This window comes from Leptopilina boulardi, unplaced genomic scaffold (genome assembly GCF_019393585.1).
Source record: "Leptopilina boulardi isolate dan_hultmark-lab unplaced genomic scaffold, ZJU_Lbou_2.1 LbouV2_371, whole genome shotgun sequence".
Lineage (NCBI taxonomy): Eukaryota > Metazoa > Arthropoda > Insecta > Hymenoptera > Figitidae > Leptopilina > Leptopilina boulardi.
In genome coordinates this window covers 3,951,388-4,230,174 of record NW_026137942.1, presented here as the reverse complement: position 1 = coordinate 4,230,174, position 278,787 = coordinate 3,951,388, and the positions used below count along the sequence as shown (strand labels likewise).

At 27.4% G+C, this 278,787-nt stretch overlaps 15 protein-coding genes across 16 annotated transcripts; 6 read left to right on the top strand and 9 right to left on the bottom strand.

Moving 5' to 3' along the window:
- Positions 1-1,202: 1,202 nt before the first annotated feature.
- Positions 1,203-19,417, bottom strand: LOC127287600 (protein Pixie). Its single transcript, XM_051314608.1, has 9 exons — positions 19,214-19,417; positions 11,537-11,784; positions 9,006-9,221; positions 8,490-8,697; positions 7,201-7,387; positions 2,571-2,977; positions 2,133-2,445; positions 1,718-1,952; positions 1,203-1,411 (listed from the first exon to the last, which is right to left on the bottom strand). The coding sequence occupies exons 2-9, from the start codon at positions 11,747-11,749 to the stop codon at positions 1,364-1,366; spliced, it is 1,827 nt and encodes a 608-aa protein (XP_051170565.1). The 5' UTR covers positions 11,750-11,784; positions 19,214-19,417; the 3' UTR covers positions 1,203-1,363.
- Positions 19,418-22,067: 2,650 nt separating this feature from the next.
- LOC127287598 (sterol regulatory element-binding protein 1) lies at positions 22,068-39,823 on the top strand. Its single transcript, XM_051314606.1, has 8 exons — positions 22,068-22,443; positions 22,700-23,194; positions 28,539-28,770; positions 30,264-30,649; positions 30,802-31,737; positions 38,062-38,369; positions 38,784-38,936; positions 39,029-39,823. Exons 1-8 carry the CDS (start codon positions 22,344-22,346, stop codon positions 39,380-39,382), a joined length of 2,964 nt encoding a protein of 987 aa, XP_051170563.1. The 5' UTR covers positions 22,068-22,343; the 3' UTR covers positions 39,383-39,823.
- A 1,268-nt stretch (positions 39,824-41,091) lies between these two features.
- On the bottom strand, positions 41,092-46,056 carry LOC127287599 (uncharacterized). The gene is made up of 4 exons (XM_051314607.1): positions 45,265-46,056; positions 42,209-42,328; positions 41,991-42,134; positions 41,092-41,673 (listed from the first exon to the last, which is right to left on the bottom strand). Exons 1-4 carry the CDS (start codon positions 45,511-45,513, stop codon positions 41,449-41,451), a joined length of 738 nt encoding a protein of 245 aa, XP_051170564.1. The 5' UTR covers positions 45,514-46,056; the 3' UTR covers positions 41,092-41,448.
- A 2,909-nt stretch (positions 46,057-48,965) lies between these two features.
- LOC127287596 (putative ankyrin repeat protein RF_0381) lies at positions 48,966-51,134 on the top strand. The gene is made up of 2 exons (XM_051314604.1): positions 48,966-50,868; positions 50,951-51,134. The coding sequence occupies exons 1-2, from the start codon at positions 49,101-49,103 to the stop codon at positions 50,983-50,985; spliced, it is 1,803 nt and encodes a 600-aa protein (XP_051170561.1). The 5' UTR covers positions 48,966-49,100; the 3' UTR covers positions 50,986-51,134.
- A 3,901-nt stretch (positions 51,135-55,035) lies between these two features.
- On the top strand, positions 55,036-56,805 carry LOC127287597 (uncharacterized). The gene is made up of 3 exons (XM_051314605.1): positions 55,036-55,328; positions 55,463-55,825; positions 56,648-56,805. The coding sequence occupies exons 1-3, from the start codon at positions 55,152-55,154 to the stop codon at positions 56,711-56,713; spliced, it is 606 nt and encodes a 201-aa protein (XP_051170562.1). The 5' UTR covers positions 55,036-55,151; the 3' UTR covers positions 56,714-56,805.
- A 4,281-nt stretch (positions 56,806-61,086) lies between these two features.
- On the bottom strand, positions 61,087-67,035 carry LOC127287595 (basic phospholipase A2 PA-5-like). Its single transcript, XM_051314602.1, has 4 exons — positions 66,997-67,035; positions 62,815-62,955; positions 62,398-62,504; positions 61,087-62,118 (listed from the first exon to the last, which is right to left on the bottom strand). The coding sequence occupies exons 2-4, from the start codon at positions 62,913-62,915 to the stop codon at positions 61,859-61,861; spliced, it is 468 nt and encodes a 155-aa protein (XP_051170559.1). The 5' UTR covers positions 62,916-62,955; positions 66,997-67,035; the 3' UTR covers positions 61,087-61,858.
- A 13,483-nt stretch (positions 67,036-80,518) lies between these two features.
- Positions 80,519-120,469, bottom strand: LOC127287594 (zinc finger protein ztf-16). The gene is made up of 6 exons (XM_051314601.1): positions 120,136-120,469; positions 114,438-114,662; positions 114,130-114,358; positions 113,779-114,047; positions 112,070-112,399; positions 80,519-82,478 (listed from the first exon to the last, which is right to left on the bottom strand). Exons 2-6 carry the CDS (start codon positions 114,614-114,616, stop codon positions 82,004-82,006), a joined length of 1,482 nt encoding a protein of 493 aa, XP_051170558.1. The 5' UTR covers positions 114,617-114,662; positions 120,136-120,469; the 3' UTR covers positions 80,519-82,003.
- A 2,486-nt stretch (positions 120,470-122,955) lies between these two features.
- LOC127287593 (NADH dehydrogenase [ubiquinone] 1 alpha subcomplex subunit 9, mitochondrial) lies at positions 122,956-129,574 on the top strand. The gene is made up of 7 exons (XM_051314600.1): positions 122,956-123,123; positions 123,296-123,504; positions 127,230-127,523; positions 127,818-127,984; positions 128,210-128,341; positions 128,755-128,944; positions 129,141-129,574. Exons 1-7 carry the CDS (start codon positions 123,108-123,110, stop codon positions 129,324-129,326), a joined length of 1,194 nt encoding a protein of 397 aa, XP_051170557.1. The 5' UTR covers positions 122,956-123,107; the 3' UTR covers positions 129,327-129,574.
- A 758-nt stretch (positions 129,575-130,332) lies between these two features.
- On the bottom strand, positions 130,333-147,883 carry LOC127287592 (liprin-beta-1). Its single transcript, XM_051314599.1, has 10 exons — positions 147,736-147,883; positions 138,626-138,758; positions 136,415-136,569; positions 136,135-136,296; positions 135,486-135,617; positions 133,918-133,996; positions 133,344-133,636; positions 131,228-131,404; positions 130,779-131,150; positions 130,333-130,665 (listed from the first exon to the last, which is right to left on the bottom strand). The coding sequence occupies exons 2-10, from the start codon at positions 138,747-138,749 to the stop codon at positions 130,519-130,521; spliced, it is 1,641 nt and encodes a 546-aa protein (XP_051170556.1). The 5' UTR covers positions 138,750-138,758; positions 147,736-147,883; the 3' UTR covers positions 130,333-130,518.
- A 2,001-nt stretch (positions 147,884-149,884) lies between these two features.
- LOC127287590 (uncharacterized) lies at positions 149,885-152,720 on the top strand. Its single transcript, XM_051314597.1, has 3 exons — positions 149,885-150,218; positions 150,331-150,475; positions 151,006-152,720. The coding sequence occupies exons 1-3, from the start codon at positions 150,008-150,010 to the stop codon at positions 152,153-152,155; spliced, it is 1,506 nt and encodes a 501-aa protein (XP_051170554.1). The 5' UTR covers positions 149,885-150,007; the 3' UTR covers positions 152,156-152,720.
- LOC127287591 (uncharacterized) lies at positions 152,244-154,249 on the bottom strand. The gene is made up of 3 exons (XM_051314598.1): positions 153,844-154,249; positions 153,402-153,589; positions 152,244-152,376 (listed from the first exon to the last, which is right to left on the bottom strand). Exons 1-3 carry the CDS (start codon positions 154,176-154,178, stop codon positions 152,297-152,299), a joined length of 603 nt encoding a protein of 200 aa, XP_051170555.1. The 5' UTR covers positions 154,179-154,249; the 3' UTR covers positions 152,244-152,296.
- A 1,004-nt stretch (positions 154,250-155,253) lies between these two features.
- On the top strand, positions 155,254-220,222 carry LOC127287588 (GPI ethanolamine phosphate transferase 1). Of its 2 annotated transcripts, XM_051314594.1 has the most exons (9): positions 155,487-155,631; positions 196,376-196,601; positions 211,399-211,619; positions 212,887-213,103; positions 213,688-213,973; positions 214,125-214,572; positions 214,777-215,113; positions 216,262-216,646; positions 218,465-220,222. In XM_051314594.1, the coding sequence occupies exons 3-9, from the start codon at positions 211,445-211,447 to the stop codon at positions 218,882-218,884; spliced, it is 2,268 nt and encodes a 755-aa protein (XP_051170551.1). In that variant the 5' UTR covers positions 155,487-155,631; positions 196,376-196,601; positions 211,399-211,444; the 3' UTR covers positions 218,885-220,222. The 2 variants fall into 2 exon arrangements, with proteins under 2 accessions (XP_051170550.1, XP_051170551.1); XM_051314593.1 differs by lacking the exon at positions 196,376-196,601 and having other exon boundaries at positions 155,254-155,631.
- On the bottom strand, positions 166,579-168,282 carry LOC127287589 (uncharacterized). Its single transcript, XM_051314595.1, has 4 exons — positions 167,719-168,282; positions 167,432-167,642; positions 166,737-167,112; positions 166,579-166,652 (listed from the first exon to the last, which is right to left on the bottom strand). Exons 1-3 carry the CDS (start codon positions 167,760-167,762, stop codon positions 166,879-166,881), a joined length of 489 nt encoding a protein of 162 aa, XP_051170552.1. The 5' UTR covers positions 167,763-168,282; the 3' UTR covers positions 166,579-166,652; positions 166,737-166,878.
- Positions 220,223-233,677: 13,455 nt separating the features above from the next.
- On the bottom strand, positions 233,678-266,341 carry LOC127287576 (protein SPT2 homolog). The gene is made up of 7 exons (XM_051314583.1): positions 266,065-266,341; positions 262,187-262,333; positions 261,591-261,720; positions 242,822-242,979; positions 239,306-240,191; positions 238,957-239,187; positions 233,678-233,916 (listed from the first exon to the last, which is right to left on the bottom strand). Exons 1-7 carry the CDS (start codon positions 266,116-266,118, stop codon positions 233,831-233,833), a joined length of 1,692 nt encoding a protein of 563 aa, XP_051170540.1. The 5' UTR covers positions 266,119-266,341; the 3' UTR covers positions 233,678-233,830.
- A 2,908-nt stretch (positions 266,342-269,249) lies between these two features.
- Positions 269,250-275,877, bottom strand: LOC127287582 (sorting nexin-12). The gene is made up of 4 exons (XM_051314588.1): positions 275,408-275,877; positions 271,655-271,750; positions 270,170-270,294; positions 269,250-269,900 (listed from the first exon to the last, which is right to left on the bottom strand). The coding sequence occupies exons 1-4, from the start codon at positions 275,570-275,572 to the stop codon at positions 269,795-269,797; spliced, it is 492 nt and encodes a 163-aa protein (XP_051170545.1). The 5' UTR covers positions 275,573-275,877; the 3' UTR covers positions 269,250-269,794.
- Between the last annotated feature and the right edge of the window lie 2,910 nt (positions 275,878-278,787).

Sequence of the window (278,787 nt, the reverse complement as noted above, 5' to 3'; positions counted from 1 at the left end):
AAAACAAATAGATTTTTCATTCTTATCTCTGAGAGAAAAAAATTTTTTTTCTTCTGAATGTACATTTCGATGAATGTAGATTGATTTAAATATTTATTTTATTTATAAAAATAAATAGCCTCAAGTACTTTAAATATACCAAATTTAAATTAAATTAAATAATTTACTTAATTTAAAAAAAAAAAATTTTATTTGCAAATAGTACTGCGCAAAATATAAATCACGTTTTTTAGTTGTAATAAATAATGCATTAAAGATTTTAAAAAATAAAGATTATAATTTTTTTTATTTCAAATGGCAGATATTGAGTTGCGTTTATATTATTTTGTTTATTGGTGAATCATGTAAAAACCTTTATTCTAAAGTTGGTAAAATTTTTAAACTATAAAATATCTGCATTTTTATATTTGTTACACGTTTAACGTGCGTGCGTTAGATACATAAAATATGTTCTTGAAATTATGAACGTACGAATTCATTTTTAATGTTTTCAAAAATTCAGAAAATATTATTTCTTTTAAGACTTTTTTAAAAAAATTTTACAACATTTTTAAACAAAATGTTTTTTTTTAGTATATTCAACGCAGATCTCTTTTAGATGTTTAATTTAATTATTTAACAAAATTTTCAACTAAATTCTTCCCTAATTATTTTCAATAATTTTAATGAAATTCTTCACAAATCTGTAATTTAATTACAATAAATTCTTCATTCACGGAAATCACAAAAAATTTAAATTAAAAATCATTTGAAGTTCATTTATTTACATAAATCTATATTGTAAATCTTTGAAAATTCAATTACCTTTTAAAAAATATTATCTAAAATTATTTAATAAATTATTTTCAATTCTACAAAATTAATTTATTGTCTCAAAATTTAATTTTATTTGTTATTGAAAACGATAAGACAATAATAATAATAATAATAATAATAATAACAATAATAATACACTTTTCAGTGTTTGTAAAATTAAACTTTAGAGATTAGTGTTGCAAAAAAAATTTAATCATCAACTACAATCGTGACCGCGATATTTTCTCTGTAATTTTTATGCAAAAATACATTTTTATAACAAATATGAACTGTCTAGATTGAATATTGTATACGGAACACTAAAAAATAAAAATTTACGTCAATCCGCTCGTAACAATTATAAATTTTATTGTAAAATTATATCTAGACCGTAATTAAATAGAACATTTTTATAAAGTGGTAAAGATTTATTAAATTCATGCGTACAGTATGATTATTTAATTTTTTCTTTTTGATGTTTAAATTTTATAATTAAAATCCGTCATTAAACTGAAAGATTACAAATTCATAGAACAGATCTTCCACTTTTCAAATTACTATTCCAGAATCATTCTTCCAGGAAGAAGTATTGTCCGGCTCTCTTTTGTTCCAGGTCCTATTAAAAGCATAATAGTATTAATTTAAAAAAAAAAAGGAACGAAAAAAATTCTAAAACAATGGAGAATCATGTTTAAAATTATTTTTATGATGTAGAGAAGTCTAATGTGACACACTCGACTCATTTTTTATCAAAATTTTGAGTTTAAATAACAAAGTAAGAATAAGGTGATTTCATATTAAAGCCAAAATTGTAAAAATAGCATAAAGTCATTTACTTTTACAGAATTATGAATTTGAATTAAAAAAAAAATCTTACGCTACATCATTAATCATATTAAAGTAGATGAAAAAATAAAAATACCTTAACCGATTGATTTTTATTGATTCGTGGTCTGAAATTATTAGGATCTCTTCTAAAAGTAATTCCTAAAAGTTCCAAAAATCTGTTCATTCCATTTAATAAAGATTGTGGACTGTGTGCAACTGTGCATAAAGATGGAGTTCCAGAAAAAACAATCACCCTATCAGCAAGATAAGTCGCCATAATAAAGTCATGTTCCACAACAAATCCAGTTTTCTTTGAATGAAGAACAAATCTAAAGATAACAGAAATTAAGAACATGTACTTTTTTAAAATCAATCATTGTCTTTAGTTAAAAATCATTGATAATAATTAAAAAAAAAATTATTTCAAACTTTTAGCACAAAAATTAATTAACACAGTAATTCTTTTAACAGAATTATCACATTAATTTAAAATCAAATAATTTACATACCGTTTAATTACTTTTGCTGCAACTAAACGTTGTTCTGAATCTAAATAAGCTGATGGTTCATCAATTAAATAAACATCAGCAGGTTTACCCAAACAAAGTGCCATAGCAACACGTTGTAATTCCCCTCCCGACAAATTTTGAACTTCCTGATCCATAATATCGTCAATTCTTAACGGTTTCATCACATCCGTTATAAATTGAGGATGCAAGTATGCATCCCTTATTTTTTCATGTAATAGTTGTCTAACAATACCCTGTGATTTGGGACTGATTTTTTGCGGTTTATAACTTATATGAAGTTGAGGAATACTATCTGTAAATTAATTAAATATAAATTTATAAATTATAATATTTTATTGTTTAGAAAATTGCTCTCATCTCCGTAAAAGAATGTATTTAGTTTTAAAATAAACGAATAGAAAACAAAAAAAAACCCACCATTTCCCTCATCTGGAGATAAATTGCCAGCAAGCATTCTTATAAATGTAGTTTTTCCAGTTCCATTTTCGCCTAATAAAACAATTATTTCAGAATCAGTAAATTGTCCTCTTTCAACAACAAGAGAAAAAGATTCCATTGTTTTTTTCATAGCTGGATATTCATAATGATTCATGCGTTTCACTTCTTCTTCAGTGGCACTTTCAGCCACTTTAAATACAAGTGATTCTTCTCTAAAACGCAAATTTTCAGTTGGAACGAATCCATCGAGGAAAATATTAATACCTTCTCGAACGGAGAAAGGCATTGTTACAACGCCATAGGCGCCAGGAACGCCATACAAACAACATATAAAATCCGACAAGTAATCCAACACTGACAAATCATGTTCCACAACAATGATGAATCTAATAATTAACAATAATAAAATATTAAAGGCCAGTTTCATCAAACTTAAGGCGTATGAATTTTCTCTACAATTCGTTAGTAAAAATTTACAAAATATCGAAATAACGTCGAATTTTATATCAAATTTTTAACAAACCAAATCCCGACTAAATTTTCTTTTTAAAAATTCATTTTAATTAAAACTATTTGTGTCATTTTAGGTAAATTTAAACAAATGTTTGCGCTTAATTTATATTTAGTAAGTATTTTAGTATTTTTCTTTAAACAGGGTGGCCTCGAAAAATCTCATATTCAAAATTTCTCGATTTTTCCCTAACTAATTTTTCTTTTTCCATGATTAACAATTTTTTGAGCAATTTAAAACTTTAAATTGTTTAAATTTTTATATTGTTTTTTAAGTAACAATTTTCCTATTATAAAAAAATCATACCAAAGCGTAACGCTTTTTAGTAAAACTAATAAAATCAATTATTCGAATATAATATCAACATAAATATAACATAAAAACATCATTAGACTACTGTTTTATTAATACAAAATAATTTAATGATTAAAAAACAATTATCAGCGAGCTAAAGCGCGCGAATGTCTCGTATTAATAAAAGGAGAACAGATAAAATGATTAAAACAGGGTGCGCAGTGGAGCAGAAGCTTAAAAACGTGCCTAAAACCGCAAAACATTCTTCGATTTATACAAAACTTGGTAACTATACGTTTTTGGGGGCGCTGATTATGAATTTGAAGTCAGTTTTTAAAAATTCAAAATGGCGCATCTAAATGGCGGATTAATTTTTAAAAAATTAATGAATTTTTATAAAAATTTCAGGCTTTGCACTCATTAGTCAGTAAAAAAATAGTAGCAAAAAGTAGCCTGAAAAGTAAAAAAAGTAGCCTACGGAAAAAATTAAAAATATGTGTAGTTTATATATTAAATTGTATTTAATTTTAAAAAATTAAATTTCAACACTTAATACTTAGTTTTTAGGGTATAAAAAATTAAAATTATACCATAAAAGTAAAGATTTTTCGAACATTTAAATGGCAATAGAGGTAATTACAAATTTTTGGCTCAATCCATTATATTTTATATCAAAAGTCGTTAAGGCCTAATTTTTTAAAAAATAGATACTTTCCGAAATGATTCTGGATGATATTTAGAGAACGAAATAAAAACAATTAAGTCAAAATTTTTATTATTTATCTTGAAATATGAGTTTAAAATGGAGAAGATATGGAAAACTCACTTTTTCAGCAATTAGAAAGATTATTAAAAATATAGACAACTCTTTTAAAATGTACAATGTATTACTGGCTCTTGTTCAGAATTAAGGGGGTGTCCTGAATTAGAAAGCATAAAAAGCTGTTTTTTGATAATTTTTTTTTAAAGGGAAAAGAAAATCTCAACCTAGTTAAACCTAAGGTACATTTTTATGGATGTTTGAAGAGTGTTAAAAAAATTTTAACCACATGATTCGATGAAATGTTAAGGAGTTATCAGCCTATTCCGAGAGCGCCTTGAAAATTCAGTATCCAATTGGCGGGAAAGATACAGATCGCAATTCTTGACCAAAAAAAAGCAAAAAATTTATTTCCAATTTTTACATATGTAGTTTCTAGTTGAACCTATAAAAACACGTAAAAGTCGTGAAATAATAATTTTTATTGAAGTTTATTGAAGAAAAAAATGTATTTTTTAGACAAAAAAAATCACTTTAAAGTGTTATAAAATCTTCTGAAAAAGGATTTTGAACCATGTTTAAGGTTCAACTAGAAGAGAATATTATACTGAAGAGAATAAGCCTTGAACCGATCCAATCTGTCGATAAATTTTTTTGCTATCTTTCCCGCCAATTAGATACTGCATTTTAAAGGCGCTCTCGGATAACTCTTTAACAGTTCAGTTCAGTTCCCTTAATTAATTTATTATCTTTTATTGATTACACAGCCTTAGAAAAAAAATTAATTTTGTCCGTCGAAATAGACTAGTCATTCTTACATCTTAGTTCTTAGAGATAATCGCAAAAATCTGATAAAAATCCTGAATTAGGGACAAAGATAATTTTTTGCCGAAACACTACGATATTGTATTTCCATGTACATTGTACTTTTTTCCACTGAATTCGAATTCGAAGTCAGAATTGAGAGATTAGCTTAAATTTTGGAGATAATGCCAAAAAACTGATTTTCAGTTTTCTTGAATGTTTTGTTTATTGAGTTTTTTGCAATTATCTCAAAACATTTCAGCAAATCTAACAATTCTAACTTTGGATTCGGAATCAGTGACTAAAAATACATGGAATTACACTATCGCAGTGTCATACAAAATTTTTTTCACTTTTTGATTTTTTTTTTCTTTTTTAAGCAGTTTTTTGAGTTTATCTCAAAAATAAGAGCCAACTTTTAAATTCTGACCCCGGATTCGGATTCAGCGACCCAAAATACGTAAGAATGACTAGTCTATTTTGCCGGACAAAATTTTTTTTGTAGGGGTTTGTTAATTAAGTAAAAAAATGAAAATAATAGATAAAATATGTTTTCAAAGTTGGTCTGTGAAAGTAAGTAAGTTTAAACAGCACACAAAAATTACACAAAAATTGGATCTATAAGGTGCTAAATATCTTGCGGTTACTTTAACCTAGCGCATTAACATTTATGTAAAACTGTGAAAAATAGCCGGTTATCTATGTATATTTCGGTGGTGGGGATAAATCACTCTATTTTCTTAATTTCTAGTTTTTTATTTATCTAGTTTATTTTTATTTTTATTTAGATATTTATTTTTATCTAGTTTTTTTATTTTCTTCTAATTTCTAGAAAATCTTAAAATCTTTAAATTTTTAATTAATATTTATTTAGGCATATTTGAAATTTAAAGAACTGATTTAATACCAATTTTTCACAGTTTTTCATAAATTTAAATGGGTTAAAGTAACCGCAAGATATTCAGAACTTTATAGATCCAATTTTTGTGTGCTATTTTAAATTACTTAAAACCATATACAGGTTTTGAACTTATTAGTCGGCAAAAAAGTAACAAAAAGTTGTCTAAATAGTGAAAAAGTAGCTTTTAGTAGCCTAAGGTTGAAAAAAGTAGCCAAAAAATAGCCAACCATCAAAAAAGTAGCAAATAGTAGCTTTTAGTCGAAGAGTGCGAAGCCTGTAAAAATGAGTTTTAGGGGTTTTTTAGGTAGCTGATTACGAATTTGAATGTCACTTCAGGTGACACCATAACCAAAAAATTTTTTATTATTTTACAAAGACGCCTGATTGATCAAAACCGTGAAAGACATTTTCGAATATTTTACTTAAAAAAGTAACCAATTTCGTGAAATAATAATTATTAATGTAATAATAAATAAAATAAATAATTTTATTTCTACTAGTTAGTTTTTCAATTTTTTAATTAAACTCACTGGAAGAAGGAAGAGTAATTATGATTTTTAAATAAATATTTAATAAATACGATTTTTTTTTTCAAAATACATTGAGCGTTATATCCGAAGAATATAAACTTATTGCTCAGGCGTAAATGTTTTAGAATGTAATTGAGCATCTTGCAAATTTTTGCAAACTTGCATTGCATGCTTCCATCGGTTATACTGTAGAATGATAATTAGTGACGCAAAAAACCGCCTTACTTCAAGATTTGTTAAAAATAATTGAATTTTTACAATTTTTGGCCGCCATATTAGATCCGCCATTTTGAATTTTCATAAATCTGACTTCAAATTTATAATCAACGACCAAAAAACTTTTTTGGTATTAATAACTGTAATATTAGTTGAATAGAATAGAAAATCCAATAGAGGGTTGTGTAATTTAATTGGAGTAATTGAATAAAAATACATCTAAATCAAAAAAGGGACAAATTCGGGCAAGTTTTGTTTGTGGGATTAGTTTCAGGGATGTTTAATAATTAATTTTTAAAACAATTAAGCCGGATTTATAACTTTTTAAATTATTTTTTAAAAAGTTTATACTTGATTTTTTAAACATTTTCATGTATTTCTTAGTTAAATAGTTTTTTTTTAATTATTGATATTATTAATTATAAATTATGCAAATGTATTCCATTACTTTCCATAAGACGACTCCAATTTAGAAAATTAAAAAATAATAAAATTTGAGTTTTATATAGTATTTTTACGAGCGCGATACTGTAGAAGGATAAGATTTTCTTGCAGATCTCTATAAAATGTGTTTTTTTAACTTAAAAACTTACTTGTCTGGATGTATAAGGGATCTGATAGTCACAGCAGCATTTAGTCGCTGTTTAACATCCAAATATGACGATGGTTCGTCAAACATGAATATATCTCCATCTTGAATGCACACCATAGCGCAAGCAAATCTTTGCAATTCACCTCCAGAGAGTGCATCAATTGCTCTGTCTCTTATGTGCAATAAATCTGTCAATATTAAATACACATCATAAATTCATTAAAACGATGCAATAAAAAAAGACACACATGAACAATGTCTAAAACTATTTTGGTAAAATTTTATTACTTACTTTTAGTCCAATTTTTATTTTTTAAAATTATTATTTAACAGAAATACCATTTAATTTTATTTTTATATTACAGAATTATTAAACGAATTATTATTTTACACAATTTTTTTCATCGAATTAGAATTTTACAGAATTATTATTTGCTCGAATTTTCATTAGATAGAATAGTGATTTAAAAGAATTTTTATTTTACAGAATGAATATTAAAATTCATATTTCAAAATTCAGTCAAATTTTTATTTGTTTGAATTTAGTTTTGACAGAATACTTAAAACGATCAATTTTTATTTTACAGAACTTTCATTTCTCCGAATCAATATCAGGTAGAAAAATTTGGGCGCCAATTTTAAAATTGACCAATTTTATTTAATATTCATCAATTCGACAAAATTATGATTGGTTAATTTTTAATTTTGTGCTCAAATTTTTCTGCCTGATATTTATTCGGAGAAATGAAAGTTCTGTAAGATAAAAAATTAGTCTTTTTAAAAATTCCATCAAATGTAAATTCGAACAAATGAAAATTCGACTAGAAATTAATTATTTCCAATATTGATTCTGTAAAATAATTCTTTTAAATGACAATTCTGTTTAATAAAAATTCGAGCAAATAATAATTCTGTCAAATTCAAATTCGATGTAATAAAAATTCTATAAAACTAAAATTCATTTAAGTAGAAATACTTTTAAATTGGAATACGGTTAAATAAAATTTCTGTTAAATAATAATTTGAAAAAAGAAAAATTTGAATAAAAGAACATTCCAATTGTGAGTAATGAAATTCAGTCAAATTAAAATTCTTACAAATTTATTTTAAACCTTATTCATGTGTCTCATAACAAATAAAAAATATCAATATTATTTAAATTTTTGTCACTAGACTTCTTTAGAATTATTTAAGAAATCTAGTGACAAAATGTTGAGGCAAATATGACGCCAACTGTGTAAAAAATTTTCTCACTTCTTCTTTTTCATAAAAAAAAATTATATTTCTCACCAAGCATTTTGCAAATTTCAATTTGACTATTTGTTTCATCTTTCTTGTCTAACAATTGTTGAACAGTTCCTCGAACAGCTTTTGGAATCTGATCAACGTATTGTGGTTTAATAAGAGCCTTCAAATCATCTTCGAGAATTTTTGTGAAATAATTTTGCAATTCACTGCCCCTGAAATGACTCAGAATTTCTGTCCAATCAGGAGGATTCTGTTAATATAGAATTTTTATTAATAAATAAATTATAGAACGAGGCAAAATTAGCAGTTCACTAATAGAATCATATTAAAAACATGTCTCAATTTTTCAATAGATATTTCAACAAATAATAAAACCTAAACAAAATACTAAGAATTTAATAAAAAATAGTTTTTATTCTTTTCATATTTTTTTGTTGAAATACTTTTGTAAAAAAAAGAAAGGAATATTATTTGTTTTTTTATGATTTTTTTTAAGATAACTTAAAAATTCTTATTAATATTGTATAAATTTTAGAGAAAAATTAAAATTAAACTTACAGTAAATTGACCTAAATTAGGTTTCTGCTTTCCGGCCAATATTTTAAGAGCAGTAGATTTACCAATTCCATTAGTACCAACTAAACCAAGAACTTCACCAGGTCGAGGTATTGGCAATCTGTGTAATTTGAAGGAATTTTTGGAATACCGATGGGTAGTTTCCTTTTCTAAATTACTTGGTAGATTTATAATTGATATAGCTTCAAATGGACATTTCTTTAAACAAAAATAATCAATATAAAAATTTAATTTAATTAGATTGTGCATAGAATAAATGAGAGGTTAAATATTATTTTTCTTAACTTATATATTATACAAATATTGAAACTCAAAAATAAAGTGATATAAATTACGGGACGCACGAATATTCCCCACATTAGACATGTCGGAATTTTTGTCATTTCTAAATAAAAATTATTGAATTCTTATTTAATATAATTTTATAAAGTCGTTTTTATAATGAGCCACATTTTCATAAGGAACAACTTTTTGTTAATTAAATTCTGATTTAATAGAATTTTTATTTAAATTAACTTGAAGTATATGAATTATCTAGAATTACTTTAAATTATCTCGAATAATTATGAATTATCTTGAATTAACTTAAAGTATATGAATTATCCTGAATTATCTCGAATTACTCTGAATTATCTCGAATTACTATGAATTATTTTGAATTATCTCGAATTACTATGAATTAACTTGAAGTATATGAATTATCCTGAATTACTATGAATTATTTTGAATTATTTTGAACTAATTTGAATGATCTTAAATTACTATGAATTATCTCGAATTACAATGAATTATCTCGAATTACTATGAATAATTTTGAATTACAATGAATTATCTCGAATTACTCTGAATTATCTCGAATTACTATGAATTATTTTGAATTACTTTGAATTATCTCGAATTACTATGAATTAACTTGAAGTATATGAATTATCCTGAATTACTATGAATTATTTTGAATTATCTTGAACTAATTTGAATTATCTTTAATTACTTTGAATTATCTCGAATAATTATGAATTATCTTGAATTAACTTGAAGTATATGAATTATGTCAAATTACAATGAATTATCCTGAATTATCTTGAATTATCTGAAGTATCATGAATTATTTTGAAGTATGAAGTAGGTGTTCACCAAATTGTTATTTAATAGAAATTTTATTTAGCTAAATTTTTAAGTGAGATTATTTCTATTTCACCGAGATTCTTTTTGACAAAACTTTCACTTGTCCGAATTGTCATTTGATAAAACTGTTATGGAGGATAAAGGCACTAACATAACCTCAAAACTGAAAAATTGTTTTTAGCGCAATCAAAAATTTAATAAACATTAATGTCAAGCAATTTTAAAAGATTTAATAATAGATTTTTTGAAAAAAAATTTTATGTTCAATTGAAACGTTTTGTTCGCGTTAAAAATCATTTTTCAGTTTTAAGGCCATGTAATAGCCTTCCTATCCTCCTTAAATTGTCGTATTTACCCTTAATAAAATTTTTGCATATCCGATTATTCACACGGCAGTAACATTTCAGCGGGAGTTTTAAAATTCACCAATAAAAAAACTATCAAAAAAATTGTGATTGGTCGGTTTTAAATCTACCGCTAAAATATTTCAGTCAGATGTATGATCGGATATATAAAGGCCTTAGCAGAATAGAAACGTAACCGGAATTGTAACCGCAAACGCAACCGGAATAATGAGTTGGAGAAGGACAAACAATATGTCTATCCTTCTCTATCTCATTCTTCTGGTTGCGTTTGCGATTACGTTTCTATTCTACTCAGGCCTTAAAAGTTTTATTAAATGACAATTCGAACAAGTGAAAATTCGGTCAAATAAAGTTTCGATGAAATAGAAATTTTCTCACTTAAAAATTCAGTTAAATAGAATTTCTGTTAAATTGTACATTCAGTTAATGAAAATATTATCAAGTGAATATTCGGATAAATAGAAATTTTATAAAAGAACAATTTGAATAAATAAACATTCTTTTTATGAAAGTTTAGCTAGACACTAATTCTGTTAAATGGAAATTGGATTATTTGAAAATCCAATGTATTAGAAAATCTGTTTTACAAAATTTCAGTTAAATATAAATTTTATTAAATCAAAATTTAGTTAAATATAAATTCTTCAATAGGAAAATTAATCTCATTATAAAATTCACTTTATAAAATTCTGTTAAATAAAAATTTAATAATTTTTAATTCAATATCGCAAAAATTTTGACACGCCTAATTTAATGTGAAAATGATCAGTTCTGAATTAACATTTTTTTATTCTTGTTTATTTATTTTGTCACTTTCCTCAATCCATAAGTTCCTAAATTTTATTATTATTATTTATTATTTAATTATTATTATTATTATAAAAATACTAAAAACCATTTAAATATAATGAAGGAGGGAAATGTGACAGAATCAAATTTTTTCATTTTTATAACTGGTTTTCATTTTACTTATTGTGTAAGAAAAACATTCTTATTAAAAAATATAAGAATAAAGAAACTTACTTTCACACAAATACCACATCCAATGCAAAGCTCTTCAGAAATCGAAGCTATTTTACTGTTCGGTGTTACTTCAATACAAAGCTTTCCCATTCTTACCACAGGGCAAGAACGTTTACATTCTTGTCTACAACGCTTAGGTTTGCATTTATCAGAATTGACTATCGCAATTCTAGTTAACCGATCGGTTTCTTCCATTGCCCTTTTTGGTGGCATGGTTGTTGATTGTTATTTTTATCCTTCAGCAATAACTAAAATAAATAGCGTCATTAAATTTAAAACAATTGAAAATAATTTTTATAATTATTTTCAACTTTTTATATATAGATCAAATTCATTTCAAATCAGACAGGCTAAACATCGTCGGAGCTGAAAATTAATTTTTTCTCCGAAATTTTTTTTAAAACTTTTTAGACGACACGTAGTTTTTTTTTGGCTGAAAAATTATTATTTTTTTTAAATTTAATTAACTTAAATACTATTGATTCGCATATAAAATTGAAAATTAATTTTTTGTCACGTTAGGTCTCTTTTCTCGTGGAACGTCACATTTATATCCGTCATGTTGGATCCGGCATTTTTTAAGTTTTAAAATAAATTTTAGACACGTAATTTGCAATACCGGAAACCCCAGAAAAACAAGCCGCAAAATAATTAATTCAATTTTGAAAATTTTTGACGACATTTTGAATTTTTGAAATTCAACTTTCGATTCGTCAATAGAAACGTTAAAAATTTCAAAGTGACAAGTTTCAAATAAATTCGGTTATGGAAATCGATTTCAACAAAGGGCTCTCTATCCCAGCTATTTTTAATGTTTGAGATAGCGATTATATTCTAAATAAGTTTCAGCGCAATTGTAATTAACTTTTCAGTTTTGGGGCTTAATGTTGAAGGTTTAAGCTTTCATTTAAGCCCTTGTAGAGATTTTTATCACGTTCCGTTTTCATTTTACAGTGCTTCAAAAAGTGCTAAAAAAAAGCGATTTTTGGACACTTTAATCTCGTTTTTTATGGAACTGACCGAATGAAAATTTTTTTTTGTATATTCTTATTCAGTGAGATCTAAATTTTCAATAAACACAAAAAATTATATAATAATAATATAAAGTTGTATATTGATTCAAAAATTGTATACAAATACAAAAAATTTATGATGAGAAAAAAGATGCGCCAGAAAATTTCGTACAAGATAGTAATTTGAAAAAAATTTATTTTAAAAAATTTATTTTTAAGGTACCAGGGGCCAACGAATACCTATTAAATATTAATTATAAAAACACAGGCCTCGAATCAACTTAAAGACACAAAAAAGTCGTTTAGTCGATTTATATTCCAAAAAAAAGTGGATTTGTTTTTTATTTTAACAAAAATAGTTTACTGATTTTTAAATAAAAATTTTTTATTTAATAATAATCCTTTTCGAAGGGTTAAAGTTGAAATCTTTAGAAATAATTAAATTTCAACAGATATATTGTTAATTTTCAAACAATTATTAAATTTAACAGAACTAAAAATAATTTATCAAACAATTTTTGGAAAACATTTTTTAAATTTAATTGAATTTTCAAAGATTTAAAATTGAGATTTTTGAAATTAATTGAAACTTTAAGTGTTTTGTAATTAAAATTTTAGATGATTTCACTAAAAATTTATTAGAAAATGCGGACAAAATACAATAATTTGAAAATCATTTTTAATTGAAAAATGGTTTCAGATACTTGAAATTTCAAAGAATATTATTAAAATAGTTAAAAATAATTGAATTTCCTTAGAGTTATAATTGAAATTATTAAATTTAAAAAAAAAAATTTTCGATGGAAAATTTTAGAAATAATTAAATTTTAGATGCTTTTAAATTCAAATTATTGAAAATTCAATTAATTTTGAATTCAAATTTTTGAGAATAATGAAATTTTATTTGATTTTAAATTTGGAAAATAATTGAATTTTAGTTCATTTTGAATTGCAAATTTTGGGAAATAATTGAATTTTAATTGAAATTTTGGATAATTAATTTTGAATAGAAATTTTAGAAAATAATTGAATTTTATTTCATTTTAAATTGAAAACTTGGCAAATAATTAAATTTTAAATTGAAAATTTTTGATAATTATTGGATTTTTAATTGATTTTGAATTAAAATTTCTTGTAATAATTGAATTTTAGTTTATTTTGAATTGAAATTTTTAAAAAATAATGCAATTTTATTGTGATATTTTTTTTTTAAATTATAAACAATTGTTAAATTTCATAAAAATTTTAATTGAAAAATAATTTTGATATAATTGAATTTGTGATGTATTTCATTAAAATAATTAAAAATAATGAATTTAGTGAAGAATCATTTTAGTTCAAAATTTGTTAAATAATTGAATTGAAGAAGATCTGAAGAAGATCTACATTTTATACTTAAAAAATGTATTTTATTTACATTTTTTTTTTCAAATGTATAAAAAAAATGTCGCATTTCATTAAAATAAATCGATAAAAGTCGTATTTTAAAAAAAAAAGTCGGAAAAAGTCGTATAATCCGAGGCTTGTAAACATATAATTTTCATTATTATCATTTAATATGTAATAATATTCTAATAAATTAAATTATTATTCATAATATTAATCTTTAATTTCTTTATAACAAACAATTAAATACTCAATTTGGCGCGCTTGCGCGCGTTTAATTTTGCTTGTTTTAAATAAACACGACATTATCATTTTTCTATAACCCACTCGAATGAAACCCCAATAAACCTCCAATAAACCCTTGAGTTTTAAAAAAACTCAATTGATTTTTAAAAGTCGATTGGGTTTTTTTTTAAATTGTAAAACAGACAAAAATTATTTTTTTAAGGGGAGGCAACACCTTTATTTAGTCATTTTAAAATTTTAATGATCGCCCGATGTTATATAAATATTTTTTTTATTGCATAATTTGGGTCCTAAAAATATAACAGGTGGTCAAAAAAAGAAAATCTTAATTTTTGTTCATTTTAGAATTTGTATTATTTTGAAAAAATAAATTTTTTTTAAAATCCATACGATAGATTCTAAAGAATTATTAAAAGAGTGTTAAAAAAATTGGCGATGAAAAATAATCAAAATTGTGAAAGCAGTGCAGTTTTGAAAAATCTTAATTTTTTCAAAACTGTATACTCTAAAACGGTCAAAAATTAAGATTTTATTTTTTTGACAACTTTGTATAAACGTTCTGCTTGGCCTTAATTTTTCATAATGAAATATGATTCTAAGTTTATAAAAAGGTTGAAAAAACATTGACAACTCCACAATAATTTAAATTTTGATTAATTGAAATTTCACTAGTAATTCTTTTAAAATTCGACATCTTCCACAATTTTTTCATAACGTAAAACATTTTTAGATTCAAAATAATGTCAAAAAAAATTCTTGCCTAATATTGCCTAATCTTCGCTCTATTCGTTAACTTCTTGTTACACTATTTTTTTTAATAAAAAATGCATTTTTTGCAAATTTTGTTTTTTGTTTTTTCAACATTCTGACCACATTTTTGATTCGATCTAAAAACCAAATACGCTAAATTTTTCTTTATTAAAAAACAAAGAAAATGCAGTATAATAAAGATATTTTGCACTGAATACAAACATTTCAATAATGAAATAAGTTTGGGGTAGTTTTCTACCCCACTTAAAGCTTTACGTATGAGCTAGCCATGTTAAGCTTTCTAAAGTAAAGTAAACAAACATTAATTATTATTTAAAGACTGCTTTAAAATTTATTATTAAAAAATTAATGCTAACCTTAAATTTTCTTTTTCTACAAACTTTTTTATTGAAACGTTTTAAATTAAAGTTCTTAATTTAATGCCTAAAATAATAAAATTATTAAATAAAATAACTTGATATAATTACAAGTTTAAATACTACTTTTAAATAAAGTAAAATGTAAAAAAAGAAGAAAAAAAAACTTATATTGTTTGTCTCACAAGACATAAACAGCCATATTTGAAAGCAAAATACCTAATTCATTCCAAAGCCTCATTATTTCTGTTATAATTATATATTTTTAAATATTCACGTCACAATACGTAATCTGCTGTCAAATAATTAGTCATTTCATTGAAAAAATATTATAGAGGTGCATTTGAATTGTAATAAAAATTCGTAAATTAAATTTTCTTTTTATTTCCAAAACCTTTCATTCCCAAACCTTTTTTATTTAATACATAATATTTATTTATTTTTCTACAACTATTATTTTAATAATTTTAACTTTAATTTTTGTTTACATTTTTTTTAAAGATTCATGTTTTCAACTAATAATAAATATCATTGATTCCTTATGGAAGAAAAGTTGTATAACTAAAATTTTTCAAATTCGATTTTTTTAAATAAATTTTTATGTTTTTCGACCTCAGAAATACAAAAATCACATTTTTTAAAAGTGTCGTATATATACGTTTGATTTTTATAAATATTTTAATTATAATTTATTTATTCCATAAAAGCTATAAGGATGAATTTTTTTTTAAATTCTAATACCGAAAAAAAGTTATTTGATTCAAATAATCGATTACTTGATATTATTATCAAATAAATATTTATTTGTACTAAATAATTATTATTTGAGTAAATTAAATGGTATTTATATTAAATTTTAAATCTTGAACTTTCTAAAGATTGCTTTCTCTTTTTCCTTGTTCATTAACTTCTGTTATAATCTGTTACGAACAAGGTTTTATATTCACGCGCAAATTTAAATAACTGCAATGAAAAGTTACAGATCAAATATGTTTTTAAAAAGAAAAAAAAGTAGACATTTTTAAAAAAAATTCCCTACCTTGATTTTCGTATTCTATATTTGTATCAAATACAAAAATTATTGTTTCAAATACAGATTAATTCAAATAAAAATTATTTGGTTGAAGTAAATATTTATTTTTGATAGAGACCGAATTTATTTCAAATCAGGAAGGTTGAATTTTTTCGATGCTCAAAATTTATTTCATGTCCAAAATTTATTTGACTAGAAAAATTTTTTTTTTGTAAAATAATAAAGGTTTTAATTTTTTAAGTCTGAAAAGTCATTTATTTTAAAATTAAGAAAAAAAAACTTTCAAGTCTCATATTTTTTTAGACTAATTGGAATATTTAATTTTTTCTTTTTGGATCTACTCTTCTTCAAAAATCCGATAAGAAAATTAAAAAATATTGATAAATAACAAAATGGCGGCCATTTTAATAAAAACAAAACTTTAAATTGAAATTACTCAAAAACCCCACCATTTTTTTAGCTCAAATTTTTAATGGTAAAATTTCTTCATATTAAAGAATATTTTCGATAAGAATATAACTTGTACCCGATGGAAGTTAAAGAGAAAAAAATATTTTTTTTTTAAACAACACTTTTTCCAAACAATATACTAGGGTAAGTGCATCAATTACGGCGCGTTCATAAAAAATAACTATTATTACTATCATATTTAATTTAACTATTTTAATCTTTTTTTTTGATAGAATTACTAAAAAAGATGCACTTTTAAACAATTATTAATTTAATTATTTGAGATCAAATTTTTTCCCTTGCTGTAATTGAAACATTTTTAAGATTTCCATTGGCTCCAATTATGGTAGGCAAAGTATCTATAAATAATCGATTTTTATAAAGTTAAAATTATTTTTAAATATCTAAATAATATAAGCTTTTAGTTTAATAAGTCTTAAATTGACTTTATACAATAGAAATATTGAATTTTCTATTTCAAAGGTATTTTGACTTGAACCGCGCCGTAATTATAGTGCATTTACCCTAGCTGAAAAAAATCTCAAAAATAAATGTTTTTCCTCTTTAAAAATTCTAAAAAAAATTTCTTGATATTTTTCTTTATCTTGTGTAGTTTTCAATAAATTTCATATTTTTTAAAAAAAAAAGCTTATATGTACATGGAATATCTATTTATATATTTAATTTTTCATATTTTACCCAAAAAAAACGAAAAGAACCATAAATTTTTAAACTTTTTTATGGTTTTTATCATAAAAATCAAATTTTCGGGTAAATTATGAAAAATCAAAGTATGAGACATAAAAAAATGTATTTTGATGCGCTGATTACGAAAATCATAGTGACAATACCCGAAAATTTAATTTCTATGGTAAAAACCATAAAAAAAACTTAAATTTAAGGACTTTTTTTTATGGTTTTCACCATAAAAATCAAATTTTTGGGTATTGTCACTATGATTTTTAAAAAATTTAAAATTTTTTCAAAATATTGAAAAAATTGTTTTCCCATGATCGGACTAAGCTTAAATAAAAACTCGAAAGATACAAAAAATTAAAAAAAAGATATTAACCTTTAAATTAAAAATAATATAGTAAAATTTAATTTTATAATTTTTTGCATGAAATTTTTGAAAATTTGAGTTAAAAACACACATTTTTTTTTTAAATTTTAAATTAATGCATTTTTAAGGAAGTTATGTGCATTCAAAAATAATAAGTGATTAAAATTTTCCAATTTTGAAAAATTCATATCTCGTAAGCGGCTTGATAAAAAAATTTGAAAAAAATCATGAAGCTCTTTTTGGAAGGGTAGTAAAATGGTGAAAAAAAATTTGAGACAAATTGAAGAGGTCAAAAGTCGACGATATATTGGTTTGGCATGGACCGTCCCATATATATTTTTTAAGTTCAGTAATAGTATTTTAGGCAATAAATAAAATAAATTAAAATGAAATTTTTTTTCAAAAAATATTTATAAATTTTTAATGTAAATGACTCTGATTTTAATCATAATTTAAATGTAAATAACCCTTATGATTTAAATTTTAATTTAAAATTCTATTCAATCTCTGCAAACACACAACTTAATACATTTTTTAAAAAAATTATTGTAATGCTAATTAAGTAATCATAAATTGTTCACAAAAAATCTCCATGAGAAAGCAAAGTGTTAATTAAATAAACACAAAAAATTCATACTTTATCTTGGCTGCAGTTTTTAATAAATATTTTTGAAAATAAATTTAAAAACTTTCAATAATTAGTTTTAATATGTATCATATGTACACAAAAATGTATGATATAAGTAATTAAAACAATGATTTCTCTAGAAAGAATAAAATTTTTTAAAAAAATCCATATTTTCTAAAAATAACTATACGCCCTTGTTTGTTTTACTTTTTTAAAATCATATAAAAATGATTTTGAAACGAATCATTTCTTAAATAAACAATTTTCTTTAAACACCAGTTAAAAAATTACAATTTCCGTCTATGATCAACACATTCTATATAGAATTTCTACAAAAAATTTCTAACCTCAAAAATTCGTATTGTAATTTATATTAAAATAATTTAATATAACATTTCAATACACCACAATAATAAAAATAAATTTTTAAGACAATGTAGAATACTTTCTGTGGAATATAACAAAAATGTATGAATACTTTTTAAAAAAAAAATAGTACATATATGTATACATTCACCATCTGTAACCACCCATAGCATCTAAATATACTGAATTTAAAATAAAGTTAAAATATTTATAAATGAATTACAAAATAAGGCTTAATAAGTTTAATATAACTATAGATATTTCCAGTTAAAAATATTGTAGAAAAAAACTTTTTTTTTTCGATTTAAATTAATTTTATGTACATTTATCTTTATGGAGTAAACATATGTTTTCAACATACTTACAAATTAAATTTGCCCACTAGAAGAGGTTTTCAATTAATAACAAATTCAAAATAAACACTATGTTTATGCACTTTTAGTGCACGAACTGTAAAAAATATGACACTTCAATTAAACACGTGCAACATTCTTTGAAAGGATAATAAAATCACCAAAAATCACATTGCATGCTTTGATCTTTGAACATAAAGTGTGTGGACCACCAGGGCGGCATAACATATTTTTAAAGTTTCTGACGTAATATACGTAAAATATGTTGTATATACATACGTATGTAAAGAGGAAGTTCCGAAATGTGACACGATGATGTCGATTACACACTTATCGATTCGCTCCGCTTTTCCGTAAGACAAACAAAGACAAAGATAGTATCTGTCTTTGTCTATCTCTCGCAAAGCGTTCCGGCAATTCACAGCAACTTGGGGTTGGTTTCCATTGTTCCCAGTCCCCACTGGCCAAAATCCCCATTCGCTATTTGTTATAAATCTCTTCAACTACCGCACCCTGCTCTAGTGAAAATTATGTAACTTTATAGTAACTTTTAATTTTAACAATAAAGTCATTAAATTTTTACTAGAGGTGCGGTAGTTGACGAGAATTATGACAAATGGCGAGTGGGGACAATGGAAACCAACCCAAAGTTCCATGCGCTCACAACCCATCTCTGGTTCCCCCTCGCCATTTGTCATAATTCTTGTCAACAACAGCACCCTGCTCTTTCTAGTGAAACGTTAGTAATTTTATTGTTGAAATTAAAAGTTAGGCTGCAGTCCCATGGCAGCGTTTTGCGTTGCGTTTTGTCACTAGACCCTGAGTGTAAACATAGCAAACATATATCTGCATCTCTTTTACACTCATGGTCTAGTGACAAAACGCAACGCAAAACGCTGCCATGGGACTGCAGCCTTAAGGTACGGTCACACGACTTTTGGAAAAACCATTCTTGTCTTTCTCTCTCCTATTACAGACGCATAAGTTTGTCTCACTCTGCATTTTCCGTCTTTGGGAAATGTAAGAAAATGCAGAGTGAGACAATCTTATGCCTCTGTCTTAGGAGAGAGAAAGACAAGAATGGTTTTTCCAAAAGTCATATGACCGTACCTTTACACGGAAAAACAAGGACACTTCATACTTCCCAATTATACATGTTATCAAAAGTGCGACAAAAATCCCAATTAGGAAACGATCTAGATCTGCATTAGGGTACGGTTACACTATCTCATGCTGCTATTTCAAATGGGTGACATCACACGTTAACGTCATAACGTAACGTTTACGTGCTGATTCTGGACTCAGCTTTAGCATTGCAATGCGAATATTGTGACGTCATTGTAAACTCAGCATAAATGTCGGTTCTACAATGGGCACGTTTGTACGTGAACGTATGACACGTTTCCATAAAGTTGGTTCTACAATAAGCGCGTAGGACGTTGACGTGTACCTACACTGTAAAAAGTATTAAAGGAATTTTCCCTGTTTGAAAGAGGAAACGATTTTTTCCCACTTTTAATGTGTCACTTTTACATAAACAAGTGATTGTACCATATTAAAAATGTCAATATTCCTTGGTTTCGTAAAAGAAAAATTCCCATCTTCTGGATACTTGACATTTTCAACATGGTAAGGTTACGTTTCGGTAATGGAATTTTTCCATCTGCTGTAATTTCGCCATCATTAATCATTTTACCTCATTGAATGTGGGAACGATTATTACCCTCTTTGAAAAAAACAAAATTACCATCAAAGAAAGGAAATTTACCGCGGATTTGAAAATCCCAATATTCAATATATCAAAATTACAATATTTAGTATTCTTCCATTTTTGCATATGTATTTTCCCCACATTTAAAGTAATATTATTACTAGAGATTTTAAAAGAAAAATTGCCGTCGCTGGAAAAATTTTTTTGGATTTTTTACAGTGTAATGAAAGAAAGGGGTATAGATGTATATCTCCGTACCCCTCTCTCTCTCATTAGGTAGACGTTCACGTCAATGTCCGACGCGCTTATTGTAGAACCAACTTAAAGTCAGGTCTACAATTGGTACGTCACGACACGTTTGGTTGGTTATAATAATCTCCACTTGTCATTTATCATAATTCTCGCCAACTACCGCACCCTGCTCTAGTAAAAATTTAGTAACTTTATTGTTAAAATTAAAAGTTACTATAAAGATACTAAATTTTTACTAGAGCAGGATGCGGTAGTTGACGAGAATTATGACAAATGGCGAGTGGGGACAATGGAAACCAACCACTTATACACTCGTGGACAGATAATCCTACACATTTTTATTTTTTTCTAATGCACGTGTTGCCATTGACAACAGGTGAGTTAGAAGAGGACAAAAAAAGTGTTGGCATATACACTCGTGGCCAGATATGCCTACATATTTTTGTCCTCTTCTAACGCACGTGTTGCCATGACAACATGTGTGTTAGAAAAGGATAAAAAAGGGTAAGCAATATACGGTCAAAAGTGTACGTACGTTACCATGATGGAGCTTCTACAATAAGTCCGAAAGTAAAGTCCAAGTCCGAGTGGCTCGAACTTTGTTACGCGCGCATCGTGTAATTTTTATTTTTTTAAGATAATTGATAGTAATTACTCATTATTAATTAATTAATTGTTAAATTATTAATTAATTACTCATAATTTAATAATTAATTACTATTTATTATCAAATATCTTACAAAAATAAAAGTCAACACGATGCGCGCGCAACAAAGTCCGAGCCACTCGGACTTGTACTTGCACTTGCCTCTCGGACCTATTGTAGAAGCTCCATGACAACCTACAGACGGGTAGTCTGCAGAGCTGTGACCACTCTTTTAAATTATTTTTTTCATTGTAGAAAAGCCAATGATGAGCAATAGTGGTGACGTATAGTGGCGTGATTTTCATATAAATTTTTCATTGGATGTTGTGGTGTTTTGAACTGTCAATTAGTTAAACAAAAAGGTCATGTATCCAAAGAGGAAATTACCCTCTTAAATTTTGCGTATTTAGTAAATATTGCAAAAACTTGCATTTTCTTTCATAAGAATATAAGCAGACACTAATTTTAACATTTTCTCCAAATGACATAAATGTTTAATTAGAATTTTATTCGCATAAAAAAAAACACTCAAAATGACTGAGTCAGATAGTTTTACATCAAGATCGGAAAATGATTTTTCTAATCTATCCAATAATGACAGTCTTGATTTTAATGAATTAAATGGATTTTACGGTATGTTTTACATTATATATGTATTTATTATAAAAATTATTTAGATTAATTTTATGCATGCTTGTGTACATTAAAAACAAACACAAATACTTGGCAGTTTATTAATTGTCAATTTCAAATTTTTAATTATGTAACTTTATAATTTTTATCATATAATATTTGTGAAAATATTAATTTTTTTAATTTTTCGCTAACGCAGTGTCAACAATGAATGACGCAATTTGATTGATAATTTTCTGTATGTTTATATTTACAGATCTCTTTACAAATTGTGAAAATGAATTATTGAAAAATGAAAATCTCTTCAGTGATGAAGTTTTACTCACTGAAATGGATAAACCGGAACCAATGATTAGTGATGATTTGAATTTTTTAAATATTGAAAACTCAACTATTTTCAATGACAAAAAGGAAATTAAGTCATCGAATTCATCAAATTTGATGGCTGATAATAAAAAATTACAATTTGCAGAGACTATTCCATTACAGATAAAACAGCAAAATGTGCACGCAGCACAAACTTTATATAGTCCTCATTATACTGTTCCTCACAGTATTAATTTAAATGTTTCAACTCCTGTGGTTACTCTCACATCAGTTCCAACACAGCACAGTCATTTAATTTTACCTTCTAATTTAATTAAATCAGAATCTGTTATTTATTCCGGTGGAACTCAAACTGTTGCATCTGCTTCAATGCCGCAATTGCATACACTTGTGAATACTTCAAATGGAACTGTACTTACAACAGGTAAATAAACTATTTATCATTTGGTAAATAGTCGTCATTTTTTGGTTGTTCACAGATTACAGTTTTTTTAATTGCCTGCCGTCAGGAAAATGCTTATTCAATTGTCAATTCAATATAAATCTATCTCAAAAATAAAAGCAAGATGAAATTAACACAGAAATTTATGCAAGACAATTCTTAATAACACAGGCACACAAAAAAAAAAGTTGTCTGTTTCTTGAACTAGACATATATTTCCTATAGTATTTTGACCCGCTGAAACCGAATCTGAGGTCAGAATTGCTCCATCACCCTCAGTTTTTTTTTAAATCGACCAAAACCACCCTTAAATGGACAAATTCACACTTCGGAGATAAAAAATAAATCAACTTATTTTTTTAAAAAATCGAATTTTACATATACGAAACTTTGCTCCACTAACTCTAAAACAAAGCCAGCATTGATCCAGCACCCCCTGAATTTTTTTAATTGATAAAACTACCCCTAATCTGCAGAATCAAATTCAGAAGATAAAACAATAAAATAACAGATTGACAAATTTTATAACCAGATATTTTTACTCCAGCAATGCAGAAACAAGCCAGAAATGCTCCCTTACCCACTAAATTTTTTTTTTTAATCGAAAAACCACCCTTAAATAGAAAAATTCAAATTTAGGAAGTAAAAAAATATTAAATTAACGGCTTTTTTTCAAAACAGAACCTTACATGTATGTAGTTTTGCTCTACTAACTTAAAAAAATAAAGCCAGCATTGATCCACCACCCTCTGAATTTTTTTAAATCGAAAAAACTACCCCTCATCTGCAAAATCAAATTCAGGATGTAAAACAATAAAATAACTGATTGACAAATTTTATAACCAGGTATTTTTACTCCAGAAGGCAGAAACAAAGCCAGAAATGCTCCCTCCCCTCTAAATTTTTTTTAAATCGAAATAACCACCCTTAAATAGAAAAATTCAAGTTTAATAAGTTAAAAATATTAAATTACCGTTTTTTTTGGAAAACAGAATCTTACATGTATGTAGTTTTGCTCTTCTAACTCAAAAAAATAAAGCCAGCATTGATCCATCACCCTGTGATTTTTTTTAATCAAAAAAACTACCCTTAACCTGAAGAATCAAACTTAGGAGATAACACAATATAATTATATTAAATTACCTTCTAAGTTTGATTCTTTGGTGGTTTTTTCGATTTAAAAAAATTTTAGAGGGTGCGGGAGCATTTCTGGCTTTGTTTCCGCATTGCTAGAGTAAAATTACCTGGTTATAAACTTTTTTAATCAGTTATTTTATTGTTTTACCTCCTAAATTTGATTCTTCAGATTAAGGGTAGTTTTTTTGATTAAAAAAATTCAGGGGGTGCTGGATCAATGCTGGCTTTGTTTTTGAGTTAGTAGAGCAAAACTCCATACATGTAAGGTTCTGTTTTAAAAAAAAGCCGGTAATTTAATATTTTTTTACTTCCTAAATTTGAATTTTTCTATTTGAGGGTGGTTTTTCGATTTAAAAAAATTTAGAGGGTGAGGGAGCATTTCTGGCTTTGTTTTTGCATTGCTGGAGTAAAAATATTTGGTTATAAAATTTGTCAATCAGTTATTTTATTGTTTTACATCCTGAATTTGATTCTTCAGATTAGGGGTAGTTTTTTCGATTTAAAAAAATTTAGAGGGTGGTGGATCAATGCTGGCTTTATTTTTTTTAGTTAGTAGAGCAAAACTACAAACATGTAAGGTTCTGTTTTGAAAAAAAGCCTGTAATTTAATATTTTTTTACTTCCTAAATTTGAATTTTTCTATTTAAGGGTGGTTTTTCGATTAAAAAAAAAATTTAGTGGGTAAGGGAGCATTTCTGGCTTTGTTTCTGCATTGCTGGAGTAAAAATATCTGGTTATAAAATTTGTCAATCAGTTATTTTATTGTTTTATCTTCTGAATTTGATTCTGCAGATTAGGGGTAGTTTTTTCAATTAAAAAAATTCAGGGGGTGCTGGATCAATGCTGGCTTTGTTTTTGAGTTAGTGGAGCAAATTTTCGTATATGTAAAATTCGATTTTTTAAAAAAATAAGTTGATTTATTTTTTATCTCCGAAGTATGAATTTGTCCATTTAAGGGTGGTTTTGGTCGATTTAAAAAAAAACTGAGGGTGATGGAGCAATTCTGACCTCAGATTTGGTTTCAGCGGGCCAAAATACTATAGGAAATATATGTCTAGTTCAAGAAACAGACAACTTTTTTTTTGTGTGCCTGTGTAATCACTACTTTTTTTTTGACATTAGAGACATTTCATATGACAATACGGGGTCATGTCTCGGATTTTTCTGAAAATTCCGTAAATTGTAAGGATAGTGGTGCTAAATAAGTGTACAAACTTTGAATTTGAAATTTTTAATAATTTTCGAGATATTTACAATAACAAATTAGAGTAATATTTTTTTGCTTTACTTTTCCTTACTAAAAATAGAGAAAAATGTTGAGAATGTTTTTTACGCAAAAGACCTTAAACTTTTAGAAAAAAATTATTTTTTTAAAAAAAATATTAATTTTTAAACAATTTGTTTATAACTTTTAAACATGTTCTCCCTCATTCAGAAGAGTGAAAAAAATCATAAATATTGTTTAAGTCATAATAAATCGATGGTTAAATTTTTGAGATAAGAAATTAAATATTTTACGAATATTTTGATATAACTTTGAAAATAAAACAAATGAAAGGATAATTCATTTTTCACGATTAACTAGTTAAATTTCGATAAATTTTTTTTTATTTTTAATTTTTAGACGTTATAAATTGAAAATATAATTTGGCGTTTGCATACAAGAATTATAATAATGTCTTTATATAATCACACATGTTTTCAACTCATCATATTTTATCCTGTAGTTGTGCTACTGAAAAAAGGCTATGTTGAAAATGGTTCACATATTTTTTATTACTTTCAAAACATTCTTCAATAAGTAAACTATAATTCACCACAGTTTGGAAATGTTCGGATCTATGCCGAACAAGTTATACCTATAAGAATTAAAATTTATACCTGGAGTAACACCGTAAATTTCATTTTTTAAGTTACTTAATTCGATTTTATTTTTTATAAAAGACTAGAAGGTTCACATTTATTCAATTTTCTTATTTCAATAGGTTCTCAGAGATATTACAAAATGGTTGAAGTATGAAAATAATTAATATAATACTTCTAAAATAGAAAAATATGTGAGTAACATAAAATCGGCCGGTTCTGTGGATTTGCCCATATTTTAAAAATAATTATTTATTTTCTTATTACAATATAATATAATAACTTTTCAAAGCTTGATTTATTTTGCTTGAAAATGTTTACTAAACAGTTTTTCGAGTCGCTGATTAAAAAATTGAAGGTATATCTTGAAATTTTAAAACCCCACTTTTTTATGCTCAACATTTTTTTGTGGATTGTCTTCACCTTGAATAATATTTTCTATAAAAATTTAACTTGTGCCCGATTCTGGTAGAAGAGAAAAATTTTTTTACACTAGTTATAAAAAAAATTTCCTTAAGGGGACTCTTTCTGATTTAGAATTGACAGAAAAGACATGTTTTAAAACTTCTATTGCAAGAAAAGTATTAAATAAATTGTAAAAATAATTTGTAGAGATTGTTGCACATCATTACGTAGAGAAAATTAAAAAAAAATGTTTGAGTGTATTTATCTTTTTTTGGTGCACTTGATTTCGGACTAAATTTTTAACGGGAATCTTCATAATAGGGTTTATTCTAGACATTAAACCTAAAAAAAGGATTTTTTTTATTTTTTATGTACATTTTTCTCAAAAACTCGAAAAAACGCCGTATTTTTGGAGCAATTTACCCCCGTATAAAAAAACAGGGGTAAAAAATATAAAATTTTAAAGGTTTATTCTCTAGTTTTTTAAATAAGGGATCGAATAATCTTTGGTTATTTAAAATCAATTCGGTAGATTTCGAGTAAAGCCGTGCACCAGTTTGAAAAATGTGTTTTCGAGAAAAACGCGTTTAAAGTTTTGATAACATAATAATTTTGTTTTTTTACATATTTTTTAAAATACGTTTTGAGACAGTAATTCTATGATACTAAGGAACATTTTTAAGCAAAAAAAAAATAAATTTTTTTTAATTCTATACCAGAAAGTTTCCTGAATAAAAGTTGTTCCGCTTTAAAAAATGTGAAAAAATATCTGTTGGCATTTTGCGTTTTTATAGTTTTTTAAGCGAAACAACTTTTATTCAGGAAATTTTTTTATAACTAGTGTAATTTTTGAGAAAAATTGAATTTTTCTAGGAAAATAACAGAAAAAAAATTTTTTATCTTCTACCATAATCGGGCACAAGTTTAATTCTTATAAAAAATATTATTCACGGTAAAGACAATCCACAAAAAAATTTTGAGCATAAAAAAGTGGGTTTTTTAAGTAATTTAAATTTAAAGTGTTTTTTTAATAAAAAGTAGCCGCCATTTTGTTATTTTTAAACATTTTTTTAATTTTTTCAACGGATTTTGAAAAAAAAATGAAAGCTCTTTCAAATGCAAATAGAAAAAATGAGATAACTAAATTACTTTAAAAGTTATAACACTTTAAAGTTTTTTCCCTAAATTTTAGATAAACGACATTTTAGACTTAAAAAATGAAAATTCTTCTATCTTTTTATAAAAAAAATTTTCGGCTAAACAAAAAAATACCGGTTGTCTAAAATTCTCCGAAAAACAAAATATTTTGAGGTCGAAATTGAATTTTATTCTTGACCGAGTCAAATCTGCCTGATTTGAAATTGAACTTTAGCTTCAGTTGTCATTTTCTTGCAATGGATTTTGAGATAGATTTATATTTTTATATTTTGTTAATAATAATTAAAATATCGAATGCTATTAATTAAAAATTATAATAATTACTTCGGCAAAGATCATTTTACTGATTGTATTGATGACATTCAAATAGTTATTTCGAAAATGATCGAAATTGACACAGAAACGAGAAATTATCGGATTGAATGTAGTACTAATCCTAGAAAGGAGTATATGAATTTTCTCACCCTCTAAAGGGTAACTGGTCTAGAAACCTCAACTTGAAACTTGTGTATAAAGGTTTCTATTTGACATTAAACTAATTATATATAGTGATTTTTTGGTTTTTTAGTAAGGAAAACAATAGTTTTATTGATTTTTTGATCAAATAAAAATAAGTTGTAAAAAAATTTTTTTTTCTGTGCTTCATAAAAATCGTATGGCATCGATTCCATATTAAGGTTAAAGAAGAGAAAACAACATTTTACCAAAATAAAAAGTATTATTTTTTTTTTTATCAAAAAAGAATATTTAATATTTTTTACAGGAATTCCTGTCATGTTAGATACAGATAAAGTTCAAATAAATCGTCTTAATACAACGTCAACCACTGGAATGCCTCGTGTTAAAGAAGTAAAACGCAGTGCACACAATGCTATTGAGCGAAGGTACAGAACTTCAATTAATGACAAAATAGTCGAATTGAAAAATATTGTTGTAGGAGTCGATGCAAAACTTAACAAGTCTGCAATTTTGAGAAAGACCGTTGACTATATCAGGTAAAATTTGTTATTATAATTTAATGTGTACACAATTATTTTATTAAATTTAATCTTATAGTTACATTTGGTATTAATTTTTTTTTTTATGAACTCTACAAAGAGACATTTGTGAATTTTTATTACTTTTATGTATTATTAATTGGAGAAAAATTACGTAGGCTTACAAAATTTTGTCAGACCCAGAAACTGGAATAGTCAATTTCCTATTTAATTTGTCACTCTGAATCCAAAAATGACAGCAAAATTGTTCTATCATGTCAGAATTTTTTTTTAAATTCGCTGATTACGAATACGATGTAAAATTTTCAAAATTCAAAATGGCGAATAAATTTTGTAAAATTCGGTCCAATTTGCTTGAAATTCGTTTTACTTGGGGGTTTCCGAGGCGCTGATTACAAATCCAAGGTCAGATTTTCAAAATTCAAAATAACAAATCTTATATAAAAGTTTTTCAAAATTCAAAAAGGCGCACTGTTATTTTATTTTAACTGACTTTAGATTTGCAATGGATGACTTAGAAACGTCCAACTAAAATAGAGCAAATTTCAAGGGAAATTTAATTGATTTTCAAAATTGAAATTGGATCTTTTTTTTTAAATCAGCAATCCCAAAAACCCACGAGTAACGATTTTCAATCGAATCCAATGAAATCTAAAAGTTTTGTCCGCCATATTGGATTCGACATTTTGAAATTTAAAAAACTGACATCGGATTTGTAATCATCGATCGCAAAAACCACCGAGTAAAGATTTTCAGGCGAATCTGGTGAATATTCTAAAAGAGTCCGACATATTGGATCTGAAATTTTGAAATTCAAAAATATGACATCAAATTCATAATCAGCGACACTAAAAACCCCCGAGTAATGAATGTCAAGCAAATCCGGTAAATTTTTTTAAAAACTGTCCGACATATTAGATCCGCCATTTTGGATTTCAGAAATCTGACATCAGTTTTGTAATTAAAGAACTCAAAAACCACCGTAAAAAAGCTTTAAAGTAATTTGCAATTTCATTTTTCTTTTTTTTTTAGTTTTTAAGTCGTGAAACGTAAAATTTAAATGGCTGTATCTTAGAGAAAAAAAACGGATCGGATCGAGCCAATAAAATTTTGTAAGGGGAAATATAGTTCTTTCTTTGAAAATTTGGAACAATAATTAAAAAAAATTTTTGTAGATTTTTATTTTTTTTTTTTTTACAATTTCGTTGTCATTTTTGAATTTAGCGTGACAAATTACATTCGGAAATTACTATTTCGGTTTCTGGGTCTGAAATTTGTAGTCCTGTGTTATTAATTGAAAAAAGATTATTGTGATGACACATTCTATATAATTTTTTTTTTTTTTTTTTTTTTTTCTGTAAAAGAAGGGTTCTAGTGGAATAAAACTTCTGCATTGGTTTTCGTGAATTTTTGTCATTTAAACGGTCTGACTAAGATATTTGATGAGCGCAACTCAAAAAAAAATTAAACTATTTAATTGTTGTCTACAGGTTTCTACAGAATTCGAACATAAAATTAAAAAATGAAAATTTGGCTTTAAGAATGTCAGTTCAACGACAAAATGTAAGTGATATAATTTCATGTGGAGAATTAACACCTCCACGTTCTGAAACAAGTGAACCACCATTGTCACCAACTTCTGGACCACCATCACCTATTTCAACTAAAGATGAAATAAGTTCATCACGTAGCTCCAATATTCCAACAGTTTCTACAAGTCAAGGAATTCCAGATCACACACGCGTTACTCTTTGTGTTATTTTATTTGTTTTTCTAATATTCAATCCTTTTGGAATCATCGTAAACAAAATGGCAAAAATGGATTACAATTATTACAGTTCAAGGTTGGACGGTCGGACAATACTCAACTATGAAGGTTAGTGTGTTCATTTGAAATATATATTTATTTTTAAACATTTTGGTAAATATTAGATACTTCATTTTTCAATAAGAAAGATAAAAAAAAATTTTTAATCTTTTTCTAAGTTATAATTTTCCTTTAAACATGTTTAAAAATTTTAATTACAGAAAATTCGAATACTGAAAATAAAATGTGGATGCACATATTACTTTGGTTTGTCAATATTGCATTCTTCGTTGGAGCATTAATTCGACTGTTATTGTTTGGTGATCCAATAATACCTGCTGATAATAAAATAATATTTGAATTGCGAAGATGGAGAAGACAAGCTGAATTTAATATTTCAAATCTTGACTATGAGCATGCTCATCGTGATTTATACAGATGTTTACAATATTTTGGACGTTCATTACCATCGACACGTATAGAAATTTTTCTTGCAACCTTGTGGCAATGTATTAGACAAATTTTGAATAAATTTTGGCCCTGCAAATGGATATTATTGGCTGGTAAATGGTTATCTGAAAAATCAGAACGCAAATCAATTGAAACATCTGCAATGGAATTAGCTGCTGTTTATCAACATATACTTCGTTTATCATTTTCTGAAGGATTAACTAAAAATTCATTGTTTCTTGCACTTTCAATGATTAATTATGCTGAGAATGCTGGTAATATTATTTCAAAAACAATGTTAGCCGAAATTTATATTGATGCTGCTTTATGTTTTAAGCAATCTATTTTTCCGCTTGTTCATAAATATTATTTGGGAAAAGCTCGAAGTTTATTATTGTCTTATCCGGCGCATTCAAAGATGAAATGGATTACAACTGAAGATGGTTTTAGATTTTTAGTAACTCACAATTGGAAATATGGTCAACTAATGGAAAGTGAATTTACCTCACAAAGTAATGCTTTTGAACCATTGTCATATGCTGCTCGTGCCTATAGAGAATATCTTATTGAACAAGGATTGAGACTTCTAACTGGAACAGCCTACAGTAATTCACATGCTTCGACTGCTGTGGAAATAGGAAAGCGCATCATTGATACTGTGAGCATTGATACGAGTTTTGTACACGCCACAGAAGTTAAATCTACAGGTAAGTTTTGTTACTATGAATCTTTGCTAATAATAATTTGATTTAGCAAAAAAAAAAAAATATATATTTATTTCCATCTTTATTTTAACCCATTAAGGGGTAACATCATTAAAAATAATTTTTTTTAAATGGCGCCTTTTCATCACTTCAACCAAAACTGCGTTTTTTAAAAACAGCCTCAACCGGCGGAGGGTTTTCTACCTTCCATGAGTACCTAGACAAAAAATTTAAACGAATTATGAAAGAAGATGTTATTTACTAGAAAAGTACGTAGGGTATTTCAAAATTATTGATTTTTGTCAAAATTGCATGTTATTTATGACAAAAATTTCATTTTTTTTTTAAATCCTACTTTCTAGTTTTGAGAAAAACGAGTTTAAAGTTTGCAGTCATAAAAACATAACTTAATACTTTAAAATGTTGAGCTATGCTAACAAAAATTAGTACTCGGAGGTTTTCTAATAATCTAAACATTTGAGTACCTATACATTTGAGTTAAAAGACCCCGCACCAAGTACATGGGAAAAATACTCTCGGTTAAATTTCTTATAACTTTGCAATTTTGTAGCTTTTGACCTCCTGAACAAAAAACGTTAATGACAAAATCCAAAAAATGGACAGATTTTTTGTAAAATGAGGTTAAAGTGGAAAATTCGAAGTGAGCCAGATGTAAACACTTAAAAATGAGTTGAACCCAAATAATTGAATTAACTAGTTTGAAACTTATTACACAGGGGTTTTTGGGGTCACTGATTGCGAATCCAGTGTTAGTTTTTAAAAATTCAAAATGGCGGATCCAATGTGGCAGACGATTTTTTAAAATTTACATCCAATTCACTTGAAACATGTAACTTGGAGGTTTTTTGGGTCGATGAAGGCGATTCCAGAATTGGTGCAAAAGAAAAGTGCAAATCCAAGTCCAACTGCATATTCCATGAGAGCAAAAGAGACAAAGAGACTATCTATCTCTTGTACTCATGTGATTTGTACTTGAACTTCTTTTTTGCACCCATTATGAAATCGCCTTGACTAAGAATTCGATGTCAAATCTTCATTTTCTCATAGCTGGGTTAAAACAAACTATTACTTTTTGATTAAATATATTCTTTCAATTCTACGAAAAGAGAAATTGATTTTTTGTGAGTAGGAAGAGTTTTTTAAAAAGTCGTCCGCCATATTAGAGCCGCCATTTGGAATTTTTAAAAACTAACACTGGATTCGCAATCAGTGACCCCAAAAACCCCTGTGTAATAAGTTGCAAACTAGTTAATTCAATTATTTGGGTTCAACTCATTTTTAAGTGTGTAAACACATCTGGCTCACTTCGAATTTTACACTTTCACCTCATTTTCCAAAAAATCTGTTCATTTTTTTGGATTTTGTCATTAACATTTTTTGGAAAGTTACAAGAAATTTAACCGAGAGTATTTTTCCCATGTATTTGGTGCGGGGTCCTTTAAAGAATTAATGAAAGTTAAAAAATCAAAAATTCACATTTTAGCTGAAATTTCTAAATATTAATGAAAAATAATATATAATTTGTAATTATTTACAATTATATCGATTCGTTTTAATGCAAGGAACACAATTATTTTATATTTAAAGTTGAATTTAAATAAATACAAAAATTTTCATCTAAAATGTGAATTTTCTATTTTTTAACTTTCATTAATTTATTAAATTTACTTCAAATGTATACTTTATATATACCAATCGATTCGTTTTCATGCAAGGAATACAATTATTTCATCTATAAACTTAAATTTAAATAATCACAAAATTTTATAGCCAAAATGTGAATTTTTTGATTTTTTAACTTTCATTAATTCTTTAAATCTTCTATTATATTAAGTTAACAAATTTCGAAAAACGACACCGACCCCGTGACCTCGACACCGTCCTTGAAAAATCTATTTTCAATTATTTTCAAATAAATCAAAATACTTTGCATATATGCTTTTAGAAAATCTTACAAACTATTTTTATGTAACATCTTTTTTCAATTTTAACCCGAAAAAGGGTTATTTTTCAATTTTAACCCGAAAAAGGATTATTTTGCAATTTTATCCCGAAAAGGGTTATTTTGCAATTTTTTAAGAATTTTTTGATTTTTTCAATTTTTTATTATTATTTTTTATTATTTATTGTTGTTTCTTCAATTTTTAGTTAGTAACCTATAATATTGTGTCTAATTTTAAGTGTCATTAAAATCAAATGTTTTTAACTTAATAATTTTAACATTTCTTAATTTAAAACGAAACATCTTCTATTATATTAAGTTAACAAATTTCGAAAAACGACACCGACCCCGTGACCTCGACACCGTCCTTGAAAAATCTATTTTCAATTATTTTCAAATAAATCAAAATACTTTGCATATATGCTTTTAGAAAATCTTACAAACTATTTTTATGTAACATCTTTTTTCAATTTTAACCCGAAAAAGGGATATTTTTCAATTTTAATCCGAAAAAGGATTATTTTGCAATTTTATCCCGAAAAAGGGTTATTTTGCAATTTTTTAAGAATTTTTTGATTTTTTCAATTTTTTATTATTATTTTTTATTATTTATTGTTGTTTTTCCAATTTTCAGTTAGTAACCTATAATATTGTGTCTAATTTGAAGTGTCATTAAAATCAAATGTTTTTAACTTAATAATTTTAACATTTCTTAATTTAAAATGAAACATCTTCTATTATATTAAGTTAACAAATTTCGAAAAACGACACCGACCACGTGACCCCGACACCGTCCTTGAAAAATCTATTTTCAATTATTTTCAAATAAATCAAAATACTTTGCATATATGCTTTTAGAAAATCTTACAAACTATTTTTATGTAACATCTTTTTTCAATTTTAACCCGAAAAAGGGTTATTTTGCAATTTTATCCCGAAAAAGGGTTATTTTGCAATTTTTTAAGAATTTTTTGATTTTTTCAATTTTTTATTACTATTTTTTATTATTTATTGTTGTTTTTTCAATTTTTAGTTAGTAACCTATAATATTGTGTCTAATTTTAAGTGTCATTAAAATCAAATGTTTTTAACTTAATAATTTTAACATTTCTTAATTTAAAACGAAACTCTTCTATTATATTAAGTTAACAAATTTCGAAAAACGACACCGACCCCGTGACCCCGACACCGTCCTTGAAAAATCTATTTTCAATTATTTTCAAATAAATCAAAATACTTTGCATATATGCTTTTAGAAAATCTTACAAACTATTTTTATGTTACATCTTTTTTCAATTTTATGATAAATTTTATACAATATTAATAAGATATTAATTTAAAACATAAATTCTAAATATAATATACATAAACTACAATAAGTAAACAACAATAAGTACAATTTTAACCGAGCGAGCGTTAGCGAGCGAGGAATACATCGCTAGTTTAAATTAAAACTATATACTTTATATATGTTACCGGCAAAACCCGAAATTGAGACCGAAATGCCTATACTTTTCAGGAATTATCCGAACTTCCTAGCGATTCATAGGCATTTCCCGAACTGCCTAGGCATTTCGTGAAGTGTCCAAGTCGATTTAGGCAAATTGAAATGTTAAAGATAGATTGACCAGAATATATCGTTAGTCTGTTTAATATTTGAAAAGAAGATAAAATTTGTAATCTTTCATGTCAGTTATTTTTTACTACGCATGGTGTTACTATAATCAAAATATATTGAAAGTATTAATATAACAAACATTTAATGTTTTTCTATGCCATTAAATTTTTTAATCTTTAAGTAACAATAACGTTTTCTTACCTCTTCTGCACGTTTCGATTTTAAGGGACGAAGAAGAACAAATTTCGTCAAATGGTCTTGATATACCATTATGAATTTAAATTCTTTATCTGCCTGGGATTGCAAATCAATTAAATCAACTTGACACCGACTATTCATTTCGTTGTGGAGAATTGGTTTGGAAACTAAACCTCGCTTTCTTTTAATTTTTTTTTGATGACAAACTTCACACATTGAAAGAAATTTCGAAATTATATCACGCGTTATGTTTGCATATTTTTTATTAATTTCATTAAGCATACGGTCACGTCCTCCGTGACCTAAAGCATAATGTGTTTCTTTCAAAATATCAAAAATATTTTCCAGAGAAATAAAATATTTTACATCGCTATCGTCGTTGCACTTCGCGATCAATTTTGAAATGCCTGAGACTTCTAAGACATCGTACCTTTTCAGCCTCCTATATTGGCGACTAGTTTTTGGACCATTTAACTTTATTTCCATCATATCCTTTAAGATTTCGTCATATTCTTCTTGTATAATTATTTTGTACTTAGTCGAATTATTACTAACGGCACAATAGAATTCTTCTTTCCACTTATTCAAATTTTCGTCAGTCATCTTTATCACGACAAGTCAAAAGAGACACTGAACCACAGTCAACAATAACTGCGAACTGCTAAATATATTTCTATTACTATTTATTAATTCCATAATTGATATAAAATTTTGTAAACAGTGTGTTTACATCCATTCATGGCCTTCTATCTTTAACTGTTCAATTTGCCTAAATCGACTTGGGCATTTCGCGAAATGCCTATGAATCGCTAGGAAGTTCGGATAATTCCTGAAAAGTATAGGCATTTCGCGAATTGCCTCAACTTCGGGTTTTGCCGGTAACATATATACCGACCGATCTGTCTTGACGTAAGGAATGCGATTTTATTATATATAACCTTAAATTTTTCTATTTAAAAAATTTTTTCGATTAAAAGAAAAATTTTTGGAAAAAAGACGATAAAATTTTTTTTTTGGGTATTTTTTAAAATCCTTTGGTCAGTTTTGAGATATTAATATGATAAATAAGCCTACCAATATTTATCCAAATCTATTAAAACCTGTTAAAGTTACCTTCTAAACAAATAAAGGATCCACACACACATTCATACATCCGGACAATTGATCAGGATCTCATATAACATGTTTCTATATAGAGAAAAATTTGTTTCCGCCACTTTGAAAATTTTTATAAAGGAAAGGACTAAAAATTTGACGGATTTACATAAAACATGTTGCTAGGAGGTTTTTGGAGTCGCTGATTACGAATATGATGTTAAATTTTTCATTTTTTTTTTGAAATTCAAAATGGCGGATCCAATATAGCGTAAATTTTTTTAAAAATGGTCAGTTTTACTTGAAACTTGTTACTCGGAGTTCGTAATGAGCGACCCGGAAAACCCCGAACTACAAGTTTCATGTAAAACCAAATGATTTTTAATATTTTTGTCCGCCATAATGAATCCGCCATTTTGAAATTTTAAAAGCTGATTTCGAATTCGTAATTTGCGTTCCATGTTTTTTTTTTTTTTTTGACTTAAAACTAATGGGATATTATTTCTAACACCCTAAGGTACCATTTAAGCAAAAATAAAAAAAAATCGATTTTTTGAAAGTGATTGAGTGATGTTATATCCCAAACATTTTTGACGCGATATTTATAACATTTATAGGTATTCTGAAGCGTTAAGCTATAAAAAATTTAAAAAAACTAAAAAAAATCGTGTTTTTTGAAAAAAAAACGTTAAATAATTTGTTTATTTATAAATTTTTAGTTTTTTAGAGCATGCCATTGGATAGAGCTATTTTTTTGCTGTAAGAAATGTGTATTGACAAATTTTTCTCATAACGTTTAAATGTTGAAAAATGTAAAAATTTTGTACTTATCGTCCTTAATGGGTTAAATCAGGCAAGCTGGAAATATTTTGTTTTTCAAAGATTTTTAGACGACACGTATTTTTTTATTAGTTGGTTGAAATAAATTTTTTATAAAGTTCTAACTAAGATTTTCTAAGTTAAAATTATTATTTTGCATCACTGTACATGGGTGCCAGTTTCAGTTTCATGTGATTCTCTGGGTAAAGGTAAATTTCTTATCAATTCTTTGATATTTACTAGTTGAAAATTTTTATTTTTGAAAAAGAAAATAGAATTAATACGAAAAGAAATAAAGACGAAATTATATCAATTTATAATTTAATCTGTTTCCTTTACCAAAAATAGAATTTTTTAATTTGTACGTAAATATCAAGAGATGGTAAAGAAGTTTACTTTTACCAACAGAATCACATGTACAGTGTTGCACTGAAAGTACAAAATTAAAATTACATTACATAATGACAAAACTTGTTATTCTGACAATTACAGGTAATTTTACTCATTATGTAAGAATATTTATCTATAATTATCCGTTTTTTTTTAAATTTTCCGTAAGGTTATGTCGTCTTTTCCTTTTTTTTTTAGCAAAAATATATAAAAAAGAAATGACTTTTGTTATTGATTCTTGTAGATTATGAAGATGAAATTGGACTTTGGTGGGGTGCAATTATTTGTTCTGCTGCTAATTGGAGATTAGGAGAAAATAGTTTGGTATCTCAGTGTATTGTTGAGGAAAAATTTCCTTTTGGAAAGCATTCTCAATTAAGTATTCACAATACTAATAGTAAACCTTTGCATCATGCTGCACTCTGTATAATTCGAGCAATGAAAGCTACTTCAAATGAAACTTTAACTAATCTCGTTGATCAAGCCGGATTATTGATGGAACAATCAATGGTTTATTATGACTGTAAACAAAAGTCATCTCAGAATTTTTTGGTATGAATCACAAATTTTTTATTTAAATTTTGAATTATATTTTTATAATACCTACATACGTACAAATAAAATTAGTCTATTTTTTTTGCTTTTGTTTCTTCTTACTTTTTCAAATTTTAAAGCTATTTGGAAATTTTATTTTTAATTGAAAGTTTAATTAAAATTTTTAGACGCATTCTTAAATAATTGAAACCAAATTATAAATTTTTGCTTTTAAATTAACGATAAGAAGAAATACTTTAATAAAATCTGAAAAATTTAGGTATTTTTGTATTAGAAATAATAAAAAATTGCAAATACTTGAAAGTAAAATGATTATTTAAATTTTATTTTTTTGATTAAAAAATCCGTTGCCCCAAATTTAAAAAAGGAGAGTATATATCGTACTTGTTGATAACTTAAATTTTATTGCAGTTGACACAGCTATGGATTTGTGATTGGCTACTTGAAAAAAGAACGACTATGTGGCAAGAAAATACTGTTAATCGAAATTTGCCATTAAGTCCAATGCTTTCTGCATTTCAGAGAGATTTATTGTGTCTTAAACATCTTTACCAACGTATTCCGGTAAGAGTATAGCAAGTTTTTTTATTTAATTATTTATTTTTTGAACTCCATTTGAGATTATAAAATTTTACTTATTTGAATAATTTTTTCAGGCATTATTTTCCAAAGTCGTTGTATATGAAGCCACAGCTCGTCTTATGGCTGGTGCTGCTCCAGTTAAAACACAAATTTTATTAGATCGCAGTGTACGTCAACGTAATTTACGTTCAACAATAATTTGTGGCAAAGATCGATCACCGGAACAAACTAGAGGAGAACGTGAACATGCAACAGCTTTATGTTTAGCATGTCGACATTTACCACCGTTATTGCTTGCTTCGCCAGGTGAACGTGCAGGAATGTTGGTAGAAGCAGCTAAAACTTTTGAAAGAATTGGTGATCGTATAAAACTTGAAAATTGTTATAAATTGATTCAACAGTTGCGTCCAGTCATTTCAGTTAATTAAAGATCTATTATATAATTTACATAATTGCACACAAAATGCATAAAATTGTAAACCTCAAAAAAAAAAAAAAAAAACTTTTTTTTATAAATCTATAAATAGATATATTTTTATCTTAAAATTAGATTAAGATAAATATTACAGTTAGTTTCAATGAATCAAATTCAATTTTTTTTTTATGTAATTAAATGTTTTTAGAGCCGCGTTAACTTAAAACAATACTTGAAAATTATCTAATTAACAGTGTTGTTTTTTTAAATTAGTTTTTAAAATAATGATTTTTCTTTAAATGAACGTATTTTAAAAGTTTTAATGTTAATAAAATGACGTTTATTAATATTAATTAAAACTTTTTGTTGCGAAATTGCGATAAAAAATTTGTAGAAACCACATGAATGAAGTTGCTTTATAATGTAAATAAAGTAAAAAACTGTACTTTTTTAATTCGTCTTGACTTATTTACTATATGGTGACTTGGAAGTACTTTAAATGCAGACACAAGAAGAAATAATTAGGAGTCGTATCTATTAGGAATCTATTTGCTTTGAGTTGGTTATTGTCAGGTGAGTTCCAATCTCAAATCAATACATTACTTTACTTGCTGTACTGGATAAAACGGTTTATTTTCAGAAGAACCACAGTTGAAAATTCTACTAAACTTTTTCAAAATCACATCTTTTTATAAAATTTGATTTAAATAAATTAAAAATTTCAATTAATAAAAGGAAACGCATGAATATGTTCATTAAATCATTAGTTAGAATTTTCATTTTATGGAATTTCATTTGTCATATTTTTGAGCCGAATTTTTATTTGTTCGAATTAGTATTTTACAGAATTTTCATCAAACCGATTTTCTATATTACACAATTTTTTTTATGTATAACTGAAAATTCACTTTACAGAATTTTTATTTGTTCGAATTTTTGTTAGAATTTTTATTGGGTAGAATTTCATTGCTTAGAATTTTTATTTTATTATTCCAGTTGAATTTTTATTTGTTCGAATTATTATTTAATATAATTTTCATATAAACGATTTTTCATTCTACAAAATATTTACTCAATCGAAAAATTGTTTAACAGAATTTCTAATTAATAGAATTTTCATTTGTTCGAAATTGCAAATGGACGAACAAAAAATCGACAGAAAGATTGCGACGCGATTTTTAAAATTAACCAATCACAATTTTATGGATAATTTTTGATTGGTTGATTTTAAAAATCGCTGCGCCAAAATCTTTCTGTCGATTGTTTGTTCGGCCATTTGCAATTTCGGACAAATGAAAATTCTATCAACTAGAAATTCTGTTAAATGATTTTACGGTGAAATAGTATGAAAAATCGATTATATGGAAATTATATCAAATAATAATTCGAGCAAATGAAAATTTACCTGAAAGAAAATTATATGTAATGAAATTCTGACGAATAAAAATTCTTAAAAATATCTATTGTGTTAAATGAAAATTCGAGCAAATAAAAATTCTATTAAGTAAATTTATTTCGGTTATATAAAAATTCTGTAATATAAAAAATCGGTTTGATGGAAATTCTGCAAATTACTAATTTGAACAAATAAAAATTCGGCTCAAAAATAATTATGACAAATGAAATTATATAAAATGAAAATTCTAATGAATAATTTTTAAAACATATTCATGCGTCCCAGTAATAGATAATAGTAATTGAATTTAAAAAATATGGACTAAATTGTTAATATAAATACATAACATTTTATTTATTTGCAAATACATGTGAAAAAAGTTACGTAATTTTTATATATATAATTAAAAAATTTTTTTTAATAAAATACTTCTATTTCTTTACTTTCTTCGGTCAACGCTGAATTTTTTTTCTTTCATGACGAGACAAAAGTCCTTTTTGCATTTGTACTCCATTCCATTTAGCTTCTTGGACTAAATATTTTCTGCACTCAATTTCGTATGAAATTTTGTCGACTGTCCAAGTATGTGGATGAATTATTAGAATCTGAATTTTATCAGCATTCTTTTTCAATATTTTACTATTTTCTCGTAATAAATTTATTAGTTGTGTAAAATCATTTTTTTATTTATCCGAAATAAAATTATTAATAAAAAGAAATTTCAATTTATTTGCTAAAATATCCACTTTTCGTTCAATACCTCCTACAATCGAATAATCTGAGGAATCAATTGGAATCTCATCAAATTCTATTAACATTGAGTTAACAATAGACATAAAATGATCTTTTTTTTTATTTAAATCTTCTTTACTAATTAGTTGAGACGAGCTTGTGTCTTCATTTGTTATCTAAAAGTTAAAATAAATCATATTAAATTGTAATTCTCTAAAGAGCAAAATACTGGACACAAATATTCACTACACTTTATTTTTACTTTCAATAAATTTTCAAAATTTTGTTACGTGCATTTTTTTGTCTCTCATTTTTTATAATATTTATGAACATTATTATTATTATTATTATTATTATTATTATTATTATTAAAAACTGCTGAAAATAATTATATTTTAATTTCTTATTCTTTTTATCATTTCATAATATTTAAACAACAAAAATGTAGCAATTTTTGTCACGTTATAATTTACAAAAAAAAAATAATAACTACCTCTAATGTAAAATCGCATTCTTCTATTTTGACACTTTCTTCCAAGGGATTGTTCAAATTTTCTTCTACCTGTTCGTTATCAACACTTTGATTTATATCAAGAATTGAATGTAATTCATCCTTAAACCAAACTTCATTCTTAAACTAAAAATAATAAATATAAAATAACATGTATTTTCTTTTACAAACAGTTGATGCTAGTTAAAAAAAATAAATACCTCTGATGTAAGATCGGTTTCTTCTAATTTATTATTACATTCAGAGGTACTGAACAAATTTTCTTCTACCTGTTCTTTAACAACATTTTGATTTAAATTGCGCCCTAGGAGAGAATCATCCTAAAACAAAAAATTTATTCTTGAAAAAAATATTTATTTCTATCAATATTTCAAATTAAAAAAAAAAAACTATAAGTATTTTTTTTAAATGCAAAATCTTTTATTTCAATATAAAACTAGTTTAATATTCATGAAAATTAATAATGAAGAAAAGTTAATTTCTTTTTTAAATTTCAGGCTTTACAGTGTTTCCCCTATTTTTTCTCTATTTTAAAAAATTTCCTTTTTGCCCTATTGTATGAATATCCCCCCCCCCATTTTTTTACTCATTTCCCCTTTTTTTAAGTTAAAATACAAATAATGGGATATTTCATAAAAATCCTTTGAACCTTTGAATTGATTGTTAATGAATAATCTTTTCAAAATATTTCACTTAAAAATTTGTAACATATTTCATTTTTTTATTTTGCAAATATTAAAAAATAATATGTCAGTAATTTTTCATTCTCACATTTCCTCAACATTTCGCTGAAATTTTTCGTACAATGGGAACTGCAATATTTCTTATAGGCGGACATTTCATTGCTTGCATCAAAATTTCATGGACCTTTCATTGAAATATTTCGAATCTTTCAATGAAATATTCAGGACAAATTCAGGAAATTTTATGTGCTGTGTGGGTTATCATGAATTACTTTGTATTACTTTGAATTATCTCGAATTACAATGAATTATCTTAAAGTATATGAATTATCCTTCATCTGAAGTATCGGCAATTATAATGAATTGAATATTTTGAATTATCTCGAATTACTATTAATTATCTTGAAGTATATGAGTTATCCTTTATCAGAACTATTGTAAATTATCATGAATTATCTTGAATTACTTTGAATTATCTCGAATTACTATGAATTATCTTGAATTAACTTGAAGTATATGAATTATCCTGAATTATCTGAAGTATCGTGAATAATCATGAATTATTTTGAAGTATGAAGTAGGTGAACACCAAATTTTTTAGTTGTTTCACCCTCGTAATTACGTAAAAATTCTCTAAAATTTAATTATTGTCTCAAGTTAGTAAAAAAATTTTAGCATTTGAATTTGAATCATAATTTATAAAAATTTCAATTTAAAATCTCCTGAAAATCAATTATTTTTAAAAATTTTAACTGCAACTCTTCTAAAATTAAATTGTTTTCTAAAATTTTCTTCGATAAATTTATTATTTTTAATATCTTATATCAAAATTTTATGAAAATTTTATTATTTAAAACACTTTCTCAATATATAATTTTATCTTAAAATTCAGTTATTTTCTGAATTTTATAAACAAATATTTCGCAATTTGAATTTACGAAAATTTTCATTAAAAATATCCTGAAATTTAATTTTTTTCAACAATTCTAACTGAAACTATTTTAAAATTTATTAATTTTTTATTAACTTAAATTTTTTGTTGAATTAATTATTTCTGATAATTTTAATCAAAGTCTTAAAAAATTCAAATTAACACATTTCTCAATTAAAATTTTTTTTTTAAATTCAATTATCTTCTGAACTTAGTTAAAATTCTTTCTCAATTCAAATTTACCAAAATTCTTTTTGTATATTTCCTGAAATTTTAATTATTTCTGAAAAACTTAAATATATCTCTTCCAAAATTTGTATATAAAAAATTCTTCGTTAAATTAATTATTTCAATCATTTTAATTCATTTTTTCAAAAATTCAAATTTTGTTATTAAAAATTCTTTAAAATTCAATTACTGTTTAAAATTTTGTTAATAATATTCAGCAATTCAAATTTACAACAATTTTAATTAATAAATTAATTTTTTTCAATAATATTTTAATTAAGTTCTTTAAAAATTTAATTATTTAAAACATTTGCTAAAATTTTGAATATGAATAATTTGGACAATGACTTGGATTTTTTTCTTTTTTAAAAGTAACTTTAAATTATTATTTTTCAAAATTTGTCATACTGAATTGAAATCTTGAAAATTTGTTATAGTTTAGTTCTGAAGTTTAAAAAAGAAAGTTAATGGAAATGTTCCTGTGAAACATTCTTATTATAGAATTAGAAAAAATTTATTTCATTTCTAATAATTAATGTTAATAATAATAAAATATTTTTTAACTAATAAAATTTATTAAAAATAAAAAATATCGACTTTTTCGATTTTTGTTGTAATAAAAATCGACTAAAACGTCTCTCTTTGTCTTTCTAAAGTCAATTAGAAAAATTGGATATATTATTTTTTAAGAAAATTAATTGAAAATTTTTTTTTTTTAATTTAATTTGAATAAATTTAAAGTTTCTTTGAAAAATATGAATAAAATCAAGTATTGTATATTTTACAAGACGGTTTTCGGTTTGATAAAATAAAAAAACTACTTGCATTTTTCAAGAAATAAAATAGTTTAGAAATAATTTTCATTTTGTGAAAAAATTTATTTTAAAATAAGTTTAAAAAATAAAAATCGTTTATTTATTAGATGTTTGCAATTCATATTTTTATAAAACATTAAAAATGAAATTTAAAAAAAAAATCAATTACTACACTGGGCAAATCTCTCCATTAAATCGCACATTTCTCTATAAATTTATCATCTGTTAAAAAATTTGGAAACAAAATTTTGGTTTCTGTACTTTTTATGTTTTAAGATGTTTATTATTCATCAAAAATATGAGTGGTCTCAAAATTTTCACCGGTAGTGTAATTTAAAACAACAACTTTAAAGCATTTTGGATAAGGAAAATATACATTTAGACTATACCCTATTTTCCCCCCTTTTTCAAACAAAATTGCCTCTATTCCCCCTTTTTCTTAGCAAATTTTATGCTGTGAAGCTTGAATTTATTAAACTAAGTAAAATATTAAATTATTATTATTTTTTAATTTTTTAAGATAGTACATATTTTAGAAAATAACATTATAACCTTTTGACAAATAATTTCAATTATAATAAAATAAAATATTGAAATACCTGTTCTTTGTAATCACGTTTTCGATTAGTCTTTTTGACATTTTGTACTGATTTTCCTGTACCTCTTTCACGATAACAACGTACTCTACAGCTCTTACAAACCTGATCTCCATCCTTTATTGAAGGATATAACGTTCGCAAAAATTCACTCACAGGTTCTAAATTTTGTTGTTTCTTCCAATTTGCATGAGCCGAAAATGGATTACAACAGTAGTATAATTGTTTATTATATTTTTTCATCGTGTACATAACCTTACTTTTTAACACAACATTCCAATATTATATGCTTCCTACTGCGTGTATATAAGGTTCTGCTCAGTTCTGCTCAATAACGAGAGTGACGTACTTCCAATAACGTCGCGCACAGCAATAATAGCAGATGTGACGTCTGGCTAGCAGGGTTGGTTACGTAAACTACCTAAGGTAATCTACGTAGTTTTTTACACGTAGATTATTTACATCTACAGTTTTCTACGTAATTTACATCTTGTAAATCGTCACGTGGTATTTGTCGACAGTGCAACATAACCTCAAAAGCAAACCAAGATACACTGTAAAAAAAATTTTGTGTCGATTTACACGCCGAATGTAAAATAACTTATTCAACAATGTTAATTTATTATGCTTTGTAAATTTATAACGTTAAACATTTTAATTTTACATTGCTGAACGTTGTTAATTCACACGGTTGTATAATTTTACAATGTTGGACATTGGAAAGTATGGCCATACATACTATTTTAACAAAAAAATAAACAAACAACAAAATAAACACAGAGCAGGACTACACAAGGCACACAATACAATCAAGAACACTACACAGATAGGGTTTACACAGTAAGCATGTGTTAGTATGCGCAAAAGACTAGTGCGCCTCGGGGTAGCCCGCCTAACCGTAGTGGGGTCGTCCATAAATTACGTAAGACTTTCTTCTGGTCATTTGAACCTCCCCACCCCCTATGTAAGACTTAGGGGTTTTTGGGGTCGCTGATAACGAATATGATGTCAGAATTGAAAATTCAAAATGGCGGATCCAATATGGCGGTCGAAATTTATAAATATTAATTATTTTTTGTAAAACTTGGTATCTAGGGGTTTTTGGGGTCGCTGAGTACGAATCTGAAGTCAGCTTTTTAAAATTCAAAATGGCAGATTCAATATGGTGGTCGAATCTTTAAATCGTAAAAATAAGCGTCTAAAATTTACACAAACGTAATACAAGAGTTGTTATGAAATGTTTCTATTAATTTTATTTTATTGCATTATATTTGTTTAATAAATTTTGATTATTGGGAACGGTGGTCTAGTAACAATCTAGTAACTTTGACCCATTCTCTCCCTCCATTTTGTTTTTTCTACTCTTTCTAACCTATTAGTTGAAGAGAGACAAAGAAAGAAAATGGAGGGAGAGAATGGGTCCCCACCAGATGGCGTATTGCAGTTTAGCCGATCCCAATAACCTTTTGAATTTATTAATTCTAATAGAAACTTAGTTAATAAATATACAAATTTTCAGATTAAAAATCACTTAAAATAAAAATTTTAAAATGTTGGCTTGCATATTTTAACAAAAAATTGATCGAACATTTAAATTTTCCAAATTATTTTTCAGATTTGTGATCTTCACCATTATTAGATTTGGCGTTTTTATTATTCTTATCTGACATCACTTTCGTACTTATTGTTAGAGACGCCGAAAGCCCTTAGATACCAAGTTTTATAAAAAATTAACAATTTTTATAAATTTCAACCGTCATATTGAGTCTGCCATATTGAATTTTAAAAATCTACAATCAGATTCGTACTCTGCGACCCCAAAAACCCAGAGATACGAAGTTTTATAAAAAACTAATAACATTTATAAATTTCGACCACCATATTCGATCCGCCATTTTGAATTTTGAAAACCCGACATCGAATTCGTTATCAGCGACCCCAAAAACCTTCAAGTAACAAGTTTCAAGTGAATTCGATGAACTTTTATAAATTTCGACCGCCTTATTGTATCTGCCATTTTGAATTTTAAAAATCTGACTTCATATTCGTACTCAGCGACCCTAAAAATCCCTAGATATTATCCCTAGATTACAAAAAATAATTAATATTTATAAATTTCGACCGCCATATTGGATCCGCCATTTTGAATTTTCAAAATCTGACATCATATTCGTTATCAGCGACCCCAAAAACCCCTAAGGCTGCAGTCCCATGGCAGCGTTTTGCGTTGCGTTTTGTCACTAGACCCTGAGTGTAAACATAGCAAACATATATCTGCATCTCTTTTACACTCATGGTCTAGTGACAAAACGCAACGCAAAACGCTGCCATGGGACTGCAGCCTAACCCTGGCGGATTTGATTTACCTAAATTCGACCCAGCTGGGGCGATTCTCAGTCGAATTTAGGTAATTATTAAAAAAAGCTTTAAATTGATGAAAATTTATAAAAATTAGTATTGTGAAGTTAAATGAACATTTATAGAGTTAATTTTTGTAAGAATTTTAATTATTAACGTGATAAATAATCACTTGATATGTGCAAGTGGTAACTGCCCTGGCGGATTCGATTTGCGTAATGTCTACTTAACTAAGCGGACTTTAGGTAGACATTAGGTAGACATGTAAAAAAACGTATAATAAAGCTATTAATCGACTTATTATGATAAAAAAAAGTTGATAAAAGGGTAAATGAATGTTTATAGAGTAAATTCGTACAAAATTTGTAATTAATAAAGCAATAAATAATTAATAATGAATGGAAATGTGCGCGAGGTACCTGATCAGTTCAGCTGTACAATTATTTTCGTGCTATTTTCATGAAAAGAATATAAATTAACTGCAAAAACAATTGATATTTATAAAAAAGTGTAAAATTGATTTAATTTTATTGTTTGCAATACGAATTATTAAATAATAATTAAGTTTTTATCAAATGTGAATAGTGTTGTGAAAACCTGTGAAAACTAATGAGTTACTACATTACCGATCGCATATGAGAGATGGCGCCACCAGTTTTTACAATACAGTGCGAGCTTGTTTTCTTCCAAGCTTTTGCTTTGAAAGAAAATAAAAAGTGAATTTTAAAATGCAGAATAAAGTTATACAAATAATTATTGATTTCATAATTGTTTCTCGTCCAAAATTACGGACATGATTGCAGCTTTTTTGTTACACTCATCGAGAACTTTTTATTATCATATGCGATCGGTAATGTAGTAACTCATTAGTTTTCACAGGTTTTCACAACACTATTCACATTTTATAAAAACTTAATTATTATTTAATAATTCGTATTGCAAACAATAAAATTAAATCAATTTTACACTTTTTTATAAATATCAATTGTTTTTGCAGTTAATTTATATTCTTTTCATGAAAATAGCACGAAAATAATTGTACAGCTGAACTGATCAGGTACCTCGCGCACATTTCCATTCATTATTAATTATTTATTGCTTTATTAATTACAAATTTTGTACGAATTTACTCTATAAACATTCATTTACCCTTTTATCAACTTTTTTTTATCATAATAAGTCGATTAATAGCTTTTTTATACGTTTTTTTACATGTCTACCTAATGTCTACCTAAAGTCCGCTTAGTTAAGTAGACATTACGCAAATCGAATCCGCCAGGGATATGCTTTTAAAAAATGGTGCAGATGTAAATATTGTAAATAAATATGGAGAAACACTACTTAATTTCGCCACTAGATTAAATAACATTCAGCTTGTTGATATTCTTTTAAAAAATGGTGCAGATGTAAATATTAGAAATAGAAATGAAGAAAAACCACTTTATATCGCCACTAAGAGAGAAAACATTCAACTTGTTGATATGCTTTTAAAAAATGGTGCATATGTAAATATTGCAAATAAATATGGAGAAACACTACTTAATTTAGCCACTAAATTAAATAACATTCAGCTTATTGATATTCTTTTAAAAAATGGTGCTGATGTAAATATTGTAAATAAATATAGAGAAACGCCAATTCATTTCGCCACTAAATTAAATAACATTCAGCTTGTTGATATTCTTTTAAAATATGGTGCAGATGTAAATATTGTAAATGTATATGGAGAAACACCACTTCTCATCGCCACTAAATTAAATAACATTCAGCTTATTGATATTCTTTTAAAAAATGGTGCAGATGTAAATATTGTAAATATATATGGACAAACACCACTTCTCATCGCCACTGACAGTGCAAACATTCAACTTGTTGATATTCTTTTAAAAAATGGTGCAGATGTAAATATTGTAAATAAATATGGAGCTACACCTCTTCATTTTGCTACTAAAAAACGGAACATTGAAATAGTTGAAAATTTTTTAAAAAATGATGCCGATGTAAATACTGTAAATGATTATGGAGAAACACCACTTTACATCGCTTTTACAGAGGGGAACCTTCACCTAATTAATATTCTTTTACAAAATAGTGCTAAGCTAAATGGACAAGATAAATTTAGAAAAATAATTCTACTAGCTGCTGAGAAAAATGATATTGAACTTCTAGAAATTCTTTTCAAACATGCTGCCAAAATTTATCAACCTGAAAAAACTTATGAAGAACGAACAAATAAAGAACATTTAATGACAGCTCTTCATTTTGCCGCTAGAAATGGAAATTTGAAAATAGTTAAATTATTAATGACGAATGGATTTGACAGAATTGACGCTATAAACGAAATGGGTGAAACTCCCTTGGATTTGTCAATACAATCTAATTGTTTAAATGTTGTAAAACACTTGATAGAAAACGGCGCAAAAATAAGAAGTAAACCTGTCCTTGAAGAAGCACTTCACTTTGGCAATTTAGAAGTTTGGAAATATTTATTAATATGCAATTCAACAATAATTGCAAAAACATGTCCATGTGATTCTGAACTTCATTTAGCTGTGCGTGCCGGTCAAGTCGAAATTGTTGAAGAAATCATAGAAAAAGAAGCGAGTAAAGTAAAATCTTACGGATCGGCAGTTTATATTGCTGTTGAAAATGGAAAGGAAGAAATTCTGAAAATTCTACTAACAGCGGGTTTTTCAATTGAAAATTTTCTTGGAATAAATCCTCTTCATGTGGCAGCAACATTCGAGCATACACGATTAGTAGAATTGCTCTTGAAATTTGGTGCCAAGATTAATTTACAAACAGATGAACATAAAATCACCCCATTGGATTTTGCAGCAGCTGCAGGTCATGCAAATATGGTAAAATTTCTTTTAGATGTCGGTGCTAATCCAATGGTAAACAGGATTTCGGATTTGACTTCACTTCATTATGCACTACACAGATTACCAGACAATGCTAATGAAACGTGTGTTACTGCTTTAATGTTTCAAAATTTGTTAAAAATTACAGAAATTTTATTAATCGCCGGAGTTAATAAAATCGACAAAGATAATTATAAAAAATTAATAATAAATGCCATTAAATTAACAGTTTCTAGCGATGATGAACAGAATTTATCTTGTTTTAACTCAAAAGAAATATCAAAGGAAGGGAATATAAATGACGAGAAAAATAATGAAAAAGGAGAATTTCGTCCCGAAATTATTAGATGCCTGCTGAATTATTTAAAAGAAAATAAAGTCAATCGTGTGTTAGATAATTTGTCATATTGCAACCCAGAAATTAGTTCAAAAATTGCAAATGTTATTATGGAATACTATGATTACAGAAATATATCTCTTTCGAGCACAAATTATTGGATAACTGTACACGTGATCGATCAAATTGAGGATATCCATTATCTTTTGAACTTAAGACGCTCTGCTGAAATCAATATTTTAAAGATGTATGTTGCGCGACTAGAGCTACTTCCTTGCGATCAACAAGCGGAGAAAAAGAAAGTCAATTTTTATAATAACTTCTCCGTATTCCTCGATTGGCGAAATGAATGTCAAAAACAGTTAATAAATATGCAAAAAACAAAAATTATCGACGAATCAAATGTGACTTTTTACGATATTTTAATAAAATCTATTAAGAAAGTTTCAATTAAAATAAGAAACGAGAGATTATTAAATAGCTTAGAATTATCGATCGAGAAATTTCCAATTTATGCTGACTTTTTTAAGATACGTGTTAGTAAAGGTAAACAAAGAAATGAATTAATTGATATGTGCGTAAATGGTATGTTTCGTCTTATTGAAAAGAATTATAAAATTACATTTTCTTCTGAAGGAATCGAAGAAATTTTACAATATCTTTCAGTAATTGAACTTCGAAAATTATCAATGGCGTGTTCTTCATTATTTTCGTGAGAAAAAAAGTGGAAATTTTAATTCTTTTTTTTTTTTTAATTTGTCGTATTTACTACTTATATTTATGTACTCGAAATTATATTTAAGAAATTAAAAATAACGCTTTAATTTACCCACCTTCGAAAAAGGTGACAAAAATTTAAAAAAAAATGGAAAATATTTCGTTGAAAATGACTAAATAATCTTTTATAATTTAAATAATGTTACAATAAAATTGAATTTAAGAATTTTCTGTATTATTAGAATAATAAAATTATCATAACATATTTATTTTTTTTCATCTTACCTTAAAAAATTTAAGTCATAAACCTTTTAGCCTCATAAAAAAAAATTAATTAATTATATAATAATAATAAAATGCTTGGTCTGTCCTTCTCTCCTAACTTGAAGTTGGCCTTTTCTGATTTCACGTGTTTTTTTGAATAGTAATCTTATGACGTGTCGAATTTTGACAATTCTTTTTCTCATTTTGCTTCCTCGTGGAGGAAGCTATGTAGTCCTTTCGTTTATAAAATTTTTAAAAATGGTGAAAACAAATTTTCCTCTATATAGAAACATGTTATATGAGATCCTGATCAATTGTCCGGATGTATGTATGTGTGTGTGTATGTATGTGTGTGTGTGTGTGTGTGTGTGTGTGTGTGTGTGTGTGTGTGTGTGTGTGTGTGTGGATAGTTTTTGTGAACACGATATCTTTAACAGGTTTTAATGGATTTGGGTAAAATTTGGTAGGCTTATTTAACACATTAATCTCTCAAAAATGACGAGAGGATTTTTAAAAATACCCAAAAAAAAAAATTTTATCGTCTTTTTTCCAAAATTTTTTTTTTAATTGAAAAAATGTTTAAATAGAAAAATTTAAGGTAATATATAATATAATCGTCTTCTTTATGTCAAGATGAATCGATTGATATATATAAAGTATAGATTTGATTGAAATTTAAAGAATTAATGAATAAGTTAAAAAATCAAAAATTCTCATTTTAGCTAAAAAATGATGTGTTTGATTAAATTTGAAACAAATCAATTAGTATATAGAAAGTATACATTTGAATAAAATTAAAAAAATTAATGAAATTTAAGAAATAAAAAATTTACGTTTTAGCTAAAAAATTGTGTTTTTATTTAAATTCAAGTTTAAACATAAAATAATTGTATTCCTTGCATTGAAACGAATCGACTGGTATGTATAAAGTATACATTTGCGTTAAATTAAAACAATTAATGAAAGTTAAAAAATAAAAAATTTACATTTTAACAAAGAAATTTTGTGTTTATTTAAATTCATGTTCAAAAATAAAATAATTGTATTCCTTTTTTTAAACTTTCATTAACTCTTTCAATTTAAATAATAATAATAATAATTTAAATATATATCATACATACCAATCGATTTATTATAATGCAAGGAATGCAATAATTTTATGTTTAAACTTGAATTTAAACAAACACAATTTTTTTATGTATATTAATTTCAGTGTTACTGCTTCCTCCATGAGGAAGCAAATTTTTTGCATCATATAATGAGGAAGCAAAATGTTCATGAAATGAACATAAAGGACACCCTACTTGTTTTCCAAAGTTGTATAATTGTGTTTCCAAATTTCGGAATAAGTTTCTTTAAAATTCCAAATTCCAAAATTCAATTCACGAAGCTGAAGTACACAACGTTTACCAACGAAATTTTTTTTAAAGTTGTATATTGATTCAAAAATAGTATACAAATACAAAAAATTTATGATGAGAAAAAAGATGCGCCAGGAAATTTCGTACAAGATAGTAATTTGAAAAAAATTAATTTTTAAGGTACCAGGGGCCAACGAATACCTATTAAATATTAATTATAAAAACACAGGCCTCGAATCAACTTAAAGACACAAAAAAAGTCGTTTTAGTCGATTTATATTCCAAAAAAAAGTGGATTTGTTTTTTATTTTAACAAAAATATTTTACAGATTTTTAAATAAAAATTGTTTTTTTTTTAATAATAATCCTTTTCGAAGGGTTAAAGTTGAAATTTTTAGAAATAATTAAATTTCAAAAGATATTGTTAATTTTCAAACAATTATTAAATTTTACAGAACTAAAAATAATTTATCAAACAATTTTTGGAAAATATACTTTTTAAATTTAATTGAATTTTCAAAGATTTAAAATTGAGATTTTTAAAATTAATTGAAACTTTAAGTGTTTTGTAATTAAAATTTTAGATGATTTCACTAAAAATTTATTAGAAAACGCGCACAAAATACAATAATTTGAAAATCATTTTTAATTGAAAAATGGTTTCAGATACTTGAAATTTCAAAGAATATTATTAAAATAGTTAAAAATAATTGAATTTCCTTAGAGTTATAATTGAAATTATTAAATTTAAAAAAAAAAAATTTTCGATGGAAAATTTTAGAAATAATTAAATTTTAGATGCTTTTAAATTCAAATTATTGAAAATTCAATTAATTTTGAATTCAAATTTTTGAGAATAATGAAATTTTATTTGATTTTAAATTTGGAAAATAATTGAATTTCAATTCATTTTGAATTGAAAATTTTGGGAAATAATTGAATTTTATTTCATTTTAAATTGAAAACTTGGTAAATAATTAAATTTTAAATTGAAAATTTTGGATAATTATTGAATTTTAATTGATTTTAAATTAAAATTTCTTGTAATAATAATTGAATTTTAGTTTATTTTGAATTGAAATTTTTAAAAAATAATTCAATTTTATTGTGATATTTTTTTTTAAATTATAAACAATTGTTAAATTTCATAAAAATTTTAATTGAAAAAATAATTTTGATATAATTGAATTTGTGATGTATTTAATTAAAATTATTAAAAATAATTAATTTAGTGAAGAATCATTTTAGTTCAAAATTTGTTAAAAAATTGAATTGAAGAAGATCTGAAGAAGATCTACATTTTATACTAAAAAAATGTATTTTATTTACATTTTTTTTCAAATGTAAAAAAAATGTCGCATTTTATTAAAATAAGTCGATAAAAGTCGTATTTTTGAAAAAAGTCGGAAAAAGTCGTATAATCCGAGGCCTGTAAACATATAATTTTCATTATTATCATTTAATATGTAATAATATTCTAATAAATTAAATTATTATTGATAATATTAATCTTTAATTTCTTTATAACAAACAATCAAATACTCAATTTGGCGCGCTTGCGCGCGTTTAATATTTTGCCAGTTATAATCTAAAGTAATACTCGCACTTACCCTATTAATTTTTTATTAATATTTAAATATTAATAACAATAACTATTATAGTTTATTAAGTAGTTTATTTTTGTTTCCATATAGTTAGGTATAAAGGGTATAAAGGAATTTCTACAATAGATGCAAAAGCCAAATCCAATTTCCATTCATCAATGTATAGAAAAAAAAATTGGACTTGCACTTAGCTTTTGCACTTATTCTGGAACCACCTTAACTGCGACGTTACTGTATTTATCGGAGTTGTCGTTCAGTATCCATGGATACTGAACATATGACTTTCTGTACAGAGAAATCATTTAATAAAAATAATATATTTAGTTGCATGCTAAACATTTTAAAGATTTTAAAGAAACATTTATTAAAAGGCGATTGAATACTTATGTTTAAAAATTATAATGAAACTAATATGGAGAGTAAAATTATAAGTAATAACTGTAAAGAAAATACTAAGCATCGTACTATTTATCAGGAGGATAATAAAGAAAAAGAACTTTGGGACAACGAAATCTCCAACGAAGAAGAATCCTTATGTTCTAATACAATTTCGCCACTTGAGGTGTGATTTTATTTAATAATTTATTTGACAAAAGAATAATCATAATCTTTTCATATTTTTGATTGAGTATCCTGTGTTTATCATAATTAAATTATAATCAATAACTTTCAATTGATTAATTAATTTTTTTTTAGTCAAAAATGACAAACGAAATAACTAGATCTTTGTCTATGGAATTTTCTTCTTTTTCTCTATATGAAAACAACATGTTAAATACAAGAATAATACCACAAAGAAATATCATGAAACTGTACTATAAGAATGAAATGGAACTAGTTTCTATAAGAAAGAAACAATGCGAATTCAAGAGAGCTAATAAGACATTTACAATTGAAGAACTTATGAAAATAGATCGTGAGAATCGAATTTTAATGCAAAAGATATTAAACATCAAAACACCACAAAGCAAAATAAAACCACATTACCTTCAAAAGACGTATAGTTGTTCTGCTATTAATAGAAAAAAGATTCAAAGAAAAATTGAGGAAGACAACATGGTAAATATTATATTTTATTCCGTGGGGATTCTTTCCCTCACAGCACCTGAAACTTTTCTAAAGATTTCTTCAAAGATTTATTTGAAATGTTCGAAATATTTAATTGCAATGTTTAGTGAAAATTGGGTAAAGATTTAAATGTCCCGATTAAATAAATGTTCAGGAAAGTTTCGCTCTAAACATTTATTCAATCTTTACACAGTTTTCACTAAACATTGCAATTAAATATTCCAAACATTTCAAATAAATCTTTAGGAAATTTTTAGGAAAGTTTCGATGCTGTTGGGATAGTCTGAAATTATACATGCGATTCCGGAATCCTAAATAAGAAACCCCTCGTTCCATCCTAACAAATTAAAATTTTTGTTTATTTTATATAATGTGTTATAGCCAACTTCTCTTTTTTGGTAAATTTTTAATTTTAATAAATTTGTAGTTTGTGAGCAGCTGTACTGTTGAAAGGTTATAAAAATAATATTGTGTTTTTTTCTTTTTCTTTTCTTAATTCAGAATAATCGTTATATATTAAAATTTTATTATTTTTAAATTATCATGCATAGTTATAACATCAATTTATTTTAAATATCTCTATGTTTATTTATCAGACTTGCGAAATCTGATTTTTAATTCTAGTCATAATAGCACATATATAACTAATTTTTAACTAATTTTAATTTATTCTGACGCCATTTTTCTTCATATTATATTCTTCTTTGTACGTTATGCTTACGATTGAGTCTTGCCCGTATTATTTTATAAATAAATAAATAAACATTTTAGTTATTCCATTTCTCTCAATTTATACAGTATTTTATATTTCAGATATTATTAAAAAAAATACAACAAGCAAGACCACACGTGATACAATATTCAAACTTGAAAAATTAAAGATTACAATGAACCTCAACTTTAAGAGATAATATTTAATATTTACAGTGTAAAACATTTGAGTTAAATATAATAAATAAAAAGAAAAAAGATTTTTTGCTGCATTGTCAGTAAAATAAAAACAATTTATACGCCCTAATAACACAAGATATATTGGGATATATTGATAATATCCCGCAGATATCCTAGGGATGTCCTATGGATATCAAAAGGATCTCTTAAGGATATCCAAAAAATCGGCGGTTTGGATATCCTTTGGATATCCACAGGATATCTTCTGGATATCTCTATAGACTTTCATAAATGTCCTCCAGATATCCCATAGATATCGTCAGGATATCCCACAGATATTTTCAGGATATTCTCAGTATATCTTCTGGATGTTAAGAAGATATTCTCAGGATACTGTTTTTAAAGTCATTATGAGACTACGAGTGAGAATATTCTGTGAATTAAATTTTATATAAATAAAATAAAATGCAACTTGTTTTTCGAGAAAAAGTTGTTTAATTTGAAAAATTATTAACTAATTTTTTTCTCATTCGTGATTCATTCCTTTATTCATATGCTTAATATTGTCAGAAAATAAATTGGCTTTAGACAATATAAATTCTTCCCCGCAAATAACGAATAACTATTAATATTAATTATACATTAAGTGCATGAGTTTATTTAAAAACTTTGAAAAATGCGTTTCAAATCTTCATTTAAAATAAATTAGAAGCTCAGAAGATTTTTGTTTTTATTATATTATTATTCATTATATTAGCTTAACAATTTTAACCTTTAAAAATATATGTTGAGATATTAAATATCCCGTGAATATCCTAAGAATATCCCACGGACATCCTGAGGATATCCTGCGATATAATATCCAATAGATACTTTGTGGATATCCATAGGATATCCTAGGGATATCCTATGAATATCCCAAGATATCCTGAGGGATATTCTAGAATATCGACCATTGATATGGATATCCTAGGGATATCCTTTTGTTATGAGGGCGAACATTGAATAATTAATAATAATAATAATAATAAATAATAAATAATAATAATTAATTATTAATAATTAATTATAATTATAATCAAATATTATTAAGTGGTTTTTGAAATTTTTTGTAATATTACTGTAATATTACCATGAAGGGGACATTTTAATATTACAGTAATATTACGTGCTACTGTGGAATGAGTACTCCAAATTCTTGATTATTCAAGAAGTTAGTTTCTCATCACTAGGAATTTGATATTATTAAAGTTCGACAAAGTAGAAATTCTGTTAAAAAATAATGCTATGAAATAAAAATTTTTAGATATGAATTTTTGGTTTAATATAAAGTCTACTTTATAAAATTTTTCCAAATAAAAATTCTTTTATTTATAATTCGACGTCACAAAAATTGTTATAAGTTTTCTATTGGTAGAATAATAATCACGCTTATCTTTTCTTATCTATTCTGTATTTACATTTAATATTTACAATTAATATTTACATATTTTTTTTTTAAATATTTGCATATATATATATATATATATATATATATTTATTTTCCTAATTAATATTTAATTCAACTATTTTTTTATGGACGCATGAATAAGTTTTAAAAATCAATTGTTAGAATTTTCAATTATTTCATAAAATTGAATTTCCATTGAGCCGAATTTTTATTTGTTCAAATTATTATTATTTTGTAGAATTTTCATTGAAACGATTTTCTATATTACAGAATTTTTAAATAACCGAAACTTAATTTCAAAAAAAATTGTATTACTACAGAGATTTTACTTAACCGAAAAATCATTTAACAGAAATCCTAATTGATAGAATTTTCATTTGTCCAAAGTTCCAAATGACCGAACAAACTCTATCGACAGAAATATTGAAATACTGTTAAATAATAATTCGAATGAATAAAAATTCATATCAAAGAAAATTCTATGCATTATAAAATTATACCTAATAAAAATTCATATTTTTTATGAAAAATTAAAAATTTTAAATTCAATTCTATTACATTAAATGAAAGTTTGAGTGAATTTTCGGTTATATAAAAATTTTTTAATGCAAAAAATTGGTTTAATGAAAATTTTGCAAAATAATAATATGAATAAATAAAAATTCTGTTTTTTGGAAATTTTATAAATGCGTCCCGTTTTTAACCAAAGTAGCACGTAATATTACTGTAACATTAGACGCTTATTCGAAATATACATAAAAATTTCAAAGTTTTTTATGATAAAGCAGAAAAAAAGTAATAATTAATCAGTCAATTATTTTTATGTGGTTTTTGAAATTTTTTTTAATATTACTGTAATGTTGACATGAGGCCGACATTTTAATATTACGTGCTTCATGGAAATATGCAATTAACAAGAAAACATAATTTCAATTCTAACGAATTGATTCAACATTTTCTTATATTTACTTTATGATATATGGAATACTTTTTGTTGGCTGAAAATTAGTTTTTATTGTTAATACAGGGTGTCTAACGGTCAGGGAAAGTCAGGGAAAAGACAGGGAATTTTGTTGGTCAGGATAATGTCAGGCAATTTCAGAAAATTTCATTCAAAATAAGGGAAATTTCTGTAAATTTCTAATAAAAATAAAAAATTTTTGTGAATTTAAAAATTTTTTAATCTAAAAAAACTTGAATGGTTTTTATTACCATTTGTTACTACCATTAGAAATTAATTTATTGTTAAATATGTCAGTAACCATATTTTTGTCCAAAGAAAGCAGAAATAAAAAAAAAAGTTAAAAACAGGGTTGCCAGTGTTTCAACGCGCCGAACCGCGGATAGACCCCCACTAATTGTTAACTTCAAGGCTATGGTATATTGTTTAAATAATTTTTAAAACTTATTTTCAAAGTATTAATGTTTAGTACATTTATTAAGCTTTCAAAAAATATAAACATTTTTTATAAATAATAATTTGTTTTTACAAAATCTTTAAATAAATAAAACTTTGTCAAATTTCAGCCCACAAAAGTATTCGTACGCTTAAAATCTTTTAATAAAAAACGAATCTTTAAATAATAACAAACATAAACAATTTGTTAATTAATATTTTGTAGGACCTCCCTTAGCTTTAATAACACTTTGCAAGCGTTTAGGCATACTTTGTACTAACTTTAACACAGATTGTTTGTCAATATTGTTCCAAACTTGTAAAAGTTTTTCTTTCAATACTGTTTTGCTTGTTATGTCATTTTTCCTTAAGTTTCTTTCAATATCAGCCCATAAATGTTCAATGGGATTGATATCCGGACTTTGTGGAGGAGTTGACAACAAATGGGGTGTTCGATAAATCAAAAATTGTTTAACGATATTCGCCGTATGTTTCGGGTCATTGTCTTGTTGAAAGTAATAATTGTCACTCACTTTTAATTTTTCAGCACTTGAAGGCAAATGTTGCTTCAAAATGTTTAAATAAACATTTTTGTCCATAATACCATCGATGAAAACTAGATCACCGACACCTTCAGCACCCATCACCATTACAGAACCACCTCCGTGTTTCACAGTCGCTTCGAGATTTTTTAACTCCAGTTCAGTATTTGGTTTCCGCCATACATATCGACATCCATCTGAACCAAACAAGTTAAATTTACTCTCATCTGAAAAAATCACACTGTTCCAGAAGTGTAAATTTAACTTGTTTGGTTCAGATGGATGTCGATATGTATGGCGGAAACCAAATACTGAACTGGAGTTAAAAAATCTCGAAGCGACTGTGAAACACGGAGGTGGTTCTGTAATGGTGATGGGTGCTGAAGGTGTCGGTGATCTAGTTTTCATCGATGGTATTATGGACAAAAATGTTTATTTAAACATTTTGAAGCAACATTTGCCTTCAAGTGCTGAAAAATTAAAAGTGAGTGACAATTATTACTTTCAACAAGACAATGACCCGAAACATACGGCGAATATCGTTAAACAATTTTTGATTTATCGAACACCCCATTTGTTGTCAACTCCTCCACAAAGTCCGGATATCAATCCCATTGAACATTTATGGGCTGATATTGAAAGAAACTTAAGGAAAAATGACATAACAAGCAAAACAGTATTGAAAGAAAAACTTTTACAAGTTTGGAACAATATTGACAAACAATCTGTGTTAAAGTTAGTACAAAGTATGCCTAAACGCTTGCAAAGTGTTATTAAAGCTAAGGGAGGTCCTACAAAATATTAATTAACAAATTGTTTATGTTTGTTATTATTTAAAGATTCGTTTTTTATTAAAAGATTTTAAGCGTACGAATACTTTTGTGGGCTGAAATTTGACAAAGTTTTATTTATTTAAAGATTTTGTAAAAACAAATTATTATTTATAAAAAATGTTTATATTTTTTGAAAGCTTAATAAATGTACTAAACATTAATACTTTGAAAATAAGTTTTAAAAATTATTTAAACAATATACCATAGCCTTGAAGTTAACAATTAGTGGGGTACGAATACTTATGGGAGCCACTGTAGCCCAAAAACCGCAGGAAGCTTCAAATATTTACAAATTTATAAAAAATTTGTAAATAATTTTTTTTTAATAACAATTTTATATATATATATGAAAAAATAGATGTAAGACTAATTTAAAAGTTACTTTTTTTATTTCTTTTTATTATTATGCTAATAAAATTTTTATTTTTATATATTAAATAACTTTAATATAATATATATTAAATAACTTTAATATACAGGTATCGCAGGTATTAAAATTTTTCAATAAAAACTGAAACAACATTTTAACATGAACAGGAACGTAAATTTAGAAAAACGTAGCACTGGGAACCGATGAACACTTTTCGAAGTGATTTTCAAACAAATCCACTACAAGGCGCCAATTGACAGTTTTCATACTTTTAATGATTTACTATTCGATTTTCTAGTATTGTTAAAAAAAATGTCCTAGTAGCCCAAAAAAGCAATTTTATAAGAAAAAATAGCCCAAATTGCTACTTGTAGCGAAACTGAAATTTAAGCCGCGAAACATTCCCAAAAAATAGCCCAAATCGCGCTTTGTAGCCCAATCTGGCAACACTGGTTAAAAAGTTAAAATTAAAAAGTCAGAGAAAAATCAAAAAATGTCGTGGAGGAGTCAGGAAAAAGTCAAGGAATTTTTTTCGACACCCTCTAATAAGGAGGAAGAAAAACTACTTGTTGTTGATTTGGACTTTTGGCCTGCTGATAATGATAATCTTGTTGTTGATTTTGATATGTTTCATTCTGTTCACATTTAATGTTCTTTTCGTCGATTTTCGGAAGAGATGTCAATCTGTCATAACCGGATTTGCATGTGGCTCTTGTCTTTGGACATTTATGTTTTGATATACATAAAGCAAACTCTAGATCACATTCGCATAATTGTTGCTTATATGGATCGTTCTTAAAGTCTGAAAAATATAATTTTCCATATTATCAAAATTAAAAACAGAAGAAAATGAAAGAAAATTTTCTTTTTTAGATTTAAAAAAATTTATTAAAGAAAAAAAATTTGATTAAAAATTTATTTTTCTGATTAAAAATTTTAATTAGAAAATGTAGGTGGTAGTAATATATTTTTTTAATTTTCCAAGTATCAATGCCATTATTGTTTGTTTTTTTTTAAATTTTAATGTCATTGTAATTATAAACTTTTGTAATTAAATATAATGAAACTTTTCCTAACTCACCACAAACTGGTAAACGATTTTTAGAACACGTCCATTCGTAATGCTTGCAGTAAATAAACCACGGATTCATTTGTCTTTCATAACAATCATCGTGTTCCTTACAGCATCTGTAAATTTATCAATAAAATGTTATATTTATTTTTTTACATATTTACTTTCAAAAGAAATCCAAAATTTATAAATCTTTTTTTAATAATAAAAAAAAATTTATTTTTACTAATTAAGCATAATTAATTATTCATAAAATTGTTAATATCAATTATTGTAATTTTATGCTCCTAAAACTGACTGGATGCAAAAGAAATTGGTAAATAAAAAAAAAATTATTATTTGGTTTCATTTTTTGTTAATTCTCAAATTTTGAAATGAAGTTATTTTATTTTTTTGTTATAAATGAAAAAATTTTCTTTTTCATACGTATCAATTTTATCCACAGGTACTCCAGAACCACCAAATCCACAAAAACAACCATAACCATAGTACGACATAGCACCACAGTCATTGGCACAGTTCATCATATTCCGTAAATTCCAGAATGCCCTTTTGGATCGGCTATGCCTAAATGTTGAAAATAATTTTTTATTCAAATTTTATACTTTTTAATTCTTGAAAAACGAGAAATATTTTTCGAGCTTGTTAAATATTCAAAAGACTTTGTTCCTTTGGTTTAAGGCCAGGTCCAAGTGAGGCAGCGCCATCTACATTGAAACTAAAATTTTGGAAAATTTTCAACAGCCTTTTCTTGAAAACAAGATGGTAAAATACTTTTTCCTTTATGGATAATTGATTACACAGACCTACAAATTTTAGACCCAGAAATCGGAATAGTCATTTCCCATGTAATTTTTCACGCTGAATCCAAAAATGACAGCGAAACTGCTCTATCACGTCCGAATTTCGAGATATTCTAACCTAAAAGCGTGAAAAAGGCCGGTTTTGGCAACATTCAATCATCTATAAAATCTCCAAAAAAATTTTTTAAGCGTTGGTTCAAATTTCTAAAGAAAGTACTACTATTTGCCTTTTAAAATTTTCTTGGCCCGTTCAAATCCGATTTTTTTTCACTCAGATACAACCATTTAAATTTTGCGTTACACGACCTGAAAACCCTAAAAAAAGGAAAACTAAGTACTTAAATTGAAACTTTTTACTCGGGGGATTTCGAGGTAGCTGATTACGATAACGATGCCAGATTTTCGAAAAAATGGCGGATCCAATACGGCTGCTATCAGAATCGTCATCAAAGATCTAAAATACTCCCAAGTTACGCGATTTTCAAGCGAATCAGTTGAATTTAAAAAAATATCCGCCATATTGAATCCGAAATTTTTAATTTCGAAAATCTGACATTAAAATTGCAATCAGCGACCCCAAAAACCCCCCTAGTAATGAGTTTTAGTTGAACCCTGGCGGATTCGATTTGCGTAATGTCTACTTAACTAAGTGGACTTTAGGTAGACATTAGGTAAACATGTAAAAAAACGTATAAAAAAGCTATTAATCGACTTATTATGATAAAAAAAAGTTGATAAAAGGGTAAATGAATGTTTATAGAGTAAATTCGTACAAAATTTGTAATTAATAAAGCATTAAATAATTAATAATGAATGGAAATGTGCGCGCCCTACCGAAAGAGTGGTACTGGATTGGTACTGGGAAATTGGAACTGAGGGCTCAGTACCAACTCAGTACTAATTTGGTGCATTTTGGTACTGAAATGGAACTGGGAAATTTACCTGCGAAAAGGGTCGAGTTACCGTTAATACCCTCATAAAAGTGAAAAGCGACTAGCTTTTTCAATATGTTTAAACTAAAACTTTATATTTATTTCAATATTATATTTGTTTTTCATGGATTTATATTATTTTCATACATTATTATGCATATGATATTTCCTTTGTCAGCTAAATTCAAAAATGATGTCCATTTTTTTATCAAACTTAAGGTATACGAGATAAATTATAACTTTTTTAAATGTAATTATTTTATGATAAATTTTAGATATTCATAATCTGGAAATATTAACGAATCTGAATATATATTTTTTAAAGTTGAGTTATTAAAATTACAAATTTTTTAAGCAATAAAACTCGGGTTAAAATTTTAATCCTTCAACAAAGGACCTAGGGGTCTATTGTTCAAGGAGGGATTGCAATATAATTTCCAAACTTAACAGAAATTTTCTACAAACTATTATGTTTTTTTTTTGCTGTTTTACACGTATATCGTGAGAGACGGTTTGTTGATCTTATATACCTTTAAAACTATTGTTAAAGTACTTTAAAAATGTCTTCTTATGGGTTATCAGGTAGTGGTACTGAAGTGGAACTCAAGCCAAGTCCAATTCAGTACCATTCCAGTACCACTCTTTCGGTAGGGCGAGGTACCTGATCAGTTCAGCTGTACAATTATTTTCGTGCTATTTTCATGAAATAATATAAATTAACGGCAAAAACAATTGATATTTATAAAAAAGTGTAAAATTAATTTAATTTGAGTGTTTGCAATACGAATTATTAAATAATAATTAAGTTTTTATCAAATGTGAATAGTGTTGTGAAAACCTGTGAAAACTAATGAGTTACTACATTACCGATCGCATATGATAATAAAAAGTTCTCGATGAGTGTAACAAAAAAGCTGCAATTTAACCAAGTACATAATTTCCGAGATTGCCAGAGATGGCGCCACCAGTTTTTACAATACAGTGCGAGCATGTTTTCTTCCAAGCTTTTGCTTTGAAAGAAAATAAAAAGTGAATTTTAAAATTCAGAATAAAGTTATACAAATAATTATTGATTTCATAATTGTTTCTCGTCCAAAATTACGGACATGATTGCAGCTTTTTTGTTACACTCATCGAGAACTTTTTATTATCATATGCGATCGGTAATGTAGTAACTCATTAGTTTTCACAGGTTTTCACAACACTATTCACATTTGATAAAAACTTAATTATTATTTAATAATTCGTATTGCAAACACTCAAATTAAATTAATTTTACACTCTTTTATAAATATCAATTGTTTTTGCCGTTAATTTATATTATTTCATGAAAATAGCACGAAAATAATTGTACAGCTGAACTGATCAGGTACCTCGCGCACATTTCCATTCATTATTAATTATTTAATGCTTTATTAATTACAAATTTTGTACGAATTTACTCTATAAACATTCATTTACCCTTTTATCAACTTTTTTTTATCATAATAAGTCGATTAATAGCTTTTTTATACGTTTTTTTACATGTTTACCTAATGTCTACCTAAAGTCCACTTAGTTAAGTAGACATTACGCAAATCGAATCCACCAGGGAAGATCTTTGCAATTTTATTTTTCCTTTTTTAAAAAGTTTTTAGGTCGTGTTGTAACGTAAAACTCAAATGGCTGTATCTCAGTGAAAAGAAATCGGATCGGAACGGGCCAAGAAAATTTTGAAAGGTGAATAGTAGTACTTTCTTTAAAAATTTTGACCAATGTTTAAAAAATTTTTTTGAAGATTTTATAGATGGTTGAATGTTGCCAAAAACGGTCTTTTTCACGCTTTCAGGTTAGAATATCTCAAAATCCTGACGTGATAGACCAATTTCGCTGTCATTTTTGGATTCAGCGTGAAAAATTACATGAAAAATGACTAGTCCGGATTCTGGGTCTGACAAAATCGAAAATTTTGTAGGCCTGTGTTATTGGCAAGATATACACCAGCTAAAAATTTTTTTGAGTTAAAATAATAAAAAAAATTTCATGTCAATAAATTAAATATGAGCACTTTTTTCACAAAAACTGTAACAGTACTTTCTCAGAAATTACAATCAAAAATGCAATTTCCATTTGGAAAATTAATAAACGCTAAAAAATACACGACCTAAGATTTTCCAATCACGAAAATAACAAAAAAAAAGTATTTTAACATAACATATTTTACTCATTATGACAGCCGTTTGGCAGGTTATATATGTCACCAGACGTTTCGCAGTTTTGCCAAAAGGAGGAGATTGGCGCTGTTGCTAACCACCTGAAATACATAATCTACCAAAGGGCTGTCACAATCAGTAAAGCAGTATCAATATGTTAAATATTTAATAAAATTTTTTTTTGTTATTTTCGTGATTGGAAAATCTTAGGTCGTGTATTTTTTAGCGTTTATTAATTTTCCAAATGGAAATTGCATTTTTGATTGTAATTTCTGAGAAAGTACTGTTACAGTTTTTGTGAAAAAAGTGCTCATATTTAATTTATTGACATGAAATTTTTTTTATTATTTTAACTCAAAAAAAGTTTTAGCTGGTGTATATCTTGCCAATAATTAATTATCCATAAAGGAAAAAGTATTTTACCATCTTGTTTTTAAGAAAAGGCTGTTGAAAATTTTCCAAAATTTTAGTATCAATGTAGATGGCGCTGCCTCACTTGGACCTGGCCTTAATTAATAAAAATTTCTTTTGTTACAAAAAAAAAATTGGTTGAAACTTCGGTTGCACTATCTTATATTTATTTAATTAAATAATAAATTAATTTTTTTGCTTTCTCATAGAATAAAATATATTGTGTTGGTGAAAAAGATTCCAGTAGTCTAAAAAAAAATCTGAACTTACACTATGGTTCCATTTTGATTTATTCTCTGTTCATAATCACCATCTGTAATTGTTGACAAGATTATTATTAGTAAAAATTTTAAAATCTTGTTTTATTTATTTATTTGGGACGCAAAATATTCTCCACATTAAAGTTGTCAATTCTTTTTGTTGTGTTGAATTAAAAATTATTAAATTTTTATTTAGTAGAATTTTATAAAGTAGATTTTATAATGAAACGAATTTTCATATCGAAGAATTTCTAATTAACTAAATTCTGATTTAATAGAATTTCCATTTTTTGACATAATTGTATGTATGAAAAAATTTTCAACTCTAATATTTTCGTTGTTGATAAATTATTTTTTTCTCTCATTTTTTAGGACCTCTTCTAAATTATTGAAATTTACAAAAAAAAAATAATGTTTGAAAATCTTAGAATTTTTATATTTTAAAAATTAAAAAATTTTAAAACCCTTAACTGTAAAAAAGTAGATAAAAAATTGTTTATAAAAAATATTAAAAATTGTGGATGAAGTTGAGTTTTAAAGAAATCAGTAGTAAAATTTAAAATTATTAAAATTTAATTTGTTGAAGGATGTTAATTTCTTTTGACATTTTTTTGGAATTCTAAACCATATTTCATTATAAAAAATTGAAAGAAGTATTTTTTGGCCATTTTATATGAAAAAAAGTTGAAAAAAATTATCAACTAAACAATAGTTTTTTCATTTTTTCAAAATATATTATAATATTTAAATACTCAATATTATCGGAAAATATTTTTCATAAAATAAAAAGTCGATAATATTTCATTTGACAATACAAAAATTTCGAAAGGTCTAATTTGGGAAATACTTATTAAAATAAATTATGTAAATGTAAAACTACAAGTTTAAGTACTTCATTATTAATAAAAATTAATTGAAAATTATTGAAAAATTATTATTAAAAAAATTTCCCTCATTTCATTTATAAGGTATAAAATTTTTTCAAAAATGAAATGTAAATTCTTATTGAACTAATTTAGTTTATTTTAAGCTAAAAATATCGAGTCTCGTTGGAAGTGTTTACATTCGTTTAAAGCAGGTTACATTTGAATGTATTATTTCTCAATAAATTTATATTGTCTGATGTAATGTAGACATACATTGAACTTGAAATATAATCAAATTAAATTACTACACCTGTTCTCAAAAGATAAAAAATACTTGAATTTTTTGTATAATTCAGAATGAATAATATAAATAATTATAATTATTAATAATAATTAATTATAGTACTTTTTTTGAATTATAATAATTATAATACAAATATAAATTTTAAACAAATTTTTCAATCAAAATGTTTAATTGTTAGTGAAAATATTTCTTTGTTGAATAATTTAACAATTTGGTCAGAGCTTTCAATTTTTTTTTTTTTTGAATAAATAAATGTAATGAAAAATTTAAATTCATTCATAATACTTATACAAAGGAATAAATTTATTATAAATTAATTATATATTTTCAAACAATTTAAAAAAATTGTCCTTACCATTTTCTAGTATCCGTCCTTTGACCTCATTAAAATTTGTAAATGTTGCAAAAATTACAAGAAACAGAACAATCCTTAAGTTCAACATTTTTTTATCTATTATAAAAAATTTAGAATTTAATTTTTACACACAAAGAATTTAAAAATTTTTACTTTTGAATTTGTTAATTTGTAAATTTCAAAATTGAGTTTGATATATTGCTAATGTGGAACACCACTATATATATATATGATCTATTGGTAAAAAAATTAACGAAAAATCATCTTTACGAAATTTGTTTAAGCTGTCAAATTATTTGCTTTTGACTAGTTGACGTTATACTTTTTTCCTGGTTCATGCATTAATTTCCTGACTTTTCTTATATCTGTGTAAATAAATTTCTCGAGTAATTTATTCATATATATATATATATTTAAAACATCAGGAAATTGGTTTAATTAAATTCAATTGATCAATAGAAAATTTAACATATAACTATACTTGATTATTTATATGCAATCTTCTTCCGCATTTATATTAAATTAAATAATTTTGCGTTCAGTGAACCGTTTAACATTTTTCTTCTCTATTTTAAAAATGAAAAAAAAATTTCAAGTTTTTAAATTTGCACCTTTAAAATTAGCCTTCTTTTGAAATATTAATAAAAGAATTTTTTTTTTTGAATCAATTTTAATTTTGCAATTTTTAGTAAAAAAAACATATTTTTTGTAAACAATTTTTTAGTTAATTTTTTGCAATTTATTGTTTTTTTGCAAAATTTTGATTAGAAACCTATAATATTGTACCTAATTTTAAATATCACTCAAATCAATTGTTATTTACTGAAGGATCTCCTATTATATTAGGTAAGTTAACAAATTTTCAATATCCTTTCTGAAAATCTTATTTATTATTACCTACTGTTTTTTTTCTTTTTTTATAAGTTCAAAAATTTTTGGGACTTATGCAGAAAATGTTAAATTTTTATATATATTTATTTTAATTTTTTTTTTTTTATTAATCTAAGAACAGTAAAACAGAAGTTTATACCTATGTGATATTAAAATACAAAAAAAATACTTTTTTGAATGTATTTTTGCCAAGAGAAAAAAAAGTTCCAGTTTTTCATTGACTTTTGAAATGTAAACGAAAAAAAATTTTGACTTTTTATTATTTTATATATAAAATATAACCATTTAAAGTATAATTTTTTAAAATTTAACATTATAAGAACTATTTTTATAAACTCATAATTATATCTAAACCATAATCTTAATGCGTCCCAATTCAATTAGGTATTTATTATTTTTAAATATTTCCATTTTCTGAAATTTGATGAATTTTTACAAAACTCGCTCTGCAGAAGAAAAAGAAAGAAACTCGCCTTCCCATATTGGATCCGTCAGTTTGAATTTTCGAAAACTAAAATGAAATTTATAATCAGCGACCCCAAAAACCTCCTAGTGACAAGTTTCTAGCAAATTCGATCAATTTTTTTAAATTTCATCCGCCATATTGGATTCGTCATTTTGATTTTTTAAAATCTGATTTCAGATTTGTAATAAACAGCCAAAAATATTAAAGAAACCATTTTTTTTGACAGATATTGATTCGGACAAAAAAAAAATTTTTATGCTAATTCTGTCTAATAAAAATTTGAGTAAATAATAATTTTATCAAATTTCAATTCGATGAAGTAAAAAGTCTGTAATATGAATATTCGTTTAAGAAAAAATTCTGTAATATAGAAATTCGGTTAATTGGAATTTCTGTTAAATCATAATTCGAAGAAATTAAAATTCTGCTAAGATTAAAATTAAGATAATAAAAATTTAATTAATTGAAAATTCTGATAAATTAATATTAGAGCTCCTAAATCTCAATTTAAAAGAAAAAACTTTTTTGCTTTTTTTTATAGAAACAAAATTGTAAGAAATTTTTATGTAAAGATAGTAATTTGAATATTGGCAAGAGTGATTTTTAAGAGACAAAGCGCCATCTATATATTTTGGCGGGATTAATAACTAATATAGGCGGGAAGAAAGCGATAAAGATTGGCGGGCAAGAATTTCTAGTCAGTTGTAGATTGATTGTCAAAAATCCCGGATCTTGATCCGTTTGTTCCGTCCGACCGTCATTATTATATTTGAGAACATTTCAATAAATGTGTTATATCAAGTTACAAAGCAGTTTATATTTTATTTGTCTTTTAAGAAGAACGTTTTTATTTATTTAGTAAACACCTTATAACTATCAGAAGTGGGATTACTTTAAGAATTGTTCAAGAACGCGAACGTTTCTTGAAAAGCCGCCATTAACACGTGGATCGGAAAGACCGGGTAGGCGTCATTATTTTGTAGCTGTGTGCTTCATAACTTTGCTGAGTGCCTTTTGTGAGTTTGTTGCTGAGTGCACAAACTGCATATTTCTTTTGTGGTGACGCTGTGTGCCTAATCGGAAATTGTCTGTGTGATAACCGAGACTTGCTGTGTGCAAAAAGTTAAATTCGCTGTGCCGGCGAATGATCAGTGGCTGAGTGCATTATAGTGATCATTGTGGTAAAGAAAACGCTGTGTGCAAAAACGACACTTGTACGGTGTGCGACTTGTGCCGTTTGGAAATTCGTGTTGCTGTGCGCGCACCTGAAATTCCTAAAATCTTATAGTGATAAGACTAACGTCTTGTATTTTGTTGATTTGAGTTCAAGATGGACGAGAATCATGGAAACAAATTTACAGTTGTCCAACTGAAAGTGGCATTACAACGTAGGGGGCTTCCGACTGCCGGGAATAAAGCTGATTTAATCCTGAGATTGGAATCCTTGGGAGGGAACATTTGGCAACAGGTGGCAGAAGAAACCATTGTTCCAGGGGAAGATCCGCTTCCGGAAGATTCCATCTCCGGTAGCGAAGGTTCCCGACGTGATGGCGAGGCTTCACGAGGTAATTGCGCAGAGGGAGACGGAACTAATCGTCACTTAGAGTCGACGAATGGCCAATCATCAGACATTGATCTAATGCGCAGGGAAATCGAACTTTTGAGGAGAGAGAGAGATATTGCGCAGAGAGAGACGGAACTTATGCGAAACGGGAGGGAGTTGTCACATGGATCGATAAGATCACAGAGTTCCCAGATTCGAGGAATGAGTATAAGGACAATTAGTGAAATGCTCAGTGAATTTGATGGAACTGGCGAATTTTGGAAGTGGGAGCAACAATTACGCTTGATTCGAGAAACATATGAGTTGGATGATAATAATACTAAACTGTTGATGATGTCAAAAATAAAAGGAAAAGCCCAAAGTTGGTTTCAGTCTAAACCTGAACATGTTTCTGCTTCATTTCAAACTCTCATCGAGAAAATGAGAAACATGTTTGATCAACGTGAAACAAAACTAGAATTACGTCGTGAATTTGAATCAAGGAAATGGAAAGCTGGAGAATCGTTTCAGGGATACTTTCATGAAAAACTAATACTCGGTGGAAAAGTGCCTGTGCCGGACGATGAAATGGTTGATTACGTGTTTGACGGAATCACTGATTCGAATTTAAAAAATCAGGCCAGAATGTTAAATCTCAGTAGTCCTGATGCTTTGCTGTCAGCATTTCGCAAGATCACCCTAGAGTCTGCAAAGGGAGTATTGGAACGTGATAGTAAAATACGAAGGGACACGAGGAAACCACCAGATCGCCAATCAGAAGGAGTTGGGTCATCAGAACGACGTCGTAGTGTTAAGTGTTACCGTTGTGGTGAAGTGGGTCATGTTTCAACCAAGTGTACGAAACCTGCTGTTAAAGGTGCGTGTTATCGTTGTGGTTCGGACGAGCATCAATTGAGGGATTGTACAGCGAAAGTGATTCAGGAGTCAACAGTAAATATGGTAGAATCAACAGCGGTGCCATCTCCATATATAGTAGGAATAAGGTTTCATGTAAATGAGAGTGAGTATTCTTTGGGTGCTTTAATTGATACTGGTTCTCCGATTAGTATGATAAGGGCCAGTCATGTGGAATGTATTCCGTTGAGGGTGCCTGATCATAAACAAAGTTATTGTGGTATTAATATGTCTAAACTTAATGTAATTGGTATTTTTGATATTGAAATTATTGTTTCCGAGTTGAAAGTAAATATAGAATTTTGCGTGGTACCTGATAACACAATGAGTTATGAGGCTATTTTGGGGAGAGATTTTATTTGTCATCCTTCGGTGAAATTGTCGTTGAATCAAATAGTGGGGTTGGCTGAAGGCGAGGTCGAATCTCAGGAGGATGATTTTGATAGACAACTTTTACAGATTGAGCCGGATGTATTATCGGAAAAATCGCGATTACTGGTGTCATCGGATATTGACGCGTCTTTACGAGACCAAATTGAGAGACTTTTTGAAACGATTTACATTGACGGTACAGAATCGGGCTATGGAGAGTCAGAAGTTAGATTAATTATTAGTTTGACAAGTAATCAGCCGATAAGTTTTCGTCCACGAAGATTAGCATTTGTAGAAAAAGAAAAGGTGCGCGAGATTCTCGATGATTTGGAACGGAGGGGAATAATTAGACCAAGTAAATCTCAATATGCGAGTCCAATTGTTTTAATACGGAAAAAAACAGGTGAAATACGACTTTGCGTGGATTATCGGGCGTTAAATAAAATAACGGTAAAAGATAATTTCCCCACTCCTTTGATAGATGACAATTTAGATCGATTACGGAATAAAAAGTTTTTTACAGTATTAGACTTAAAAGATGGATTTTACCACGTCAGGGTAGATGAATCGTCTGTCAAGTATACGTCTTTCGTCACGCCTCTTGGGCAGTACGAGTTTTTGCGCATGCCATTTGGCCTGACGAATGCGCCGCGTGTTTTCCAACGATACGTTCAAGAAGTTTTTGACAGTTTATTACGTGAAAATAAAATATTATTGTATATCGATGATATACTAATAGCCACAGACACATTGGACGAACACCTTCAAATATTAGAGGAAGTTTTTATAATTGCAAAGAAGTGTGGATTAAAATTTAGAATGGATAAATGTCGTTTTGCTTTTAGTGAAGTTACTTACCTTGGATATCGAGTTAATGTTGAGGGTATTCGTCCAAGTAATGAAAACATAGCTGCTGTTATGAATTATCCAGTACCGGGTAATACAAAGGAGTTGCATCGTTTTATTTGTCTGGCTAGTTATTTCCGCAGATTTATTCCGGGATTCTCCGTGTTAGCAAAACCAATATATGACCGTATTAAAAAAGGAGTAGATTTTGAATTTGGACAAGAGGAAAACGAAGTTTTTGAAAAATTAAAAAGAATTTTGTCGACACAACCGGTGCTTGCAATCTATTCACCCGATTTAAAAACGGAGTTGCACTGTGACGCTAGTGCTAGCGGGTATGGGGCCGTGCTTTTGCAGAAGCAACCGAGTGGGGAGATGAGACCGATCTCGTTCTTCAGCCAGCGTACTACCCCCGCAGAGTCACGTTATCACAGTTTTGAACTCGAGTGTCTGGCAGTGGTATATGCGATTAAGCGTTTTCGAATATATTTGTACGGAATTCAATTTATTATTGTTACTGATTGTGATAGTTTTCGTTTGACACTGGCTAAACAAGATGTCAATCCGCGAATTTCGCGTTGGGCGATGTTTTTGCAGCAGTATAATTATGAGATCTGTCATCGGTCTAATAAAGGTATGCAGCATGTAGATGCTTTGAGCCGCTGTCATAATAATAATGTATTAGTAATTGAGGGAAATACTTTAGAGAGAACGTTAGCGGTGAGACAAAATCGAGACGATGAGATTTGTAAAATTCGGGATAAATTAGAGATCGAAGAAGATAAATTTTATGCTATGTATGATGGACTTGTATATCGAAAAGATAAAGAAGGAAAATTGTTGTTTTATGTGCCGTGTTCAATGGAAGCAAACATAATACGTACGTGTCATGATGATATGTGTCATGTTGGTGTGGACAAGGTTGTCGAAAATATCTCGCGGATTTATTGGTTCCCACAAATGAGGACAAAAGTAAAAGAATATATTGCTAGTTGTCTTAAATGTATAGAATTTTCATCAAATGGGGTTAAAAAAGAAGGTTATTTGCATAGCTTACAAAAAGGCGATAAACCTTTCCACACTTTACATGTTGACCATTTAGGTCCGTTTGAAAAGGCGAAATATAATGTTAAACAGTTGTTTTGTGTGATTGACGCTTTTACTAAATTTATTCGTTTATACCCTTGTAAATCTACCACATCAAGTGAAGTGACCAAATGTTTGAATGATTATTTTAGATCGTATGGTAGACCAAAAAGAATTATTTCTGACCGGGGAACCGCTTTCACGTCAGCTGAATTTAAAAATTTTGTGGAATCTGAGAGTGTGGAACACGTGTTAGTAGCAGTAAGTACTCCGAGAGCTAATGGTCAGATAGAACGATTTAATCGTGTCATAACGCCGATGTTAGCAAAAACTTGTGAAGCAGTTGATAAATGGGATCGCGTTGTCGAAAAGGTAGAGTTTGCGTTAAACAATACTGTGTGTAAGTCGACAGGCACAACTCCTAGTAAACTATTGTTCGGTGTTTCTCAAAAAGGAGAAATAAATGATTTAATTCGGGAGGTACTTGAATCGTCAGCAGAGGATCGAGATTTCGATAATTTAAGAGAACAAGCTTCCAATATGATACGGAAAAGTCAGCAAGCTAACGAAGAATATTATAATAAAAAACGTAAAATTGCCGCAAAATATCTTATAAATGATCTAGTTATGATACGAAATATCGATACCTCTGTCGGCATAAATAAAAAACTCATTCCTAAATTCAAGGGACCCTATGAGGTCGTTCAAGTTTTGGATAATGATCGCTATGTAGTTAAAGATATACCGGGTTTACAAGTTACTCAGATGCCTTACACGGGGGTTGTGGCTGTTGATCAAATGAAAAGATATATTCCAGAACGTTGAGAGTTATGTAAGAATATGTGTCATGTTTGTCCGGGTCGTACAAAGGTCAGAATGGCCGATGCTGTAAGAAATTTTTATGTAAAGATAGTAATTTGAATATTGGCAAGAGTGATTTTTAAGAGACAAAGCGCCATCTATATATTTTGGCGGGATTAATAACTAATATAGGCGGGAAGAAAGCGATAAAGATTGGCGGGCAAGAATTTCTAGTCAGTTGTAGATTGATTGTCAAAAATCCCGGATCTTGATCCGTTTGTTCCGTCCGACCGTCATTATTATATTTGAGAACATTTCAATAAATGTGTTATATCAAGTTACAAAGCAGTTTATATTTTATTTGTCTTTTAAGAAGAACGTTTTTATTTATTTAGTAAACACCTTATAAAATAGAGTTTTTGTGCGGATATAATTACCCCATAGTTGACGGTAGTTAAAATACAAAAAAATTTTTTAAGATTAAAAATTAATTCTAAAGATAATCTGACATTAGATTTTTGTTTATTGCGTCAAAATACACAGGGAGAGGATAATTTTAACTGTCAGAAAGGATTCTATATTGAAGTTGTGAAATTGAATTTTTAAGCGAACAAAGGACAAGATTATTAAATTTCAAAATTAATATCTTCGTCGTTGTCTATATGTGACACTCCACGATAAAAGGGACCTTATCGTAAAAAAATATTACTTTATATATGTGGATTTTTAAAGTAAAAAATTCTTGATACAAAATATTTTTGTTTAAGCCTTCATTACATTCGAAAATTTAAAAAAAAAAAATTTACTTTTGATTTTATCTAATTAATTAGAAGCTTTTTATAACGGTAAAATTATGACTAAAAATAAAATTTCTTAACTATAAAGTCCTTTTTCTCGTGGAGTGTCACATATACATTTTTATTATAAGAATTAATTAATTTTTTTTTATTATAAGAAATATGTGACAAGAACTTTAGCAAAGACTTTTTGAATATTTTGAAATGTTTATTGTCACTATAAAGTGTTGCAAAGTGCAAGAAATGAATATAAACATCCGCTGAGTAATAATGACAAACCACCAATCATCGGTTTCCATAAAATATAAAAAAATTTTTAATATACGTGTATAAATTTTCAAGTGTATCTTGTATTAGCGTACATATTTCAAAATTTGTAAATAAAAACAAATTTTACATTATAATAACACGTACAAGTTACTAAATGACAAAATTTTAAATTTATAATTTTCTAATAACATTTTTCGAAAATATTTTTTAACCAATTGAGGATAATTAAAAATATGTTATTTTTAAAATAGAAATTCACTTCTTTTGAACCTCAAATTCGACGCATACAAGTATGATAGAATTAAATTTTATTACAAGAAAATATGACATACTTCTTATAAAACATTGCCAAAAATATATATATATATGTATTTTCGTTGAAATTCTCATATAAAAATTCGATTTTGTTAATTCCAATACTTCGGCTAACATTCAGTTATATATGTATATATATATATATGAATTATAAAGTAGAATAAAACAGTTGATAAAAGATTTGAAAAACATACATCTAAATAACAATAATCAATTATAACATAAATATATAAATTATTTTAATTTGACATAAGAAAATTTTTTTTTATATATATATAATATATATTAAACAATTTCGTCAATAACAATATCAGAAATCGCATCGACTAAAGATGGAAATTTTCAAAGCACAGCGCACTATAAATTAATGTGTAATGAATTCATAAGCACATAAACATTAATTAAAGTGATTAGAGTGATATTTTCACAACCTGATCAGCGAAATGCCTTTAAATTCTAAAAAAAATAACCCTTTATCGCATTTATTACAAATGAGTACTAAAAATATCCATCAGCTACAGTTTCATCTTTTTTGTTTTCACGTGCAGAAAGTGTATTCTACTTATTCTTTATATTAATTTACAATATTCTATTCAAGGCCTTTCTTATTCTAGAAGGTCAATCTGGTGATGTAGAGGACACTTATATTATTCTATTACCTTCATAAGAGGTAATAAAATTTCTTAAATTCAATTACATTTTGAAAAATATACAATTTTTTTTACAATACTCAACATATATATAGAACAAACACATATGAATCTTAACGGAAAACAAAGTAATAAGTGGAATGATTGAAAATTGCTAATATTTTTATTACTAAAATACAGGAGGGTTAGTTGCATTTTTTTTTTTTTTTATTTAATTTGTATCTGTTCTATATATATAAAATAAAAAAAAAACAGGCTAATTCTGATACTTTTATTTAATGCAAATTTTTTCACCTCAGAATATTGTATGTAGAGCGTTATCCATGGAGACGGAAAATTTTGAATCTGAGATTTTTTTAATATTAGAGCATTTTGTTGCCTTTCATTTGAAAAATGAAAAAGTAATGAAAAAATAATTTTTTTAAATTTCAATTGTTTTCCAATATTAGTTTAGTTAAGTTAGTCGAAAAAAAATATAAATTCCACTGCAACTTTGAGGCACAATTTTTTTTTTGCTTAATCCCTTCATTTTGAAGTAGAAATAAAGTATTTTACGTTTGGTACAACGAACCCAAATCGTAATCCGAAAAATTTATAAATAGTTGGGAAAAAATTAGATATTAGATAGATATAATTATATAATAATAAAATGCTTGGTCTGTCCTTCTGTCCTAACTTGAAGTTGGCCTTTTCTGAGTTTACATGTTTTTTTGAATAATAATCTTATGACGTGTCAAATTTTGACAATTCTTTTTCTCATTTTTGCCAAAGTTGTCAAATTGTGTTTCCAGATTTCGGAATAAGTTTCTTTAAAATTCCAAATTCGAAAATTCAAAGCTGAATTTTTAAAAATTAATTTTTAAGGTACCAGGGGCCAACGAATACCTATTAAATATTAATTATAAAAACACAGGCCTCGAATCAACTTAAAGACACAAAAAAAGTCGTTTTAGTCGATTTATATTCCAAAAAAAGTGGATTTGTTTTTTATTTTAACAAAAATATTTTACAGATTTTTAAATAAAAATTGTTTTTTTTTAATAATAATCCTTTTCGAAGGGTTAAAGTTGAAATTATTAGAAATAATTAAATTTCAAAAGATATTGTTAATTTTAAAACAATTATTTAATTTTACAGAACTAAAAATAATTTATCAAACAATTTTTGGAAAATATTTTTTAAATTTAATTGAATTTTCAAAGATTAAAAATTGTGATTTTTGAAATTAATTGAAACTTTAAGTGATTTTTAATTAAAATTTTAGATGATTTCACTAAAAATTGATTAGAAAATCCGCACAAAATACAATAATTTGAAAATCATTTTTAATTGAAAAATGGTTTCAGATACTTGAAATTTCAAAGAATATTATTAAAATAGTTAAAAATAATTGAATTTCCTTAGAGTTATAATTAAAATTATTAAATTTAAAAAAAAAAAATTTTCGATGGAAAATTTCAGAAATAATTAAATTTTAGATGCTTTTAAATTCAAATTATTGAAAATTCAATTAATTTTGAATTCAAATTTTTGAGAATAATGAAATTTTATTTGATTTTAAATTTGGAAAATAATTGAATTTCAATTCATTTTGAATTGAAAATTTTGGGAAATAATTGAATTTTAATTGAAATTTTGGATAATAATTTAATTTAAGTTCATTTTTGATTGAAAATTTGGATAATTAATTTTGAATAGAAATTTTAGAAAATAATTGAATTTTAGTTTATTTTGAATTGAAATTTAAAAAAAATAATTCAATTTTATTGTGATATTTTTTTTTTTTAAATTATAAACAATTGTTAAATTTCATAAAAATTTTAATTGAAAAATAATTTTGATATAATTGAATTTGTGATGTATTTAATTAAAATTATTAAAAATAATTAATTTAGTGAAGAATTATTTTAGTTCAAAATTTGTTAAATAATTGAATTGAAGAAAATCTGAAGAAGATCTACATTTTATACTAAAAAAATGTATTTTATTTACCTTTATTTTCAAATGTAAAAAAATGTCGCATTTTATTAAAATAAGTCGATAAAAGTCGTATAATCCGAGGCCTGTAAAACATATAATTTTCATTATTATCAATTAATATGTAATAATATTCTAATAAATTAAATTATTATTGATAATATTAATCCTTAATTTCTTTATAACAAACAATTTAAATACTCAATTTGGCGGGCTTGCGCGCGTTTAATTTTGCTAGTATAAAATAAGTATAATACTTAATATTTTTTGATAATTTTTGAAAAAATTACTATTTTCCATTGAAATTAAGCTAAAATAATAGGAAAAATCATGTTTTAATTATTTTTGATAGTTTTTAATAATTTTTATATAATCTGTGAATTCGACAAAAAAATTTTTTAAAATTAATTATTTTTGAAAAAATTATTCTTTTCCATTGGAATTACGTTAATATAATAGGAAAAATAATGTTTTCATCATTTTTGAGAAATTTGAATTGGATAAAAAATTTTTTTTTTTGATTTTTAAAATTAATTATTTTTAAATTAATTATTTTTGAATAAATGATTATTTTTCATTGAAATTTTTTTGAATCAGTTATTTTTGAGTCAGAAAAACAACTTTTTAAGTTACTGGGTTCAATTTTTTTTTAATTTCTCAGAATTTTATAAAATTTTTCATCAAAAATTTTCTCGGGTTTTAATTTATGTTCGTTGTACCAAACTTAGGTATGTACTTTATTACTACTCCAAAATGAAGCATATTAAACAAAAAAAAATGTATTTATAAAATCTTTAAAAAACTTTAAAAAATTTATAAATTTCAATAATATTTTTAAGCCCACAAGCTAAAAAAAATTTAACTAAATTAACTAATCAGTTTTATTTTGTTTCAAAGACTGTTCAAATTATAATTTAAATATTCTTTTCAGAAAATTATTTTCTTTATTTCAAGTAAAATTTAATTACTATTTAAACAAATCAGTTGAAAATTAAAGTTATATTAATTTTTGAAAAAAATATTAACTAATTACTTTTTCTACAACTTTCATGAATTAAAGTTTTATCTAACAGTAAAAAAGATCATGTGCTAAAAATTACTGGAAAAAAATTTTTAAATTTAATTAACATTGCCTTGCAAAATAATTGAAATTTTAAATTATCTGTTTGTTAACTATTAAATGAATTCTAAAACAACAAAATGTGCAATTATTAAATCTGAAATTTAACAGTTGACAGTTCAATGGAATGCTCCTTTTGTTTTAATGAAATATATTCATAGATAAAAATTTTGACTCTACTTTCATGTAACATAAAATTTTTTTTCTAATTTTCACTGGTTGTAAGTCTCCTAGGGAAAATAAATAATTTAAAATCAAACTAAATTAATGCGTCATTTTGTGAAAGACATGAAAAAAAGAAAAATTAAAACCTTTAAAGGCATGTTAATTTTTTTTAATCAACAAAATATATTATTTTAATCTCGACAAAAAGTTTATAATAAAAAAAATAAAAAAATTATGCAATTAAAAATTTGTGACACAAACATTTTGTTTGAAAAGTCAAAGAAAATTTTTCAATTTATTTAGAAATTAAAATTTTCCTAATGCAAAAAAAAAAAATTATTTCAAATATCGAAAAAAGTTATAATACGTAAACTCAAAAATTTTATGACAAATTGTAGAATAGCTTTCACAAAATAACATAATTATTTTTTCTTTTTATATTCTAATCTTCTTCTCTTTGTGATATTTTCTTTTATAAAATGATAATTTTCCAAATTATTATTTTAGAATATTATTTTAATTACGCCTTGTTAATAATAAAAATGAAAGCAAATTATTTCTTAGAATTAAATTATGTTGAATAAAAAAAAATTAAGTTATTTTATTCAAAAATCTTAATATCCTAAAGTTTTCTATGGTCATCCTGCTTTCAGTGTTAAGGCCCCATATAATGAAATTTTCCACTAAATATAAAAGATTGTATTATTAGCCAAATAAAGAATTAAATAATACTTTTTAAACTTAAAATAACAATAAGTTTTTTTTTCTACATAAACTCTGGAAATTAAAACTAACACCGTCAGTTATATTACTTTAAATAAAGTGGAAAATTTAGAACTTTACATTTAATGCAAATTTTAATTTACATTAGTCATATAGTATTTACATCATTTATAATTTCTTTTTTTATTTGCATTGAATAAAAATATATTTTTAAAAAATATATATTAAATTATATCAACATTTTAGGACATAAATGTTCTTAAATATATTTTAGTAGTGATAGAAGTATTAAAAAAAAAATAAAAAATAATAGAATTTTCTGTTCACCTCTAAAAGCGAAAATGTCTTGCAAAAAGAGATTATTAATTATTTTTTTTTTTGTCTAATAATTTTATAATTAGCTTTATGAAATAATTTATGTACGAATTATGTTAATTAATGTTTGTGTTTTAAAAGAGTAAGGCCACTCTAAAATACCGTTATTTTTTTTCTTAATAAATTAAAATGAATACCCTACTAGTCTTATAGAATCTATTGTTTTTTTTTTCATTTTCTTTACTGATGACTTTTACTAAGTAAATGTGAATTAAACTGATATAAGTTGCAACACTGTTCACCACAAATATTACATTTCCATGGATTACTTTCACTATGACAACCTTTATGTAAAAAATATAAAGTTTGATCAGGAAAAGTTATTTTGCAGTGTGTACATTGCATTCCATTTGCACGAGTTTCCTGTTTTGTCGTGGATAAAGGTTCACCCCGTGAATGCATATTAGAAGTTGAGCCATTGTTGTTATTATTATTACTATTATTATTATTATTAATATTATTACAAGTACTTGACATTTTCCTTCGAAGATCATCTCTTAACAATGATTTTAGTGGTGAAACCTTTATTAATGACTGTAGTGGTAGACTGCTGCATGTAGCACTAGGTTCATCTAAGCCATTACTGTTAGGCTCTTGCTTTATTGGAATAAGTGAAATTGAGGGAGTAATACTTTCATCTGCATTACTTAAATTTCTGAAACAATTAAAAATTTATTAAACTCAATAATATACAATAAGAAATAAACGTTTTTTTGGTGATTTTTTTTTAATTTAACGATGATTAATAAGAAAAACAGGGTGGCCGCAAAATTTTATTTTCAAAATTCCCTCACTTTTCCCTGACTAAAAAACTTTTGAATTATTTAATATTCTGCATTGCTGATTGAAATTTTTATAATGCTTTTTAAGTAACAATTTTATTCATAAAGGAAACGATAAGATAATCAAAAATTGTTTAATAACAAAATTTAATTATATTTAAAACTTTTATTATGAAAAAAGTAAATACTTTGAAAAATAAAAAATCTGATGGCACCATTATAATGAGCTATATTACAAAAACGTCTAAATAAAAAAAACTGAATTGACATTTTATGTATCAAAAATTTTTAATTTGTGGTTTCTTTTAATCAAAATTCCCTGACTTTTAAAGAATTTTTAAAAATTCCCTGACTTTTCCCTGATTTCCAGTTTTTCCCTGAATTGCGGTCACCCTGAAAAACATTAAGGAAAAAAAGTCGAGACAAGTTAATAAGCTGTAAAATTAATTTGTCAGAATTTGAAATTGAGAGAATTTCATTACGTAGAATTTTAATATCTTAAAATTATATCACAGTCCCACAAAAAAAGTAAACGTGTGGTTGATCTGAGTACCCCATCGAGTAACTCAATCACATCAGGATCTTTTTTCTTAATCTCAAAAAACGTAGCAGATCACGGTGCGCCAGAAGGTGGTTTAAATAAAAATGAATTGGCACTTAAAAATTCTTTTTGATTATGATTCTTAGATGAATAACAAACATTTCTCAATAGTTTTTAAAATCAGTTTACGTGCCCGATTTAAATAAAATTGAGTTTTTATATAAAAACAGTGTTTTATGGGGAATCAGAATTTATTTAATTTAATAAATACTGTAATAAATGATAAAATAATTACTTATTTTCAATTTTACATATAAATAATTATATTGCGGTAGTATTTGTCCAATTTTAAAAAATTAAATTATAATGTTAAAAGAACGATTTTAAGAGTGACAAAATTTATTCAAAAGAGTCGAAGGGTCTCTGAAATTTTTTGGCAAGGAGAGACCTTTAATTATCGCTCTATAAAAACGGCACTAAACGTGAAAATGATAAACATTGATTTTAAAATACTTTCTTCTCGAAAGACGGACACTTTTTAGAAAAGCAGCTAGAGATCCTTATCTTATATAAATTTTCTAAATCCTAAAGATTATACGAATCCATACAAAAACACGATTGCAAAACGAAAAGTAATATAATGACAGGTACATTACCTCCTGCCGCCGTCAGATGGCAGCAGCATGCAGGGCGCACAAAGTCGCAGCAGTTATTAGATTACTTTTCTACTTTTTGTTTTGCAACCATGTTTTTCTATGGATTCGTACAGTCTTTTGGATTTAGGAAATTTATAAGATGAGGATTTTGTTAAAAGTGTTCGTGTTTCGAGAAAAAAGTATTTTAAAATCAATACTATTTCACGTTCAGAGCGATAATTAAAGCTCTCTTCTTGCCAAAGAATTTCAGATACCGTTCGACACTCTTAATGTATAAATATAAAAACGAAACAAGAAAATAACTTCATTGTTAATAAATTTATATGAACCCAAATCTAAAACAACTATTATCTATACGCATATAAGTATACATTAAATAAATTCTGGTTCCTCATAAAACACTATTTTTAAATATTTAAAACTCAATTTGTTTTAAATTGGGCACGTAAGCTGATTTTAAAACCTATTGAGAAAAGTTTTTTATTCATCTTAGAACCATAATCAAAAAGAATTTTTAAGTGCCAATTCATTTTATTTAAACCTCCTTCTGGCGCACCGTGAGATTTTATGTATCATACAAATTTTTAAAAAATTTGTTTAATTTACTTAAAACTTGTTCCTCGGGGGTTTTTCGGATCTCTGAATACAAATATGAAGTAAAATTTTCAAAATCCAAAATATCGCGGATCCAATATGGCAGACGAAATACATTTTATTTTAATTTTCACGTAACTTGTTATCTAGGGTCAGATCTGAAGTCAGATTAGAAAATTCAAAATGTCAGTAATTTATTTAAAACTTGATTTATTTTATTTGAAAATGGTTTCGTAGAAGTTTTTCGGGTCACTGATTAGAAAGAAGATAAATTTTGAAATTTCATAACAACTGATCAAATATGATAGAATATTTTTTTAGAATTTTATGAAACTTGATAATTATGATAGTTATTTTCTTTTTCCACTTAATTTTTATTTGTAAATTTTTTATCGATTCTACAAGGAAAAACATCTGTTTCACCAAAACTATGTTTCTTTTCTTTAGTATAAATTGTTTATTTCTTCCTTTCAGAACCAATAATGAAATACTAAACCTAAAGTGGTGTAAACACTTGCAGGTTGTAATGTGAAATTCACAAAATTCATAGAAACCGAAAACATTTGTAAGCAATAAAATGTAAAAAATATAACCATAAAATCGATACAAAAGTCTATGAGTGCATCTTCCACATATTGACCGCTCGGGTTTTTTTCTCTCTTTTCTTTTTCTCACAACAGATCCAAGAGTACCTGTCGCCCAGATTAAATAAATTAATTTAAGAAATTTCAGTTTTCGAATATGAAAACAAAATAATTTCTAAAATTTAGGGACTCATACTTGATTAAGTAATTTTTTAGAGACTTTAAATAACGAAATTAATTTTGAAAATAAATTTGGGGGACCGGGGATCGAACACGGGTTGGACGAACGCAAACGCAATACATAACCAACCGAGCTATACCAGCAACTATGATTTGAAAAAAAATCTTGCTCTTAAGCTACAAGTGATTTTATTGGTATGCGGAAAACGGAAAGATAATTTAAAACTGGATTTTTTGTTTTGACAATATATAATCAAACAAAAATACATATATGTCTATGTGTACGTATGAATATGTATGTGTGTGTATTTTTTAATATTATATAATTAAATAATTATAAAAATAAGTATTTTCTAAATAAGTTGAAGAATTTATTTAATTTTGAAAATTTGTTTAAAAAGTGAATCTTGGCTCCATCTTTTAAAAATTGTTTGAACTTTAGATCCTTTCCTTTTTAAGACACTAATCTTAAGATACGCCCACCCTAGTCATCCCTTGCAAAGGCCGGTCCTAAAAGACCCAATGACATATTTTTTTCGATAAGATTTTCTATTTTTGTTTTTCATAAATCCAATCATTCATCTTTTCTAATTTCCCACTCTAAAAATATTCATCCCCAAACTTGTACCCGTCTTAAAAAATTAAGAAGGGATAGTAACATAAAAACTAAATACCCTAATGAAAAAGTCAGTATGATTAGTGATTAGTCAGTTTTACCTTTAAAGTTCCAGTTCAAAATATCATTATTATGTACCACGGGTCTAAGGTTCATTATTAAACGAGTTTTTCCCACAATCATCATAAATGAAATTGTAAAAAGTAAGTAATTTTTTATTTATCAATGTTCTTTCTTTTCTTTAATTAACTTGTCAAACTTCTAGTACCGAAGGACGTAGTGTGATTAATTTGCGCATTTTAGTTTCTTTATTCCTTTAAAAATTTGCTCATAACGTTTTTTATATACCTTCCGAAAAGATTTCAGTGCATTTAGTGCATTATTATTTTTTCAATCCTTTTAAATTTACCCCTTTTTAAAACAAACCAATTTGAAAGATTCCTGAGTTGTGGAAAATGAGTCTAGACTTGAAAGTAAATTAAAATTTACTAATTATGTTGCGTTGTCGGACATAACACAAGCAAAAAAATCAAGTTTTGAAAACATTTCCGCCATATAGGATCCACCATTTTGAATTTTCAAACTTTGACTTCAAATTTGTAATCAGCGACCCCGAAAATCCCTAGATACCAAGTAAATTCTAGGTAATTTAATTCAAATAAGAATTATTTGGATCGAGTAAATATTTATTTGATAATATGTAATCGAGTATTTAAATCAAATAAATTTTCTTTCAGTGTGACAATTGAAAATTTTGACAAATTAATTTTAGAGTTTATTTATGCGTCGTTTATACCCGGGAATCCAGACCACCAGAAAAAAATATTTAATTACATTTAAAAATGTTAAGAACAAATACTTAGTTTTAAGAAAAAAGTTTAAAACGTACAAAAATGATTAATTTATATATATTTTGCATTTAATCAACATTTTGTCCTTATCGCTTCTTTAAATTTTTTTTAAAAATGATCCGATTTAAATAAATCATGCCTTATTTCGTTTAGAAAATAATTCTCAACTAATTTATACTATGTGCGACTGAAACCCAGTGATGCCGTTTAAGCGCCTCCCTCCATACGGCCACACACACAAGTATAAACCATGCGTTCACTCCTATAAATGTGCCTATTTTTTATTTTTCTCATATTCGCCTTGTTTAACTGAGCGAGAATGCCTTTTTTTTACCGACAGCCGGTTAATTTCACGCGCGAACTTTAGAACTCTTCATAATACGAATATAATTTTATTAATGTATTTATAGATATTTAGTAATAAATAACTAATAAATGATTATTAATTAATTAATAATCGATAAATAACACAGGCCAACACTGATTTTGGTGCGGCAAATGTCAGACCTGTTTTTCATGCTGAACACAAATCCGTAAACGAAAAGTTCCTATCAGTTCTAGTTTTTGAGAAAAACGGGTTTTAAATGTTCAAAAATCGATTTTTGGATAACTTTGAGTACCTCTAGCACTGAAATAAAAGGTCGTAGAACCTTCCACTTGGGCTTAAATTGAGACTTAATGTTTCAACTATTATCCCCAATAATGACCTATGTTGCACCATAATCTCAAAGTCATTTGTTATCATTTTTGAATCGCAAAAATTAATTTTGTAAAAGTTTGAGCGCGTACCTCTAGCAAAGAAAAAAGGATCATAGAACCTTTTATTTGAACTTAAAATAAAGTTTGAACTTTAGACTACAAGACCTAAAAATTATATTATTCACTAATAACCTCAAAATTGTTGGTAACCAGTGAAGCGATGCTTTTGTGATATGATTTTCGAGGATTGTTGTCCCTTGGCGATGCTACCAGGTCTACACGTGAGCATTTCCGTGTTCCTCAAAATTAAAGGTGATAAGGGGGTTGGCGGGAGAGTGTGCTGGATTGTGTCGTGATTTCGGGTGTTTCTGCGATTAATAATTCATTCGCATTTCTCGCCTCGTCGACGACGCAGACCAGGGCTACACTCTCACGTGCCGGCCGAGGACACGGAAAGGTAGATTTTCTATTAATTGTCGTTGAATTTCTTTTTCTTTTTTTTGAAATATTTAAGTATATTTTTTGTATTTTTTCCTTTTTTTTATTTAAAAGTGTGGCCGTTTTAAATCGTGCGCCAATTGAGACCTGATGGCATGGCTCGGGATTATTAATCTATGATATCGGAAACTACGGTTTGAATCAGGATTGAATTCTCCTCTGATTTCACCTTTTGAATCAACGATCACTTCGTTATGTTGATCATTCTTGGATAAGTATCCACTTGTTGGTTTTTGTTTTTGTACATCATTATATACATATCTATATATTTCGTTCTACCAAATTAGTTGGTTAAAATATATAAAGTTTCCGGTTATTGAATATCGAAGGCGTATGAGAGTGTGTGTCGCGTTGTGGCTGAAGAGATAATAAGTTGAGTTTTGCGAATCAAATTTTTGTATATCATATGATTTCATTTAATTGTTTTTTTTTATATTTTTCTGATGTGTGTTGTGTATTTTTTCATTATAATTTTATCTCTATATATATATATATATATGTTTGAACGTGTACTCCTTGTATTTGTATATGGAGTATTTAATATAAAAGATAGCTTTAACGAAACTCTGATCAGAGTGAATCATTAAATTGCATATATTACTTTACTATTATATTTCGGATGATCATCTCATTGTTATTTTTCATATCAATATATACGTATCAATAAATGGATGGAGATTAATAGTTTCGCGTTTTTTTATTTATTCGCTTATCTTCGATGTAAATTCATAATTTTCTATTTATATAATTATATTTTATTTTAATTTATCGAATCTCCATTTGTTCGAATTTTTATTTACACGAATTGTTATTTGATAGAATTCCTAAAACATCGAATTATCATTTGATACAAATTAGAAATGTCCGAACAAACAAACGTCAGAAAGATTTCGGCGCAGTTTTTAAAATAGACCAATAAAAAATTATTAAGAAAATTTTGATTGGTCTATTTTAAAAACTGCACCGAAATCTTTCTGACGTTTGTTTGTTCGGACATTTCTAATTTGTATCAAATGATAATTCGATGTTTTAGGAATTCTACCAAATAACAATTCGTGTAAATAAAAATTCGAACAAATGGAAATTCTATAAATTAAAAATTCTGACATTAAACAATTTGAATAACTAAAATTCTGTTGAATGAGAATTTTAATAAATTAAAATTAGTTTAAATTATAATGCTTTAAAATACAAAGTTGGAGGACAAAAAATTTGTTAAAATAAAAATGTTGTTAAATGAAAATTCGCTACCTGAAAATTATGTTAAATAAAATTTCGTTTACAAAGAAGATAACTCAAATGCTAATTCGAAAAATGAAAATTCGTCTAAAAAAAATTCTGTCAAATGAAATTCATACAAATGAAAATTCTAGCTAATGATTTTTATGAGATATTCATGTTCCCCTTTGTTTCAGTGTTAGAGGTACTCAAAGATAGCCAAAAACGCCGGCGCACAGCAATCGAAACTCGCAGCTTATTCAGTTTAGATATCGAAAATATCCACTTTTTTCGTGTAAAATTTCCTACAGTATTTAGTTGTTGTTTTAGTAAAATATTTACTGCCCTTATTTTTAGTGTGAAATTGTGTAAAATTTTAAGAAATTGTGTCGTTTAGTTCCGGCGGTAAGGATTTATTTTTTCTTAGCTTCCTGGTAGAATTTTCATTTTGTATTCGCTGGGTAAGTTTTTTTATTACTTCTTTCTTAATTTTCCCAAATTTTTATTGAAATATGGATCCCGAAAACAGATATAATGCTCAAAACGAAGGAGAGGCGCAAAAAAAGTTGAAAGAAAACATACGTGATTCAAAAATCTTGATTTGACGAATTTTCTGCGTGGAGAGAATGGGTGATTAGAGTAGAAAATGATGTGGTGCCGTAATTTTCCCCAAATCTCAAATGTCATAATATTCATTTGACATAAAACCAGTTGACATAACCAATATTTGTCACAATTTTTTTGGTCATAATTTTACTTTAGCATAAATTTTAATTGACATACTAATTATTCAGCATAATTCGCATTTGACAGAATGTTTATTTAGTATAAGTTATATTCGGTATAACTTTCAATTGTCAAAATTTTTATTTGGCATAATATACATTTGTCATAATCTTTATTTGACATAATTTTCATTGATCATAATTTTAATTTGGCATAATTATCATTCATCATAAAATGTATTTGATATAATGTTCATTCGTCATAACTACTTTTTGACATAATATTTATTGGTAATAATTCTTAAGTGGTATAACGCTAATTTAACATAATGACTATTGGACATAATGCTTATTTTTCATAATTCTTAATAATCATAACTGTCATTTGTAATAATCACTGTTTGATATAATGTTTATTATTAATAATCAGCAATTGACATAACGCTTATTTAGTATAATGTGTATTTGACATAATGTTCATTTGTCATAATTTGCATTTCACAAAATGCTCATTTGTCATAATTGAGTAGCTGCCTGCAATAACTCGCCGAGCGCTTGGCCGATCGCTCTAACGCCAGTCAAACGTTCAAAAACGTGAAAAAAATGAAAAATCAAAATTTTGATTTTTGAAAAGTGCAATCTTGTAGGACATAAGATGGCGCATCTTTTTTTCCTTTGAGTTTTTTTTGTAGATCAAAAAATAGAGTTAATATATGCAAAACACTTAAAAATTTTATTTCACAAATTTCATTCAATTTTTAAACATAAATCATAGTATCTTTGACAAATTTCAATGAATCTTATTGAAAATTAATATACATACGTATTTAGGTCCATAGAAGACGACAACATAATCAAAAATTTTAAAATCATCAATTGTTTATTTATAATTAATTGTAAATGAAGACTTGTCAATAATAATGTTTACTTACCTTTGTCGACATAAAGTGTGTGGGGAACTTCAGAGTTGAAGAAACTTCCAGTGAGACATTTGTTTATCATAATGTAAGGAAGTTTTTTGTAAAATTGAAAAACAATTTATGAACAACTTTAGAAAATATAGAACGTTTAAGAAAATATGCGCGACGCGCTAGCGTGTCTCCGCGCGAAGAATTGCACACAAGAGTTAAGAAGGACGTTATGTTATGTTGTGATATATTATGTTTTGAAAATGGAGCCAACATACTATCACTGTTGATATGTAACAATACACTAATTGCTTAAAAAAATGAAGAAACAGAAAATAAAGATATACCTTAATATTAATTATTAAAAAACTTATTTGCAAACTGCACAAACAGTACATACAAGCACCAAAATATTTTAAAACTATTGATTATTTAGTAAATACTAAAAAAACAGTTGTTCAAATTTAATTTGCATTTTCATAAAATTAACACATATTTTATTTGAAAAACATTTCTAAGAATGTAGTGACAATATTTGTTTCTGTATTTTCGGTCCTCTACAACTCTTGTGTGCAATTCTCCGCGCGGAGACTCGCTAGCGCGTCGCGCATGTTTTCTTAAACGTTCAATATTTTCTAAAGTTGTTGATAAATTGTTTTTCAATTTTACAAAAAACTTCCTTACATTACGATAAACAAATGTCTCACTGGAAGTTTCTTCAACTCTGAAGTTCCCCACACACTTTATGTCAACAAAGGTAAGTAAACATTATTATTGACAAGTCTTCATTTACAATTAATTATAAATAAACAATTGATGATTTTAATATTTTTGATTATGTTGTCGTCTTCTATGGACCTAAATACGTATGTATATTAATTTTCAATAAGATTCATTGAAATTTGTCAAAGATACTATAATTTATGTTTAAAAATTGAATGAAATTTGTGAAATAAAATTTTTAAGTGTTTTGCATATATTAACTCTATTTTTTGATCTACAAAAAAAACTCAAAGGAAAAAAAGATGCGCCATCTTATGTCCTACAAGATTGCACTTTTCAAAAATCAAAATTTTGATTTTTCATTTTTTTCACGTTTTTGAACGTTTGACTGGCGTTAGAGCGATCGGCCAAGCGCTCGGCGAGTTATTGCAGGCAGCTACTCAATTCTTATTAGTCATAACTTTCATTTGTCATAATTTTTATTTGGCATAATTATCATTTAGTATAAAATATATTTGATATAATGTTTATTCGTCACATCGATTGTTTAATATAATTTTCATTTATAATAATTCTTAATTGGCATAAATTCAATTTAACATAATTGTTATTTGATATAATGTTAATTTGTCATAATTTACAATTCTCATAATGCTCATTTGTCATAATTCTTATTAGTCATAACTGTTATTTGTCATAATTACTGATTGACATAATGTTAACTTTTTATAATAAGCACTTGACATAATGTTTATTTCGCATAATTTAAGTTTGACATAATGTTCATTAGACATAATTTTAATTTGACATAATGTTCATTGTTCATAATTTTTATTTGTCATAATTATCATGCAGTATAAAATGTACTTGATATAATGTTCATTTGTCATAACTATTTTATGACATAATGTTTATTTGTAATAATTTTTAATTGGTATAACACTAAATTAGTATAATGTGTATTTGACATACTGTTCATTTGTCATAATTTTCATTTGACATAATTCCCATTTGTCATAACTTTATGTGTCAACGATTTTTTGCTGTATCTTCCCATCCTTGGTTTTTTAATTAGCAGTTTGTATATGTTGGTAAAGTAAATTAGGTGGCGCTGTCTAATATTTCTGAAATTAATTCTATCTTGCTTTCAAATACGAAAAATTACTTTTTTTTCCAAGTTACAATTTTAATATTGTACAATTCAATTACATTTTTTTAAAAATAATATGACAATTCGTATTAATAATGATGACATTAAAAAATTGTACAATATTAAAATTGTAATTTTCATATTTAAAAGCAAGATAGAATTAATTTCAGAAATATTAGACAGCGCCACCTAATCTACTTTACCAACATATACAAACTACTAATTAAAAAACCAAGGATGGGAAGATACAGCAAAAAATCGTTGACACATAAAGTTATGACAAATGGGAATTATGTCAAATGAAAATTATGACAAATGAACAGTATGTCAAATACACATTATACTAATTTAGTGTTATACCAATTAAAAATTATTACAAATAAACATTATGTCATAAAATAGTTATGACAAATGAACATTATATCAAGTACATTTTATACTGCATGATAATTATGACAAATAAAAATTATGACAAATTAACATTATATCAAATAACAATTATGTTAAATTGAATTTATGCCAATTAAGAATTATTATAAATGAAAATTATATTAAACAATCGATGTGACGAATAAACATTATATCAAATATATTTTATACTAAATGATAATTATGCCAAATAAAAATTATGACAAATGAAAGTTATGACTAATAAGAATTATGACAAATGAGCATTTTGTGAAATGCAAATTATGACAAATGAACATTATGTCAAATACACATTATACTAAATAAGCGTTATGTCAATTGCTGATTATTAATAATAAACATTATATCAAACAGTGATTATTACAAATGACAGTTATGATTATTAAGAATTATGAAAAATAAGCATTATGTCCAATAGTCATTATGTTAAATTAGCGTTATACCAGTTAAGAATTATTACCAATAAATATTATGTCAAAAAGTAGTTATGACGAATGAACATTATATCAAATACATTTTATGATGAATGATAATTATGCCAAATTAAAATTATGATCAATGAAAATTATGTCAAATAAAGATTATGACAAATGTATATTATGCCAAATAAAAATTTTGACAATTGAAAGTTATACCGAATATAACTTATACTAAATAAACATTCTGTCAAATGCGAATTATGCTGAATAATTAGTATGTCAATTAAAATTTATGCTAAAGTAAAATTATGACCAAAAAAATTATGACAAATATTGGTTATGTCAACTGGTTTTATGTCAAATGAATATTATGACATTTGAGATTTGGGGAAAATTACGGCACCACAAAATGATGACAAAAAATTTCAATGTAGAGTTTGTGATAAAATTTATACTTCTGATAAATTTCATATTCAGCGACATTTATCTACTTTGGTTGATAAAAATAATTTTAGTCTTTCCGAAAAATCTAAGTTTTATGGTTTAAATTTATTTGAAAAGAGAAGCTTTTCTAACCCAAAATTCCGCGGATTGTCAGGAAGTTACAGCAATTGATGATCCAAATAATATAGATTCGATAGAAAATGAAGTTTCAAAATTTAGATCCCATCTTTTTTAAAGCTGTTAAATTAGGGAATACAAAAATGAGTTCAATCGCGAATAATGTTTTTTGTAATGTGAAAGAAAAACGTATTACAGACGTTTTACAAAATCAACCATTTTCAGTTAATGTAGATGAAGCTAGTGATATAAGTCAGGAAAAGTGGTTAACAATTTTAGTTCTGTATGTGGATCCAAGGACATTGGAAATCAGAATAGAATTGCTGCAACAAATTAATGTAGGTGCGACGGATTGTTCTTCTCTAGCGTTGTTTGAAACTTTTCAAAATGCTTTAAGTGGAAAGCAAATTCCTTTAAAAAATAATGCAAGTTAGCAACTGATAATGCTGCGGTTATGATTGGTCCATTTAATTCTTTTCAAAGTAGATTAAAACTAAAAAAATCCTTATTCCAAATGTCTTCCGTGCGTGGATCATTCCCTTAATCTTGTTGCTCAACGCGCGTCTTCAAAAATTTCTATGGTAGATCATTTAATTTTAACTATTCCAGCTTATTTAAACGTGAGCCCAAAAAGAATAGCAATTTATCGCGAAATCGTTGAACAATTTGGAGAAACATTTCAAAAAATTCCTATTCAATCTGACAATCGTTGGCTTGTTCGTCATAAGTGCATTGTAGTGATTCTTAAAAATTGGGAATACATCATCCAATTTCTCATGCTTGTCGAATCGGATGCCAATACTCAAAAGGCTAAAAATTTACGAGAGTTGATGCAGGACCCGTTAATTTTAGCGTATTTTCTTGTATTAAAATTGACACTAAATATCTTTAATTCTTTTAATGCCACGTTTTAAAAGCGAGAAACTTTGATACAGGAACTTCAGCCTTAATCAGCCGGTTTCTTATTTTAGATTTTGAAAAAAATATATAAAAAGTGGATTTCTTCAAACACCTACAATATTTTTTCAGTCAGTTAGATTGACGATTTTTTAAAGAACGTTTTAGAATTTACGTGATAGCAAGTTACAAAATAATCTATCGATTGCCTTTCGATGATAAGTTTCTATTTTGCGTTACAGTTTTCAAAGCAGAAGAATTTCCTAAAGGTGACAGGGACGTAACGATTCAAAAAGTTTTAAAACTTGTAAGTGATTTGAATGTTCAACTGGATATGATTAAGTTACAAAAAAATGGCAAAATGTGTATGATTTCCCTTCTGATGAAGAAGAAAAATTATCTAAATTATCTTTCGATGATATGTGTATCAAGATTTGTCTTTCTGCAACAGGTGATGTCAGTTTAAAATTTTCGAATTTATCAAAAATTCTGAATTTAGTGAGGGCGCTTCCCCATTTAAGTGCTAAGGCTGAAAGATCATTTTCCGTGCTCAAAAAAACAAAAACTAGTAAAAGAAATCGTTTGGCGGACGATACTCCTAATTCAATTTTGGTTGTCAGATAAGCATTAAAAGCTCGAAATAAAACTGCAACAACAATGCAAATTTTAATGGCTCATTTACAATTAATGAATCAAAAGATTTATAATTCTAATGTAGTTGATAGAAGGGCAGAAAAGTCAGATTATTTACAGTCGTTTAGGTTTCTTCTCTAATTTTTTTTGTCTGGTGACAAGCTATTTGAAATTAGAGAAATAAATTTAACAATAATTTTTTCTGTTTAAGAGATTCGATTGTGGAAATACACACATGGGCAGGTCAAGGAGAACAAAATTAAATTTTGAAAAATAACAAATTTTTATTTCAGAATATTTTTTTTTATTTTCATCGAATTTTAATTTTATTTATTATTTAATTTTATTTTTAAAAAATGGATGCAGAACACTAAAGAAAATGTATTTTATAGATTTAAAAAATTAATAATTTAAGTTTGAATTTTGAAATCTGACTTCAGTTTCGTTATCAGCGACCCCAAAAACAACCGAGTGACCATTTTCAAGTGAATTGGATCAAATTTTTATTCTGACATCCGCCACATTGGATCCGCCATTTTGAATTTTTGAAATCTGACTTCAGATTCGTAATCAGCAACCCCGAAAACCCCTTAACTATCATGATTTATTAAATTGTTATCCATTTTAAATTTTTATGTTATGTTTACATTTTTTTCGTGCACCCCTAGACAAAAACACATCCCCTGCTCTAAGGGTGAGTGCGATCAATTTCGAATAGGGCTCGTTTGAAAGGGCATGAACCAACCTTTAATTTCTGATATCAGCAAAGTTTGTACCACGTCAGGTTTTCGCTGTATAATTTTTCAAAAATGGCCAACAACCCTGTTTTTAGGGGTTTTAACCCCTATTTTCTCGAAAACGTGACGTGATGGAAAGTTTTCGACCCCGGATTCGTGTTCAGCACAAAAAATCCGTTCGGATTTTAGTTTTATACTGCTTAACTTTAAGGTAAACCAGTGTTAGTTAATAAGTTTTTGAAATTCGTTGTTTAAAGTTAAAAAAATATCGTTTTTGTCACATTTCCTTTTTGTCGATGTCCTTGTTCCGTTTATCATTTCACAAGAATATGTATAAATTGCCATTACTTGATTCAAGAAGAATTAGTTTTAATCGAAAATGACGCCTCTTGCTTGAGGCTAAATGTAATAACTCAAACTGGAAATCGCACTTGTGTCATCTGTAATGCCCCAAACAATGTCCACAGATTGTCACTGGAGTGCAGAATTAATGTTTTTGTTATAAGAAACATTTACATTCCTCCAGACGTAAGAACATGCCCTCATCACTTAAATGATAGAGACTTTTTTTGAACCGTTAATAAATGGTTTACGTTCGATTCTGAGACCATACATTTTACCAGGTCAACAAATCCAGATGTTTTTTGAGGGACTGCGTTACTGCATATTACAAAATAAAAAGTATGAACACGAAGATAATTTTATGGATGACGAATTTTGTCACTTAGCTCCACTTACAAAAGATCAGTTTAAAGAATTATTAACTTTCCTTGAACCAGTTCCACATCCAGGTCGATACAGGTACGTAGGTAGAAAAGATCTTTTAACGTTTTTATGTAAAACGAGACAAGGCCTACCTGATGATTTCCTAAAAATAATGTTTAACTACCCCAACAGACAAGCAGTCAGTATTGCAGTGGCAACTGTTAGGTAGTCTTTGATGATTAGAATTGTCCCTGAAAATATTGTATTTGCCGCAATCACAAAAGAAGGTTACATAGAACGTCACGTTTCAGCCTTTCACAATGAATTGTACAATCCGCAACCTGAGATTCCCCGAGTTATTGCCTACAAAGACGGGACGTACAGTACTATTGACAAAAGCAGGAGCTTTCGTACTCTACGACAATCTTACTGTTTACATAAATGGAAACATTTATTTAAACCTGCTTCGTTGGTTGCACCTGATGGGTACATATTAAACATTCAGGGTCCCTACTTTTCTGATTCTCCAAACAATGATGCCGCAATGCTTCGAAATGAGTTTGATCGAGATGCGAGAGCTATGAGAGAATGGTTTGAAGAAGAATCGATTCTGATTGTAGACAGAGGCTATCGCGATGCAACTTTATGGTTACAGGAATTGGGAATCTCGTGGCACATGCCTGCATTACTTGAGCGTGGAAGGCGTCAATTCTCTACTTAAGAGGCCAATGCTGCACGTTTAATCACAAAAACAAGGTGGATTAATGAGGTCAGAAATAGACATATAACAACAATGTTTTCATTTCTAAAAAAGACTACCTTACTGCAACATGCCATCCATTTGGATGACTTTTATAGAATTGCAGGAGCCATTATTAATCGATTCCACCCTGTGATTCATATTAACGGAGCAAACGTCTAAAAGACAAGAGAAATGCTTGCACAAGCTCGTGAAGTAAATGTTCTTCAACAGATAGTTGAGTTACAGAATCTGCATTGAAGAGGTGGGCAAAGATGAATCCTTTTAAATTCCGATGCAGTTTTACACTTTTCACGTTTAACCCTAGAAAGCACATCTGGGGTAGAAAACTACCCCAGAAAAAATTCAAATTTCAGTATTTTTTGCAGATTTTGTGTTTTTTGTTGTGGTTTTCGTAATTTTTTATCCATATTTTTGATCCTATCAAAAAACAAAAAACGCTACCTTCTTTCTTTTAAAAAAACGAAGAAAATGACATGTAATAAAGTTATTTTGCGTTAAATATGAACATTCTAGCAACAAAACAATTTTGGGGTTATTTTCTACCCCAGATGTGCTTCTACGTATGAGTCAGCTATGTTGTGCTGTCTAGGGTTAACCTTGGATTTTCTCCGAGATTTAACTGTCGGTGTATACCAGGTACATTTAGCTCCATCATATATACAAGACAAGTTGCAACGAGAACAACAAGAAGAATTTCAATTAAAAGTAGTAAACGAGTTAAATCGTAACGGAATACCTCAGCCAGGACTTATCAGAGTTCGACTATACTCCAGATTTCAAAACAGAACAAAATATCAGCTCTGGATTGCTTACATCTCAAATGAAGATAATGAGCACGACGACAATGCAGAACCAATTCAAGGGTACTATTGTATCTGCAAATCAGGTGCTCGTACTCTTAGAACTTGCGCTCATATTGCTTTACCTTCGTTTATATTTAGTTTTAGAATTACTTTAGTTGCTACATGCCAAAGTAGTATGTAATAGTATGTCTTCATTATTACAGTATTGAATTGAAGTTTTTAAATTTTATAATCTGTTGGAATTCTGAATTTCTATATTTCGAAGCAGGATAATGATGCAACTATTAAGCTCCAAATATAAAAGTGGAACTTTTTTTAGGTAATTACCTTTAAACATAATTGATATTATTAAGTATTTCGGAAGGGAATATCCTGACTTTATACTAATTTATAGTATGTGATACTATGTCATAATTATTACAATACTTGATTATAGATTTCATGTATTAAAATTAAAATATTATAAAAAATTAAAATTAAAAAAAAATTTTTAAAAAGTAATAAAAAATTAAAACATTTTATTGTTATTTGTTAGAATTCTGAAATTCTATATTTTGAATCATAATAATGAAGTGATTCTTAACCTCAGAATATATAAAGGGAATTATTTTTTAGGTTTTCTTATTACCTTTAAACAATCCACAATAATTACAATGCTTTTGTATAAATGCTGTTCGGGGTGTTGGAAAAATTTGGGAGTTAGGGATAAGAGGTAGGATGCACGCTATATTAGAGAAATTTACAAAGTCACTAGAGCAGAGATTCATACTGATGGAAGAATAACGAGTGAGTTTGAAGCAGAGGTGACGCTTTTATGACGCATTTATTGACGATGTAGATAATAAATGGTTAAGAAAAGGAGAGGGAGGTGCAGTGATAAAATTTATTTATTTTCCGACAATTACGGTGGACAAAATAAAAATTATTTACTTTCTTGTTTTCTGGCATTGTTACCTGAAAAATTGCAAATTGAAATACATCATTTGTATCCTGTTAGAGGTCACAGTTATTGCTCTTGTGACCGAAATTTTGCACTTTACGGTCAAAAAAAGAGAAAAAATGCAAGTTATTGAGACTGACGAAGATTACTTTCAACTTATATAAAGCGCGAGCAATCCACCCTTTATGATAATTTAACATAGTGGCATTACTGTACACATATTTGAAACATTAATTCCAAAGAAATGTAATATTCCTAAAAATTTTAACATTAGGGATACTGTTAAAATCGGTTATTTTCCAAAAAATCATCTAAGTGTGTATCGAGATTATAATGAACAACCAAACAATTATATTGTAAGTTCAGAAATTGATTTTAATAATTTAGTAAAAACGCCATCTGCACATTCTTCTGGAATAAGCAAAGCAAAAATTGATGATGTCACAGTCTTACTTAAATATTTAAGTCCGGAAGAAAGGATTTTTTAAATAAGTCGTTTGAAAAAATTTAGCACGATTTTAAATCAAAACAAAAACATTCTAAAAGAAAAAAACTATTTATTAAAGTTAAATGAATAATGTAACAATAAGACAGTTTTATTTATTTTACTAGCCATTATTAATGCAGCACATTTAAATTTCGGGCAGGGGGACGCTATAAAATAGTTAAAGAACTAAATGAAAAGTTAGCGAATGTGACAAGTAAAATGATTATGCTATATTTAAGTTTCTACGAACCTTGCCAAAAAAAGTCCAAAAACAAAAGGAAAGGTTTGGTCGTGAAACCCTTACTTGCTTCGGAGTTTAATTCTAGATGTCAAATTGATTTAATAGATTTAAAAACGCAAGCGAACGGTGAATATAGATTTATCTTAAACTATCAAGACCTTGTTACAAAGTTTGTGATATTAGGTTCCCTGAAAACGGATATCGGTAGGTAGGTAGCAACATTATGGAAATATTTACCATCTTTAGGGCACCATCCATACTACATAGTGACAACGGAAGAGAGTTCGTGAATAATGCGATTACCGAATTAACTAATCTTTGAGACGGCATAAAAATAGTGCGCGGTAAACCGCGACATTCACAAAGTCAGGTTCCTGTTAAGCTGGCAAATCAGGATGTGGAGAAAATTCTTGCTACTTTGATGAACTCAAAAAAATTACAAAATGGTCTAATGAATTAAAATTTGTTCGAATGTTGAAAAACCGCTCGTTTCGTGAAGGAATTAAATAAACTCTATACGAAGCATTATTTGAGTCGCAAATGAAATTAGGTTTAAGGACATCGAATCTTTCTGACGATGTAATAAACAAAATTCAATTCGAAGAAAATTTGGTAGATTTAATTAATAAGGTCACACTGTACGTAGTTGACGACGGTAGCAATCCATCTACTTCCGAAGAAATTGTTGCTACACCAGAAGAATTAAATTTTCTTTATAGTGGACCAGAACTGCAATCCAAAAATATTAGTAAAATGGACATTTCATGCGATGACAACTTTCGTGAAGTAATATATTTTATTGTGGCAGAAAACGGCCATCTTCAAAAAATAACTGTGATACAAAATGCAGAAGCTCAAAATGTAAGTAAATATTAAAGATAATCTTATTCTTGTAATTTAAGTAATAATAGAAATATATCTAACTCAATTACCTGTAAATAATAATTTTATAATAAAGCTTTATATATGCTCAATAATTGTTAACAAAAAAGAAAAATAATAATGATAATTAAAATAATAATGAAAATCATATTTTAAAAAGTTAATTTCATTATTTCAGGAAAAGCACAAATTTATTTGTGGGAAATGTTTCCGAAGAACCTTATTGTTCTGGGACAACCAGATATTTCTCCGTACATGAAAGGCCATGTGAGGATATCACTTCGACACGTAGTTCGTCGTATTGTACAAAAGGCAAAGGTTCTTAGACCGAAAAAGTTACAAGTAATCTTTGTCGACGAATTTAATACAACGAAAATGTGTAGTTGCTGCAATAAAAAAATGAATACTCTTCGTAATAGGACCGCTCGATGTGACATGTGTCAAATTTCATGGAACAGGGATGTGAATGCGGGGAGAAATATGTTACATTTGGGAATGGCATTGCTCGGAATAGTTGAAAACATTTTTTAAAGACACAACTGTCTTTCGAGCTCTTAAATTTCTCAAGCCTTGGTCATCGTCAGGAGGTAAGAATATTAATTTTTCATTTTTCTTTAATATTTCTTTTTAAAATTTTTTATTAACAAGTTTTATTTTTTCAGCAAAAATTGAATGTGCTTTTGCAAAGGCAAATGTGACACGAAAAGATGCAGTTGCAAGCAGGAAGATCTATTATGTAATTCAAAATAGCATGGCAGTGGTCCATGCAAAAATAAATAAATACATATTTCGTCTGTAGCAAAAACATAATACTGAGTTTTACTTTGACCAAAATGATTTTGGTTAATGTGTAAGTAATATTGATTTTTTACTTTAATCAAAACGATTAGGTGAATGTACACATTCACCAATTAAGCACTTTAACCTAACATATGCAGAATATACAAAAAACAGCTGTCAATGCGAGTAGCGTTAGGACTTACATGCGCGACAACCGCGATTTCTTAAAACTTGAATAACTTAAAAAGTTTTTAGTAAATTAGTTTAATGTTTTACAGAAAAATTCCTTATATAGTAATAAACAAATGTCTCACTGGAAGTTTCCTAAACTACAAAGTTCTCCGCAGACTTTTTGTCTTTGAAAGTAAGAAAACGTTATTATCAACTGGTCTAAATTTTTATTAACTACTTCACTGGCGGGGCGTTCCAATTGTCGTTCCACGCTGCCTGGCCTAGACTGGTGAAAACACCGAATTGGCGTTTCTATTTAGACTAAATTTTTTTAAAATTATACATTAATTTTAATTACCACAAATTAATATTTCTATTTTTTAGACATCAGTGAGCAAGAATATGACAATAACAATTTGGTTGTTTGAGATTATCAATTTTTTTTGACGTTGAAATTGGCAATTTTTAATACTTTTCAATAAATGGCGCTCCACTTTTACTTAATTCATATTCAATAAAACTCAGATTATTCATTAAAAAATGATATTAACATATATATATATATTAATAATAAAAATATTATGTGACTAAATAGCATTTGCATACCAAAGTATAAAAAGTTTAGAAACAATCTATTAAGAAATGAATCATTTCAAATTTAAAATAAATTATTCATTTTAAAGGTAAATAATTTTCAGACACAAATTTTTTTATGTCTGATTTTATTAATATAGATTTATAATAATAATTATTATTTCAAACGTTTCGGTTTTAATGTGAACTTTCATCAGTAAATTTTATTGTCTAAACAAACTAATTGTTACCAAATAAGAGTTTTGTGTTTTTTTAACAATTTTGAATACAATAAAAGTTTATGAATTAATAATGAAAAACTGTTTTATATACAGAATAAGACTAATAAAATATATTCATTATATTGTATAGTCTTTATAGTTAATATATCAAAATTTGTATGACCAACAGTAATGTGTTATGCATAAAATTAAAAACTTACCTTATTGGTAATTCATTAAAATATCCAATAAAACATATATATATATATATATAAATATATATATCTACCTATATTACAAAAAGATATCGCCGCCAATGCCGCCGCTGTTCCAAAACTCTGAATATAGCCGCAAGTCAAGAGAAGGGGGTTAGGAGAGAAGGGAGGGGGGGGACTTGCGGCTATATTCAGAGTCTTGAAACGATCTTAACCTTTAAATTTAGGGTGGGGGAGGGGAAAAGGAGGGAAGAGAGGAGGGGGATGGGGGTTGGAGCGCGAAGCCGCTGTTCCAAGACTCTGAATATAGCCGCAAGTCAAGAGAAGGGGGGTAGAAGAAAAGGGAGGGGGGACTTACGGCTATATTCAAAGTCTTGAAACGATCTTAACCTTTAAATTTGGGGTGGGGGAAGAGAGGAGGGGGGATGGGGTTGGCGCGCGAAGCGCGCAGGGGGCGTAGCCCCCTAGTAAATATAAATAAAACATAATAATGAAAGAAAGGGATGTAAGATTTTTTAAATATTTTTCTGATTTGAGAAGTTTTTCAGAATCTGACGAAATTCCTTTAGAAAAGAAAGAGAATTTTTTTGGGGTGGAGTGTTTGTTTGTGGGTGTGTTCAAAAAATTAAAATTTTATGTAGGAGTAAGTGTCATATTGATAACACGTGTTAATTGTCAGAGAGCTTCAACTATACCGGATAATTATACTTTTGTATCGTTGGATGCGGTTTTTTTTGTAACAAGAGGTATTTGTTGTGTCCTTATACATATATTTAATAAATTATTAAATATTTTATATCAGCACTAATGGGCCTGGTTTAATAATTTTGGGCTCGGTCCTAAACTTGTCATGACCCAAAGAATTGGGGAAGAAGCAACAGGTCGACCATTGACCACATTTGTATTGTAACAGTGACGGATCATTTATGTTCAGGCCCAAAGTTTTAGGCTAAGTTGCCCTGATCACTGTAACTAAGTGCTGTAATAACTGATGAGTTTGCGCTCTAAATAAGAAATTTAAATTTGATTTAATGCAAGAAGTTGATAGAGAATTAGTCGACTATTTAATAATAAAAAAAAAAGAATGGAAGAATAAATGCAATTTTATTGAAAGTAAAATTAGAGAAACAATTCTTTAATTGTTTTGATATGAAGATTTTATTTTGAATCAAACAAATTAAGTAACATAGAAAGTACTCCAAAAAGGGTTTTTTTGCAGTTTCCCCTTTTTGCTAGAAAATTGTTCTAGGTGAATACGAGTACTAGTAATTATTGCTGCAGAGAATTGAGTCTTGATTAAAGGTTAAATAATTAAAATTAAAAGCAGTAAATTTAAGCTTAAATTTAGGTTTTTTGAAAATTAAGAAAAATTAATATAAATAATTAAAATGAACATATATATTTAAATAACACGTAAAAATTTTATATTATAAACATGGAAAATTTTGAGAAAAGAAAATAAAATACTAAATTAAGGAAATCAATACATAAAAGGGAAAAAAGAGTAAACAAGTTAAAATTGATGCGTAAATTAAGTCGTTAAATGACGGTTATCTAAGTAAAAAATGAAGTAAAACTAATTTTAGATCATAAATTTAACAAAATACGCAATTTTAAGTGCTTATTTTGTGCAGGTGTGCCATATAAAAAATTATGACAGTTACGAACGGTTGCAACGGTCTTCTAAAAAATAGACCACTCAATTAGCGAGGGCGGGATTGAACTTGAAAATAGGAATATGATTGGGAAAATTTCTGATAGAAAGGGAAAAGTAACCAAGATTAAGAGTGGAAAACTGACTATAAAAACAAAAATTTAGAAAGAAGGACTGAAGATTTTGGCGAGCAATCAACGTGAATTTTACAAAAGAATAAACTCGTAAAGTTCAATTGAAAACCTAATTTATAATTAATTTATATTCGTCGAAAAAAGACTATAAATTAAGAATATTTGAAATAAGTATAGATAAAGCGTATTTAAACAAGACTCAAAACTTTTGATTTTCTAAATTAAAATCAGTGTCTTATTTTATTTAATAAAATAAACCTACCTAACTTGAGCAAGTTGATCCTTTTAAGGATCTAAATGATGAAAGAGACCTACGGTTGATATTTTGAAAGAACAAAATTCAAATTTTAACCAGTTAAAATTTTTGGACAAACTGTACATTTTGAACTTCGCTTTACTTTCCGTTTAAAAGTTTCGCGGTGTGTTACAAGAAAATTTTGGATTGAACGGTATTAATAATATTGTTTGTGAAAGTTTTATGTCGACAAATATCGATGGCTGGGTGTAAAAACATGATACATCGTCGTTTGATTTAAAGAACATGACACGTCGAAAACGAAATTTTTTTTTCAAATTTCTGTTGGTACCACTGACTGTGAAATTAAAAAGGTGTCAAATCTTAGAAACTGTTTTATGAAACAAATGATTTTGCTTCATAATATGTCAGTTCAAAGAAAAATTAGGATAAATAGCTTTTTATAAAGTTTATATTTAGATTGATAAAATCTGCGATTTTATAAATAATTCTATTTTATTATAAATATTTATATTGTAAATATTCTGTTACAATTGGTGTTGTTTAAATATTTGTTTAAAGAGTCAATCATGGAGAGTAAGTAAAGTATATTTTTTAAAACAATTATTAAATAATTTAAATTAACTTAGGTAAATTTTTTCTAGTAAACCCTCCAATTATTCATTTCCTGGAGGATTTACCTGTAAAGTAATAATAATAATAATAAAAGTAATTAATAATACAGACGACCATTTAAATACAGTATTGTAATCCCGTTAATTTAAAACGAATTTCAAGTAAAATATTCAAAATTATATGTGTATAGTGCAAGATTTTACTTCCATTATTTTAATATCATCATATATTCTTAAAAAATGTAATATATAACAAACCATTTTAAATTTCGCGGTCAGTGGTACCAACAGAAATTTCAAAAGAAAAATTTCGTTTTCGACGTGTCATGTTCTTCAAATCAAACGACGATGTATCATGTTTTCCAACTAAACGCTAATCCGACGTATCATGTTTTTCAACGCCAATTCGATGTATCAGGTTTTTACACCCAGCCATCGATATATATTGTAGTGTGACTTTGAAGGAAGAATTGGCCATTTCGCTAGTGTGTGGAACGCGTAATGTAAGCGGATCAAGAAAATATACCACTTATGTCGACACTCAATATATCTTTTTATTAAGGGTTCGCCAATTTATCCCCCCACTTGAGATATTTTATATTAATTAAATTAATAAATTTTACCGTCGACCTTTACTCAACTGGCGCCTGTTTTATCGTTGCTATTGAATTTGTAAGTATTTTTTGCTGGACCTCTGGCGGTCTTGAACCCAGCTTCGCCAGGTAATAACTTCTATAAATAATTAAACTAATAAAAAGGAAGTTTGTCTAACCTTATTTACGAATGTTCATATTGGCTTGGCTCAGGCGGCAATTATTCATAGATTTTATGAAATTAAAAAGAAAACGAATATTCCTTTAACACAATTTAGAAATGGGTTAAGAGCATGTAGAAGTAACCCATCTTTCAATTTTAAAGGGGCTTTATATAGACAAAAATCTGGCTTCCCAATGGGGTCTTCTCTCTCTAATTGTATCTGACCTTGTCATTCATGACTTGGAAAAAAACGCGATAGCAAAACTACCCTTTCAATTACCATTTTATTTCAGATTTGTTGATGACGTTTTTACGGCTGTACCACATAACCACACTGACACAATTTTAAACACATTTAACAGTTGCAATTCACATTAGAAAAAGTGGTTAATAATAAAATTAATTTCTTAGACACAACTATGTATATTATTAAAGAAAATAACAAATTGATAACGAATTGGTACCAAAAACCGATTAACATCTTATAAAAAATTTCATAATGAAAATATTAATAAAATAAAAAATAATCTTATGAATAACAATTGTCCCAAAGATTTACTGAAAATAACGATCAAAAAAGATTATCTACACTTAAGCGTAAAAATGTCATCTACGTCTTACCACAAGCAAGTACAAAAAACCACAACACAGAAGACAAGAATGAAATTGAATATAAATATATTGCTCTTCCCTACATTTATGAGTTATCTGAAAAACTCTTGGCAATCCTTAAACCATATAATATTATTACAGCACACCGTAACAAAAATGATTTGTCAAGTCTATTCCAATCAAGAAAAGACCAAATATCAATTGAAAATCAAATAAAAGTAGCTCAGATTGTTACTTAGTTTACATAGACACAACAAAAAGATATTTAAAATCAAGAATTAAGGAACATAAAAATGACATTTACAAAAAACCGGACAAATGGACTGCTTTAACGAAACATAAATGGAATGAAGACCATCAAATTAATTACTATGACACAAAAATCATTGCTCAATTTGATATTTACAGAAAGAGAATGATTCTAGAAAGGACTCATATTGCAAATAGTTCAAATATAATTAATCAACGAACTGACGTACAAAACCTATTAACGTTTTACAAAATATTGATACAACTCTCGTAAATTAGAAATCAGATATTTTCTATATTACCAAACAAAAGGAGGTTATTCAGAATTTCCTTTTCAGGTTTCATCCCCGTTTTATGAACACTCCACAGGGCACTTGGCGTTTACCCTGTTTAGGTATTTCTTTCTCGCCTTCGAGGCTCTCTGACAATCAACACATGTTATTATTATGACACTCACTCCCACATAAAATTTTAATTTTTTGAACACACCCACAAACAAACACTCCACCCCAAAAAAATTCTCTCTCTTTTCTAAAGGACTTTCGTCAGTTTCTGAAAAACTTCTAAAATGAGACGTATATTAAAAAATGTTACATCCCTTTCTTTCATTATGCTTATTTACGTACATTTTCTCAGTATACAATTAAAATTTTCTAATGAAAATAAAACTGTGTTTGAAGTGCGACGCCCGATTTATATGTTATTGGATATTTTAATGAATTACCGGGTTAATTTTATAATTTTATGCATAACACATTACTGTTGATCATACAAATTTTGCTATATTAACTATAAAGACTATATAATAATACTTTCAATATATTGCATGTGTTACATCTGGTCATTTTTCAATCTTATTTTTTCTCTATATTTAATTTTTTTTTCTCTCCCACGTTTCTTATCTTCTTAAAGAAAAACAACATCTGTTTATTTAAAAAATCATGTTCTTTCTTGTACTCATGGACTCATAATGTATCTGTTTTTTCTCTTGTTGCCTTTTTAAGCAGATAATGAAACGTGAAACCTTAGTGGTCAACATTTACCAGAATGCACTTTTTCCAAAAATCTAAGAAACTGAAACATCCGTAAGCAATAAAATTATAAAATACAACCATAAAAATCTTTTCGAACTCTACAAGTGCATCCTCCAGATGTCGACCGCTGGGGTCCTTTTCCTTTCATTTTCGTTTTTCTTACGACAGGTCCGAGAGTCCCTGTCGCCAAGATTTCCTTCTGTTTGTAATAAAATTTGTCTAGGTTCCGAAAATATATATTATACTAAAATTCACACACATATAAATTTTTAATAACAATTAACTTTAATAATTAATTTCATTATTATTATTAATAAATAATTAAAATGTTATTTTTCAACAATTTATATTAAATTTTAATAAAAACTAATAATTGTCAAAATTTATAATTAATTATTGTTTAAAATTATTAATATAAGTAAAATTAATAATAAAAATTATAAAAAATATAAAATTAATAAATAAACAATTAAAATTTAATACAATTTAACCATAATTAAATTATATTGATATTTAACAATAAATAATTATAAATAATTTAAAATTTTAAATAATTATAACTATAATTTGTAGGTTAGGTTAAGTTATTATACAAATTAGTTAAAATTAACAATAATTATAGAAAATTATAAATAAATTAAATCTAAAAAATGAATTATTCTTAAAAAATCGTCGTAGAACCAAAATTTAAAAAGGGTTATGTAAATTAAGTCAAATAATACTTGTTAATAACAAATTATAATAAAAATTATTATTGTTTATAACAAAAAATTAATCTAATTGTAAAAAGATGCAAAATATAAAAGATCTCTCCTTCTTTGAGATTTTATCCCTACTTTTTGGAAATCTGTTTCTTTAGGGGACAATCCACAAAAAGTCTAAATTTTGAGTGGGGATAGACCCTTAAAAACGCATGTTTGCGTAAGTCAGCAGCTCATTTTCAAAAATTTTATATTCATACAAAAAGTTCATTCAAAAATTTTATATTCATACAAAAAGTCATTCAAAAATTTTACATTCATTCAACAGTCACAAAAAGATTTACATTTCTACAATTAAACATATAAGAGTTCTTTCAAAATTTTACATTCATTCAAAAGTTCTTTCAAAATTCTACATTCATTCAAAAGTCATTCAAAGATTTACATTCATACAAAAAGTCATTCAAAGATTTACATTTCTACATTCAAAAGTTATTTTCAAAATAAAAATTCGTACTCAAATCAAATTTTAAAAAGTTATTTTATTCTTAAAAGTTCAGTGCGTTTTCCACGTTTGTTATTGAATAATAAAATATCAAGGAAGGACGAACTATCTAATATTTTTGCATCTTCAGGGAAAATTATCTTTGATAAATAAAAAGTAAGTTTTAAAATTATATTTTTTATCTTTATCTTATTTCTTTTTGAAAAACTTCTTTCACTATTTAAAACTTTTCACAATTTCCCAATTCCAAAGAATACTGCCGTATTAAAGCTGGCGGTTATTCTTTAAAATTGTATTATTTTCACATATGTGTTTCCTTATTATTTCAACCTTTGTTTCCTAAATTTGTTAATATCACTTTATATAGTTGTGACTAACAAATTTTACTCCTTATTTTATGTATTCCTTTTATTTTTTCAATTTCTATAAGAAAATTCAATAGAGATTAAATAACCAAAATTAATTCCCAAGCTATTGGATGAGAATCCAGGCTTAAAATTGTAATTAAATTTTTATAACTATAATTTTAGTTTGAAATATAAAATTTAAAATTATTATTATTTGTTATAAAAATTTATAAAATATTATTTGTGTTACATTACGTAACACATGTATATATTTTATTAGTCTTACTTTGTATATAAAACAGTTTTTCATTATTAATTCATAAACTTTTATTGTATTCAAATTATTAAAAAAACACAAAACTCTTATCTGTTAACTATTGGTTTGTTTAGACAATAAAATTCACTGATGAAATCAAGTCGTATATATCTTAAAAATGTTTTTAAAAGTCGATGAAGTCACATTTTATTAAAATAAATTGAATTTAGTCGCATTTATGGCTTTTGATGGATTTTATTATTATTATAAATTATTATTATTTAAAAATTATTATATATATATAAAATGTAATATATTAAAAATATTTTTATTATTATTATATATATTAATATCATTTTTCAATGAATAATCTTAGTTTTTTTGAATATGAATTAAGTAAAAGTGGAACGCCATTTTTTGAAAAGTCTTAAAAATTGCCGACCTCAACTTTTAAAAAAACATTGATAACTTTAAAAAACGGATTGTTATTATATTCTTCTTCCCTGATGTCTAAAATATAGAAATATTTATTTGTGGTAATTAAAATTAACCTATACTTCTAAAAAATTTAGTCTAAATGGGAACATCAATTCGGTGTTTTTGCCAGTCTGGGCCAAGGAGCGCTAACGTCTCGCCAGTAAAGTGGTTAAAAAATTTTTAACAATTAACAATTTTTTAAGTTTTTATTATATCAAATTTGATTTAAATTTATTAATAATTAACGAAAATACGATGACTTATGTTTTAAAACTTAATTAAATTTAATCATTTAAATTCCTCTGTTTTTGGGCTCTAGAAACGAAAATAATCGTTTTATAAAAAAATTTCAAAGGAAAAAAAGATGCGCCTTTTAATTTCCTATAATGTTGTATTTTTCAAAATTCAAAGTTTTGATTTTGAATTTTTATCACTTTTTCGAACGTTTGACTGGCTCTACGGAGTCCAGCCGAGCGAAGATCGAGTTCTAATATTCAGCTCCTTATATAGTAAATAGCGTATCAGCAAGTGCGCATGTTGTCATTCGTAAAAGGTGAATTTAAATAAACGCGCCTTTTTGCAAATAAGAATATGCCCTATGTTGAGCAAAATCCAATGAACCGTAGCGAACGTCGAACGAGCAGCTGAGTGGCGCTCGTTCTTCACGTTACTGACATCCAGGTTGAAGGAAACGTTTTTGATTCATTTTTAATAAATTAATATTAAAGTCTTATTTTTCTTTTGTCATAAAAATGTTAAGAAAGCTTTTTTTATGAAATTAAAAACAATATTTGAGGAAGAATTGGTAAGTCAATTTGTCCGACTATGTTAAATAAAAAGAAAAATTAAACTCAACAAATGTAAAGAAACACTATTGGTTTGTTGTCGAAGTCAGTAGATTTCGATTAAATAATATTTTTTTTGTTTATTAAAATCGAAAAAAATTCGAGACTTAATTAAATTTTCTCCTTTCTATTTATAATGTTATTTGTTTTGCCTCATTAATTAAATAAAAATTGTCAATATTAATTATGTCCTAAAGAAATGTATTGGCTATTTGTGACTATGGGACTAGAGGCCATTAAAGCAAAAGAAAGAAAGATACTGTCTGGTCAAATCAAAAGTCGGAATTCATTTGAATTACAGGTTTGTTTGTTCTGCTTGGCCTTTAGAATCAAATGAAACAATTTATTCATAATTATGAATAAAAATTCTTAAAAAATGATTATTATAAAAAACAAATTCACTTTTCTTTAAAAAATGCAAATAGAAAACGCAAATTAATGTTCGCGCTATTAATTTATAACTAAACAAATTTTGAAACTATATTGTGGACATTAAAAAAATTTTTCAAGGATATTCAAAAAGGACAGAAAAAATTTCATGACATTTCCCAGTTTTCCAGGTGTTTTAAGACACCCTGTTAATGTAAGCAATGCATGCATAAAAGATTGTAAAGTCTTACTTACTTATGAATATTGGTTTTAATAGGCATATGGTGATGACTACTACTTGGAACGTTACAATTACTGTCGGCACTTTGTGGACTATTGGGACTATCTCCATTAATTAGAGTAGAACTCGTATTATGTTGACTATTAGTTTGTTCTGGATATGGAATGGAAATTTCCACATGTGGCGTAAGAAAATGCATTGGTGGAGTCACATTATCAGTTGATCTGTTACCAACACTATCACCACTATCAGATAAAGGCGCAGGAGGCACATTTTCGCCGGAACAATTGCTTAATAATGACGTTGAACTATTTGGTCCTGGATTATCCAAATCTATTCCATGTCTGTAAAAAAATTCATTCATTTTCTTTATCTTTCTATGCCAATACACGGAGAGTAAAATTAGGTTGTGTGGACTGGAGACTTAAGTTAAAACTACATGAGTGACTCAAGTAACGATGCCTACAGTTAAAGCAAAATTGGTCGCACGGTAGTTTAGTATTAATAGTATTAATGTATAGTATTAAAATAGTATTAATGTGCCATTAAAAAGTGATATTTCCATTCATTTAAACAGTTGAGGTTATTCGTGTAACAAGTAATATCAATATGTTAATATCAATAGCGAATTCAAGAAAAAAATTATGCCAATTTATTTATTTGTAAAATATTTAAATAAAAATTTTGCACTTCGAAACTTACAAATTTGTCATTTATCGTATTCGAAGTACCAATTTTTGTACTAAATCGTAATTTGGTTCGATTTTAATACCGAAATCAGCTCTAATTTAGAACTTTATTTTTACAGTGAATAATTAATGTACGCTTTAAATGTTGAAATACGACTACGCAATGTGCTAACTTTTTATTATATGTATAACGAGAAAAGTGTCTAAAACTGAAAATCCAACACACAACATAACTTCAAAAAGTGTTTCTTTTTATTTTTACATAATTTTTCAGTTAATTTGAAAAACCTTTGGATTCAGAATTGTTTAAAAATTATATTGTGGACCTTATTATTTCCTTTAAATCATCAAAAAAATGTTAATATTTGAAATTTTTTTAAAAATCAAACCTAACCTAGAAAAAATTAATAAATATAATATTCTATTAATATAAGGAAAAAATTACTTCACAATCGCGTGTGTGAATAGCGCCACGCTGCCAAGCAAAGCTGATTGGTCAAACCGTCTGTCGGTATTATTTGAGAACATTATAGCCCTAACTTGATAGCCAAGTCAAATCTACCGTGCTCTCCAGTTACAAATGACTTGTTTAATAAAATTGGACCAACGACTTGAAACAAAGCAGTTATCACCTAATTTTTCTCTCCGTGTAGTTTGTAATTATTATTATAACTAGGAAAGTGAGAGAATTGTTGCCATCTGGTGTTGAAAAATGTAATCTGTTTCGGATAACTGTTTCTATCACTTGCAATTGTAGTTTCGTGTATTTATAAATTTTTATAAATTTAATTACAATTATTTTTTTCTCTTTTGCTATTTTGATAATATTTTTTACAGGATTTAGTCTTTTCTAATTTGTATGTTTTAGATGAATAATATTTTTAGCTATTTTTTATTATTAAATTTTTTATTTAAATGTGTTTCATTAAGATTAATAGTCTGTTACAAATTATAAATAAAATTATTATTACTATAATAATTATAAATATTAAAAATATATTTTGAAATGGTAAGAAATAAAAAATTGAACACACCTGTTAAAAAAATGTAGCCTTAGGCATTTCATAGTAGAAGCTCTATAGTGACATAAAGGGCAGGATTTAACCATATCATGTTGACCCACATGCTCATTTTGAAAATGAGCTCTCATTGCAATTTGTCTCTGAAAACCTCGATTGCAAATAGGACAATGATAAGGCAAAGTTTTTGAATGTGTTGTAAAATGTTCAGCTAAATGATCTTTACGAAAAAATCTTTTTTGACATATTCGGCATTCATAAGGTTTTACTCCCGTATGTCTCATCTGAAACACATATCGAAATTTAATTACACTCACTTTCTCTATAAATTGTAAATATTTTTTTTTTATAACACATATTAAATACCTTGTGTCGCCTCATGTTAGCTCCATTAGAAAATTTCATATTGCAAACATCGCATTCAAACATTTTTCTATGAGAACGATGACCCGAATGACCTTCTCCATCAATATCATTTTCTACACCCTCGTTAACTTCGGTACTTTCTCCCCCATCGCCAGTAACAAGGCATTGGTCTTGATGTGCACAAAACGCTGCCTTATTTAGTGTTTCATAATTATCACAGCGTTCACATCTACAAAAATAATTTATAACTATAATTTTATGTATTTTTTTTGGGAGTATTAATCTACCTCGAAAAAATGTGCATTTACCTGAATACCAGCACCGAACCATCGCTACTGTCGTAATTTGTATTTAAGACGGTTTCACCATCAGGATCAAGTGCTTCTTCATTCTCAAAATTTTTGGAATTATTTCCAGTTTCAACAAGTAAAGAGGAATGTGAATCTACTTCGTGCTCTTCGGCTACAGTGTCAACTCCATCTGACATTGTAGAAAACGAAAGAGCTATCTGATAATCTTCATTTATCCAACAGCTAGAATTATAAAAATTTTAAACAGATAAAATATAAAATATGTGAATAATTATATTGGTATGGGGACATTTTTTAAACAAATCAAACATAATATTCGTTTTAAACTTTTTGGCTAAGACGTTTTTGAATAATTGATAACGATATTAATGTTAGATTTCTGATCAGCAACCTTGAAAACCCCCCGAGAAAAGAATTTTAAGAGAATTTGATGCATTTAAAATTTTTTTAAATTTTAAACATTTGATGTTTGATGTTAAATATTCCCGAATAGGGTCAGTTGGGGTAAATGGAGACAAAATATATACATATATTTATGAAATATGCAATTGTAAAAAATAATAAACACCAAAAGCATTCTATGAAAATTTATAAAATACAAGTTTTATGAAGTACATTGAAATAAAATATAATAAATTTTATTAAGTATAGTAGAAATTTTAGTAAACATTTTTCAATTTAGGGAAAACGTGTAAAAATGGGAAATATTGATACAAAAAATAATATACTTCTGAAAATATTTTTCAGTCTTTAAGAAATGTATTTCAAATTTTAGTAAATATTTATGAACTTCAACATAATTTATAGTAATCATACAAAATCTTTACTGAGATTTAATATATTTTATATCATTTTTTTCCAGTTTGACACATTTTCCCTAAATTGAAAAATATTTACAAAATTTTGTTATATATTTTCTTTCAGTGTAGAATTAAAAAATTCTGTATTGTGAGAAATAAAAATTGCTAATTTTTGTTGATGGTATATGAGCAATTCAACGTGAGATTGAGGGGTCTATCCTCCAATTATTCCTTCAATACTACGTTTTTGAGTAGAGGTTATGGGTCTAATTGAGTAAATAAAATTTTGAAAAAAATATTTATTATTTTTCGAGATATTTGCATTAAAAAATTAGTGCAATTTGTTTTTCAATTACTCATAACTTTTTCACTTTTAGTCCTAGAAAAAAGTTTCCTAAACGTTTTTTGCTCAGAAAATATTGAAGTTTAAGAAAAAAAATTAATTTTGAAAAATTAAAATTTTTTTATTTATTTATTTAACAAATAAAATTTGATTTTAATTTTTAAACTTATTATCGAGCTCCGTTTACTTAGCGGGGGTTTCCTACCTTCTCGGAACGGTATTTTTCAGTCTTTCTCTAAATAACATTTTATAATTAATTTTCGATTTTTAGTAATACTTAATATTCTTTTTTTGACACAGAATTAGATTAGACGTAGAATAGAAGGAATCTTAGGATAGACCCTTCAATCTCACGTGGAATTGCTCATATATTTTACATAATTAACACGAAATTTTAGAAGGTTAAAAGTTGAACAATTTTCGAATAATTGTGCGAATAACAAAACCCATAAAATCTCCCGGATTAATTTTTCAGTCCCGGCATTCTCCCGGTTCTCCCGGTTGGCTGGCCACCCTGGCCCTTAAAAAAGTAAGTTTAAAAAACCCAGTAGTTTTTCAACTTTGAAAATGAAATAAATACAATTTTTCTCACTTTAGCATATAAAAGAAAATATACCTCATTTGACACTTTAAAAATACTAGTTTATGATAAACTAAAAAAAAAGTTGTAATGTTACAATAAAAATTTTTTATAGTGTATCCAAATATTTGTCATAAATTCATTAAATTTTGGGTAGAAAATGAAAAATGAAAATTTTTAAAAATTATTCTCATAAAAATCAAAGCTTTATACTACTTTTTTTCTGAAAAATAGGGAAAATTTTTCAAATAGGTGCTTTTAGGGAGAAATAGGTAGAAAGGGGACTTTTAGGGAAAATATGGGACGACTACGAAGCCTGATAGAGTTAAAAAAATTTATTTAAGGGTCAAACCACTGAAAATCATCTGAGAGTTATCATCAACTTCTAGTCCTAGATTTAACCCTTTTAATTGACAAATTTTCAAATTTATTAATTTCGAAACGAAGCAAAATACCCCTCACCAAATTTTCATATCAGGTAAATTATATTTCAATATTAAAATATGTGCGAAGCCCCAAATTTTTTTTTGAAGCATCCAGAAAAAAGTTATAAGCTTCGCAAAATTGTGAAATTTCGTTTACTCAATAAATTTTCAAATTCAAATTAATATCTTAAAATAAAATAATTATATATTAACTAGCAAAATTAAACGCGCGCATGCGCGCTAAATTGAGTACTTACTTGTTTGTTATAAAGAAATTAAAGATTAATATTATCAATAATAATTTAATTTATTAGAATATTATTACATATTAAATGATAATAATGAAAATTATATGTTTACAAGCCTCGGATTATACGACTTTTTCCGACTTTTTTCAAAAATACGACTTTTATCGACTTATTTTAATAAAATGCGACATTTTTTTTTTACATTTGAAAAATGTAGAACTTCTTCAGATCTTCTTCAATTCAATTATTTAACAAATTTTGAACTAAAATGATTTTTCATTAAATTAATTATTTTTAATAATTTTAATGAAATACATCACAAATTCAATTATATGAAAATTATTTTTCAATTAAAATTTTTATGAAATTTAACAATTGTTTATAATTTAAAAAAAAATATCACAATAAAATTGAATTATTTTTTAAAAATTTCAATTCAAAATAAACTAAAATTCAATTATTACAAGAAATTTTAATTCAAAATCAATTAAAAATCCAATAATTATCCAAAATTTTCAATTTAAAATTTAATTATTTACCAAGTTTTCAATTTAAAATGAAATAAAATTCAATTATTTTCTAAAATTTCTATTCAAAATTAATTAACCAAAATTTTCAATCAAAAATAAACTTAAATTCAATTATTATCCAAAATTTCAATTAAAATTCAATTATTTCCCAAAATTTTCAATTCAAAATAAACTGAAATTCAATTATTTTCCAAATTTAAAATCAAATAAAATTTAATTATTCTCAAAAATTTGAATTCAAAATTAATTGAATTTTCAATCATTTGAATTTAAAAGCATTTAAAATTTAATTATTTCTAAAATTTTCCATTGAAATTTTTTTTTTTTGAAATTGAATAATTTCAATTATAACTCTTAGGAAATTCAATTATTTTTAACTATTTTAATAATATTCTTTGAAATTTCAACTATCCGAAACCATTTTTTAATTAAAAATGATTTTCAAATTATTGTATTTTGTCCGCATTTTCTATTAAATTTTTAGTGAAATCATCTAAAATTTTAATTACAAAACACTTAAAGTTTCAATTAATTTTAAAAATCTCAATTTTAAATCTTTGAAAATTCAATTAAATTTAAAAAATATTTTCCAAAAATTGTTTGATAAATTATTTTTAGTTCTGTAAAATTTAATAATTGTTTGAAAATTAACAATATCTTTTGAAATTTAATTATTTCTAAAAATTTCAACTTTAACCCCTCAAAAAGGATTATTATTAAAAAAAAAAATTTTTTTTATTTAAAAATCTGTAAAATATTTTTGTTAAAATGAAAAACAAATCCACTTTTTTTGGAATATAAATCGACTAAAACGACTTTTTGTGTCTTTAAGTTGATTCGAGACCTGTGTTTTTATAATTAATATTTAATAGGTATTCGTTGGCCCCTGGTACCTTAAAAATAAATTTTTTTCAAATTACTATCTTGTACGAAATTTCCTGTCGCATCTTTTTTCTCATCATAAATTTTTTGTATTTGTATACTATTTTTGAATCAATATACAACTTTAAAAAAAATTTCGTTGGTAAACGTTGTGTACTTCAGCTTCGTGAATTGAATTTTCGAATTTGGAATTTTAAAGAAACTTATTCCGAAATTTGGAAACACAATTATACAACTTTGGCAAAAATGAGAAAAAGAATTGTCAAAATTTGACACGTCATAAGATTACTATTCAAAAAAACACGTGAAATCAGAAAAGGCCAACTTCAAGTTAGGACAGAAGGACAGACCAAGCATTTTATTATTATATAATAATAATTCCATCATTTTTTGATGTAGAATAAATTGATTTATGTTTTCGTAAAATAGTAATATGTAATATTTGGTAGTTTTTGAATAACGTTTCAAAAAAAAGTGACGAAGCTGAAGTACGCAACGTTTATGATAAACGATTTTAAAGAATTAATTTTTTAAAATGAAAAATTCTATAATTTTTTGCCTAAAAAATATTTCTTGTAGTTTTCATTAATTAACAAAGTATAAAAAAATATTTTTTAGGCAAAACATTATAGAATTTTTCATTTTAAAAAATTATTTCTTTAAAAATCGTTTATCATAAACGTTGCGTACTTCAGCTTCGTAAAAAAGTGCAACATTTAAGGTTACGAAATCACGTCGAGAACCTTCTATTTTAAATTAATAATAATTTCAAAGGAAATAAAATTTACACAATAATATTATGATCAATAAACTCAAAAAATTTATCTAGTTTCACATAATATTAAAACTAGAATTTTTAAAATTAAACCAGCAATCACTCTCAGATGATTTTCAGTAGTTTGACCCTTAATTGTGTAAAATTTCATGTTTGATTTTAGTGCACAAAGTTAAAAATTAAATTTACGAAATGACTATAATTTTTTTCTTGTGTAAAAATAAATTATGTAGAGTTTTTTTGCTTTAGTGTTTAACCGTGCAAAATTAAATAATTTTAAAATTGAAAATTTTTTTTCCGTTTTAACGTAATACGTAGGTTTTTTTTTTTTTTCTTTTTGTAAAATTTATTTGCATAAAATTAATATGACTTATTTAAATGTACTGTGTAGAATTGCCTTTTGTAGAATTAACTAAGTTTTCTTTTTAGGATTTATTTACGTAGAATTGTTAACGTCCACAAAAGTGTAATGAAATTAATGGAAAAATAATATTAATGAAGAACGTGAAAGATCACTGACCGATTAGTAACCTAACCTAAAATACATTAACTGACAGACGAGTGTTTCACATGATATTTTTAACATACTATTAAATATTAAATATCAATAAATGTAAACTATAAATAATTGTCTATTATTTTTCAAATATAGTGACAAATATTATGTCTTCAAGAACATGTGTAAAATGGTGTTCTACTTTTTCTTAGCAAGTTAATGAACACTTTTTTATGTCACTTATTTGTAACCATCTTTTTCAATAATAAAATTATTTCATTTTTAAATTTCTAACCATTTAAAATCATTTTTATAAGCTTTAAAAATTTCATGTACAACATGAATTAAAAAATGTTTAAATATAATTAATTTAACATTTAATCTAAACTTTATATTCTAAAATGTGGAGAACAACACTTATTGACCTGTTAAAAACTGATTATTGAAAAAAATTCGACATTTATCTAATTAACAACAAATGTATGATTTTGCAAAGTTGAAAAGTAAAATAGATTTCTTTTTTTTTGCACAAGTACTGCAAATATGTTTTTGTTTGTCAGTTACCAACTGCAAAGAAAGCAATGACAAATAAAAAATATAATTGTAAAAACATTACATGTTAAGGAAATTATAAGCTGCGTGTAGAAATGTTGTTCACGTATCAAGTATCCTTCTCCAAGATTATTACAATGCTAAAAAGTGCCTGATAATCTTATATGTGTTCACACTTTTTCATGAAATTTTATCGTGTCTCTTGCAATCACTACAACGTGCAAAAACATTTACTTTCTTTTTAAACTTAATTTAAGTGTATTATTGGAAATATTGATTCTTTAACAATTTTATTTTCTATAAATTATTTAATTCTCATTAACGTCAACAAATCTTATATTTTTATACAATCACTGTAAAAAAATTTAGTGTTAATTTACCAAAAAAAAAAAATTAACCAGCAGTAATTTTAGGATTTTTTTTTGTTACAAAATCTAGTACTTTTCAGGTTAACCAACAGTAAAATATTCAGAGATGGTTACGTAATTTATGTAATTTTTTACAGTAATTTAGGGTACGAACACAGCTGTGAAATCTAAGTAGGGTCGTCATGGTAACGTATAAGAGTGAGAGAAATATATTCTTTATTTCTCTCACTCTTATACGATACCATGACGATCCGCCATATGGTGTTTTCAGCAGATGCTCCGTAGTGCTCTGAAGCATTTTTTGATTGGGCCAACGCAGAATGAAATCTCTAATCGTAAATCTTAAGCTTTTACAGCGGTTCTACATGTATACGAAATCGCAAAGTCGTTGCGAGCCGCGTAAAGGCCTTTCTCCAATAGGATCCTAAACTCTTGCGTTGCGTATGCATTGCGTCGGTTGCTATTGGCAACCAATGCTAAAATCAACGCGTCAGTCACGCAACGCAAAAGTTTAGGTTCCTATTGGTGAAAGGCCTTAAGGACTTTCTCCAATAGGATCCTAAACTCTTGCGTTGCGTATGCATTGCTTCGGTTGCTATTGGCAACCAATGCTAAAATCAACGCGTCAGTCACGCAACGCAAAAGTTTAGGTTCCTATTGGAGAAAGGCCTTTAAAGGCGTTTCTCCAATATGATCCTAAACTCTTGCGTTGCGTGACTGACGCGTTGATTTTAGCATAGGTTGCCAATAGCAACAGACGCAACGCAAGAGTTTAGGATCTGATTGGAGAAACGCCTTAATGGTACGGTCCGGTCACACTATCTCATGTATGCAGAAACATTTGGCCGGTCACACTTGAACGAAATCTAGTGAATGTTTAGTTACTTTCTAGTAATTTTCCAAAAAATTCGATTGTAACTATAGAAAGTTACTAAACATTCACTAGATTTCGTTGAATTGTGACCGGCCAAATGTTTCTGCATACATGAGATAGTGTGACCGGACCGTACCATTAAGGCGTTTCTCCAATCAGATCCTAAACTCTTGCGTTGCGTCTGTTGCTATTGGCAACCTATGCTATTGTGATTTTTAGCGCACTTTTGAAAGTGTATACTCGGGAAGTATGCAGTGTCCTTTTTTCGCACGAAAAAACAAGGACACTGCATACTTCCCGAGTATACACTATCAAAAGTGCGCTAAAAATCACAATTCGGAAACGGCCATACCCTTACCACTGAATTTAAGGTACTTCTTCAACTTGCAATCTGTCTATGCCAATGCATATTGAAATCATAAAACATAAATCTCTCGATAAATCTTTAACATGAGGCAAAAAAGGATAGAAGATATTTCTCCCTTTTTCTCTCTTATTATTTCTATGATTTATGTTTTAAGGCGTTTATTCACTTTAAATTTTTTGATCGAGCGCTGGTTGGTTTCCATTGTCCCCACTCGCCTTTTGTCATAATTCTCGTCAACTACCGCACCCTGCTCTAGTGAAAATCCAGTGGCTTTATTGTTAAAATTAAAAGAACCTATAAAGTTACTAAATTTTCACTAGAGCAGGGTGCGGTAGTTAACGACAATTATGAAAAATGTCGACTGGGGATTTTGTCCAGTGGGGACAATGATGAAGCATTAAAAGTGCTTTTATACCTCCAGTATTTTGGTTCAGCAATCGGCTGGATTCAATTTTCACGGCTGTATCACTGAATTTGATTGGCTCTGACTAATATTCGATTTCCACCGTGAAAATTGAATATTTTTAGAGCCAATCAAATTCAGTGATTCTCCGAGAAAATTCAATCCAGCCGATTGCTTGATCAAAATACTGGAGGTGTAAAAGCACCTTTACATCGTTGGTAAAAAAATTTTTTACTTTGATTTTTCGAAATGCAAAAATCTGATTGATTGTTTTATCAATAATATTGTGAACAACCAATCAGGTTTGTGTATTTCGGAAAATAAAAATTTTTTTTACCAAAGGTGTAAATGCTTCATGAGACCAACTAGCTTGGACGAGGCGAATTTTCACGGTCTTAAAAATGTATTTTCATTGCGGAATTTTTGAATTAATAGTTATAAAAACCGGGTTTTGCAAATTCACCACTAGAACCAGTTTACGTCCATCTTGAAATTTTTCCCCACTCAACTTGATCAAACTAAAGGTGCTTTTATACCTCCAGTATTTTGGTCAAGCAATCAGCTGGATTGAATTTTCACAGAGAATCAATGAATTTGATTGGCTCTAAAAATATTCAATTTTCACAGTGGAAATGGAATATTAGTCAGAGCCAATCAAATTCAGTGATACAACCGTGAAAATTCAATCCAGCCGATTGCTTTACCAAAATACTGGAGGTATAAAAGCACCTTAAGGCCGTTTCCGAATTGAGATTTTTGTCGCACTTTTGATAAAGTGTATACTTGGGAAGTATGCAATGTCCTTGTTTTTCTATGCGAAAAAAAGGACACTGTATACTTCCCAAGTATACACTTTATCAAAAGTGCGACAAAAATCCCACTTCGAAAACGGCAAAATGAACGTTTCACATTTTGGATACTCTACTAGAAACACATGTTTTGTTCAATTTTCGGTTTTGTTGGCTAAATTGTCAGTCTGCTGCATGATTGTTATTAAATCCAGTATTGTATATTGGTTTCAAATATGTTTTCTTCTTTAAGTAAGAGATGATTTTACCCATAGAATTCCTTATATTCATAGTGATATAAATTAATAAAAATACTCTTATAATCTTTTTTTTTTTTTGAAAATGAGTATTTGTAACTTGTTTTAAAAATTTATTATATAATATGCATTGTCGTATATTTTCATTGTTGAAACATTTCTTTTAGGAAAACAATCAGTATGCTCATTAAACAAAACTATTCAGACATGTCGTTATTCTCAATCACCAAAAGTAATAAAAAATGTAACAACCGCTAGTATGAAAAGAGGTACTGGAGGCCGCAGTTCTTTCAATGGAAATGTTTGCACTGTTTTTGGTGCCACTGGATTTATTGGCCGGTATGTTGTCAATCGTTTAGGCAAAATTGGAACCCAGGTACATAATATTTCATATGTTATTATTAAAAAAAAAAAATTACATATTTTTAATTTTTTAAATTTAATATTTTACACTTAAAATTTTTTTTTGATTAATACCAGTAAATGACAATTATGTTGATCATGTTTAACATGATAATATTTAGGTAAAGTTGTTGAAAACTTAATGGAAAAGAATTAAAAATATAAAATAAAAAAATAGCTTAAATATTATATTTTCTTATTAAGAAGGTTCCACAGGGTTTCTACAGACCTGGAAAACTTGGAATTGTCAGGGAATTTTTATGAAATATCGTTCTGAAAATTTAATTTTCTGTATTTGCATCGAGAAACTCTCAAGTTTCCAAGTTTTGTATTTAGGGTTAGTCCACTGACTTTCGTCTAATAGTGGTTGCGACCAAATTTTAAAAAAATCTAGTTTTAATATATGTGAAACTCGATGACTCGCTGAGTTCATTAACCATAATATTATGGTAAAAATTTTATTCCCTTTAAAAATATTAAATATCAAAAGTAGGAGGATCACAATGTGATTTTGTAACCTTAAATTTTTCAATTTTTTTAAAAACGCTATTATTAAAAAAATATTAAAAATTAGATGTTGGAACTCACCAAAAACATAAATCACTTTATTCTGCATAGAGGAACAAAAGAATTATTGCAAAAATTTATTATTTTTCCATGATATACGATTTTAAAAAACATTTTATTTAAATATTCTCAAGATTTTTATTTACTTATAACTTTTTTGTCGGTGCTCCGAAAAAATTGAGGTTTTGCACAAAGATTTTTTATAATATTCTTTACCTTCTACTAAAATCTTACGAAGGTGTTTTGCTTCGTTTTGGAGATAATTATTTTCAAAATTATTTATTTAAAAAGGTTAATTAAAAGACTTGAAGTTAACTAGCCAAATTCAAACTGCTCCATTTTTTATAAAAATATATTAAAATGTAGCGATTTGAAATTGGTCAGTTAACTTCAAGTCTTTTAATTAACCTTTTTAAATAAAAAATTTTGAAAATTAATATCTCCAAAACGAAGCAAAACACCTTCGTAAGATTTTAATAGAAGGTAAAGAATATTATAAAAAATCTATGTGCAAAACCTCAATTTTTTCGGAGCACCGACAAAAAAGTTATAAGTAAATAAAAATCTTGAGAATATTTAAATAAAATGTTTTTTAAAATCGTATATCATCGAAAAATAATAAATTTTTGCAATAATTCTTTCGTTCCTCTGTGCAGAATAAAGTGATTTATGTTTTTGGTGAGTTCCAACATCTAATTTTTAATATTTTTTTAATAATAGCGTTTTTAAAAAAATTGAAAAATTTAAGGTTACAAAATCACATTGTGATCCTCCTACTTTTGATATTTAATATTTTTAAAGGGAATAAAATTTTTACCATAATATTATGGTTAATGAACTCAGGGAATCATCGAGTTTCACATATATTAAAATTAGATTTTTTAAAAATTTGGTCGCAACCACTATTAGACGAAAGTCAGTGGACTGAGCCATTACAACTTTTCTGTTTTAAATTTAATTGAAATTTAAATGTTGAAATCAATATGAAATTTTTGAATCTTAGTCTCTATTGGTCAAAAATGTTCTCTTACATAATACGGTTTATTAGTTAATTATTTCAGTAATTTCATTACGTAGTTCAAATTTCCAGTAGAACGAATCTGATAATTAAATTCATTTTTATTCGGCAAAAAATTTTTCTAAAGTGGAATTAATAAATTGATACTAATTCAATGGATTGTACGACTTTTTTCAATGAATGCGACTTTTTTCGGATAAAATGAGATTTATTTCAGGTTTTTATAGGGTAAGTGCACCAATTACGGCGCGTTCATAAAAAATAACTATTATTACTATTATATTTAATATTACTGGTGCAAAATGATTAAAAAATATTATTTTAATCTTTTTTCATGGTGTCTAACAGTCAGGGAAAAGTCAGGAAATTTCTTTGATTTTCTGGAATTTTTTTATAAATAAATTAAAACTATTAGTTTCAAAAATTTTTTTTACTTATTTCCCAAAGCAAATGCAAATTAAAAAGTTGGCCTTCACACTCAATTATTAGGCATGTGATATATCTTATATTCATTAAGTAAATAATTATTTACTACTATTTATTGAATCTAATAAATGATTTTTTAAACTTGGATAACAATTAATTTTTTTCAGTGAAATATTTGGTTTTTTAATATAAATAAAAATTATTTGATACAATTTTATTTTATCGATTCAATTTCAAATAAAGTAAATTATTATTTATTAATACGAATAATTTATTATTTAATGCTAATATACACATTTAACTTATAAAAATTTTTACGGCGTCGAATCTTAAATTATCGAATTTCTATTTAGCAAAATTGTATAATGTGGATTTTATATTATGCAAAATTTTCAATTTACATTGAACTAAAATTCGATTTGAAAGAATTTCTATTTAGCAGAACTCTTATAAAGCATTTTTTCTAATACTTTTTAAAAATTTTAAATTAATATAATTTCAATTTGACGAAATTTATGTCTAGAAAAATTGCCAAAAAGAACTAAGTAGAGTTTTTCTTAAATGAAAAATTAATTATTAATAATTAATTAATTAAGAACAACAATGTCCCAGAAATTGACCTTAAATATCAATTTTTATAAAACTGATTTTATTGAACATCTGAAAAAAATTTTTATAAATTTACTTAAAAATTTTTTTTAATTATTTGACTCAATTTATGAAGAATTGACCTTAGATAAATTTTTTAAAAGAGACTTTTTTGTGCCTTTAAGTCGATCCGAAACCTGATTCAATCGTATTTTCATTTTGTATAGAGTTTTTATGTAAGGGAAGTCTATCTATTAGTTGAAAATTGGTGGAAATAAAAATTTGTCTAAATAAAAGTTCTGCTAAATAAGAATTAAGATAAAAAAAAAAAAATTCGATTGAATAAAAATTCAGATAAGTAAAATTAAATCAATACAAAAATTCAATTAAATAAAAATTCCATTAATTATAAATTCTTTGAAATAAATATCTGTGAAAATCCCATTATATATAAATTTTGTTCATCAAAAATTCTGTTAATTGAAAATTTGCTAAAGTATGTATATGAAAAAGAAGATAAATAGAAATTTCATTAAATGAAAAATCAATTAAACAAAACTTGTTTGGTGTGAAAATTGCATTCATTATCAATTTTACTTTATAAAATCTAGTTGAGTAGAAATTCGATATTGTTGACATCGAAACATGGAAAAAAATCATGCGTAATTTACTAAAAATTCGTCTAAATGGATTTATATCAGGGTCTGTAATTTTTTTAAAGATGGCCTGGAAAAGTCATGGAATTTTAAAATCAGTCTTTCGTGGCAACCCTGTTCCATACATGTATGATAAACTTATTTGGAATAAGTGGAAAAAAGAAATGGAACACTGATGTGAAAACAGAATTTATTAATTCAATTTTAAAATAAATATTAACAAATTAAATCTTAAGTAATTTAAATTAATAATTAAGATAACATCGATCAGTTCAAGTCAGGTTAAATTAAAAAGTAAAACGTAAAGTAGAACGTAAAGTTCTTTACGTTTCAACGGCACAGACGTCATCAGAAACTAAAATTTTATTACAAAAAAATAACTTTTTAAAAACATTTATTAAACATATTATTTTTTAAAATTGAAATTTAATTTTCATTTTCTAGATAATACTTCCTTATCGAGGGGATTTTTATGACTGCATGCGTTTAAAACCAGCGGGCGATCTAGGACAAATTATTTTTCATCCATTTGATATTCGAGATGAAGATTCTATTCGTAGATGCGTGAAATACTCAAATATTGTTGTAAATTTAATAGGAAGAGAATATGAAACTAAAAATTTTACATTCGAGGATGTTCATGTAAAGGGAGCAAGAACGCTTGCTAGGATTTGTAAAGAAAGTGGAGTTGAAAGATTTATTCATCTTTCTTGTCTAAATGCAAATCCAAATCCAAAGGTATATTTCAAAAAAATTTTATTTAATCCCTTTAATCTTTACTCCGGCTCAAAAAAAAACTTTTTGAAAGAAACATTACAAATATATGAAATTTTTTATTTTAATAGATGAAAAATTAAAAATCTTTTTAAGGAATAACAGTTATTGAGCCAAACTTTAATACAACTTTCTTGTGCCCTGGCCTTCCCTATAATTAATTATAAAAAAAGTCTACGGATATTTTTTTCTGCTAATATGAAAGTAATTTTAATTCAATAGAAACAATGTTTTATATTGAAAAATCTTTATTTTAAGCAATTGGTTTTAAAATCGCCATCTCGATACTTTATCTCAAAATGGGATGGAGAATTAGCAGTTAGGCAAGAATTTCCTGAAGCGACAATCATTCGACCATCAGATATATATGGTCAAGAAGATCGTTTCTTAATGTTATATCAAAGTAGATGGAGACATCATTTGTAGTAAGTGAATAAATGACAATTAAAATTATTTTAATTTCGATATTTTTTTCTCTATATTCACAAAGAAAAAATTTTATATTTTATTTAATATGTATGTTAAAACTTTTTTCACCCCAAAAACTTTGAAAATTTATCAAAGTTTTCATTAAGTGAACTACAATTTTTATCTGTCAATATACAATTTTTTGTATTTTTATTATCGTGAGTTGCAACTTTTGATTACAGTAATGGTGTTCCATTGTACAAGAAAGGAGAAGTAACTGAGAAACAACCGGTATGGATTGGCGATGTTGCATCTGGAATTATGGCTGCTATTAAAGATCCAGAATCCAGTGGAAGAACTTATCAGTTTGTTGGGTGAGTTAAAAAAATAGATATTAATTTTTTATTTTTTTAAAAATGAATTTAGTTTATCAGACAAGAAAGTTTTACAAAATGTTCCAATGTTGTTCAAAATTTTTAAGTGTCATTCAAAATAGCTTCAATTTCTATTAATAAACTACTTTTTGTATTTGAGAGTCGTTAACATTAGGATACACAAAAAAAGTCAACTTTTGAATTTTTATCACGTAACTCCAAAATTTTATTCTTTAGATAAAAAAAAGATATGAGCATTTAAAAACTAAATTGTTCTTCTTCAATATTGTTTGAAATTATTTACTATTTGTAGAGTAAGAAAGACTTTATTGAATTATGAATATGTTCTTTTTATTAAAATTGGCATGTATATTTAATTCTACATTTATTGTATTCAATAATTTAATTTTTAGACCTAGACGTTACAAACTTGCTGATTTAGTGGATTGGTTCATGAGAATATTGAGACGTGAAGCCGATAATTGTATGTACAGAAGAATGGATCTTGATTATTGTCCTTTCTTTAAATTAAAAGTTGAATTAACAGAAAGACTGAGTCCAGCATATCCTTTAGGACAATTATCTTGGCAAAATTTAGAAAGAGTAAGTTTAATTTATTTATCAATGGTACTATAATTGCGTTTAATGAGAATATTTAAAATAAAATAACATTTTATATCCCATTAATAAAAGCCAATGGGATATAATAATAATTCAAAATTTTTTATAACTATTACAAAATTTTTATTTGCTGTCAGTCGAATATAAATGAAAAAGAATTTTAATTGTTTTATTTCAGGAGCATACCACTGATAATATTGTAAAAGGTTTGCCTATGCTTGAAGATCTTGGAGTAAATCCTATTGTAATTGATTCACAAGTCTTATGGGAGTTGGCACCATGGCGGTATGATTTAGCTTATCAAGAATATTATGGAGAATATGATGATCCTCCTCCACCACCTCATATTACTGCAACAATTTAACTGTTAACTTATTAGATATGTACGCTTGTTTATTTTGAAAATAATATATTGTAGTAAGAAATAATGTGTTAAATATTTAAATTATAATTTTTGTTTCATGATCAAAAAAACAAGCCTAACATTTTGTTTTAGAGCCGAGAAAGCGTTTCGATGTATTTTTTTTTTTATATAATATTGATTCTTCGTAAAGAGGGCATTTTTATTTCTTTGCGTTACATCATCTAAATATAATTATTGAGTTATCAATATTAGAGAAAAATATCATTTCATATCTCTTAACTATGATGCCATCCCTGCTTAAAATAAGACTCCAAAATATTGAATTACATTCATTCGCGTAATTTTTGACAGCAAGTAGATGCATTTTCTTACAAGTTTAAGGGTTAAAAATAGGAGTTGAAAAGTGATATTTTGAGTGCCAAATATATATGTATTATTATTATAACAATTATAAAAAATGTTTTTTTTTTGCAAAGAAAAAAGTAATTTTTTAAATTACTTAAAGCTAAGGTAAACGTAGAGAATCTATTTTGGAATAATTCTACAAATTGGTATTAAAATTATTCAACTTCCTCTCCCAAAATTATAAGGGTGTTAAATTGAATTCACTATTTTGAAGTTTTGAAAATTGGTTTTAGAATCCTAATTAGAGAGCTTAAAAATTAACTAGGAGTTTCGTTAAGAAATTTTAATCACCCCCTTCCCAAATTTTCGTTCTCCATTTTGAATTTTGAAAAACTGATATCAGATTCGTAATTAGTGAACCTAAGATCATTTTAATGAACCTAGCTTAATTTTTAAAATTTTTTATCTCCGACAATTACAAAATTCAATAAAGCCCAATTGGCATTAAAAGTTTTAATTTAACTTACAATAAATGTTGTTTTGATGGAAACAACAATGAAGACGTGAGGTGGCTCCGTTAAAAAAAATGCCCGATATATATTTCTTATTAAATATAACCATTGGAATAACTTTTATGTTTTTTGAAATAAATAACACCTGATTATAATATATATATATAATGAAATTAAAATTATATTTATTTTTATTATTCAACAAAATGTTTGCACAAAACTTGCTTGCGTAATATAAAAAATCATCCTTATGCATAATAATATGTTTTAAAATTTTAGAAAAGTTATTTAAAAATTTTTAGAATATACAATTTACATGAGTTTAAAAAGTTTGTTTACAATGTAACTGAATGAAGATTAGAACTACTTGGCGTTGTTGACGAACTTGATTGTGAAGATTCTAAAGGACAAACTAAATTTGTAAAGTCAATTTCATTTTTACTTTTCTTACGTTTTAATGTAAATTGAGATTTTTTTGGCACCTGTAAAAGAAAAATATTTAATTTTACTCCTTAGCAAAATATTTCACGTTAAAATAACAAATAAATATTTACTGTTTAATATGATATTGCAACTCTTGGTAATAACTATTTACCTTTAATCTAGCTGTAAGAGTAAGTGGTATAAATCCAGGCGAATTTTCAATTTCTCTTTTGTGTTGTACAATATCTTTGCCAAGAAGTTCATTAAAATGAGTAACTAAATGTCGACGTAGTAATGATTTTGCAGGCGAAATACTTAAAAGGGTGGCTAATAATTCTGCAGTAAATCTCCCCTCATAAACCATAAGGCTGCCATGAACGCCAGATCCTCTTAAATTAGGCGCATATTCGGCTAGATCAACAACGCGAAGCCATTCCATAACTCGATGATTTGTCCAAAGTGCAACATTTGTTCCATCAACAAAATTACCATTTGGCGATCGACGTTCCAAATTATCAAATTGAAAATCCAAATCGCGCAACACCTATATATAAGAATTAAATCGAATTATATGTTTATCGTAATCAGCAAATGTTTTACAAAAATTTAATTCAAACAAACCTGAATACCACGACGTAAACTGGATGCATGTAATTGTGATATGACACCAAGATTCAGTAAATCTTCTGTTACCAATCTATGTAAAACTCTTCCGTCTACTTTTCCAATGTGAAAAGCTTCTTTATGTTGAGGTAAGCCAATGTCATCAAGCCATCGTAAAACTGCTGCATTATCCATCTATTTGTAAGACAAATAATCCCTTAGTTGCTGTTATGATTTTAAAGAAAGTTCTATATAGGGGTTTTTGGGTCGCTGAATACAAATCCGAGGTCAAATTTTCAAAATTCAAAATGTCGGATCCAATATGGCGGACATTTTTTATTAAATTCACTATATTCGCTTGAAACTTATTAGTAGGGAGTTTATGAGGTCGCTGATTACGAATCCAATGTCCGTTTTTCAAAATTCAAAATGGCGGATCCAATATGGCAGACGACTTTTAAAAACACTTAACGTACTCGTTTAAAAATCGTTACTCGGTGGTTTTTGAGGTCACTGATTATGAATCGGAAATCTGATTTTCAAAATTCAAAATGGTGGTTACAAAATGGCGGAATTTTTTTTTAAATTCAAAATATTCGCTTCAATCTTTTTACTCAGGGGTTTTTGTAGTCAATAATTTTTCGCTATATTGAATTCGACATTTTGAATTTTAAAAAATTAAAAAATCCGTCTTAGAATTCGAAATCAGCGCCCCTAAAAATCCCGAGTAAAAAGATTGAAGTGAATATTATGAATTAAAAAAGAAATTCCGCCATATTTGTAACCGCTATTTTGAATTTTAAAAATAAGATTTCCGATTCGTAATCAGCGACCTCAAAAACCACCAAGTAATGATTTTTAGACGAAGACGTTTAGTTTTTTTAAAAGTCGTCTGACATAATGGATCCGACATTTTGAATTTTGAAAATCTGACTTCCTATTAGTAATTAACGATTCCGAAAACCCCCAAGTAGAAATTTTCAATTGATTTCAATTACTTCTTTATATGTAAATTAATTGTAGACGATATCATACTCTATGACGAAGATTTTGAAAAAGTCATCTTTTTTTTGAGGCAATGATTTTGAAAACGGACAACGTTATTTTATTCAGTACACCTGAGACTATCGAAAAATGATCTTTTTTTTAATTTTCATAAATTATTGGTTTTGTTGGTCTTATTTATATAATGACGAAGATTGGCGTTTTTGACGCAATCTGGGAAAAGTAGTTAATGGCGAAGATCTTCGCCGGGAGTATATTACTATAAGTTATGTATATATATATATATATGAAGGGTAGAATGACAAAAGGGGTCAAGCGCCAATTTATCGAAAATGAGGTTTTTGCAAAAAAAAATCAAGAAAATTCATTTACACATTTCTGTAGAAGGATTTCCTTTTTTATTGCGTATTTAAATCAGTTTTTAATAAAAATTAAATTAACAAAATAGCCTCAAATTTACTTTATTGCAACCTGATTGAAAAACAAAAGAAAGTGATGAGTCAATAATATTATCAAAATAAAAGAAAAATATTATTTTTTTAGGTTTTATTTTAATATTTTATTTTAATTTTATTTTAATAATATTTTAATTAATAAAATTAATAATAATAATAATGTATTTTCAATTTTAAACAATTTTAAAATCATTTTGTTATTAATTTTTAAATATTTTTATGGTTATACTAAGTGAACAATTGAATTTAAAGATGAAAGTATTGCTCAATTCCAAAGCAAGCAATTAATTCGTAATTTTCTTGAAAACAAACAATTTTTTAAAGGAATTTTTTTTTCTATTCATTTCGTCGATTCCATGGAAAGAAACTAATTTTCCAGTTTTTCTTTAAACTGTATATTTTTTTTATAATTAATGCTTAAAGAAAATGTGCGCAGTTGATATAACCTCAAGGAACCACAGTTTTTTTTAATTTTATCGTTAATATGTAGGTTTATTTCAACAAATTGTTGTTTATTTATTAAAACATACTAATATATCGAAACGGTTTTCTCAGTTTTTTTTAAATGACCTGGAAAATTTTTAAAAATGTTTTTTTTACTTCCTGTAAAAACAGTGAATTGGCGCTTGACCCCTTTTGTCATTCTACCCTTCATATATAAATCTCTAAAATACCTTTTCAGAACCATGAAAGCCTTCTCCGTGACATCTTTCGAATTCAATAGCAAACAAAAGTTTTTTACAATGTAAAGGATTTTTAATGTCCAATTCTCTTTCAATTTGATGTTGCGTTGATGTTAACAATTTCTGACCAGTTGCTTTCCATTTTCTTAATTCATCAGTATAACATTCAAGTCCCAATTTTATTAACCACTTTCCAATATCTTCTGAAGAAAATGATGCAAATGTTTTGGATAATTTTGTTTCTTCGTTAGCTTCTTTTTTATTTATTTGAGTCTGCTCTAAGGCTAAAAATAAATTTTCAATTAAAAACATTATTTACAAATAAATTAAATATTATATTGACAGTAAAATATTATGTTTTCAATGATTTAGAAAATATAAATATTTAACTGAACCAACTATACTGAGATGAAAATATTAGAAAACTAACAAAATCTGTTTGAATTAACTATGTTGTAAAGACAAAAAAATATTTTTTTATCAGTTTAATTGTTAAATAAATCGAAATTAATAATCATCTCGTTTCGTCATTTATCACTAAATATAAATATATTTAATAACTTACCAAACATAACTCCTTTTGAAGATGTTGACGATCGCGGTAGACTGTTATATTGGCCAGTAAACCTATTAAATTGTTCTCCCTAGAAAATAAAAATTGCATTGTTCACTTCACATAAATAATAATTTTCCATTGTATAAATTCCTAATTTATGACAGAAAAAACTTTTTTTTTTAAATAAAACTTTTAAAAAATTAACATTTTATTGAAATTTCTAGAAATTTATTTTCCGAACAGTTGTCTTTACCAAAAATATTAAATATGAAAAAAGCTTTGATCGTTTAAACTTAATTCCTGATGGTAAACTATAATGAAAAACTGTTCAAGATCAACTTGAAAACAATGAGATGCATGAATTATGTCTAAAATTAATTTGTTAGAATTTTTATTTGATAGTATTTTCATTTCACTAATTTTTCATATTACACAGTTTTTACTTAACCGAAAAAAAGAATTAAAAAAAGAATTCTTAAGGGTATGTGGGAACCTCCCACGTGACCTAGTATGGAAAAATGTGTTTTGGTAGTATACGTCTTACTCTAAAATGAAAAAAGATTTTTGTCTAAAATTTTGAGGGATAATAGATTTGGGTTCAAGGAATCTCGCTGTTCTCCGAAAAATACATAATTTTATGTTAAATTATTAAAAAATGAATTTTAAAAAGTGGCATTTTTAAACAAAAATAAAAACAAACATGGCGGCGCATACACAGACGTTGCTTGAGTGTGTCAGTGCTCCAGTAAAAAGCGCCAATTCGAGCAAGTGGCCGCTGAATGAACTATGCTATAATACATTATTTTACTATTTATTGCTTTATTTTTATTATTTTTGCGTTATGTCATAGTAAATGTAAAGAACAGCGAGATTCCTTGCACCAAACGAAATCATTTTTCCAAAATTTTAACCCGAAATAATTTTTTATTTTAGAGAAAGTTTCAAACAATAAAAAACATCCTTTGTCCACATACCCTTAAATGAATTTTTATTTGATCGAAATTTTATTTGACAGAACTTTCATTTGTTCGAATAACCATTCGGAGGAAATTTTAAAAAATTAACCAATCAAAATTTTGTGGGTAATTTCTCATTGGTTAATTTTAAAATTCGAGTTCAAAAGTTTCAGACTAAATTAATTCGAACAAATAAAACTTCTGTCAAATGAAAATTCGATCAAATAGAAATTTTTCATAAATTAATTTTCGGTTAAGTAAAAATTCTTGTAATATGAATTCTAGTTTTGGACAATTTTTTGTCTTGAATTTCTTAAATTTTCTTAAAGGGAGGCACCACCTTTATTTTGAGTCCTTTAAATTTGAATAATGGCTGGAACTTAAATTTTTTTCTTGCATCTTTTGGGTCTTGAAAACACGCAAAATGGTCAAAAATTAAAATTTCATTTTTTTGCCTTCGAAATGATGCAAAAGAAAAAAATAATTTCCTGCGATCATTAAAATTTAAAGGACTCAAAATAAAGGTGGTGCCTTACCTTAAAGTTTTATTTACAATTAAAATAATAATAGTTTTATGAATAAAATTAAAAATTTGAATAATAGTAATAAAAAAATATTTACATTCGAAAATGGACTAGTTGTGCGCAGTGCAATATTTTCATGTTCTAAAGTAGCCACTTTAAGTTTCATCTCAGATAAAGAAGTTAAAAGTTCCAATTTCTGTGTTTCTAAATTACTTCGAGCTAATACTTCCTAGAATCAAAGAAAATAATATTTATTTATTATAAAACAATTCAATTTTTATATGGGCATACACAATACTTTTAAATCTGAATTTTTTATATCAAAATTTTTTTTTTTAAATTATTATTATTTAATAGGTAATTAATTATTATTTAACATCCTTGTTATGAAATATCTTCAAAAATTAAATTATTTTCAAAATTATAATTTTTAAATTCTCAAAAAAATTTTTTTTTCCATAATTTAATTGACTTTTAAAACATAACTCAACATAAGTTGGACAAATATTGATGGATTTTTTTTTTGAAACTTTGTGTATTTTATGTAGTTTATCCTATTAAAGACGATAATTATAAAACGATTTAAAAAAGTTCTTATTGTTTAATAATAAATAATAACAAAGTTGTAATTTTGATAATATGCGTTTTCAAATCTTCCAATGAAAAAGTTATTCAGATATTTTTTTTATGTCTAATATTTAGAAATATTTAAAGTTTATGCTTTTCACATAATTAAAAAATTTTACTTTTTGTAAAGCTTCTTCCATTTGTTTGAATGATGATATATTTTCATGTAAAACATGTTCGAGTTCATGGATTTTGTTTGATTGGGCATCAACTTGCTCTGAAAGAACAGATATTTCCATACATAGAACACTTCGTTCATTCTCCAATTTTTTTAAATATTCCTAAAACAAAATAATTATTTATAATTTAAATTTAAATAATTTAATTTTTTTTGTCTTTTAGTTAAAAAAAAAAAACATTATGGATTTTTTTGTTCCGATAAAGTTTGTAGATACTTACAGGTTGAAGCCAATTTAATAAAACTTCAACTACTTTCTTGTCTAGTGATGGAAGAGGACATTGAGCTTCTGTAATAGCAGCTACTAAATTTTTGGCACCATCCACTACCGTATCTTTCCATTCATTATTCGCTTCACTATTTTCGGCACAAGTTCCTATGACAAAAAAATTTTACAATCTCTAGAATGTGAAAGAATGTACCTATAAGGACGATTTTTTTTTCACTTCTTTTTTGTGTTTGCATATGTAAAAATAATTTCAGTTCACATTAATATTTCAAAAAGTCGGAAAAATGGTTCAAAAAATTGGAAAACATGAAATTTCCATCATCATTAAATAAAATTTTTATTTTAAAGAATTTTATTAAATAAAATTATTTTTTAGATGAATTTTCCCTTTTTTGAATTACTCTTTGGCAAAATTTCTTTTTAAACAAATTTTTATTAAATACAATTTTTAGGTACCGAATTATTAAAAAAATTATTTAAAAAATTTGAATTTAACAGAATAGGTATTAATTTAGTAGAATTTTGATTCAACAAAATTTTATGTGATTCGAATTTTTAAATGACAGTATTTTGAATTCATCGAATTTTTATTTTAACAAATTATTATTTGATACAATTTTTAAAACGTTCGAAAATTCAATTCACGAAGCTAATTATAAGGCAACGCTTATTATTTTAATGCCTTTTAATTTTCTGTGTTGTATATTGATTCAAAAATTGTATACAAATACAAAAAATTTATGATGAGAAAAAAATGCGCCAGGAAATTTCGTACAAGATAGTAATTTGAAAAAAATTAATTTTTAAAAATTAATTTTTAAGGAACCAGGGGCCAACGAATACCTATTAAATATTAATTATAAAAACACAGGCCTCGAATCAACTTAAAGACACAAAAAGTCGTTTTAGTCGATTTATATTCCAAAAGAAAATGGATTTGTTTTATATTTTAACAAAAATATTTTACAGATTTTTAAATAAAAAAATTTTTTTAATAATAATCCTTTCGAAGGGTTAAAGTTGAAATTTTTAGAAATAATTAAATTTCAAAAGATATTGTTAATTTTCAAACAATTGTTAAATTTTACAGAACTAAAAATAATTTATCAAACAATTTTTGGAAAACATTTTTTAAATTTAATTGAATTTTCAAAGATTGAAAATTGAGATTTTTGAAATTAATTGAAACTTTAAGTGTTTTGTAATTAAAATTTTAGATGATTTCACTAAAAATTTATTAGAAAATGCGGACAAAATACAATAATTTGAAAATCATTTTTAATTGAAAAATGGTTTCAGATAGTTGAAATTTCAAAGAATATTATTAAAATAGTTAAAAATAATTGAATTTCCTAAGAGTTATAATTGAAATTATTAAATTTCAAAAAAAAATTTTCAATGGAAAATTTTAGAAATAATTAAATTTTAAATGCTTTTAAATTCAAATTATTGAAAATTCAATTAATTTTGAATTCAAATGTTTGAGAATAATGAAATTTTATTTGATTTTAAATTTGGAAAATAATTGAATTTCAGTTCATTTTGAATTGAAAATTTTGGTAAATAATTAAATTTTAAATTGAAAATTTTGGATAATTATTGGATTTTTAATTGATTTTGAATTAAAATTAAAAAAAAAAAATTAAAAATAATTGAATTTTAGTTTATTTTGAATTGAAATTTTTAAAAAATAATTCAATTTTATTGTGACATTTTTTTTTTAATTATAAACAATTGTTAAATTTCATAAAAATTTTAATTGGAAAATAATTTTGATATAATTGAATTTGTGATGTATTTCATTAAAATTATTAAAAATAATTAATTTAGTGAAGAATCTTTTTAGTTCAAAATTTCTTAAATAATTGAATTGAAGAAGATCTGAAGAAGATCTACATTTTATACTAAAAAATGTATTTTATTTACATTTTTTTTCAAATGTAAAAAAAATGTCGCATTTTATTAAAATAAGTCGATAAAAGTCGTATTTTTGAAAAAAGTCGGAAAAAGTCGTATAATCCGAGGCCTGTAAACATATAATTTCCATTATTATCATTTAATATGTAATAATATTCTAATAAATTAAATTATTATTGATAATATTAATCTTTAATTTCTTTATAACAAACAATTAAATACTCAATTTGGCGCGCTTGCGCGCGCGTTTAATTTTGCTAGTTTTGTTAATAAATTTATTTATTACCAGAGATAATACCATCCATTTGGATTAAAGCAGCTTCTAACATTCTACTAGCATCTGATGATTTGTTTAATAATGACGATTCCTTTGTCTCAGATTGACTTTGATTCAACTGACTTTTTCCCATCACTATCTTCTGTAAATTAAATAAACAATAATGGCAGGGCGACACTTTTTCCAAAAAATGCTGTTCTCAAGGAATAGTGTTTCCAAAAAAAACTTTTTTCCCAATATTTTATTCTCCCAGAATGATATGTTTCATTCAAATAATTTAAAAGACTTTTTATTATTAGCAGATTGGCAATAAATATAAATTATAAAATATTTATAAAATTAAATAAAAAATATAATTATAAATATTAATAAACATATAAAATAAAAATTAAGTGAAAATTATAAGAATATAATTACAAATTAAAGAAAATATCAGTGGATCAAAATTGGATATTTTTTAACCAATGGTTTGCAAATAACAAGTAACATTATTCCTGTGCCGATAATAATATATGCCATTTATTTTTGTTAGTAACAAACAATTACAAATAAAATAAATTTTTAAATGTTTCAAACTAAATTTTATCTCGCATTTAAAAATAGAATATCATAAGAGCAAGACTTTTCGATGAGGTGCATAAAAATCCTCTAAATCCTATAATACCGAAATCGTTTACATTTGTAAAATTTAAACCCTGGATGTCAAGTAATAGATTTAAATGTAAAATCTTGTAATAAATGTTTATGTAACCACTGAATACACTCACACCAAAAGTTTCGCGTTGGTCCCACGTCTATTTTTAGATATTAAATTAGTCAATTAATTGACTTTCATCTAACGGATGTTAGATGAACGAACATTTTTTAAAAAAAACTTAATTTTTAAATGTTTTAATCTCAGGCATTTTCTTGCTAAGGTGTAAATTATGTTATTTAAAAAATAAAGATTATTTATGATTTTTTTTCGGCATTTTTGAAAGCCTATACTTTCTAGAATAAATGTTATCTTCAGTTTAGTTCAAAAAGGTAGTCTTTATGCTGGTAGAGCAAAGTGTTTCGCATTAGCAACAGTTTACGTTTTTTGTGATCATGTTGCTGTAAATTAATTATGAGAAATTTTTAATTAAATTCACAAATGAAATAATAGACATCTATTACCCCCGTGTAATTAACGGATTTATTCTCTTATTATAAAAAATCAAACCATTCTACACGGAGAAAATCTGAAAGAACTGACAAGTAAACCTACGGAAGTGATAATCTCCGATTTTAATGAAACTTGGTATGAATGTAGTACTCGGAAAAAAATAAGAGACCCGTATAATTTTATATCTGCCATGATCCACTTTAATGGGTAGAAATCACCCCTTGAAGTTATAGGGGTGTAATATCATAATTAGAGGCTGTGGTCAAACTATTACAAATAGCTAAACAGTCAATACCGCAATGAAAATATTAAAAATGAAGATAACTTTCCATAGAAAAATATTTAAAAAATTCAATTGTTTAAATAATTACTTTAGATCAACAAAAATCTTAAAATCTTATAACGCCATTTGATTTTACAGAAAAAAATACTACGAAACTGTGTCTGGAAAATTTTTTTAAATTTCATTTTACATAAAAAAATTAAATGAACAATTTTATAACTAATAAGAACTTCACATCGGCAATTGAAAACCCATAATAATATTAATTGAGATTAAAACTTATTGGAAAAATTTTTTTTAAACATTTTGATAGAGGAAGTTAATACAGGGTAATGATAATTGTTAATCTTTTAACTATCGCACAAAATTATGAATATAAAATGTTATATTTTTTCCCAGTATTTTCACTTAGAATCGAAATATAGGATTAATTTTTTTTAAAGTTGTAAGTTCTTTTTTTGTTTATAAATATTGAATAGCGTTGATATTTTTTTTGAAAAATTTGTTAAATTGTTTATAACAAATTGTAATAATTTTTTTTTCAAAAAATTTTAAACACGAAAATTTATTGCTAGGATCTCATTAGTTGTTTTTTGATGTCCACTTATCTCTGCCCATGGGCAGGACAAGTATAAGTGCATTATATTTGTTTATAACATTTTTACAACAATATTAGTTGAAAAAAAATTATTTCATACATGTTCTCTTATTAATTTTCCACGTTGAAACGAATGACGTCATTTTTTTGAAAAATTCAAAATTTCTTTATTTGTTTATAACAAATTGTTATAAACAATTTATTTTATTTATACGTAAAAATTCATTGCCAGGTCTCATGCTAGGATCTGAACAGTTGTTTTTTTTATATTTGCTTCACTCTGTCCATAAGCATTAATGTGTTAATAGATTAATTGTTAATTAGTGATAAGCAATTGAATACTCTTTCGTAGTATTTTTTTCTGTAAAATCAAATGGCATGGCGTTATAAAATTTTAAGTTTTTTGTTGATCTTAAGTAATTGTTTAAACAATTGAATTTTTTAAATATTTTTCTATGGAAAGTTATCTTTATTTCTAATGTTTTCATTGCGGTATTGACTGTTTAGCTATTTGTAATAGTTTGACCACAGCTTCTAATTATGACATTACACCCCTATAACTTCAAGGGGTGATTTCTACCCTTTAAAGTGGATCATGGCAGATATTAAAATATACGGGTCTCTTATTTTTCCGAGTAATACATTCATACCAAGTTTCATTAAAATCGGAGATTATCACTTTCGTAGGTTTACTTGTCAGTTTATGTAATTTTTATTTTTTTATAAACTACCGTCGGACATTGTCGGTACGGATGACGTGCGAGGAGTGGAAATTTAGTGCTAAATTTAAAGCAAGATATTTTAAGTTAGAAAAAAATTAGAGACTTGTAACTCAGAATGGTTGGAAAGCTGATAAAATTCTGCGTCTGAATGTACAGTCGAACCTCGATAAGTGAGAATCCAAGGGACCAAAAATTCTTTTTCACTTATAGAGATTTCTCAGTAAGACAGGTTCTCACTTATTAAAGTTGAAGAGCGGGTTTTCTTATACTTGCAGAGGTTATTGCACTGATAGAGGCTTTTTAAGGGTTTTGTTAATTAAAGTTTCACTTTTACGTAATAAGAAATTTCATATACTTATTTATTTAACAAATTTAATAAAAATTGTTATTGCTTTAAGCTTTATGAAAAAAGTCTGTTATTACTGTTTGTTTTTTAGTTGTGCAATTTTGAACATGGTGTTCAAGCTCATAAATTTTGTCAAAAACTGATTCATTAATATTCGTTGAAAATTCAAAAAATTTATGAATTGTCTGTAGTGCACTTAATTTCTACTAAATAATAAATTTTAATATAGAACAGATTCTCAGTTATAGAGGTTTGAAAAGCGCGCTTCTCTCACTTACAGAGGTTTTATAATTATAATATAGAAAAGATTATTAGTTATAGAGATCTGAATAGCGCGCTTCTCTCACTTACAGAGGTCTAATCAAGAAAAATGATTCTCACTTATTGAGGTTTTTGCATGTAAAAATGACGGGACTTGTAAATTCCTCTCACTTATAGAAGTTTCTCAGTTAGGCAAGTCTCAGTTACGAAGGTTCGACTGTACATCAAGAAAAATTTTTTCTTTTTTTTTAGCATTTATAACACCGAAAAGATTTCAAGAAAAAATTAGGCACATTTTCCTGCTTTCGTACTAACATGCTCGAAATTTTTTTAACATATTTCAGGATCTACAAAACATTTTTTAAGTTTTCAAAATTTTAACACAATCCTTAATTTCTTATTGTTAGCTTTAATTTGCTTTTTTGAAACTTAAAAAAATTTTTGTATTTCCTGAAATATGTTAAAAAAATGTCCGAGCATGTTTTTCTACAATTCAGCCGTCGATCATCAAAAATGTAAATTAAAGCTAAGACCTTAAAGATTATGTTGTAAAATTGTCAAATTTTTCCATACATTATTCTAGATTATGCCGGAAGTCAAAAACATTAGTACGAAAGTAGAAAAATTGGGGGCGGTACGAATTCAACACAAATGAACTCTACACAAGAAAATACTGCACCCACTGCACCGCTAACTGTACACGAGTAAATTCTCAATAAAATAAAATAAAAATATATTCTACACAATTAAATACTACATCGAAAAAAAATCGAATTTAATTTATTATTTTTTATAGTAGTGTAGAATTTACTAATGTAATATTTATTTGTGTAGAATTATAAAAAAAATATTTTTATTTTTCTAATTCTAAATCTTAATGTGTTGAGTTTATTTGTGTAGAGTTTACGGAGATAATTTTCTAGTTAATAGTTTATTGTGTAGGGTTTTTCGATGTAATATTTAATTGTTTAGAATATATTTTTATTTTATTTTATTGAGAATTTACTCGTGTACAGTTAGCGGTGGAGTATTTTCTTGTGTAAATTTTTCTCGTTTTGAATTTTATTATTTTCATTTAATATGTTGAATTTTGAATGTGTACAGTTTATTTGTGTAGGATTAAAATATTTTTATTTGATGTGTAGAATTTATAAATATTGAGTTTAATTGTGTAGAATTTTATAAATAATCGGAAATAAAGAAAATATTATTTTCATGTGTAAAATTTAATTGTGTCGTATTTAATTTTTTATTTTTTGTAGCTGTGTAAAATTTACTGATGTAGTATTTATTTGTGTAGAATTATAAAAATTTTTTTTTCATTTTTCTAATTCTAAATCTTAATGTGTTGAGTTTATTTGTGTAGAGTTTATGAAGATAATTTTCTAGTAAATAGTTTATTGTGTAGGGTTTTTCGATGTAATATTTAATTGTGAAGAATATATTTTTATTTAATTTTGTTGACAATTGACTCGTGTACAGTTAGCGGTGCAGTATTTTCTTGTGTAGAGTTTATTTGTGTTGAATTCGTACCGCCCCGAAAAATTGCATAATTTTTTCTTGAAATCTTTTCGGTGTTATAAATGCTCAAAAAAAGAAAAAAATTTTCTTGATATACATTCAGACGCAGAATTTTATTAGCTTTCCAATCATCTAAGTTATAAGTCTCTAACTTTTTTCTAACTTAAAATATTTTGCTTTAAAGTCAGCACCAAATTTCCACTCCTTTGCACGTCAGCCGTACCGACAATTTCCGACGGGGCGGTATAGATTCTACACAAATAAACCCTACACGAGAAAATTGCGCACCGATAATTTTACAAAAAAAAATTCTACACTTGGACAATAAGCAAAATAAAATTAATTAACAATTTTTTACTTTACACAATTAAATCAAACATAATTTTATTCTACACATTCAATTGCACACAGGAAAACCCTACACCGTTAACTCTGAAAAAAAAATTCTACACAATAATATGCGGAATAAAATTTAAAAACAAATAATAAAAATTCTAAACGATTAAATACTACAAAATATAACCGTACAAATTAAATTGCACTCAGGAAAACCCTACACGATTAACTCTGCACAAGAAGATTCTGCACCTTAATAATAACCAGAATAAAATTCTGAAATAAAAAATTTATTTTTAATAATCCTACACGATAAATTGCACATAAAATAATTCTACACCACTAATTTTGCAAATAAAATTCTACAGTTAAATGCTAGACCTTTTAATCAATAAATTTTAAAATTCTACAGAGTAAAGTTCTAAATGAAAAACTCTCCACGATTAATTGGAATTTTTTAGATTCTACACAGTCATAAGTATGTTTATTTATGAAAAAAACAGGGTTGCCATGTCGACTGTGTAGAATATAAAAAATTCTAATTAACCGTGGAGAGTTTTTCATTTAGAACTTTACTATGTAGAATTTAAAAATATACAATTAAAAGGTTAAATAAATAATAAAAGTATATTGTTTATTTATTAACATATAAAAATGAGTTGCCATATTAACTGTGTAGAATCTAAAAAATTCCAATTAATCGTGGAGAGTTTTTCATTTAGAACTTTACTCTGTAGAATTTTAAAATTTATTGATTAAAAGGTCTAGCATTTAACTGTGGAATTTTATTTGCAAAATTAGTGGTGTAGAATTATTTTATGTGCAATTTATCGTGTAGGATTATTAAAAATAAATTTTTTATTTCAGAATTTTATTCTGGTTATTATTAAGGTGCAGAATCTTCTTGTGCAGAGTTAATCGTGTAGGGTTTTCCTGAGTGCAATTTAATTTGTACGGTTATATTTTGTAGTATTTAATCGTTTAGAATTTTTATTATTTGTTTTTAAATTTTATTCCGCATATTATTGTGTAGAATTTTTTTTTCAGAGTTAACGGTGTAGGGTTTTCCTGTGTGCAATTGAATGTGTAGAGTAAAATTATGTTTGATTTAATTGTGTAAAGTAAAAAATTGTTAATTAATTTTATTTTGCTTATTGTCCAAGTGTAGAATTTTTTTTTGTAAAATTATCGGTGCGCAATTTTCTCGTGTAGGGTTTATTTGTGTAGAATTTATACCACCCCTTTCCGACAGTAGTGTATATTTTGTATTTTTTTTTTAAATATTGTATTTAAATCGTTGTTCTTGTGGCTTGCCTAGGACAAAATAAAGGAATTATGAATTGTTGAAAAATATTTTAGTTTATAATACAAAAATGTTATTTTTTTGATAAAAATATATAAATATTTCTTTGATATTATTATTATTAAATTTATCATTTAAACATTTATTGAAAAACAAAAAATTTAGAAATTAACTTTTGAAAAATGTGAAGTTAGTAAAAAAAATTTTATTTAAATAAAAAAAAACGGTTTTTTTAATTTAAAAAAAAAATCATGATTTTTATCAGCCCTGAATATAGAAATCTAAAAATTTGAAGTTAGAAAAACGCGTTTTTCTATTATATTTTACTTTTTTTTTACTAGAACAATTTTTATTGAAAATAGGTAAAAAGATGAATTATTTACCGAAAATAGGTCTTGTAACTAATTTAAATTTAGCCTAAATAATTTTTAAATCGATAAAAATTTTGATAAATTCAAATTTGTATCTCTTGAATCATTGAAAGTAAACATGAAAATCTGTAAATTTTGTGTTCTCTAAATTAACATAAGCTCAAGGAATGTAAAAAAAAATATTTTTAAACTAATAACGAAAATAGTTTTCAACATTTTTGAGCTTAAATCAATATATTTTTACATTGTAAATTTAAATATTACATTATTTTGCAAATTAATCGAATCATGGGAAAAGTAAAAAAGGTAACAAATTGTCAAAGTAGTTGAAAAAAAAGTAAATAGATTCTAGAGGTAAAAATTCTTTAAAAAAAAATTTACACATACTGGAAGCATATGAATGATATTTTCTGTAAATTGATTCAATTTCACAAATTTCACTAAGAAAAAATTTTTTCCTGAATTGTGCCTATCCTGATAAAGAAAATTCCATTTTCCATTAAAAGCTGTTTACAGTTTTTAATTATCAACAATAATATCGTCATATAAAAATAACTTTACATATGTTTTTATGTAAGTTTTAACAAAACTTTTGAAAGTGTAATTAAAGAAAATTTTAACCGGATAAAAATTATTGTATTTAAATTTAACATGTTTTAAAATATTTAAACATGAATTATAGACAAATTTTTTTGAAACGAAATACAGGGTGTCCCATTTTAATCTATCAGGCGAAATAACTTTTAATCAGTTGATTTTACAAAAAAATGTTTCAGACAAAAGTTGTTTTGCTCAGAGGGGGACATCCAGTGACAAACTTTAATTTGACCTAAATGACCTAAATTAGGACATTTCAAGGTCAACTCATTTTTTTTAAATGGAACCACCTACTTTTTATGCCGGAAATCGATAGAGCAGGAAATTCCACGTCGAAATCGTTGATGCACTTTTTTTCGATAGGTCGACCTATTTAGGACAAATAGGTCATTTAATTTTTATTGTATTAGGGGGAATAACTTTAAACTAATTAATTTCACAAAAACATGTTTCAGTCAAAAGTAGTTGTGGTTAAAGGGGAATATTCAGTGATGACCTTGAATTTGTTCTAAATGACCTAAATTAGGTCATTTCAATATCAACTCATTTTTTTAATGGAACCATCTACTTTTCATGTTATAAATTGGAAGAGCAGGAAATTCCACGTTAAAATCATCAAAGTACTTTTTTCGACTGGTCAACCTATTCAAGTTAAATAGGTCATAATCAATTTGACCTACAAGGCCTTGGTTAGGTCTAGTCTAGGTCAAATAATTTTTCATGAAGAAAGATCAAGTTTTTATGCAAGGAATCGTCAGGGCAAGAATTTTTATGTAAAAAACACTAATGTCATGTTTTTAGGTCAAATAGGTCATATTTAATTTCTTATTAAACTGTATTTTGTATTAAAAGCATTTTATGCAGCTCTTGGCTAGTTTTTAGAAAACTACTCAGAACTCACCACGTGAAAGTGGCTACACATCGAGTTCCAGCTACTCCTCACCCAACCGACCTACCTTAACGAAAGAATTTTTTTTTTGCAAAAAGTGAGTCACTAATTCAAATTAGTAAACATTTTTACTAATTTAGATTTAGAGAGTGACATTTTTATTAAATAGAAAAACTTAAAAAAAATTAAAAAATAAAATACAAAAAAAAACTCTTTCGTTAAGGTACATAGGTCGGTTGGGTTGAGGAGGAGGTGGAACTCGATGTGCAGCCACCTTCACGTGGTGAGTTCTGAGTAGTTTTCTAAAAACTAGCCAAGAGCTGCATAAAATGCTTTTAATACAAAATACAGTTTAATAAGAAATTAAATATGACCTATAAAAAGTAGGTGGTTCCATTTAAAAAAAATGAGTTGACCTTGAAATGTCCTAATTTAGGTCATTTAGGTCAAATTCAAGTTTGTCACTGGATGTCCCCCTCTGAGCAAAACAACTTTTGTCTGAAACATTTTTTTGTAAAATCAACTGATTAAAAGTTATTTCGCCTGATAGATTAAAATGGGACACCCTGTATATTGACTTTACTTTGATATTTAATTAAAAAATAATACACTTAAGAGTTGTTTGTTTATATATATAGTGTATAAATTAGAAAATAAAAGCAGTTAGTTAGCGATAGTTAGTAATTTTTGTTTTGTATAAAAATTATTTATTTTAAATAAAAATAATAAACAAATTCCTACATACATAGCCAAATGGAAACAATGTCAATATACTTTTTGTATATACATACAAAATAATACTTGTATAATAATAACAAACAAAAAAGATATAGTCCTTAGAATGTCATATGGTCTATGTGTGCAGTCATTACTGTGGACTATTTTCAATTGAAGTTCAATCCACAATGACTCACGGCCAGGGTTGGAGAATGATGAATCGTTCTTTTCTTTGTTTCTAACGTAAATTACGTAGGGTGTCTTCGGGAGTTTGGGTACGGTCACACTATCTCATGCATGCACTGTGCAATAAGGCAGTCCAACTTGTGACGTAGCGTGACGTCACTTTTCAAAATGGTGGCTGGTTGGAAGACATGCAATGCATTAAAGTCAATGGAGCGAATCAGTTTTTTTAACATAACTTTTGAAAAATTAATTTTTGAACCCAAGTGTAATTGTAAAATATTTTTTATTTATCGAGATCTATTTTTTAAAATAATAAAATCAAAAAATTAATTTTTATTATTTTAAAAAATAGATCTCGATAAATAAAAAATATTTTACAATTACACTTGGGTTCAAAAATTAATTTTTCAAAAGTTATGTTAAAAAAACTGATTCGCTCCATTGACTTCAATGCATTGCATGTCTTCCAACCAGCCACCATTTTGAAAAGTGACGTCACGCTACGTCACAAGTTGGACTGCCTTATTGTGCATGCATGCAGAAACATTTGGCCGGTCACAGTTCACCGAAATTTAGTGAATGTTTAGTAACTTTCTGGTTACAACAGAAATTTTTGGAAAATTACTAGAAAGTTACTAAACATTCACTAAATTTCGGTGAACTGTGACCGGCCAAATGTTTCTGCATGCATGCACAGTGCATGCATGAGATAGTGTGACCGTACCCTTAGCTAACAGTAAAAAATTACCTAATCAGGATAAACATGCTGATGAACCAGCTAATCACAGCAATTTCCGAAAACATCCTAAAGGTGAATACAGAATAGGCACAAAAGACAAGAAGTCCAAAAAAACCATGAGTGCAAAAGAGATAGCTAGACTACCTATCTCTCTTGCACTCATGGTTTGGTTGGTTTCTATTGTCCCCACTCGCCATTTGTCATAATTTTCGTCAATTACCACACCCTGTTTTAGTGATAATTTAGTAACTTTATTGTTAAAATTAAAAATTACTATAAAGTTACTAAATTTTTACTAGAGCAGGGTGCGATAGTTGACGAAAATTATAACAAATGGGCTGTTTCCGAATTGGTATTTTTAGCGAATACTTGATAAAGTGTATACTCGGGAAGTATGCAGTCCCTTTTTTTTCGCACGGAAAAACAAGGACATTGCATACTTCCCGAGTATACACTTTATCAAGTATTCGCTAAAAATACCAATTCGGAAAGGGCCTTGGGATATGAAATACTGCGATACGCCACCTGGTGATAGCCTTATTGTGGTGGCCAAGTTTTCATTTCGTCTTTCTCTAATATATGCTAAAGAAAGAGATAAAAACCAATATGGCTACCACAAGTGGGTTATTTTTCTCATGATTCCCTATGATTTCAGATCCCAATAGGCAGTGATGGGTTGTGACGCGTCACACGAAGTTTTGTACGTATAATACGTTTTCGACGTAATATATGTATAAAATGTATAAAACCATGTAGAAAACCACTGACATTTTGACATCTATATATGATCCTCTGATTTTTGCAATAACGAATTTTTCTTATCATTCTATTTAAATTAAAGTCTTAAAATAAAATAGAAATGGTCAGAAAAAGTAAAAGAAAATCTTTTAAAGAGGGTTTGCCCTGGGAGAGTGTAATGAATGATGTATTTTAATGAAGAATTTAAAATTGCCGCTCTTAAATCACGTGATCAAATGTAATATTGGCGAAGCAAAATGATGGAGTCGCCGCCCTGGTGAATGGCGGGAGAACTAGAGTTAGTGGAAAAAATTCAAATAATGTATGGAAAAAAGATTAATTATTTAAATAATTAATTCACTAATTGTTATGTCACCCTAAATATTGTAGAATTGTACAATGTAGTTTTTAATTTATCCTATAGAAAAGAAATCTTTCAAAAAAAGCTTATCCTTTTTAAATTATAGCGCGTTGTTCACGATCAGTACAAACATACATATATATGTATATCATATATGCATAGAATCACTCTAAACGACTTAACTTAGTTTATGTTCCTTTGCTTTGATTACAAAAGTTTTGTAATTGTTAATAAATAACAAATTGGTGATTTTTGCTCATATTTGTTAAAAAGAAAATGAAAATGTCTACAAGGAAACGTAGAATGTGTTACGTACCTCAGTGCGAAGTCAAGGAGAGTATAACTGAAAACATAAGTTTTCACAAGTTTCCAAAAAATGAACGTCAAAAAAAGCAGTGGTTAAAAATATTAAAAATGAAAAGCGAAAGTATCACAAAACACACACTGGTGTGTAGTAAACATTTTCTAAAGCAGGATTATTTTATTAGTAAGTCAAAAATTAAAGTTACCTTTTATATTTAGTAAATTAAAAGGAAGTAAGTCTTTCATCGAAATTTTATGCAAATATTTTACTAATCACTACAATATTTATTTTAAAGATGCCAATGGATTCAGAAGAGATTTAAAGAAAAATGTAGTTCCTTCATTATATTTACCTGTTACTTTAATTACACAAAAAATAAAAAATCAAAACACAATGAAGGAAAGAGAGATGCGAGTAATGAAACGTAATAACTCTAAGAGGTATAATATTTATTTTCCATATGTTATTAATAAAGTTTTTTGATTAAATTTAAAATGAAAATTATAAATAAAAAATACTTATATATATATATATAAAAGTGTTTGAAAAATAGAAAGCAAAACTTACAAATTATTCTTTTTTTAATGATTCGTTCTTTTATCGATAATTTTATTTTGTAGAGTACAATTTGAAAAATCATATTTTTCATTAGAACTGTAGGGTCAGTTAGGGTAATTAGAAACGAAAGATTTTTGAGCTTAATTTACATACAAATAAATATTTTCGACATCAATATTTCAATCTCAGGCTTAAAAATTGAAAATTGCGGTTACGTTATTGGTGAACATTAGAAATTCTGTTTCCAATTACCCTAAATGATCCTGTATATGATTTTTAGTTAAATAAAATATTATTTAACTTTTTTATTACTCTATTTTTTTCACTTTTTTACTTACCTGAATAAATAAATAACACTGAAAAATTAAATTATTTTTTATTTGTTTTTAATTGAATTTTTCACACTGTTTAGGTTTTTGAATTTGCATAAACTGCAACGTCTCCATAGAGATGATGAAGATATAGTCGATGTTGAAATGCATACAGAGTTGAAGGTGAATGATAACATTGAAAAGTCTATGGAAATTCAAGTGCAAAAGTGTAGTATGTGTCAAGGTACAAGAATAATTACGCGTAATATGAAGACAATTGAAAAAGTTATGTTTGACAAAGAAGTTCAAACGGAAAAGGAAACTTGCGACAAGTCTCTCCAAGTACAAGAAAGCTTCATTTTTTCCGATTTCTTAGACACAGACACTAAATTAAATACTGTCTCAGGTGTAACATCCTTCGATAATTTCGCCTATTTAAAATCTTCAATAGAAAAAGTGAAGAAAACAAATCAAATGGGAAAAGCGACTTCCAAATTGAATTTAAAAGACCAAATTATTTTAACTTTAGCAAAGTTGAAGTTAAATTTAAGTTTCGCTTGTTTAGCCATTCTTTTTAGGGTATCTCGCCAAACATGCAGAAATGAATTCTATACCATGCTTGGATTACTAAGTGCGTGTTTGTCGCCTCTTATTCGATGGCCTCCAAAAGATGAAATTTTAGAAAATATGCCAAAATGCTTCAAATTTTTTCCATCGACACGAGTTATTTTTGACGGAACCGAAATACCCATTCAAAAAAGAAAATGTTTAAAATGTAGAATCGCGACTTATTCACAGTATAAAAGTGGACATACTGTTAAATTTATTGTAGGAATAACTCCATCAGGTCTAATATCTTTCGTCAGTGATTCATATGCAGGACGTGCCTCCGATAAACAAATAATTGTTGAATCTGGTATTCTTGATAAATTGATTCCTGATGAAGATAGTGTAATGTGCGATAAAGGTGTGTTAATCCAAAATGAGTGTAAAAAGCGTAAAATTAAATTAATTATGCCCTGCTCTAAGAGTAAAATTGTTGTACAATTCTCACCACAGGAAGCGAATTTAAATCAAAAAATTGCTTCAGCGAGAGTACATGTAGAAAGATCGATTCAACGTTTAAAAATTTTCAAAATTTTGAAAGGTCCCTTAAGTTGGGATGTAGTTTCTTGGAGTCCTGAAATAATGCGTGTTATCTGTGGACTTGTAAACCTTTCACCTCCGATATTAAAAGAAGACAAGTTTTAATAGGAAAAAAGTTTTTTCGTTTTTTTTTTATCTTAAATTTCATTTTTATTGTTAAGTGTATTCTGCATATTAAAAACATTTCTAAAAAATAAAAAGTATAAAACTTTAAAATTTGAGAAATTTTTAAAAACTTATATTGCATTAAACCCTCGGTAAATTTAATTTTTTACTGGTTTCTCTCACTCGAGCCATATGTATTGCTGCCTCACATAGTGGTACTCCTATAAGCAGCAACATATAAAAAATAAAATAACCAAAATTGCACTTTTATTAAAAAATTTAATGTTATTTTTTCAAAAAAAAATTAAAATGTTAAAGTTTTTGAAAATGTTGATACATTGAGTTTTGAAAATTTTTAAATACATAAATAACATTGAATATATATCTTGGAAGAATTGATATACTTTCCAAGTTATTAAGGACGTTTATTCTAGAAAAGCAGATTTTTAGAAAAAAATTTACAATTGTTATTTAAAAAGTAGAAATATTATTATTATTTTCTGAAAGAATAAATGTCAATTTTCTAGAAAAAAATTTAATTATTTAAACATTATTCAAGTAATCAAAACATTTTCATATCGCTTTTTGCCGATTTTTTAAAAATGATTCGATTTGAATCAATGATGGTTTATTTTCTCTATAGAAAATAATAGTAATTTGTTTCAAAAATATTTCACTCTTTTTGAACAAATGACTATATTTTCAAAACGGTAAATTTGTAAAGAATCATTTTCTGAAAAATAAGCAATCATTGATTCAAATCGAATCATTTTTAAAAAATCGGCAAAAAGCGATATGAAAAATGTTTTGATTACTTGAATAATGTGTAAATAATTAATATTTTTCTAGAAAATTGACCTTTATTCTTAAAAAAATTAATAATATTTTTACTTTTTAAAAACAATTTTAATTTTTTTCTGAAGGTCTGCATTTCGGGTATAAACGTCCTTAACATTTTTTTTAAGTTAAGTAGTTTTAAGTTACTTAAGTTTATTTTCTAACTATAACTCAAAGTTTCTTTCATATGTAACATTAAATTTTTTGTAAAACTCTAGATATTTATATAAAAAACGTGAAGCTTTCGTTTGTAATAATAAAAAAAGTAGATACATTCACCGTCTCAAAATGAATGTGACTGAAAACAACTTTGTAAAAAATAAAATATACTTATAATGAATAGTTAGAATTTCGAGTATTATTAAACTTCACCTTTTCTTATGCAAAGTCTAATTTATTAATTTTATACCCGAAAGTAGCGATTGTAGAATATCGTCTTCCAGATCTTGTGTCATTTTTACGATTGTCTGCTTTTTTTGATAGTGACATAAATTATTTATGGATACACCCGTAACAAAATTTGCCTTCTTTTTCCATTTACCCCAATTTTGTTGTAAATCGGTACAACTTAAATTCGGCAAGTTCTCTAGCCCTATACTGGAACATATATATGTATATATAAATAAAATTTGGCATGAAAAAATGAAAAAAAGCAATATAAAATACATATATCAAAAGACACTTTGAAAATTCTTCTTCATATGTATATGAAAAAATTCCACAATTTACATCTAACAATTACACTCATTAAAAGAATTAGAATTGTTGAAAAATTTTATTTATTTTGTAAAATTTTCAAAGTTACTGTCTTTTTGGCAAATCATTTTAATAAATTTTTCTTCCCAACTGACCGATTTATATACATCAAAGTTCCAAATACGTGCTTGCATTTACCATTTGCTCCAGCTATACAAGAGCAATAAGGTATCATACTTTTTTTTTTAATTGTGATTACCACTTTGTAACAAGTTGTTTTATCTCGACAAGAAGACATACAAAGAGAAACAATTTTCATTTTGTCACTTACACGACTTTCAAAGCCACATTGAATAATACGTTTGTTTATTAATATTTGTTCTCCTTCTTTCAATGGGCGTTTTAAACCTCCTGCAAATTTAAAAATGTTTGCAAGACTAATATTTTTAATCATTATACATATACTACTCAAAAAATAATTTGTAAACATCTGACTGTAACGCAGAAATGTAAATATTTAGACGTCATAGCTCGTGTATGTATACATATATATGTATGTTTGTACTGATCGTGAACAACGCGCTATAATTTAAAAAGGATAAGCTTTTTTTGAAAGATTTCTTTTCTATAGGATAAATTAAAAACTACATTGTACAATTCTACAATATTTAGGGTGACATAACAATTAGTGAATTAATTATTTAAATAATTAATCTTTTTCCCATACATTATTTGAATTTTTTCCACTAACTCTAGTTCTCCCGCCATTCACCAGGGCGGCGACTCCATCATTTTGCTTCGCCAATACATCGTGTAGAAAACTTGGCACGTAATATACGTAGTATTATACACGTAGAAAACCACGTATTATACGTCATGTATTATACGTACCCATCACTGCCAATAGGTTGGTTTCTATTGCCCCTAATCGCCATTTGTCATAATTCTCGTCAACTACCTCACTCTGTTCTAGTAAAAATTTAGTGACTTTATTGTTGAAATTAAAAGTTACTATAAAGTTACTAAATTTTTACTAGAGCAGAGTGCGGTAGTTGACGAGAATTATGACAAATGGCGAGTGTGGGGCCAATGGAAACCAACCAAAATGGTTATGACGTAATGAATGTATTTTTTTGAAACAATCAAAAAATTACCTTACTATTACGTCATAACCATTTTCTTTCCACATGTAAACGTAGAAGAGAAATATTCTATTTTGCACAATGCAAAATGTAAAACACAAGCTGCAAAATTTCCTTTTGTAATATTTGCCGTAAGAGACTCCATTTTCATTGGTTAAGGCGCTTGTATACCTCACCGATCCCGAGTATACTTCTGTCGTGTACCATTGGAGTAAAAGAGACAAAAGATATTTCTGTCTCTTTTACTCCAATGGTACACGACAGAAGTATACTCGGGATCGGTGAGGTATACATGCGCTTTTAAAATCTATTCTGCTAATCTGCTCACTATGACAGAGCCCTAAAGCCGTCATCCGGCATGCGTCCATCTTGAATTTTCCCCCACTTGTTCAGGTGTGAAGTTGAATAGAAGCACTTATGAAGTATGTTACGTACTCATCCCTGGTGCTTATCCGGCACCTGTCAAATCAAAGAAAAATGAAAACATTGTTTGATATTAACGTACAGTTTTGACACTCGGCTATGTCAAAAGTCATTTAAGAAGAATATTAATGTTAAAATGAGCGCAATGTACTTGTCTGGAAGAAAGTACAAAGTGATTAGTAGTTGGGGAATTTTTGCATTAATTATACATTTAATTCTTTTATGGGGTGTCTTGGATATCAATTTTCATTCTCCAATAATACAAAATTTGTCAAGAATATCAGTTACCGAAAATGGACCAGCGAAAAGAATTTTAATTTTTGTAGCTGACGGTCTACGGTTTCGTACATTTTGGGATAATCGTCCACCTTATTTAAGGTAAGATTTATTACTATTAATAAAATGTGATTGAGTATAGCATAACCACGTTTGAAATACGTAAACATTAACACGACCAAAACTCCGAAAAGCCACGTGACCAAAAATTTGCTACAATTTGTGCCATGATCCGCGCAGGTTCGCACGACCAATCAACGCTTGGAACAAACGACGTCTGGCTTTAAAGTTTGCGCGCTATAGTACACATTGAATTCTAAGTACATAAAAAGTACATTTCAGATATGAATTTTTTTGAGTTCAGAAGCTTCTGGAGATATTTTCAGGCTTGGAAGTGACATAGTTTTTTACTTTTTTGGTCAAGGCTACTTTTTTAATACTAATTTTGGCAAAAAGTTACTAAATGCTACTTTTTTCCAAAAAAGGGTAAAAAAATTGACAGAATTAAAGAATTTAATTTTTTTGCTTCTTCGTGGAAGAAGCTTTGTAGTCTTTTCGTTTATAAAATTTTTAAAAATGGTAAAAACAAATTTTCCTCTATATAGAAACATGTTACATGAGATCCTGATCAATTGTCCGGATGTATGTATGTGTGTATGCCCGCACAGCACCGAAACTTTCCTAAAGATTTATTTGAAATGTTCGGAATATTTAATTGTAAAGTTTAGTGAAAATTGTGTTAAAATGTCCTGATTAAATAAATGTTCAGGAAAGTTTCGCGCTAAACATTTATTTAAGTTGGACATTTAAATCTTTACACAATTTTCACTGAACATTGCAATTAAATATTCCGTACATTTCAAATAAATCTTTAGGAAACTTGGGGTGTATATGTCTTTTTTGTGAACACGATATCTTTAACAGGTTTTAATGGATTTTGATAAAATTTGGTAGGCTTATTTATTATATTAATCTCTGAAAAATTACCAGAGGATTTTTAAAAATACCCCCAAAAAAAAATTTTATCGTCTTTTTTACAAAATTTTTTTTTAATTGAAAAAATTTTTAAATAGAAAAATTTAAGGTTATATATAATAAAATCGTCTTCTTTACGTCAAGACGAATCGATTGGTATATATAAAGTATAGATTTGATTTAAATTTAAAGAATTAATGAAAATTAAAAAAACCAAAAATTCCTATTTTAGCTAACAAATTTTGTGTTTATTTAAATTCAAGTTAATACATAAAATAATTGTATTCCTTGCATTGTAACGAATCGATTCGTATATATAAAGTATATGTTACACCAAAAATTAATTAAAATTTTCTTAATTTTTCAAAACATTTAATTAATTTAAAACAGTTTCCAACTTGAGGTGTATCAAGTTAGAAAAACAACTTTCGTAAAATCAAAAATCTCATATTGGAGAATTTGCCGCTAATTATTCGTGAAATTCCCAATTTTGCTGTTTATGATTTTTTAAAAAAACAGGTTGCACTGCTAACTTGATATCAAGTTAGCAGTGCAACCACTGTAAATGAAAGGATAAAAAAAATCTGACCACACATGATTTTACCGTAAATTTGCCGTAATCAAATCCCACAATTAGTTTCTCAAAATATTTAAAAATGACACTAAACTTCACAATATTCTATCAGAATTTTCTAAAATTTATATTCTTTCATCTTCACAATCATTTTAATATAATTAGTAAGTCGAAAACGACTTCTTTAAACGAAGCTGAAGAACGCAACGTTTATATAAACGATTTTTAAAGAAATAATTTTTTAAAATAAAAAATTCTATAATTTTTTGCCTAAAAAATATTTTTTTATAATTTGATGATTAATGAAAACTACAAGAAATATTGTTTAGGCAAAAAGTTATAGAGTTTTTCATTTTAAAAAATTATTTCTTTAAAAATCGTTTATATAAACATTGCGTACATCAGCTTCGTTTATTTAACAATAAATCTATATACTTAACTAGGGATGGAAAGGGGAAACGAAAAGTCGACTTTCGACTTTACAATCGACTTTAAGTCTTTCGACTTTTTAAAGTCGACCGAAGTCGACTTTGTAAACAAAGTCGACTTTTTATCGACTTTTTTTGAAATCATATTTTTTTTAAGAATATTCATTTATAACTTATAAATAATTATCTCTGAATCATTTTTTTAAGAAAAATCTAATTTGATGAATTTAAATTTAATTACAATAAGTAATACTTAACTATGAAAGGAAAAATCCAGAATAAACATTTTTAATGTAATTGATTATATTTCTACATTAATGGTAAAAACATTCTATTTTAAAATATTAAAATAATTCTTTATCATCTAATTATAATTATAATTCAATCGAAATTATTGTTATTAAATATTATTTAAATATTCTTATTAAAACACATTTCCTTTTTACATTCTGTACACTGCACTTTACTGCCATCACCAATTTTTGAAAAATAAATCCAAACAGCACTAGGACCCATGTGCTTAATATTTAATTAAAAATAATGTCGTGCAACACAATGTACGAAAAATAATATATAACGTCCCGAAAACCGTTAGTCCACAGTGTCGTCATGCGTCCCAAGAAGCACGTAATATAACCTCAATATCAAGGTAATATTACATGTAAGATTCGTAATATAACGTTGTAATATTACAGTAATCTTACAGTGATCTTAAAATGTCCGCCTCAAGGTAATATTACCGGTAATGTTACTGTAATATTAGGCGCTAATATTAAGGTAATATTACAGTAATATTTCAGTAATATTATACCGGTATAATATTACGGCCGTAATATTAAGGTAATATTACAAGAGAATATTACAGTAATATTATAGGGAACATTTCTTTACGAAAAAAATCTACCCATCCAGGGAATCGAACCCCGAACTCAAAGCACACGAGTCCAGAGTTTTACCAACAAGCCAAATTGACTTATAATATATTTACGTTTTTTATGCTTATGAATAACTCAAATCAGTCTGTAATATTACTGTAATATTACCGTTAATATTACAGTAATATTCCCGGTAATATTACCTTGAGGCGGACATTTTAAGATCACTGTAATATTACAGCGTTATATTACGAATCTCACGTGTAATATTACCTTGATATTGAGGATATATTACGTGCTTCTTGGGGTGTTTATCACGTGTCAGTTGTTTTTTATGTTGACAGAAAGTCGAGAAGTCGACCGACGAAGATCGAATTTCATCGACTTCGACCGAATCAAAGTCGACCGCGAAAAGTCGACTTTTCAGTATCGAAAGTCGACTTTCGACTAAAGTCGAAGTCGACTTTTCCATCCCTATACTCAACTATCAGATTAACGACCAAATTCCTGATAAAAAACCGACCAATCGAATCTTATTTCTGACAAAGATTTTAGACTCTACTGTTACATGTATACGTTTTTAATTCTTACAAAAATCAAATATTTTATTTGGCGTAGTTTTTCTTTACAAATAATTAAATTAGCTGAAACGGTAAATATCTATGGCACAGAAAAATTGTCAAAATTATTTCTGACCTATATTTTTCCACTGTTCTACTATCTTTTTAAATATTTATAAGTCAAATTATTTATTTGACGTACTTATTCTTCACGAATAATTAAATTAGCTGCTACGGCAAAATTCCAATGCATAGAAAAAGTGTCATAATTATTTCTGACCCAGATTATCGACTGTTTTGTTAACTTTTTATCATATTAAGGCCAGGTCCAAGTGAGGCAGCGCCATCTACATTGATACTAAAATTTTGGAAAATTTTTAACAGCCTTTTCTTGAAAACAAGATGGTAAAATGCTTTTTCCTTTATGGATAATTGATTATTGACAAGATATACACCAGCTAAAACTTTTTTTTAGTTAAAATAATAAAAAAAATTTCATGTCAATAAATTAAATATGAGCACTTTTTTCACAAAAACTGTAACAGTACTTTCTCAGAAATTACAATCAAAAATGCAATTTCCATTTGGAAAATTAATAAACGCTAAAAAATACACGACCTAAGATTTACCAATCACGAAAATAACAAAAAAAATTTTATTAAATATTTAACATATTGATACTGCTTTACTGATTGTGACAGCCGTTTGGTAGATTATGTATTTCAGGTGATAGCAACAGTGCCAATCTCCTCCTTTCGGCAAAACCGCGAAACGTCTGGTGACATATATGACCTGCCAAACGGCTGTCATAATGAGTAAAATATGTTATGTTAAAATACTTTTTTTTGTTATTTTCGTGATTGGTAAATCTTAGGTCGTGTATTTTTTAGCGTTTATTAATTTTCCAAATGGAAATTCCATTTTTGATTGTAATTTCTGAGAAAGTACTGTTACAGTTTTTGTGAAAAAAGTGCTGATATTTAATTTATTGACATGAAATTTTTTTTATTATTTTAACTCAAAAAAAGTTTTAGCTGGTGTATATCTTGCCAATAATCAATTATCCATAAAGGAAAAATCATTTTACCTTCTTGTTTTCAAGAAAAGGCTGTTGAAAATTTTCCAAAATTTTAAATTCAATATAGATGGCGCTGCCTCATTTGGACCTGGCCTTAATTATAAAACAAATTGAAGTATGAATTGCTATCTCATGAGAAATGTACTATTTGTATTCATTCAATGAAGACTTGGCTTCCTCATGGAGATTTTTCGTGATAAATTTAGGATAATTATAATATAATTAAAAGGTTCACAAATAGGTCAGTCGAATTGTTTTTCAATATTTTCTAAGTTGGTTATGATTATTTTTAAGTTACCAAAAGATTTTTAAGCAAATAATGCAAAAATGTCAATGTTTCAAAATTTTCAAATAATAATAACTCTGAATAGAATAACAGGGAAATGTTTGCTAATAGGTCAAAAGATGCGTCTTGAAAAACTCTACAAAACTAGGGATAAACATGCATTGGTGTCAATAAATTTATTCCCAAGCAGCACGTAATATAACCTCAATATCAAGGTAATATTACATGTAAGATTCGTAATATAACGTTGTAATATTACAGTAATCTTACAGTGATCTTAAAATGTCCGCCTCAAGGTAATATTACCGGTAATGTTACTGTAATATTAGGCGCTAATATTAAGGTAATATTACAGTAATATTTCAGTAATATTATACCGGTATAATATTACGGCCGTAATATTAAGGTAATATTACAAGAGAATATTACAGTAATATTATAGGGAACATTTCTTTACGAAAAAAATCTACCCATCCAGGGAATCGAACCCCGAACTCAAAGCACACGAGTCCAGAGTTTTACCAACAAGCCAAATTGACTTATAATATATTTACGTTTTTTATGCTTATGAATAACTCAAATCAGTCTGTAATATTACTGTAATATTACCGTTAATATTACAGTAATATTCCCGGTAATATTACCTTGAGGCGGACATTTTAAGATCACTGTAAGATTACTGTAATATTACAGCGTTATATTACGAATCTCACATATAATATTACCTTGATATTGAGAATATATTACGTGCTTCTTGGGTTTTAAGTTATGGTCAAAAAACGCTTTTTTCTAATTTTTAAAAATTCCCTGGCGGAATGGTTGAACGCGGATCGGACGCCGTTGCGTCCAATTCGCGTCTGATCGCGGACGCTCTTGTATTTTTGTTATTTTTAACCTTTAAATAATGAAAAAAGGGTAAAAAATTATTAGAAACTTTAAAAAAAGTATTAAAGAATCAAATAATACCATATTTATGCATGATTAATGGAAAATAAGTTAAAAATTAATACTTAAAAAAAGGTAAATATGTGAAAGTTTATCATGAAATTTGTGTGCAATTTAACTAAATGTGTTGTTTACAGGAAATAATATTAAAAAAGAACATTAAAAAAGTAAATTTCTACAAATTAGAATTACTATTTTTGACAGAAATTAATTAAAATAAAAGTAATAAAAATAAATGTTCCAACAATAAGAATTTACCGACAACAAGGCGTAAGTTCATGTGGTGAAATGCTTGATGGCAGCACATAAACTAATCAAATCTTTTTAAATGGAACATGTAGAAAGAGAATCTCAAAACTTATAATCGAATGCAAAACTCGTTTGTCACATTTCACTAAAAATTCATCACGCTTAGGTTATAGAGGGCTCTGATGTCAAATTTAATAATAATAATTTTTAAAAATTAATAATAATAACCAATAAATTATTTTTTTAGATTTATCTCAAATTTAAGAATCGGGGATTTTAGAGGGCACTAATATCGAAGTTAATAATAATAATAATTTTGAAAAATTCAAAATGTCTAAAAATTTTTTATTTAAATTTCTTTATAATTCACCACTCGGCGATTATAGATGGCGCTGATGTCAAATTTAATAATAAAATTTGTTTAAAATTAAATATGGTGGCAAAAAGAAAGTTTTTCAGATTATTCTAAAAATAATTATTTTAAGGTATATAGAGGGCGCTGAGGTAGAATTTTATAATTTTCAAAAATTCAAAATGGCGATCAAAAAATAGATTTTTAAAATTTTTCTAAATATAGTCGTTTAGTGATATAGAAAGCGCTGAGGTAGAGTTTCATAATTTAAAAAGTGCAAAATGGCGGCAAAAAATGTTTTTTCAGTTTTTTTTAAAACCTAAGATGCAAATCATTTTAAGGTTATGTTTGTCGTAATTTTATCTTAATTAAAAGTTTATTTTTTATTATGTAAAGTGAAATCAGTTTTAATTGAATATTTTCAATGTTTTGAAGATTTAAACACCAATAATTTATATTGACAGTTGATTCCCTTTGTGTATTTTTACTTTAAAAATCACAAACATAAGCTACAATTTTTTGATTAGGTACTATTTTGAATTTCCGAAAATTATTACTATTATTAAATTCGAGAGCAATGCTCTTTAAAACCCCTGAGCGATAAATTTTAAAGAAATTAAACAAACAATTTAAGGGTAGCTATCTCGAATTTTTGAAAAATATTAAATTTTACCTCTAAATGATGGTTTTTAGAATAATTTAAAAATACTTTCTTTCTGCCACCATTTTTAATTTTAATCAAATTTTATTATTAAATTTGACATCAGCGCCATCTATAATCGCCGAGTGGTGAATTATAAAGAAATTTAAATAAACAATTTTTAGACATTTTGAATTTTTCAAAATTATTATTATTAATTTCGATATTAGTGCCCTTTAAAATCCCCGATTCTTAAATTTGAGATAAATCTAAAAAAAAGATTTATTGGTTATTATTATTAATTTTTAAAAATTATTATTATTAAATTTGACATCAGAGCCCTCTATAACCTAAGCGTGATGAATTTTTAGTGAAATGTGACAAACGAGTTTTGCATTCGATTATAAGTTTTGAGATTCTCTTTCTACATGTTCCATTTAAAAAGATTTGATTAGTTTATGTGCTGCCATCAAGCATTTCACCACATGAACTTACGCCTTGTTGTCGGTAAATTCTTATTGTTGGAACATTTATTTTTATTACTTTTATTTTAATTAATTTCTGTCAAAAATAGTAATTCTAATTTGTAGAAATTTACTTTTTTAATGTTCTTTTTTAATATTATTTCCTGTAAACAACACATTTAGTTAAATTGCACACAAATTTCATGATAAACTTTCACATATTTACCTTTTTTTTAAGTATTAATTTTTAACTTATTTTCCATTAATCATCCCAGTAAAAAAAGATTTATTGAGCAAGCGATTTGGCTGATTGAGCAAGCCGTCTGCCCAATTGTCTAAACGACATTCGGACAATTGGACTGTTTGCTCAATCATCCAATGCATTATGCCCAATCACCAACATTGTATTTCGCGTCTAATAAAAGAAGAAATCGGTCTGAGTGTTGAGAAAATGATAAATCATGAATAATTATTGTTAAAAAGCAAGAAGTAATATATAAAAATACCTGAAATAAGAATAAATAACGAGTTTTGTAAAATGTTATTTTTTAGTTGACAGTGCACTGATGTAATATGAATTTTGTCGGTAAAAGTGAGGAGTATGATAAAGAGAAACGTTTCTTTATCGACTCGTGATACATTTCAGTTGATAATAAAAAATTGTAGATTTCTTGTTTTTTTAAAAAATAAGGAGAAATTTCAATTGAGTATTTAAAAATAAATTTTAATTGATTTAATTTAATTTAATTAGTGGATTAATGAATCAGTGAAGTGAATTAAATTAAATTAGGTTAAATACATTGAATAGTGGTAAGTAATTATATTTTGTAAAATTATTATTTATTAATAGAATTATATTCTTTGTTAATTTGTCTAGTATTATTCTTTTTACAAAAAAATAAGTATAAATAAAAAAATGAGCCTCATAACAAGAATTATTTGGTCAATATTTTAGGAAGGTGTCATTTGAAGAAAATATTGAAAAAAAATTAAAAAATTTTACTGTTAATTTAAATTTTTATAAAAAAAAGACGCAAATAAAAATGTTTAAATTTAACTTAATAATAAATTGACCAATTATTATTAATTATTATTTTTCTCACAATTATCGTGATACTATATATATTTATAAAAAAAACCAGCATTTTTGCTTCATATGCCAAATATTTGAATAATTAGATGTTTTTTTTATTATAGATCCGGGAGCATTATATGTTTTAGTGTAAATTATATTTTGATCCTTGATATATAAAAATAAAATTTTCTTTAAAATAATTGGATTAATTTAAATCTCCTATTTATTGTTTCTTTTAATAAAAATCCTATTTTATTTAATTAATTGAGTTTAATAATATAAATATATTATTATTAAATTCAATTATTTTACTTACCAGTTTTTATTTATACTTATTTTTTTAAAAAGAATAATACAAGACAAATTAACAAAGAATATAATTGTCTTAATAAATAATAATTTTACAAAATATAATTACTTACCACTATTCAATGTATTTAACCTAATTTAATTTAATTCACTTCACTGATTCATTAATCCACTAATTAAATTAAATTAAATCAATTAAAATTTATTTTTAAATACTCAATTGAAATTTCTCCTTATTTTTTAAAAAAACAAGAAATCTACAATTTTTTATTATCAATTGAAATGTATCACGAGTCGATAAAGAAACGTTTCTCTTTATCATACTCCTCACTTTTACCGACAAAATTAATATTACATCAGTGCACTGTCAACTAAAAAATAACATTTTACAAAACTCGTTATTTATTCTTATTTCAGGTATTTTTATATATTACTTCTTGCTTTTTAACAATAATTATTCATGATTTATCATTTTCTCAACACTCAGACCGATTTCTTCTTTTATTAGACGCGAAATACAATGTTGGTGATTGGGCATAATGCATTGGATGATTGAGCAAACAGTCCAATTGTCCGAATGTCGTTTAGACAATTGGGCAGACGGCTTGCTCAATCAGCCAAATCGCTTGCTCAATAAATCTTTTTTTACTGGGATGCATAAATATGGTATTATTCGATTCTTTAATACTTTTTTTAAAGTTTCTAATAATTTTTTACCCTTTTTTCATTATTTAAAGGTTAAAAATAACAAAAATACAAGAGCGTCCGCGATCAGACGCGAATTGGACGCAACGGCGTCCGATCCGCGGTCATCCATTCCGCCAGGGTTCAATAACTTTGGATAGAATATCTGTTGATTGTTCACTAATAGCTCAAAAGATGCGTATTAAAAAACTCTACAAAATTAAAGAAAAATATTCATAGGTGTCGTAAGTTTTTTAAAGTTATGGACAAAAAACGATTTTTCAAACATTTTAAAATGCAAAAAAATAATAGTTAATCTTTACTATTATGACTCAAAGTACTCATGTGCTCGAAGATTCGAACGTTCAAATGAACGAAATCTCCCGCACACTGTGATCGACTAAAAATCAAGTTAAAATGAAATAAATATATGTATAAACACTTTTATTTATTAAATAATACTTATTACAACATTATTAAAAGCTAATAACACGAAAAAATTAAAAAATTGATATATCTAAATCACGAAGTAGTATAAGGAGCTCCCACTTCGAATAATAAGTGAAGACGATTTTCCTTTTTTGTTCGGGCCGTGCTTATGTAGCGTCAGCAGCGCCTCTGTAGTGAAAAGTGATGAAACAGTAGTGGAAAATGCAAATGGCTGCAAATACATATGAACAGCTGTAAAGTTGGAGCCGCGTTTTTGACAGAAGTAAACAAAAATTAACATAAAAGAAAAAGTTAATGTGTAATAAGGTATATATTTGAAAGTGATATTTTAAGGAAGTATACTCTACATTGAAGATCCTTGGTTTTTAAATGGTAAGTGTAATGTGAAAAATAATTATGTTTCAGTACTGTAAACTTTGTTTACAAGCATTTCAACATTGTTTCTGAGTTATTCATTACTATTAAATATAATTAACTGTTATAGAATGTAAAATATAATTCATTTATGATTTGGTTTCGTTATTTTTATTTAATACTATGGAAATGTTATAGGTTAAGATGCCAACAAAACGCGTAGCAGTGTCAAACGCCAAAAAAAGTTGTTCGATACGACGTAAGATAGAAAGTAAATCTGGTAAAATCTTGGACATTAGGAATATGAACGTCTGTACATTTAATTTTTTACAAAAACATATTGATCTAATAAAACTCCCTTCATCGGATTGGTCTTTTTCAAAAGGGACGTTATTCTGTGGATTTCAGAAAGTGGAAGATAATGGCACTGTGAAAAAAAGAGTAGCAGCAATTCCTGAATGTGGCATTAAAATTTATATTGATGACCAAGTAGTGCCATTTTGTGAATTTATTCACGTAATGAGTATTGCAGAATTTGGAAGACTGTTGGAAGTAGTCGAAAAGTATCCGTAAATTAAATAATTTATAATCGATTTTTTATAAACATTTTCATGTAATTTTTCAAATTTATCACTTTGAAAACTTGCTACTTATTGTTATAAATTGCAAAATCAAATTATAAATTAACTTGCCTTTTATAGTAGGCACTTGAATTTTATATTTAAAATCTGCATAATATAATTATGTATATTTTCGTATAATTTTTCAAAGTAAAATTGAATGTCAACGCCGTAGACAGTTTCATTTCGTCAATAAGAATAGCACCTGTAATAAAGCATAAATTAGTTCATTAAAGTTCATCCTTGGTATAATAATTGATATAAATCTTAATAAAATATTTCCAGTTACCGTGTCTATCTTTGGGGTCCATTGTTCCAGTTTTTAATTTTAAAGCTTCGAAGACGTTATCTTGGAACCCGTAAGCGCTCTTCATTCGTCTCATACATCTATCCAGTGTTTGGAAAGAAGGCAAAGCAAGTACCTTGTGCTTTCAAAGGTGTTTATAAGCCTTTTTGCTTTTAATTCTAAGCAAAATGCACTCATAAACCCATTGCCGACTATATCTCACTCCTCTGGGCGATTTAATTTTCGATGCATTGACACATGCTCGCACAGCCAATTGTTCTTTTGGCGGTAGTTCCTCAATCCCTTTCGCCAAACTTTCCCCTGTAGTTTGGGCACATTGTTCCTTTAATATATTCAGGCTATCTTTCAATTTCTTAACCTGAAAATAAACGTTAAAATCGTAAATAAATATACACTACCAACATGAATTGTAAGAACGCTTGTTTTTTAACACTGCAAAAAATCATTCATTTTCTGAACTATATCAAATAAATTTTTTTTTCTTTAATATTTTAAAAGCTACTAAAATTACGCACTTTGCAACGTTATCTTTAAATTAACATTATTCCTGATATAATGAATATTTTTTAACCGTTCTTAAGATTTCTTGTAATATTCTATTTAAAAATTAACCAAATCATCTTGTGGACGGTTCATTTTTTGCGTCATTTCAGTACTTATAAATCTTTTAAATTTACTTGTTTGGCAAGACGATTCTTCGCTTGCGATGTAAATTTGGAATTCTTCTTTAAATCAGCATTTCTGATTTTTAAAGTTGTGTTATGGTCCTGTAAATTTTTCTTAACCCGATTTCGGTTCCACAATTTCTTACACTCCACACAATATTTCGATTGTGGTCCGGAGGTGCCAAGTTTCTTCATTCGCACGAAGCCAATACAATTTTCAGCTCTGTAAAAAAAAGAATAAACTTCAATAACATAGAAAGTTATTAATGAATCTAAGATAAAAATAATATTTTTCTAACCGGGGTCGAGTGCATCTCATGCAAGGAAGCAAAGTGTCCAGCATCTCAAATAAAAAAATAAGGTCATTTACTTTGTCTAAAGTATTCCTTCCATGAAGAAAAACTTCTTTCTCTCCAAAGTAAATCTGAAAACATAAATGTTAATTATTTGTTAATTAGGGTGTATTACTTGAGGAAGTGCTTACATTAACTTCCTTATTTTTATGTAAAAAAATTCTCAGACTGTTGCAGTCTAAATTTTCTATCCACTTATTAAACAGCAGAAAGTCATTTTTTTGTGTCGCAAACCACAGAGATGATGGAAAGGGAATTTTTTTGAAATTCTTATAAATGTTCGAGAACTCTGTTTCCTCTCCAAAAGCTTTGTCCACGGCGATACGTTCAAAAGGCGGTGGTTCAAATATTTTTGTTTCCGCAATTGGTTCCACATGTGGAAAATGTTTTGGAACAGCATCATCCTTCAGACGAAATCGGATTCTTTTAGAACGAAATTCAGTGCCATCTGCTAACTTGATAACATCCTCTGTTATCACGTCGTTTTCGTCAAAATGTAAATGGCACACAAAAAATCTTTGCTTCAATGTGTCCCCGTTGGGTAGAACGCTTCTCCACAGTTGTAACATTTCATCCTGTTAAAATAATGTCCATTACCTTCATATCTTTGCAAAAAAATAATTATTCCATCAAAAATTCAAAATTTCTTAAAGAATTGAATTTTTGAAGAACTTTTTGTAATTATTGAAAATAATTAATTTAGAATAGTTTTTGTTGAGAAATTGAAAATAATTCATGGACGTAAGAAATATAGGGACAGGCCTCAATATTAAAATGTGGGCGAGGGGATTTCTGTGGTAGGTCGGAAGGGAAAGGCGCTCCGTTGGCTGCTTTACGATTGGTAGACTTAATGCGCAGGCGCTTCTCGTTTAAATATGAGGCGCGTATTTCTTTCAATTTGAAAAATACTTGTAATATTTATATCATATAAAGCATGGACGTTTTATTTATTGGTTTATTTTTAAATTTTGACAATTTTTACTAATTTTAATTTATTGGAAATTTTAAACATATTAATAGATTATTTCACAAAAAACTTTTACAAACAACTAAATTATATCCAAAACTTAGATTTATACCAATTAAAAAAATTAAAAAATAATAAATAAGCTTAACGAATAATTCAAGGATAATTTAATATTTAGTCAGTTTTATTTGTGTTAAATGTTTTATTTTTAAATTTTAGAATTATCGCAGACATTTTTTTATAAAAATGAAAATTAATTGAAAAATGTATTATGTACAATTCACGTAAGAAATCAGCATAGTTGAGTTAAAAATCCATTATGAAGTATCATTCTTCTTTATACAAAATTGTAATTCCTGCAAGAAACAAGATATAATAGGTATATTTTTAAAAATTGATTGGAAACCAATTATTATTGACGATAAATAAATTGAAAACATGCAAGTAATAGAGGATTTTTACAACAAAAAAGATATTTGAAAAAAATCTTTATTTCTACTAGTAGCAGAGAAGTTATGTAAAGAAAAAAGAAGTAACAGCACCATTTTTACAAAATATATAATGTTTACTATTGCAGTTTACAAAAATATTTCACAAAAACACAAAGTTCGTAAATCTTAGACATATTTTACAGAAAGTAATGATAATAATTATTTAATAATTAGTTAAAAATTCTTTAGTTATTATAAAATTTCTTTAGTTTCTCAATCACAATTTTTGTAAAATACTTTGAAGAAATTTATAGATATTATTAATATCTTTTACAAATATTCTTTCAGAAAACTGTTTCAGTCTTGTTCGACAACATATTTTCATATATTGATATCAATCCACAGTGGCCGATTTCCCGAAAAACCTGGCCAAAAGTCAAAAATTTTTTTTTAGAAATTTATACTTTTTATTGTTGAATATTATAAAGGAGGGTTCACTGCATAATTTTGAGAAAAAAAATTACACTTTTTTTATCACCAATTTATTATGTGAACAAGTAAAAGTGATCTTTGCCAGAAATTTACTCAGAACGTTTCATAACTATAAATTTTCGTCACAGTTAAAATAGTGAAAATATACTAATATACAGCAGATTTTTGAATATCTTTTTTTGGGAATTATTAACAAAGGTGTATGAAATATGTTGAATGTATTTATCATCACATTTAAAACGTACAGTTTTTAAAAAATGACATTAAACATCGCTATTCATGGCTACGATTTTTGTATTGTTTTATCAACGTAAATCATGAAAATAATTGTAAAATCCACCGATATCCGCGCTCTACCTGGTATTATCATAAACTAGAATATATTTTTGATTCATTTTAATTGAAATCAGCTGCCCGAAGCTGCCCCTGCAGTTTTGGTATCACTTTTTATTTCACCCAGCGCGTTGCACCGGCCGGCGGTACAACTGAACATGAAAAACTGACTTTTTCTTCATTCGCATTCGCTTTAAACTAAAATTTAAGCACTGTCTGTAATTAAAAAAAAATAAACTCTAACACATATACGCAATTTTATAATACCAGCAAATATTTTGGATCCGCCATATTGAGTTTGATAAAACAAATGTAAAATTTGATTTCAAAAACCCAGTAAACGTAAGTATACTAAGTTTGGTTAAAATCGTACCATTTTTTAATTTTTAACAAAGTTTTTAAAAATCTAAACGGCCATTTTAGATCCGCCATTTTGAATTTGAAACAACCAGTGTAAAATTTGAATTCAGAAGCCCAAAAAACATGGGTATACCAATTTTGATTGAAATCGTATCATTTTTCGATTTTCAGCAAAGTTTTCTAAAATCTAAACGGCCATTTTGGATCCGCCATTTTGAATTTGACACAACCAATGTAAAATTTGAATTCAGAAGCCCAAAAAACATGGGTATACCAATTTTGGTTGAAATCGTATCATTTTTCGATTTTTGGCTTTTCGGGAAATCGGCCACTGTGAAATCTCACAAAAATAACGTATTTAAATCTATAAAAAAATATTCTTTATAAAATGAGCATTTCATCACAGTCTTTTTTGTTGCACAATGAGATTAATTTGCATATATTATTCTTATACTGTGAATATTGTTTGCTATATTTAAGTATCTTATTCTTAATTTCTATCTAACAATCAGAAAATAATAATTTGTAAAAATATACAAACAACTAGTACTCAACTTTAAAAACGTTTTCCTTAAATATTTGCATGCTACTATCACAAGTAATATCTAATATTAACGAAACTAATGCAAAAGTATTAATGTCCCTTAAATTGAACCAAATTTGTGTAAAACTGTCTAGTTTTAATATCATCCCCAATAGCTGTTTTCGCAATATAAAACAGTCTTGTTTTAATCGTAAGAGCATTTTTACACGTTTTCACAATGCACTTTCCAGGTTTGCCCATTTTTTTAACAGTAGTAGCACATTAATTAATAATAGTTTGACACTTTTCACATCTAGTCATCTATACACAAACCACACAGACCATGACACAGACAGATAAATAAACTCACATTGCACGAATATTTTGTTAACCAATCAGCGATCTGCCAACGGCCACATGCGCATTAGGCGCCTTCCCCCTTACAGATTACCAAGTCAAACCCCGCGTCCATGTGCCCCGTCCCTATATTTCTTACGTCCATGAAATAATTGAATTTTGGTATAGCTACAGTTAAGGTATTATTAAATAATTGAATTTCAAGAGATTGTAACTTTACATTTTTGCAAATTTGAAGTACTGAAGACTTTTTACAAATTTTTCACAATAGTTACATTTTAGAGGATTTTTAATTGAAAAATGTTTTAAACAATTGAATTTTAGAAGAGATCAAGTTGAGATTTTATAAGAAATAATTGACTTTTAGGAGACTTAAGATACACATTTTATAAATAATTGAATTGTGGAAGATTTGCAACGTTAAGTCTGTATTTTTGAAAATTTTAATTCAAATTTTTACTTTTAAAAATTGCCTTATTTTTTTTAATTGAAAATATCTTAAAATATTTTCATTTCGATCAGGGAAAAATTCAAAATTCTTTCTAGAATTCAGGGAAAACAAAATCAAATATTGCTAACCGTTTTCGCCTTGAATAAATGGCTTTTCTCCTGTATATTCTTCTCCCTAATGTTCCTTGTCCTTGAGGAATTACAACCACTGACACAGCACGAGCTCATTTTACAAATTGCTTTTACTTTAATTGTAAATCCAAACTATATTCTTTCTCACATTTAATTTTTAAAAAACACAACCGTCGATATCAATGAGCTGTTCATATGTATTTGGAGCCATTTGCATTTTTCACTACTGTTTCATCACTTTTCACTACAGAGGCGCTGCTGACGCTACATAAGCACGGCCCGAACAAAAAAGGAAAATCGTCTTCTACTTTTTTCAAATGTACCCATAGAGTGGGAGCTCCTTATACTACTTCGTGATCTAAACAGACATAAAACATAACCAAGAATGTGTATAGAAATAACTTAAATAAATAAATCCTAATTGTTTACACTAAAGACCAGGTTATTTTCAAAAATTTTATATGAAAAAGTTGTTTCTTTTTAAACAATTTATATGGTTTACGGAAATCTTATAAGGATATTTAATATTTTGACACTCATATTTAGTATATTAAGTTACAATTGCGTAAGATTTTGCAGATTTTGGGGTTGTAATAACTTTTGTTATTTTTTTAAGAATGCCTGAAATAAAAATAATAAAGTTTAATATATTTAGAAACAAAAATTAGAATAGTTTTTGCGAAATTTATAATTGTATTATAAAAACTCTAAATGTTAAATTCTAATACGCCCTGTAACAAGTATTAGAATAAAATATTTCATTTTCTGTATTTAGAATTCCGTTAACTGGTATAATCATTTTTTTGTTTTTTTTGTAATCATTTTTTATATTTACATATAATACTAATAGAATTTTTTTTTCAAAAAATGATAGAAAAATATCAAAAAACACCGAAGTTTGACGAAGTTAAGTGATTGAGTCCGATTGGATTTGACCGATCACTAACGAGTAGTCACGAAAAAAAAATGTCAGATAAAAGTCAGGGAATTTTTTTCTTTAAGCTTTGCTGGACATCCTGATTTTAAATAGTATATTGTGCATCTAGGGAGGAAAATGGTTGATTTCCGCGAGTGTATTTTGCAGTTCGAGACGTAGCGAGTGCCCGAGCCGAAGGCGAGGGTTTGCGAGCGAAGACGCGTTCTAAAGCAATCCTTGATGACCGGATAGACTCTTAAGAAGGCATTTAAGAGCGAGAGTCTTGACACATTCAACTTGAAGTTGAACGTGGTGGAATAGCCCCACTGTAAGAGGAGCTTCGGAATCAGAGGATTATCCGACCAGCAGTAATTCCTAAGTATAAAGGCATTAGAAAGAAAGACTCTCCTGAATGAGAGTGGGGGTTCGCCAGACTCTGACAGAAGAACGATAACCGGAGTAGTTCTTATGCAACCCAATGCTGCTCTCAAAGCTGAGTATTGCACTCTGTCTAGGGCCCTAAGAGTAGTAGCGGCTGAGTCCGGAAAAAGGGGGGAGCCCCAATCTAAAATAGCCCTGATCAAGTTTCGATAAACCATAAGGGCGAGAGTGGGGGAAGCCCCCCACGTCACCCTCGAGAAAATCCTCAAAATGGCCAGGGATTTAGTTGCTCTATCCTCCAACATCCTAATATGAGCCGACCAATTCAACTTTTTGTCCAACATAATGCCCAAATGCTTTAAGGTGGAGTAGCAAGGAATCACTGTGTCACCAATGCAAACACGGATGTCTTCGAATGTTGAACGCGATCGAGAGAAAATACAACAGGAGGTCTTAGCAGGGGCAACCTCTAGGCCAATCGAAAGCAGCCAGGCTGTCACCAGCCTCAGGGCGTCCGTAACAACTGCAGATATGTTCTCAGAGTTCCCAAAATTAATGTAAAGCAAAAGGTCATCAGTGTACATAACATATTTCATGTTAACCGGAAGGTAACTCTCCAACTTGCGCAAATATATGTTAAATAGAAGAGGGGAAAGAACACCTCCCTGTGGTTCCCCAATGTCACAAATTCTTGGATTGGCGCCATCCGCCGAGAAGGAGATCAACCTCTTGGACGTTATAAATGTAATAAAGTTTATGATATTCTGTTGAATTCCCAAATCCAACAGATCTGGATGTAGGATATCTGGTTTTACATTGTTAAAAGCTCCCTTAATATCAATAGCAATAGCTAACGTATTAAGCGAGCGAGCAAAACCATTGGTACCATCCGTAACAAAAGCAGCCACACAATCAATGGCAGACCTGTTCTTACGGAAACCATATTGGTGCTTAGGGACTATTCTCCTCATTTCTATCTCATGCTCAAGTCTAAACTGTACCAAGCGCTCAAAAATTTTACAAAAAACCGAAGTAAGAGCAATGGGCCTAAAGCCCTTGTTCCCAGGTTTAGGAATAAAGCTAATTTGTGTTCTCTGCCAAGATTCCGGAAACGACGAGTACAGAAACATGCGATTAAACAGTATCAGCAAAAATTCAAGCGCCACTGGACCTAGGACTTTAATAATTTAACCAGTGATGCCGTCAAGTCCAGGGGCAATCCCAGGCTTACAATGCTCTAGAGCAGCAAAATATTTCTGTTTCGAGAACGGAGGGAAGAGTTCAGTGTCAAAGGTCAACGGAGTTTCCAAAAAGGGAATCTCCATCGTTGGAATATCTTCTCGAATAAGATCGTCCCTGAGTCTAGCCATTTGAGGAGTGGAACTATCCGAAGAGATGTCAGTGTTAAGTCGAGCAGAGCGTGATGAGAGCGCTCTGATTGTACGCCAAAGCGTTGATGTTGCCGTTGTCAGAGAGATGCCCTCACAAAATTTTCTAAAATCCAACATCTTTTGCTTTCTGAGAAAATGTATAATTTCGCTGTTCAGTCTTTTAAATTCCGCTCGATTAGCTGCAGTTTGATTGCTATGGTACCATGCATAGTTCGCCCGTCTTCTTTTTAACGCGTCTTCGCATTTCTCATTCCACCACAGTGGTTTGGAGAATGGCTTTAAAGAATCCTTGCAAGGAATGAAGGCGCCACTATCTCGCAAATGAGCTCCGATAGAATCTATAAATAAATTGTAGATGTCAGAAGGGAGTGTGCCACCACAAAGCTGCGTCGTCAACTCAAAAACTGATTGTTCCAGATGGTTATGGAAACTGGACCAGTCAAGATGTTTAAGACAGAATCTATTATTGGTCGAGGACGCGCGACTCGGAACGATGTCAGCCAGAAGCAGGACAGGGAGATAATCGGAAGCGAAAGTATCTTGTATTACCGTGGTGACTGAAGCTTGCAACACAGCTGGCGGGCAGAAGATGAGATCGGGATTATTTCCCAGAACATTTGCATCCTGAAATCTAGTAGGAGAAGAATCATTTGAGTCAAAAAGATCAGACTGGAGAGAAAAGGTGAGTAGGGAAGACCCTCTCACGTTAGAAGAGACATCACCCCAACAGGTGTGGTGAGAATTAAAATCACCACAGAAGATGTGATTGTTTGCCCTTGGAAGACGCTCAAATATATCAGACCACTGTTCGGCTGTAACATCCCCTCCAGGAGGTGCATAAGGACATGTAATTTGTGTCTTACAAAAAAGGGAACCAATTGAGACAGAAGCAACGTCTATCTGCAGGTTACGAGTTGGGTAACAAAAAGCGCAAGAAATCTGAATCGCTATCTCTCTACGGATAAGAATGAGCACACCCCCACCTCTACCAGCGAGTCTGTCCTGACGTACACTAATATAATTAGGGACCTCAAAGACGTTGGAACTTGAGAGCCAAGACTCCGTGACACAAAGAATGTCCGGGTTATGTTTCCACAAAAGCAAGTCTACCTCGGTTCTTTTGGGAATGGTGCTGCGAGCATTCCACGAAATCAAAACTAGCAATTTGTGAACTGTGCTAGGTCTCTGCATAATTGAAAATAACGGGAAACACCGGAAGAAAGAAAAACTTCAAACAAATAGAGACAACGAGGCCACAATACAGATCGCAAATACGTGGACAGCACTCAGAAATTATGTGAGCCAAACGTAAAAACCAACTGAATAAACCACACGTACCGGTCAAACGTAAATCAATTTGTTGATAGCTGTTCTCTGTAGTACAAATAGATTGAAGTAACAGGTTAAAATTCACTGGATAAAATATTTAAACAAAAAGACAAAAGAGAGGTTAAAATGTATGTTACCAAGTAACTAGTTTGTTTATAATTGTAAAACACAATATAGGTTAATAAATAAATTATAGGCGATAAATAAGAATAATCGTATAATAGTAAACAAAACTAAGTAGAAAATTAGCCCTCATTTAGAGTCTCCACAGGGTGGGCAGAACCACCAAACGGTTGAAGCAAATCAATGTCGGTACGAGTATCCATTGGACCAGAAGAGGATTGCGAAGTCTGAGAGGTAATGCTTTAGTCCATCACAGGCCCCACCGTGGGCTGCCAGACCACCTCATAACCCGGCTTAGCAATACCCTCACTCAACAAGAGCGCCTCCGCCTTGTCATAGCCTACATTGAGCTCAAGCCTGCGCTTCATTATTAAATATTCATATTTGTAATATGGACACTCCCTTGATGAGGACATGTGATTATCACCACAGTTAGCACAGTGTGCCGTGCGATTCGGGTTAGGACAATCATCTCTAGCGTGGTTCTCTGCGCAGAATTCGCATCTAGAAAAATTCGAGCGACACTGAGTACGAAAATGCCTAAATCTTTGACACTTGTAGCATCGCTTCGGGGGAGTGACCATCAGAGTTAAATTATAGAGGGCTCGAGAAATAAAAATTGAATCTGGGATCGATACTCCTGAAAAGATCAATTCGATCTGCCCCGACAGATCTCCATCTTGGGTTGTGCGTCTGCGAATGGAAATTACCTCCCGAATTACTTCACTCTCCATCTTACTACAGATCTCCAGAGGGGACAATTCTAAATCGACATCATGTGCCAGCGCTTTCCTATTAACCAAGGACCTGGGGATATACAATTTGTATCCGCGATCATTATCCTTCATGGACTCGAGAAATTGGTTGGCAAGCATCTATGTGGAGAAGGTCACACGCATTTGATTAACTCCGTTAGCCACTACCACACGATCTGGGTCACTGACTCGTGCTTCGAAATAGTCAGCGACAGCGATCCTATTATATTTACTGATCTTCTGGTTTGGTGTGGTCGATTCTACTAGGACTGTAAAAGGAGGAGGGGCATCGGGCTGAAATTTAGCATCCTCCGTGTATGCTGGGTTAATCCACTCATGTTCGTAGGGATACAAATTTTCCTGATCAGGAGAAACCTGTATGTCAGCTTCCAGTGTAGCCTGGGTTTCATCCCGCGCTTCTGTTCTAGAATCAGATTCCCAAGGGGGGTAAATCTGTAGAGGTGGGTCAGTGACAGATGTTATCATGGTCTGAGGAACATCATGTGGGGAGGAAGGTTCAGATTCCATGGGGACATGATGTGGTTGTGTTAGTGGTGTTAAGTTTGACCCGTTTTCAGGAAGCGAAGGATTCACCCTAGGGATGGAAAGGGGAAACGAAAAGTCGACTTTCGACTTTACAATCGACTTTAAGTCTTTCGACTTTTTAAAGTCGACCGAAGTCGACTTTGTAAAAAAAGTCGACTTTTTATCGACTTTTTTTGAAATCATATTTTTTTTAAGAATATTCATTTATAACTTATAAATAATTATCTCTGAATCATTTTTTTAAGAAAAATCTAATTTGATGAATTTAAATTTAATTACAATAAGTAATACTTAACTATGAAAGGAAAAATCCAGAGTAAACATTTTTAATGTAATTGATTATATTTCTACATTAATGGTAAAAACATTCTATTTTAAAATATTAAAATTATTCTTTATCATCTAATTATAGGGTAACTGCACCAGTGGTGGATCAATTAAGCCTACTAAATTTATTATTTTGACTTTAAAGGTGTACAGATTTTTTCAGATGAAAAATATAGGGTAATCTTTACAATAGTATGAATTAACAAGTCTTCCAGGACACTATCGTGTAGTTTTCGACCTGCTTGTAACGTTTACACCCCCTCACACCCACATTCAACAATAAAATGACATTGCTCCAGTCGTGGATCATTTACCCCTTTACACTACACAAAAATAACTTAATGATGTAAATTTTTTTCCAAATGTATTCTATATGGAAAGAGTTGATTACTTTCTACTCTAAATTTAAAAAAATTTAGACTAAACAATTATTTTTTAAGATTTCATGTGAAAAAGCATAAAATCAACAATTGTTGTATTGCTTTGTTTTCCTAAATATTTTCAAATGATTTTATTTCATAAAACTTATCTATTCACCTCCCCTAAACGATTGAAACATTTAGTTCAATTAGAAATAGCTTATTTTAACCTTTTTAACGCTGTTGATCCACCATTGGTGCCTGATCCACCACTGGTGCATTTACCCTAATTATAATTCAATCGAAATTATTGTTATTAAATATTATTTAAATATTCTTATTAAAACACATTTCCTTTTTACATTCTGTACACTGCACTTTACTGCCATCACCAATTTTTGAAAAATAAATCCAAACAGCACTAGGACCCATGTGCTTAATATTTAATTAAAAATAATGTCGTGCAACACAATGTACAAAAAATAATATATAACGTCCCGAAAACCGTTAGTCCACAGTGTCGTCATGCGTCCCAAGAAGCACGTAATATAACCTCAATATCAAGGTAATATTACATGTAAGATTCGTAATATAACGTTGTAATATTACAGTAATCTTACAGTGATCTTAAAATGTCCGCCTCAAGGTAATATTACCGGTAATGTTACTGTAATATTACGCGCTAATATTAAGGTAATATTACAGTAATATTGCAGTAATATTATACCGTAATATTAAGGTAATGTTACAAGAGAATATTACAGTAATATTATGGGAACATTTCTTTACGAAAAAAATCTACCCATCCAGGGAATCGAACCCCGAACTCAAAGCACACGAGTCCAGAGTTTTACCAACAAGCCAAATTGACTTATAATATATTTATGTTTTTTATGCTTTATGAATAACTCAAATCAGTCTGTAATATTACTGTAATATTACCGTTAATATTACAGTAATATTCCCGGTAATATTACCTTGAGGCGGACATTTTAAGATCACTGTAATATTACAGCGTTATATTACGAATCTCACGTGTAATATTACCTTGATATTGAGGATATATTACGTGCTTCTTGGGGTGTTTATCACGTGTCAGTTGTTTTTCATGTTGACAGAAAGTCGAGAAGTCGACCGACGAAGATCGAATTTCATCGACTTCGACCGAATCAAAGTCGACCGCGAAAAGTCGACTTTTCAGTATCGAAAGTCGACTTTCGACTAAAGTCGAAGTCGACTTTTCCATCCCTAGTGCAGCTTGTTTGTATTGATGCTTTATTGCTAATGTTTGTAAAATGTTTTTAAAATTCTTCAAATGTTTTACAAAATTTTTGAAGAATTGGTGTTTGCTCTCAAAACGCAAAGTCCATAAATGCTTTAATGGCCCAAATTGATTTATTAACCAAGGATAATGACGCAAAAATTCATGCTTAGGAATCAATTTGGCATTTGGAAAACACTGCTGTCTAGCACGAAAGTAATTGTCAATATCAATCTGAAGCAAAGCAACTTGACCCCTCGATAATGCTGGAGCATTGACACTTAATGAGATAGATCGTAAGATTAAAAACATATTCCAAACTGGATCTTGAAAGTCACGGATTTTGGTTGCAATTGCAATCGGAAATAATAAAATAAGTCTCCTTATTTCACTTGCTGTGCCACATAAAATTCGATTTTCATTTTTTTCGATTTTAATATGAGGAACAAAAAAAGCAGTCTCATAAAAAAATTGTAAATCATTTAATTTAAAATTTAAAAATTCAACATCAAACCACCCTTGACCGATGAAATATTCCACTATCAAAAACATGTCGACTCTAATAAAACCTTCATCACAATCGTGCGCGATACAGGGTGGAAGTCCTGGAAATGCTACATGATAAGTTATCAATTTGTTTAATAGAGAGTCGCTAATAATGCCTTTGCTCATTTTTCCTTTGCTCAATGCTTCCTGTACATTTTTTTTATAGTTTTCAACGGTTCTTAAAATTCTTTTACCAAAAAAATTATTTATAAATTCTTCTCTACTAATTTCACAGTATCTGCAAAAGTAACTAGATTTACTAAAATTTTTGCAATATCCACCAATGTCATTACTCCCAAGATTATCCCCAGCCATAGCAATTAAAGTGCCAAGGAAAGTTTTTTTAATTTTCTCAACATCAATGGGTACACCTGTTGTCTCAATATCTTTCAAATCACTTATCAATTTTTCCAAAACTTTATCCCACCCAAATTTCGTAACATTAGATTCCAAACATAAAAATACTAACTGAATATTTTCCATTCTGCTTCGTAAATGCGGGGGTAAATTTAATAACATCATGTACATTGCAACAATTTTAAATTTTTTTTTAGAAGAGCCAAGAGGATTGCAAACTTCGAATGCATCTTGAAACAACAATAATAGAATTATATCAGAGTTATATTTAAGAATGGCATTATTTTTCATTACTTCCCCATCTTCAACGTCGTATAATAATCTACCTTTATCTGAAACTGTCACATTTTCGCAATAACGACGTATGCTTTCTTTCGACAACATTGACGTGAGGGTTTCTTTTATTGGAATGTAAGTGTATGAATAACCAGTTATATCTCCATTATCGTCAACAAAATTTACTTCTTCTGGAAGAACAAAATTTAAATTATTGTTATAAAATTTTCTTCGATTAGAAGTATTTCTAAGAAATCCCGTCTCACTATTAAAAGCATTAGAAAAGTCTTTAAAACTGTCATTAAAATCTGCAACAATTTTTGTTTTGTCCTCTTTTAAAAAATTACTTTTAAGTAAAGACGAGAAAAATTTTTGTTTGCACAATTCAAACATTTCGTTCGATTTTAAAACAACTTCCTGAATAGCAGGTTCAGTAGCATTATGCTTATAACTTAATGACAAACACAAATCAACAGCTTTTTTACAAACATCTGATTTCATTATGTCTTGATTAGAGTTTGTCGTCAATAAAATATTTACATCTTTTAATGTAGATGGTTCATTAGTTAATGAAAAGTCAACATTTGTTTTTTCCAAAGGAAGTAAATTTAAATTCGAAGATAGAGAAGTCGTATTATTTACATTTTTATCATCCTCAAAATAATTTGGAATTCCTTCTAAATTACTATCACTATTATTCTTAAAAAGTGTATCTTCGTCAAAGTAATTCCTAAAGACATGAACAGTGAAATTATTTTCATTTAAAAATAACGTGCTACTTCTTTCGCAACGCGAAAATGGACAAGGTATTCCGTTATTAGGTTTATTTAAATGACTTTTTACGTGCTTATTAATAAGTTGAAAGTTTGAAGTTTGAAAATTACAATTTTGCAATTTAAATAAGTAATTACCTTCTCCATCTGCGTATTGGTGCTTCCGCGAAATATGTTTTTGAAAAGATTGATACGATGTAAGTTTTGCATGACAGTTTCGGTAAAGACATATTATATCAAAATTTTCTAAATTTTTATGACTATTTTGATGATTATTATAAGCCGTTATGGTTGGCAAAGATGTCTTACATGTCTTGCATAAAAACATTTCAATATTATTTTTAAATTATTTAATATTCATATTTGAAGGATTTAGATTATAGATTAAGGGAAGAATAGGAAGAGGTATTCTGCTTCAGATATGCTGAGTTAATTTAATAACACTGAAATATTTAAAAAAATTTAATTGAAATAAATTTTCATTATAAGAAATTATTTTTATCAAATTATTAATTTGATAAAAATTTATATTATATAATATATATTATATAATATATAAAATTTATAATATATAATATTATAATAATTTTAATTATAAATTAAATTTGTATCAAATTAGTTTAAATATTAATGGGTCAAAAAATAATAATTCATAGTATATTTTGAGAAAGTCGCTGAGAAATTTAAAAGCAGAATTTTTCGTATTTCTAACTGAATAAATAGAAAAATAATTCGTAAACCAAAATACGCGACTTCTTTCAAATATCAATCTTAGTGAAATATTTCTTGTTTATTTTGAAGTGTATAGACCCACTATTGTGATTTCTTACATTCAAAATAAAATTATTTTCAGAAGATCTTACACATGGAGAAAAAATTCACTTTATAGAGATATTAAATTAGTAAGATTTAATTAAAATCTTAAATCGTAATTTTATTTAAATAAATTTTTTAATTTCATATAATACTTCTAATCTGTTTATTTATAATTTCTAACAATAATTTTACTTGAATATAGACCATAATTTATTTTGAGGTTATGTCAAGGGATCAATCTTTAAAAAATATATCTAATATATGCTTATAAAGATTCATTAAGGATATAATTACAAAAAAATTTTTGAACTGCTTACCGTGTACTAAAAGATGAAAATAATTATGAATCAAAAAACTGGATGACAACTTCTCAGTATAGTTTCGGAGCAATAGCAGAAAAATCTGTAAAATGATTACTATTAAATAATAATTTTAAAAGACTTTGTTAATAAATGTTTGTTATAAATATGGTATATAAATAAAAAACTTACCTTCCAATAAGAACTTAAAAACTTTGTCTCGAATGTTGGTGTCGAACAGTGCGGTGTCGAAAGCGGAGCGAAACTCGCACAACTTAACGAGAAAACGAAACGTGATTTCGATGTAGGTTCCAGAGGGTTAGGTTAGTATACAAAAGGTCTCTGTCTAACATGAGACGGCACTATGAGATAGAGAAAGACAAACCATGGACTAACCAATGTCCGGTCATGGCGGGAAATTTAAAAAATATAATTCGTGTGAGAAATATTCACATAATAATATTATTTCTATTAAAATTTATTTTTAATAAAAAATAGTACAAACATGATTTCATAATACTTGTACAAATCGAACAAAAAATTAACTAAATATTTTATCTATATATTATTCAAAATAGTTGTAATTAATTTTAACACTATGTGGTAAATTTTGGATGAAATATTAATAATTTAAACTTGTCAATATTATTGTTAATTATTTTCAACTAAATTTAGAATATGCATTTATTCAAAAAATTTTCCAAAATTAAAATGCAGATTCCATGGAAAATTTTCATTTTTCGGAAGAGTAAATTCAAAAATTTACTTACAACAATATTATACGCATATCTGTTCGCCTAAAGTTACAGAATGTCAACTTTGTAAGTAAAACCAACTGTTTATTTAAAAATTGAAACGGTTTTTCAAAATCATTTAAATGAATATATCATTCGTTCAAAATATTTTATATTTGAAATTTATTTTTATATTACAAAATTATTACCTTTTATTGCATTGAAAAATATGTGATACAAATAATAAAATTTATATAAAAATTTATTTGAAACAAATTATTATTACATATTTAATAATGATAATTTTTGCAAATAAATGTTTATATAAATTTTATTATTTGTACGTGTATATGTTTATGTATACGCGTGTGTATACATAATATATATAATAATAATATTATAAAAAGTAAATTAATTCACAACACCTAAGTTTCATCATAACTATAATTTTTAAAGTGACAAATGAGGTATATTTACTTTTAAAAGCAAAAGTGAGAAAAACTGTATTTGTTTCATTTTCAATGTTGAAGAACTACTGGCTTTTTATAACTTTATATTTTAAGTTAGTTAATTTAATTTAAAAGAATGTAAATTTCCACAAAAAAATATAAGACTACAATTTTGTGTACTTGTGCATTATAGAGTATTTTTGTCACTTTCAAAGAGGGTCCATTTTCTTACCTACTTGTAAACTCACACAAAGACAATACAATCTTGTACTATTACAACGTTTTGTCCTTTTCCCGCTACGAAAGTTGTAAAATTACAAGTTCGATTGTATTTCTAAATTTAAAAAGTGTATTAATACCTCACTAGGAGTAGTAAAATTACATAATTTCTAAAATGTAATTTTACTATTTCAAAATGTAAATTTTTTTTATTTTTTACAGTGTACGCACACATTTACGATTTATGCGCCGTGTGCAACCGTTAATGCCCGGCAGCAGTCGGCATTCATCGACAATTGTCTTTTTGATTGTAAAGATGACGTAAAAATGGTAAAATTTCACGACACGAGTTATTTTATCCTTAAATAGGAAATTTCATAAAAGTTTTTGTTCATAATTTAAATTAAACTTGAATATGAAAAACAAAAATGTTAATGTTTCTTGTGCAAAAATATAGGAATAAAATATAGAGTCTAATTGTGTTTATAATTATTTTTTCTTTATTTTATAAAATTCTTTAGCGAATATTAATAACTTAAAAGTAAATACCTTCATCGTAATCGCATAAAAAGTATAAATTATTCCTATATTTTTTTCTAATTATAAAAATTTAATATTTTATAAAATTTCGGAAAAGTACTTTTTTTCAAAGCAATTTTATTTCAGTCGGTAACATTATTGATGTCTGTATATTTACTTTCTCCTGCGTTTAAAATACCAGAAAGTGTAATTGTACAGTTCGTGGCAATTTTCCCATCTCGTCTGGAAAATTACATAACCTAAAAATTTTATTCCCATCGACAGTAATAGTGCCGTTCTGATAGTGGGTAATAATCTTTACCACTTTCAAAGTGGTAAAATTCCATTAAGACTTTTTACAGTGCTGGTTTATGGCCTCAGTCCAATGACGGCGCGAATGCAGAATGCAAAGCAGAATATCATGAAGAGTGAAAATGATATTGATATATTTCTATTTCTTCTGCACTCATGGTTTTCTGATTTGCATTCTACTTTCGCGCCATCATGGGACAACACCCTAATCTTGAAAATTTTTCCTGTTAGATACCCTGTTATAAATTTATAAATATTACATAGGTCTACAAAATAAAAATTTTTTTTTATATGTCGAAGTGGTTTGAAATGTATTTTTGTGTGCTTAACACGATCCAAGTTCCAAAATTGCGTATCACATCATTAAAGTAAATTCTCCAGAAACATGTATTTGAGGATTTTTATTTTTTTTACTCCTTAACCTGATGTGATATAGATTTCTAAACGGATAGAAACAGTTTGCTATAGCAGCAAACTATTTGCTGTCGCAGCAAATTACGTTAGTTAATATAGCGAACAAATTTTCTGTGCGGTCAAAAAAATTTGCTGTGAAAGTAAATTTTTAAAAATTAAAACTAATATTGTTTATCACAGCAAACTCTTTCGTTGTCATAGCAAAAAATTTAACTGTGTTTACTAATTTAGATATATCCAATAGTAAATATCAGTTACCATCTTTGAGCATTTCCTTTTTACCGTGTATATAGGTTTTCATTAAAGCTTTAAACGTACACTTTATGACCCATATGCGCAAGATAAAAAATTTGGAAATTTTTAAAACGATGGGGGTAATGACCTCAATAAACTTTTGAGTGACTTGAACCTAATTTTTTAAAAAATTAATTAATAAAATAAATTTGTTTTAAATAAATAAATTTAAATTAAATTAATTTTTTCCAATTCCAAATTTCAACTCATGAGTCTTAAAGTTTATAATATTAGATTTCATTTAAGTATATGTTGAATTATTTATCACGTCACGTTAAGGAGTAGAAAAATACTGAAAACCCTCAAAATTATAGTTTTTGGAGAGTTTAAACCCACTTTATTTAAAATTCTTACGTAATACTCAATTTTAGAACACAGGATCGTGTTAAGCATACAAAAATGAATCTGAAATCACTATGATATTGAAAAAAAAAATTGTAGACTTATGTTATTTGAGTAAGTCCGGGTGAATTAGCCATGTGGGAAAGATGGCCAATTCAAATATTTTATAGAATTTGCTGCTAGGTATCACTTATTAAAGATTAGTTTGCTTTGTTTTGTGTAAAAGTAAGTAAAAAACTGATTTGTTATTTTGACTACTTCTGAAAAAAGTGATGAGTTAACGTTTCTCACTGGTGTTTTTTTTTATTTATTTAAATTTTAGTTGTGTTAATCTGTCTACTGACATTAGAAGAGATGGCGTCAACCCTTCAGGCATCGCAGAACATGGTTTTTTCACCCCTTTCAACCCCCATTACGAAAGACAATAAAATTAAAGAAATTAAAATTCATATCTTACAAACAAAAAGCAAGACTAAAAATTTTATTGTTATTTTTTCATCCTTACAATAGTTTTCCAACGCTAATCCGACGTATCATGTTTTTCAACGCCAATTCGATGTATCATATTTTTACACCCAGCCATCGTTATAATCAAGCACGTGTTTAAAGAAAAATGATTTTTTATTATTTCCTAAAGGGTTAAAAGCAATGTAGAATATCTTTCAGCAACGTTTACGAAAATCTAATTAACACTTTTTACACTAGAAATGTTCATTTACTAAAATTTTTTCAGATAAAGAAAGCATTTTCAACGGCTCATTCAAAAAAGTACGTTTTTATAAGAAGACGTGCTATCCTTCCCACGTGGCTTCACTGGTTTATAAATTTATTAAGGGGGGAACACCAGTTGTAACTCAAAAAATAATGCTTTTTTCAAGAATATTTTCCAAAAGAACAATGAATCTTTTTAAAGAATACTATTTATTAGTTAAAAGTACATGTAAAAAGCTGTAATTTAAAAGAAAAAAAAAATTTTTTTAACAAAAACTTTTGGAGATATGAGCCATTGAAGTGGCGTCTTAAGAAAAAAGGCGAATTGCGGTGACCAGCATTCTGCAAGTATACTTCGTCTGAAATACAAAAATGAAATTGATTTACATTTATTATAAGATTATCTAGTTCGTGATCGAAGGATTTAAAAAAAAAAAAAAATTTGACAAAATGACGACCTGTCAAAGTCAAAAGTATGATTTTCGTTAAAAAAATACGGTCGATTTTCAGCTATATAAAAAAAAGTTTTGATTAAAAAAAAAAATCCTTCGATCACGAACTAGACTTATATGTGTAAATGAAGCACACTAAATTTTAAATAAATCGGTTTAATGGTATTCGAGTAATCGTGGTCACCGACTTGGAAAATGTCATTTTGAGAAAAACGCATTAAAAGTTTCAACTTACTTTTTTTTGTTCAGAAGAAATTTTGTTTCTAAGTTACAAAGAGTCATCGATTCCTGGACCATATAATAACTCTTCCGCAGTGGTTGCCGTTTCTAAATCATAGGAAAAGGCCATCTGTCGTTAGGGTCAGGTATGGCTGGCCACCTTGTATGAAGCCACGGGACGCGCCGCTGCAGTGTTCTGTATATCTCATTTATTTTTCACCGGATCTTCTTTGAAATTTACAGACACATTTCTAAATATGTATACTTTAAGAAAATGCACCAAAAAAAAAATCGATTTTTCGAAAGTTACAACTGGTGTTCCCCCCTTAATAACATAAAACTTACATACCTTTTTTACAATAGAACTTGTCAATTCCACATTCTTCAATCTTGTCATAATTGTTGACAATAACATTGAAGGCAGCACTTAAATTTTTTTTTGATGCCATTTTGACAATTAAAATTCACTAACTTTCGGTGCTTCAAATGTCAGATGTTTTTATTTAAGGAAGTTCTCTCTCTCCAACGTCAGTCAAATCAATGCCCATTTAAGTTTTCATTTGTATCACGTAGTACTAGCTCAACGCTTGGCAACGTTGGATTATATTTCCCCCGTTCCGTTTCGTGTCGTCTGCTATTGTTTGATTTATTTTCGTTAAATAATAATAATAATAATTTATTATTTTAAAAATCTTAATTTTTTATAAGCAAATTCAAATTATTATTCATTATTATGAATCTTTGAAGAATATACTATTATATGTATATACTACTTATATTACTTTCAAATTTCGCGCTTTTTCTATACCTAACCTACAAGACGCAACGTTGCCAAGCGTTGTGCTAAGTAATTTCTGATTGTCAAAATACGGTGTTTTTTTAGACAAAATAATTAATTGTGAGTCTCCTAAGCCAGGTCTGATCAATTTTATTAAAAGTAAGTGAACATTGGCTATTAAACTTTATGTATATAAAGTTCCAGTAATATCTTTTCGTCAGATTTTTCACAATTTGAGATTTCAGACCAAAAAATTCAATTTCCCATAAGAACCCGTGTTAAATGTGAAAAGAGAAAATTATTTATATCTTTTGTCAAAATCCACCTAGACCTCTAAAAATTTAACTACATCTTCTTTAAACCATTATCTATCAGTTTATCAAGTTTGATAATTAACTCTTCGTCATTTCTGTTTGCGAGAGAACTTCCTTAAAAAAAAAGAAAAACCTAATTTATTTAAAGTTTAATGAAAATTAAAAAATAAAACAAACTAATAAAAAAACTCTTAAACCTACAATAATTAAAAAATAAAAAACAAACCTTAAAATTAATAAACCTAAGCTTACTTCATACAGGAGTAAGCTTACCCTTACAAAAACTAAAAAAATTATAAAAAAAATTTTCTTAACTTAAACTAAGAAAAACAAAAAGAAATTCTTTAATACAACGAAATAAAATGGAAAATAAAATGCTAAATAAACAAAAATGAACAGAAATAAAAATAAATTAAAACTAAAAAAACACAAAAAAAATATATTCGGGTGATTCTCTCAAAAAGGACAAATTACGCTTTTAAGATATTTTGTTAAAAAATATGAAAATTAATTCAAATTATTTAAAATTCTGTCAGCCATACGTTAGGATTTAACAATTTTCAATCGGACCACTAAAAAAAATATTTAAAAAAAGATAAAATAACTGAAATATTGAATAAAAACTGATGTTACGAAATGGAGTTTTAACACTAGTTTTCATTCAATAATTCAGTTGTTTGCCATTTTTTTGAAATTTTCTTTAGTGATCCCATAAAAATTTGTTGAATTTTATCGTATGGCTGGGAGAATGTTTATTAATTGAAATTAATGTATTATTTTTTAACAAAAACCTCGTCCAAAAATTGTGCACAAATAATTTGTTCTTTTTGAGAGAATCATCATTTCTCTGTTTAATAAACGCCTGGACACTTTTAGCACAATTAACTCGAAAGCTCAAAACAAATGAATCACCGGCAGAACATTAGACGCCAAGGAATATTTCCAATGTATTTGTGGTAGAGGCAAAAACAAGCGTTCTAATTTGTAAGCTTGAAACGCGTTACCCCCGCTTTTCATATGACGGTCCCAACGGAGCGTTCGCAAACATGTATCAAAAGTTTATTGTGCTGGGCCCATTAAATGGAGAAGGCAATTTTTTTTAATGCAGTTCATTTCACTAATTCGACTATTTGCTGAATAGCGGATGGGGCTGCTAGTTATTAACTATAAATTCTAAAATTCTGATTATTAAGAAATAATAAAATGGCTATTTTGTTAAATGAAAATTTCATCAAACAAAAACTCGAACAAATAAAAAATATGTAAAGTGAATTTTCGGTTATATGAAAATTCTATAATACAGAAAATTGATATAATAAAAATTCTGCAAAATAATAATTCCACTAAATAAAATTCGGCTCTACGAAAATTACATGTAATTAAATCCTATAAAATAAAAATTCTAGAAATTGATTTTTAGAAATTTTTCAGTGCGTCCATAATAAATATTAAGAGTAGATATTCAGGGTTAATAACACATTCAAACAAAATTTTTCGTGAAAATTGTTATAGTGTAAATATGATGTCAATCCGATATTCAAACAATAAATTTTAAAATTAATAAATAATTAAATATTGTAAGTCGATTTGAGAAACAAAAACTCAAAATATCGACTGTCTGCTGAATAACTGGCTAAAAATTAAAAAAAATTTAAATATTGCAAATTTTTTAACCCTTGAAGTACAAAATTAGTACAAATCGCCCATGTGTTTTTCTAAAATTGAAGGCTTTTGTAAAAACATGACATTGTTTACCATTAAATACTCTTTAAAAAATTATTTTATATTAATAAAATTGTAATTTTCAAATTCCACAGAAATTTTCACCCCGGATAAAAAAAGTTGAGGGCTTTTGTGAAAATATGACATTGTTTACCATTAAATACTCTTTAAAAAATTATTTTATATCAATAAAATTGTAATTTTCAAATTCCACAGAAATTTTCAACCCCGGATAAAAAAAGTCGATTGAATTTCATGAATTTAAGCCAAAAATAATATAAGTGCATATCAAACAGAAGTTCTTTTTAATGGTATTTTTTCGATTTTTTCGAGTTTTGGGGGTGAAGATGACAACTTTTCCCGATGGCTTGGGGGTGCAAACTTTTTTAGCATTTGTCTTCTATTACTAGGATGTGAAAATAACAATAACATTTTTGGTCTTGCTTTTTGTTTGTAAGATATGAATTTTAATTTCTTTAATTCCATGTTTTTTCGTTATGGGGGTTGAAAGGGGTAAAAAACCGTGTTCCGCGATGCCTGAAAGATTGACGTTTTGTACGGCTTAATTTTAATCAAAAATTTCAATCAGAAATAATTTTGACACTTTTTCTATGCATTGGAATTTTGCCGTAGCAGCTAATTTAATTATTCGTAAAAAATAAGTACGTCAAATAAATTATTTGACTTACAAATATTTAAAAAGAGAGTACAACAGTGGAAAAATGTAGGTCAGAAATAATTTTGACAATTTTTCTATGCCATAGGTATTTACCGTTTCAGCTAATTTAATTATTTGTGAAGTAAAACTACGCCAAATAAAATATTTGACTTTTGTAAGAATTAAAAACGTGGAAATGTAACAGTAGAGTCTAAAATCTTTGTCAGAAATAAAATTCGATTAGTAGGTTTTTATCAGGAATTTAGTCGTTAGTCTGATAGTTGCGTTTATAGTTTTATTACTAAATAAGTCGTTTTCGACTAACTAATTATATTAAAATGATTTTGATGATAAAAGAATATAAATTTTAGAAAATTCTGATAGAATATTGTGAAGTTTAGTGAAGCTACTTAACCTGACAGCACCAAAGCATCGGATCATGATGGGACCTAGTTAACAATTTAGAGCTCATTTAGGGCTAATTTAATGCTACAAACAAAAATTTTCGGTTTTTATTTTTTTAAAAAAAGGCATGGTGCTGTAAGCTTTACCCAAACCTGAAAGCACCACAGCTAAAAACCTTAAAAAAAGACGGAAAGCAAAATTCAATATCAGGAATAATTTCGGCTTAATAAGGGTTTCAAGTTTCTAAAAAAAATTTCTTCTATACTCAAATTTAAAAAAAATAACAAAAGGTCAAAATTTTAACTTTCAAAACAAAATTTGAAATACTCCTAGAATACAATTACAAACATTTTTATTTGTTTTTATTTAAGGAAAAAGATAATTATATTAGAGATAACAAAAACACAAAAATGACTTACTCTATTCAAAAAATTAACATTTTGAAAATAGAAGGTTTACAGGTCCAGTCAAAATTCTTATATAAAATGAAAAAAGTTTATGAAAGGATAATTATAATTAAATTTTAATTCTTGGATACATTATTTTAAATCAATGTTAAATTTTGTTCTTCTTAATATCCTAATAAAGAAGGCTCAATTAATGTTAACGTCAAAAACAAATTGAAACTGAAAATTTAGGTTTTTTGAAAAAAACTATAAAGGTTCTTCTACAATTACTTACCGTCAACAGCACAACTTCCAAAAAGAGCTGAAAATTTATTTTTTTGAGTTTTTAATTTCGCAAACATTTTCGGCCCAATTAAGGCTACAAGATTCAACACATATTAAGTCAAATCCCTATTTATAAACAAAAAGGGATATACAGGGACAATAACTATTGTAATCTATCTATAAAGATTCAGCTTGTCAAATTTCTAATAAGAAGGGTTCAATTAATGCTCATTTCAGAAATAAATTGTTGCTGAAAAATTTTGTTTTTTATTTATCTCGTTTTTAATAATAATGGTTTGGTCATTTCGAGACCAGTAATAAAAAATTGATTAAATACTTTTATTTATCAAAATTAGCATAAATTATTATTGATAGATAAACAGCCGTAATTGGTGTTTTAGTAAAAGTTTTACCTTACACTAAATCATTGTACATTCGTTTTGAATATTTTTATAATGACATAGTAAAGAGGAACTTTTCTAATAGTACTAATTGTACATTTGTTACTACAACTTTTAGTGACTTCAAAGCAAGGTAAATTCTGTAATAACTTAGTTATTAAAATTACTACGTTCATTTCGCATCTGACTGAAAAATTATCTTCATTTTTATTTATAATATTATTTGGATTTAATTGTGCAACAATTTGTTTTAAAATTTCTCCTCTAATCCTATATGAAGCATTTTTAAGGCCTCCTATTAGATTGTTTAAGGTTAATTTAAATAATGGATTTTTATGCTGCAAATGGGTAAAAATAAATAAGAATAAACAAATAAGAACAGTATTAATTAAATTGTAAAAATAAAATTGAACAATATTATATTATTTTTAAAAATAAAATAGTAAAATCTTCAAGCATTTCGGAAAAAAGTTTATTTCAATTTTATTTATATGTATTTAGATAATACTTAAACTTATTATTCAAGTACTTACCTTTTTCTTCATATCGTTACCATTAATCATTATTGGTATTTTCTTTAATTTTTCAAAATGAATGGCATCAAATGTGTTTTGATTTTTATCAAAGTCCTTGCTACGTTTGTTCTCTGATTTATTTCTAGAGTTAAAATTTATTTCTTCCAGAAATTTTCTTTTCTTTTGTTCATCTTTCATTGGCAATCCTTTCCAGTTTTCAATTTTTCTTGATTCTAAAATTACATAGGCAGTTTTGTAATTGAGCACAGGACGAACAAATTTCTTTCGAACTTGGCTTGCAACAGAGGGAACATAGTTTTTTCAATTTTAATTCTTCTTTTGCAGATTTTGAAAAAATAATCAATTTTTATAGCATTATATTCATTTATTTTTAGGTTCCGATAAAGCAATAAAGTATTTATTCTTCAGAAAAGTAATATAATAAAAATTGTATTCTGATTAATTAATGAATAACACAGCCCCACAAAAAAAAAGTGTCATGTACTTTTGACCGGAATACCCTAACCCTATGTATTTTGACGCGCTGAACACGAATCCGAAGTCCGTTTTGCTCCATCACGTCAGGATTTTTTTCTAACCTCAAAAAACATGTCGGATTTTGAGAAGTAGGCGATTTTTTTAAAAATTGATGTATTAACTTCAAACTTGGTATCTGGGGGTTTTTTGTGTCGCTAATTACGAATCTGAAGTTAGATTTTCAAAATAAAAAATGGCGGATCCAATATGGCGGACGAATTTTGAAAAAATTTTAAGATTTACTTCAAACTTGGTATCTAGGGGTTTTTTGGGTCGCTGATTACGAATCTGATGTCAGTTTTCAAAAATTGATAATGGCGTATCTAATGTGGCCGATGGAAGTCCATGTTGGATATGCCATTTTGAATTTTTGAAATCTGACATCAGATTCGTAATCAGTGACCCAAAAAACCCCCAGATACACTATTGCACATTAATTTTTGAAAAATTTCGTAAAATAATGTCCCCCTACCAAAAAAAATCAAGGGGTATTTCCCCCCCATAAATCAGCTTTTGGGGGAAAAAAAAACATACGTGTCAAATTGTTTTCAAAAAACTACAAAACTGCCAAGTTTTAGAAAAATCGGCGTATGGCACTTCCCTAGTGTTACTTGTCAGCAACTTAGAAAACCTGTAGATACCAAATTTCATAATAATCTGACAGTTTTTTAAAAATAATTCCTTAATATTGAATCAGACATATCGAATTTCGGAAATCTGACATCAGATTCGTAATCAGCGACCGAAAAAACCCCTAGATACCAAGTTTGAAGTAAATCTTAAAATTTTTTCAAAATTCGTCCGCCATATTGGATCCGCCATTTTTTATTTTGAAAATCTAACTTCAGATTCGTAATCAGCGACACAAAAAACCCCCAGATACCAAGTTTGAAGTTAATACATCAATTTTTAAAAAAATCGCCTACTTCTCAAAATCCGACATGTTTTTTGAGGTTAGAAAAAAATCCTGACGTGATGGAGCAAAACGGACTTCGGATTCGTGTTCAGTACGTCAAAATACATAGGGTTAGAGTATTCCGGTCAAAAGTACATGACACTTTTTTTTTTGTGGGGCTGTGTAATTTAATTTGTTAAATTTAAATAGAATAACTAAGATTGAAAATAAATTGCAATGATTATTTAAAATAATTATTTTAATGTATAAATGAAACAAATTCATTGAACAGTTTTAAGGAAAAAGACAGTCGTTAATCAATATTTTTAAGAATAAAAGTACAGAAAATATACTACGAAATATATGTAAGACATATTACACCGTCCGACAAAATTCAACTTTTTTTTCACACATGAAAAAATCAATGATTTTCAGAAACTAGGACCAAAAAAAAGATACCCGTGTCTGGCCGTTTTGCTAGATCAGGTCATTTTTTGCTTTTAGGGGTAAAAACAACCCTTAAATGAAAGGTGATAGGAAATCTTGTACAAATTAATAATTTTTTATGAAACCTGGTATCTCGGGGTTTTCCAGGTCGCTGATTACGAATCTGATGTCAGATTTTCAAAATTCAAAATGGCGGATCCAATATGGCGGTCGAAATTTATAAAAATTCACCAATTCATTTGAAAGTTGTTACTTAGGGGTTTTTGGGGTCGCTGATTACGAATATGATGTCAGATTTTGAAAATTCAAAATGGCGGATCCAATATGGCGGTCGAAATTTATAAATATTAATTATTTTTTATAAAACTTCGTATCTAGGGGTTTTTGGGGTCGCTGAATACGAATCTGAAGTCAGATATTTAAAATTCAAAATAGATCTAATAATGTGGAAGATTAGACAGTTGTTTATATATTCGTTTTCAGTTGCATAGTTCGTACATAAAACAAATGACAATTGTAGACTTTTTTACTTTGCACAGCAATTTTAAACAATCACTTCACATCTTTAAATTCATCTTACTTGAGCTTATTACTGTTATCTAATAAAAATATTCTTACTTACTACAAAGCCTGTTTTGTCATTAAAAAAGTGTCCAATATACAAAAAACACATATGTGGAAATTTTTATTTTTAATATATTGTTTTCTAATCTTCCACATTATTAAATCTATTTTGAATTTTAAAAATCTGACTTCAGATTCGTACCCAGCGACCCCAAAAACCCCTAGATACCAAGTTTTATAAAAAACAATTAATATTTATAAATTTCGACCGCCATATTGGATCCGCCATTTTGAATTTTCAAAATCTGACATCATATTCGTTATCAGCGACCCCAAAAACCTTTAAGTAACAAGTTTCAAGTAAATTCGATGAACTTTTATAAATTTCGACAGCCATATAGAATCCGCCATTTTGAATTTTCAAAATCTGACATCATATTCGTAATCAGCGACCCCATAAACCCCTAAGTAACAACTTTCAAATGAATTGGTGAATTTTTATAAATTTCGACCGCCATATTGGATCCGCCATTTTGAATTTTGAAAATCTGACATCAGATTCGTAATCAGCGACCTGGAAAACCCCGAGATACCAGGTTTCATAAAAAATTATTAATTTGTACAAGATTTCCTATCACCTTTCATTTAAGGGTTGTTTTTACCCCTAAAAGCAAAAAATGACCTGATCTAGCAAAACGGCCAGACACGGGTATCTTTTTTTTGGTCCTAGTTTCTGAAAATCATTGATTTTTTCATGTGTGAAAAATCGTGTCGGACGGTGTTATTTTACTGCATATGATTATTTTTTTATTTCTTATTTTTATCTTGAATATTCTGACAAATATAAAAAAATAAATGTTACATTTTTTTCTACACACAGAAATACACGAGTATCAAATATAATTTAAAAATTTATCTGTATTGATATGTACTGAAGTGTTTGTCGTATCATTGATGTTATTTTCGAAAGTGGACATGGTTGAATTTTCAGATTTATCGCTTTCAGGTAGAGTTTGATCTATTTCTTTTGCGCTAAATAAGTTCGCACGACCTATTAAATATCATCAAACAAATTCTTTATTTATTTTCAGTCAGATCCGACATGAACGTAGTAATTTTAATAACTAAGTTATTACAGAATTTACCTTGCTTTGAAGTCACTAAAAGTTGTAGTAACAAATGTACAATTAGTACTATTAGAAAAGTTCCTCTTTACTATGTCATTATGAAAATATTCAAAACGAATGTTTCAAGGAAACACTTTTCCCAACTTTTGCCACAATTGACTGCAAAAATAATGGTTGTGATGGTTCAGCAATAAAAAAATTCACTGCTAACGGTAAATAAATAAAACAGTTGGTACTACTCCCTAAATCTGAAACAATGATAAGACCCAGTGGTACCCTCAACACACGGCAGTGGTCTCAGCACTGAATCATTTTAATCTTGTTTCATATTTAGAAAGTAACGCTTAAAAATATTAAAATAAACATACTCATTAAATATTAATAAATTTTTATTTTATTTATAGGTCCCTTTGCAATTTTAGAAGTTGACATGCAGCGAAATAAAGACTTACAATTAAAGTCAATTCCTACAGAATTTACGGATGTACATAGTTAATCCTCAGACTCATTATAAATTAATAGGAATCATCCATTTTGTAGGCGACATTCTTAATACAGAGCAAATGTGACATTATACAGCCATTTGTTATCGACAAAAACAGTGGATGGAGTACAATGATTTAGTGGAAGGTAAAACTTTTACTAAAACACCAATTACGGCTGTTTATCTATCAATAATAATTTATGCTAATTTTGATGAATGAAAATATTTAATCAATTTTTGCTTCCTCGTGGAGGAAGCTATGTAGTCCTTTCGTTTATAAACTTTTTAAAAATGGTGAAAACAAATTTTCCTCTATATAGAAACATGTTATATGAGATCCTGATCAATTGTCCGGATGTATGTATGTGTGTGTGTATGTGTGTGTGTGTGTGTGTGTATGTGTGTGTGGATCGTTTTTGTGAACACGATATCTTTAACAGGTTTTAATGGATTTGGATAAAATTTGGTAGGCTTATTTAACACATTAATCTCTCAAAAATGACGAGAGGATTTTTAAAAATACCCAAAAAAAAAAATTTTATCGTCTTTTTTCCAAAAAATTTTTTTTAATTGAAAAAATTTTTAAATCGAAAAATTTAAGGTAATATATAATATAATCGTCTTCTTTATGTCAAGATGAATCGATTGATATATATAAAGTATAGATTTGATTGAAATTTAAAGAATTAAAGAAAGTTAAAAAATCAAAAATTCTCATTTTAGCTAAAAAATGATGTGTTTATTTAAATTCATGTTTATATATGAAATAATTTTATTCCCTGCATTGAAACGAATTGGTTGGTATATATAAAGTATAGATTTGATTTAAAATTTGAGAATTAATAAAAATTGAAAAATCGAAAATTCATATTTTAGCTAAAAAATTTTGTGTTTTTTTTTAATTCAAGTTGATGAATAAAATAATTGTATTCCTTGCATTAAAACGAATCGATTCGTATATATAAAGTTTATGTTACACTCAAAATTAATTAAAATTTTCTTTATTTTTCAAAAAATTTAATTAATTTAAAACATTTTTAATTCGAAAGTTTTTAAATCAATCAATTGAATTGGACAAATTCATTGCTTCCTTCACGAGGAAGCGAATTTTTTGCTTCACACAATGAGGAAGCATAATGTTTATGAAATAAACATAAAGGACCCCCTACTTGTTTATTACTGGTCTCAAAATGACCAAACCATTATTATTAAAAACGAGATGAATAAAAAACAAAATTTTTCAGCATCAATTTATTTCTGAAATGAGCATTAATTGAACCCTTCTTATTAGAACTTTGACAAGCTGAATCTTTATAGATAGATTACAATAGTTATTGTCCCTGTATATCCCTTTTTGTTTATAAATAGGGATTTGACTTAATATGTGTTGAATCTTGTAGCCTTAATTGGGCCGAAAATGTCTGCGAAATTTGAAACTCAAAAAAATAAATTTTCAGCCCTTTTTGGAAGTGGTGCTGTTGACGGTAAGTAATTGTAGAAGAACCTTCATAGTTTTTTTCAAAAAACCTAAATTTTCAGTTTCAATTTGTTTTTGACGTTAACATTAATTGAGCCTTCTTTATTAGGATATCAAAAAGAACAAAATTTAACATTGATTTAAATTAATGTATCCAAGAATTAAAATTTAATTATAATTATCCTTTCATAAACTTTTTTCATTTTATATAAGAATTTTGACTGGACCAGTAAACCTTCTATTTTCAAAATGTTAATTTTTTGAATAGAGTAACTTATTTTTGTGTTTTTGTTATCTCTAATATAATTATCTTTTTCCTTGAATAAAATCAAATAAAAATGTTTGTAATTGTATAGTAAATAAAACAGTAAATAAAATACAAAAATGTAAACAAACGTTGTTTAAAAAATTGTGAGTTGAATATTTTCTCGGACTCTATGTTTCTTGGAGTTGCAGGAAAAAAGTGAATTTTTTGCATTATTTATTGTTGTATTTTTTAAATAAACAATTGTTTTTACTTAAAAAGTGATTTTTTTGGACCTTTATATTAATAAATATTATTAAAAAAATGTTTCATTTAATTTGGAAAGGTTATTTTTGGGCTTCGTTTATACCACGATAGAAAAAAAGCTTTATCTTGCACCATCCAGCTTGTTTTGGTGTTCTTTGAGAATTTCTTAATTGTGAGTCTTTGAACTGGTTAGTCACGTCATTGAGGTAGTTATGTATAGAACTGAATAAATCTTTTTTATATAAAATTTTTGTCTCAATTTCTTTTTCTTTATATTGTAATTTTGATTTTAAATTTGATACTTTATTTGTGACTTTAAGATGAATTTTATACATTTTTTCCTTGGTAGGCGAAAGATCCCTTTATGTATACTGGCTTCTCTTAAAATTGATTTGGAAGCGGAAGGTTTTTTTGCTCCAGAAGACTCCATTTGAGACACTTCTTTTGGCACCTGCTCATCTTGTACATTATTATCAATTGGTTCAGTTAAAATATCTGATACTTCTTTAAGCATTTCTTTACTAATTAGGGTTGGTTCATTTTGAAAAGTAGAGCTATCTTCTGAATTTTTAATTCTTTAAAATCAGGCACATTTATTGAAGGTGAATCTTTATTATCAACAATTGGAACATTAATATTTATCATTTGACTATCAGCATTTATAAGATTTGGAAATATTTCATTATTTTCATTGATATTTAAAACGTTACTCGACTTAGAAGTAGCTTGAACAGTGGTACCAAAAGATTGTGTGTCTTGAATTGGTGTTTCTTGAGCATTAATAATAATTGATTCTTGAAATGAACGCGGCACGGCATTGTACATTAATTTATTTTTTGAGGATTCGCGTAGTCCTCATCTAAAAAGTGTTTTTCGCAAACATTAAAATTATCACAAATTATTTCAAAATCAATTTGACAAACAGTTTGCCACTTTCTGCAGCATGCTGCAGAAAACACGTGTAAATCTATGAAATTTTGAATATTTTGCTTCCTCGTGGAGGAAGCTATGTAGTCCTTTCGTTTATAAACTTTTTAAAAATGGTGAAAACAAATTTTCCTCTATATAGAAACATGTTATATGAGATCCTGATCAATTGTCCGGATGTATGTATGTGTGTGTGTATGTGTGTGTGTGTGTGTATGTGTGTGTGTATCGTTTTTGTGAACACGATATCTTTAACAGGTTTTAATGGATTTGGATAAAATTTGGTAGGCTTATTTAACACATTAATCTCTCAAAAATGACGAGAGGATTTTTAAAAATACCCCAAAAAAAAAATTTTATCGTCTTTTTTCCAAAAAATTTTTTTTAATTGAAAAAATTTTTAAATCGAAAAATTTAAGGTAATATATATTATAATCGTCTTCTTTATGTCAAGATGAATCGATTGATATATATAAAGTATAGATTTGATTGAAATTTAAAGAATTAAAGAAAGTTAAAAAATAAAAAATTCTCATTTTAGCTTAAAAATGATGTGTTTATTTAAATTCATGTTTATATATGAAATAATTTTATTCCCTGCATTGAAACAAATTGGTTGGTATATATAAAGTATAGATTTGATTTAAAATTTGAGAATTAATATATAAAGTTTATGTTACACTCAAAATTAATTAAAATTTTCTTTATTTTTCAAAAAATTTAATTAATTTAAAACATTTTTAATTCGAAAGTTTTTAAATGAATCAATTGAATTGGACAAATTCATTGCTTCCTTCACGAGGAAGCGAATTTTTTGCTTCACTATGAGGAAGCATAATGTTTATGAAATAAACATAAAGGACCCCCTACTTGTTTATCAAGCTCTGAATAATACTTTGAATCACAATTTGGAAACTTACACGATTTTTTAACTCGCGGCGCCATCACAAATTTATGTTAAGCACGTTAATATAAGAATAATTTTAAAGCTTTATTATTTTAAAATAAAAAGACTAGATATAACACAAATATTATTATGCAGTACAGATATCATAAGACCTTACATCATGCTAAGAAAAGAATTATTTTAAGCTATATCTCAATAAAAAAAATCTTCAACCCATTCGAATAAAAAACTCTCCTGAGATCGACTGCCACTAGAATTACAGATTTAAAAAATAGCAGATAAAACATTTGCACTTAATAAAAAAATATATAAATAAAAAACCTTGCTGTTCATATATTGGCTAACCTGTCTTTTAAAATGACAGTTAATTATTTTTAACATAACAAATATTGTAAATTTATACAATTCTAAAATTTTTTATAACAAGTGACATAACATGTTTAATAACAGAAAAAAATTCACATGATGTTTTATTAGAAAAGAAAAAAATTTTAAATTGGATTAAGTCCATTTTTTTGTTAAAAATGGGAGTTTATTTCAATCGTATATTTTTTGATATCTCTTTTAAAGCTCGAATTATTATTATTATAGTACTTGTATTTTTATTAGAACAAAAAAAATTTTATTTTACAATTTGTAAAATTATATCTAAATACATTTTAATTGTATTATTTAATTTTGAGAAATCAAAATTAACAAAAATTCTGCAGTAATAATAATCAGCAAATTTCAAACTACTACAACTATACTACAAAAATAACAGAAATTCTTCTTTCGTTTAAAAATAACTACATCATAGGTTATGCAAATTATTTTTGAACAATTAAATCTGCCGTACAAATTATAAATTTCGAAATATAAAAAGAATTAATTTTTTGAATATTTTCTTTAACAGTCATAATTAAATTCATACAATCTGCTCAAAAATAATTATTAGTAATTTGCATAATATGATGTGTTTATTTAATTACAGGGTGTCTAACTGCTAGAAAAAAAAATTCCTTACTTTTCCGTGACATTTCACTGATTTTTTCACTAAATAATTTTTATTTTGATACAATTAAATCATTTACTAAACCAAGTCCACTTACTTTTCGGGGCTGAAAGGTTGAAGCTTAATAAATAATGAATAAAAAAAAATAAATAAAATAAAAGAATTTTTACAGCGTCAAATCTTAAATTATAAAAATTTTATTTTAGTAAAATTATATAAAGCAGATTTTCTAGTACATCAAATTTCAAATTAATATAATTTCAATTTAACGAAATTTATGTTAAGAAAAATTGCATATGCAAATGAATAAATCCACAATTAACAGAATTTCTGTTTAACCAAATTCTTAATTAACAAAGTTTTTATTAGAAAAAATTTGTATTTTAACTATTTTTCATTTAACAGAATTCTCATTTAAGAACAATTCTACTTAATTCTTTTTTTTGTCAATTTTTATAGACATAAATTTCGTTTAATTGAAATTATAATTATTTAAATTTAAAGAAACTATTTATTATTATAAATAGTAGTAAATAATTATTTACTTAATGAATATAAGATATATCACATGCATAATAATTGAGTGTGAAGACCAACTTTTTAATTTGCATTTGCGTTGTGAAAAAAGTAAAAAAAAATTTGAAACTAATAGTTACTTTAATGACAGTTAGACACCCTACTTTTAACATAAATTCAATTATATTACTTACAATAATAGCTGCAAAGAAGAATCCAATGAAAACTCTAGTATTCGCCACAATACATCCAGAAAGAAAACTAAAAAACAAGAGAAAATAACATTATATCTTAGACATTATTGAACGATAAAAAATCTCTTTTACTTTAATTCTTAAATTTTCCTTAATATTTATTTACTAATAAGTTTTAAAAATTGATTAATTTTATATTTTAAAAGCAGAATTAAATTATATTCATCACATTAAAAAGAAATTAAAGAAAAAATATTTTCTAACCTATAAAATTGTCTACTACATGCATTAAGATGCATGAACTTTAAATTATTTCTTGATTATAACCCATATTATCGATTGTTTTGCTAACTTTTTATCATATTAATTATAAAAAATAGTCAAATAATTTATTCGCATATTTCTTCTCCACGAATAATTAAATTAGATACTACGGCAAAATTCCAATGCACAGAAAAAGTGTCAAAATTATTTGTGACCGAAATTTTCGACTGTTTTTTGTTTACGAATAGTTTAGCTGTTACGGCAAAATCCTACAGCATAAATGAAGTATCAAAATTATTTATGACCTATATTTTGAACGTTTTGCTAACTTTCTACCTTTTTAAATTACTAAAAAAAAGTAAAATCATTTATTTTGCTCAGTATTTTTTACGCATAATTGAATCAAATATTAGGACAAATTCCTATAGCATAGCCTAAGTATTAATGTCATTTCTGGTCGCGATATTCTTATGATTTATTGTGGGATTTCTTTTATATTTTTATATTTTATGATACAATATATAAGTTATACAGGGGAACTGCATACGACAAAGTGACAAATATCTATTAAGTATATGTGGTAGTTGTAGCTTCACTTCAGCAGAATATGATAAAAATATCCGCAATAGACCGCTACCTTGTTACCGCACATAACAGAAACTTTTTTTCTATTTTCTACATGACTTAAATATTATTGACATATTCAAGATCTGAATTTTAATTTTACATTAATTCCAATTTAAAGAAATTGCACTTTTGTATAACGAACCACTATAGAAAATTGTAAACTATAAAGTTCTTTTTTTGGACGAAATCGAAATTAAAATAATATGGAATAAAGTAAAACTACTGCGAATCTTAGATGAAGCCAGGATATACATCTAATTGTGAATTATTCTACTTCTAAACATACGTTTAATGTTTTTGTCATAAATCATTTCATACAAATAAATAGTTCCTTCACTTAAATTATGCAAATAATATTTTTTTTGAAGAATTTTTTTATAAAAAAACTAAAAGAATTAATGGAAAAATTTTGAGAAAATTTTTTAAACAGAAAAAATTCATTTAAAAATTTTTTTTTACATATTTTCAATTTTCTCAAGCAATTAAGCAGATACGATTTTAATTCAAATTGATTATCAAATCTAAGACCATCAAGAACAAAATTCCATGGTCAGATTTGGTTAACAATTTGGTGGAACTTTCAACTCATTCAACGACGCCGTGACAAATTAGCTTGATGAAATTTTAATATTAAACTTAGAACTGTGGAATTACATGCAGTGAAACTCAATACACTGAAGTTATATTTTATTTATAAAATTGTATAATTTAAACTTTACACGTGCAGAATAAAAAGATTAAACTGTTGAATTCTATACAGTTGAATTGTGTTTTGATAAGTTTAATAAAAAATTAATCATAATTTCTATATCGTTGAACTTTACACATAGTAAAAATGTATACATTGAAATTAGTTTTACTATGTGTAGAGTTCAACGGTATAGAAATTATGATTAATATTTTTTTAAATTTATTAAAACACAATTCAACTGTACATAGAATTCAATTTTTTTAATTTGCTCGTGTAGACTTTAACTGTATAGAGTTTTATGTTTAAAATTTTTTAAATTTTTCTTGTGTACAGTTCAAATGAATAAAATTTTATAAATAAAATACAATTTCACTGTAGAGTTTAACTGTATGTAATTCCACAGTTTAGAGTTTAATTTTACATAGAATTAAACGTATAAAAAATTATTTTAGTAAAAGGCAAGTTAATATAGACAAAAGTGCTTCTAATAGCTTACAGATTTTTCTAAACGGATTTTCGTAGTTTGAGGGGTAGTATAAAGGCCCCACACTTTGCTTTCGATTTCCGGTTGCAGCAATTGTCATAAACAATGGTTAAAGTTGGTATAACGTGGTTTTTTGGCGCTGATTGCTTTCCTGTACATTTTAGAGGAAAAAGTTGTTATTGAATAAAAGGTATAAAAAATACCTACAAAATGGTGGGTCGAAAGTTAAAATCGGATTATTTGTATAAAAGTTATTGAATTTAAACCATTAAAAATGGCACTTTTTTTAATTGTTTAATAACTTTGTTAATAATAATCCGATGGTAATGAAACTTTATGAAAATGTGCCCCTCGCGATACTAAACAAAATGAAAAAAAATCAAACCCGATCGGATGAATAGTTTATAAATTATTCATTACTAATATCTGTTAATGCTATTGTCGACAATATCCATTTACTCAAACCGCTTTGAGTAATACCGCGACCATGAGTCAATCCTCCACTACTTTTCATAGAACGCATTAGAACCTGTTCAATAGTCGTATCAGACCAAACACTGGACCAAAATTTATTAAATCGTCTAACCGTAAAACATCCTAATTCGCAAAACTTATTATATTCTAATAAATCCATATTATTTTCAACATTTTATTCAGACATATCTTGCAAATACAAATGGCTAGATTTTGCATACAAAAAATGACCACTTGCATGAAAGTAAGGTATCATTTTTTTAGTACATTCTAAATGAAGGTTCCAATTTTCACTTCTTTCGGCTTTTATAAATTCTTTTACAATTGTAATTAATTCGAAATATTGTACCCACAGCTGAGACGTTGAACCATGCACTCTTAATTTTTCTAAATATTTATTGAATTTTTTCTTAATTTCTAAAAGCTTTTAACATTAACATAATTTACAAAATCATTTTCTCCAAATTTATTTAAAGCATGGTTCAAAGTTTCAATTTCATTATCATTTAAATTTAACAAAGTAAGTATTCTGCTGCCTAAAGCTGCCTGAACTAAAATATGTCCTCATACTGATCTTAAGAAAGAATGACCAGTTAGAACTTTTTCACAAGAAGCTTCTGCACAAATAGTACAAAACGCTTCTTTCAATCCGCTACCTTCTATAATATTACCAATTGACCCTAAAAATGACATTAGTGTGTAGGAACCACCAAGTCGAACAACAATGCTTTTAAAATTATACGTGTCATTATTGACATCGGTACATGATAAAATTTCGCGAGCTTTTATATAATGTTATAATAATATAACCAGTTTACAAACATTATCAGTTACTGGACGTCCTACTAAATTTGAAGGACGTTGATTAAAGAAATTAACATGACAAGCAATATGATAGCGAGCATTAAGAATTGATAAATCTTGATCATCTTTCAAACGAATACGCAAAGCTTTAATATTATCATTAATATATTCTGGACATTTTTCATTTATAATTTCCAAAATATGTTTTCTAATATCATCACTTTTTACATATCTAATTGAATATTGTCCATAATTAATAATTTCTTGACAAGGCTCACCACAGAAGAAGCATTTAGCCGAAAAGTCAAAATCCCGTGCATCAGAAGTAGTTCTTTTTTTTTTTAGAAAATGACTCCGCCTTTGCTAGAAGTGACCTTTTAATGTTACTGGCTCTAGTGTAGGCAGTATAACAATTTTTATGAATCCTGAGAGATGTGCAGCCTTTCATCTGCAAATGTTTCCCATCTTTTCTCCCAATACTAGCTTGGATAAAGGACTCGATTGCGCGTTCTCCTGCGTTCCGACCATTTTCATCCAGCACTACTTTGTCACAAGGAATGCAAATTTGCTGATGCTCATTAGAATTCATATTGTAACTGAAAACAGTACTAAAAATGTTAAGCTTCGATAAAAAAACAGAATAATGAAAAAAGAAAAATTATAATGAAATGAGTATTATGTCAAATAAGATTTTTACTAAGTTTTAATAAAAATGACTTAGTTATTGATATATAAAAATTGCATTTTTGAATTGACCTCTTAATTTAGATTTATTGATATTTTGAACAAAATAATGTATCAAAAGATATATTTTTGTTAAACAATATAATAATTGGTAAAAATATGATACTTACTGTCTCTCATAAAATTTTTGCACTTGCAGCAATATCTCGAGCAATATGGAATTTTAAATTATCGTGACTCTTATACAACTATGAACCTCACGCTATAACAGCCAATGGTCAAATAAACAAACAACATTAAATAACATGAAATGTATCGTCACAGATTAAACTTTGAACCTCACGCTATAACAGCCAAAGGTTAAATACCGAATTTCCCCCTCTCCACCGACTGGAGCAAGGAAAAATGATGAGCTCACTTTGATCCCCATTATTAATAAGAAAAAAATTTATTACAAGGCTTACAATTTTTTTATCTTACAGTCAGCATATCAAACTGTAAGTATTGTAAATTTGATGAAAAAATATTAATAATTATAGTTACAGGAATTTTATGAAAAAAAATATCTTTCCCCCCCTATAAGTTACATCGTTCTTTTTTTAAAAAAAAGTTTTGTAAAGAAAAAAGAAATGCAATGTCCTTTATTAGAATCCGATAGAGTAAAAACTGTCCGAGTAATTTCAATTGTTTATAACTAAAAAACGTACCCTTTTTTTTTATTGTTAGTTCATTATTATGCAATAAAATAATGGAATTCGCTTCATATCGGTCTGTAGAAATTAGGTTGAAAAACAAAATGTTTTTAATTAACAAATGGAATAATTTATAAACTATTCATCCGATCGGGTTCGATTTTTTTTCATTTTGTTTAGTATCGCGAGGAGCACATTTTCATAAAGTTTCATTACCATCAGATTATTATTAACAAAGTTATTAAACAATTAAAAAAGTGCCATTTTTAATGGTTTAAATTCAATAACTTTTAAACAAATAATCCGATTTTAACTTTCCACCCACCATTTCGTAGGTATTTGTTATACCTTTTTTCAATAACAACTTTTTCCTTTAAAATGTACAGGAAAGCAACCAGCACCCGAAAACCATGTTTTACTAACATTAACCATTGTTTATAACAATTGCTGCAACCGGAAATCCAGAGCAAACTGTGGGGTCTTTATACTACCCCTCAAACTACCAAAATCCGTTTAGAAAAATCTGTAAGCAATTAGTAGCACTTTTTGTCTTTATAGACTGGCCTATAAAAAATATTTGTATACAATTCCAATGTATGCAGTTTTACTATGTGTAGAGTTCAACAATATAGAAATTATCATTAATATTTTTTTAATTTCACAGAAAAAACCTGTTCTTAAAATGAGTAGCGTAAGCTACTCATTTTAAAGTGCAACTAAAATGAGCCAGGTTGGCGGCGCCACTGTATAAGTCGTTTAGCATTGGCTCATTTTGAATTGCAACAAAAATGAGATTACACTGTAAAAAATCCTGTCTAAGGGTGGAGTTACATGTTGATGTAAATGCAGAATGCAAAACCGAAAACAATGAGAGTGAAAAGGATAGTGATATATCCTTGTTCTTTTCACTTTCATTGTTTTCGGTTTTTCATTCTGCATTTACATCAACATGTAAATCAACTGCTAAAAATTTTTTCGCAATGTTGCTAAGAATTGGGATACACTAATGGGTACTCTTTTACCTAGAAGGTTACTGGGTCAGCTGTGCGTTCGAGCAAGGGTTGATCCAAGTAGTGTTTCAATTCAGTTGGCATCTCTTCTCGATTTTCTTGAACATTTCCTATTTTGTTTTGTCACAGATGATCATGAAAGACCCACAAGTCATCACTGTCGTCTTCATTGATTTGAATATTAACGTCTTGAATCTCTTCTAAAGAGTTCCTTTTACTACGCTGAACATCTCTGATGCAATTCGAAATTCGATTTATAGACGTTGCACATGCTATAGCTTGATTAAAATGTAACTTTTTGAATCTCGGATCCAGTATTGAAGACATTGACATAATGATGTAGTGTTCTACTATTCCAAACCTTGAGGACACAGAATTATCGAGACGATTAAGTAGGGAAAGTGCCGTCTGTGTTTTTAAATTCTCGCGTAAATGTTGAATCTAATTTTACAAACAATTGATAAGAGGTATCACTTGCTAGCCGTCACGAATTTTTCTCCACATTATTCTTTGGTAATAATTTCAAGCGGTCGCAGTACTTCTATGATTTCGTTTGTTAATTGCAATTCTGATGCAGTTAACATTCGGGGTGACTTGGGTATATTTAATAAAACAGAATCGACTTGTTTTGAAAGTAAACTAAATCTGACCATCATTTCAAACGTTTAATTCCAACGGGTTTTCACGCTCTGAATTAACTTCAAAGCCTTGGAGGGCCTAACGCGTGGGTACAGAGGTTAGAATCATTTGTGTGGGGGACTTAGCCGCCACATTGTTGACAACGAGGTTTGGACCTGCAGTGTTTGGCTATGTGGCCAAATCGTAGACAATTTAGGAACATACGTGGGTCGGGTATGTAAGGACGCACTGGGGATGAACCTTTGTATATTGCAACACGTTCTGATATGGTAGTGCCTTGAAAGGTAAGAAGAACGTTAGTAGAAGGTTCATACTTGATCGTGTTATTTTCGTCAATTTTTTTGCGGTTAAACCTCATGGCACCGATGATTTTATGATCTTTATTAATACCTACAACTTCTGCGTGTTCTAGGATCTCTTTTGTAGAGATGTCTAACCCGATATTATTAACAATGCCCTGACACTTGACGAAACTTGATGGGATTATTGCTAATAGGCTTTCGATTTCAAGGTAGGGTCAGATGCGATTTGATTTGCCGCTATGCCACTATTCGTGATAACACGAAATTTACCGCGACCACTTGGATAAATTCCGACAATCTTACCGGGGTAAAGATTGTGAATGATTTTACCGACCGAAACATGATTTAAATCTACAGACGCGTCTTTTGAATTGGGATCGCGCTGTAGAAAAATTGGACTATTACCTTTATTTGAATTTTCATATTACGCAGAATTGATTTTAGTTTTCCTATTTGACGGATTTGAGTTAGCGGAAGATTTGTGAATTTACTTTGGTGGAATCAGGTGGCAGCATGGATTGGTCCGATTGATTATCGCATTTGCGCTTTTGTTCCGATTTCAGGGACGATGTTGAGTTGTTTCTCGAGCGAAAATGTTTCAAGTGATCTTGATAAAATAGCAAATTTTTGGCAGCTATCTCCTTCTCTGCCCCATCAATATAATCCATTGAGGAACCTAAAAACTCTCCAGAGGCCATGCCTCCAAGATGCGCGCGCTCAGCCACGAGGCTGGCTAACCAAAAAAAAAGACGAACTATATACAACGAAGGTAAGAACGCTATGAAAACAGCACAATAAGACTCGTTGAGTCTTAAGAAAGAAGCCCGAATTTAATCGCTATCAACTAAGATAACACCGAACTCAGAAAGACCGTTAAGCTCGATATTTGTTTCGTAAACAAAATAACGCGTCTGCACGGTATCGTATTCCCTACGGAACTCCTGCCTGTTGTTTCTGCACTCGTTCTTGCAATGCGTACGCAAACGACGTTTTTTGTTGTTTTCAAAAAAACAAGAACTCGAATTTATTTGCCTTAATTATTTCCTATTCGCGACCAGTACCTGTCAAAAACTGACACGCCAAATTTTACGTTGCGACTAGGGTAACGCTGAAAAAAAATTAGTGTCACTTCACTATACACTCTTTTTCGATATGATTTTCTCTGTCAAACAAAAAGAAAGTTGAATTGTAATGATAATTTTCCTCCCAAATTATAATTAGAATGTTGAAAATTTTCATCCAAGGGAGGTATTTAAATATATTAAATTAAAAATTAAAGTTTATTTCTATGATTTTGCCCTTTGTAAAAAATTGACAAAATTTCAATTAATAAAAATTGTTAATTTTAATTAATAAAATATTTTTTTAATTATTAACGTTAACACGCGGCTTTTTCAATAACGCCGGTCAGCTGTCACTACAGCACGCGTTACTATTATTAATTTCTAGTTGAATTTCACTTAATATTGGGTATCGTTTCGAACCTTGACTATGCAGGCCCCACGTTGGGCGCCAATATGTAATGGGGAGTTATCAATAGAAAATAATATTTTAAAATCGCTAAAAATCATTAACAATTGCTAATCTTTCCGATCTTTTCCGCCGATAAGGAAAAATCACCAACGGTGATTAATTCCACAAAAAAGAACGCACACACAATTAAACACAAAAGTAGAATTTAATTAACACAACTCAAACGCGACTACTTGCCAAGAATGTCAGCCAGATAAGTGAAGTCCCGAGATCTCACTTCCCGGAATAAAGCCCGCCTTTCCCAAAATTATTGCATCCTTCTTCGTAGTCCGGAAATCCAAATACGTCCATCCTCGTCACCCCAACTGATCAGCACCTAAAGAGAAAACTGGAAGGTACGTGGACCACGTGACTCTAAGCGTCGATTAATCATGCGCGTAATCATTTCTAATAAGACTTGATTTGACAAGAGTCACACCTTCTGAACGTTGAACGAAAGAAAAGACAAAAAAGGGAAACGAGACAAACCTATTGGGATCTGAAATACTGCGATACGCCATCTGGTGACGACCTCGTTGTGTCAGCCATTTTTCGTTTCATCCTTTTTAAAATATATGTAGAAGAAAGAGATAAAAAATCAAGATGGCTGACGCAACGAGGTCAGTTTCCCCATAATTCCCTATGATTTCAGATCCCAATACGAGAAGAGAGAGAAAGACAACCTTATCTCTCGCTAGACAACTATCTCAGTATTCATTTTAATTTCTAGGGGTTTTTGCTTCTAACGAAACACTTCGTTACATATGCTGATGTCGACTTTTGAAACAATCTAATTTATTTGTTTGAAAATCATTACTCAGAGTATTTCGGGATCGCTTATAACGAATCCAAAGTTAGATTTTCAAAATTTTTTTTTTCAAAATGCTGGATTAAATATGTCTGACGTCTTTTAAAAAAAACTTATTGTGACAAAATAAACTGAATTTATTGGATCCACTATTTTGAATTTTGATAAACGGACATTAGATTCGTATTGAACAACCCAAAAAACCTCTATATAGAAAGTTTTATTTAAATACGAGACATATTTTTCGCATTTTGGGCACTTTCTATGAAATCATTCACACAGTTAAGGGGGATAAACGATTATATACCTAAAATAAATAGAAATGTATACACCACAACACTGAAATTCCTTCATGTCTTATGTGAAAAATGTTTCTCATATATTTTTTGTGACTTTATTAATATAAATGTATCATTTTTTGCACAGTGATATAATTAGGTCAAATGGAGTTTCTGGAATTTCTCACACTAGAATGCCTACAGAATCTCGACCTGGAAATATAGCAATTGTAGCAGGTCTTTATGAAGATCCGAGCGCTCTTTTTAAGGGTTGGAAGGAAAACCCTGTAGATTTTGATTCCGTTTTTAATCAAAGTTATCTCACATGGGGATGGGGCAGTCCAGATATTATATCTCTATTTTCAAAAGGTCAGTTTAAATAAGATATTATAATTTTTTTACTGGAGACCCAATTTAGTCACAAAGTTGGTTCTTGAGTACGTCACGAGCTGTACATCTACGAGTACGAACAAAAGAAAAAAGGTGGTAATTTTCGATAAGGTTTTTAAATGTTGACTAATTCCAGAATCAATAAATACGGTCTCCAGCGAAAAAATATACGACAAAATATAATAGGCATTCTCTAGAAAAAAGAGTTATCCAAATAAATGGAAACCGTTCGATAGTTGCGGTTCTGACGGTATAAGGGCTATGAAATCTAAGAACAGGGTTGTCCCAAGGTTTGTATTGTTTGAATTTTATAAAAAAAAAATTTTGTAGTACAAATTTTGCTATTGAAATGGTATAAAAATTATAAAGAGTAAAGCCAGGGTTTTGCCGCGGTCGTTAACTAAGTATGTTTTTACATTCTACTAACAGTGTTTTGCCCTATGCCCTGGCAAATGTTTATTAACAAGAGTGAGGCCTGAAATGTATTTTCCTTGATTCCGTCCAGGTTATCAAGGAATTTTGAAACCTTTTTCTAGGATTTTATTAGGTTTGACCAGTTTCATAGGATTTTAAAATCCGTTCATTCATTAAAAATTTATTCCTTTTGGAAATTTTAATTCTTAAAAGTTTAATCCTTAACAGTATGGTAACTACGCATTTCAGGGATCTAAATGCTTCTTCTTATTATCTATTTTTTGGTTGCCTTTTTTCTAGAGAATGCATTAAATATGTAATACCTTAATATATGCTACGAATTATTCAAATCTTCGCTGAGAAAAATTCGTTGTCGTTATCTTAACTGTGAGTGTCAGTGCATATTTAAAGCTTCCTAGAAGCTTCTGGGAAGATATCATATTTACAATCACCGATCTACTAATCCTGTAATTCGCTGATAGAAAATAATCCTGCACACTGCACTTACTCACTTTCAGTAAATTAAAAGGCCGTCCTCGCGAACAGAAGTAATGAAAGCAATTGAATTTAATTTCCAAAAACTAAAAAAGGCCGCTGTTGGGTTTTGGAATACCTGACATCTTTCACGGCATCACTGATGTACCAAGAAAGATGGCAGAAATATTTTTTGTTTTCTGGTAACAATGTATCTCGCTGTCGAAAGCTAATGTGGTAACGACATCGAATTCTTTTCAGTACATAAAAAACAAAATCATATAGAAAAGACTAACTTTTATTGTAAACAAAATAAATCAATCTTTTAATTATTATTGTTTAATAATTTAATTAATAGGCAACAGTGAAAATTTTATTGGAAAAAGTTATTCTGCCAGTTGGCAAGATTTTGATCCCTCATCGTCAACCATCAGACTGGATTCTTGGGTATTTGAACAGTTTCTTCAATGGTTAGATCATGATGCACTTACTGTTAAAGAAAAAGATAAAATTATAATTTTCCTTCATCTTTTGGGATGCGATACTGCCGGTCACAGTAGTAAGCCGCACTCTAGGTGAGATACAAAGTGGTTAACTAGAAAAATGAATTATTTTTTTCCTTCATAACTTTATAAATTTTTGTCATATTAATAGCACCTTATAAAATAATCTACATCTTTTTGTGAACGTCCACAAATTTTGTATTCTTATTTAGCTACACTACCGTTAAGAAATATCAGATCATCTTTTTTTAAGGATAAAAAGTATCTTAAAACTTTCCAGATGAAAATGATTCATACAATTTTCGAACAAATTTCATATGAAGATTCGAATTGATATTGGTATGGAATTTACAATTTGCAGGAATTTTCGTATGAAAGAACGTTTTAAAACACCATACGAATTCTAATTATTTAGTAGAAAATCTACACGAAATTTATCCGAAAATCGTAAGAATTTGTTTGATTATATACAAATTGAAGTGTTTTGGACTAATTCCGGGTTAGTTTGTTTTTTAAACACTCCTTAATAAAAAAAGGTGATTTTGTACTTCTCGTCGTTAAAATATTAGCTTTAAACTAGTTGGAAAATAATTTAAATCGTTTGACAAGTTATTTTTTCAATGTTTAAGATTTAAGGTTTTAATTAACAATTTTAGTGCTTATATTGATAATATAAAATATGTGGATAAAAGAATACAAGAAATTGTTCATAAAACTGAACACTATTTTGGATCAGGAAGCACAGCCTATTTGTTTACATCAGATCATGGAATGACTGACTGGGGATCACATGGAAGTGGTTCCAAGGATGAAACAGAAACACCTTTTATTGTTTGGGGTGCTGGAGTTGCTAACAATTCTACTCGTCAAGAAATTGAACAAGCAGATTTAACTCCTTTAATTTCATCTCTTTTAGGAATATCAGTTCCTGTTAATAATGAGGTTATTGAAATTTATTTTAAACATCAAATATTTTAATGTATTGTAAGTTTTCAGGTTTGAAAATTGGAAAATAAGCTACAAATTTAGCTCTCTTGTAGTTATATATGTAAATTGTTAAATTAATGTATATAAATATTTTTATGAATTATAGGGAATTTTAAAACTGCAGCTCCTCTCTTCTAAAAACAAAGAATATGGAGTTCGTGCGCTGCTTGGAAATATAAAACAATTAGCATTGCAAGTAGAGGCAAATCGTGAACTTAGTCTTGGTACAACTAAAATTAGAACAAATTGGAGGGAGAAACAACTTAATGAAAATATTCGGAAGATTGAAACTTTACTAAGCGAGGGAAAAATTGAAGAAAGCATTGTTGAAGGAGAAAAAACTGTATTATTAGCAAAAGAGTCTTTAAATTATTTTCGCCAGTATCAGAGAAATCGACTTATCATCTATTTAACTTTAATGTGGCTTGGGTGGATTACTTTGTTGTTTTTAAAAATTACTGCAAAGTCCAAACAAAATCATCAATCATTTAAATTATATGTATTGAAATTGTCTTTCGGTTTTGCACTTTTTCTATTACTTGCTGAGTATATAGGTAAAGTGTATTCCTTATGATAATTTCAAATTAATCTGTTATTTAAATGCTTAAAAACTTTATTAGTTTTGAATTATCATATCTTATTAATAATGAAATAAAATGAGCATAATAATATTTATTATAAAATATTTTGTAAAATAATATTAATTCTAAAATACGAATTATAAAATTGACTAATAACTTAAATTTTTATATTTTTAGTATTTGGATATAAAGATCAACGTATATTAGGATACGGAATATTATCAATTGTTTCTATATGGTTAGCAATTTGGCAATTCATTAGTACATCAACCTTTTTGAGAATAAGGAGTACAAAATTTCTTTCTTTTGGCGTAATAATGATTGCAGTACTAATTTTAATTATGTTTGCTGGATTAACATATAGAATTTTTTTTACATTTGCCATGTTTTATACTACTTTATTGCACAAAATATTATTGAAAGGAGGAAATTTATGGTTTTTTATGACTGGATTAATTTTAGCCGTATTTCCATCTTTGCCAGTTGTTGAATCTGAACCACGAATTATTGTTGTGTAAGTTTCATTTAATAACTTAAAATTTTTATATTATAGAACGCCCAAATATTACATTGGTTCAAATTTTTGATTTTCTTTTTGAAAAAATAATAGTCTTCTGTTTTTTGTATTAAAACAAATATAACTGCTTCTTTTTTTACCTTTTTATATAGTTATTTGGACAATTCTGTTGAACTTACTTTAATGGTTTTTTTTATTTGTTCTTTATGTTTTTATGTACTGGCAAACTTCTCTACGGTTAAAGTATAATATAATGTAAAGAAATCCACTTATTACAAATTAGAATTAGAAAAAAAGAAAACACCAGAATTTATTATATTAATTGAGACGAATATAATTTCTGATCAGTCAAAATTAAAGAGTTTAATACGTTTCAAGTTCAAATAAGTAAAAAGTAAAATTATATTCTCACCAGCGCGACCGGGTTCAAAGTTGCTGGGCTCTTTTATGAAAAATAAAATAATAAAATTTAAGTACGCGGACGCCAGTTAATTTAAATAAAATTAACAAATAATTATACGAGCAAAAGAAAGCAGGAACCGTTGGGGAACCCTCACAAAAAAAATTAAAAAAATACAATCAAGCGACTTCCAGGAAATTTGTTTATTTTCAAAAATAAAAATCAGACATCAAACACTTACTTGAGTTGATCGAATATCGACTCTTCGTCGGTTTCAGTCGCGACATACAATTTGTCGAATATATTCCTTTGCAACACACTACAATTATCAAACGCACTACATTCAGAACGGTCGAACAAAGAGTGTGTGTACCGGCGATTTTCGACAATGCGTCCAATTAGTCAAATATTGGCGATTAGATCGATCTAAGGTCGCAGGGGCGAACTATTGACCTCGGACTCCTTACCCTTATTTTAAGATAGTCGATCAACATAATTGTTTATTTCAAAATATTCAAAATAACGTCAAGAATGATTTTCCCGACACATAATAAACTAAATTCAGTAAATTATTTAAATTTTTTTTTCATTTTTTCTTTCTTTTATTTTAATTTTTACACACTAATATCTTTTTCATGGATTTCTCTTCCGTGGACTGATCATAGAACAGTTTACGGTAGAAAAGTTTGCCTATACTCAATTTTATGAGAAAAATTTGTTGTTCTTAAAAATTTTTTTATTTCAGATTAATGACCTTATGTTTACTTGGTCTAATATCTTTTAAAAGAAAAACATCAGGGAAAATAAAATGTTTGGAAATTATGCGACTTTTACTAACTGGATTAGTATATATTGAATTCTTAGATGGTCGGTCTTGGATATCATGGCTAATTTTATTTAGTACTCCTATATGTATTTGGATATATCCTCCAGAATTTAATGAAATGATTATGGGAGTTACTGTACATTTATCTTGTCCTCTTGTTTTACTTTCTACATCATATGAACCTTTATTCTTTTTGGTTCTTGCATTTCACTTTCGTTGTTGGCCAGTCGAATGGGAACAAACAGATTTAAAAGATAATACAACACATATAGCTATGCAAGATTTGGTTAACGCTGTTTCATTGGTATCCTTTTTTAGAAAACATATAATTCTATCTATTTTTTAACAATTGATATATATTCATATAATTTTTATATAATTATATAAAGGTCCTAACAGGATAAGCATGGTAAATGTATCCCCATATGAATCTGCTCTATATTTGGGGAATAATTTTGTTCTAATATGAAACTTATTTACACCAAATTCCAACTCGATTACAGGAAGGCAGTAAAAATTGTTTACTTTGAAACAATTTTTTTCATGCTTATCCTGCTACGGTCTTTTACAACGATTAATTTAATGAATACTTTTATCCATTTAAATAAGTAGGGGAGATGTATGCAGGTTGAAATAGTTAGATATTATTTTGTATTATAACTGATAATACCAAATTGCCCATTGGCATCTTTTTATTTCGTTAGTAGCAAACTATTTAAATATGACAAAAGCTGTAACTCGCGTTATATGTGTTAGAGCCAGAGCACATAAAAAATGTTCAAGAAAAAAGTGTTTTTATTCATTTTTGTGCAGTGAATAAAGCGTATATTTTATAATTATAGAAAAAAGTAAATATAATACATATTTACATAGCAGTATTTGTTCTATATTAACATTCTAATGGAATTTGAAACATATCTTCACACAGATAAAAAATTTCATGTCATCAAAATATAACTGTGATGTATGTAGGTTGAGACGCGAAGAGTCACTAAACTTTATTTTGATAACTTGATAGTTATTTAACAAAAAGTTTTAATAAATTCCATAAATACTAGAAATCTCGTAGAATATATTCCAAATATTATCAACCCCAAAAAGATTAAAATCAACCCTCAACGATCATCCCCTAATAAACATTTAGATAAAATATTAGTAATTGTAAGAAGAAAAAATAAAAAAATTACAATAGGTTCTACTAAACATTTGAATAAATTGGCAGTAACTGGGGGACAAATAAAATAAAAAATTTTTTAAAAGCTTCTAGGATATTAGAAATTTTTGAAGACAAAATTGTGACTCAGATGCCAATTCTGACAAAAATTTATAAATTTTTAAACTTTTTTATTCTTCAATACAAATAAATATTCGAAAAATCAACCTTAAATTTTTTATTTTTGAAAAAATTATTACTTTCTTAGGCAATGTTGTAGCCCTGGACAGTACTTTTTGAACGGCATATGAAACTTTTTGTTAAATGTTTTTTGTTTAAAAATTTTCCCAAAAGACAAAATCCGTCTCAACCTGCATACATCTCCTCTATACTGCAATAAATGTACGTTGACTATATTTACTTATGATTGAGAAAATTTTTTACGAGGCCTATTAAACGGTTATTATATTTGCTGTTTATTGAAAAATTAATGTACAACGTTTCGATGCATCCTCTTCAGGTACAATTTTGTTATTTCAAAATCTCAAAAATATTGAACATCGAACATCAAATTGTAACAAAATTGTACCTGAAGAGGATGCATAATGCATCGAAACGTTGTACATTAATTTTTCAATAAACAGCAAATATAATAACCGTTTAATAGGCCTCGTAAAAAATTTTCTGAATCAAAGTTAATTGAAAACGGAGTAAAATAATAATCATCAACAAATTATATTTACTTATGTTATTTATATTAATTGATTTTTATATATCGCGAATTTATTTGATTTAATTTCTTTTATTAATTAACATTTTGTTCATTTTATTAACAATGCTCTTTTCTAAATTTGCCGCGATCTTTTTGTATTCAAATTGAATCAAAATTGTTACAACATATACCATAAATGATAATAAATTTTTTGATTTTCAGAATTTCTAAAAAATTTTCTTAACAAAATGAATTAGATGTTGTACACATTGCTGTGCTTTTTCGGTACAGGAAATATGGCAAGCATTAGTTCTTTTGATCCAAGATGGACAAGACATTTTGTTACTGTATTTTCACCATTTACAATGTTTACGCTTATTTTATTGAAAATAATGATACCATTGATATTAGTTGGCTGTGCAAGTCGTGCATTTGCATCATCTACAGTATTTGCAGGAGTGCTTCTTCTTGGCAATTGTCTAACTTTGCCACTTATATATGGAGTCACAAATCAAGGAAGTTGGTTGGATATTGGCAGTGCCATTAGTAGATTTATAATAGCTCTCACTTTACCATGTTCTGTATTCATTTTGTATTACTTGTCTTATGTTTTTATATCCTTACGTTTATCAGACACTTTAAAAAGTGCCTTCAAAAAGGCCTCACAGAGTGTTTAAAAAATTTTTAATTTGAAAAATAATTAATTACAATCAAAGAAATATTTTGTTCATACGAGACTGTTACTGCGATGTAGTATTAAAATATTTCTAATGATCTCTGTAAATAAATCATTGATTATAAAATTAAGACAAATGTCCCTCTGTATATAATTCAAGTAATACGGTGTGTTTTCGACTTCATGCTACGAGCACAAAGAGGTTTCAAAATGTATACTTATTTTAATATTAAAGTATTTTTTGAAACAGGAATTATATTTATTATTAAAAAAATATATATGAATTTACACCACACGAGACCGGGTTGAAGGCTGCGTGGGTTTAAGAGAATTAATTTTATTAAAACTTTGTCAAGCGCCAGTCGGTATTTGAAAGCTCAATCGACGACTTCACTTATGGGTAATCTTAAATACGTCGATTGATTTCAAAGCGTACTCCCAAATCAATAACTTTCTGATCTTATTAGGCAGATTTGATTTGTCGTCAAATTCGGCGTTTCAGTTTGTATCGTAGCCTACGGCTCCGCAGATACTACAAAAGCCTGGAAGATAAGACAAATAGCACTCTCTGAATTGGCAATTTATGCATCCTGGTATCGTCTGCTTGGCGACCTGCGTGACATTAGTTTGGGTTGAATGATCAACCATTTTTTACTCTCTTTTAGCTACCAAAAAATTAGCTCTCTTAAGAATCAAGTCGCGTAGAAGCTCCTGGCTGATGATTCTATTGTCGACAAAATATAAATGTTGCTGAGCACCCTCCGGATTTAACAATTCAAGCATTGAAAGAGATGTTCTCGTTGACTTAGATATCTGCATAGGATGATCATTGTTGACGATTCTTCTCCTCTTCAAAATTCTTAGTCTGAATTTGTCCTGATGTAACCCTTTCAATCTTTTTCAATTTTAGTTGTGTGGGCTTCCAATTACGCAACTCTGACAAAATTGAATCGTGGTATTCTGAAATACCTTCATCATATCTTCCAGATGACGGTAACATGCTGCAAACAGTTGACGCCACTGATTTTGTGTCATCGAAGTCATAAAGAAATTCCTCAATTGCTTACGAAGAAGTTCGAGGAGGTAAAGCTCTTCAGAATTTCTCTTGTTCGAAAGCAGTTTCTAACTCACGCCTTTGAGTTTCGAAACCTTTCTGTAAAGATGTCATTGCTTGCTCCTTTGCCAGATTTATCAATTAATTCAATCGTTGTCGAACCAAGGACCTTACCAACGAAAGCAGGACATAGATATTTATAAGCTAACTTTGCTTAATAATTTTGGAACTTGTTACTTAACTTTTTATTTGGGTAGTAAACCACCATTCCTTTTTTCAACTCAATGATCAACGACCTACCCGAATTGTTGTCATGCATTAAAAAGGCAGCGATCATTGGTTTAATATTTCTATTGAACCTCTCGAACAATCGATAAATAAACCAAAACCAAAACTACCGCTAATCATTCTTTTTCTATCGTCGTGTAATGCAGTTCGTCATCACTTAATGATCGCTTAAGAACTTAAATGAGAATCGAAAACTAGTGACAGAATATGTAAGTGTACATCGAAATATTTATTTTTAAAAAATAAATTATATTTTGCTGAAGATAATTTAATATATAAAAATTAATCTTTAATTTTTATAATATAAATTTAAATACTATCGAATTTACAATTTTATACTCTCAATAGCTGCGTTAATTTCGAAATTGTCAAAACACAAATATGGAATATACTATTAATAACCTCAAGGGAAATGATATTTTTCAAAGTTAAAAATTCAAAGTAATTCGAAATATTAAGTATTTAAGATTTCACCGGTAGGAAAATGCCGTTTGTTCGTTTTACTGATGAATTCCACTTAACAAGTTACGAGTTATTGACGTTTAACTGTATTCTATTATGTAATTAATAGATACATTTTATAGTATTTTATATGTAAATAATTAATATTAATATGTAATTAATTATATTAATTGGCATAATATATTAATGTAATAATAAAATAAATGATAAATTGTTGATTAATTATTATAAATATATAACCTACTGGAAATTCCTATATAAGTTCTTACATAGAAATCTTACATGCAAATGTTTTTGTTAGTTTACTTTTTGCTGGTGGGGTTTGTATGTTCGTTAAAACACCCCGGATGTTGCCATGCAATGTCTTTTGCAACCTTGCACTTTTCGGTAGTCATTTGATTTGGCAATCGTTTACTCACGCACGAGCAGGGATGGGTAAATGTCGCAAACTCAAGGTTTGCTACGTATGATACCTAAAATGTGTAGTATACGTAACAAATTGTCGCAAACCATATTATAAATATAACCTCACTTTTTCTTTTTGGATGTCAACTCGGACTCGCCTCATCATCATAAAGGCCTAAGCAGAATATCTTCGGGAAAGACGTTTGCGAACGTGAAACATGAGTTAGAAAAGGACAGAGATATATTCGTATCCTTTTCTATCTCATGCATCTCGTTCGCGAACGACTTTCGCGAATCTATTGTGCGTTGGCCTTATCAGATAAATTATAATAATGTCTCAGGCAACTCAGGTAAATAGATCTACTGGTAAATATAAAGAGATGAAATATTCTTTAAATAATAATTTATTGCACTTCAGTTTAATAATTTTTATTAAGTTAATAAGTGTTTTTATATGTCTTTACTCTTTACTTTGAATTTCTATAATCCTACAAAAAAATCTCGTCATTGCTTCTGAAAAAATAAATATAGATCTTTTTGATTTTTAGAAACAATCAAATCAATCAAACAAAAATTCAAAGACTAAACACATAGCGGAACCAACTAGATTGAGGTTATATTTGCTTCTGACCATTACGAGTGCCTACGTCATGAAATGTAACAAACGTTGTGTAGCAAACTGGACAAGTTGTATACACATGTAACATACGTAGCAAACTTAGGTAACATACATGAAGTATGATACTTACCCATCTCTGCGCACGAGTGCCATGCCTTGAGTTGAACGTTCTGATTGTGAAGAAATTGTAGAAAGTTTTTCATTCATTAAAATATTTTCAAAATTTTCAATTTAAAATCACCTGAAATTTAATTATTTCTAATAAATCTTATAATTATTGTAGATCTTCCAATATTCGATTATTTAAAAAAATTCAATATTGACTGAAATTAAAAAAAATTTCAGTAATTCAATTTAAAACAATACTTGATGTATTTGTCAAAAATTATTTTTTAAACATTTTTTCGATAAATTATAAACGAGAAACATTTTGTCTTGTGCAGTTTCATTCAAAGATAAATTAAAAAATAACTTTTAATTAATTTTTGATAAAATATATGATTTTCTTCTTTGGTGACAAATACATTGATAAATATTTTAATTTTTTAGTTCGGAAAATAATCTTTAAAATAATTATATGTTTCTAGACTGTTTAATTAGTTGCATTTTTTAAAATTTTCAAAAACTCCCACCATGCAATAGTGCATGGAATACAATCTATAGAACACGATTGAAAACGATTGAATATAATAAGAAAGTCAATCGTCTTCAATTGTAAGTACACGATTAAGAAACACGATTGGGGACAATAGAAATTTCTTTCCTATTGTTTTCAATCGTTTTCAATCGATTTTTTCTAGAAGGGTGACCAAATTGTTAAATTATTAAATAAGGAAATATTTTCACAAACAATTAAACATTTTGATTGAACAATTTGTTTAAACTTTATATTTATATTATAATTGTTACAATTAATAATTATAAGTACTATAATTAATTATAATTAGTAATTATAATATTTACTTAATTTCCATATTTCATTTTCATTCTTAATGTTACTCAATTATATTTCTTCTTCCTTCGTCTTTTCTTTCTCCTTACTGCTGAACACATCTCTCTTTTTTTCCTCACAAAAATTTTCCTTTTTTATTATTATAATTAGTAATTATAATTATTTATATTATTCATTTTGAATTATACAAAAAATTGAAGCATCAGCTGTTATATTTTGAGAACAGGTGTATAGTAATTTAATTTCATTATATTTCAAGTTCATTTCATGTCTACATTACATCAGACAAAATTGGAAATAAGAAAGTAATATAATGATAGTTGCGACTTTGTGCTCCCTGCATATTCTGTCATCTGACAGAAACAGGTTTTTCGGTTCGGATAATAGAGGGTTCGGATAATCGAGGTTCCACTGTAATTAAACCAAAGACGATCCAAAAGATCATTGTGAAATTTGCAGAAAATGATGAACTGTGTCAATGACTGTAGTGCTATGTCGTACAATTATTATGGTTCTTATTGTGGAATGGATAGTTCTGGAATACCTGTAGATGGTATTGATACTTATGTAAATAAATAATTTTTCATTTATAACAAAAAATAAAATAATTTCATTTTAAAACAAGACATAATGTAATCGAGAATTAACAAAAAATTAAACGTAATTATAATTTTTTTCAGTAATAATTCTTTTTTATTCAACAATTTCTTTTGTATTAACATTCAATCAGTTTTAAGAGCATAAAATTACAATAATTAATATTAACAAAATGAATAATTAATTATGCATAATTAGTATATAAAAAAATCTTTAATTTTTAAAAAAAGATTTATAAATTTTTGTATTTTTTAAAAATAAATATTAAAAAAAATAAAATTAACAAAAATATAACACTATTGATATTTACAAATTTTGTATGGAACATGATTATTGTTATGATAGACAACAGAGTCAGTGGCATAATTATGGTGGGGATTATAATTTATTTATTTATTTATGACTTATACGGGTTACAATTAAGACCCTTTAAGATTTACATATGTATAAACTAAAAGTATATCGCCAAATGTTAAATATTAAACATAAAAGTTAATTATTGATCAATTTAAGAGGTATATCGATGAGAAAAAAGAATACAACAAAAAATTTCTATTATCATTATAAAGTAAATTATGTAAAGATGTAACAAAAGCCGTGACATTATTATTAAAAAAATCCAATCTATCAGAATAAAAATTACCCTCAAAATTAAGTCTGTTGAAAACTGAATTATTACAGTAATTCGTTCTATGAAATGAACTGTAAAAAGGAGATACACATAATAATGCTTAATTAAAATGACATTAAATTTAAAAAAACAATAATGGTATTAATGTATAATTAATATTAATGGTATTAATTTAATGTCATTTTAATTAAGCATTATTATGTGTATCTCCTTTTTACAGTTCATTTCATAGGATTGTAGGACAAAAGTTCCAAAACAAAAGTTCCAAACCGAAAGTTCCAAGCCAAAAGTTCCAATATAAAAAAGTTCCAATATACAAAATTTCCAATATAAAAAAGTCCCAATGGCAAGAAAGTTCCAAAAGAAATGAGTTCCAATGTCAAAAAGTTCCAAAATTATAAAATTCCAATACAAAAAAACACAAAGTGCCAACGTAAATATATTTAGAAAAATCTATATAAATTTTGTATATGGGGGATCTCGGGTGAAGTGATCAAAGTAAAAAAAAATTTTGTCTCAATTTCGCTCAAACTGGAGTAATTTGTACTTCTATTGGGTGGTAATTTATCGTAAAAAAAATTTTCAATTTGGACCAATATTTACTCGGGGGGAGGGGGTTGAAGTTTATGGGTAGCGTTTTCTTTAATAATTTTTTTTTCTTAAGTATCAAAAAAAAAAATTTTTATCAACATCAGTTTCGATAGCTTTTTTAATGCTCTTTCGATTGAGGACATGCATTTTTGAAAAAAAAAATTTTTGAACCAAAAAAAATTAATTTCAAAATTTTTTTTGACTTTTTCGGGGTAAAAGGTACGATTTTTTTTTTTTTTTTTTTTTTTAAAGGAAAGCTGAGATTTTTTCCTGTAGGGACATGTAGTTGAAAAAATGGGACAAGAAAGATTAAACCTTGAAAATTAACATTTTTTATTCACTTTAGCGCTGCGCTGCGATCTACCACGTGACACATTAGTAGTATGGTATTTGGAGAGAAACATTAATGCTCTCTGCATTTTACAGGGTTGAAACTGTTATTGAGTAAATACCTGTATTTCATCAACGTTTAAATTTGGATAATAATAAATGAATAATAATTATATAAAGTGGAATCTTGGAAATTATAAAATCGGTTCAAAAATAAATGTAGCATACTAATAAGAGTTTACTTTATTATAGTAATCAGTCTTATCAAATAAATACTCATTTATATCAATTCATCATTCATTTGGTTATTAATTTATCCATTTATTCGAATATTTGACTGCAATGATTCTTTATTTGACTAAGAAATAATATAAAATGAAATTTTTTTATTAAAGTTTTCTTCATAATTCATTACTTACATTATTATTGATGGAGACGACTGCTTTTCCCCGAAAGGACAAAATGTCGAATGGACAAAACGTCGAATGGACAAAATATCGAAAAGCCAAACTGTCGAATGGACAAAATATCGAAAAGCCAAACTGTCGAATGGACAAAATGTCGAAAAGTCAAGATGTCGCATAGTCAAAACGTCGAATAGTCAAAACGTCGAAAGGTCAAAATGTCGAAAAGTCAAGACGTCGCATAGTCAAAACGTCGAATAGTCAAAACGTCGAAAGGTCAAAATGTCGAAAAGCCAAGACGTCGAACGGACAATATGTCAAATAGCCAAAACATCGAACGGAAAAAATAACGAATCGCCAAGACGTCGAACGGACAAAATGTCGAATAGCCAAAATGTCGAAAACCCAAGACGTCGAAAAGTCAAAACTGCGAATGGACTAAATGTCGAAAAGTCAAGACGTCAAATGGTCAAAATGTCGAATGGACAAAATATCGAGACGTTATTTTGCTCTGAGTTTCCCTTCTATATAATGCACACTAGTTTAACTGCTTAAAATTAAAAGTTTGTATTATTATTATTATTATACTATAATAATTACTTTACTACTACTACTATTATTATTATTATTATTATTATTATAAAAAAATGTAAAAAAACATTAAAAACAATACAACTAGCGATATATATCGAGTGTTAAACGCAACACAAACTAGTGTGCATTATATAGAAGGGAAACTCAGAGCAAAATAACGTCTCGATATTTTGTCCATTCGACAGTTTGACCATTTGACGTCTTGACTTTTCGACATTTGGTCCATTGGCAGTTTTGACTTTTCGACGTCTTGGCTTTTCGACATTTTGTCCGTTCGACGTCTTGGCGATTCGATATTTTGACTATGCGACGTCTTGACTTTTCGACATTTTGTCCATTCGACAGTTTGGCTTTTCGATATTTTGTCCATTCGACGTTTTGCTATTCGACGTTTTGTCCATTCGACATTTTGTCCTTTCGGGGAAAAGCAGTCGTCTCCATCAATAATAATGTAATAGCACATTCGGTTATGTTGCTCTGAGAGCGCCCTTACTCGGAGCAAGAGCAATTGGCAACTTTGCCACAGAGTGCTTTGCTTCAGAACGAAGCAATGTGTGACGTCATTAGCAGTGATCTGCCAACGATCTGCTCCATGGCAGAAAGGCAAATGACGTAATAAAATAAATTCTTTTTCAGAGCACTCTGCTTGCGAGCGACTGGAGTACTCCAAAGCAGATTTTTCAATTTAGCGCGAAGTAAAATTTTTTTAAAAATTTTATTTTTTGAAAAAATTATTAGGAACTAAATAAAAAAGCGCATATAAAAAATTGTCAATGAAAAATAATAATTATTATTATTATTATGAAAGACGTAATAATTTTGATTTTTCGAGAATTTCGAGTTTTATTAAAAAAATTATTGACTAATCATAATAATTAAATTTTTATATTAATTTTATTGATTTAATTTAATTTATTTAAAATTAATACACAATAATAATTAATTAATTAGTTACTAATGTTAGTAATTAATAAAAAATTAATAACCTATTTACTTTTAGCTTATTCCAAAATGTTTCCTTTTTGACAGTAAAATAATTTCTTATAATATTAAAAAGATATAATTTAAAGAACTTTCCTTTTATCATAAAAGAAAATCCTCTTAAATATAAATATTAAAAGGAAAATTCGTTTACGATGAAAGGATTCGTTTAAAATTAAATAGATTGTCCTCTCAGTGTATATACATTTAAAAAAAATTTTTTTTCTCTTTTTCTGATAATAGTAAAATTGAACAGCTTGAGTAATAAAAGTGAAAAATAAATTTTCAGAACATATGTAACCAAAGGTTGTAGAGAGTAGAAATAAGTCTGATTTGAGAAAAAAATTTATTGTTTTATGGAGCTTTGAGTCTTTTAAATCGGTAAACAGGAAAAGGTTTTATTGGGAGGCCTGTTCTATCCTTTTTTCTATAAGAAATTCATTCATAACTTCAAAAAATTCATTATCACTATCATCACTAGAACTTTCTAAAAGTTCAAAAGCTAAAGTCAAAGTTTCTGCTTCAATTTCCATTTTAAAATTCAAAATATGACATGCGCAGTAAGATATTTAAAAAATTATTGCTGTCGCTCCGTCGAAAAAGATGGAGCAAGATTTCTTGCTCTAGATTGACTCCGGGGTGGATTTATGTTACAAACCGAATACGTTTTTTGCCCTGTCGTGGAGCAGGATTTGTATCTCGAATACGCAAAATGCTCTGTGACGTAGCGGAGCGTGTTACACGAACACGTGTTCTGCCTGCTCTCGGAGCGGTGTTGTCAAGTCGAATACGCTACACGATATGCTCCGGGGCAGAGTTGCCAACCCGAACACATGGTTCTGAGTTGGAGCACTCTTGGAGCAGTTTAGAGCACATAACCGAATGTGCTATAAGTAATGAATTATGAAGAAAACTTTAATGAAAAAAATATTCATTTTATATTATTTCTTAGTCAAATAAAGACTCATTGCAGTCAAATATTCGAATAAATGGATAAATTAATAACCAAATGAATGATGAATTGATATAAATGAGTATTTATTTGATAAGACTGATTACTATAATAAAGTAAACTCTTATTAGTATGCTACATTTATTTTTGAACCGATTTTATAATTTCCAAGATTCCACTTTATATAATTATTATTCATTTATTATTATCCAAATTTAAACGTTGATGAAATACAGGTATTTACTCAATAACAGTTTCAACCCTGTAAAATGCCGAGAGCATTAATGTTTCTCTCCAAATACCATACTACTAATGTGTCACGTGGTAGATCGCAGCGCAGCGCTAAAGTGAATAAAAAATGTTAATTTTCAAGGTTTAATCTTTCTTGTCCCATTTTTTCAACTACATGTCCCTACAGGAAAAAATCTCAGCTTTCCTTTAAAAAAAAAAAAAAAAAAAAATCGTACCTTTTACCCCGAAAAAGTCAAAAAAAATTTTGAAATTAATTTTTTTTGGTTCAAAAATTTTTTTTTTCAAAAATGCATGTCCTCAATCGAAAGAGCATTAAAAAAGCTATCGAAACTGATGTTGATAAAAATTTTTTTTTTTGATACTCAAGAAAAAAAAATTATTAAAGAAAACGCTACCCATAAACTTCAACCCCCTCCTCCCGAGTAAATATTGGTCCAAATTGAAAAATTTTTTTACGATAAATTACCACCCAATAGAAGTACAAATTACTCCAGTTTGAGCGAAATTGAGACAAAATTTTTTTTTACTTTGATCACTTCACCCGAGATCCCCCATATAAGAAATTCGGCAAACGTATAAAAAATTTTGAACTGTTCGAAGAATTTGAATTGGCGCAGTTTCCGGATGATCAACGGCTTGCCTTTTCAGCCTACCAACAATTTTCAGAGATGAGCATTCTTCTCTGTCAGGAGCGTGCTGATGTGCAGATTCTGATGGACCTTTCCGAACCTCGACTCTCCCAGTAACATCGTAATGTCCCAAAATCGTAGCTCTAGCCCCTGGCGGATTCGATTTACCTAAAATCGACCCAGCTGGGTCGAATCTAAGTCGAATCTAAGTCGAATTTAGGTAATTATCAAAAAAAAGCTTTAAATTGATGAAAATTTATAAAAATTAGTATTGTGAGGTTAAATGAACATTCATAGAGTTAATTTTTGTAAGAATTTTAATTATTAACGTGATAAATAATAAATAATTACTTGATATGTGCAAGTGGTAACTGTAGATTTTAACTCGTTGTCAGTTTTCATAATATTTTCAGAAATTAGTGTAAAATGTGTGAAAAAATAATTTATATTTAATAGAAATTGCAAATTTTATTAAATTATTTTATTATTTAACAATCACATTTCATAATAATTGCAATTTAATTAAAAAATAACAGTTTTCTTAAAAGTGACAAGAACTCTATTATACCGACCACACACGGAACAGCGGAACGCGCGCCAAGATTTGAAAAGAGTTACAAATTTTAAACATTCATTAAATAGAAAATATGCAATTTTTTTCTTTATTTATAAAAAAAACTTTAGAATTTTGTTAAAATAATAAAAATTAAGCTGATATATTTTTCTTAAATTTTTACTTATAACTTTTTAAAAAATTAAAAAAATAAAAGATCAAAAAATTTAGTTAAATTTGTATTTTGCCATCATAATTTTTTAACAAAAATATAATTTTTTAGACATAAAAATAAGAAAAATTTACATTAAAACTTATTTAACAATTACATTTTTTTAACAAAATTCTTTTTTTTTTTTTTAAAAAAAGTTGCAGATTTTTTATTTCATATTCACAATTCTTTAATGAAATTGTTTTTTAATACAAGTTATAAAAAAATTAAACATTTATTTATACTAATGCTAATAATCACTAATTTTAAGTAATAGGATAGCTGGAAATTTGTGCTCCCTGCATGCTGCTGCCATCTAACGGCGTCTGCAACTAATATAGGGCGATAGTTAAAAGTAAAGAAATAGTGATTATTAGTATTAATATAAGTAAATTGGTATAAATAAATGATTAATTCGGCATTTCTGAGAAAATTTGTATAAAATGATTATCTTTTATGGTTAATCAAATATATTTAATTAATGAAATTAAGATAATAATGAAATAGTTGTAATTAACAATTTGAATTTTCCCGCCAGAAGATCATGTGCATTCATATTCGCGCACTTTTACCGTGTGTGGTCGGTATAATAGAGTTCTTGTCACTTTTAAGAAAACTGTTATTTTTTAATTAAATTGCAATTATTATGAAATGTGATTGTTAAATAATAAAATAATTTAATAAAATTTGCAATTTCTATTAAATATAAATTATTTTTTCACACATTTTACACTAATTTCTGAAAATATTATGAAAACTGACAACGATCCCTGGCGGATTCGATTTGCGTAATGTCTACTTAACTAAGCGGACTTTAGGTAGACATTAGGTAGACATGTAAAAAAACGTATAATAAAGCTATTAATCGACTTATTATGATAAAAAAAGTTGATAAAAGGGTAAATGAATGTTTATAGAGTAAATTCGTACAAAATTTGTAATTAATAGAGCAATAAATAATTAATAATGAATGGAAATGTGCGCGAGGTACCTGATCAGTTCAGCTGTACAATTATTTTCGTGCTATTTTCATGAAAAGAATATAAATTAACTGCAAAAACAATTGATATTTATAAAAAAGTGTAAAATTGATTTAATTTTATTGTTTGCAATACGAATTATTAAATAATAATTAAGTTTTTATCAAATGTGAATAGTGTTGTGAAAACCTGTGAAAACTAATGAGTTACTACATTACCGATCGCATATGAGAGATGGCGCCACCAGTTTTTACAATACAGTGCGAGCTTGTTTTCTTCCAAGCTTTTGCTTTGAAAGAAAATAAAAAGTGAATTTTAAAATGCAGAATAAAGTTATACAAATAATTATTGATTTCATAATTGTTTCTCGTCCAAAATTACGGACATGATTGCAGCTTTTTTGTTACACTCATCGAGAACTTTTTATTATCATAAGCGATCGGTAATGTAGTAACTCATTAGTTTTCACAGGTTTTCACAACACTATTCACATTTGATAAAAACTTAATTATTATTTAATAATTCGTATTGCAAACACTCAAATTAAATCAATTTTACACTTTTTTATAAATATCAATTGTTTTTGCCGTTAATTTATATTCTTTTCATGAAAATAGCACGAAAATAATTGTACAGCTGAACTGATCAGGTATCTCGCGCACATTTCCATTCATTATTAATTATTTATTGCTTTATTAATTACAAATTTTGTACGAATTTACTCTATAAACATTCATTTACCCTTTTATCAACTTTTTTTTATCATAATAAGTCGATTAATAGCTTTTTTATACGTTTTTTTACATGTCTACCTAATGTCTACCTAAAGTCCGCTTAGTTAAGTAGACATTACGCAAATCGAATCCGCCAGGGCATGTCTACCTAAAGTCCGCTTAGTTAAGTAGACATTACGCAAATCGAATCCGTCAGGGATACCAATTAAAAAAATATAAATCCGCTTTATGATGAGTTAATCAAAAATAAATTTACGTCCAATCTATCGATTTGCAAATTAATAATAATAATAATAATCAAAATTTTGTAATTTTGTGAAAAATTGTTGTAATTCGGAGAAAGTAAAAGTGTGGTTTTTGATGACGTGCATTACTTTGTTTATTTATTAAATTAAACAGAAAGATATACAATATTTCAATTCAATTTATTTGGTATTAAAAATAGATATACACCTAATAAAATTTAAACCATAGGGTGTGTCAAATGTAATTGAAATGATTGAATAAAGTAATATTAATATTAATAATAATATAAATTTAAGAAAATGTCTAGCGGGTGGTCGAAGTAATAATTTTTTTTATTTCTTTGGAATATGTAAATATATTAATCAATAATAACACGAGAATATGATTGTAAATAATATTAACAATAATAATAATAATAACAACAATTCAGGTTTAATAAAATTATTGAGGGAGAATTTACTGTTTAAAAAAGTGTACATTATATTAATATATGAACCCTAATGGATTAGCGATATTCTAATAGTTAACCCAGCTGGGTTAAAATTCCGTTTCTTTGTCAAATATTTATTGAATGAACAAGATGTAATGAAGAAAAAGTATTTTAGAAGATAAATTAAGGTTAGAAGAGTCAATTAATATAGAAAATTTAATAATTAATGCAGTAAATAATTAATAACTAATATTAATTTTGTAATAATAAATACCTATCAATTTGTCATTCTATGACATTTCGAAATATCTTGATAAATTGATAAAGAATTTAATTTTCATTTAAAAAGAATTATGAAATTTATTAAATTCTATTAATTGTACCCCTAAATTAATAATGATTTAATTGAACGGTCTTTAAAATTCTTTGCCAAAGAGATACCTTTTTAATTATTGACCTATAAAAACGGTACTGAACGTGAAAATAATAAACATTGTGATTTTAAAATACTTTCTTCTCGAAACACAGACACTTTTTAAAAATAAAAGTCGGCCAACCTACCAAGGATCTTTATCTTATAAATTTCCTAAATCCGAAAAATTGTGCGAATGCATGCAAAAACACAATTGCAAAATGAAAAGTTGGAAAGTAATAAACTGCGACTTTGTGCTCTGCTTCTGCCATCTGACGGCGACAGAACGTAATGAACCTGTCTTTATATTCCTTTCCAACTTTTCATTTTGTAATCGCGTTTTTGCATGAGTTCGTACAATCTTTTGGATTTAGAAATTTTTAAGATAAGGATCCTTATTGTTTTGGCTTTTGGTTTTTGTTATCATTTTAATTTCTATAATAAAACAGCTGCTCCAAATTCATTTTAGAAAATTTATGTTACCTGGAAATAAAGTTTTTGACACTTTGATAAACGAAATTCGTGAGGTTGACGTTTTATCGTGATTGGACAAACGATAACAACAGTAGGGGTAAATGGATAGTCGAAAAAGTAAAAGAAACAGTCATTGCATTATTATTATATGTTAATTGTTACAAGAAAGGTAAAATGATTTAACCATATTAACATTATTAAGATATTAAAAAGCTTTAAATTAATTTATTATAGAATTTTACAAAAATGTTTACCACAAAATTTTAGGGACACTACACATGATGATATGACTGTTAATGTTCACAAAATATGTATATATAACTAACAAAATATAATAAATAATATACGGCTAAATTAGCAATAAAAATTATTTTAAGTAAGAAAAATTAATTAACAATGTAAACTATTTTTAATGTTCACTAAATATAAAATATGTAACAAACATAAACGTTGTATGAATGAGTGACAATGAATTAATCAATTTAAACAACAGAAGAGAATTACATTAAGACATTTTGGAATTATATTATTCATCGGTATCTAGTAGAGTAAGCCGAAGAGCAAGTCATTTTGTGCAGAGAAAAAAAAGAAAATTATACCATCTCTTCTCGATTTATTCTAAACTTTATCAAAATAGAAAAAGCTTTAATAAAATTTTTGCAAATAATCTGTCGGTTCGTACTTACCGTATTAATTAAAGTCAAAAAGTAGGTTTTTCAATTTTCTTAAACTTTCAGATAAGAATTATATTTACCTTTAGGTATATATTTAATTAAGTTGTGAACAGTATCTTATAATTAAATGATCTCGTAAACTGAGAAAGTTATAAAAAACCTTTAATCCAACTTAAATTATATTAATTTTAAATAATTATGAATGTATAAAATTAACCAATTGTAATTCATCAACTATTGTAAGAATATAACAATAAGTACAAATATAACCGAGCGAGAAATATAAATCGCTTGTAATTAGTAATACAATGAACAAAGGGCATAATAAATGTAATATACTTATATATTGTAAATTGTATTTAATTATTTTTGGAAAAATTCATTTCTGTTGTTTAGCAAGATTTTGCATTTAAATTCATAATGCATTACACAATGTTAAATAATTAAATATGTATTTTTTTAATAAATTTGTGTAAAACTATTTAATTTATATTATACTTTTCTTTTTTTCTTAATAAGTGCTTTTCGCTTCTTTTCCATAGATTCCATTCGTATATCTTCTAAATCTTCCATTATACCTGAAACAGTAATAATAAATTAATATAACAAATTAAACATTTAATCAGGTTTGACACAAAAAATATTATTTTGTTTTTCCCTATAACTTTCCCTGACTATTTGATTTCCAGTCAAAATTAAAATTTTCCTTCTGACTCTATTTTCCCGAGGTTTTCAAAAACAGGCCTCGGATTGCATGACTTTTTCGACATTTTTTATTATTTAAAATTGATCTATTAAAAAAAATATATTAATTTAAATTGTTTGCAAAATCAATTATTTTCAATAAATTGAAACAAATTCTTCGAAAATTACATGATTTAAAACAGTTTTCAATTAAAAATTCACTGAAATTCAATTATTGTCTAAAGTTTTTTTAAAAAACATTTCATCAATTCAAAATTAAAGTTTCAATTAATAGTTTCCTAAAATTCATTTATTATTTCTAAAAATTTCAACCGGAACTCTTCTAAAATACAGTTGTTTATAAATTTTGTATTTAAACTTCTTTGTCGAATAATTTGATTTTAATAATTTTAATCTAGATTTCCGAAAATTTAATTATTTAAAACGTTTTCCATTTGAAAATTCTCCAAAGTTTATAATTATTGTTTGAAGCTTAAAAAATATCTACAGAAATTTCAATTTACAAAAATTTTAATTTAAAATCTCCTGAAATTTAATTAGTTCCAAAAATTTCAACAATTGCTCTTCCAAAACTCAATTACTTCTCAAATTTTTAACTTCAATTTCTTTTTGAATTCATTATTTCTAATAACTTTAATCAAGTTTTTCATAAATTCAATTACATAAAACATTTTTAAAGAGGAGACACCACCTTAAATTTTGCCCCACTTAAATTTAAATTATTAAACGAGGTTATATTTTTTTTGCATCATTCGGATCTTAAAAACATACAGAATAGTAAAAAAAAAATTTTAATTTTTGATCATTTTAGAAATTAAAGTCTTAAAAAAATTATTATTTTAAATATCAGCCTTCATTCACAATTTTTCATCGACAATATTTTTCCACATTTTTTTAATGATTCTTCAGAATCCCTCGCATGGATTTTCAAAAATATTAATTTTTTCATAAAATAAAAATTCTAAAAGGTCAAAATTTAAAAGTTTCTTTTTTGACCACCTTATATGTTTTTAGGATCCAAATGATGCATGAAAAAAAATATAACCTCGTTTAATAATTTGAATTTAAGTGGGTCAAAATAAAGGTGGTGACTCCCCTTAATTATTAATTCTTTAAAATTAAATTTTTATTTATATAATTTTTAAAAAATGTCAGTAATTCAAGTTTATTAAAATTTTAATTGAAAAATTCAAAAATCGAAAATCCAATTTTTTAAAACATTTTTCATTTTAAAATTCTCCATAATTTAATTATTTCTAAAAATTTTTATTTAAAATTCTTCGCTAAATTAATTTTTTTAATTACTTTAATACAGTTTTTTAACAATTCGGAGAAATAAAAAATTTTTTAATTAAAATTACACTAAAATTTTATTATTCTTTAAAGCTTATTAAAAAAAATTTATCAATTTAAATTTATGAAAGTTTCAATTTAAAATCTTTTGAAATTTAATTAATTCCAAAAAAATTTAACTTGAACTCTTCCAAATTCAATTAGTAATTGAATAATTAATTAAATGTTAGTTCAATTAGAAATTTTTTTCCCAAAACCTTTTCTATATAATTCTTTGCTAAACTAATTATTTCAACAGTTTTTATCCAATTTTTCAAAAATTTAATTATTTAAATTGTTTTTTAATTAATGTTTATATTTAAAACAAAATTATAATTTTTGAAATCTCAGAACATGCAATTATTTCTCAAAATCTTAACCGGTAACTCCATCAAAATTCAATTATTTCTAAAAAAATTTTAAATCAAACTCTTCCGAATTCAATTATTTTTAAAATTTTAATTAAAAATCTTCTGAAATTCAATTAAGTCACAAACTTTTATTTTAAACTAATTTTTTTCAATAATATTGTAATGAAATTCTTCAAAAATTAAATGACTTAAAACATTTTCCGAAATTTTGAATTCGAATAATGTGCATAAATCAGACTTGAAAAATCTTCTTTTTTTTCAGTGTAATTTTAAATTATTTTTCAAAATTTATTCTGAAACTAAATTGAAATCTTGAAAATTTGTTTCAGTTTGATTGGGTGATTTAAAAAGAAAATTTTTTGAAAATATTTCTATGAAACATTATTATTAAGGAATTAATAAATTTTATTTAATTTCTAATAAATTGTTAAAAATAATAAAATTTTTATCAACTAATTAAATTTATTGAAAATAAAAAAATGCACTTTTTAGACTTTTCTTGTAATGTAAATCGATTAAAATGACTTTTTTTCTTTCAAAAGTCGATCCGAGGTCTACAATTATAAAAATGTAAGACAATAATTTTTAGAAGCAAAAGTTTGAATTGAAAATTTCAAAAATTATTATTTTAGTAGCATTTTTATAAATTTGATATTTTTCCAGTACTTTTCATAAAATTCCCAGACTTTTACCTAATTTTCCTGACCAATCTCACTTTCTCTGACTTTTACATAATTTCCCTGACCCGTGGTAACCCTGTTAATATACATTCAATTGTTTTTAATATTTGATATAAAAAAAAAATTATATCAATTATTAATAATAATAATCGTGAATATCTTTCGTTCATTCTGTCCACACCTGAAGTTAGTATTTGTTATAGGTCTTATGTTTTTTTTAAATGTGTTGTTTGACATTATTTTGTGTTGTTTAAAATTTTTCAATGTTTTGACATTGTCATTTGTGCGGTCGTATTTTAATTATTAAAAATTATAAAATTGTTAGAATCGTGCAAAAAAATTGTGAGGATTGTGAGAAAAAATTGATTCGATTGCTGTTAGAGTAAGCTGCATAAGTTGATAATTTTATCAAATTTCAAAAATTTATTTAATTACATCACAATAATTTAATTAATTTTAAAAATAATAAAAAAAATTTTATATTATTTATTTATTTATATTATATTTATTATTTATATTATATAATACAAATTAAATTTTTTTTTTATTTTCACAAAATATTTATTTATTTTTGTTATTATAATTAAAAAAATTTATATTATATATATATATATATATATATATATATATATATATTTATTTATATTATATATAAATATAAATTTTTAATTTTGACTAAATATTAATTTTTTTTAATAATTTTTATTTTTAAATATTAACTTAATATAAAAATTTTTAAAATAATTTTTATTTAAAATAAAATTTAAATTATTATATTTTATATATATTTATATATGTTACATTAATTAATTAATTAGGAATATTGAATAATATATGGGGCATTCTATTTTAAAATTATACCCCTAGTAAAAATTGACAATATAAGACATTTTTTAAATAATTATTTCTTCCATTTAATTAAATCAAATTACTTTTGCAATGAGTGGTTTCGAAAGAAAAATTTCTAAACTTTACAATTGTAAAAAAATTTTTTCAAAAAAACATTTAAATAGTATAAAAAATTTAGTTTGAAGGTTAAACTTGTAAATATCTCAAAACACGTTGTCTCCGATTTTGACAAAATCTATGTCAAAAGAAAGCTTAAATATTCTATTTTTTATTTCCGTAAAGTTTATAATGGACATTTTCGAGAATTTTCAGAAATTAATTAAAATTCTCAGACGTTTCGGAGGTTAAAAAGAATTGAAATTTGTATGAATGGAGAACCATTTCTTTAAGAGCGGATTTTGTTTTTTAAATTTAATTTCCATTAACCTTACACTATTACATCACTTGACATTAGAGAAAAAAAATATTGTAAACAATAAATATATTGATCTTTAGCTATTTGCAATTAAAAATTTTTCAAATTTAAAAAAATTATTAAGATTAAAATTGAAGTTTTAAAATTTATTTATTTAAAAATTTCGTAAAAACAAATGCCGCTGTATTTGAACAGTCGTTCTCTATTCATGCAAATTTCAATCCTTTTTAACCTCCGAAACGTCTGAGAATTTTAATTAATTTCTGGAAATTCTTGAAAATGTCCATTATAAACTTTACGGAAATAAAAAATAGAATATTTAAGCTTTCTTTTGACATAGATTTTGTCAAAATCGGAGACAACGTGTTTTGAGATATTTACAAGTTTAACCTTCAAACTAAATTTTTTATACTATTTAAATGTTTTTTTGAAAAAATTTTTTTACAATTGTAAAGTTTAGAAATTTTTCTTTCGAAACCACTCATTGCAAAAGTAATTTGATTTAATTAAATGGAAGAAATAATTATTTAAAAAATGTCTTATATTGTCAATTTTTACTAGGGGTATAATTTTAAAATAGAATGCCCCATATATTAAATATTAAATTTAAATAATTTATAAATTATTTATTAATAATAATAATTATTATTTATTATTATATAATAATAAAAAATAAAAAATTTCATTTAATAACAAATATTTTTATTATTTTTTGGTTATAATTTTTTTTTGCAAAATATTTTTTTTTATTATAGGCAATTGAAAATTTATATATTTCATATAATAGATTAATAATAATAATTATTATTTATTATTATATAATAAAAATTAAAAAATTTTATTTAATGATAAATATTTTGATGATAAGAAATTTTTACAAGACCTTTACCGATATATGTTTTATTAAAAATTATCAATTTAAATTTTAAATCGAAAATTTTCTTGAATAATTTCTGAAAAATTATCGACAGATAATCAAAAAAAAATCAAGAAATATTTTTTTCTATTTGATAAAAATTAAGGAATTATTATTAACAATGTAATAATATTATAATCAATTAAAAATATTATTGATAATATTAATTTTAATTTCTTTATAATAAACAATTAAATTCCTAATTTCGCGCGTTTAATTTTGCTAGTATCAATTAATTTTGAATAACAGATTATATTCTGTTAATTGAATTTTCTGTTAAATGAATTACATATTTCAATTTTTTTTTGTTATTATTATTTTTTTTTTGATAAAGAATAAAAAAAACTTACCAATTTTAGTTGAAACATATTCTTCTTTCAACTGCTGAGCAAAATTACTTTCCATTGCTAAATCATCATCTTCTTCATCATAGTAATTTTTGTATTTATTTTTATCATAACCAAAAATTTCACTTATATATTTACTGTAATCCTCATTTCCAGTGTCTTCCTCTCCATTATCAATAAAATCATCTAATTCGGAATCGTATTCATCATCATCATCATTAAATATTGCTCTACCTAAAAAAACCAAATAATTTTTCTTTATTATTAAACGAACAAAATTTTATCGCTATTTATTTAAAGAATGATAGAAATAAAAAAATTTACGATATAATATATTATAAATTCAACTTACCATTAGTATATTTCTTATTTTTCATTACAATTTTACTGTTCTTTGACATTTTCAAATTCTTGTCTGAATATGGTTTCGACGGTTTAGAATTTAAAGACCTTTCTGTATTTTGTTTTGTACTATTTATTCTTCCCAAATCACGAACACTTGAATTTCCAATTTTATTGGGAACTTTATTTGTTGAAACATTTGTATTTGTTTTCTCTTCATTATTCTTTTTTTTAATTACATTTAATTTACGTTTCTCTTCTTCAATACTCCGTCGCATTTCTTCTAATTTTTTACGTTCTATTTCCAATTTTCTGCGTTCATCTGAAATATCATCTTTATGTTTACTTTTTTGATGAGTACTTTTCAAATTTGTGGCATTTCTATCAGATGAAGAAATTACAGGTTTCTTAGGTATAACAATTTTTTCAGCAGATATTTTTTTTGTTTTTTGAGATTCTTGTGATTTAGAATCCGAATGTTTATCCGGTTTATTGCTTTCGACAGTTAATCTATTACTAGAAACATTATTTTCCAATGTACGATTTCTTTCTTCTCTAGCATCACGACTTTCTTTTTCTCTTGCATATTCTTTCATTTGTTTCTTTGTCATTAATCTTTCAGGTTCTTCTGGTTTTGGTTTTACTTCAATAACTATTGGTTCATGTTGCTTTTGTGCAGCAAGTTTCAAAAGTTGTCCAAAATCCATTGCAGGAGGTAATGGTCTATTCTTAGGTTTTGGCTTATCACTTTTGTTAGTGTTATCTGAAGTTTTTTTTTCATCCGATGTAACAATTTTTGTGTCTTCTTCAGAATTTTTTGTAGTTGATTTTCTTTTTCTTCTATGTCCTTGAGATTCATCAATTTCCTGTTGTTTTAAGGCTTGTTTTACTCTGTCCTATAAAGAAAATGAATTTTAAAATTAAAAAAAGGAACGTACCAATTACGGCGCGTTCATAAAAAATAACTGTTATTACTATTATATTTAATGTAACGGTTGCAAAATAATAAAAAAAATTATTTTAATCTTTTTTTGATACAATTACTAATAAAGATGCACATTTAAATAATTATTAATTTAATTATTTGAAATCAAATTTCTTTCCTCGACGTAATTGAAACATTTTTAAGATTACCATTGGCTTCAATTACGGCGGGCAAAGTATCTTAAAAATACAAGTAATTTTGGTCACCGTAATTGATACACCGAAACTGATACAAACGCGCCGTAATAGAAAGTTAAGGTATTAGTTTTAATTTCTCATATTTGTTTAAATAATCGATTTTTATAGAGTTAAATTTTTTTTTAATATCTAAATAACATAAGCTTTTAGTTTAATAAGTCTTAAATTGACTTCATACAATAGAAATTTCGAATTTTCTATTTCAAAGGTATTTTGACTCGAATCGCGCCGTAATTAGTACATTTACCCTAATTTGTTGAAAAAAATTATACGAAAATCTTTTGATTTAACCAAGGTGTCTAACAACTGCTAGGAAAAAAATTCCCTGACTTTTCCCTAACCTAAATTACACTAAAAATTTTTTATTTTCATCAAATAAAATTTATTTTGATACAATTAAATCATTTACCTGACTATTATCCACTAATTTCATATGTATTTGAACCAAATAAATGTTTCGTAAAGAATAAAATATTTAAGTGAAATAAATAAACTAATTGGGGTATTAGCATTAAATAATAAATTATTCGTATTAATGAATAATTTACTTTATTTGTAGTTGAACCGATAAAATAAAATTCTATCAAATAATTTTTATTTATATTAAAAAATCAAATTTTTCACTGAAAAAATCATTTATTAGATTCAATTAATAGTAGTAAATAATTATTTTCTTAATGAATATAAGATATGGGCATATCTCTAGAACCTTTAACTTTAATGTCCCTCGCATATATTTTGGTAATTTTAATAAATTTTTCGTTGGTTTTTGTTGGAAATATTAATGCTTGATACAATCAATCATTTCCAAAAGATTCCACTTTAATTTATTAAATACATAAATAATTATTTCAATTTTAATACGCGATTTTTAACAATGTCTACTTGTCCTTAACCATACTTTCTGATGCTTTAAACGATATAGTTTTAGATTTAATAAAAATTACTAATTCTGAAATATGGTTTTTCAATGTTAATTAATCGGTGAACACATTTTCGCAGGGAAATTAATATTTTATTAATTGTGAAAAAATTTATAAGCTTTTAAAAGTTGTCCCTCACTTTTAACCTTTTCGACCGTAATCATCGTATTTATGATTTTTCTTTTATAAGACAAGCGGCACGTTAAAATAACTTATGGGAAATCAAAGATCAAGTTACTATAATTATTTTGAGACATAATAAATTGATGTGCTTCATGTCTTCAAAAAACTATTATAAGTCAAATAAACGAAAACACGCGTGGACAAAATTTGAAAACAACCGTAATACGAGTGATACTTCATGAAAATCATATAAAAGTATTCGAAAAGTACTTGTATATATTTTCACATGTGCCATTTAACATCCCGTGAATGTGCTTCGAGAAAAAATACTTTATTGCAAAGATAATGTAAAAATATTCATCAATTACGGTCGACCGTAATCGACCGAAATTTTTTAGAAAGAAATTGTTATGTACGAAGTTGCCGATTATAATTTTTTTTATAGAAACTGTCATTAATTATTAAAACCTGAAGGTTAAGTTTTAATGTTTATTTCGAGACACAAAAATGGATCCAAAAAAATTCATTCTGAAAAAAGATAAGATGCGAGAGAAAAGAAAAAGAGATAAGAAATTGAAAAGTTTACGAATATTAAATTTAAATAGAAAAAAGTCTATGAAAATCGTATGGTAAATTTTAAAAATTACAATTTTACATTTTTAAAACAATTCACTATAATAAAAATCTATTTTAAAATGTAATGTAAATATTCAAATAAAAAATGTATATATCTAGTTAATTTTTGACACATGCTTTTATACCCAGTGCATTATTTCAGTATTTTATTATTCATATAAATATTGAAAATATTAAACGAATTTTATTGCTTTTTAAAATTATAACCCCTTAGAAAATTCCCTTCAACTGTTTTTTATCCTAAAAAGCAAACACCTGTTGAATATTTTTTTGTTACAGGTTAAAAATAATTCTCAATTTTAAATATTTATAACTTTTTGAAGACAACTTGTTTTATCTGTCCACTTGTATAATTGGAAAGCTTAGTTCTTGAAGTTTATGTAGACAGAGTTTCAATACTGTGCTCAAAAAAAAAAAAATTTTTTCTTATTGAAAAGTTAAAGGTTTCAAAGATATGCCCATATATCACATGCTTAATAATTGAGTGTGAAGGCCAACTTTTTAATTTGCATTTGCTTTGGGAAAAAAGTAAAAAAAATGTTTGAAACTAATAGATACTTTAATTTATGCTTAAAAAATTCCAGAAAATTAAAGAAATTCCCTGACTTCCCTGATCGTGCGACACCCTGAGTTATTAACATATTTACAATATAAATTTATACCTTTGTTGATGCAATATCCTTTACTGTTTTCTTTCCCGCAGGTGCAAAAATAGATTTCTCTTCTGGTTGAGTACTGTATTTATTCATCAATTTATTATAAAAAGCTGATGCTTCCTGTGATACATAACCATAATCATCCTCGTCGGGTTGAGATGGACCTAAATCACAATTTAAGCTAACATAAGAATAAACGAAATAAGATGTTTGAAAATTAAGTGTTCCGGGCACGGCTGTCTTGAAGCTAGGAAATTCTAAGCAAAAATGACGAGTAAAACTGAACCGAGGAATGTGTTCGGGGTGACGTAAATATCACAAATCCGTTTGATTTGAAATCCTAGCTGATCGTTTAAGCGAGATATCGCAAATTTTCACAATTTTCGATAAATAAAGGATGATTTTAATATACTATTTGAATTATTTTACATGAAATGTGAACTATTAAATGCATAATTTAATAATAAGGTTATAACTTATTTTACATGTTTTATCAACAACGAAAAATACAAATTTAATTGAAATATTTAAATCTGTTGAGAAGAAAACTCAACAACTGCTCTCATCAATCTTTCCGCATACGTTGCAAACGATCCCTCGGCGTCTACCATAGAATTTACATTATATTTATTCCATGTTTTCAAACAAGCATGATGAACACTTTCGCCCGCCTGCTCGGACCAAATTCCCAAGCCATCAGACCTTCCTAAAAACTGCAGGCATTGAGCAAGATGATCTAGAAGTACATGTATCTTGAGAGTTTCGGTCATTTCGGTAGCCTCATAAGCTTTTTTTACGTTGCTTATTTCAGAACTTAATACATGGTAGTTAACTTTTTTTGTCGACAAACAATTGTTAACTAATTTGTCAAAAGCTTTTAAGGCAGATACAAAAGGTACAAGTGTGTATTGGTTGTGACCTTCATAAATTTGCGGATCTAATAGTTTATCTGCTTCGGACAAAAGTTTTTTACAACCATTTCCTTCAAATACTTCACCATGGTAAGCCTTCGAGATGATACCAAGTTTCCTGGGCCACACAAGAGCCTTTTCACGACCAACAACACGCACTATTCCATCCCAAAACAAGTGATTCACAAATCCTTGAAGAATGTGTAATTCCGGGACAATACACTTCTCCAGTACACAGAGATCATCAGATTCTTGAAATAACGATGCATTTATTGTGCTATGATAATTTAGAGCAAGTATTTTGTTTTTTCCTGCGTCACAAAATGCTTGAAAGTCATTTTTCAATTGTCCAAATGTTTTTAGTTCTCGTGACTCTAAATGTGAATAATCTATTTTTTTCTTTGAAGTTAAAGTTTTCTTTTCGTCCTCACTTGAATTTCTCAAAGTACGCAGACATACGCAACAATATGGACATGGAAACATTGAAGTTGCGGTTTGTTGACCATTTACCAACAAGATGAGCTTGAAGTCAGCAACGAATTTGAACGGGATATTATTTAATTTAGTCAGCTCAAACAACGATTCCAAGTTTCCATATGTCTCCTTAATTTTTGGAACTAAGCACAAAATTATTAAACGATTAACACTGGTCAGTTTTGCCTTTTCTCCACTTACTGCGGCTTCACAATAGCGTCTTCGTTTTGTGACAGGATAATCGGGTTCAACATTTTCGTCCGCTTCATCATCGACATCAATTTCTTTTTCGGTATTGTAATTGTGTGGAAATAAAGTTAAGCAAATTTTAAAGAAACCCTGTCCACCATCTGCAAGAACTTTAATATGATAATCTCCAATTAAATTCCGATGTTCAATAATTCTAGACACTATCTTTTCGGCATCAGCATACACAACGGGCCTTTTTTCTTTGATACCCTTTACACCTTCTACGTCAAAGTCCCTCAGTTCGTAGTGGTATAAATCCGACAATAGTTTAGAGTTCAGCGATAGATGCTCCGCTAACTTTGAAGGTACTGAATGTTTACCAGCAATACACCTTACAAAATTAGCCATCTTTTTCATAAAACTTTCTGACGATCCGGTATTAACTTGAAAATTGCTGAATTCTTCATTTGAGACTTTAATTACTTTATTTACAGGGTGAAGTGCAATTTTCATAGCAGATCCTGATACATTTGTCAGCTCAATATTAATATTTTTTTTATTTTTATCATTTTTGCTGGTTCGATCTTTTAACAAACTACATAAAATGCGATCTTGTTGTCTTTCGGGCAGGTGCTTTACAATATCAACCACATTTTCACAAACAAGATTACTATTCAGCCCTAGAACGGAAAGAAATAGGTGCGTGACATTTCCTTAAAAAAATTAGTTACAATAGAATATTTTCATGTAAATAAATTTCATTAAATATTGTCGTTTGACCTATTCTGGATCTGTACTTACGTGTATTTCCCTGTTGAAGGGCAGTTTTGGCAGAACAGGAGTGTTTTAAACCTCGACCAATTTCTTGCCAACAAATTTTGCACCTCGTTGTTAAATTAACAGATTTTGTGGTTTCATTCAAAGTTTTTCCAGATTGTTCACAGTTTGAAGAAACGTTATTTTGGGTTGATAAAACAATAAGATTTTCAAATTTTCTTTTGTTACCAGCCCCTTTTCTTGGTTTAACGTGACCTTTGTTTATTTTATTTTATTTATAAAATTAGATCAATTTTTAATTTATTTATATTTCAATTTATTTTATATAATACCTTTATACCGGGCCTTTGTACAAATGAAATCACAACAGGTTAGGTTATCAGTTTGTCGAGTATTCTTTGGTAATTGTATATCTAAATAATTCGGCATTACTGGTACTGGTCTCTTAAAGTCACCCTTTTCGTAATCATCAAGTGATAAACGGCAAGAAACGCAAATACTTAAAGGAAACTTGGAATTATGTAGATCAAATTTTTCATTTAAAAACTTTTTGATCAAATCTACATATTTTTCAGTTATAGAAAACCACTCTAACTTTTTTTCTTTGAGAACAATTTTTTCTCCACAAGGGGCGCAAATTTTTCGGCGGTTTTTTTCGTGGGTTGTTGATACATCATTTTCAGACATTTTTGTGTCATTTATATTTAACCAACTCACCAATCAAGTCAAATGTAAAATGTCAAACCAATAATAAAACTGAAGTTGCATTTCTTTAAAAAAACGAAAATAAAAATCTTCCTTTATTTATCGAAAATTATGAAAATTTGCAATATCTCGCTTAAACGATCAGCTACGATTTCAAATCAAACGGATTTGTGATATTTACGCCACCCCGAACACATTCCCCGTTTCAGTTTTACTCGTCATTTTTGCTTGTAATTTCCTAGCTTCAAGACAGCCGTGCGGGATCTCCAGTGTACTTTTAGATACCTGAAAACGCGGACCAGAGTCTCTTTTGTCACTAAATAAAAAAAAATTTCCTGTTCATAAAGAAGTGAAAAAGAAAATTCTCATTACTTCGTGTCTTCAGATATTTAAACATTTAGTATTCTACATATTATAAAATATCATCTTATATATTAAAATTTACATAACTAGAAATTATCTCTGTAATATCTAATTTTAAACCTTAACCCATTAAGGCCCATAGGTTACGCAGCGTTCACTGTAAAAAAGTTAGTGTTATTTTACAACGTCCGACGCGACGTGGGAAATTTTGTGCACATGTTAAATGCGTGGATTTACTTGTAGCGTTTTACGGGAATTTACATGCAGCGTGTAATCTAACACAACTTGTATATTTTTCAACATTTTCAAATATAACCATCGGCAAATCATTACTTGAATTACGCACTGCATGTTTATTCTATGTGGCTATGTAATTAAGGTTTTTCAAGTGGTTTTTCTGATTTTCTTTGAGACGGAATAATTTGTTATTTAGAGAAAATATAATAAAATGAGAATAAATGATCAAAGTTAGAATTATAAAATTATTCCTCACCCAGCGCGACCCGGTTCAGAGTTGCTGGGGCTCTATTTGACAATAAAAATAAAATAAGTTAACTTGCACGCGGACGCCAGTTAATTTATTAATTAAAATTAACAAAAGACTTAAATCACAGGGAGGGAAGTTGGTGAACCCAAATACAAAATATAAAAATAAAATATTAAGCGACTTCCAGGAATATAAAATTTATTATGAAAGATCAAATCAAATATACATTAATCACTTTCTTGAAGATCAGTAATGATCAAATATCGACTCTTTTCCAATAATGAGATCGACAATAATTTCCAATATCTTTCTTTTATACAATATCAGATCTATAATTTGATTAATAAAATGTTGAGCGAATAATATAATGAAATAGTATTTTACGCCAAGGGCAATACTTCACACACATACAATATGACGTACGGACAAAGAGTGAGGAACGGACCCGACGATTTTCGGCAATGAGCCAATATATTGAACTATTGGCGCTTAGATCGATGTAAGGTCACAGGGCCGAGCTAATGACCTTTTTTCCTTACCCTTATCCTAAGATATTTGATCATTTATTTCTCAAAATAATGTCAACAAATATTTTCCCGTCACATTCTCCCCCTTCGGACTTGACGTTAGTTTGAGAAAGAAAACTGAATCTGAAATAACTTGATCCATCTGTAAATAATATCATAATTAAACTATATATTATCAAAATAAAACAAATAAAATAATAAATAAAAGTGATTAATGTCTGAAAAGAAATAAGCAGTTGTCATGTTTGATTCTAAATTTATTTTTTTTTAAAAAAAGAACAATTCCTAGAAGTTTCCTAATAATTGTTTGTGAATTTTAAGTTTTCTTTATTTATTGAAAAGAACTTACGTCGTAAAATAAAATTAAGGTAACAAAAATAAAGCTTTCCTTTTAAGAAAGGTACAACCAAGTAATACTATTTTTGTTTTTGGTTCAGATCAATAAGTCATATATGTAGATTAATATATAAGATCAAAGTTATTTAAAACAAAATATGTTACTCTCATTCCGAGATCAGTCTTTCATAAGTCAACAAATCTATATGCCTAATTTTTGGAGTTCTTCTTATATTTAATTGGCACGATGACCTTGTACTCCTCTCCGTCCGACAATTCAGGTCGAAGAGCCATTACTTCGTCAAGAGACTGATTCGAAAATTCGTTTGTCAGTGATTGAACCGCTTGGCGACGTTTTTCCTCCGACAGATCTTTGGTTGAAGGTGCCATGTTATTCGCTGGTTTTTTAATAAGAGAAAGGGCGTTTTCTCTGATCAAAAATGCCCTCACACGATTGACATAATCGTTTTGATTGGCGAAGTTGCTCCTCCGTGTGCTCATTCATCAAATATTTATGATTGGATGGTATTGCCGAAGCTGGCATGGTCACATAGTTCAACCGAAGCCAGTCGACAAGTCCAGCGTAACGAATATTGCAGTCCGGACATTCGGGGCAATAGATGCACAGATCATTAGAACATCCAACACATTTGTTCAAAGGCAACTCGTGCTCAATTCCATGTTGATAAATATATTCGATGGTCTCGAATCCATCAGCTCCGCAGATCAAACAAAATCCAGATTTCATCGGCATTTTACATTCCGTGAAACGATGCTCGCGTGACCTGCAGTTCACGCACGCAGCAGTTTTTTGCTTACTTAAGTTCAACTGACAGTTCTCTATCGGCATTCGACTTGGCAAGTCGCTGTTCAGAATAATTCTACAATTTTCTTTCGACTTTATGACGTAACTCGTCGATTATTTTCTAGCGATAAACCCAAGCCTTCACCACGTCATCGGAAATTTCGTCAGTTCCCACCTCACAGTCGGTTGATTTTAATTCTCGTCCCTCCGATAGCTTCATACCCATGATTCAAGAAAAATGGAGAAACGCGAGTACCAGTATGAGGTACGGTGTTACATGCAAATTGTACTTTTGACAAATTCTCGTCCCATTCTCTAAGATCTATATAAGTAGAAATTAAAGGTTTTATCATTCGATTTACACACTCCACCGAATTACTGTGAGGGGTGACAACGGGGTAGTAATATGCCAAACGCCTCTGGCCAGTAAAAACGCTTTGACATCTTTATTTATAAATTCTTTCCCGTTAACTGTCACGACGCAACCCATTCGATAAACTTCGTAAATAAATCATAAACGACAATAATATCAGAATTTCCCTTCTTAGTTTAAGTTTAATCACGGCTTGACGTGAGGGATCAATCCGAAACTTTAGCACGTCTATCTATTTTTGTTGCCTTTGTCTTATAACTAGAGCCGATTTAGAATTGAATGATTATGGTGTAAAAGAATTAAGAAAACCAGAAAATTATAAATAGGCAGCAGATAAAGCTGAAAAGGGTTACCACATTGTGCTGCGCATGATATTCCTGAGGGATTTGCTGCTTATGACATAATGTTTGGCATAAAATATTTAATCGTTAAAACTTGGTTTAATATCAATTGATTAAATTATAATTTGCAATGCATAACATTATTAACGGAAGCAATTTTATAAAAAGTTCCAATTAATAATTTAAATTTTGAAAAAATTAAGGGAAGTGCAAGTCAAATTCGAAAGTTACTTTTGATTTTTCCCATTGCAATTACCTGTTCTTGAGACTAAGTTGTTTAACTGGCGTAAAGTTACGCCCCACGCACCAATTTGTTTTTCATTGAGAAACGAGAGCAAACATTTTTTATCAAACATCACGTTCAAAATATAAAAAACTTTAAAAATATAACTGCAACATTGTCTCATAAACATCGCCGTTCACGAATTCGAAGAACCTTCTGTTAAAATCCTTATTTGCGACGAAGTATCCTTTAATGAAAATGATTCTGATTTTATGTCTATAAGCAAGGTATCCTTTAGAGGTATTTACTATAAAAAAAGTATTAGCGTGTGCATTGGCAAGTGTTTCAACGGAAATTATAAAATTTGTGGAATTAATCACATTTTAGTAAATAAGAATTTTAAAGATCTTCTCTTTGTCGGTAAGGAATAAGAAATCGTTGAAAACCCTGAACTTGGTGTATTTGAACCGGCTAGTAATGAATGGCAAAATTCTAATGACAATAATTTTTCATATTTCTCATTTTCTTCCCTCCTTTCTCCCGATCCATTCCCAGAAATTATTATAAAGAAAGTACCAGTCTTCGTACCACTGTATGAATCTTTTAATCCGGACCTATAAAACAGTAAGTTGTTTCAATGATTTTAGTTAGAATTTCTTCATGTTTAATCTAGAATTTATAAGTTTTTTTAAATACGAACAACTTGTTCTCTCTGAAACATGTAAAATAATATTTCCTTTAGTTAATAATTGAAAACTTTTCACATAATTAAAATAATTTTTTTTTAATTTTTTAAATAAAAATTTCCTATGTCACAATGTTTTAACAATCGTCGAATAAAATTAAAATAAAAAATTCTAATGATTATACAATATAAAAAGAAACATTTTTTTTTTGTTTCTAGATGTCAAAAGTTTACAAAGTTTGGACTCACGATGGCAAATTAAGGCCAGGTCCAAGTGAGGCAGCGCCATCTACATTGATACTAAAATTTTGGAAAATTTTTAACAGACTTTTCTTGAAAACAAGATGGTAAAATGCTTTTTCCTTTATGGATAATTGATTACTGACAAGATATACACCAGCTAAAATTTTTTTGAGTTAAAATAATAAAAAAAATTTCATGTCAATAAATTAAATATGAGCACTTTTTTCACAAAAACTGTAACAGTACTTTCTCAGAAATTACAATCAAAAATGCAATTTCCATTTGGAAAATTAATAAACGCTAAAAAATACACGACCTAAGATTTACCAATCACGAAAATAACAAAAAAAAATGTTATTAAATATTTAACATATTGATACTGCTTTACTGATTGTGACAGCCCTTTGGTAGATTATGTATTTCAGGAGGTTAGCAACAGCGCCAATCTCCTCCTTTCGGCAAAACTGCGAAACGTCTGGTGACATATATAACCTGCCAAACGGCTGTCATAATGAGTAAAATATGTTGTGTTAAAATACTTTTTTTTGTTATTTTCGTGATTGGTAAATCTTAGGTCGTGTATTTTTTAGCGTTTATTAATTTTCCAAATGGAAATTGCATTTTTGATTGTAATTTCTGAGAAAGTACTGTTACAGTTTTTGTGAAAAAAGTGCTCATATTTAATTTATTGACATGAAATTTTTTTTATTATTTTAACTCAAAAAATGTTTTAGCTGGTGTATATCTTGCCAATAATCAATTATCCATAAAGGAAAAAGCATTTTACCTTCTTGTTTTCAAGAAAAGGCTGTTGAAAATTTTCCAAAATTTTAGTTTCAATATAGATGGCGCTGCCTCACTTGGACCTGGCCTTAAGAAAATCAATTCTTATTCAAAATAGTATATATTGTAAAAAGAATTGTTTTTACTCGTCTTATTCAGAATTTTAGTCGACCTTAATTTAAAGAAAATTTTTGAGTGTAGGGCCCTAGATGTATCATACGCCGGTTAGGACAGGCATGGTCACTCTTGTTCCGTGCTCACAACGTAATAGAGGACAATTATATGTGTGTGTAATAAAAGTACGTTATTAGTGTTAAGTCCTGATATTTGTTGTAAAGTAAATATTATAAATAGTATCAAACGACTGTTATTTGTAAAGGAAATATTATAATTAGTATCAGACGACTATTGTTTGTAAAAGAAATATTTTAAATTTTTATAAATTACTGTCGACATTCAGTCGACTGGCGCCCGCGATTGTTTAATTAGAAAATAAATTTTATTTAGACCTCTGGCGGTTTTGAACCCGGCTGCGCGAGGTGAACGCAATTTTGAATATAAAATTAATTAATAATAAATTTACTTGTCTCAATATAGCCTTCAACAAATTTTGAAAAAAGGTAGTAAAAAATTGAAAATTAAAGGAGAGACTGTAGTTTTAGGCAAGGATGGAACTAAAGTTGACGAAGATGAAATTTTAGAATTTTTTCACAGAAAACACGAATCCTTTATTTTACTACAAGCAAACAAATCCTGGAGTACGATCGATGGGTTCTACGAATTGTGAACCATCGTTTTGTTACCGATACAAAAGGGACTATCTATTCGATGCAAGTTCACAATGATCTAACTATTTGTTTTCGATAAAAAAGAGTTTAACTGCATTTTTTGCATAATTTAGTAATTATTGTCAAATGTTTTTGAAATTTAAGTTCTTTAAATTTCACTCTGCTTAATTTAATATAAAATTTATTTTTAGAAAAACTTACAATTAAATTTGATTATTTTTAATTGGAGAAACTTGATCCAAAAGCACGCTTGTGCAATACAATCACAGTGAGATTTTTGGATATTATCAATATTGTCAATTTTTGACCTTTGTACCCAGGAAAAAACGGATTTATGCAACTCTTTTTTAATCAGTTTTTGAAAAATTGAATCGTAAAATTTTTTTAGACACATTTGAATGAGAGTTTTCTTATTCACTAGTGTCTCAGTTTTATAGATTTGAATGGGTTGAGTAAGTGATATTGTATTATTAATTTTCAGAAAATGTTGAATACATCGCACTAAAAGTAATATTTTAATTTTTTAATATACAGTGAACAAAATAAATCGCGTGAATTTATTTTTATTCAGTGAATGATTTATATAAATGTTTGTAACGATGGCGTGTTTTAATTTCCGATTCATAACACTTTGTGAATCGGCCAGCAACAAGAAATTTCCAATGCCTATTCAAATTTTCATTTTCCTATTCAATAATGAATGCATGTAATCGGTGGCAAATGCTTTTTCCTTTTAAGAAACACGATTCACTAGAGCTTCTCACCGATTCAAAAAGAATGAATAGGTTTTTATTTCCTGGGTAAATATTGCGAAAATGACATGAATAATTTTAAATTTGACATTAAAACACGTTTTAAATTATTTACAATTTTCCTAATTTAATTCATATTTCAGTTTTTTGTAGTAATTATTTCTTGAATTTATTTATTTCAATTTATTACATATTAAATGTTTCTGAAATATCATTATGAAAATTGGAATTGTAACATAACCAAACAAATATATAGAAACTATAACTTTTTCATATTTATATTCATGTGTTTTTTTTTTATAAATTTCACTTAAATTACAATATAACTTTTTATTTTTTGAGAATTTATTTATTTATTTAGATTCCTTGATTTAATTAATGAATTTGAAATTTCAAATTACTGTACTAAAAAATTTCATTTTGATAGTTAATCTATTTCTTACCCGAAACAAAAAGTTGGATCATTGTGAACATGCATCGAATAAATAGTACCTTCTGTATCGGTAAAAAACAATAGTTCACAATTCGTAGAACCCATCGTAATGATCATTGACGTTGTACATGAAAATCAAATTCAAAACTCGGTACAAACAAATTCTCTCGATAACATTTCGAAAATTCTTAACGTAAATGAAGAAGAAATAAGGCTATCAGAAATGAACAACAATTTACTTAGAAGTGTAATATATTAGAAATTGTGTGATATGTCAAGAAATATCAATCCTTAATCTGTTACTGTCAACCCAGACAATCAAAGATTGGAAGAGCAAGAAAAAAGTTCAACAGAAATTGAGGGCCTGGAAAGCACAACCGACGAAGCGCTCGGACTCAGGCAGTGAGTAGTGGGGATATTGCCAGTTAGGACGCACTCACACCTCCGACTGCCTGCACAGGCAGTCAGTGAGAGCCAATCAGAGAGTCAGTAGATTTAAATTTGAATTTTTTGTCTCTCTTACTCTTGTACATTTTCTGCGTGGTGGGAGGCTGCTTGCGCAGGCAGCCAGAGATGGGAGTGCGCCCTTACTTTGTCGAAATATGGCAATATCCCCACTACTCACTGCCTGAGTCCGAGCGCTTCGTCAGTTGTGCTTTCCAGGCCCTCAATTTAAGATGATGAGGAAATTCCACCATCCCAAGATCAATTTCAGAACTTATTACTATGAACTTAGACGTAGAAACAGTGATAGAACAAACAGAAACATCAGTAGTAACTTCGGGAGATCAGGAAATTTCAACTGTTAACCTTACAACACTAAATTTGGAAGCACAATGAATGACATTTAAAATCAATTGGGATAACATAAGTAGAGAAAAAAGAAAAGATTTAGAAGATGGTAAAAATATAGACAGATTAAATGAATACATGATCAATAAAGTTGTTGATCAGATACGAAAAATTAGTATTCAAGTCCCTTTTTGCGTTTTCAAAATTGCAGCTGAACAATTAGTAGCCAAGTTTCCTAATATTCACGAGGACAGGAATGAAAAAAGAGAGAAAATATAAAATTAAATCAAATGGCATAAGCTGGATGTGTTGAGTGGCAGCCTGAATTAATGTTAAGTGTAGAAAGTGTTGAGATAAGGCGAAACTACCTCTCTTCATTTTCTATATGCTTATGTGAGCAAGAGAATGTATAAGAAGAAGAAATTTCCGAAGAAAGAATGATTTATGAAAATATGACAATAGAAAAAAGAGAGGAAAAAGCCGAATTAGATTTTATAGCGACCTATGTCCACCAAAGGCAATTTTTAAATAATTTGCAAAAGCCCACCATCAGTTGACGACATTAGATAATTTTGGCCAATTGAACAGCCGGATCGTGTAACTTGATTTGCGCTCGAGCCCGTTGATCGGGAGCAAGTCAAGACGGTCAGAACAGATAAAAAATAAAATTCGGAATTTTCAATTTTGAAAATTACTGCCATATAGAGAAAAAAAATGCGCATCTTTTTCGTTAATGAAATTTTTTTGTAGGATTATTATTTTTAATAATAATGGAAAAAACTGCAAATTTTTTATTCTCGAATTTAATTAATTTTCGAAATATAAATCGTCACTGCTCGTACAAATCTTAGTGAAATTAATGGAAAATTAGTATACTTACTTATTTGGGTCTTCCGAAGACGATAAAAACATTTTAAAAAATTCATTGAAAAATTATTTGTTAATGTAAATAGAGACCAGTCGGTAAATATGTTTTCTCAACTTCGACGAGAAAAAGTATGCGGGGAACTTTCGAGTTAACAAAACTTCCAGTGAGACATTTGTTTATTAATATATAAAGAAGTTTTTTTTAGAAATTTTCGTGCCGTTTCATCAACAACTTTAGAAGATATAAACATTTTCCGAAAATGGAATTTGCGCGTCAGCACCATCGCCACAGCAGACTTCGCGCGGATACCTACAATAAGTGGAAACTGACGCGATGGTGCTAACGCGCAAATTCCATTTTCGGAAAATGTTTATATCTTCTAAAGTTGTTGATGAAACGGCACGAAAGTTTCCAAAAAACTTCTTTATATATTAATAAACAAATGTCTCACTGGAAGTTTTGTTAACTCGAAAGTTCCCCGCATATTTTATCTCGTCGAAGTTGAGAAAACATATTTACCGACTGGTCTCTATTTACATTAACAAATAATTTTTCAATGAATTTTTTTAAAAGTTTTTATCATTTTATCGTCTTTGGAAGACCCAAATACGTAAGTATACCAATTATCCATTAATTTCACTAAGATTTGTACGAGCAGTGACGATTCATATTTTGAAAATAATTAAATTCGGGAATAAAAAATTTGCAGTTTTTACCATTATTATTAAAAATAATAATCCTACAAAAAAATTTCATTCACGAAAAAGATGCGCATTTTTATTCTCTATATGGCAGTAATTTTCAAAATTGAAAATTCCGAATTTTATTTTTTATCTGTTCTGACCGTCTTGACTGGCTCCAGAGCGACCGGCCTTCTGAATTAAAGTCTCAGCTTATATAGTATTCAAGAATGATCTCACCTGTCACACCTATCTTTAACGAAGAAAAAGTTGGTCCCCGATGCCGAAAAAAAACTCTTATATATTTTGAATCTCTGGACACTAAATGAACAAAATTTCAAAGATTCAAAATCGTAACCGATCCTCCTGCATGACTTTTTATGTATTTATTGTTTTATTATGCATTATAATGAAAAATTGCTTCATTACGATGTGCAGATCAGTTGAAATTACTAGTGCAATTTTTTTATACTTATTAAATGTAAAAATAATAATAATAATAATACATAACTATAATTTTTGGGAATAAAAGTTGGATGATCAATATTGTAATTTTAAATCCGCACTGTCAACAAAAATAATAAGAGAGTATTTTCCCTAGAACACCGCAGATGCAAACATTAGGTTATCCAAATTTTCTATCACTTCTTATTCTTTTTAATATACGCAACATTAGTTACTGCTATTGGAATTTGTATTTGTATCGTGTAACAAAATAAATGATAACAAGTTGGCTAAAATTAGTTAAAAGTTTTGTAGATGTAGTTGATTTATTTTTAATCACGCGTTTTGTAATGATTAAAATAGAAAGTTTGTACCTTATGTGGTAAAAAAATTGTTTGCAAAGACGGTAATTTAAAAACTTTTTTCTTCACAGAAAGTCATAAAAAGATCTTCCAAACTTTTATGAATAAAAGTTTTTCTTTAAGTAATTTAAAATTTCCAACGATACAATTGCCGTTGATAAGTTCAGATAATATTGTTTGACAATTTACACACATGCTCGATACAATATTTTGAATTATTTAAAGAAAAATTTCTATTTTTATAAGTTTTGATCAGCTTTTCTTGGTTTACTGTGATGAAAAAGTTTCTAAATTACCGTCTTTGCAAACAATTTTTTTACCACATAAGGTACAAACTTTCTATTTTAATCATGACAAAACGCGTGATTAAAAATAAATCAACTACATCTACAAAACTTTTAACTAATTTTAGCCAACTTGTTATCATTTATTTTGTTACACGATACAAATACAAATTCCAATAGCAGTAACTAATGTTGCGTATATTAAAAAGAATAAGAAGTGATAGAAAATTTGGATAATCTAATGTTTGCATCTGTGGTGTTCTAGGGAAAACACTCTCTTATTATTTTTGTTGACAGTGCGGATTTAAAATTACAATATTGATCATCCAACTTTTATTTCCAAAAATTATAGTTATGTATTATTATTATTATTTTTACATTTAATAAGTATAAAAAAATTGCACTAGTAATTTCAACTGATCTGCACATCGTAATGAAGCAATTTTTCATTATAATGCATAATAAAACAATAAATACATAAAAAGTCATGCAGGAGGATCGGTTACGATTTTGAATCTTTGAAATTTTGTTCATTTAGTGTCCAGAGATTCAAAATATATAAGAGTTTTTTTTCGGCATCGGGGACCAACGTTTTCTTCGTTAAAGATAGGTGTGACAGGTGAGAAAAAGAAATTGTCACCATCTGGTGGCGTAACTGTGGAACTATAATGATGATCTACATGTATATTGAAATTTCTCATGTCAAACTCATGTTTGGACATTCCATCAGTATTCAGTTCTAACAGGATTCCTCCATGCACATCCAACGAATTTAAAAAGGCTCTTACCTCCTGCAAGCCTAAAGCTTCGCCAGGATTGGACGGTATTTCTGGGGATATGATACGCGGACTTGGGCCGATAGCCCTTGAATTTCTGCTGGTTCTGTTCAACTGTATGTTCCAGTTGTCTTCCTTTCCGGACTCATGGTTGAATACAAGAGTCATTCCAATTCCCAAACCCGGTGGAAAGGGTTTCCGATCTATTGCCCTCACTTCAGTCTTTTCCAAACTATTTTAGAAACTTGTGCAGGGCAGATTGGAACATGAAGTGGAGTCTAGGAGACTTCTTCCTATACACCAGTATGGTTTTCGAAAGCAGAGATTAGCTATGGACTGCGTGGCTGCTTTTTCCACCGAAGTTCTGAATGGTTTTGCGGCTTCTCGTCATACTTTTGCCATCTCAATTGACATAAAGGGTGCTTTTAACAATGTTCGGCCAGACATTTTCAACAAAACACTTGTAAGACTTGGCTTCCACCCCAATATTATAGACTTTGTTACCTTTATCACTTCCAAGAGATTTATATCCTTTGACGCAGATGGATCTAACTTTAGGACTTGTGGCGTTCCGCAGGGGTGATGTTATCCCCCATTCTCTTCAATCTCTACCTCCGAGAAATAGAACTCATCTTTCCTCGTTAGATGAAATTTGTTATGTATGCCGACGACTTTCTTTTGTATGTCACATCCCGCTTCAATATCGGAGGACGTTTCGCTTGCTCTAAGCCGCTTGTTCATCTGGCTCAGAGGTCTTGGTCTGGATATTGCCCCGGCCAAGACCACGTGCTGCATTTTTTCCAGATCTAGAAAGTGCTTCAACGACATCCATTTGGTGATAGGGGACTCGATCATCTCCTGAGATTCTTCAATGAAGCATTTGGGTGTATTATTGGACAAGAAGCTTTCGTGGCTTCCTCACATTAAGATGATTGCGGATAAGGCAACCAGGGCAATCAACATTTTAAGGATAATCTCTAGAGCCTTTTGGGGATCTTCCTCTGAGTTAGCTTTGCTTGTCTACCGCAATCTTATTCGCGCCATTCTTGATTGGGGTTCCCTTCTGTTTGCTGATTCGGCCAAGACCACTCTCAAAATCCTTGACAGAGTCCAATCGGCAGCTCTGAGAACGTCTTTGGGATGTCTCAAGTCAACCCCCATCTCGGTACTCCTGTCTGAGGCTGGTGAGCCTCCTTTGTCTTTTCGCAGAATCTATCTCTCAAACTCATTTATTCTTCGTTTAACCCTGTCATACTTGGACTGGACCTCGAAAGATTGTCACTACTAAATGCTTATGCTCGCACTTACCTTATTGTTGAACTTTCTTATAAGACGGAGCTCCCTGCTTACTTCGATTGGAGGTGGGAAATTCTTTCCACAGCACCATCCTCGGACATCAGTTCAGGCTCTGAAATGCAATATCATGCTACTCCTGAGACTTGCTTCAGAGACTTGATTGCCAGGAAGTACCCGAATTTTGCCATAATATACACTGACGCTTCCTTCTTTTCTGATTCTGGACTGGCTTTGGCTGCTTTCTATGATGAATCAACGGAGTTCTCGTATGGAATTCCCCTCCAGCCATTCTCATCCATCTTGGTTGCTAAGGCTTTCGCCATTTACAGAGCTATCCTCCATGCCAGGGCTCTTAATCTCCCACGCACTCTTATAGTCACGGATTCTCTGGAGGTGATTACTCGACTCAACAATTGCCTCCTCCGTAAAGACAACCCGGAAATTATTTATAGGATCCTGGACTTGATCTATCGCCTCCCTTCTGACCTTCCCTCTTCTTTCAGTTTCCTCTGGGTTCCATCTCACGCGGGAATTGTTGGTAATGAAAAAGCGGATGCCATATGTAAGGCTTCTAACACACTTACCAACAGAGTCTATTTTGGATCATCTTTGAGCGATTTCAGAAAAAGTGTCTTTGTCCTTGATCACTGTGCGAGGATGGCTCATTTATGGCCCTTCTCGGATCGTGAGCTAACTGGACATCGATACTTTGAAAGAATATCGCTCAAGACCAGTGGACCTTGGTTTGAGGGTCTCTCTCTTCCCAGGGCCTGGATCAACGTAGTCACCAGACTCAGATCTGGTCATACTTTTACTGCGGATCACTTTGAACGCATCCATTGGAATGCCAGGATGCAGTGTGCTTGCGGGGTTGATCAGAGAACTTATAACCATGTGTTGAACGAATGTCCTTCCCTGGCACCGGCCAGGGATAAATTCTTTGATTTCCTCAGGAGAAAGTTTCCCAATGAGGATCCGGAGGTGGTTTTCCTCGATGATTTGATTTTTGCCCCTAACGAGGAGATTGTCAGAGAGATTGGTGGATGCTTTTGTTATGACCATCAATTCATCTGACCTCTGATTCTGGATCTTTTCAAATTTGTCTGTTGGCTTGCTAAGAGTTTAATTTTCTTTGTTTTTGTTTTAACTCGGTGCTTTTATTCGATTTGTCTTTTTTCTTTTCTTTTCTCTTTTTTTTTTTTAATTTTACACGTTAAATTTATGCGACAAAAGTCGAGTGCGAGCTGCCTGCTCATGAAGGGACTTTGGAATTAATATGATCTACTAATCTTTGACTTCTTCTATGTTATTTTGTTGTTCTGACAGTTGGCCAAGCCTCAAGTCATTTAAGAAAAAGAAGAAGATTTCCTATGTTCAAATTCATGTGAAATCATATGTAAGAATTCACATGAAATCCCATATGGATTCCTACATTTAAACTTGTATGTAAGATATTATATAAGGAAATCTTTAAAATTTTATGTGATATTTTTTATAAAATTTGATGTAAGTTAATTATAAAGGAAATTGACAACAACAATATGCCAGAAAAATTATAGGAAATAATGTAGGAATTCACATAGATTTCAATATAGAAACAACATCATAAATTCCTATATGAAATCATACACCAAATCGTGTCCGAATTTAATATATGATTTTACATGGAATTCTATGTGGATTTCTATGTAGCTCTAGGATTTTATAACGATTTTTATAAATGAAACTATATAGAAACATATATAGGAGATAGATGTGGGGAGACAGATGGTTTTCTGATGGTTATATTTGAGGGATGTGAAAAAAATAGTGGCTATGTTTGATTACACGCTGCATGTAAATCCACACGTTTAACGTGTGCACAAAATTTCCCACGTCGGACGTTGTAAAATAACACTTCATTATAACATTCAAAGTAACAAGTTTTAACCGAATAGGATGGATTTTAAGAATTTCCGTCCGCCATTTTGGATTTGCCATTTTGAAATTTAAAAAATTGACATCATATTCGTTGTCAGCGAGCCCAAAAACTCATAAGTAACAAGTTTTAATCGAATCCAATGAATTTTAAGAATTTTCGTCCGCCACATTGAATCGGCCATTTTGAATTTTACAAATTTATAGTTTTCACCTATGGTATGCCCGGTTGGTGAGAAACGTCCCATATTTGTCTAATAAAATTGATTAAAAAATTTCGAATTGACATAAGAGCTTTCTGATACTATAATAAATAACAGAAATACATTTTTTAAAACTCTACAGAAAAAATGAAAAAAAAACAAAAAGATAGTTCATTATAACTATTTGTTTAAACGATATGTTGAAATAATTTATACGTGTTATAGTTGACTGTTAAGTTTAACAAAACAAACAATTGTAAATATCTAAAAAAATAATTTGAATAAAATAAACCAAAAAAAATAATAGTAAAAAAAGGCTAATAACATGTTTGTTTAAAAAATTTGTTTAAACAATAAAAAATTAATTGTTCTTAATTTATTTTATGGGCAAAAGCAAGTATAAAAAATTTGTAATTAATTCTATTTAAAAAAATTGTACTTTAATAAATAGCCTAACTTTATATTTGTTTATAAAATTGTTATAAACAATAGTGGTTAAGTTGTAAAAAACTTTGCATTGTGAAAAAAACTTGTTCCATTTACTGATTCTTCTAAACAAAAAATTTTTTGTGTAAAAAAATATTACTAAAATGAAAATATGACTTCTCATTACTAATTTATTTATAACAAATAAACAAATTAATCATTTTTCAATTTTTTTTTGTTGCGTTTTGTTTCTGATGACTTTGCACTTCTGTTTCAACAAGATTTAGCAAAATCTAATTTCTTTTAAAAAATTGATAGCAAAAATAATTACAATTTTTTTTTTCATTTTTGTTGTTAAATAAAAAATTTTGCAATAACTTTTTTCAAAATATCTCTCGTTGGAATGAAGAGAAATTTTATAAGCTTTTACTGAAAAAAAGGAAAGTTAAGTCGGTACACCAGTTTAGTGAAATTGTTGAATTTTTACTAACTGTAAATATATGAATAATGAAAAAAATTTTAAATTTAATACCTGCCATAGTAATTGCTGTATTTTCCATGTCGACTGCATCATCCAAAACTGATTTGTTGGCTGCTTTACAGACTTTTAAATGCTTGTTAATTCGACTTTGGGCTTTATGATCTCGCAAAGCTAAAAGATTCTGAAAAATATCCACATACAACATGTTAAGTCATAAAATATTTTATTAATTTTGAACAATCCGAAATGTCAGATATCTCTGAAGAAGAGATGGAATCAATTTCAAATACTTGTACTATAATTGTTATTTTTAATCAGGGATTTCTTTACGTTTCTTAAAATTGGTGTTTCTTTCATAAAAGTCGTGTTAGCTGCAGTGTTATCTAATGTGAAATCTTGAATATTGTCTTACAAATACTTTACATTCCTAAGAGGAAGACGGTGTCGCGTTTATAAAATGTTAACATATAAAAGGCGCGCGCACAGTAACAAAGAGTTAAACGCCAATTTAGTCAAAATTAAGTTTTTAGTAGACATATTGTTTTTCAGACCTAGTATAAAGTTGACTGAATCGCAATTAACGCTATGTTACAGCGTACCCTTCATATTTTAGTAAGCATTTTTGATAGTACACTTATTACTCTTACCTTTTTCTTCAATGCTTCTTCTACTGCTTTACGTTTTTCTTCTTCTTCTTTTTTCGCAAGAAATAGTTTTATGTTATTCGATAGTATTTGAGTTTGCCGATTTTCTTTTTTAGGAGGTGTGAATTTTGTTGGATAATAGGAGACAGACTGAAATTAAAAAAAAATTATTTAAGATATTTTGAATGTAAAGTGTTAACAAAACAAAAAAACGAGTTTAACCTTTAAACTGCATCATGGAAAAAAATCACGCTTAGTGCTTTTAGCGGTCTGCCAGACCGCTATTTATTTTTTTTGTGTTTTTCTAATGATTTTAAATTATGTAATGACAACTGTTGTCCCCAAAAAAAGTGTTTTAAGTTTCCCCAAACTCTGTGGTGGACACGAAGTATTATAAGGAGCACTCACTCTATTGGCCGTTTCGGAAAATTCTGCTCACGTGTTTTTCCGATTCAATTAATGAAGTGTCCCATAACGATCTGCTATGCTTGAATGTTTGTTTACACTGTATTCAGCAGCAGTATTTAGTACGGGCCGGTTTTGAAATTTAATTTTGATTAGTTTAAATAATTAGAAGTTGTAACTTCCTTAATAAAAATCAATTAAAATTTACCCCAAATTAACTGAGGGTGAATGCCGGAAACGGCTATTTCACACGTTTTTATACTTCTGTTAATCGTGGACTTGGTGATCTTGAACAATCGTGAGTGCAATATGTAAAAAATTTTTAATTTAAAAGTAATAATGAGGTGTTTTGTGAAAGGGTGTACCTCACCAGGCTACGGAAAGAAAAGCTGTAAAGAAAATGTTGAAAAAAGGCATTCATTTTCACCTGCTACCGTAAGTGCATATTTGTCAAAATATAACCTCAAAATATGAAAATAATAGTTACGTTGTCGCACAAAGTATTATATAAATAATTTGCTTAGATTGTAAATGTTTCAATTAAATATATTCAAATGTTTTATTTATTATAGGAGGAAATATTACGCGATTGGCAAAAAGCAGTTCCTGGAGGAGAGAAATTAAAGAAGCAACACAGAATCTGTGAATTTCATTTTGAAAAAGATGACATCATAACAGAGTTTGTTACAAAAATGCCTGATCAAGAAAATTGACATTATTAATAACAGCCGTTGAGAATGATTTGTTATCGGTCATCAAGGAAAATAAACTGAACGCAGATTTAATGTTTGAAGGGACAAAAAAATTGGAAAGCAGTAAATTACCTACAGTGGGATGTTCTCAACATTGTTTGCAATTATCACATAGAATTCTCAGTTTCTATTTGACGACACGAATGTACTTCGTTGCGAAACAATCAACGAAAAATAACATTGAACGCAACCAAGTTAAAGAAAAAAGGAAAGCTGTGAAATTAGTTGATGAGAGCATTTTATCTCAAGAACCTCAGGTTGCATTAAAAACAACAAGGAAAAGAAAAACAAATTAACGATTCGCAGTTTTTAAAATGTAAATGAAGGGTAGAATGACAAAAGGGGTCAAGCGCCAATTCACTGTTTTTACAGGAAGTAAAAAAAACATTTTTAAAAATTTTGCAGGTCATTTAAAAAAAAACTGAGGAAACAGTTTCGATATATTAGTATGTTTTAATAAATAAACAACAATTTGTTGAAATAAACCTACATATTAACGATAAAATTAAAAAAAAACTGTGGTTCCTTGAGGTTATATCAAGTGCGCACATTTTCTTTAAGCATTAATTATAAAAAAATATACAGTTTAAAGAAAAACTGGAAAATTAGTTTCTTTCTATGGAATCGACGAAATGAATAGAAAAAAAAATTCCTTTAAAAAATTGTTTGTTTTCAAGAAAATTACGAATTAATTGCTTGCTTTGGAATTGAGCAATACTTTCATCTTTAAATTCAATTGTTCACTTAGTATAACCATAAAAATATTTAAAAATTAATAACAAAATGATTTTAAAATTGTTTAAAATTGAAAATACATTATTATTATTATTAATTTTATTAATTAAAATATTATTAAAATAAAATTAAAATAAAATATTAAAATAAAACCTAAAAAAATAATATTTTTTTTTATTTTGATAATATTATTGACTCACCACTTTCTTTTGTTTTTCAATCAGGTTGCAATAAAGTAAATTTGAGGCTATTTTATTAATTTAATTTTTATTAAAAACTGATTTAAATACGCAATAAAAAAGGAAATCCTGCTACTGAAATGTGTAAATGAATTTTCTTGATTTTTTTATGCAAAAACCTCATTTTCGATAAATTGGCGCTTGACCCCTTTTGTCATTCTACCCTTCAAATATTTTTAAATAGAAATGTTGTCTAAAATGTGTGGTGAAACAAAAACTCAAATAAATGAACGATTTACTTAAAAAGAAAATTTTGTTTATTGCAAAATTTGTACTATAGACAAAAAAAATGCATTTTCGTAATGATTTACTCAGAAAATTCTTTTGGATGAATTTTTTTTGGCTCAATAAAATTATTGTTGAAAATATTTACTAGAATTTCTGCCAAAAAAATTCTGATAACTCGTTTTAATAAAATTTGCATTTAATTTTAATTTTAATTTTTTATTAGAACATGAAATGTGCCTGCAGACTCTCAAAAAAACTTTTAAAAATTTAATTTTTATGTAACTACTAATAAATATAACTGTATTTATGATTGTCTATTAATTTTTGTTTTATTTACTCTTTCCCATATCATAGAAAATGCAATTTCCAATAGTTTTTTAAATTCATTTGCTTTCTTTTTATATTTTCGTATTTATGCTCCTTCTAAATTTCCAGAATATTTAACGATTACATTTAACAAATCTTGAATTTTTAATTTTCTTAAATATCCCCTCACAATATGCCAAGAATCTTTAATTTTAATATTTAACAGAAATTCAAATCCAATATTCAGCCAACCTCTGTGACTGACCTTTATTATATGCGCGGACATTTAAACATCAACTCAACCTCGTTTGGACCTCGCGACTCAAGTTCCTGAACCTCGTCAAGCGAGGATCAGTCAAGGTTCAGGGAAGTTTCGGTGCTGTCCGGGGGCTTATTAGGAATTTCCTATTATAAATTTTCGTAAGGGTATTTATGTATTATTTTTTGAGATTTTTTAAAAAGTATTTGAAGGACTAAAATATTCAAATACCTAGTCCCTAAAAAACCATTAACTAAAAATTTTTCATTAAATTATTAATTTGGACAAAAACATTAATTTTAATTAATTAAAATTATTATTATTATTATTATTATTATTATTGATAACCAAAATGTTTTAAAAACCATGAATTTTAAAAATTAAAAGATGTTTAGCCATTAAGGTCAAGTAACATCTTTTAATTATTATTATTATCTCCACATTTCGATAGTAGCCAATATATTTTTCAAGATATTAGTTTCAAGTCTAAAAATAATATAAAAAGTCGTAAAGAATCGTAGAATTAATTAAAGTACGTATGTACACGTATGAAAGCAAGTTTCGTAGGATCTTAGGTTAGAAAATAAAAATTTTACATAAAAAGAAGCAAAAAATGTTTTCATTTAGGTTACATAAATTTAAAATAAAAATGAATAGAAATAATATGTGGAATGACATAAAAATAGAGCCATAAGTGTTACGATAAGATAATAAAGAACATATATAGTTTATTGCTCCAACAGGTTATACTTTTTAACATCTTGTATAATTACGTCACCAAACAATAAATTATAATATATTTTCAATATAATTCCACAAGTTGTAAATATTATTATAAAATATCGTGACATCCATAATATATCACAGAGCAGAGTTTTAAAAATGAAATGTTACATTAAAATGAAAAGAAAATTAGGATAATAAAAAAAGAATACTTTCTCTATCAAAAATATTTACCTGTTTATTGTTTTCATTTTTTTTAGCAGCAGATAAAAGAGCTCCAAAGTCCATTACAGATCTATACGCACATGGATAATTATATCACAATAAATTAAATATGATGTCTGTTCATTCGATTTAACATATCAATTCAATTGAAAAAAATAAAATTTCTATAACAATTTAACAATCATTCAGGATCGTTGAACCTACTGTAGACAATATTGACAGCTGATGACAAACCAGTAGGGCAATTCGTGGGGGGGGGAGTTATTTTAGTAGATTTGGTGAGAGGAAATCTACATACCATTGAGTATGCGTAATGTGAACAAGCAGAGATGGGAATATCGTTTATGTTGGGTAATTTACATGGTGTTTTACAGTAATTTACGTCAAAAATTTTATACAGTAATTTACGTGTATCAAACCTAACCTTAATCTCAACCACCCTGTCGCATAAGGGCAACGCACAGTTTTCACGAAAGTTGTTCGCGAACAGGAATCAGAGTTAGAAAAGGATACAATTACAAATATATCTCTGTCCTTTTTTAAGTTATGATTCATGTTCTCCCACGGTGGGTCTGAACCAAGTTCAACCCAAAGGTCGAAGCACTTCAAATTTTCTAATAAATTTCTATTCTATTGTGTCTTCTGAGTAATTTAAGACAAAAAAAATCACGCATTTTTAAGAAAATAGAGTTTTTGTATTTTTTTTTTTAATGCTAAAATCACTGCTACTCATCAATAACTTCAACCCGAAAGTCTGAGCTCTTCGAATTTTCTTGTAAATTTAATTACGATATTATTTCCTTGAGTAATTCAAAAACAAAAGAAAAGCACACACATGATCTGTGTGATCCTGTCTTTCAGTTTCACCTTGAATTTATTTTTTTATTTCTTATCGAATTTGGGAGTGGAATGAATCGAATTTAAAAAAATGACCATTATAACTGCCACCCTCTATAAGACTCAATTAATTATTCTCTTTAAAATTCTGTAGTGAAATTGTTAAAAATTACTTTTTTCATTTTTATAGTGAAATATACGAAGCTGAAGTACGCAACGTTTATATAAACGATTTTTAAAGAAATAATTTTTTAAAATGAAAAATTCTATAATTTTTTGCCTAAAAAATATTTTTTTATAATTTGTTGATTAATGAAAACTACAAGAAATATTTTTTAGGCAAAAAATTATAGAATTTTTCATTTTAAAAAATTATTTCTTTAAAAATCGTTTATATAAACGTTGCGTACTTCAGCTTCGTGTGAAATATGTGATTTCAGGTTTCTAAAGAATTTTTTTTTTAAATTGTTACCCCTAAACAACAGTTAATAATTACCACTGTATATCTTTTAGAAGTTGAGAGAAAAATTCTTTTTAAATTAAATGTACCTACGAGGAGCCAATTTTTGAAAGTCTACCATTGCGGAACACCATTAAACAATTTTTGTTGAGTTTTATTTTTTAAATAATTTGTTATTTATTGCAGTTCGTGTCAATAAAAGTTATAAAATTAAAAAAAAACATAATTTTCCAGATATTTTTAACAACAGTTTTACAATATAACAACAATATATTGTTTAAACAAATTGCAAAGGATCTAAAAAATTAATATTTGTTTAAGTTGCAAATAAAAAATCTTGCAAAAAATACTATAAATAAAAGTATTAATAAACATTTTTTAACCATTTTTCCCTGATTTTACATTTTTTGGGGCTCTTTAAAATATAGTTATTATTAAAAAATTCATAAATAAATTATTGGATCTTATTCCTTCAACATTTCTCAAGAAAAATATATAGAGTAGTCCGATAAAAAAATATTCACTTTCCATCATTTCATAGTGAATCTACCAAAAAACGTTTTTTTCCTATGCAAAATACATGTAAAAATTCAAGTACTTTTAGGCACTATTAAATATTATTAAAAAAAAAAATGAAAAAAATACGTATCTCTTATTTTATTTCATGCTTAACAAAATGAGGGTTTACGAATTTTATAATTCAAAAATTTGGTTTTGGAATATATATATATATATAATTATATATATATATGAGGCATTCTATGGGAAATTTTCATTGAAAATTTTTTTTTGTCCGAAACATTTTTTTCGAAATCTATATGAAAAATAAGAAAATACGTATTTTTTTATTTTTTTATTTGATGAAAATGACGGAAGTTATGATTTTTTGAAATTTAACGTCAACGAAGAAAGTGTGTTTTTGGAACATTTTTTAATCTATTGTACTAAGAAATTAAAAATTATGCTATATATGAAATTCGTTCATTTTTTCTCAAATTTTTCAAATATGTACTCAAAAATAACGTACCCATAACAGAAGCAACAAAAAAGTTGAAATTAAACTTATAAAGTGAGTTTTCTCAAAAGAGACACTTTCGATTTTTAATTTTTTTTTTTTTTTGCATTACAATCTCTGATGATTGAAGAATTTTTTCCCCTATCTGCGAAAGTGGTATTTTTAGTTTTTAAATTACTATTTACAATTTTTAAGCTTGACGCAACGATTTTTAGTATGTTTTTATGAAAATTAAAAAAAAAACAAATGAATGTTAATGGAAAAAGGTTATATTTGTTGAAAAAATGCTTAAATTCTGTGAGCCGTACTAAAAAAATTATAAATAATAATTTAAAAACTAAAAATACCACTTTCGCAGATAGGAGAAAAAATTCTTCAATCATCAGAGATTGTAATGCAACAAAAAAAAATTAAAAATCGAAAGTGTCTCTTTTGAGAAAACTCACTTTATAAGTTTAATTTCAACTTTTATGTTGCTTCTGTTATGGGTACGTTATTTTTGAGCACATATTTGAAAAATTTGAGAAAAAATGATCAAATTTCATATATAGCATAATTTTTAATTTATTAGTACAATAGATTAAAAAATGTTCCAAAAACACACTTTCTTCGTTGACGTTAAATTTCAAAAAATCATAACTTCCTTCATTTTCATCAAATAAAAAAATAAAAAAATACGTATTTCCTTATTTTTCATATAGATTTCGAAAAAAATGTTTCGGACAAAAAAAAATTTTCAATGAAAATTTCCCATAGAAGCCCCATATATATATATATATATATATATATATATATATATATATATATATATATATAATATAGTATACTATAATATAGTAAGGTTCATGCAATTTATTTTTTGAAAAAAAGCTTTAAAAAGTATTCAGATTCACATTATGACATTTATTATAATAGGAGAAATATGTACAGACATATAAAATCTAGAAAAAAGTATCCAAAGTGTTTAACATAAATTGGAGAATATTACCAATATTGCAAACATGATTATTTTTAATTAAGGCACTAAATATTTCAGAATAACAAATTATAAACATACTAAGGGCCTTGTCAATTTTTAATTAATCTACATCAATAAATTTTGTTACAAAAAAAAAATTATAATTGCTTTAAATTAATTCATACACGCAATATATGGAATTTCTATGCACTTATATATTTATGATGATTATGTTTCCAAAATACTACCTCCTTTTAAGATTAAAATATTGAAATACATTATACATGCATTTTATTTTATATTCATTGCAAAAATTCAATGCTATAATTTTATTAGTTAATAAAAGAGATTATTAATTAAATTTACAATTAATGGATTTTCTTTGTTAAAAAGAATTTATCGTTATTATTAACAAGTTTAACAAAATTTAAGAAAAGTATTGCTAGCAATTGACAATCCTCTTCATAGATTATGTATTTCTTATTTTTCCAGGCACATAATTCTTGTCGATAATTAATTCTTGTAGAAACATATGAAGACATCTTTCATTCTGTGCTAAGGGGTGTCCTGCTATTCTATAAATAAAAAAACAATTGTTACAAAATATTATTAGATGTCGATAATCTGGAAATTTATTTATGTGACCGTTTGGTTACATAAACATTTAATCTAAATAAAAGTTGGATTAATTAGAAATTAAATTTCCTTTTAGGTTTTCAATTTCGCAGATTCATCACTATTGAAAGCGAAATGAAACATAATTTATTTCCTAAATAGCTATGCAATATTGTTTGTATATTTACAACACTTAGTTTAAAATATCATTCTTTTTAATAAAACTTACTTGTTTACAAACATTTCTAAACCTTTCCTACGGTCTTCAATAAAATCTTCTTCAAAAATACCATCGTCTCCACGGAAGGGCATTTGTCGCTTCCAAGCCTTCCCAGGCAATGGAGGAACAACAATCTTGTTAAAAAAAAATCTTATATTAATTTAAAAAATATGTTTTAAGGTAAAATAGTATATAAACTCCATGTAAATAAATTTTACGTGGAATAATATTGTAGATTTAGATATTCTCAAAGTATGGTATAAGGAGTACTCACTGTTGTTAAGTCTATAGCCCCATTTTAGGAGAATTAATTGATCGGAAATTGCATATCACCGATTATGACGCCTCTAGCGGAGAAGCGGAGTACTTAGGACTTTCAAAATTAACTTTATTATTTTTTAAAAATATTTTCATCAATATCCAATAAATGTACAAGTACAAGTACAAGTTTCAACATATTTTTTTGTATGACTTTTACAAAGGAATAAAAATTATTGTATGTAATATTGAACATTTTTACTACAATGTACAATGTAACCTGTAATTTCTCGCTTTTCCACTAGGGTTGTTAGTATCGGCGATATGTAAATGTTTTTATTAAATTCAGAAATGCTGGGTCAGGAATTTTCGAAACGGCCTATAGAGTGAGTGCTCCTTATACTACTTCATGGTTGTAGTTAAGGGGGCAATCCACGTTTGAGGTTTGAAAAAATTTATTTTTCTGTTTTTCGATCTTTCTCATCTAGATGTTATTTGAAATGTGTCCCATGAAAGAATTTGAGCTTTTTAGTTAATGAGTATAATTGAACCCCCAACATTATTGTGTGCTCGGTCCTTCCACGCGCCTTTGCCGTAGGTAGGTAGCGCTACAATTTTTTTCGGTAAATTATTAAATTATTATGCAATGCTTTTTCTAAGTGGCGAACGGGAAACATCTTCTTAATGAGGAAGATGAACTCCACAGCCATGGCATAGCCGATAGTCGTAAGTTTCTCGAATCATGTATGTTTAAGCGCGTTTTCCAAAAACTCGTTTTTTTCAAATATTTTGGTAAGATAAAATCAGGGTTTATTTTTTTTTTTATTCAAACAATTAAAATAGACAAAGTCTTATCAGAAAATTGGTCGCAGCATTATTTCAGGCGCGCGGTCAAGGACGCTTCAAGGTTGCGTGTGTTAATATTATTTTTAATTCAAGAAATATTTTAAAAGATTAAGTGTGTTACAATAAAAGGCAAAAAAAAACGTTTTTTATTATCATTTGTAAGCGACTCGCAAATTCTTTCTTAAAAGAAGGCTTAAAATTACGGCCCGAACGTGGACTGCTCCCTTAACAACTTTATTTTTCTAAGAATAGTACTTCGTACGTAAGGGCATATTTTATAATTTAAATGATTTAAATAAAAATTTTAAGGATTTAAATTGTGATTTAAATTATTTTTAAATCGTAATTTAAATTATTCAAGCTCTGTTGCGAAGTGATAAATAAACTTACTTTACTATCTCGTTCTAATTCATTTCTAAGCCATTCAAAATCACTATATCTTCTTCGCACACTAGAATCTTTAACTTTGAAAACGGGAAGATTTGTCTGAAACATAAATTAAAGCACAAATATTAAAAATCTATGCAGTATACGCTCAGCAACATATACCCCGTATATAAAAGAACAAACATAAGTTTTGAGTTAAAAAACATAGAGATGAAATCTTGTTAAACTTGTTACTTGTGAGTTTTTGCGGTCTCTCATTCCGAACTTCATCTCAAATTTAAAAATTTTTAAAATGATGATTTCAATCGAAAATATTTCAAAATTTAGTAAATTTGCTTGGATTTTTTAGGCTGCTGAATGCAAAGGACCCCGCACTTTTTACATTGAAAATGGCTTTCCTTATGCCAAAATTCAATCCTATGAGTAGTTTTTTAGCTACAGCACTTCAAAGTTAAAAAATAATGTATTTATGAATGTTTTCTTTTTCACAAATGCATCAAAATCTGTTAATCGGGGGTTTTCGGGGTCGCTGAGTACGAATCTGTGCTCAGAATTTCGGAATTCAAAATGGCGGACACGCTTTCGAAAAATCACTTGAATTTACTTCAAAATCATTACTCGGGAGTTTTTGGGGTCGCTGAGTACGACAGGAAAAAAGAATTGAAGTAATAAACGAATAAAAATTTGTCAAACCTAATCTAACACAATAGGAAATTCTGAGCACAGATTCGTACTCAGCGACCTTGAAAACCCCCGATTAACAGATTTTGAGGTGAATTCAAGTTATTTTTCGAAAGCGCGTCCGCCATATTGGATCCGCCATTTTGTATTCCGAAATTCTGAGCACAGATTCGTACTCAGCGACCCCGAAAACCCCCGATTAACAGATTTTGAGCGATTTTGATTCATTTGTGAAAAAGAAAACATTCATAAATACATTAATTTTTAACTTTGAAGTGCTGTAGCTAAAAAACTACTCATAGGATTGAATTTTGGCATAAGGATTTTTTGTTCAGAAAGCCTTAACCTTCGCTTGACAAGATGCCCACCCAGGGTGGGCCAGACAAATTGAAATTGCCATATCTTCTAAAGTTTTGCCTTATTTGAATTGCAATTTTAAGTCACTGAACAAAATCTTAAGAACTTTCAAAAAATGTAAAAACAAATTTTTAAAAAAAATTTCTTCTTGATTATTTATAACTTTTATTAATGTATGTACGGAGATAACCGGGATGATTCAGATATTTTTTTAATTCTATTTTATAAAAAGGCTTGAAATCATGCAGACTTTTCACTGTGAGTGTTTTATGATGTCAAATAATAGATATAAAAAATATTATATTGCATTTTTCATTTGTTTAAACAATTTATTGTTATTATTTATTAACTTTCTTTGTTCTGCACCTAGAAAGATGCAGTTTTTTTCTAATTTTGCAATTTATCAAGCGGAATATAATAAAAGATAGATTTGATGTAAAATTATTAATTCAACAATTGTTTAAACAATTATTGTTATTATTTACTAACTTTTTTTGTTCTGCACCTAGAAAGATGCAGTTTTTTTCTAATTTTGCAATTTATCAAACGGAATATAATAAAAGATAGATTTGATGTAAAATTATTAATTCAACAATTGTTTAAACAATTTATTGTTGTTATTTACTAACTTTTTTTGTACGGCACCTGGAAAGTTGCCGTTTTTTTCTAATTTTGCAACTCATCAAGCCGAATATAATAAAAGATAGATTTGATGTAAAATTGTAAATTCAACAATTGTTTAAACAATTGTTAAATTAGTAAATTTATGTCAAATCTGTCAAATTGCAAAATTAGGAAAAAACTGCATCTTTCTAGGTACACTACAAGAAAGTTAATGAATAACAACAATAAATTGTTTAAACAATCGTTTGAATACTAAATTCATATAAAATCTTCATGTTTATTATGTTGAGCTTGTTAAGTTGCAAAATTAGAAAAAAATTCCAACTTTCTTGGAACATTATAAAGAAAGTAAATAAATAGCAACAATTATTTGTTTAAACAATTTATAATAATAGTTGTTGCAAATTGAATTATATATTTTATTTTATTTATAACCTTTGAATTAATAATTACGAAGAAAAGGTAACAAATTTATAAAATTCTTCTACTGTCGTATGTATATTTGAAAAAGTTATAAATTATTAATAATAAATTGTTTAAACAAATAAAAAATCAACAAAACATTAATAAAATATATTATTTGGTAACATATAACAATTTTGGAAAAAAACTGAATGATTCTAAGTTTTTATTGCAATATACAAAGAAGAAAACATTTGGCCCACCCTGGGTGGGATCTTGTCAACCGTGTATATAAAAAGTATCCAGTCCGGCGAAGGTTAAACTACAAAACTACAGAGTTTCAAAAGATTTGTCTGAAAGCCATTTTCAATCTAAAAAGTGCGGGGTCCTTTGATGTAAATTTTAAAAAATTTTAATCATGGTTATAATATGACAGTATTTTTTTAAAGTTTCAGGGTTTTTAAGGTTTTCAGAGTCGCTGATTACGAATTTGACGTTAAAATTGTAATTATAGTTTCCTCGAAAATCCCCAAATGATGAATTTTAGACGAATTCAATAAATTAAAAAATAAATCCTCAAAATTAGATATGCCATTTTGAATTTTAAAAAATTGATATTAAATTCATTATAATCAGTGGCATTAATTTTTTTGTGAATTGTTTTTGCCGTGAAGAATATTTTTTTTTTATAAGAATTTAACTTGTTAATTATTTTTTGTTCTTTTTCTGCAAAAATTATACATCTTTCTATATTAAAAATCAATTAGGAAAAAATTTTTGTTTAATTATTACACATTGATATCATACGAAGTTGAAGTTCTCTTGCAATGAATAATATTGATAAGAATTACGGGGCGTTCCATATATTGTGATATGAACTTTCTGCTTTTTTTAATATACAGTCAAAATCATACCTTTAAAAAAATATTAATTAAACTTTTACATTATTATTTATTTATTAAAAGTACTATTAGAAAGTTTGAAACAAAAAAGAATAAAAATTTACTTTTTTTTTCATTAAAAAATTTTAATTTTAACATCCTAGTTTAAAATAAAAAAATTTTTAATAAAAAAAAAATTAATTTTTTAAAAGAAATAATTTTTTGAAAATGTTGCATTTATACAATAATAAATAATATTGTCACAAAACGTCAATTGGTCTTATCGATAAAAATATCAGTGATAAATCTTAAAAAAAAAAATTTTTTTACATAACGTCAGTTAAGATGTTAAAAGTTCATAAAATTAAAAAATCTTTTTTTTTTCGCCACACTTAATGATTTTACCAATAACTAAAATTAGCCTTAAACAATCTTTTCTTTTTTAATGAAACTGTCATAAAGACATCTTTATATACACTGAAAGGAACCCTTTTGAAGTTTATTTTTATTTATTATACAAGCACTACGTCTAAAGATAACTTAATATTGTCGCACTAATTTAAATTTAATTATAATAAAGCCTTTAACAGATCAGAAAGTTGAAATGATTTTTTTTTCGAAAGAAATGTCATTGACTGTATAAAGAAAAAATTCTTTTATTACAAATCTATTCGAATTGATACAATTATTAAACATTAATATGAAATTAATTTCGAGGGATTAATAATAATTTTCGTGACAAAGAACAAAGTAAAAGAAAGAAAGAAAGAAAGAAAGAAAACTTGACATTAAAATGAAACATATTCCTTACCCTCATTCGAACTTCATAGTCAGTGTACCGTTTTTTGCCGACACCATGAGTTATAGGATTAATTACATCTATTTCCAAAAAATTAGCTGGTGCAGCATAGGCATCATCCAACGTTTGCTTTTTTACATTTAATCGTCGTGTTGCATCAACAGTTGTGTCTGCCATTGTCAATAAAATAAAACCATCCGCCTTTTTCGTGAAGCAATATAAATAACAAGATTGAACTCTCTAATTTGAAACTGTCTTGAACTGTTGGACGAAGAGTGCCAAGTACATTTTAATATATGACAAACTGAAGAATATGGTTGCGGACATGCGTGAAGGGTGAAGGCCTAAGCACAATAAATTCGCGAAAGTCCTTTGCAAACGTGATTTATAAGATAGAAAAGAAAAGAGATTTATTTGTTGTTTTTTTTTTTCTATATTTCATGTTTGCACATTCCTTAATGAAATCTTATTCTGTGCTTCTTTCACACTGCGATGGCACTCCCCTTGCAGTTAGAAAGGGTGACTATTGATTTAGTTCTAGGAAAAAATTCTAGATGTCACCGCAGTAGATTTCATGTTTTAGAATTTTATAACCGGTTTTCGGTTATTAAAATAACCGGTTATGTATACCCGGTTAACCGATTACAGTGAAATAACCGGTTATTTGGTTAAAGTCGAATGTTTGGTAATAATCGAAACGACCGGATGATTGTATCATATGTAAAGAATATAAAAAGTGAATTAAACATATTATTTTTAAACTAAAATATTAATTTACTAGCAACACACACGCGCGATGGGGACCATTATATGTAAAGCTGAGCCCAGAGGGCAGCACCATAGCAAGATCGTGGAGCGCCAAATTTTTGATTTCGGTTAAAATGACATTTGATTTTCTTCTTGTTTTGATAAAATAAAAACATGAGTAACGAGATAAATAAATATTTTTCTTGGTCGTGTGTACAATTGAAAAACGAATTACGTAAGCGAGGACTTCGTCTTACAGGAAAAAAGAAAGTTTTACAAGAAAGGTATGTATAAAATAAAATAATACATCTAAGAAAATGTGTAAATATATGCAAGTGTAATCATAAATAGAAATCTTTCTCACATAAAGTTTCAATAAATTGTGTTTAATTTGTCTTAAAATATTAATATTGTTGTTTAAATACATTTAAAAGTATTATAAAAACTCCGAGTCTTGTAAAAACAAAATAAAAAAATTGAGGTTATGTTGTCTAATGAAATAAAAACAATTACTTATTTGCATATTGAATATTAGAAATATTGTAATTATATTGTAATTTTTAAATGATTAATAAGTAAATTTTGTTTGTTTTTTATATTTTTCACAATATAGTAATGATTGAAAAAGAATAAAATCAAATTAAATAAATATTTCATAAAATACAAATAAAATTTGAATATATACGACAAACATATTACTGTCCATTAAAAAGTAAGTAAGTAAATAAGTAAGTAAGTAAGTAAGTAAATAAGTAAGTAAGTAAGTAACTAACTAATTACAACGCTGTCTGAAAATTGACGATAATGACTGGCAATAACAGACAACAGCTGACCGTATCAGTTTGTCTCCTAAAATCTTTAAACAGTTACCCACACTTTATTATAACCACAATTTCTTATTAAATGATTTTATTCGTCTTTTAAGTGAACAAAAACATTTTATAATATGTTTATTAAATATCATGGAATAAACTCGATTTGAAATTTAGCGCTCTACGATCTTGCAGTGATGCTGCCCTCTGCTGGCCAAGTTTGGCCGTGAGGATCCCCATATCTCATTGGTCAACTTTCTTGTATAAAAATTTTCAAATCATTATGATAATGTAATTTTATAATTCAAAATAATGATAAAATTCAAAATAAAAAAAAATGGCAATTTTTATCATTTTGCAATTTTGACAACTTTAATTTACCCAATCGCTAAATTTGACCCCGAATTCATAATCAGTGAGCAAAAACACGTTTAGGAAAGCTGTACCGACATTAATTGAACTATTTATTTGCGCTCTACACCGCAAACAGAAAAAAAAATGACAATTTTTACCGTTTTTTGCAATTTTGACAGATGTAAACTGCCAAATTGTAAATTTTGACCCTAAATTCATAATCATCGAGAAAAAATACGTCTAGAATGACTATGGAAAAAATTTTTTCAGTGCGTCACTTTATACACCGTTTTAAAAAGAGCTTCTTTGCACACACTTTTCGTCGGTGTGTAAAATTTAACTTTAGAGGTTAGTGTTGCAAAAAATATTTTTGAGAAGTTTTCAAGATTTTGATTTAAGGTTAGAAAAAGATTGATGGAGAATTAAGGCCTAAGCACAATAGAACGTAACCGGAATCGTAATCGCAATCGCAAACGGAAAAATTAGTAAAGGCCTGAGCAGATTAGAAACGTAACCGAAATCGCAATCGTAAACGCACCCGAAAGAATGAGTTAGAGAAGGATAGACATATTGTTTGTCCTTCTTTAACTCATTCTACCGGTTGCGTTTACGATTACGATTTCGGTTGCGTTTCTATTCTGCTTTGGCCTTAACTGAACTAACAAAGTTAAAGGACAAAGGACTCTTAAATAACCGATTATTTTCAAAAAATATATAACAAAAGCCGATTAAACTTTTGTAACTAAATAACTGGTTATATTAAAAGTCCGTTCTTTCAAAAAACAATAGATTATTCACGAGAAACCAGTTATTTTCAAATAATCGAATACTTCCATATAACCGGTTATTCTAAAATAACTGAAAAACGGTTAACCGTTTGGAGATGGTTTTGAGATGGTGTTTGGATGTGAGTGGGAAAGTTGAAAGATGAATGAATGATTTAGAAAAGTTGAGAAAGATTGGTTTCCATTGTCCCAACTTGCTATTTGTCATAATTCTCGTCAACTAGCGCACCCTGCTCTAGTAAAAATTTAGTGACTTTATAGTAACTTTTAATTTTAACTATAAAATCACTAAATTTTCACTAGAGCAGGGTGCGGTAGTTGACCAGAATTATAACAAATGGCAAATGGGGACAATGGAAACAAACCGAAAGGAAAGAATGGAAGGGATATAGTAATAAGAACCGGCACTGGCAGATAAAATAGACTAGTTAGTTTTAAGATGCGCATAGATTTAAGGTTTTTATTGTGTAAATAGTTTGTAAGATTAATGTAATTGGGTCCTGGAACCCCGCGTACAGTAGGGAGAGTATATAAATTATATATTAGGGTGGTCCGAAATTTAAAATGGCCGTTCTAATGTGGCGGGTCATTAGTTTTCTGAAATTCAAAATGGCGGTTATAATTTATTTAAATTTATCAGATTTGACTAAATTTCGAGACTTAGGGATTTTTAGAATCGCTGATTAATCAGTCT

What these genes read in the sequence shown, in the direction of transcription:
- LOC127287589 (XM_051314595.1), bottom strand. Translation starts at nt 167,762, where the DNA reads ATGCTGGACACTTTGCTTCCTTGCATGAGATGCACTCGACCCCG. An exon ending in ATGAGATGCACTCGACCCCG is followed by an intron (nt 167,643 to 167,718) that starts GTTAGAAAAATA and finishes TTTTTTTTACAG; the next exon opens with AGCTGAAAATTGTATTGGCT. An exon ending in AGAATCGTCTTGCCAAACAA is followed by an intron (nt 167,113 to 167,431) that starts GTAAATTTAAAA and finishes GTTTATTTTCAG; the next exon opens with GTTAAGAAATTGAAAGATAG.
- LOC127287591 (XM_051314598.1), bottom strand. Translation starts at nt 154,178, where the DNA reads ATGTTTACAAATTATTTTTTGAGTAGTATATGTATAATGATTAAAAAT. An exon ending in ACTTTGATGTATATAAATCG is followed by an intron (nt 153,590 to 153,843) that starts GTCAGTTGGGAA and finishes TATATGTTCCAG; the next exon opens with TATAGGGCTAGAGAACTTGC. An exon ending in TCTACAATCGCTACTTTCGG is followed by an intron (nt 152,377 to 153,401) that starts GTATAAAATTAA and finishes TGCTGCTTATAG; the next exon opens with GAGTACCACTATGTGAGGCA.
- LOC127287588 (XM_051314593.1), top strand. Translation starts at nt 155,390, where the DNA reads ATGAGCGCAATGTACTTGTCTGGAAGAAAGTACAAAGTGATTAGTAGT. An exon ending in AATCGTCCACCTTATTTAAG is followed by an intron (nt 155,632 to 211,398) that starts GTAAGATTTATT and finishes TTTTTTGCACAG; the next exon opens with TGATATAATTAGGTCAAATG. An exon ending in TATATCTCTATTTTCAAAAG is followed by an intron (nt 211,620 to 212,886) that starts GTCAGTTTAAAT and finishes TTTAATTAATAG; the next exon opens with GCAACAGTGAAAATTTTATT.
- LOC127287597 (XM_051314605.1), top strand. Translation starts at nt 55,152, where the DNA reads ATGTTTAAAAATTATAATGAAACTAATATGGAGAGTAAAATTATAAGT. An exon ending in ATACAATTTCGCCACTTGAG is followed by an intron (nt 55,329 to 55,462) that starts GTGTGATTTTAT and finishes ATTTTTTTTTAG; the next exon opens with TCAAAAATGACAAACGAAAT. An exon ending in AAATTGAGGAAGACAACATG is followed by an intron (nt 55,826 to 56,647) that starts GTAAATATTATA and finishes TTTATATTTCAG; the next exon opens with ATATTATTAAAAAAAATACA.
- LOC127287576 (XM_051314583.1), bottom strand. Translation starts at nt 266,118, where the DNA reads ATGGACTTTGGAGCTCTTTTATCTGCTGCTAAAAAAAATGAAAACAAT. An exon ending in AAGAAGCATTGAAGAAAAAG is followed by an intron (nt 261,721 to 262,186) that starts GTAAGAGTAATA and finishes GATATTTTTCAG; the next exon opens with AATCTTTTAGCTTTGCGAGA. An exon ending in AGGATATTGCATCAACAAAG is followed by an intron (nt 240,192 to 242,821) that starts GTATAAATTTAT and finishes TTTTCTTTATAG; the next exon opens with GACAGAGTAAAACAAGCCTT.
- LOC127287594 (XM_051314601.1), bottom strand. Translation starts at nt 114,616, where the DNA reads ATGTCAGATGGAGTTGACACTGTAGCCGAAGAGCACGAAGTAGATTCA. An exon ending in AGGCTACATTTTTTTAACAG is followed by an intron (nt 112,400 to 113,778) that starts GTGTGTTCAATT and finishes ATTTTTTTACAG; the next exon opens with ACATGGAATAGATTTGGATA. An exon ending in ATTAAAACCAATATTCATAA is followed by an intron (nt 82,479 to 112,069) that starts GTAAGTAAGACT and finishes TAATTGTTTCAG; the next exon opens with AAATTTAAGTAATGCAGATG.
- LOC127287593 (XM_051314600.1), top strand. An exon ending in AGAACTTATCAGTTTGTTGG is followed by an intron (nt 128,342 to 128,754) that starts GTGAGTTAAAAA and finishes TTTAATTTTTAG; the next exon opens with ACCTAGACGTTACAAACTTG. An exon ending in CTTGGCAAAATTTAGAAAGA is followed by an intron (nt 128,945 to 129,140) that starts GTAAGTTTAATT and finishes GTTTTATTTCAG; the next exon opens with GAGCATACCACTGATAATAT.
- LOC127287598 (XM_051314606.1), top strand. Translation starts at nt 22,344, where the DNA reads ATGACTGAGTCAGATAGTTTTACATCAAGATCGGAAAATGATTTTTCT. An exon ending in TGAATTAAATGGATTTTACG is followed by an intron (nt 22,444 to 22,699) that starts GTATGTTTTACA and finishes TTATATTTACAG; the next exon opens with ATCTCTTTACAAATTGTGAA. An exon ending in AAGACCGTTGACTATATCAG is followed by an intron (nt 28,771 to 30,263) that starts GTAAAATTTGTT and finishes TGTTGTCTACAG; the next exon opens with GTTTCTACAGAATTCGAACA.
- LOC127287582 (XM_051314588.1), bottom strand. Translation starts at nt 275,572, where the DNA reads ATGGCAGACACAACTGTTGATGCAACACGACGATTAAATGTAAAAAAG. An exon ending in ACTATGAAGTTCGAATGAGG is followed by an intron (nt 271,751 to 275,407) that starts GTAAGGAATATG and finishes TTTATGTTTCAG; the next exon opens with ACAAATCTTCCCGTTTTCAA. An exon ending in AATTAGAACGAGATAGTAAA is followed by an intron (nt 270,295 to 271,654) that starts GTAAGTTTATTT and finishes TTTTTTAACAAG; the next exon opens with ATTGTTGTTCCTCCATTGCC.
- LOC127287592 (XM_051314599.1), bottom strand. Translation starts at nt 138,749, where the DNA reads ATGGGAAAAAGTCAGTTGAATCAAAGTCAATCTGAGACAAAGGAATCG. An exon ending in CAACTAGTCCATTTTCGAAT is followed by an intron (nt 133,997 to 135,485) that starts GTAAATATTTTT and finishes TTTATTTTCTAG; the next exon opens with GGAGAACAATTTAATAGGTT. An exon ending in CTCTTACAGCTAGATTAAAG is followed by an intron (nt 130,666 to 130,778) that starts GTAAATAGTTAT and finishes TTTCTTTTACAG; the next exon opens with GTGCCAAAAAAATCTCAATT.
- LOC127287595 (XM_051314602.1), bottom strand. Translation starts at nt 62,915, where the DNA reads ATGATGAACTGTGCCAATGACTGTGGTGCTATGTCGTACTATGGTTAT. An exon ending in CCTGTGGATAAAATTGATAC is followed by an intron (nt 62,505 to 62,814) that starts GTATGAAAAAGA and finishes ATAAATTTACAG; the next exon opens with ATGCTGTAAGGAACACGATG. An exon ending in AAATCGTTTACCAGTTTGTG is followed by an intron (nt 62,119 to 62,397) that starts GTGAGTTAGGAA and finishes TATATTTTTCAG; the next exon opens with ACTTTAAGAACGATCCATAT.
- LOC127287600 (XM_051314608.1), bottom strand. Translation starts at nt 11,749, where the DNA reads ATGCCACCAAAAAGGGCAATGGAAGAAACCGATCGGTTAACTAGAATT. An exon ending in GATGTGGTATTTGTGTGAAA is followed by an intron (nt 9,222 to 11,536) that starts GTAAGTTTCTTT and finishes TTTTGTTTAAAG; the next exon opens with AAATGTCCATTTGAAGCTAT. An exon ending in ATAAAAATCAATCGGTTAAG is followed by an intron (nt 1,412 to 1,717) that starts GTATTTTTATTT and finishes TGCTTTTAATAG; the next exon opens with GACCTGGAACAAAAGAGAGC.
- LOC127287590 (XM_051314597.1), top strand. Translation starts at nt 150,008, where the DNA reads ATGAAAATGTCTACAAGGAAACGTAGAATGTGTTACGTACCTCAGTGC. An exon ending in AAAGCAGGATTATTTTATTA is followed by an intron (nt 150,219 to 150,330) that starts GTAAGTCAAAAA and finishes TTTATTTTAAAG; the next exon opens with ATGCCAATGGATTCAGAAGA. An exon ending in AAACGTAATAACTCTAAGAG is followed by an intron (nt 150,476 to 151,005) that starts GTATAATATTTA and finishes CACACTGTTTAG; the next exon opens with GTTTTTGAATTTGCATAAAC.
- LOC127287599 (XM_051314607.1), bottom strand. Translation starts at nt 45,513, where the DNA reads ATGTACACGATGAAAAAATATAATAAACAATTATACTACTGTTGTAAT. An exon ending in AAACCGATCTTACATCAGAG is followed by an intron (nt 42,135 to 42,208) that starts GTATTTATTTTT and finishes TATTATTTTTAG; the next exon opens with TTTAAGAATGAAGTTTGGTT. An exon ending in AATGCGATTTTACATTAGAG is followed by an intron (nt 41,674 to 41,990) that starts GTAGTTATTATT and finishes TTTAACTTTTAG; the next exon opens with ATAACAAATGAAGACACAAG.
- LOC127287596 (XM_051314604.1), top strand. Translation starts at nt 49,101, where the DNA reads ATGCTTTTAAAAAATGGTGCATATGTAAATATTGCAAATAAATATGGA. An exon ending in AAAAGAAAATAAAGTCAATC is followed by an intron (nt 50,869 to 50,950) that starts GTGTGTTAGATA and finishes CTATGATTACAG; the next exon opens with AAATATATCTCTTTCGAGCA.